At 42.8% G+C, this 260,707-nt stretch overlaps 2 protein-coding genes and 1 long non-coding RNA gene across 7 annotated transcripts; 2 read left to right on the top strand and 1 right to left on the bottom strand.

Annotated features, from left to right (window-relative positions):
* Positions 1 to 16,907: 16,907 nt before the first annotated feature.
* On the top strand, positions 16,908 to 56,893 carry GORASP2 (golgi reassembly stacking protein 2). Of its 3 annotated transcripts, none has more exons than XM_039495055.1 (10): positions 16,908 to 16,983; positions 32,838 to 32,918; positions 35,418 to 35,621; positions 45,469 to 45,555; positions 46,118 to 46,248; positions 47,317 to 47,449; positions 47,571 to 47,694; positions 48,783 to 48,869; positions 54,847 to 54,957; positions 55,868 to 56,893. In XM_039495055.1, the coding sequence occupies exons 3-10, from the start codon at positions 35,478 to 35,480 to the stop codon at positions 56,158 to 56,160; spliced, it is 1,110 nt and encodes a 369-aa protein (XP_039350989.1). In that variant the 5' UTR covers positions 16,908 to 16,983; positions 32,838 to 32,918; positions 35,418 to 35,477; the 3' UTR covers positions 56,161 to 56,893. The 3 variants fall into 3 exon arrangements, with proteins under 3 accessions (XP_039350989.1, XP_039350988.1, XP_039350987.1); XM_039495054.1 differs by lacking the exon at positions 16,908 to 16,983 and adding an exon at positions 17,542 to 17,808; XM_039495053.1 differs by lacking the exon at positions 16,908 to 16,983 and adding an exon at positions 29,196 to 29,214 and having other exon boundaries at positions 47,577 to 47,694.
* Positions 56,894 to 100,539: 43,646 nt separating this feature from the next.
* On the bottom strand, positions 100,540 to 259,663 carry TLK1 (tousled like kinase 1). Of its 3 annotated transcripts, none has more exons than XM_039495081.1 (21): positions 259,533 to 259,663; positions 190,083 to 190,201; positions 186,448 to 186,519; positions 172,421 to 172,496; positions 166,662 to 166,708; positions 166,008 to 166,100; positions 160,354 to 160,443; positions 159,402 to 159,494; positions 158,341 to 158,451; positions 156,581 to 156,717; positions 154,802 to 154,990; positions 145,699 to 145,765; positions 131,850 to 131,947; positions 127,906 to 127,987; positions 126,614 to 126,705; positions 126,431 to 126,520; positions 120,329 to 120,498; positions 115,330 to 115,465; positions 108,055 to 108,166; positions 107,611 to 107,718; positions 100,540 to 102,274 (listed from the first exon to the last, which is right to left on the bottom strand). In XM_039495081.1, exons 1-21 carry the CDS (start codon positions 259,570 to 259,572, stop codon positions 102,098 to 102,100), a joined length of 2,199 nt encoding a protein of 732 aa, XP_039351015.1. In that variant the 5' UTR covers positions 259,573 to 259,663; the 3' UTR covers positions 100,540 to 102,097. The 3 variants fall into 3 exon arrangements, with proteins under 3 accessions (XP_039351015.1, XP_039351016.1, XP_039351014.1); XM_039495082.1 differs by lacking the exon at positions 259,533 to 259,663 and adding an exon at positions 258,211 to 258,261; XM_039495080.1 differs by lacking the exon at positions 259,533 to 259,663 and adding an exon at positions 257,870 to 258,201.
* LOC120374809 lies at positions 140,244 to 141,536 on the top strand. Its single transcript, XR_005586252.1, has 3 exons — positions 140,244 to 140,318; positions 140,688 to 140,772; positions 141,286 to 141,536. It is a non-coding gene; the product is annotated as an uncharacterized LOC120374809 (long non-coding RNA).
* Positions 259,664 to 260,707: the final 1,044 nt, after the last annotated feature.

The following is a 260,707-nucleotide window of genomic DNA, read 5'->3' as shown; positions in this document are numbered from 1 at the left end:
AATTATTTAATGATTTATCCACTGTCTATAGCTTGCAATGGAATGTCCTCACCATCCCACTTTACCACGTGATAATTTATATGTATATATTCAAAATGTGAATTAATTTGAATATTTACTTTCCCTTAACTGTTAATTTCCATATTTTTAAATGCTTAGGGTTTTTCTAGCTGTATTTTTAGAATACATGCATCTCTAATAGAAACCTCAGCTTAGTTCATTAATTTTTTGTCTGTTAATGTATTTCACTAAACAATGACTTAGGTAGCTATTATAAGTATTTACAAAACTTTGAAAAGTGACCATACCATGAAGGGAATTGTGTAGGGCGTTCTGGAGGGGAAGAGTTAATTTAAAATAATGAGATAAAATGGGCAAAGGAAAACTTATATCAGGAACAAGTCATAATGGTACAGCGGGGCCTGTAACAGTTCCCCGAGTTAAATGACGAAAGTCTCAGCACTTGGTCATTTGAAACTGGGAAGGGCAAAGCAGTGGAGAATGTAAGGTAACCATCCTGCAATGACCTCTGTGGGTAACTAATGTGACCTATCAGATAGATATAAAATATATAAGTCCCATCTGATAGTTTAACTAATCATTTGTAGGTATCTCACTTGTATCTACTGGAGATGCAGCGCTTAGTGTCTTGTGACACTGGGTTATTGGATGCATGACACATATTGACTGAAGTTGGGTTATTCCTGGTTTTATGATCTATCCTATACAGTTTGTAATACATTTTCTTTAAAGTGGGATTTAAGACCAAATGGCCCTGGTTTGGGTTTTTCAAATGAAATCTGAAAAACAAGGTCTGGCAAAACCAAACAGATCTTGGTTTTACAGTTCTGTTTGAAACAGAGCCAAAAACCCACACCCAAACCACTTCTGTGACTCCCTGCTGATTTGTGTGTGTGTTTGCATTCTGACTCCCTGTCTGTATTTACATGCTTTCCCATTTCAGACTGAATTTTTCATAATAAGTTTCTGCCTGAAGGTAATTTTTGAGGAAAATCTGAGCAAACGCAACATAGCCATTTTTGAATAGGAGAGCGAGGAAAAGAATTCCCCATTATTTAAAAAAATTAATAAACAGCCAAAATGACTTAATAGAAAGCTGAAATTTGGCATGGAAATAGCTCTTGTGGCAGAGAAGTGCCTTTGATCTTTTTGATATAGCCAAGTTGTGAACCTTTGAAATTGCATGCAGCACATGATCAGTAGATTTTTTTGGGGCTGTTTTCCTGCTACATTTGTAGAGTGCACAGATAGAGATGGCCAATTTTGTGGCAAATGTATGCAAGGCTAATTCAGCTACGTATTGAAAACTGTAGTAAAGGACCACAGGGGTTGAGTCAAGCCCTGTAGAACCACTACATACCTACTAAGGTGTTCAGGGGCTCACATCTCAGTGTGGTACAAAGTAAACTCACTGCTCCAGCCCAATGCATCATGGCCTTTAGGCTCAGAGAACCTTTGCAGGCCCTTGCTTGCAATCTCCTACCTTCTGCTTTGGAGCTACCTTCTGGTAGTTTGCTGGATCAGGGCCTAAGCCTGTAGGGCCCCAACCGGTTCTAAAGAACCCCCTTGTTTCTCTCTTAGACTCTAGCTTACTAAAGCCAAGTATACACTACAGACTTCTGCTGGCATAGCTATGTCAGTCAGGGGTGTGAAGAGGTATGATCCTTGACTGACATACCTGTGATGACAAAGGCACCTAGTGTAGATACAGTTATACCAGCAAAATGGGACTTCTACTTGTATAGCTGTGTCTGTGCTAGGAGTGCTTTACCAGTACAGTACACAGGGCCGGCTCCAGGATTTTTGCCCCCCCCAAGCAGCAAAAAGGAAGGAAAAAAAAAAGCCGCGATCACGATCTGTGGCACTACCGCCGACAGTTCAGTCTTCGGTGGCAATTCGGTGGCTGGTCCTTTGCTCCCAGAAGGAGTGAGGGACCCACCACTGAAGAGCTGGAGGTGCCGCCCCTCTCTGTTGGCCGCCCCAAGAACCTGCTTGCTGGGCTGGTGCCTGGAGCCGGCCCTGACAGTACACCACTATTCCTGTACTGCTAAAGTGTTCCTAGTGCACACAGAGCCTAAACAGGTTTGTGGCTACTGCCAGTGCCAATGACTAAACTGCAGATCACCCATTCTGTCTTCTGGCCTCAGTAACATTCTCTGCACTTGTGTTTGACCTTTTGTCTGCTTTCTGCGAAAGCTCTTTCTCTTCATGTTGACCACACTAACAAGGATCCCAACTGATTCCCTGCTTGCCTCTGCCATTGCTCAGTTGCTCTTCCTAGAGCAGCTTTGTCACATTTTCCCTAGCAGTTCCCAGTATACACTTGTTATAGCTGCTCGGGAGCCCAGTCCCACATCCTGCTTTTTGAGGGGACTCACCACAAAGAAGGTTATAGGTTTGACATAAGAAGTGAATGGGTTTGAGGCCATGATAAGCAAAGGACACTCAGAAAAAGAGGTCAGTTTTGTTATATCAAGCTCCCGAGACTCCCGACTAAGATATTACAGACATGAGCACCTTAGCAACACCTACCAGTAAAACAGACACAATGTTTTGTACATAAATTCTTTGTCTATTGCAGCTGAAGAAGTGGGTATTCACCCACGAAAGCGCATGCTGCAAAACATCTGTCTATAAGGTGCCACAGGATTCTTTGCTGCTTGTCTATTGCAATTAGTCTCTTCTAAAGCAAAAGGAAAGGATTGAGTCCATTTGGTAAAAAGTTTTATCTTTAAGCCAGTGGTCTGATGCTTGAGTTAAAAATATTATTATGAGATTTTTTCTATATTTCAAATGTTGTATCAGGGCGTTTTCCACAGCAACTCAAGATGCAACACTGTTGTCCTTCTGAAAGGGAAACCTCATCTCCCCCTGCTAAAGCCACTGACTGCTAGTGATACAATCAAGTGGCTGGTTTCTAGGCCAGCATCAGGACAATGACTGATGACATGAGTAACTGGGAAGTGCCAGTGTCAATAAGGTGAGTCTTGCACATTCTTATGCCAAAGTTAGGATTTGTTCTGGACAGAATTCCACCAGGGACATTAGAAGTGAACATTTAGTAACCCAGTATCAGCAGCAATGGAAAATGTTCCTGTTCTGTTTCATTTGGTCCTAGCTGCAGTCATTTAAAATGACAGACTGGTCTCGCTCATCCTTTGGCATAACACATGGGTGATAGCGATGTCTCTCTGCTGTTGCTGTAGTACACTACAGCATTTAAATGAGTAGGAACAAGAAAGGGAGCCCTATTCACCTGTCAAACTTTAAAGTTGAAATTGGATATAAAATTAAATAAATCCATATATGGACTGGTGTATCTTTTCCTAAGCTATACAACTACTGCAGTTTAACTGCTGCTGATTTTTGGGAGCAGTGGACGTAAATGGTGCAATTTTTTTCCTTCTAAAGTGCAAGTAATTCTGCTGCAAGGCATTTTTTTAGTTTATACACTGCAACAAGTCTACACACATACATGCACAATGCTGTGCAAGGGTACTCTGTGGGCCCCGTTGAACAAGGGGTTAACCTCAACATAGCTCCTTATCGCTTCTAAACAGGTGTGCATGGGAAGACCAGCTTCTTTTAAGCGGTAGGAAAATGTCTTTGAGAAGACAGGGCTTTACATCCAAGCTCCAAGGATTGGTTGATCTCCAAGCACAAGGGAGTTTTCTCTTTCCTTTTCTGTTTATATTAATAGCTTTTGTTTTCTTCCTATAAAAATGATTCTTTGAAGAAAGACCTTGATGACTGCAGCTATTTCTGTGGAGTCATTTCACCAGCTTGCACTCCCATTAGGGTGTTTTGTTTTGTTTTTTGCTGCTGCCCTGCCACTATTCCTAATTAACACATTATGCTTGTGCTGCCATGACCACATCGCTATTTTTAGCACTCTAGCTTGGGCAGAGCTAGTGTATGGCTGTCTGAGCTGGGAATCACACCTCCCAACTGCTGTTTAGACATAGCCTTGGTTACCACCTTTAAATTTCATTCCTTAGTAAACATATAAGCTCAGAATTAGTAAGGTGTATTTCAGAAGTTCCCAACAGAAGCAGTGCCCTGTTTCAGTGAGGTGACAAATATCAGCAAAGTGCTAAAAAAATCCACAGCAAGGAGGTGTAGTAAAATCAGGAAGATAAAAGAGCCCTTCTCCTGGAGGTCTGAAGGGAAAGAAGTTATCAGCCACCAGGGCAGAAGCAAATAAATCATTAAAGCCATCTCAGGGCCAAAATAAAAAAAATAAAAAAAGAGGCGAGAGTGAGTGAGTTGAGGAACCTTTATTTTTCCCGAGGAGGTTAGAAAAAATAGCTCAAGAAATATACAATAGAGTAAGCAGAATCTGTATCCTGGATAAAAATAACTATCAAAATATAACAGAGTGTAAACAAATCCATTCTTAAGAACATAAGGGCTGCCATACTGGGTCAGACCATGATCCATCTTGCCCAGTATCTTGTCTCCAACAGTGGTCCAGTCCAGAGCTTCAGGGGGAGCATACAGAACAGGGCAATTATGGAGTGATCCACCTGTCTTCCATTCCTGGCTTCTGGTATTCAGAGGTTTAGGGTTGCCCCAAGCATAGGGTTGCGTCCCTGCACATCTAGACTAACAGATTAATTTACCCAGGTTTTTTCTGAAACCAGTTATATTTTCGGCCATCACAGCATCTCATGGCAATGAGCGCCACAGGTTAGTTGTGGGGTGTGTGAAAAAGTATTTCCGCTTGTTTGTATTAAACCTGCTGCCTATTAATGTCATTGCATGACCCCATTTTTTTTTAATTGAGTGAAAGGGTAAAACATACTTCTCTATTTACTTTTTCCACAACCATTCATGAATTTATAGACCTCTATTATATTCCCCCCTTGGAAGGCTCCTTTCCAAGCTAAACAGCCCTAATTGTTTTAGTCTCTCCTTGTATGGAAGCCTTTCTATACCAGGGCCACCCAGAGGATTCAGGGGGGCTGGGGCAAAGCAATTTCGGGGGCCCCTTCCATTAAAAAAAGTTGCAATACTATAGAATACTATATTCTTGTGGGGGCCCCTGTGGCAAATTGCCCACTTGCCCCCGGGCGGCCCTGTTCCATACCCAGATCATCTTTGTTGCCCTTCTGTGAACTTTTTCCAGTTCCACTATTCTTTTTTGAAATGGGGTGACCAGAACTGGACACAGTATTCCAGGAGTGGGCACACCATGGAGTTATATAGTGGCACTATGATAGTTTCTCTTATTTTCTATCTCATTCCTAACATACTGTGAGCATTACAGCTCATAAATAATAATGAAATTATTGTGCCTTTTCTTGCACCTGTCTATAGGGAGAGGCCTTCTGTCTCTCTCACATTCCCCCTGCCAGGCAAGAGAAGGTTCAACATGGTCCAGTAACAGCCTAAATAATATACTCTGCATTTGTATAGGGCTCGGTGTGGGCAGTGCCAGTAGGGAGTGACTATTTAAAATTTAGGGGAACTGAAATGAATCATGAAATTTCTAGAGGAGACAAATCTGCCTTATTTAAGCTTTGTTTTATATGCAGTTCCTTGTTCTGAAGGCCTCTAAGGCTGCTCTTGGGCCTTGGAGAACATTGTGTATTGGGTCAAGTATACACAATTAGGTACAAGTTATGACACCATTACAGAAATATTCTTTCTTATAGATACATTAGGAATGATGGTGCCCTCCCTGCCATCTAGCCAAGTGTAATTTCTTTTGTGAATTTGTAGTGCATTGTCTCTATCTCTCTAACATATGTGTGGAGGGTCAGGGGTTGGCAGCCATGAAAAGTAAAGTCTTCCACGCACAAGTGAGATGTAGTAACCCTAGGCACTTGCAAGATAAGCAGAGGTCAACTAAGAAAGTCAGGTTTAGATTTTTGCTAAACCTAGGCAGTTCAGATTGCAGCGTGAAGGACTAAACGATTTCAGTGTTGGCCCATCTCTAAATTCAAGCTTCCTCACCCATGACCTCAAGCCTAGGCAGACTGCCCTTAGGAATGTGATGTAAATCAGTCTCCACACCAGCTTAGTTCTAGACTTTTCTGGAGCAGAAACTCCAACTGGGTAGCAACACTGCTTAATTTGTGCCAGCGTTGCGCCCTGGCACCTCTAGGCTTGGCAGGTCATAACCCCGTCACCTCTGGGCTTGTTGCATCAGTTATGAATGTAAAAAAATTGCTTGAGCCTAGTTGCTTCAGCCCCAGCACCTCTTTCATTACAAATTAAGCACAGAGTAGCAAATTCCTGATCCAAGTCTCTCTCTATAACAAGCTGAATCCAAACTTTAGTAAAGGTTGGATGTGGATCCGCTTTCAAATGCCTAGATTGGGAGAGTTCAGCTCCAGGCATTTGTTTGAGAGCCATCTCCGGATAAAATACTTTGAAATGACATGTAAAGAAGTGGTTCAAAAATTATTTCATTCAACAGCCATTATACACCCGCTTTTGTGAACATCTTTATTAGCCTTAACTCTCTAAGGGCCAGCTGCAACCTGCAGCAGACTAGCAGTTGGGTCTATTAAACCTATTAAGTGCTTGCTTTCTAATTCCTAAATGGGATGGATAGACCCCCACCCCAGATTATAAAATTGCTTGTATAATTAAGCTTCTCAGTGTTTCTATTATTAACCCTGTTTTCAGCCGCTAGCTTATTTAAATAAAAGAGCCATTCAACCATTATTTTTCACTCACAAAGAAGCAAATCCATTGTCTATGATTTCTGGTGCAGTATGTAACTGGCTAGCTAAAAACAAAGCAAAAGCATTCTGACATTTGTTATTAATTCTCGGTTCTCTATTAACCATTCACCTAGGCATCTTTTATGCCAAGTGCATGAACATAGCGATTATTCTCTTTTATTCTTGCTGCTTTTAGTCAGCCAGTCAATAATCTGCCTTTCACTGGTATTCTGGCCAGGAATCAGGGGCTGATGACTGGAGAAAATGGGACTAGGCCTATGGAAGGACCGCAGGATCAGAGCCATAACTTGTAGAGGTAAAAGTCAAGGACAGTCTCACCTGTAAACTGTCTTCTTCTGGCTCATTCAGATTCACATTCCGAATGTGTCCACTCATTTTGGGGACCTTGGTTTTGGACGTCCAACTGGAGACACCTAGGGCCTGCTTTTCAAAAGTGCTGATTTTGACAGATATTGCAGCCACAGGCAGCATCTTTGAAGACCATATTGTATTTTATGGCTGAAGCATGAAAACCTCAAAAGCCATTATATTGAGCTGGGCCAGATAGTGTGAGCTGTAGAATATTAATGGCCTTTTGTATCAATACAGGTGATGTGTATGTATGAGTTCCTCATCCACTGGGGGGAGGGGAAGGAGGCTGAATGTTTCCTGTGGAATCTAGAAGCACTAGGAGGTGATTAATGCAAAATCCCAAAGCTCGCTATTTAAATTCCTAGCCTTTGAAGCTTGATCTCCTGGGCAACAGAGGGAGGCACTGGTTTTACCTGTTTTCAAGAGGCTGGGGGACAAAGCAAGATTTTGCTATAAAAAGCTGAATTTAAACAGACTCTGGATCTTCCTTTTGATTCAGTGAACAGACAGGAGCTTTGGGCCTGGGCAACCCTGGAGAGAAAGGTTGGAAAGGACATTGCTATCAGACTGCCCATGTGGCAGGTAGGTGATTTCTTGTACAGTCAGTAAGCTTGTGGGAACTTTTATATGTTTTCTCTTTGCTGCTTTTGCCCTAAGAATAAATGTACTTTGCTTTGGAAGTGCTGTGTGGTAACTTGTAACACCTGGCAATGCCCTGTTCAGAGCCCTTGGAGAGAAAGCACAGCCCAAGTGCTGGCCTTTAGGCAGACTGGCTTGCTGGGGATATCAGTGTAAGGCAGGAAGCTGTGCAGCCTTAAAAACCCTGATCAGAAGGGAATGGGACCCAGGTCCCTGCCCAGAGGCAGGTGATGGCTGGAGGCCTGAGACCTAACTGGTCGCTCTTGGAGTGGATCATGGATGGGAAATACAGGCACAGTTATGCTGGCACTGTGATACAAAGCATCCGTAACTCCAACAGAAGTCAATGGGATCTAGTCAGTGCTCAGCCTGACCCAAACTCAACCACTTCTGCTAGTCTAGACAAGGCCCAAATGTCTATGAAAATTCTACTTAACTTCTAACTCATTTTCTAATGGTAACATCACAAGCCAATTGGGGCATAATGTGGCCTATCTGAGATAATGGCCCTGGTTCTGAGCTGGGCTGTGTATGGCTCAGGGAGGAGGGCTGTGTGCTACCTTTGCAACCTTCCTCACTCCAAAGAGATCGACTAAGTGGTGACTGCTCTAGTTCTCAGTGTAAATTAAAGCAGGCAGAGGACTGCTCTAGCTTACATCTGGCTGCAATGGCCCTCAAGAGGCTGTTTCTGCTTTTGATAATGGCTAGAGTACAACAGCACTCCGACTATTCCTCTGGCATGTTGCCTGTCCCCAAGGTTGGCATGAGAACCGTTCAGCCAGCTCTAGGTGCCTCATATATTCCCCTTATGTAACAGTAGGGGATATGACCCAGGACACAGGTCTGCCAGCTTTGTGGCCACTTCCTGCTAGTGAAGGTATAAGGGGGCTGCAGCAGAGCCCAAAATGAGGGCCAGTGTTACCAAGTTAGAATTTTCTTTTAGTTGTAAAATGATGAATTAATTGGTCCTAATACTTTCCCTGCAAGCTATGAATAACTCCCACTGACGTCCCACTGGACCCGTTTTCCTTTTCATGTCCACTTGTCTAAATAGGGAGTAACTCCATTAGAGTCAGTGGAGTTACGCTGGTGTAAAATTGATGAGAGATCAGAATCAGGCCCTCAGACTTCAGTGGAAGCTACTCATACCCTGCCCCACATCCAGCCCTAGTGGGGAATTGGGCCTGTAGCGTTCTGAGTGAGGAGAACATGCTTACAGGAAGCTGGTTGGCTAGTTCTAACCTCTCCTTCCCTTTACAGCTGTTCAGCAACTAATGACCATTTAAAGAAATGCTTTATTTCTCAATTTAATTAACTTTTAGAGCATCAGACCATAGTACTTTATCACAGCCTGCCTAATTTCTGGGGATCATTTGGTGTGAGAGTCACTAATGCTCGAGTCTGTTCAGAATGATTCACTGTTACGTCTTACTATATTTCACACGTTAGCTGAGAACCAGAAAAACCAAACCTTTTAACATCCCCAGTCAAGGTCGGGTTCTAAGGCTAACACTGTTTTGCATCTTGCATCCATGCCAGCAGTCCCTGTTTTATCAGACTATCTATCCTTATGCCACATCCATCTAAAGGTTACCTAGGCTAATATTGCATTGAAATGGCAAGTGTGTGTCTACTACTGCAGATTGCTGAACAGGTTTAGAGCTGTTCCACTGTGTGTCATCAGACCTATACTGGTGACAGCTAATAGCGCTACTTGTTTAGCTCCAGTGGTAGCGATATGTGTCCTGGGGCTGCAAGAACTAGGTTCTATCCCCTCCATTGATGTGAAGTTCCAAGTAGCTTAGTGATGTCTGGACAGCTCCCCGATAGCCATAATTTGTAACACTGGTGTTGCGTGGAATTTAAACTCCTGAGGACCCCACAAAATTGAAGATCTATTTTCTAAATGGGGTGTGTGTGTGTGTGTGTGTGTATGTGAATAACATGCAAACAGGCTGCACAGAAGGGAATCTGGCCCTGCATTTTATAGTGAGTAACTAGGACACAGACTGAATATATGAGGTCACACATTGATCAAGTGGAAAAGATTGAATTAGAAGTTAGAACCAAGGAGCTCCTTCCTCCAGGTCTTGTGTTCAATCCACTCGATCAGACTGTCTCGCTGTTGCTGTGCCTTCTATCTGGAACTATCTCCCCTTAGCTCTCTGTCCCCAGGGACATTTTCTCTGAGATTTATCTGTCTGTCTTCCTGAGACACTTATGCCCTTTAAATTCCTGTTATTTACTTCAGTGCAGTAATTACTTTGTGAAGTATATTTTCTTACTGTCTACTAAAGATGGTACAATGAAAAGGAACTTCACACTCTTCCAAATTCTTCCTTAAAGTCCATCTTTCACCACTCAGATAATTCCCATTGGCATTCCCATGATAAAGCTATAAAACAAAACAGAAAATTAATCCAGACAGTTACCTGCCTGTAGCAGTCCTCAGATGTCAGCACCTAACTGTGCAGAATAAATAAATAGAAATCTGGGTGAAATTCTATGGCTGGTGGTCAAACTAATTTATCGTATAATGGTCCCTTCTATCCCAGGAGCTTTCACCTCCCATGATATAGCACCTACTGTCTCCCTCTCTTCCTAGCCATGCCCATGACTTGACGTTTTTACCCACTGAGTTGTCAGCACAAGTGGGATTGTAAATTCCTTGCAGTCTTTTCTTATTTCTATGGGGCAGATCCTCAGCTACCCCAGAAATGCACCTACACAGCTGAGGCGAGTGGTGCAAAGATTTACACACCCTTCGCAGCACCCCAATCCAGAGGCTGATTCCATCCCCAGCTTAACTTCAAGAGGACTCAAGGCTGTTTTAAGTTTCATGTGGCTGCAATTGCCCTCAAGGTGCTGTTCTAGCAGCAGAGGACTACCACAGTGTAATATCCCCGTCCCGCTCTATTTATAGATACCTAATGTTCTCCAGAAAAGTTCTGGGTCTGGCATAATTGTCTGTGTTTGACTTTAGGTACCTTTCTTTAATAAAGCATCATTTTCTGGCTGCCTTAGCTTCTAAATGCTTTAGGTCTGATGGGTCATTTTGTACACTATATTTCAGTAGCTCCTCACTTTCAGTTACACATTATTTGTTTTCTGCTTCCATCTTTATTCCTGTTTGCACTGCACTGAGCATTCACAAGGTATTAAGAAGAGATTCAGGTCTTCTTTTCTCCAGCAGCTATATTTATTGCTCGTCTGAGAGGCTTACCCCCACCATTAAAATGTTTGCAGCACACTCTTTTCAACAGTCAGACAGGGACATTTCAAAATATTTGTAGGTGGATTTTCGTAAAGATGAACTTTGGCTGTCAGTTTTCAAGAAGGCCACTCTAACATCCATCTTGTTTAGTTGCTCATATATAATAGCATAAGTAATAACTCATAATTTGCAGATATGTATGGGTTCTATGTCATTATTTTATTAACATATAAGGGCTTTCATTTATTTATGAAATTAATTACTCTTATTAGATGATGACATGGTGTTACTTCAATAGATGCACTTGCCATTTCCCAGCTAATTACAACAATTAAGTTTCCATGGTTCTACCACAAAGCACAGATCATTAACTTTAATTACTTTGAAATGTAGTTGCTCAGGTACATACAGAGATGAACAGGTAGGGCTATATTTGTTAGTTAATTTCTGCAAATACAGTCTGTTGTCTTTAGGTATTAACTGATGATTGTCCTCCATATTTCTTACTTTATATTTGTGGATTTTCCATTCAAAAGGGCTATTTTTAATATTTCTCTTTCATTACATACAAAACTGGCTTTTTACCTCTACAGCACTGGATCAAGTTAAAAAATATTCCCAGATAAATGAAGCACGTGTCTTTGTTCAGTACATAAAGCATTTTAAAAACCCCTTGGCTAATCATTACTAACTGGAACTGGAAAGATCCCAAATGGACTTAACATGCAGATTACATTTTCATTAGTAGTAACAATGGTGTGGTAAAGTTAATTTTTTGTAGAGGAAGTGTCTCAGAGATGTAATGCACTTAGAAATATTAACTGTTAATCACTTTGGAGACATAGACTATCACAGTATTGCCTTATTAGCCCACAAATGATTATGAATGATGAGGGAGGACAAATTATGGCTGCCCATTAGAAGGTGGTCTGGATGCAGCGGGGGGTAGGGGTGGGGGTAGTTGTGACTTTGCCAACGAACAGGAATATATTAATTTGGAATTGTCCTGAAAAACAAAGCAGTAGCAGTGGGTAGTTTGCTCATGACCAGCTCAGAATCTGTTTCCACATATGGAGATGGAAATGTGTGAAAATCACCAATGTGCACCTTGAGAATTTCATGCATGTTTTCACTAAAATTGTAGCAAGGGCAAAAGGTTGTTCTTTTTTGCCAGCTGGGAATGTCCAATTTGGGGTTATAGGTAATATACAGAGGAAGCCAGCCGGGAGGTTAGCTATGTCTCTGCTAGCCCATCTTTAATTATACAAAGAGCAGCCTTTTTACAACACTTTTCAGTGTAATGTAGAGCTTATGTTATAGGAAGCTCTGATGAAGGGTAGCTTTGTAAGTGATGAGACATGCAGCAGTCCTAGGTGAGGATTTAATGTATCTTCAATGAAGTACATTAGCAATTATTATGTCTGACCGACCATAAATACTGGGTGGGAAATACCTACTATTCATGAAGTATTTCTCAGCACCGTAGCCATTTATCTGTTTGTAATCTCTGGAGGGAACAGAATTGTCACTGAAATTTACTGCGTGGTCTAAAACCACTCTAGAATTTATGGTACCTTGGCTGGCGAGAGAAGCTTTCTATTGCAATACAGTTTAGGTTTTTTTATTAGCAGCAGCAACATAATTCCATGTTCCTCAACTCCAAAGGCAAATTATGAAACTGGATCTCCCCTAGAGATGCCTTCACCAAAAGCAGGATTTTCTCTCTATGAGCTTTTCTTCATCAAGCTGTTTTTGCTGCCCAGGTAACAACTGCCAACCATACATTTTTGAAAGGCCAAAGGCCAAATGCAGAGATGTGGCTAAGAAAGATTAAACTGAGTATAGTTTAGATGGAGTCTAAGACCTGATCCTTCAAACACTTACACACGAGTAACTTTATACATGGGGGCAGTCTCATCAAGTTCAAAGAGACTATTCATATATGTAAAGTTATATGCATTTTTGTAGGAACTGTAACTCAGATGCTGAGAACCAGTGGAAACTAGTGTAGCAAGAAAAGCAATGACCACAAAGGTATAAAAAGGAATAAGTGAAAGTAGCTCCCACCCCACATGACTTTAACATACACCTTCCAACTCTTTACGCCCTCGCCTTGCCATGTAAGGTACACCAATCTGGATCTATTCACCAATGTGTATGAGACGCTGGGAGACTGAGTGGAAGGCGTCTGACAAATTAGCGTATACATCAACTTTCTTACTATGGCCCCAAGTTTCCAACCCTCTGGCCTACACTGAGTCAGGCTAGAAACCAAACAGTATTTTAAACACTTGGCAAGACATCAACAGCATGTATGGCATTCTTCTAATGGACTCGGATAACTGGAAACTACCTTTTGCTTTTCTTCTGCAAGAGGATAACTTATGGCTTCCAGGCTGTCAAGACACCTTACCTTTGTCTAAGGCTTTGGCTACACGGGGATTTCAGCCAATGGTGTAGCTGCAATGGTGAGGCAGCATGTAAGAAAATGAGTGCACACAAGTTTTAAACAATTTTAAAAATCAAAAGAAAGATCAAGATCTCTGAGTGAGCTGAGTAAGAGGCAATTAGTTTTGGAATGGGCTGGATCCAGGATTCTGAGGCTAGAGTACTAAATAAAAACAATTGCATTATTTGGGTGCCTGTGAGATGGACGAGTGTGGATGGGCAAAAATGAGTCACTGATGATTCAGTTTCAGAACATAGCAGCAGTACTAGTCGAGCCAGAGCCAGGGAGCAACAGGCAGACACAGGTGAAGGGTGACAGGAAAGTTACCAATAAGAAGCATTGGGAAGAAAGAGAGTATCACATTCTGGGTGCAAATACAGACCAGGGAGGGGCTGTGTCATCACCTACCCAGTACCCTTGGGTGCCTCAAAATGCTTTGTTCTTGTAGCGCCCAACCAGGGTCGCTCACAAGCAGCCTACCAGAATGCAGGTCACACCCTGAGTCTGTGCATGCTAAACAGCCCTGGTTCATCAGCTCTGACCCCAGCAGCCTGTCTGCAGCCCCACAGCCCCATTCTGGCTCCCACCAGCCTTGGTTACCATTTGCAGGGTAACCTCAATGCACACCCAGTTCTGAATTTTCCCCCAAACTGTGTATTCTTCAATGTCCAGCGCTCTCCTGGCCAGTTCAGAGAAGTAATAGGGTCAGTTTGTTCCTTTAAAGACACATAAACACACCTCAGCTTATTGACTTAACTGGAGGTAAATAAACTCTTCAATTTAAACACAGCACTGAGCTGGTTTATGGTAAAAATGAAATAAATTGATTCATGAACTCAATCCTCTATATATTTTAAGTAGCAGAATTGAAATAGAAAGAGTTACAAGTAGAACAAAACAAAATACACATCTACAAGTCTAAAACTTAATCTATTAAGATACAGGCTTTGTTCAAGGTGGTTTCTCAAACCAGTCATTCTTCTTCTCTGCCATGGCTGACTTTCCTTCAGTCAGGACCATCCACAAAAGTACAAGATGCTGGCTTCTCTTGCCTTCTTAGGTGAAAGATATTTGCCTAAGGAGGTTTCTCACCTATATTCAATTCCAGAGACTTCAATCCCTCATTGGTTGAAGGAACCATCTTTCTCAGCTCTGATCTCTTGCATCCATTTAGTGATGGATGCCAAAGATGGTTTCTATCTTTGCTTATATCTTCCAAAGTTCAATTACTTTGTTTCAGGAAGCAGGATGACCTCATGCTATTCTTCCTTCCTGTGGGTTTCCCGTCCCCCTGTGGGATTTCTATGAAATGGGGCTGCCATTGTTTCTGATTCCACCATGCTTAATTTGCATAGAAGACAGGTAGAGATCTGTGACATTCTTGCCTGTCTGGTCAGACTGTACAGCCTAATATCAATAAGTATTGGGGGGGGGGGGAATGGTCAGGGCCTAAACTTTGGTTAAACAGTCTGTATAGTATGGCCTGAAGGTAGAAAAGGGCGGGAGGGGGGGAAGGTAGAAAAAGAAGGGTAAAGAGAAATCATAAAAGCAGACCTAACTGTAGAAACTATAGAAGCAGAACTAACCATTTGTAACAGCTTATGATTAATAGCTGCCAGGTGACAGAGCAAGAAACTGCAAAGGGCAAAAGTAAGGAAAAACAGGAAAGGCTTGCTTGGCTTTATTCCTTCTATGGATGTAAACCTTTAAGGAAGTATATGTAATTGTTGTGGTTTTTATCCTATATAAGCTCTCGCATTTTATCTGTCATTCGGCTGCCTTGGCTGACTCCCCCATGCATGCATGTTTGATTAATCAATAAAGGAGCCTCAAGCTGTCTGATCAAAATCAATCTTATGGTCGATTTTCCACAACAGTATCCATAAGTCCTTATATAAGAACATAAGAATGGCCATACTGGGTCAGACCAAAGGTCCATCCAGCCTAGTATCCTGTCTACCGACAGCGGCCAATGCCAGGTGCCCAAGAGGGAGTGAACCAGCAGATCGAGGGACGTGATCATTCCCCTCTATTCAACATTGGTGAGGCCTCATTTGGAGTAATGTGTCCAGTTTTGGGCCCCACACTACAAGAAGGATGTGGAAAAATTGGAAAGAGTCCAGCGGAGGAGTGTGGTGTAGGAAATAATTGTTCTGCTCTACTCAGCACTGGGAGGGCTCAGCTAGAGTATTCTTTCCAGTTTTGAGTGCCACACTTTAAGAATGATGTGGACAAATTTGAGAGACTCCAGAGAAGAGCAACAGAAATCATACAGGGTTTAGAAAACCTGATCTAAGAGGAAAGATTAAAAAGGGGTTCAGTCTTGAGAAAAGAAGACTGAGGAGGGACCTGATAACAGTCTTCAAATACATTTAAGAGATGTTATAAAGACAATAGTGATCAATTGTTCTGCATGTCCACTGAATACAGGACAAGAAGTAATGGGCTTAATCTCCAGCAAGATAGGTACAGGGTAGATATTAGGAAAAAACTTTCTAATTTATAAGGATAGTTTAAGAACTGAAATAGGTTACCAAGAGATGTTGAGGCAGTCCCATCACTGGAGCTGTTTAAGAACAGGTTGGACAAACGCCTATCAGGGATGGTTTTAGTATACTTGGTTCAGCCTCAATCCAGGGGGATGGACTGGGTGACCTCTTGAGGTCCCTCCCAGCCCTACGTTTCTGATTCTAAAAGTGAACAATTTATCCCTTACCAATTTCATATTCATGTGCATCTATAGGCCTTACCATCTGAGTTCTACTGTAACTTAATATGTATTAAGTAAATTTCAGACCATGGAAATTTATGATGGGTTGACTACATTTTACTTTTATTCTAAATGTCCAAACTTAATTTGATTTTTCACTGCAGTTTTGCTAATTAGGATGAACTCCTGACCCCACTGAAGTCAATGGTAAAACTCCCATTTGTTTCAATTAGAGTAATATTTTACCAACATTTATTGCAGATGTAATTGTTACCTGAAAATGCAGATACTACCAAACTGGGGGATTTTCAGATATTTGGGAGCTCAGTCCTTTTCCAATCCAGGTTTGCCAACTCACTACTCCCTTTATTTAGATTACTCTTCAAAACTCTTTTTCACAATACAAGCAAGACATGAGCCAGCATTTTAAAAAACACTTTTAATCTAAACATCAAGATGAGCACATATACTTTGTCCTTCCCCATCTCCTCCCTATTGGATGTTAGACTAGATTGGTGGTATCATATCTCAAATTAAATTGTAAAATGTTCTGGGCAAGGCCCACACCATCTCTTTTTTCTTGTAATGGCCCTAGCACAATTATGGGTGCTGAAGAAATATTGTGTATACAACATGGCTTTTGCTACTAGTGCCACTCCACTTTGCATTACACAAAGACTCAAAATTCCTGGAACAACAATTCCATTGTCAAAGCCGAAGAGGATGAGAACTAGACAGAGCTCGGCCAGCAGGAGGTGCTTGGAGGCCTTGGCGCAGACTGCCAGGGGTGGAAGCTAGATTGGAGGAAAGGAACTGGAGACAGCGCCGGGAGAGCAGGGCAGGGCCTGGCAAGGGAGCTAGCGATGAAAGGGAGAAAGGTGCCGGGCGGTAGCTGGAGAGGCAGGTGCGGCCAAGGGCGGTTTCTTTTTAAGCTGGGAAAGCCCAACCGTGTGTGTTGTGCGGACAGAGCGAGAGCGAGGGAGGTCGGGAGCGGGGTTGGGATGGGGTCCCTGGGGCTGGGTGGGGGGCTGCAGGCGAGCAGAGGCGAACCCTATGCAGCTGGGCCAGGAGGCGAGGGTGGGACGGCGAGCGCAGCGGCCGGGAAAGGCCAGGCCCTATCTCGACGTCACAGGCGAGGGGGCGGCCTGAGGAGGAGCCCGGCAAAGCGGGCTGGGGGGTGCAGGCAGGCGCCCAATTCCGTTCCCCCCTCTGCCCCTCCCTGGGGTGGCCGGTGAGAGAAGCGGGGGCCACCCACCGCCACGCCAGGGCTGCTTGGCGGGGCGGGCGGAGACACTCCACCCCGGGGCGGGGCTAGGGGAGGCCGCTGTTCAGCCTGGCAGCCACTTCCTTCCGCCAGCGCTAGGGGGCGCGCTGCTCCGTGACAAGAGTGTCCTGCGACGGCCACCGTCGGACGCCCTGGCGGGAAGAGGGTGGTGACGCTCCGGCTGTCCCGCAAACCACGGCGCAGCCCGGGCCCCTTCCGGCCCTGGTGCCCGCGAGACCCAGCAGGTGGCGCTGTCCCGGGAGCCGATGGCTGGTGCCTGTGACTCCCAGCATCCCCCGCGCCTCCCCCTCCCCGACAGGGGCGGGGCTGAGGGAGAGAGTGCCACGTCCCTAGTGCGGCGCTTTGTGAGGAGCAGCGCCGCCTCCTCCGCCGGCCGGAGCCATGGGCGCCTCGCAGAGCGTGGACATCCCCGGCGGAGGCACCGAGGGCTACCACGTCCTGCGGGTACGCGCCGGGCCGGGGGCAGCCCGCGGAGCCGGGGCCGGGCCCGCCTCGTCAAGGGGCCTAACTGCAGCCGCGCCGCTCGGGCCGGCGGGCTCCGGGCAGGGCGTCCGGGCGGGCGGGCGTCTCTCACGCGCGGGCCTGGCTTCGCTGGCCCCTTGGGCGGGAGGAGGTGGCGGGAGCGGCAGGGAGCGGGCGCCCCCCCCCCCCGTGCCCGGTTCTCTCGGGCGGCCCCGGCTCTGTGAGTTGCTGCCTCGGGTCTCCCCCGCCCGCCTCCGGGCCCAGGTGTGTGGAGCCGCCGGACTGGCCCGCCTGCCAGGGGCGGGCAGAGAGGAAGTTGCTGCGCGGTCACTACAGGAGCGATCTGCCTCCCAGACCTTCACGGGGGTCTCCTGAGATCCGAGCCGCACGTTGCCGCTTGAGTTTAAAACACTGCCTGTGACTGCGACACGATTTCGCAAAAACTGCGTTGTGTTTGTTTAAACGTGAAGATGACTCTGCCCCCCAGCTTAGGGTTTGTTATGGCTTGTCCATGTCCAGCGTCAGCAATACCTTTTCTGATAGTACAGAAATTCAAAAAACCATCTGCGGTGACACGCAGCACCCAGTCTTTCATTCTTTGAGAACTCAGTGTCCTTTCTATTACTGCGAAAGAAATGGAAGAATAAAACGGTAGTTATATAAGAAAACGATGTAACTTCATACATTCTGATGTCTTGATACTGTATCTACGTTACATCTGTAGAAGCTATTGGTAGGATAACTAACCACTTACCCCTTGCTTGTCCTTCATTGTGTAAGCAATGTATGATGTTATGCTCCCTTTGGGGTTGTGTTCAGAGACAACAGGAAAAAAAATGTCTTTACTGTGTTAAAATCTTAAACTGTCGTTTTAACATGTTAGCTGGTCGCACTCAACCCTAGGTTCCCCCAGGCTTTAATTCAGCTAGTTAAACTGTACTTTAGAACATGCTAACTTGTCTTGACTAGAGTTTTAGAAGGTGTTCATTAGGTCAAGATTGCTGTCTAACATCTTGCCTCTAAGACCTATTTGCATTAGGGAACCTTTCTAAATATTTTTGACTATTGATAATGTTAGGAGCCTTAGTGTGGATGTGCTACTGGCATTTTTAATGCTGTCACAAAGCCCTATTCAGGCCAAGTCTAATGAACACAATGTTTAAAAACACCAGCAGGTTGGTGTCCAAGAGCTCCCAAAGTTGTAAACACCAATGGAGCTGAAGCAGAATTAGCAATGGCAGAACACTTTTTTAAAAAGGCCCTGTTTTCATAAGGGAAGAAAACTGTCTATTTTAAACACTCACCCCCAGAACATTTTATCATTTTTCATCAAGTTCCGTATTTTAATTATCACATTTTAGTCGGTGGAGACATATTCTGATATTTATACAGCTTGGAATCTTGGTATATTACTAATTGTTGTTCCCTTATTTCTAGCCTTTTTATAATGTTCTTTTCTTCACAATTTAAGGCTATTCCTTTCTTTAGGCGAGAACAACAGTCTTTATTCTCTGTAAAGTAATAAGTAAACTAAACAGAGACAACATGACAGCATAATATAGTTTGGACAACACATAGTAATTAGAGGTGCCAAATTTACATAGCATAAATAAGAGAAAGGGGGAGGGCAAAGACACACGATCCACTTACATATATCTTCAAGGTACCATTGTAAATTGAGGATAGGAATTAATCTCAGAAGATGGGAGGACGAGGAGGGAAAATTTATAACATAATGCACAACTGCTTGGTCCAAAACATGCCAAATATTAAAACAAAATGTTTCCAGTTGCCTGTTCCCTTTTAGGCTAGCTTTTTGCTCCAGTGGGGTTCGTTAGTTGCTGTGACATAACAACATATTGCAAGCTGAATTGTCAAGTAGAGAAGTGCAAACTAGTCACCACAAGGCTGGATATGCGATGACCACAGGAGGGTGCGGGGGCTGAATATGCTTATTTCTTCTCATAGCCCGGTTGGCATGGGGACAGATGTTCAGTACTTACCCTTAAAGTTGACATTTTTATTATGTCTGTTTGTAGGCACTTGTAAGGATTGTAGTGTTAAAAAGCTTAAGGAGGATGGGTGGCCTTACTCTGACTTCACTTGTCCTTTGCTTCCATAGTATTGTGCTTGTCTTAATGTTCAAATAATTATGCACAGTTCTAAAGATTAATACACTGAATTTCTGCTAAAGGGGCAAATTTGTGACTTTCTTCCATAATTCAGATCACTCTGTTCTGATTAGCTGTTGTGGTTTAGATTATGCTTGTATGGGTTTATCAGATACTTACTTGGAAATTGACTCTATGATTTTTAAAATTTAATTGATTTGTTATTAAAATGATTTATATAGGCTCTGGCAGATTAAGGAAAGTTCAGAAAGGAAAATGGTGAGCAAGCAGTACAAGAATTACTTTGTTATACAATCTGTATCTTCCAGGCAGGGAGGGAAACTCTGGATAACTACAGCTACAGTTGCAGTTTCTTAGTATCCCTTCATATTTCTCTCCTCTTTTTTTCCCAAAATCCTTTGTTTATATTCATCAATGTGGTCAAATACAGACTTCCACTGGACCATTGACACTGTAGAGGGTATGCCAGAAACATGGGGTAGTTCTGAAGATGGCTTTTGAACCATGTACCTGGTACATTGGGCAGCACCTGTATCTGTTTGCTGGAGGAGTTATGCTGTGAACATTGATACAATAAGTAGCTGCTATGCACAGGGTGTGAGAAGTTTATCAGGCAAATGCTACCTAGTGATAAGAAAGCAAACTTGGCCTTTCACTACTAGGATTTTTGGGAAAGCTTACTTTAGAACCCTACCATGGGCGGTAGCAACAGGGGCATCACTTTTGTTCACATGGTATGCTTGCTTTTGGTACCGTGTCTTATTAGAATTCCACTTTCTCCATAGATGGGAGAAATTCAGAGATACTGAAGGTTACTGGTAATTACTGTATGAGAGAATTCCTGACTGATATAAAGGGGACTTCCTTGTATTCATTGTACTTATGGAGTATATACCCTTAAAATAAATCAGAAGGGACTGGAATATCATCCATTGATATCTTTAACTATATGGCCTGCAGCCATACCACATTTAGATATGATCTCATGTAACTTTTCCATATTGCTAACTGACTAGGTCTAACCCTGCTTAGCTCAGAAGCATCCAAGGTAAACTTGAGCTACAGGGTGGTGATTTTGTACTGAGCCAGTGCCCCAGTAAAAAGGAGGTGTTTCTAGAAGTATATGTTGAATACTATGCTGAGCCAGGGTCATCTTGCAGAAGAACTGTGAATCCTCTTTTCTCATGAAAATCCCCTGAAAAACCCTGGAGCACTGGCCAAATCTCAATATGGGTAATTGTGTTCTGTGTACCTAAAATTTTCCATGCTGGATTCAATTTGGTGTATGCGTCATTTCTCCTACTGAAACAATTTAGTATTTCAGTATAGAAAGGCTGCTGTTTCATGCCAGAGGTGGTTGGAATTTGAGAGGAGGAAACCTGGTATGTTCAATATGGAATCATTCTTTTAAAAAAAAGACATGCTTTAGGATCAGCCTAAGTGAAGGGCACAGTATAACTATCAGGCACAATTTACTACTGTACATCTCTAAAACTGCAACATCAGTATTAGTTCATAGGTTAATTTACCCTCTGATTAAAGAACACGAACAAATTGTTGACTGTCATCCATGTGGTATAATCCACTTTGTTATTGGAGTTGCACTCTTGTTTAAATGTGACAGGTTTTGTTTCTAGTCAGGTAGGCACTTCATTTTAATTCAATTTTGGTATAGTATCTTCAAACAGCAAAATTGAAATAAATTTTGTTTAACATTTGTATGTAATGTTATCTGTAGAGGCATGTCAGAAATTCAGGATAATGAGGTTTGGCATAAATATGGATGTCTCATCACTGTGTAAATTCAGTTTATCATGTCTGCCTGAGCCTATTTTTGTATTTCTCACATTTTTATTCTTGGTTGGTGTCTTCTTCTGAAGACACCATAACATACTTTCTTTGCTACTGTGGTCAAACTTGTATTAAAAAAAACAAACAACCTCTTTAAATAGCACATGACCTCAGGATCAAATGAAACCTCTGTCCTTGTTTCTATGTAGTTGGGAGTTTAGGTTAATGCTGTATAGGAAAAATCAAATGGAAGCTTTTCACAACAGTAATAGAATGATTTAGTTACAGATGTGTAATATACAGTGACAGGAAATATTGAAGAGCTTTTTCTGTTAGAAATATTTTTTCTAAAATGAATGTTTTAAGGCCCATATCCTGCAATGAGCTTTGTTCAGGCATAACCCTATTGACTTCGTTGGGTCTGCCTGCATGGGCCAGCTTGCAGAGACCTAAAATGTTAAGTGTTTTTTGTTAACTTATCTTCCCTGAGCTCAATTTTTTTTGTTTAAATAAAAGAGTAGGGCAAAGTATGAAAAGCTGAACTGTAGGTGCCTTCTGTTATGGATTCAGTTCAGATAGGGCCATAGGGAGGGAATACTGGACTGTAGACGGCTTTGTCTCAATTAGATGTTGATAAATTGGAGCAACTTCAGAAAAGAGAAACAAAAAGTGATTGATAGTGTTAGTGAGAATGATGGAATTAATTTATGAAGGAGATTCAAAAGAAAGTAAGTGTAGTTTGGGTGAATAACTAAAGAGGAAGAAAAGTTAGAAGGATGTTAAAAAAACCAAACAAACCAATGGATTGTTTAGAATGGCCCTAAGGGTTGACTGGAAGTCATGGGAGGAAAGTAATCAAAAATAATATTAAGATTAGTATCTGGGAAAACTGCCTTATGGTGAGACCTATAGACTATGAAATAATCTCCCAAGAAGACTGGTAGAAGCACCGTTATTCAGGCCATTTCAAACTAGACTGGAAAAGTATTGGGAGTATGCATCCTTGGAAAAGGGGTGGCTGGATGATCTAAAATGCCTTTTGTATTTCATTATGGTGGTTCCTGCTGATTCTGCTATATTTAATGTAGTATTTTCATTATAAGCCTTATTATTTGTACACCTGGAAAAAGAAATATAGGCATTTGAATATATTGAATACTCAAGCACAAGAGGGGGGAAATGATCTGTTCATATGCATGCTAAGTGGGAAACATTGCCGGGGATTGTCTTTCTAGGGCTGTCCAGGAATATAAATTTAAAACTAAAAATTATATTGTAACTTTTTTCTTTTTATGGTGAGGAGAGAATCCTCAAATGTGATAAATTTGTTACATAATTTAAAGTACCATATATACTCGTTCATTAGCCCATTCATTTATAAGCTGACCCCCCCCCCCCAAAATGGATAAGTAAAAATAGCAAAAACTGTATGACCCTTTCATAAGCTGACCCTATATTTCAGGGATTGGAAAACTTTGGCTCCCGGCTCGTCAGGGTAAGCCGCTGGTGGGTCGGGACGTTTTGTTTACTTGAAGTGTCTGCAGGCATGGAGCCCCTCAGCTCCCTGTGTCCGTGGAGATGCTCCAGGTAAACAAAACTACAATGTATTAGGTCAGGGATCAGCAACCTTTGGCTTGCGGCCTGCCAGGGTAAGCACCCTGGCGGGCTAGGCCAGTTTGTTTACCTGTCGCGTCCACAGGTTCAGCTGATCACGGCTCCCACTGGCTGCGGTTTGCTGCTCCAGGCCAATGGGGGCGGCAGGAAGCCGTGCAGGCTGAGGGATGTGCTGGCCGCCGTTTCCTGCCACCCCTGTTGGCCTGGAGCGGCGAACTGCAGCCAGTGGGAGCTGTGATCAGCTGAACCTGTGGACCGCCACCTGGCGGGCCATATGCCAAAGGTTGCCGATCCCTGTATTAGATAATCAATTCAATGATTCCTTAGAGTTTAAAATCATCATATTTTGATGTAGACCTGTTTATAAGCCGACCCCCATTCTTTGAGGCATCATTTTTTTACCAAAAATATTCGGCTTATGAACGAGTATATATGGTAGTTAACTTGGGGTTAAATTTCCTTGTGTTACCATTAAATTAAGTAATCTTTTCCCAAGTATGCTTTATGAACCAACCTTTTGTTGGAAAATTTCTCTTCTCTGGTATGCCCTCTAGGAATGGAAACTTTCTCACATTTGCCATTAGCTTTGTATTTGCTGATTGTATAACATGCCCTTAGATTTATTAATTTATTAACCCCATTCACATTGACAATATTCAACCTTATTTACCTCTGTAACCTCTCCCCAGTGATGTTTGTCTTGTTATTGGAATGCCTACTGTGGCTTTTCCCTGGAAACAGTGTCAGGCTTCTAATTTCTTTCGTGCACTTAGCTAATTAAGTCAACAGTCTTTTCTGTTTTGATTATGCATTCATTTCTACACTTTCAAGATGAAATGGAGAGTAAATGTCTGAAAATAATATATTCTCTCCATTTTATTACAGTTGCTCTGTATCCTTGCACGAGTAATCAATTTGGATATGTGGTTGTATTGATTCAACCAATTTCTTTGTAGCAAATAAAGATATTTAAGTTGGCCTCAAGTGATTTACAGGTTACTATATTAGAGTACTTTTTTCCCTGCCATGGTGCAAACGGAATCAGAGAATAGTCCCATGAGTTAGGAAGAGCTTTCTATTTTTTTTTAACTTCAATGCTTCTTTGTTTTCTTATAGAAAGGCATCAAATAGATGGTTGTAGAAAGTCACTTTTTAAAAGGCCAGTCTATATGAACTGTACTTTGAATGAAATTCAGTGCTGAGTATGGGGATTTATTTTCTTAAAATCTCTAGATCAATTCACTTATGAAGCTTTTTCTCTTGAAAATTAGGTGTTTCATAAAGGAATTCAATAAAAATGTGTACCATGTAAGTAAAAAATGTGTACTGTGCAGTAAAAAAGCTGGCAGAGATAAAATTGACCCTATCAGCTCAGACAAATTGCTTTTAATACAAGCAATACATAGTTTTATTACAGCCTACAAAGCTACAAAATTTTTTGCTTTACTTTCAGTGTCTTGCAGGTGATAAACTGGATACTACTTTAACAGGGTTCCCTGTAAAAGTCAATTCAAACTTTCTGCTACTGAATATGACTTACAGTCCATGGATTTGAACTAAAATGTTTAAACTTGGGTACATGAAGTTAGGCTCCCAATCCAAACTTAGGAATCTATATAAATTGCTTGACTTTCAAGGGTGCTGAATGCCTGTAGCTCCCATTGATGAGAGTGATAGCTGTAAGGACTTTACACCTTTGAAAATCAGACTGGTTTAGGTGTAGCTATATGGATTTAGAAGCCTAACATTAAAAATCCAGAACTGCAAATCTTGACCATTCTGTCATACATACCCTTATAATAAAAAGTTCATCACCATCACAGAGAGGCTTCTGCATAGTGTGGAGAAATGAGCTCAGCAACTTGAGTAAACTTCTCTAAGGCCTTATCCTGGCTGCTGAAAATAGGTGTGCTTTTTATGTTAGGGTGGCTAACACGTGTGAGCTATCTCAATGTAAAAACAAAATGAAAACAAAGCACTTTAGTTTTACTATGAAGTCAGTTTGATGAATTTAACCCCTGATGTGGGTATAATTCTGACTCCACCTAGTTTAATGTGTGGAAAAACTGAAGTTCCTTGGCTTCACTGTGGTTTTTACTTTGGGATAGCTCATGCATCTTGGTTACCCCAAGGTAAAGAACAGGCATTTTCTAGCTAGTGAAGATAAGTCGTAAGCCTGCATTGAAATGAGTAGTGATGATTGTCTGGAGCGGGGGTCTCAAACTCAGTTTATCTTAGGGCCAGTGTCAGTCCTCAAATCCTCCCATCGGGCCAATGTCACTCATGCCACTCAAAACCCACCCACCCCCAAAAAAACTCCACCCCCCACCTGCCTAAGGCTCTGGGATGGAGTTTGGGTGGGGGAGGAGGTCGGGATAGTGGATTGAGGTGCAGGCTCTGGGAGGGAGTTTGGATGCAGAAGGGGTGAGAGGTTGGGCTCTGGGAGGGAATTTGGGTGGGGGAGGAGGTCTGGGGTTCAGGCTCTGGGAGGGAGTTTGGGGGCTGGGGAAGGGGGTGCAGGCTCTGGGAGGGAATGTGGGAGTGGGAGGGGGGGTGTGGGGAGAGGGTGTGGGTGCAGTATCTGGGAGAGGGTCAGGGGTGCAGCACTTACCTGGGACTTCAAGGCAGGGCGGGCCGGGGGCTTCCACATGCTTTTGCCTCCAGGCACAGCTCCCACAGTGTCCCATTGGCTGCAGGGGCACTCGGGGCAGGGCACGGAGACACAGCCCTGCCCCATCTCTGGGCTGCAGGGAGAGGCTGGCAGCCACTGGAGCGAGCAGGCAGACATTGCTCAGCTCCACTGCACTGCCAGGGCCCCTGAGTGGGGTGCGCCCGGGGGCGGCAGGTGGGGCCAAAGGAGAGACCCAGCCCTAAAACTGCTGGAGCCCCGTGGGCCACATTGAGGAGGTTCGCGGGCCGGGAGTTTGAGACCCCTGGTCTGGAGTGAGGAAGTGAGCATATTGGCATTCTGAGGTGGGCCCAGAGTACAATACGTTTAAGTGCAGTTCTGCAAAGGAGAGGTGGGGAAAGCAGAGGCAATCTGAGACCAGCGATAGACACAGAAATGCTTCCAGTGGTTCCCATGTACATATCTCCCACAGCCAGTTGTTCGGTGCCTCCTGACAGGTTGGCTATGTTTGTTTTTACCAACCTGTTGGCTTGCTTATTTCACTATTGAATCATGACTTACAGAGCTCCATGCTCAGCACCCTACTGGTTCCTTGAGTGCGTCCGTCTCAACAACAAACCACATTTCTGTGGGCCTGAGGCAGCTGTTACTAAAGGAATAGTCTGCCAATTTCCTGTAGTGTGACAGTCTTCTTAATGCACTTAAAAAAAAAAAAAGTGTTTCTGATTCCTTTATTTAATAACTTTTTGGCCAGATAAGTATTTCTATTCATAATCTTTATAATAAACAAAATTCTCTCACTACACACATACTTCAATAGGTCTACATAGTGTACATTATACAGGCATACTGTAAGTTCATAAGTTAAAATGTGTGCTTTAGACAAGCCACTAGCTGCTATATTGTGCAATTCAGATAATGGTGAAACCTGATTGCAACTGAAAACAAATTATTAGCTGGCTTTTGATTAAGCTTGTTGAGATGCTGCTTTGATGTTCAGTGATTTTTCTAGTCAAGGTTGTGTGAAGAATAACCACTTTTTGGCAGAGCATTGTGAGGTCTAACACTCTATCCAATGGCATTTTGGTTTGAACTTTTGATGGCCGCGTTTGATCAATTCAAAAAATTAAGGGAGTGTACTAGGGCTCAGTGGCCAGAACCCTATTGATTTTGGTGGAAATCAGGAAAACTGAAAGGGGATGGTGAGGATACAGCCTCTGGCATCTGGTTAGTAATGGCAGCCGTTTCAAAAACCTCTGTAATGGTCTGTAGATCAAAGAACTGGCTGCTGACAGCCATTACCACGTTCCTGCATAATTACCCCCACCACAATCACCCCCAGTATCATCTCTCCTGATCCTCACAATAGCTTTAAAAATGTTGACATCCTGAAAGAGAGGACAAAATATGAGACTGGAGGAAGTGGAGAATGTGAGTGCACCCAAAGCCCCTGGCATGTGGGGAGAATGGGGGGCTTTGGACCTGGGAGCACACACAGCCCTTGGCATGTGGGGAAGGAGAACTGGGGGGCACTCAGAATCCCTGGTTGATGGAAAATGACCCTGGTGTGGAGGAGGAGGGAATGGTAGCCATGGGAGAATGAGGGGCTACACAACTCCTAGCAGGAGGAGATTGGGGTTCCCTGGTGAAGGGTATGCAGAGTTATTGGCATGGGGAAAGGAGAAATGGGAGACCCAGAACTACTGGTGGGGGGGAGAATGGGAGGCCTATCACAGGGAGCTTGGTGAGAACAGAGTAATGCAGGGAGCTCCTGTTGTGTACAATGTGCTTGGCCTGCAAAAGGGTGTGTTTGTGTGTGTGTCCGACCCTCTAGTACTTTCTAGTTTTTTACAACTTAATGTGTCAGTGGAGAGGGCCAGGTCTTGGCATTTCACTGTAGTTTCATGTGTGGTGCTAACTAGGGTGGATTGATTTTTTTTAAATCACTAATTCTGATCATGATTTAAATCAATGAGAAGGGAACCATGATTTAAATAATTGTTTTTAATCTTGTTTTGCATTTGTACTTTTTAGTTACTTCCCTAAAGTGAGACTCATAGCTTATATTATAAACTATTAAAACTAGGGCTGTCAAGCAATTAAAAACATTAATTGTGATTAATCGTGCAATTAATAATAGAATACCATTTACTTAAATATTTGTGTTTTCTACATTTTCAAATATATTGATTTCAGTTAGAATACAGAATACAAAGTGTACAGTGTGCACTTTATTTTTATTACAAATATTTGCACTGTAAAAAAGAAAATAGTATTTTTTCAATTCACCTAATTACAGGTACTGCAGTGCAATCTCTTTATCATGAACATTGAATTTACAAATGTAGTTATATAGAAAAAATGACTGCACTCAGAAATAAAACAATGTAAAACTTTAGAGCCTACAAGTTCACTCAGTCCTACCTCTTGTTCAGCCAATCGCTCAGACAAACAAGTTTGTTTACATTTGAATGAGATAATGCTGCCCACTTCTTGTTTACAATGTCACCTGAGAGGGAGAACAGGCATTTGCATGGCACTTTTGTAGCCAGCATTCCAAGATATTTACGTGCCAGATGCGCTAAAGATTCATATGTCCCTTCGTGCTTCACCTACCGTTCCAGAGGACATACTTCCATGCTGACGATGGGTTCTGCTCAATAACTATCCAAAGCAGTGCAGACTGACCCACGTTCATTTTCATCATATGAGACAGATGCCACCAAAGTTAATTTACTTTTTGGGTGGTTCAGGTTCTGTAGTTTCCACATCAGACTGTTGCTCTTTTAAGACTTCTGAAAACATGCTCTACACCTTGTCCCCCTCAGATTTTGGAAGGCACTTCAGATTCTTAAACCTTGGGTCAGTGCTGTAGCTACTCTTAGAAATCTCACATGGTTACCGTCTTTGTGTTTTGTCAAATCTGCAGTGAAAGTGTTCTTAAAAGGAACATGTGCTGGTTCGTCATCCAAGACTGCTATAACATGAAATATATGGCAGAATGCAGTAAAACAAAGTAGTAGACATACAGTTCTCCCCCAAGCAGTTCAGTCACAAATGTAATTAACACACTTTTTTTTTTTAAGGAGCATCATCAGCATGGGAAGCATGTCCTCTGGAATGGTGGCCAAGTATGAAGGGGCATACGAATGTTTAGCATACCTGGTACATAAATATCTAGCAATGCCATGGTGTCATGCGAACACCTGTTCTCATTTTCAGGTGACGTAAATAAGAAGTGGGCAGCATTATCTCCTGTAAATGTAAACAAACTTGTTTGTGTTAGTGATTGGCTGAACAAGAAGTAGAACTGAGTGGACTTGTAGGCTGTGAAGTTTTACTTTTTGTTTTTGAGTGCAGTTATGTAACACAAAATCTACATTTGTAAGTTGCACTTTCATGATAAAGAGATGGCACTACAGTATCTGTATGAGGTGAATTGAAAAACAAAGGAAAATATTTATCACTTTTACAATGCAAATATTTGTAATAAAAAATATGAAGTGAGCACTATACACTTTGTATTCTGTGTTGTACATTGAAATCAAATATTTGAAAATGTAGAAAAACATCCAAAATAGTTAATAAATTTCAATTAGTATTCTATTGAATTCTATTAGTATTCTATAGTATTTAATAAGGCGATTAATCGTGATTAATTTTTGAGTTAATCGCGTGAGTTAACTGCGATTAATTGACAGCCCTAATTAAAACATGTTTATTTGCAACCAAATATAGCCTTTACACTAAATTTGATCCTAATTTCTTAGCCAGGGGGATACACCTCTATTAAGCAATTATATAGCTTAACATATATTTATTCAGAGTCTTAATTTTAAAATTGTATTGTGTTAGGAAACAGTGAATGATGCATTTCTTATTTTTTTACTCATTTGTGTCAAGCTGCATTGGAGAGGAAATTGGATTTCAGTAAAAAATAAACAAAAATAGCTTTTAAAATTTTTTATTAGTTAAATAAAACTACCTTAAATGTAATGGATACATGCGAAAAAAGTAAGCTTATCAGAACAGATTTTGCAGTTAAAAGTAAGGGAGTGTAGGTAGTGATTTGACATACTCACTCACCAATTACAAAAAGCTGTTTCACGTTCTAGTTTTGTGTCTGCATAATCTGTAAAAATGCATGAACACATTAGGGTGGAAATGAAGGGGGTAAAGTGACGGTGTTAGTGTCACAGATGGGGAAGCCTCCGATTTTTCCATAGTAGAACATTTTACTCTAGGTAGCCCATGTTAGGAAAACCACATTTCTCTAGGTAAAGCAAATTTGCAATTATCAGACTGACATAGGACTAACCACCAGTATGGCACCAGTTCTGTTAGGACTGCAGAAAACACACAGTACGAAACCCTATTCTGAGAAAATGTTAAACTGTTTCAAACCTCTGAAAGATGAATGTAGAGTATAAACAATAAAACCATTGGATGAAATGAATCATGTTCAAGGGAACAGTTGGAGGAATAATTTAGCATCTTCATTAAAGTTATTTGCAGTGGTGGTGTAGCCATGTTGGTCCTGGGATATGAGAGAGACAGGGTAGGTGAGGGTAATGTCTTTTATTGGACCAACATCTGTTGGTGGAAGGTACAAGCTTTGAAGCTACACAGAGCTCTTCTTCGGGTCTGAAGTTATGGTAGTCTAGATTGGCACTGCATGATTCTGTGTAAATACAAAGATACTTGTCACAGTTTCTGATTAAAGTTATTCTATTTTGTATTAAGAGCAGATTTCAAGCTCCTGGGTGCAGTCAAGAACAGTGGTTCTCAACCAGGGGCCACGGGGCGCGAGCAGGTTTCAGGGAGGCCGCCAAGCAGGGCCAGTGTTAGACTCACTGTAGCCCAGGGTAGAAAGCCAAAGCCCCACTACCTGGGGCTGAAGCTGAAGCCTGAGCAATGTAGCTTTGCAGGGGCCCCAGGCAATTGCCCTGCTCGCTACCCCCTAACGACGGCCCTGGCTTTTATATTCAGAAAACCAGTTATTGTGGCACAGGTGGGCTGTGGAGTTTTACAGCATGTTGGGGTGGGGGACAACACTCAGAAAGAAAGAGGCTGAGAACCCCTGATCTATAAGATACACCTCTACCCCGATATAATGTGACCTGATATAACGCGGGTTCGCATACAATGCGATAAAGCTCTGACACGCTGTTCTGAGCAGCGTGTTAAGTAGGCCAGGCCAGGGCTGAGGGGTTGGATAAGGGGCAGAGGGTCTCGGGGATGGTCAGGGGCTCCCTCCCCCCCGCCAGGGTCTGGGAGGCAGGAGCTGGCGGGGGGGAGGGGGGGAGGGAAGCAGAGGGCTTCTGCCAGCTCTTATCTTTTTCCATCCAGGGGTCCCAGCCAACCCGTTGCTGGGACCGTACCATCTCTCCCCCCCCCAAACATGGGTTAAGATGGGCTGTAAGAAAGGGGGGGTTGGCTCCCTGCTATACCACTCATAGGGGCCGCAAATCTCTCCCTCCCCCTTCCCCGATCAGCTCCTTTAACCAATGTCTCCTTTTTAAGTCCTTTACCAAGCCATTTATCTGATCGCTTATCCTTTCTCTATGGAGTACCTGCAGTGGACATCTGCCCCACACTTACATCATGAGTTGCGACATCCTAACCTAATTCCCTTCCCTACTCCCATAACAAAGCCCTCCCCTGCTGGGAGGGCCCCCCACCCCACCCCCATTGTATCTAGGCCAGTCCCCTAGAAAGCTGTGGCTAGTGCAGTGCCCACAGCCGGTCCTGACCAAACTTGGTGTTTTGCTTCTCTGAGGGAGGAAGGATGTGCTGCTCCACCTGGGCTGGAGAAAAGAGGCGTGTCCCACTGGGCTTGCCCTTTGTCAACTCCCCAACAGTTCTGGTCCTTGGGGGTGAGTCAGCATCAGCATGCTGACCCCACTCCTCCTTTTGCAGCAGCTTCTGAGCCTCTTGCCCCATCCTTGCCCTGCCTACAAAACACTATTCCCTCTCCCTTGACAAGCTGGATGTCACCCCCTCTCCTCCTGCTTAAAGGTGTACTGCGGTCATTCTAACACTGCGGTTCTCAAACTTCATTGCACCATGACCCCCTTCTGACAACAAAAATTACTACACAACCCCAGGAGGGGGGACTGAAGTCTGAGCTCACCCAAGCCCCACCACACCAGGTGGGAGGGTCAAAGCCCAAGCCCCACTGCCCTGGGCAGGGGGGGGCCAAAGCTGAAGTCCAAGGGCTTCATCCCCGGGTGTGGGGGCTATACCTGAGCTCTGCCACTCAGGGCTGAAGCCCTCAGACTTTGGCTTCGGCCCCAGCCCCAGATCCCAGCAAGTCTAAAGCCGGGCCTGGGAAGCCTATTAAAACAGGATTGCAACCCACTTTGGAGTCCCGACCCACAGTTCTAACGTTTCAGGATGTGGTGCTGACTGTCTCCTAATGGTGCTAAAACAGAACAAGCTAAGAAGGATTTTAATTTTTTTTGTAAAAAGCAGGATTGAATAAAGTTCGGCTTTGAATCATAATTTTACCAGTTATCGAGAGCTATTTATCTGCAGCAGCAGAAGCATAAAATTCAGTTTTGGTGAGGAATAGTAGCTACTTTGTAGAACTGATTTCCCAACAAATTAATTATGTATTTTGTTAAGACCTGAGAATTTTTCCCAACAAACATTTTAAGGCAGTTCAAATTTTGAGACTCAACTATTGTACTTGGGTGTTGTGAGAAATATCAGTGCATATATCAGTGACTTCTAAAATTATGTTTTGCAATAGTAGAAGTTGATAGTTGTAAAATACAAATTTTAATACCCATAGAATTGTAATTTTTCCACTAAATCCCCTTCTGTTATAACTTTTTTGATAGGTACAAGAAAATTCACCAGGACATAGGGCTGGACTGGAGCCATTCTTTGATTTTATTGTTTCTATTAATGGTTCGAGATTGGTAAGTTCATTGCATATTGTAGCAGTTTAGTTGTAAGCAATACATTTTTATTGTGTGAATCTGTTTTTGCTAAACTTTGAGTTATTTTACTTGAATTGTTTTATCTAAATTGGCAAATCTAAATATATAAAAAGTTAGTCTTGAGTCACTTACACAGTAGCTTGACTTTCAGCAAAAAAACTTAAACTGAAGAACAGCATTTGTCTTGATCAAAACCAGGGTGGATTGATTTAAATCACCAAGTAGAACGCCTCCATTTAATCATCCATTTGTACTTTCTTTATTTTCTAAAGAAAGGTGCATTCTTGTTGATTGACATAACCTTTGAAACAGTATTCATTTACAGCTAAATAGAGCCTTTACACTAGATTTGATGTGATACCGGGGAGGGTGCACAATAAAAATATACATTTATTTAAGCAACTATATAGCTTATTATTTTCACATTCCTATTAATTGTACATTTTAGTATATTAGATTTTTCCAATCACCATTTTATGATTTGTATTTTTTAAAAATTAGTTTTTATCCACTCTGATCAAAGTTGCTGAAGTTTGATATCTTGACATGCAAATATTATTGAACAGGAATGAAGGCGAATACAGTGATCCAAGCTCTCTCTCTCTCTCTTCTCTCCCCCCCCCCCCCAGAGCAGGGTCCCTTCCCATTTTAACAGACCCTGAATCTTCTGTGGAGAGGAGAGTAGGTGAAACATACATTAGAGTCCCTCTGGCACTGGATTTTGGCAGGGTGGAAGAGTAAGGCTTGGCTACATCTCACTGAGACTTCTCAAACTCTGCCAGAGCAGAGTTTAACTAGGGGGAAAATAAGAATACTTGGTGTACCTGAACTCACTTTTTCAGATCTGTAATTTGATCGTGGTACAGGCCACTTGCCAGAGAGGGTAACAGGTCCTGTGGGACATGCAGAGTAAATGGAACTTTCCACAGATAAGATCTCATGCATTCTGCACTCACTGAAGTGAATCTTGTGCACTGTTTTGATGCTGCTGCCATAACTAAAGAAGAACTGCAAGGTGCTTCTCTCTGACTTTGAGATAGCAGGCAATTGAAGATCAGAACTTCTAAAAGGAGAGATAGGGCAGCCTTAGTAGAGCCTCGTCTTCTAGGGTTTGTAATGCAGGATAGCGTAACTGCATCTACGCAGGCTTTTCAGTGCAGAAGACTTCTAAGCCTCTGGGGGAAATAACAAGGAGCTTGTATGATCAAAGTGAAGTTCTGGTTGCATTCTACGTAAGTCCAATGCAAGCAAAGAAAATAGGTACTTGAAGTCCAATATTTGGATTATTGTTTATATCTGGAAGGGCTAGCTTTTGGCTATTGAATTGCTATTCGCAATACCCTGTTAGTTATGGAACAACTCTTTTTTCCCAAAAACTTTAAAAACATTTATGTTTTAAGCCAAGTCATTTTGGATTCCAGTGATTTTGGAGCTAGATTTGGGCTCAGTAGTGTGTTCTATATGGTTTTTTGAATAAACAAATTTAATGTAAGATTACTTGGACTGTTTCAGATCCTATAGCAGTGATATTCAGACCTAAGTGGTTTAGGAGCCATATTAGCAATCAGCATTACCTAAGAGTCACAATAATGTGAATTTGTTTAATTTATTATGCTATATATATTCATATTTAAACAGTATGATGGGGAAAGTTTTTATTTATGTGTAAATACTTAGTCAGTCATTTTGCTGTGAGAATAATTATATATATTAATTATAATAATTATTCTCACAGCAAAATGACTGACCAAGTATTTTTATCAACTACAATTGGTTAATAGCAATAAAACATCCTGATTGGTTAATAATTAAATCAGTGTTTTAATATCATGTGCTGCAAAAAGCCACAGGAGACACATTAAAAAGCCACTTGTGGCTTGCAAGCATCTCTCTGAATATCACTATCCTATAGGAACATTAGTCTATCTAGAAAATATCTATTGTGAAAGCTTGTTTACTTTCACAAGTCCAGAAGAAACTCCCACTCTGCACTTCTGGAGCAAACAAAAAGTAAGTTTATACATCATGTTGAATACCCCTGTTTTGCTTGTTCAGCACTTTAACCCTACAGTTAAAGATTTTTGTATACAAAGTGATTGGAAGCTTAATAATTACTTACCATATTATGTTTATGTACTGCATAAGACAAATCATTGCTTACCAATACCAGATTCCTACCACATTAAAGCTCAAAGAATTAATTTCCTTAATGTTGAATTGCTTGTGTTTGGGTAATTTGTGTGTATAAAAATCAAGACAAAACTTTAGGTGTGAATATAGAAGTTAAGGAAATTACTCAATAGGAAGCTGAGGAATTCAAAATTTTTAATATGAAAGCCACTGTAGAGAAATCCAATAAATACTTCCTAATCTCGGTGTTCTCTGTATGACCTCTGAAATGCAAACTTGGTGCTATAAAATTGAACACTTCTTTTGTTAAATGCTATAAACCAAAGTAATTTGTATGTGTACTTTCAGAATAAAGACAATGACACACTCAAGGATCTGTTGAAAGCAAATGTTGAAAAGCCTGTAAAAATGCAAGTGTACAGTAGCAAAACACTGGAACTGAGAGAAACATCAGTAACTCCCAGTAATATGTGGGGTGGACAGGGCCTGCTGGGAGTGAGTATTCGTTTCTGCAGTTTCGATGGAGCCAATGAAAATGTATGGCATGTATTGGTATGTACAATCTTTTTTAAAGGTTTCTCTACTGTAAAAAGTCATTGCCTACAACTTACCATATTGCATTTATTGTTAATTTTTAGCTGAAAATAAATAAAACATGCACCAGTGGAGTGGGAAGGCTAGCTATTCAGTGCCAAGTAACTTATCTCCAAAATTACTAAAAAGGTTGTCTAGAGAAACAAGAAATGGTAGGCCAACTTAGGGATGTGGCTCCCACTATTTTAGTCACGGGGTTCTTCTACATACCTTAGTAGTCACCAAAGTTACAGAATCAGAAATGTAGGACCGGAAGGGACTTCAAGATGTCATCTCATCAATCACCGTGCACTTAGGCAGGACCAAGTAAACCTAGACCATCCCTGATAGGGGTTTGTCTAACCTGCTCTTAAAAACCTCCAATGACAGGGAAAACACAACCTCCCATTGGTGACTTATTCCAGTACTTAACTATCCTTACAATTAGGGTGTGTCTACACTACCCACATTACAGCATGGCTGTGGCAGCGCTGTGATGTGGGCAATGTAGACATGTTTTATCGCTGGGGGAGAGCTCTCCTGGCGATTTAAAAAAAAAAAAAAAAAAACCCACCCTGAACGAGCGGTGGTGGCTTTATCACTCCCGGCGATAAAGCGCTGTCTATACTGGTGCTTTTCAGCACTAAAACTTTTGTCGTTCAGGGGTGTGTTTTTTCACACCCCTGAACGACAAAAGTTTTAGCGCTGAAAGTGGCAGCGTAGACACAGCCTTAGAAAGAGTTTTCTTAATATCTTATCTAAATCTCCCTTGCTGCAGGTTGATCCAATTACTACTTTTTTGTCCTTCCTTAAGTGATCCTGTAAAACAGTTGATCAACATCTTCTTTATAATAGCCCTTAATATATTTGAAGACAGTTATCAGGTCCCTCCCTTCAGTCTCCTTTTCTCAAAGGTTAAAAATGCTGGGCATGTTTACTCTTCTTCATAGCTCAGGTTTCCTAATCTTTATTTTATCAGAGGCCTGCACAACTCGTAAAGCAGGGAGAGCCACATTACTCCAAAGAAAACAGCTGAGGGCCGAAACCTCCCGGCCCCGCGGAAACACTCCCCACCCCAGCACCTCCCGGCCCCGTGGAAACACCCTGCCCCAGCACCGCCCAGCCCTGCAGAAACAAACCCTCCTTCCCCAGCGCCGCCCCACCAAAACAGCTGTGGGCCAAAAAGGAAGGTTAGAGGTGGGGAGGTGATACTTGATTTTAAATCAACCAGGGGCTCCCAGCTGAAGAGGTGGCTGGGAGCCCTCAGGGGCAAATTAAAGGGCCTGGGGCTCCAGCGGCTGGGGGAACCCGGAGCTTTGCGGGGCTGGGGCAGGGATTTAAAGGCCCCAGAGCTCCTGCCACTGAGGAGAGCCCGAGCCCTTTAAATCCCAGCCCCAGCCCATCCGCTGGAGCTGCGGCTGGGAATCAAAGGGCTCTGAGCTGCCCGCGGCAGCGGGGAGCCCTGAGCCCTTTAAATCTCAGCTGCGGCTGGGAATCTCTGCAGGCAGCCCAGAGCCCTTTGAATCCCAGCCGCAGCTGGGATTTAAAGGGCTCTGGGCTCCCCGCGGCTGTGGGCATCCCAGAGCCCTTTGATTCCCGGCCGCAGCTGAGATTTAAAGGGCTCTGGGCTGCCCGCAGAGCTCTGTGTGCGCGGGATTTAGAATCCCCCTGTGGGCCGCACAGTGAGCCTCCGCGGGCCGCATGTTGTGCAGGCCTGTTTTATCATTTTATAGCTCTCCTCCAGTTTGTTCATATCCTTAGAGTGGTGCCCAAACTGAACCCAGTACTCCTATCTGAGTCCTCACAAGTGCTTTGTAGATCAGGACAGTTATTTCCTGTATATTATATGTGACATTCCTGTTAATGCATCTTAGAGTATTAGCTTTCTTCACAACTGTATCACGTTGTTGACTGATATTAAATTTGTGATCTACTATACCATTATTTTATTAAAGGAAAAGAAACATGAATGTGAAACAGTTATTTCTGTTATCTCTTCATGGAAAGCTTTAAACTAAGGCTGTCTGTACTGCCACTTTCAGCGCTAAAATTTTTGTTGTTCGGGGGTGTGAAAAAACACACCCCTGTGCAACAAGCTCTCCCCCAGCGATAATGCATGACTACACTGCCTCCGTCACAGCATTGCCTTGGCCACACTGTAACATGGGTAGTGTAGACATACCCAAATATCATACCTCTGAGCTAAAACTATTTGTGGAGTGCTTTTGTTCTTGGAAAGTTAAGACCACCAGAAGTCCCAAAATTATTGGGAGTCCAGTCTTAGTATATTTTTAAATTATTTTTCCCATTTATAAAATGTTTTAGTAATGTTCTTAAGGACAGTTGATTCCAGTCTGGTTATTGATTGCCAATTTATAAATCATTTTAGGTTAAGTAAGCAATTTTAACCAAACTCTAGGAAGTCAAAAGTTTTTAAATCTCTTGCTTTTGAAGAAGCTATTTTAAGGAGCTGCCTTAATACAGGACAACTAATGAATATTAATCTTAAATCAAAATTTAAAACTCTCTCTATTTACCAACATTTAGCTCCTGTCCTGAAATACATGGTCCTAAACTATGGGGCTTGCAGGAGAAATTGTTAATGTCTTAAGTGACAATAGCATTTCAATGTCTCAATTAAATCCTTAGGGCTTGGCTACACTTACAAGTTGCAGCGCTGGGAGTTACAGCGCTGCTCATGCAGCTGTGTAAGGGCCAGCGCTGGAGTGTGGCCACACTGACAGCTACCAGCGCTGCAGTGTGGCCACACTTGCAGCACTTTCCAGCGCTGTATTGAGAGGTGCATTGTGGGCAGCTATCCCACAGAACACCTCGTCCCGTTTGGCGCTGAGTATTGTGGGAAGGGGAAGGAAGTGTGCGGGTCATTCCGCTTCCTGTTTGCCAGCGCCCCGTGGTGCATCGCTTCACATCCCAGCATTCATTCCGGCAGCGTTTGGCGCCATTGTGAGTGTCTTTCTGTTACTCTCTGTGAATCGCGATTTCTGTGGCAAATGGAGCCCGATCTGCTGAGGACTCTGCTGATGAGTGTCACCAGCACAACACGTTTGGCAGTCGAGCTATTCCTTCAGCTCCAAAGTGACAGTGAGGCGTCCGGCGATGATATCAATATGGATTTGTCTGCTGACACTAGAGTGCTTGCGGCATTCACGGAAATGCTCAGCACCGTTGAACGCCGCTTTGGGCTCGGAAACAAGCACTGAGTGGTGGGATCACATCGTCATGGAAGTCTGGGATGACGAGCAGTGGCTGCAGAACTTTCGTATGAGAAAAGCCACTTTCATGGGACTGTGTGCTGAGCTCGCCCCACTCTGCGGCGCAAGGACACAAGATTGAGAGCTGCCCTGACGGTGGAAAAGCGGGTGGCTATTGCAATCTGGAAGATGGCAAATCCAGACAGCTACCGGTCGGTCGGGAACCAGTTTGGTGTGGGAAAGTCGACCGTGGGAATCGTTTTGATGCAAGTTTGCAAGGCAATTAATCGCATCCTGCTAAGAAAGACCGTGACTCCGGGGAGCGTGCAGGACATTGTGGATGGCTTTGCACAAATGGGTTTCCCTAACTGTGGAGGCGATAGATGGGACGCATATTCCTATTCTGGCCCCCACCTGGCATCAGAGTACGTTAATCGTAAGGGTATTTCTCTATGGTTCTCCAGGCGCTTGTGGATCACTTCATTGACATTTACACAGGCTGGCCTGGAAAGGTGCATGATGCACGCATCTTTCGAACAGTGGCCTGTTCAGGAAGATGCAGGCAGGACTTTTTCCCAGACAGGAAGATCACAGTAGGGGATGTCGAAATGCCCACTGTGATCCTTACTGCCTTGGCTCATGAAACCCTATACAGGGAAGCTTGACAGGAGCAAGGACCGGTTCAACTACAGGCTGAGCCGGTGCAGAATGACTGTGGAGTGTGCTTTTGGGCGTTTAAAGGCTCGCTGGAGATGTTTGTATGGGAAGCTAGACTTGGGAAAGCAGCATCCGTTCTAAGCGCTTGCTGTACCCTCCATAATATTTGTGAAGGGAAGGGTGAAACATTCAGTGAGGCATGGACCACCGAGGTTCAAGTCCTGGAGGCTGAATATGCACAGCCAGAGAGCAGGGCTAATAGAGAGGCCCAGCACAGGGCTTCAAGGATTAGGGATGCCTTGAGGGAAGAATTTGAGGCTGAAAGCCAACAGTAATGTTTGCTGCCTTGCATGGGAGTGAATTGCACTGCTTACACTGTTATTCTATTATCCATAATAATAATATGATTTGCAGTGCCTCTTTCTTTACTGGGCTAAGGTGTCTTTCACTATCTGCTATAATAAAGACTGTTTTCAAAGCCAAGAATTGTTTTATTGAAAAGAAAAAAACTTCCTTGACAGACAGACAGACACACAACATTTCATTAACACAAGAGGGCAAGGGTGTGGGTTGGTGAACTGTACAGACACAAGTTTGCATATGCCATGTCTGGACTGCTGTTTAATGAATCCTGCACTTCAGGGTGCATATACTGCATGGTGATGGGGTTGAATGCAGAGGGTAAGGGTGGTGGTAGGTATCAGGGCTGGTTACAGGTGTTGGAGGCAGCTGGTGGTGGTAAGAGCCTGGATGCTGGGGAAAGGTGGTTGGAGCTGACATTGGGGCACAAGGCACAAAGGACGGGGCGGGTGGGGGAGTAGCACAGTAGTGCTCTGCTTGCATGGCAACGAGTGACTCTATAGACTCCGCTTGGCGCTCCAGGATGCTTAGCAGCTGCTCCGTGCTTTTCCTCTTGGCCACTGCATTTCTCTTGCGGGTCCTGCTTTCTTTCTCTCGCCACTCCTTCAATTCTTTTCTCTCTGTAGCAGAGTGCTGAAGAACAGTTTTCAGCATGTCCTCTTTGCTCTTTCGGGGATTTTTTCTCAAATTTTGAAGCCTCTGTGATGTTGAACATCTGGGCAGTCCAGTCAAGGTCACTGTACACACAGAAATGACAACATTTAACACGGGCAGCATTGTATCCACTATCTCCAGACATGAATTGTTACACTGAGGGAGTTCTCACTTGCAAGTTCTCACTTGCATTCTTTATCCCAAAAGGAAAACACAACAGAAGCCACGAAATGGTGAGTGAGGAGTGGGGCTTGAGTGAGAGGAGCTGGTTGCGTAATCTGGAGTGCTAGAGGGGTTGAGTGAAGATGCAGATGCAGGGTGATCTTATCTCCTATCTCTTCACTAAAGAGTCTCCCAACATTTTCACAGGACTTAATCCTGGAAGATGTTTGTCACTAGGGAACAGCGGGGGCTCTTTAGAGCAATGTGGATTCCGCCCGGGACCCTATGCGGCGTGCCTGTGTTCAGAAATGGTCCCCGGCCGAAGAGTGGCGCACTGGGACAAGGGACACAGTGGCTCTGCCTATAAACCTGCGCAGGCATATTGCCCACGCTCTGGATGAAGCTTTTGCTGAGATAACTGAAGCAGATTAGATAGACCACATCAACGGGCTATTCCACATCTAGACGCTGCCATGCATGCATCCATAACCCCCCTTCCTCTCCAGAAACATTTCCACCCAGAAAATAAAAGCCGCCTCTGCTTGTCCTTCTGCAACTGCTGGCTGCTGCTGCGATTGGGTACTTTCCTCCTGGCTTGAGAAGAGCTCCTGGCTGCATGCCTCCAGGAATCTGCGGTTTCTTCCCCATCCCAGGAGCTTCACTCGCGGTTTCCTCTCCCCCCAGCCTCCTCCTCCTCCTGTCCCCAGCCTGCTCAGAAGTGTCCATCGTTACCCTGGGATTGGCAGTGGGGTCACCCCAAGTATGTTGTCCATCTCCAAGTAAAAACGGCAGGTCGTGGGGCGGATCCGGATCTGCGATTCTCTCGGGCTTTGTAATAGGCACTCCGCAGCTCTTTAACTTTCACCCTGCATTGTAGTGATGGCCCCTATCCAGCATGTCCCTTGCTATCTGCTCAAAGATATCGTAATTCCTACGGCCGGGCGCAGCTGTGCCTGAACAGACGCCTCACCCCAAACACTGATGAGGTCCTGCAATTCACCTGTGCTCCATGCTGGGGCTGCATGGTTACATGTAACCTGTAACTGATTAACTGATTGCACTCCACACCTGGCTGCAGCAAACAGGAAGGAGATTTTTAAATTTCCCGGGGCATTTAAAGGGCGGGTCACCTGAGGCAAGAGCAGTAGAGTGCAAACTGATGTGCAGAGTGGCTGAACAGGAATTCTGGGATAGCTCCTTATTCCCTGGAGGACAGGTAAAGCGCTGGTGAGTGTCCACACCTGCTGAGCAGCGCTGGTGTCACCAGCGCTGCACTCCTTATACCCCAACCCGGATGGGTTTTCAGCCAGCGCTGCAACCAGGAGTTGCAGCGCTGGGTTAATTGCAGCGCTGGAAAGCCTCCACCAGCGCTGCAACTTGTAAGTGTAGCCAAGCCCTTACATGAGTTTTAAATCTAACTATTTAGGCAGTGTTTTAACTTCCATGTTGAAGTCTTGGGGATGTTGTCATTGACTTCTTTTTCTTGAGGCTTCTCTTTTGTTCTTGTTAGGTTTGTGGCAGTTTACTCATAGAGACAAGGTGTTTGAATGTGTGCATTTTAGATGAGAGCAGAGAGAGTTTTATACCCTTCTGTCATAGCTTTACTGGAGGCGAAGGTGCACCTTTTTAGGACTGGATCGGACTAAAATATATTGACTCAGTGGCTTCATGAGTTGGTTTTGTTGACACCTTCAGTTCTTGAACATTCAGTTCCTTTAATGAATATGTAGCACACTAAGTGCTTGTGTGTTTTTTTGTGGCAGGAAACTCTTAGATAACCTTTCATGTTAGAGGTTTTAATTTTTTTTTTTAAATTCTATTTCTGAGATTTCTTCAGTTTCATTAGGGTTCAACAGGAATTGAAATTCTGTTTTTAAAAAGTTCAATGTGCCTGGTCTTAAAAAGCTTTTAAAATGGTCTTAACATTTCGAGATTACATAGAGCTCTTCTTCAGGTCTGGTTCTGTGTAAACTCGAAAGCTTCTCTTCCACCAGCGGCAGTTGGTCTACTAAAATATATCACCTCTTCCACCTTGTCCTCAAACTAGAAGAGTTACTAAGTTGCTGTCCTTTCTCCACAGTCTTTGAAGAGGTGATTCTTGTTTGGTGAGGAGTTGCTGAAATACTGCATCGATATAAATTTCTATTTTAAAATAGTTTCTTAGATAGGTAATTAAGCATTAATTGACCTTGCTGTGTTGGTGTGTAACCATTTCCCATTCACATAACAATTGCATTAGGAAGTTATGACATTAGAAGCTTACTTTAGAGAAAATATTTGTGAATATACATCTGAAAGAGGCTCATGCACTCCAATCATCTAAAGAATTACAATATTTTTTATTTGAGTGAAAACGTGTTATAAGTAACACTTTCTGTAAAATATTTCCTGACCATAAATGTTTTCACATTTGAAAAATGAAGATGTTAGTGTGTTTATGAAAGAAACCCACTTTACTCCTAGTTTATGACTGGGATAACACATCCCTATTCATGACCTTTTTGTTTTTTGCTCTTAACACCATTTTGAAGTCAGGACCAACTATTTGCAAGAAATGTTGTTAGGGATAAAACGTTCTTTGCCCATTGATGATTTATACCAAAGAAGTATCCTGCTCTGTGGTAAGGTTTGCCTATTCAAGTAAATGGTGTTTTCCCAGTTGCGACAATTACTACTTGAATTCAAAGATGCCTGTGGAAAATTCCGTACAACACACAACTACCATTTGACACCTATACACGTCCTTCAATTTATAAAACAAAGGCAAATAGACCAGATTGTCAGGGCTTGGCTACACTTGAGAGTTGCAGCGCTGGTGGAGGCTTTCCAGCGCTGCAACTTAGTAACTGTCCACACCTGCAAGGCACATCCAGCGCTGCAACTCCCTGGCTGCAGCGCTGGCTGTACACCTGGTCTGCTTGAGGTGTAACGAGTGCAGCGCTGGTGATGCAGCGCTGCTCGTCAGGTGTGGCCACACACCAGCGCTGTTATTGGCCTCCAGGGTATTAGGAGATATCCCCGAATGCTTTTAACTAAATTACTCTTTGTTTTGTTATGCAGCCTCTCTTTGTTTTGTTGTGAACTCGGGGCTCCGGGAGCTGCTTATCTAAAAAACAAACAGCTCCTGTTTGCTGTGATCAATCTGTAACTGATTGTGAACAATCAAATGAGATAACCCCTGTGAATGAGGCAGGCAGGGGGAGAGTGTTTGCTTGACGAGAGAAACAACGGAGAAAGGGAGTCCTTTGGAGCAGCTGCTTATCTGGTCTGCAGGCTGTTTGCAGTTAAGAGTAAGGGGTTGGGAAAATTTTCTGATTTTGCAAGGCAGGGAGCTGATACACAGTGTCGGCTCCAAAAATCCACTCTCTCTCTCTCCCCCGCTCCCTGTCACACTCCACCCCACCCCCATCTTTTGAAAAGCATGTTGCTGCCACTTGAACGCTGGGATAGCTGCCCATAATGCATCACTCCCAACAGCACTGCAAATGCTGCAAATGTGGCCACACTGCAGTGCTGGTAGCTGTGAGTGTGGCCACACGCCAGCGCTTTTCCTACACAGCTGTACGACCAGCGCTGTAACTCCCAGCGCTGCAACTCTCAAGTGTAGCCAAGCCCTCAGGCTGCAGTCCAAGGGTCATAAACAAGTTCTCTCACTTGGCTTGTATCCAGTAATGTTTTCTCAAGTATCATAGTATAACATAAAAACAATGAGGAGGGCCAATTCAATCAGGGTGGATGTAGTCCATTCCCAGTAATTGGTGAGGAGGTATCAATGCCAGGAGACAAGTACCAGGGGGTAGCCAAGTTAGTCTGTATCCATAAAAATAACGAGGAGTCCGTTGGCACCTTAAAGACTAACAGGTTTATTTGGGCATAAGCTTTCGTGGGTAAAAAAAAACACTTCTTCAGATGCATGGAGTGAAAATAACAGGAGAGTGAAAGATGCTTTTGTAGTGTGCCAGCCACTCCCAGACCCTATTCAAGCCATATTAATGGTGTTAAATTTGCAAATGAAATTTGCCGTTTCTCTTTGAAGTTTGTTTTTACTTCAAATTTAACACCATTAATTTGGGCTTGAATAGGGACTGGGAGTGGCTTGCTCGCTACAAAAGCAACTTTCCCTCTCCTGGCATTGATACCTCCTCATCTATTATTGGGAGTGGACTACATCTACCCTGATTGAATTGGCCCTGTCAACACTGGTAAGGTAACTCCCTTCTCTTCATGTGTCAGAATAATAATGCCTGCATCTGTAATTTTAACTCCATGCATCTGAAGAAGTGGGTTTTTTATGCCCAAATAAATCTGTTAGCTTTAAGGTGCCACCAGACTCCTCGTTATCTTTATGGATACAGACTAACACAGCTACCGCCTGATAGTATAACATAGTTGTAGCTACATCCTAAAATTCATCAAGTTTGTAATGACCTAACATTGTAAGATTACATTATAATTAATACTCATTTTTGCATAAATATTGAGGTCTCTCCACCACATCCTCTAGCTTGAAGACTGGAGTCAAAGCATTTTGTGTGGCAGGGGAAAATAGTGACAAAACAGAGATCCATATGTCTGTGGGATATCTTATCAAATCTTACATTTGTGTATGTACTGTTGCAGTATCTTTTAAAATGGGACTAAGTGTAGAATAAGTATTTGGAACATTTTACATTTTGTGTGTGTTAATTCCTTTAAACTCAAAGTTTGGGAAGGGGCTCATTACTGTGTGTGCTAATACTTTGAGGAGATTTAACTTTTGTAATTTTATATCTTGAAACTAGGAAGTTGAATCAAATTCTCCTGCTGCACTAGCAGGTCTTAGGCCACATAGTGACTATGTCATCGGAGCAGATACTGTCATGAATGAGGTAATATAACTTTGAATTTCATTTACAATAAGCAGAGTACCAGGGCAATATTAATATTAACCCCAACTTTCTCAGTGTCCTGTGCTAATAGAAGTTCTTTGCCACTTAGTGGAAGGAGCTCTGGCACAGCAAGTCTACATTTGAGTACACAAATATAACTTTAGAGTTAAAAAATGCTGTTTAAAATGCCTTCATATAATAAGATGAGATTAGTTTACACTTTTTAAAAATAATTTGAAATATTTATTAGGAATTAAACTAGTAAAATACGATTTAAACTTTCATTTTTTTATTTTGATTTGAAATCTGAGTTATTATCCCACTTGTAGTAGTTCATCTTCTCAGTTTTTCAGTCTGAAACTATAAACTGTTTTTATCTGTGGAGTATACTGAAATTTGATTTTTTTATAGAGAGAGAGATAGACACACACACTAGGTGCCAGGCTCTGCTAGTTCTGCATTGAAGCCAAAGAGATACTAATTGCCATGGTTTTTTAGATTCTAAAATTAAAATACTGTTTTAAAAAATTAACCAATTTGCAATGTTCCTATTTTTTTTTAGTCTGAAGATCTGTTCTCTCTTATTGAAACACATGAAGGAAAACCATTAAAACTTTATGTGTACAACACAGACACGGATAATTGTCGAGAGGTGATTATTACCCCCAATTCTGCATGGGGTGGAGAAGGCAGGTAAGCTAATTCAACATACTAAATGGTGGTTTTGCAGAGACACCTAGCCCATTCAGGATTAGGGCCCCACTGTGCTTGATGCTGTAGAAACAGAGGAAAAAGTAATTCCTGCTGCAAAGAGTATTACCGTTCATAAGAAACTGTGCAGTGGTGATGTACATACAAATTAGTTTGTAAAAGGGCCCATGTTTTTTGTAGTTACTCAGATTAACTCGTTTAAAAGTTCATAAAACTTTATGAATGCTTAGTGCTTTTGACTTGAAATCTTGATACTGTATAGTATGCTAAAGCATGTAGTGTCTAGAACAGAAGACTGCAGCTGATGTACCTGGGTTGTATTTTCAGCTGTATCTCTGACTTACTCTGATTTTGGGCAGGTAACTAAGTTCTGTACCTTATTTCTCCATCTGTAAATCTATTTTACAAGGGTGTGGTTGAGGCTTAGCTATGTTTCTAATAGTTTTTAAATCTTTTGAACACCTGTGGTGTTGTGTAGTGATATTAGTGGTTGAAAGGAGCTATAAAGGTTCAAAGTAATATGTATAATCTACTAGTGAGAGTATTTCTCTGCTCAGAAAAATGACAGCGTATACTCTAGTACTTTTCCATATAACAATGGGCACTTAGTGATTTACAAGGCTTTATTCTAGAGATTTATTGTGACATCTTGAGCCATTTGCAGGTAATTGGCTATGTTTTCTAAGAGCTATTTGCTTATGGCATATTGTAAACCAATCCCCCAAAAGGAAGCTATAGAAGCCTCATTAGTTGTTACTTAAAACTGGATTACACAAAGAAAGCCCTTGGGGGAAAAAGTACTGTAGGGGGAAACTGTCCTGTGGTTGCTGAGTGCCTGCAGCTCTGTTGGTTGACACACTTCTGTGTGTCGCTGTAGTTCAAGACACCATTCTTGTGTTTTTTGGGAATCTGAGAACTGAGTCCTTTTCACGTTAGGCAAGGTTGTTCTGTGCTGTTTGTTTAGTGTAGGGTCCATGGTGATGGTGGTTTATGCATGTACCAAGGTCAGACTGGTCTGTCTCTAACCTTTAAATGTTCATATTTTAAAAGCCTTGGATGTGGCATTGGCTATGGGTATTTACATCGGATACCTACACGTCCATTTGAAGAGGGAAAGAAAATTTCTCTCCCTGGACAACTGCATAGTGCACCCATCAGTCCACTCAAAGATGGATTTACAGAGGTAAGTTGTAATCTCTGTTGTGCTTGATAAAATCATAACTGTGAAAGTATAACTAACACTTTTCATTTTTGTGGATTCCAGTGAAACAAAACTGCTAACGCTAACTTCTCATTTTTGTAAGGTTCAGCTGTCTTCAGTTAATCCCCCATCCACATTACCGCCTGGAACAACAGGAATTGAACAGAGTCTGTCAGGACTGTCCATTAGTTCAACCCCTACTACAGTCAGTAGTGTTCTCAGTACAGGTATGTATAAAAAAACCTCACCTGTGAAATACAGTCATAATTTATTGACTTCTGTAACTCAGAAAAATGGATTTGTCAGTTAACTTCCTAAAGAGAAAACATGTTTGTAGAAATGCATATGATTTCCAGAGTTCATGTCTTCCCTTTGCATCTCCCAAAACCACTTCCCAAAAACTAGGGCTTGGTATATTTCACATCATAGCCCAATGGTAAAATGTACTTTCACTGTAAGGTGAGTGTCTCCAAACCTGCTAACACCAGGGTTCAGAATTACTGATAGCATTTTATGCCATGTTTACAAAGTTTTGCTAATACAGAAACATTGAATCCCTATAAGTAGGGCCCTACCAAATTCATGGCTATGAAAAAAAATCAGACTACGAAATCTGGTCTTGTATGCTTTTACCTTATACTATATAGATTTCACAGGGGAGACCAACGTTTCTCAATTGAGGGTCCTAACAAAGTGAGTTTCAGAGGGGTCATGGTATTGCCACCCTTACTTCTGTGCTGCCTTCAGAGCTGGATGGGCAGAGTGTGGCGGCTGTTGGCCGGGTGCCCAGCTCTGAAGGCAGCGCCCCACGAGCAGCAGTGCAGAAGTAAGGGTGGCAATACCATGCCTTCAGAGCTGGGTGGGTGGAGAGTGGTGGCTGCTGACTGAGAATCCAGCTCTGCTTGGTGTAGAGCAGAAGTAAGGGTGGCAATACTGTACCTTACTGCTGCGCTGCTGCTGATGGCGGCTCTGCCTTCAGAGTTTGGATCCCAGCCAGCAGCCACTACTCTCCAGCTGCCCAGCTCTGAAGACAGTGCCACCGCCATCAACAGTGCGCAGTAAGGGTAGCAGTACCACAGCGCCCCCCCCCGCCCCCAATAACCTTGTGACTCCCCCTCCCGCCCCGCATACTGTGAAATTTAAGATTTAAATAGCTGAAATCATGAAATTTATGATTTTTTAAATCCTATGACCATGAATTTGGCAGGGCCCTACCTATAAGCTCTTGAGATACTGTGTGAGGAAGCGGGTTGGAATGTTGCATACTTGGACATATTTGAAATGATGGTATATACTTTCATGTATCTTTCATTAGGTGTCCCAACAGTACCATTATTGCCACCACAAGTAAATCAGTCCCTCAGTTCAGTGCCACCAGTTAACCCAGCAACTACATTACCAGGTGAGTAGTGAAAATTTGACCAAGCTCAAATGTTTTAGAAACAAAATATCTCAAGACGTATAGAATGATGGGGAGAAAAAGGTGGTTTGTATTTTTTGGCCCCATTCTTAAGAAAATTTTATGTCCGTTTCTGTCATTTTGTCTAACTGGAATATAGGAGTAATTTGTCCCTTTCATTGTCATAATGTTCTAACAGCATTAAGGTGTAATGCTGTTCTGAGGATAGTTAAGTACTGGAATAGGGTACCCAGGGAGGTTGTGGAATTTCTATCATTGGAGGTTTTAAGGACAGGTTAGATAAACACCTGTCAGGGATGATCTAGGTTTACTTGGCCCTGCCTCAGCATGAGTGGATGGATGAAATGATGTCTTGATGTCCCTTCCAGCCCTACCTTTCTATATCTAGATAAACCATACTTGCTGTTCCCTTAGAACAGATTTTTTTCTTCTGCACTTATAATTGTGCTAGACCCATAACCAGTGGGAGAATTGTATGGCCTTTGCCTTGAATACCATATAATCAAATTGTAGACGTGATGTGACCAATGAGGCTGACATCCAGCAGGGAAGAGAGGGGATGAGGAATGACAAGGTACATGTGCTCAACTTGATGATTCAATTACGTTTTTTTAAATGTTGACTCTCTAGAACTGCATATAAAAGGGCTGCCTTGGTCCTGCCTTTGTCTCAGTCCACAAAGTATGCAGACACCTTTTTGCTGGTTCAATACCCTGTGCAGCTTATATACAGTTGCATCCCACCACACAGAAGACCTTTCCCAAACAGAGAAGCACAATCTCTCTCTCTCTCTTACTGCCTCCTTCCTGTGCCTAGTTGTGGGCTCTTGCCTAATAGCTTAATTGGCCTTTCTGCCCTGCCGGCCCACAAATTAAGCTTTGCCTGATTGGGGCTGCTGTGAAGAGTAGTGACTCAGGCCTTTGTGCCTAGCAGTCTGTGTCACTGTGGAACAGAGTTTTGAGGCGTAATCTAAATAAAGAGGGAGTAGTGGGTTGGCAAACTGGGACTAGACTCTCAAATATCTGAAAATCCACCAATTTGGTAGTATCTGCATTTTCAGCACAATTGTATCTACAATAAATGTTGGTGAAATCCTAGCCTTGTGGAAACAAATGAGTTTTGCCATTGAGTTCAGTGGGGTTAGGAGTTCATCCTATTCTGATTTTTTTTTTTTTTTTTAAACTGCAGTTTCACTAAGTTTGACATTTGGAGTAAAAGTAAAATGTAACCAATCCATCACTAAATTTCTGTGGTCTGAAATGTACTTAATGCATATTAAGTTACAGTGGAACCGAGATCTTAAGGCCTATACAGGTACATGAATATGAAATTGGTTAGGGCTGAAACATGCCGAATCGCAGAAATGTAGGGCTGGAAGGGACCTCGAGAGGTCGCCTAGTCCATCCCTCTGCACTGACGCAGGACCAAAACCATCCCTGACAGGTATTTTATCTAACCTGTTCTTAAACATCTCCAGTGCTGGGGATTCCACAACCTTCCTCAGTAACCTGTTCTAGTGCTTAAACCTTAAACTAGCCTTATAGTTAGAAAAAAATTTCTAACATCTATTGTAAACCTACCTTGCTGCAGATTAAGCCTTTTCTACTCATACTGTTTTCAGTGGACATACAGAACAATTGGTCGTTATTATCTTTATAGCATCCCTTAAACATATTCAAAGACTTATCAGGCCTCCACTTCTTGTCTCAAGACTTCACAATCCCAGTGTTGTTTTGTTTTTCAAACCCTTTCCTCCTAGGTCAGGTTTTCTTAACCTTGTATCATTTTTGTTGCTGTCCTCTGGACTCTCAAATTTGTCTACATCTTTTTTTAGTGTGGCCTCCAAAACTGGACTCTGTACTCCAGCTGAGGCCTCCCCAGTGCTGAGCAGATGGGACAATTACCTCCTATACTGCACTTCTGTTAATACACCCTAGAATATTAGCCTTTTTTTGCAACTGCAACATGGTGTTGGCTCATTCAATTTGCAATCCACTATAATCCCCCAGATCCTTTTTCTGCAATATTACTGCCTAGACAGTTATTCCCAATTTTGTATTTGTACATTTGATTTTTCTTAAGTGTAACACTTTACTGAATTTCATCTCAATGATTTCATACCAATTCTCCAGTTTATCAAGGTTAATTTGGAGGACAGGATTATAATTCAGAATGATAGCAACTCCAGGTATCATCCACAATTTTTTTTAAGCATACCACCCACCTCATTATCCAATTGATGAAAATATTGAATAGTACTGAACCTAGGACAGGCCTCTGCAGGACTCACTAGATATATCCTCCCAATTTGATGATAAACCGTTGACAAATACTTTTAAATATTTTTTCCAACCAATTGTGCACCTACCTAATTGCAATTTAATCTAGGCCACTTTTCTTTAGTTTGCTTGAATGTCTTGTGGAACTGGGTCAGAAACCTTACTAAAAATCAAGATATCACATCCACTGCTTCCTCCCACCCACTCACCAGACCAATAACCCTGTCAAAGAAGGAAATCAGATTGGTTTAGTAAGATTTGTTGACAAATCCATCTAGGCTATTGCTTATCACTGTTATCCTCTAGGTGCTCATAAATTAACAATTGGTTCTATTATCTTTCCAAATATCGAAGCTAAGCTGACTAGTCTATAATTCTCCAGGCCCTCTTTGTCCCCCCTTTTTAAAGATAGGAATTTGCCCTTCTCCAGCCCTCTGGGACTTCACCCGTCTTCCATGAGTTCTCAAAGTTAATTGCTAATGGCTCCATGATGGTGTCAACTAGTTCCTTAGGTACCCTAGGGTGAATTTCATCAAGCCTAGGCAACTTGAATACATCTAAATATTGTTTAACTTGTTCTTTCTCTGTTCTGATTTGTGTTCCTTCCTTCTTGCTGTTAATTACATAATTGTAACCAGAAGCTTAAACTTCTTTTGTGAAGACTGAAGCAAAATAGACACTTAATACCTCAGCCTTATTGATGTCATTGGACCTACACTTTCCTTTGTCCTTCTTACTCCTAATGCATTTATAGATCATCTTATTGCGCTTTGCTAGATATAACTCATTTTGGGCCTTGGCCTTTCTGATTTTGGCCCCATAAGTTCTCTCTCACACAAGGCATAGATCTGGAGGCCATCTTGATGTAAAAATAACTGTCTATTTGAATGTGTATGCAATACAAGAAAGAACATGGAAATAAATAGAGGTTCATTGTTAAGTCATTTAGTCCATCCCCTGCCAATGAAGGATTAATCCCTAATGTATATCTGGTAGTGTATTGTCCAGACTAGTCTCAAGCAATGGGATTTTCACAGCCTAATAGAGCTCACTGCCAGGAAAAAAATGTAAGGTATCCTTTCCTGATATCGCCATCTTAACAACTTCTCCTTAATTATACCCTCATGTCCCAACTAAATGACTCTCTCTCTCTCCCCTCCCCCCCTTGATATTTACATCCTTCAAATATTTTTAGACTAAAATCACACTATACTTCAACTATCACTTAATTAACCTATATACATTTAATTCTTAATATTTGAATCAATCTTTCAGCCCCTAATCTTTTTGGTCAACTCTCAGTACATCTTGGAAGTCTTGCAGGACTAGTTTCTTCAAGACCCAAAAGACTGAGGGTTCTACTTCCCTTGGGTATTTAGACTGAATAGCTAGTGGAGCTGGAAGCTGCTCTCAGCAGACTTCATTTCTCCCCACAACAAACAGTGCTGCATGACTGTCTTAGCTACATTTCAGGGAAAAGGGGCAGAGCAAGAGGCCCTTGCCCAGGAAGGAGACAGCTGCCCAGTGGGGTTCTCCTTTTTGGAGAGAAGCAAATATATGGGGTGGGTTTAAGAGCTCTCCTGTGACTGCTATGCTCCACTGGCTTAGGTGTCATGTTTGACACATTAACTGCACTATTTTGCAACTCAGTATGTATGGTTAGACCACGGGTCGGCAACCTTTCAGAAGTGCTGTGCCGAGTCTTCATTTATTCACTCTAATTTAAGGTTTCGCGTGCCAGTCATACATTTTAATGTTTTTAGAAGGTCTCTTTCTATAAGTGTATAATATATAACTAAACTATTGTTGTATGTAAAGTAAATAAGGTTTTTAAAAAGTTTAAGAAGCTTCATTTAAAATTAAATTAAAATGCAGAGCCCCCCGGACCGGTGGCCAGGACCCAGGCAGTGTGAGTGCCACTGAAAATCAGCTCGCGTGCCGCCTTCGGCACCCGTGCCATAGGTTGCCTACCCCTGGGTTAGACTGTTACATATGTATATTTACACTGGATTAATTTAGTATTCATATTGATACTCTGCATATTAATAATCTTATGATAAGCTATCTAGAACAATGGGTGGTAGCCAACTATTTTTGCATTTGGATCAGTTTAAAGTTACTAACAGCAGTTTAGATAATAGCCTATTAAATTTTGCTAAAAGATGACATTGTCAATCTGCCATAAAATGTTTAGTGATGATTCCATTATCTCTATAAAGTGTTGAGAGTTCCTATATTGCACAGGCTTACTAGCTCAGTTCCTATAATGTATTATTTTAGACTGGTGTGGAAACTCTTGCTACATACCCTGTGAATAAAGTAATGTTTTATTTACTGAGATTAATGAAACACTGACTCCTCATGTGCCAAAATCATTCTATTGTAGGTTTGACAGACAATACAAGTCTTATTTCTCCATATATTCCCTATTAAATGGTACAGGATACATGGGATTACTTAACGTACTTTGCATACTAATACAACTGAAATATTGGAAATGTAGTAAAGTTTTTAAAAAATTAACCCAAAACTCGTGGAGTCAGATTTGCCAGTGTGGGAAGAAAATACAGTAGAGTTAAGTATGTGTGTGCAGTAATAATGTCAGGAAATTCTAAATTCCTATACCACAAGGTTAAAATGTCAAACCAAGAAGTTCACACTTTAATGAAAAGTGTGAACATTTCCCTGCCAACTCTGGGCAATATGAATGTGGTTTTGAAATCCATAGGAAAAAACTGTTCACTACTTCTGTAGTTGTAGTAGTGAAACTGTAAATCAAAGATGTTTAAAGCCTTTATAGTAGCTAAAGGTGGGCTTCTGTGTAACAGGTAAGAGTTTCCCAGATAAATATTTACATTAGTCTTAGCTTTCAGGCTAAAGACCAGCTTTCTTTGTGAATCAGTCTGATATTATTTTACTGCTGACCTACTTATTAATCTTAACTATTTATTGGGCTGGTTCTGTTTTGAATCTGATTTGTTTTTAAATAAGATCCAACAAATAAGTTATTTATCTTACAGTATTCTATTAATGTTGACACAAAAGGTTTATTTCCGGATTAGTCCTCATTAACCTAAACCCTGTGTACACCTTTAAGAAAGAGGTGGTCCTTGCTCCATAGAGGATCCATTTTAAAAAAAAAAAAAAAACACAACAAAAAAACAGGATATACTTGCTGGCAGGCAGAATGATGGCAAGCACATGCCATCTTAATTCCACACTTGTATTGCATTTTATAGCCCTCGCCTAACTTTGAAAATTACTTTAAAACTTGCCCTTATTTCTGTATATTTTTTGTCCTTAACCATAGCCTTTTCTATTTGTGTTTATAACTAACACTTTTGCTTGTTTTTGTCACTTAAACAAACCAAAATCTTTCCCTTCCTTTTCATTATCCTATGGAAGATGCTCTATTACCATGATAGTAAAAATAGAATTAGCTGGGAAGTGGGATTTTTCTAGCCCTAACTCTTGCTGCTACAGCATCTAGGTAAATCCCTTTCATCACAGGATTTGAAGATCAAAAGAGAGGTGTATTCACTTTCCCATTTGTAAAAAGAACCACCAACTTGAAGTATAGTGAGAGCCAGTGATATGCAAGTTCTGTCTGGAACAGTTTTTCTACTGGCTAGGTGCAGCTCTTGAAATTGAGGTTTGTATCTTTCGTATTTGTTTTTTAGGTCTGATGTCATTACCAACTGGACTTCCTACCCTGACCAGTCTATCCAGCCTGAATTTACCTGCCCCACCCATCATTCCTGGTGCTGGATTATCAGATATCATACATCCTGGTATGTTTACAAATGTAAATATTACAGTAACTGGTTTCTGAAGATCTTAGACAACCCTATTTCCTTGATACCACCCATTCATTACTAATTTCAAGTTGTGCTCTATGGGTCAGTCATGCAGAAGATGGTTGAGTCTGTTGCCACAGCTGCAATGGAATGGTGCTCTCATTGGTGACCTCTTCTGGTCAGTCAAGGAATGTGTGTCAAAATAATCCTATCTAGTCCTCCCTGCCTTAGTTTGATGATGTTTCCTCATTACTCCCATCATATTTAGGGCTTCATAAAGATGTTCCTTTGTGCTAAAAATTAGAGGAAGTATATAGCTTTTTGGGGAGGTTTAATGAAATGCACAGTTCATATTTTCTGTGTGCCAGCCAAGAAGTCTGAGAAGTTAGAATAAGTGTCAGAAATACTAAATTTATGGTACTACTGAAAAATACACATTGAGCAAGGAAAAAGTGGAACAAGGCTTCCGTGGGCATTGGCAGTTTCAGGATGTGCAGGAAAAATCCAGGCCATAGTACAAATAAGTACATTAAAAGCATTGTCTCAAGGCTGGTAGCTGCCTCTTGTACATGTCAGCAAGCCAACACAAGTTCCATTATTGTTAACCTCTAAGGAATGCTTGATGATCTAGTTGAGGAGGATTGTTTGGCTTTCAAAATATTTAAAGCTTTAAAACTAGCTATTTGAGTTATTGCTGCTCAAAAGTCTTGATCATGTTCCTATTGAACTCAATAGGAGCAGAAGAAATCCCATAGTGACTGGGGGAACAAACAGATACGAGGCTTGGCAGACTCATAGTTCTAGTGTAGATCAAACTGATCACATGGCATCCTGGGGAAGAGTTTAAAAAGTAGAAGTAGAATGGTGTGTGATTTGCTGCCTTTTTTTTTTTTTTAATTTCTAGGTTTGCCACCGCTTCCTTCCTTGCCACCTCTAAATCTATCTGGAATAACACCTCTCTCAATGCCACCTGAGTTTCTTGCACAATTTCCTTTGGTCACAGAGGTATCTACTCCACCTTCAGATCTGCTTTCCCATAGCACTACTGTAAGTGTAGAACAAACCTCTGCACTCACCTTGGATACTGCTATCCCCACTTCTAAGGCAATTCCTGTTGATGACAGATCAAATGAATCTACTACAGTAAATGAAAAAACATCCGCAGTCTCAGCTGTACATACATCAGAATCATCATAACTTCAAATCATTCTGTTGGAGTGTCTTGGCAAATTTAGCCATGGGATGCATATTTGAAGATGCAAACTACCATTAATTTCATATTAGTTTGTACTTTATCCGTAGGAGTCCTGTAAATAATACTGAGGATAAATAAAAAAAAGGAAATGGGATTTATACTGTGTGTTGAATGGGAGGGGAAGAAAAAGGCTTGTATTTAAATAACCAAAAAGAAGCATCATGGTAGTAAAACAGACTTCCACTGCCAAACTTGCAGGTTTAACAGGCTGACAGCCTCCACAACTTTTGCTTCTGTTAGAAATGAAGCAGGTTTGTGAGACAATTACATACCATATTTCTTGTTCTTTACAAGTATAGAAACCGTATGGCTACAGTGGGGGGAGGGGGAAAGGGGAGGAGTGTTTACTTTTTGTTTTAGTTGTAAATTTTAGCATTACAAAACTTCCAACTAAAAATGTTTTATTAAAGTTACTGAATGATCTATCAATTGAGCATCTTTTCATTCAGCTTGTATGCAGATCTTTATCTTAAACTTTTAAGAAAAAATAGTCGGGCAACATTTTGTAACTGCTGCTGGATTGCTTTACACCCCCACTGTATAATGGTCTTCGGAAGAAAATGAATGTTAATGTTGCACAGTTTTAAACCAGAAGGTGGCACTTTGACTATTGTAAGATAAGTTACATAGAGGAAAACATACATACAGCAATAAAGTCCTGGAATTTTATTCTGAGACCAAAATAGCACAATATTTTTGTTCGGTGTGTAAGATGTGACAACGCTCTCTTCAGTGACTTGTTTTTTCTCTACCCTAGAGAAAATAGTCTCTCTTTGTCACAGAAAAGGATGGGAGGCATGGCCTAGTACTAGTGATGCATTTAGCACTGGTAAGTCTCATCTCAGAATGATGATTGTGGCACCGACTTGCATTTCAGTTGCTTCTCAGGATGAAGGGGCTTGTTTTGACTCTGTTACATCAATAAAGTGCTTTACAAAATGTAGCAGGGTTGCTTCATGTAGTGTTGAAGTGCAAATCTCTCCTTGTCATTGTGCAATAGCTGGCATCTTCACATACATGAAGTGCATCAGTTTCCTTTTTCTACAAGTATTATATTCGTATTGCTCAAAGGTGGGCCTCAGTCTTAGTGCCTCAAGGTGAGAATATTGTTGCCTGATTTGCACTTGAACAGGATGCATTGAAACTCTGCCTGATCTAAGCAGGCAGCCCAGGACTGAAAATCACTTTTATTACACCCTTCCCAACCACCAGCAAGAGAAGACTTGCTGATGCTTAACTGGGTGCCAGCTCCCTACCACAACCACCTCAACAATCTTCTCAGACCTATGCCAACTCCCTTAGCAGTGCAGGTTAAAAAAAATAGATGCACCCTGTTGAAGGATCACTATGACAACCTTTTATTAAGACTTCTGTAATATTTATCCATAAACAGTATCATGTAAGCAGTGTGCTAAGTGTAGTCAGTTTGTCTGGCCTGCTAAGAGTTGCTGTTACAGCAGAGTAAACCCTTTGCCAGTTGGCATTGAGGGGGTTTTAGTGGTCACAAGTCAGGTGGATTTTTGTGTTTTCACTAAGAGCTGTGTTAAAGTGCACCCAAACACACTTTTGTAGCAGGAATTGGAATCTCAGCTATTGTACTGAGAGTTCCCTTTGTGATGAGCTAATCCCTGTATCTGCTTACAAAATTTTTTTTAAAATGTCAAGGAAGAATTCTTTCAGATGGAAGCCACCTTTGTAAAGCTGATGCAAGTAAAGCCTTAAACTGACGTACCTTGGCCTGTCTCCTCCACTTTGGTAGTGAAGATTGCTGCACACTTGCAGTACTTCCCATTCCATCTCCTTGCACTGAAGTTGAGGCTCCTCCCACACTGTCTGAAATGCTGAGTTAACATTTTTCCTTACCCCCACTCTCATGTACAAAGGGTGAAACTGTGGGGAGATCAGAAAACTTGAACATCACTGCAGTTCTTCCCTTCTATGTCTTTGCAGCAGGGAACAGCACCATTCATGACTATATTTAAAAACAAAAACAAAAAAAACTAGGCTATAGGAGCTGGATCTACAAAAGGACTTCAACACCTAAAGTAGCAGTTCAGCACTTAAGACCAACATTTAGGTACCACAGATCCCCCAAACCCTTGCTAAGCTGCTGCTTATCTTTCTGCCAGTGAGCATGCCTACTGCCACCTCCAACCTCATCAGGATCCTCAATTTAGTTTGCTCTTACCTGGGGCCCATGTTCTCAGAGTACACCTAACACTCCCTCCCCGCAAAACAAACAAAAAACAGCTGGAGGAACAGGTAGCGCCCCCTTAAACTTAACTCAGTGATTAGAACACTCATCTGAGATGTGTGAGAATCTTGGTTCAATTCCCCCTTCTGTCTGAGGTGGAGACAGGTGCTCTCATATTAACTTTGATAGAATAAATGGGCCTAAAGACTTGAACATGTTAACATGACCCTGTCACATGTCCACCAGTGTTGAACTAGGTTCAGGGTTTGGTATACAAGGACCTCAGCTGCTTTGGACCCTGACACAAACCATGAAAAGCTTTTTACTAAATAGACGGAAAAACAATAACATTTCACCTGCTTTAAGTAAATGTTTCGTTTTAACACCATGCCTGGTTCCCTTGAGCTGGAGAGAGATTTCTGAAGAAACTGCCATCCACCCCCCCATTAGATACCACCATCCAGCAGACTAACTTACAGGCCTCCCACTAGATGGTAGACCAGTGTTCCACAAAACCAAAGCCCTCTACCACTTATCTAGTCAGTAAGTTGCTTCCAGAACCCTTTGCTTATGGGACAGGAAGTACCGTGGAGACGATTGCTTGGATGGTCTTCCTCAACATACTCCCTGAAGCAAGCTACTGCATAGCAGGGTGTCAGCAGTGCAGGCATGAACCATCACCAGTGTCTCCTTGCCTCTAGACTTCAGCTAGCTGAGCCAAGACTGGAACCCACATATCAGCTAATTGTAACTCACCATCCCATGTATTCAACTATCTGTATCTGAGTAGTTACTCCATGTCTAATTGGAGCTAATAGTACATTTATTTTGTATAAGTTGTAATGCACATTGATGTCTACAGCTGAAGGACTAGATAAATGCAATATACTAGTCCCATTTTGCATGTGGAAGAAATGGAGACCGGTTGGGTGGTTTGGCTGGGAGGCACTTTGTAGTAGAAGATTAATTGCATGATCATATGGCTTTTAGCTAGCTTATCAGAATTCACATACATAGAGATAAAATTCTAAGATTAATATTTAATGTGGAATTGGTAAAGGTTTCTCACCACCCCCCTCCCAATGTAGCTTTGAAAAGCTAATTGCTCAACATGCCCAGGGATGTCCAACACACTACATCTGGTCACACTTTTTCTGTAAGCACAGGGCAAGAGCTATGGTGCTCTGGAGCTGGGAATTGGGGTTATTTTTAATTACTGGTGAGCTCAAGAAACTTATTACCTACTAAAAGATGATACACATACAAGATGAGTACCAAGTCATCTTTGCCACTCCAGCCCCAGCTGCTTACATTGCAAAGGAGCTGTATAAATTTGGATGCTCTGAAGGCTGAAAATCTCACTGAGGTATTTCCTGGCCTGATACATGAAGATGAGAACGGCCGTACCGGGTCAGACCAAAGGTCCATCTATCCCAGTATCTGTCTACTGACAGTGGCCAATGCCAGGTGCCCCAGAGGGAATGAACCTAACAGGCAATGATCAAGTGATCACTCTCCTGCCATCCATCTCCATCCTCTGACAAACAGAGGCTAGGGACACCATTCTTTATCCATCCTGGCTAATAGCCATTTATTGACTTAACCACCATGAATTTATCCAGTTCTCTTTTAAACGCTGTTATAATCCTAGCCTTCACAACCTCCTCAGGTAAGGAGTTCCACAAGTTGAGTGTGCGCTGCGTGAAGAAGAACTTCCTTGTGTTTGTTTTAAACCTGCTGCCTATTAATTTCATTTGGTGACCCCTAGTTCTTGTATTATGGGAATAAGTAAATAACTTTTCGTTATCCACTTTCTCCACATCACTCAATCATATCCCCCCTTAGTCGCCTCTTTTCCAAGCTGAAGAGTCCTAGACTCTTTAATCTTTCCTCATATGGGACCCTCTCCAAACCCCTAATCATTTTAGTTGCCCTTTTCTAGTGCTAGAATATCTTTTTTGAGATGAGGAGACCACATCTGTACACAGTATTTGAGATGTGGGCGTACCATGGATTTATAAAAAGGCAATAATATATTCTCAGTCTTATTCTCTATCCCCTTTTTAATGATTCTTGTTTGACCACCTCTGCACACTGCATGGACATCTTCAGAGAACTGTCCATGATGACGCCAAGATCTTTTTCCTGACTTCTTGTAGCTAAATTAGCCCCCATCATATTGTATGTATAGTTGGGGTTATTTTTTTCCAATGTGCATTACTTTACATTTATCCACATTAAATTTCGTTTGCCATTTCCTTGCCCAATTACTTAGTTTTGTGAGATCTTTTTGAAGTTCTGCACAGTCTGCTTTGGTCTTAACTATCTTGAGTAGTTTAGTATCATCTGCAAACTTTGCCACCTCACCGTTTACCCCTTTCTCCAGATCATTTATGAATAAATTGAATAGGATTGGTCCTAGGACTGACCCTTGGGGAACACCACTAGTTATCCCTTGCCATTCTGAGAATTTACCATTAATTCCTACCCTTTGTGGAACGCGTAAAGATATTCCCAATCCTATCATATGCAAACTTTTTAATAGATGGAGTAAAATATTCCTGTACGGTGAGTTAAAATAACGCGAGTCCTTTTTAGTCACAGGTAGAATCTCTTGCTGTTGCCTTCTGGGGGTGGGGGAGAAAAAGCTATGTTGTTCCACTAGATGGTGCTGCGTAGTTTCTCTTTGCCTTAACTGGCAAGGAAGTGCCCAGTCAAGGCACTGGTCTTTTTCAGAAACTAACCACATTTTACTCTGCCAACTGGACACTAACACAACATTTTAAGGAATTATGAATAACCTCTGACCAGCTATGATTTGGAGGCAGCCAAGACCAGTAGGGGGGAACAATCCTGGCTCACTGTTGCTAGACTTCAATAACCCACTGGCAATTTTTTAAAGAATTAAAAAGGCAAGCTAATTAAGGCATGTGAGTTTTGAAGCTTGCCTTGAAAACTGCATTACAGGCAGAGGCCTGTTTGGGGCTTATGAAACCAGCTAGAACAGCCTAATCTTTCCAGTCCAGGCATGAGTTGGGTTTGCAGCAGTTTAGTGTGCACAGGCCAGGGGCAGATTGCACAGTAAAGGGCAACATTAGGACCTGAGATGTTTTCATCTTCAATTAGGAAAGACCCCTCTCCCCCCAGAGGATGTGAAACTGAAAGCCAAACGGGTGCTATTGCTGCATCTGAATGGGCATGCTGAGCGAAGGTGTTGCTGGAGTAGGTGGTAGGGGCCAGAGCTGTAGCTGGCTCCAGTCAGAAGTGCTGGCTAATGGATTATTCCCAGCAAATGTAATAGGGTGGGGTTTTGACTTCTCAGGCACTAACTCAGACTTCAGTTGTAGCTATTTTTTCTCCACTTTTGACTATTCAAGGTAAATTCTCAACTCAAGCCTTTTGCCTTCTCTATGCCCCAGCATGCCAAGGAGCCATGGCAGGCCAATTAGTAGTGGTTTATTTTAACCAGCACTGGTCCAACTGTACATAGGAAGCACCACAATCCTGTTGCTCAATGACCCCCCTCCCCCAAAATATTACAATTCCTTATATGCTCTCTTGGGGTAGCCTCTCTTTTTTTTAAAATAAAAATAGGCAAGGTAAGTTTTTTGGCCTGGGCTTTGAGAAGTGCTGTATTTTAGCAAGGTTTTGTTTTATGCTCTTTGTCCTCCCTTCTCTTCCTTCGGTTTCTTCGCTGGTGAAGGCTTTAATAAGCTGCTTGTTACACTTTAGGGGAAAAAAATAAACTAGGTGCCCTCCTCTATTTTTAAACCATCCCTTGCTTGAACTGACCAACACCTCGTGCACTGAACGTGCTGCTTTAACCCAGCTATACCCAGCATATAGTCCCACTAACACATTCGGAAGCAGTCAAGTTATATAGCGCGATGGACTGGGAATGTTCTTAATATTTTCTCTGAATAGTGTGTTGGTGCCTCACGTTCCGCCATGCAGTTCTTGAATGTCTGGGTGGTGTGATGAGGGTGTATGGTTGCTGCAGAGCAAAGGGCCGGTGCACCAAAATGCCTGACACACTGTCTCCTAGCAACTGATGGCCTGGGCCCCTCCTCTGCAAAGTTGCCAATTGAAGGTGTTGGAGACAAAGAGGTCAGATGACCTCCTGGCCCAGGGAAAGAGACAAAGCCCAGAGAGGAGGGGCTGGAGGGGGTTTCAGTTTTGAAGCTGGCTGGAAATGGAGAGGGATGCCCCAATGGGGCTGTGGCCTCCATGGGGGCCCCAGATGGACCTAACTAAAGGGGGTCCTGCTGTCTGTGCCTGAAAGACCTATTTGGATGACAGGAACACAGTCCAAGACAAACCTTCTGCTTTACTAGCTGGCTGAGAGTCATGGTGAATCACAGGAAGTGGGGGTCCAGGACCTGGTGGCTTCCCCAGCACCCGTTGGCTTCCCCAGCACCCGGCCTGGGCAGACTCGCTGTGGGAAGCACACAGAGGAGCAGAGAATGTTAAATGCTCCTAGGAGAGACCTAGGAGGTGAAGCCATGTGAGCTTCTTGCCCTCAAGACAGTCTGCTCCATGGGAGAGGAGGCTCCCCAAAGTCCTGACTGGCTTTGTGGGGAGCAGTTCCAGAGCATCGCCCGGGGACTCCGTGACATATAGAAATCCCCATTTCCATTTGACAAAATTATTCATAGTTCAATCATTTAAATCAGATTATCACTCTGCTTGCAGCAGCCAGCACAACTGAGTGTTTATAGACATTTTAATTGGGTAGGGCCCATTCCCTTTAGAAAAGCTGTACGGCTTCTTGGAGGGAAAAGCATCTGGGGTGGTAGTTACCACCACCACCACCACCTCACCTTCCCTTTGCATAATTTGTTTTTTTATTAAAGCCTGGTCTACACTAGGCGTTTTTAGGAGCGTAAAACCGATTTAACGCCACACCCGTCCACACTAGGAGGCACCTTATATCGATTTTAATGGCTCTTTAAATCGGTTTCTGTACTCCTCCCCGACGAGAGGAGTAGCGCTAATATCGGGATTAACATATCGGAATAGGGTTAGTGTGGCCGCAAATCGACGGTATTGGCCTCCGGGCGGTATCCCACAGTGCACTATTGTGACCGCTCTGGACAGCATTCTGAACTCGGATGCACTGGCCAGGTAGACAGGAAAAGCCCCGCGAACTTTTGAAATTCATTTCCTGCTTCCCCAGCGTGGAGAGCTGATCAACACAGGTGACCACGCACAGCTCATCTGCACAGGTAACAATGCAGTCTCCTGAGACTCGAAAAAGAGCCCCAGCATGGACTGCACGGGAGGTACTGGATCTGATCGCTATATGGGGAGAGGATTCAGTGCTAACAGAACTGCGTTCCAAAAGACGAAATGAAAAAGTATTTGAAAGAATTTCTAAGGCTATGACGGATAAAGGCCACAGCAGGGACTCCGTGCAGTGCAGAGTGAAAGTTAAGGAGCTCAGACAAGCCTACCAGAAAACCAAAGAAGCAAAAACGGAAGGTCCGGGGCAGGTCGAAAAACATGCCGCTTCTATGCTGAGCTGCATGCAATTTTAGGGGGCTGCGCCACAAGTACCCCACCCCTGACCGTGGATTCCGAGGTGGGGGTTGTAATCTCTGCCATGGCTGAGGATTATGCAGACGGGGAAGATGAAGATGAAGAAGAGGAGGACGACCTAGCAGAGAGCACACAGCACTCCGTGAGCCCCAGCAGCCAGGAGCTTTTTATCACCCTGACGGAATTACCCTCCTCCCAGCTCTCACAAGCAACTATCCCAGACAATGACGCCATGGAAGGGACCTCTGGTGAGTGTACCTTTGCAAATAGCAAACTTTTTTTTAAGCAAGCGTTTTTTAATGATTGATTTGCCGAGGACTTGGGATGCATTCGCAGACAGTATAGTTACTTAGAAAAGTTTGTTAACATGTCCGGGGATTGAGAGGAAATCCTCCAGGGACATCTTGATGAAGCGCTCCTGTAGGTACTCCAGAAGCCTTTGCAGAAGGTTTCTGGGCAAGGCAGCCTTGTTCCGCCCACCATGGTAGGACACTTTACTTGCTACATGCATGGCGTGGTAATCAGGTATCATTGCATGGCAAAGCATAGCAGCGTATGGTCCCAGTGATTGCTGGCATTCAAGAAGCATCCGTTCTTTATCTCGCTGTGTTATCCTCAGCAAAGTGATATCGTTCAGGATAACCTGGTTAAAAATCAGGAATTTAAGTAAGGGGGATGGCCATTTTCCTACTGGGTTCGTGGACTGCAGCAGCTTAAAAAAAAATCCTTTCCTGCATGTAGCCAAGCGGGGGGAGGGGAGGAGTGAAATGCCAATGATCTTTTTTGTGTTTGGTCAGCAGGGCTTCCCCAAGCTACCAGCCACGCAGTGGGTGGGGGTGGGAGGGTGGGGAAGGGTGTTGATTAGCCGGGAGCTAGTATTAGCCATGCGTTGGGGGGGAGGGGTAAATCACTACAGACGTCGAAAGACAGTGGCTTACCATGGCCACATGCAAGCTGAATTCTGATGCCCGGACCTGTGTCTGTGAGATCTGTAACTCCAGAGCTGCAGGCACTCAGTATTAAGATGAAAAATGCGACCTTGTAGGGAAATCACATGTGCTTTGTAAGGTGAATAGTGCTGTTCACTGTGAAAGAGTATAACCATTGTTCTGTAAAATGTATCTTTTTAAATATTTCTCTCCCTCATGCAGCTGCAAATTTTTAAGCGTCCCTCCTCCATCCCAAATGCTAGCACAGATAAGGCGGAGGAAAAAGAAGACGTGAGATGAAATGTTCTCGGATATTATGGAAGTTACACGCAATGAAAGAGCTCATCTGAATGAGTGGAAGGACGTGGTATCAAATTACAGGAAAGAGGACAGGAGGGACACCCCAGTGAACGTGAGGACAGGAGGGACAGCCGAGATGAGAAGTGGCGGCAGGAAGACCGGCAGGAAAATCAGCGGTGGCGGGATGCAACTCTGGGGCTGCTGCGTGATCAAACTGACATGCTCCGGCGTCTGGTGGAGGTTCAGGAACGGCAGCAGGATCACAGAGTGCCGCTGCAGCCCCTGTATCACCACCCTCAACCCTCACCATGTTCCACATCCTCCTCACCCAGACGTGTAAGAACGCGTGGGAGGCCTGCACCCGCCCACTCCACCCCCGTGGACAGCCCAACCAGAAGGCTGTCATTACTGTGAAATTTTTTTAATGGCCTTCTCCATCCCTCCTATCCTCCTCCCAAACCACACCCTTACTTCTCTCCCTCTTTTTATAATGAATTAATAAAGAATATATTATTTTTAAATGAGAGTGACTTTATTTGCATAAGTAAGCTGTACTCAAAGGGGGAGGGTGAGTTGCTTACAGGGAATGAGTCAATCAAGGGGGGGTGGGTGTTCATCAACAAACACAGCAGTCACACTGTACCCTGGCCATTGATGAAGCTCGTTTTCAAAGCTTCTCTGATGCGCACCGCTTCCTGGTGTGCTCTTCTAATCTCCCTGGTGTCTGGCTGCGTGTAATCAGCAGCCAGGTGATTTGCCTCAGCCTCCCACCCCGCCATAAAGGTCTCCCCCTTACTCTCACAGAGATTGTGGAGCACACAGCAAGCAGCAATAACATAGGGGACATTGGTTTGGCTGAGGTCTGAGCGAGTCAGTAATGTGCGCCAGCGCGCCTTTAAACGGCCAAATGCACATTCCACCACCATTCTGCACTTGCTCAACCTGTAATTGAACAGATCCTGACCACTGTCCAGGCAGCCTGTGTATGGCTTCATGAGCCATGGCATCAAGGGGTAGGCTGGGTCCCCCAGGATAACAACAGGCATTTCAACATCCCTAACTGTTATTTTCTGGTCTGGGAAGTAATTCCCTTGCTGCAGCCGTTTAAACAGAGTAGTGCTTCTGAAGACGCGAGCGTCATGAACCCTTCCCAGCCATCCCAAGTGGATGTTGGTGAAACATCCCTTGTGATCCACCAGTGCTTGCAGCACCATTGAAAGTACCCCTTGCAGTTTACGTACTGGGTGCCCTGGTGCTCCGGTGTCAAGATAGGGATATGGGTTCCATCTATCGCACTCCACAGGTAGGGAATCCCATTGCAGCAAAGCCATCCACTATGGCCTGCACGTTTCCCAGAGTCACAACCTTTCATAGCAGCAGCTTAATGATTGCTTTGGCTACTTGCATCACAGCAGCCCCCTCAGTAGATTTTCCAAATCCAAATTGATTCCCGACTGACCGGTAGCTGTCTGGCGTTGCAAGCTTCCAGAGGGCTATTGCCACTCGCTTCTCAACTGTGAGGGCTGCTCTCATCTTGCTATTATGGCGTTTCAGGGCAGGGGAAAGCGAGTCACAAAAGTTCCATGAAAGTGCCCTTACGCATGCGAAAGTTTCGCAGCCACTGGGAATCATCCCACACCTGCAAGACTATGCGGTCCCACAAGTCTGTGCATGTTTCCCAGGCCCAAAATCGGCGTTCAATGGCTAGAACCTGCCCCATTACCATCAGGATCTCCAAAGCGCAGGGGCCCGCGGTTTGAGAGAATTCTGTGTCCATGTCCTCATCACTCTCATCGCTGCGCTGCCGTAGCCGCCTCCTCCTCGCCTGGCTTTGCAGGTCCTGGTTCAGCATAGACTGCACGAGAATGCGTGAGGTGTTTAAAACATCCACGATTGCAGTACTGAGCTGAGCAGGGTCCATGCTTGCTGTGCTATGGCGTCTGCACAGTTCACCCAGGAAAAAAGGCGCGAAACGCTTGTCTGCTGCTTTCAGGGAGGGAGGGGTGAGGCTGTACCCAGAACCACCCGCAACAATGATTTTTGCCCCATCAGGCACTGGGATCTCAACCCAGAAATTCCAAGGGGCGGAGGAGGCTGCGGGAACTATGGGATAGCTATGGAATAGCTACCCACAGTGCAACGCTCCAGAAGTCGATGCTAGCCTCAGACCGTGGATGCACACCACCGATTTAATGTGTTTGGTGTGGCCGCGCGCACTCGATTTTATACAATCTGTTTTACAAAACCGGTTTATGCAAATTCGGAATAGTCCCATAGTGTAGACGTACCCTAAGGGTTTTACCAGGTGTCACTGCACTAAGTTATACTTCCAGCATTGGGTTTTATTAAACTAAGCACTCTTTTTAAAAAAAAGATATTCTAGCACTCTCTTTAGCACTTACACTTTTTAGTATTTTTACAACCCAACTATTTAATTCCCTTCAAACTCTTCAGTGTTTATTTGTACAAAACTCCTTTTAACGTCTCATTCTCTTCCCTTAAATTACTCACTAATTCTCCTCAAGAGGCAGGATGGTTCAGGGACTCTCTGATTGGCTGCCTTCATCTCACTTTCACAAAAGACCGAATTTTGCTCTAGGAGAGCGGCATCTGGTTGAGAATGTTATTCCCTGCACCGTGGGAAGGGGTGAGATTAGAGCACAGCACTGGTACAGCACAGCATAGCACACACTAAGGAGGGTAAGTTAGCAGCCTGGCCTTTGAACAAGTCTTCCTGGCAAACAAGTTGGTTAGAAAGATTTTTTTCTGCAGTTTGTAATACAGTTGGTTTTTTTACTCATTAGCACAGAACAATTACCATTTCTGTCCATTATTTGTATGGACAGTTCACCTCAAATGGACCATCGGACATTGCCACAGTTCTCCAGAAGAAAGAGACCAGACCTAGCAGACCCAGAAGAAAGTGGCACGGGGAGTCCCTCTCACCTCAGGAACTTTGGATGCTACTTTTTCCAGCACAGCAACCCATACTAACAACAGTCCCCTACTTTGAGAGCTGTGCCACTAATAGCGAGCACAATAGTTGAAGATAGACGTGCTTTGTTCATTGAGGAAGGAACTCCCAGCTAAGTTTCTTTGTATCATTTAGCTTTTGTTGCAGCAGTAACAAAACCAGAACAGCAGGCAGGTGTATTCAGACTGCAAAAACTCCAGTTTACACAGGATCTCTAGATCTATAGGCAAATCCTATAATGAAACATTTCCTGATGTATGTCATTAAAGGGGCCTCTGCTAGGATGTGTGTATAAACATTCGAAGTAATCAAAACAGGCATATGAGCTTGGCTCTCCTAGCCCCAGCTGTGTACTTTAACTGCCATGCTATAGACATTCGCACTCTCTGGCCCAATGCATATTTATTTATCAGAAGTGGATACTTCAACAGGGAAGTTCATAGATTTGAAGGCCAGAAGGAACCACTGTGATCATCTAGTCTGACCTGTATATCCCAGGCCGCAGAACTTCCCAAAGTCAGTCCTAGAGCAGATCTTTTAGAAAAAGATCCAGTCTTGATTTTAAAATTGCCAGCGATGGCCAGAGTCCACCATGACCCTTGATAAATTGTTCCAATGGTTAATTACTCTCGCTGTTAAGAACGTACACCTTATTTCCAGTCTCAATGTGTCTTGCTTCAACTTGGATCGTGTTACACCCTTGGCTGATAGATTGAAAAAGCCATTACTGAATATTTGTTCCCCAGGTAGGTTGAGAGCGCCCCCACCCTAGAATATCCCATTGTCTGTGTCTCCTACATCCTGGGTGAGTGCCTACCACTCGACTAAAAATATAAAGGTGGGGAAGTAACACCACATCCCCAGCTGGCTGCATTTTGTGCGGTACCTGATCTGTTAGGCAGCATCTGAAATGGATTACCAGATGGTGCCCCACAAGCAGGACAAGCTTGTGGCCTAGATTGAGGATCCCACCAGAGCTTAGGCATGAGATAGGCACAGGATTGAGGATTGTGCTCACTGGCAGATTTTGAAGGGCCATGGGATTTTATGGGTGGCATCTAGGGAATTTAGGCACCTACAGGGTTAAGCAGCACCTGAGCAAGTATTTTGGGGATCTGAAGTGCCTGAAGTGGCACCCTTTGTGGCTCTAGCCCTTAGTTTCTTCCTTGCCCTTGTTTTAGGGTGTGTTAACTTCCATGAAACAGATGGTCCATTTCAGATTTCTTGCTCTTGTATAAATGAACATTAGCCAGAAATGGCTGATTGTTTTATCTGAAGTTGGTCCAATAAAAGATGCTGCCTTACCCACCTTGTGTGTCAGTGCAAAGACAATCTCACTCACCTTCTCTCCCCAATATCCTACACCTATACCACCACTACATGCATATTTGCACATACAGTCTCAACAAAGAGGAGTCAAGCAGATGCAAAGATATTTCACTTCTTCCACATCCTGCAGTATGTGTGGATAGGACAGGTTAGTTGATTCCTTACTACCAGCGTTACCATATTTCTGAGACTGATCCTGTAAGCATCGGCCTAAAACATACAGGAATGAGGAGGTAAATTATTATAAATTTAATTCCCATTTATGTCAATAGGAGCAAAGTTATGCCACTGGTGAGTGCTTCTGAAAATCCCACCCTATGTAGAAAAAATTTCCCAACAGACAAATTCTTAAATCTTGAAAACATTCTTAAGATACTGAGTCTTTAGTTTGATTTTATTAAGTACAGAACTTTACATCCATACACACCTATACACAAACACACAAACGTATTAATATTTATTATTACGCAAAGTCTAAAGAGCTTGGAGAAGGGATGTAGGAAACCACATGAACAGTAATGGTTGAGACGAACAATAAGAACATTAAAGTAAATCCACTCAGAAGCTAGGGCGGAAACTTGTACAGCTGCAGATCATTTTTAGTACTTACTGGGCACAAGTCAAATTGAAGAAAGCTTGAATAAATAGAATGTTAAATGCTAGAATTGCAGGGAAGGAAATGGGACTGATTTCACAGCGATGTTTATGTCCTAACACGTATACGTGTTCAGAAGATATTGAAAACAGAATGAAAATGATCCCAGGTAGCGACAGTTCCAGCAAGCCCAGAAATCTAACATTAGGGGATTTGAGTGATTTTGTAAATTTGAACAGTGCTCAGATAAAATAATTTTGGAGAGCAACTGCAATTGCTAAGAAAATAGAAACCAACTGGAAGCCAAGCATTGCCAAATGGCATGCTGGGTAGTGTGAATAACTGAAATTGGAAAAAAAATTACCTTTCACTTACAGGTTAAATGTTTATAACACAGATTCTTTTACCAGTCTTATCAGTAACACTTAGAGAAAACTTCCAAAATTATATTTTCCTTCTTTATGTGGATTTCTATTTTTCTTGGCTCAGATGATGAAAAGACACTAGTCAGTTTAATTATTGTTTCTAATCTGTTTCTGGCCCTTTTCCCTTTCACGGTGGCCTGAAACTTGAATAAAGAACACTAAGGTGGTGTTGAGAATAGCTGTATGACAGCTCACAGCAACAGAATCCAATAATTAATCTGGGGAGGGTATAAGGGGGAAAAAAATACAATAGAAAATTAGATTTAAGAAGGCAAGGTACAATTGACTGATTTTAACTTTGAAAGATCTCATGGCTCTTCATAGATTTGGTCATCACCATAAGTAGTCAGAGCCTCCATTCAACCTCTGATTCCAAAGTTCGCTCCAGCAGCACAGCTCGCCCAACACCATGCTGTGGCATTGTTTCAGTACTGAATCGCTAAGGAATTGCCAACTTCTGAATCCATAACACCCTTTCCTGCAAGGCCAAGGTGTTACCAGGATTGATCTGGCCCATCTTTTTGTAGCATGTGAGACTTCAAGGGATCACATCACAAAACGGTGCATACAGGGATATTATAAAAAGAAGCACCCAGTGTAATTTAGATTGGAGAAGTAAGAAGAGTCACAAGAATGTTTTCCATTTCTTGGTTGGCCTGCCATGGTGGAGCAGGAGAAATTGGTTTAGGAAGACGGGCTATGTGTCACTATGGAGACGGACCTAATCCACTTCCTATCCTCTCACTCTGGAGAAGGCAGCAGCAGCAACCTCTGATTCCAAGCCCCGAGCTCAAGAGACAGCTCAGTTTATACCTTCAGATTTTTAAGGCCAAACGGGACAATTATGGTCATCTAGTCTGACTTCTTGCTTAACACAGGCTATACAACTCACTCAATTTCTGTACCAAACCCATAATTTATGATTGAGCTAGAGCATATCTTTTAGAAAGACATCAAATTTTCATAGACTTAAGTGAGAGAGTATTGATTATATCCCTAGGTAAATTGTTCCAATTATTAGTTACCGTTGCTTAAAAAGTTGCCCCTTAGTTCTAGTCTGAATGTATCTAGCTTGAGTTTCCACCATTGGATTTTGTTTTGTTCTGGAGTCTGCTAGATTAAAGAACCCTGTGTGGTCAGAAATCTTCTCACAGTGTAGGTACTTATAGACCAAGTCACCTCTTCACCCTCTTTTTGTTACACTAGATAGACTGAGCTGCTTTAATTTCTCACTGAATTGTTCTTGTGGCTCAGCAAAGAGCTCTTTCCAATTTTTCAACAGCCTTTTTGAAGTGTGGGCACAAGAACTAGACACAATATTCCACTAATGGTCTCACTAATACTTTATACAGAGGAATCTTCCCAAGTCTTCACTAAATGGGCAGGGAGAGGTGTCTTGTTGGGTTAACAGGTCCTGAGGCCCCGGTGAGATGTACAACACGTTTGCTTACGTGAGTTTATCAGCAGTTATTGCCGGGAGGAGAGTTACACTCTTAAAAATGTTTCCAACCTACCTACGAATCTCAACTGAGCCAAATATACTTCAGGGAAAATATAACTTTTGCCAATCACCTCACTAGAATGAGTGGGCTTTAAAACCACAAATGAAGAAATCAGTAATACCAATTATTTTCCAAATGAAAATAAGTACCTCTGTCTCATTAGCACAGAGTAATGGTGCTTAGATTTAGCTAACAAAGATAGTTCATAAGAATTCAACAAGGACAAGTGTTTGCTTCCACAATTTTAATCCTCTCCATACCTAATTCCTACCCTTGATACTTCTCGCTTCTAGAAAGTCATCTGCTTCAGGGGCCATGTCTGCGTACTTGAGGTATGAGCAAACGAGGTGCTGACACTACCATCTTTCCTTAGAGCATTGGAAATCGACACATAGGCTTAGTAATGGCTTATTGTTATTTGCATTACAATAGTGTGCCCAGAAGTACCCAAGGATATTGCAGCTTCATTGAGCTAGGCACTGTACAAAAACATAGTAAGAAACAGTGCCTGCCCCAAAGTCTTACAATCTATACCCACAAGTCAGGCAAGTGGTGGCATAACATTCCTGCCTCCCATATTTTGCAGGACACCCCGCATCTGGCCCCAGTTTTTAAACCTAGTCCCACATTGCCCATCAATTGTTGGTCTGATCAGCAGCACAGGGAGGTGGCACCTGCCGTTGCAGTCTCAGGCTGCATTACCACCTGTTTGGCAGGTGGGTTTTCAGGAGGCAGAGTCCTTGCCTGCCCATTCATAGGCTCTGAGGGCAGAGCAGAGGATGAGCCTGCTTCAGAGGAGAGCACGAGCCCCCAGTTCCAGCTCTTCCATCAAAAAATGAAGGCTAAAATAGGGAAAGAACAAGTTAAAATTACTTAGACAAGTTGGATGTCTTCAAGTCACCATAGCCTGATGAAATGCATCCTAGAATACCCAAGGAGCTGACTGAGGAGATATCTGAGCCATTAGCAATTATCTTTGAAAAGTCATGGAAGACAGGAGAGATTCCAGAGGACTAGAAAAGGGTAATGTAGTGCCCATCTATAAAAAGGGAAATAAGGACAACCCAGGAAATTACAGAGCAGTCAGTTTAACTTCAGTACCAAGAAAGATAATACGGTGATAAGTAACAGTCAGCATGGATTTGTCAAGAACAAATCATGTCAAACCAACCTGATAGCTCTCTTTGACAGGGTAACAAGCCTTGTGGTTGGCGGGAAGTGGTAGACATGGTATATTTTGACTTTAGTAAAGCTTTTGATACTGTCTCGCATGACTGTCTTATAAACAAACTAGGGAAATACAACCTAGATGGAGCTACTATAAGGTGGGTGCATAACTGGTTGGAAAACCATTCCCAAAGAGTAGTTATCAGTGGTTTTCAGTTAAGTTGGAAGGGGACATCGAGTGGGGTCCCTCAGGGATCAGTTCTAGGTCTGGTTCTGTTCAGTATCTTCATCACTGATTTAGATAATGGCATATAGAGTCCACTTACAAAGTTTGTGGACGATACCAAGCTGGGAGGGGTTGCAAGTGCTTTGGACAATAGGATTAAAATTCAAAATGGTCTGAAGTAACTAAGATGAAATTCAATAAGGGCAAATGCAAAGGAACAATCAGTTGCACACATACAAAATGGGAAATGACTGCCTCAGAAGGAGTGCTGCAGAAAGTGATCTGGGGGTCATAGTGGACCACAAGCTCAATATGAATCAACAGTGTAACACTGTTGGGGCGGGAGTGGAGATCCACAATCATCATTCTGGGAAGTATTAGCAGGAGTGTTGTAAAGTTGTAAAGCAACTACTCTGATTAGGTCTCAACTGGAGCATTCTGTCCAGTTCTGGGCTCCACATTTCAGGAAAGATGTGGACAAATTGGAGAAAGTCCAGAGAAGAGCAACAAAAATGATTAAAGGTCTTGAAAACATGAGCTATGAGGAAAGATTGAAAAAACTGGGTTTGTTTAGCCTGGAGAACAGAAGACTGAGGGGACACTAACAGCTTTCAAGGATGGTAGAACCTCAGAGTTATGAACACCTCAAGAATGGAGGTTGTTCGTAACTCAAAAGTTTGTAACTCTGAACAAAACATTATGGTGGCTCTTTCAAAAGTTTACAACTGAACTTTGACTTAATACAGCTTTGCAACTTCATTATGTAGAAGAAAAATGCTGCTTTTAACCGTTTTAATTACCTTGTCAATTTTTTAGCACCCCCCCCCTTTTTAAAGTAGTTTAGATTTATCATTGTACTGTACTCTATTTGCATTGGGGGGAGGGGCATGTCTCTGCTGCTGCCTGATTGTGTACTTCTGATTCCAAATGAGGCGTGTGGTTGACCAGTCATTCTGAGTTCGTAATTCTGAGGTTGTACTGTACATAAAAGGTTATTACAAGGAGAAGGGAGAAAAATTGTTCTCCTTAACCTCTGAGAATAAAGACAAGCAGCAATGGGCTTAAATAGCAGAAAGGGCAGTTAAGGTTGGACTTTAGGAAAAACTTCCTGTCAGGGTGGTTAAGCACTGGAATAAATTGCCTAGGAAGGTTGTAGAATCTCCATCACTGGATATTTTAAAGAGCAGGTTAGACAAACACCTGTCAGGGTTAGGGTGGGGAGGGAGGAGGGAAGACACACTGACTCAGAGCAGTCTTTGTGGGCAGGAGGGAAACAGGTTTGGAGGGAGCCCTGGGAAGGGAAGGAGGTGGTCTGTTATGGGAGACTGGGCCCGTGTGTTTGGTGGGGCAGGGAACTGGCAATTAGGAAGGAGTGGGGGGGGGAATGTTTGGGGTGGGGGCATTTAGAGGCTCAGTGGTAAGGAGCAGGAAGCATATGCCCCTAGGGATGGGCAGTAACAAATTTGAAGTCCTTCATTTCAAAGCATGTTGTCCCTCATTTCGAGGGTCACTGTCCCTCCTTTGAGAACCTGGGAGCTGAGAGGTGGAATGATGGGAGGGAGAGAGTATTGTTGTTATCCTATTTTTAAAAAAACAACGAAGTGAGGGACAGAGATGAAGTGAGGCACCCAAGCTTACTCGGGAAGTCTGTTGCAGAACTGGGCACTGAACGCACATCTCCTGTGTTCCCAATCAGTACTTGATCACAAGCTCATCCTTCCTCGGACTTCTCTTTCGCCTTGATTACTAGTTCAAAGCTGGCAATAAAATTATTCCTAGCCATTGGCCTTGATTAAATTGACTGCTCATGAAAGTCCAATTTCCAGTGAACATATGCAAAATTTTAAAAAGCCACCATAACAATCAGTACTCCAGCTGACATCCCCAATAAAGAGGTCCAGGACTGAATGGCGGCTGGCCAACTCTCTTACGCCCGAGAGGAGACCCCCTCCAGGTCAAAGTGACAATATGGTGTGAGGAAGCTTGCCTCTGAGGTTGCAAGTGCTGTCTCCAACTAGGGGACCGCTGTCTCCAGGATTGTCAAGCTGACATTTTTCATGAGTGTTAAAATTAATTGGCTTTAAGAAGCCCCATCTACAAAGAAAAATGAATGATTTCTAAGGTAATTTCAGTGTCTTTGAAAGCATATTGATGGCAGATATGCTGGACTTTGCTTAGCATCAATCTTTGCTAATCTTTTAGCAAATTTAATTTGAGTCAGAAGTGCTATTAATCAGTTTAACAGCATACAAACTATTGATTCAGTCAGAGTGAATCTCTGGCCAAAAAAATTGCAAGTTTATTGCATGGATGAAAATACTTTATATTTGTAGCATGGCTTGATGCACATCTGCCAAGAGCAATTTCAATAACATCCTAAGAGTGGTTTCAGAGTAGCAGCCGTGTTAGTTTCATGTTCTCTGTATGTATAAATATCCCGTCTGTGTGTTCCATTCTATGCATCCGAAGAAGTGAGCTGTAGCTCACGAAAGCTCATGCTAAAATAAATTTGTTAGTCTTTAAGGTGCCACAAGTAATCCTAAGAGTGGGCACCCAAAGAGGTTCAAAGCCTTGCATAGGCTCAGCTTCGTGTCCATGAATGAGAATGAGCAACAGATTAAATGCTAGATGCATGCTTAGCACACACAGTTAATGCAAATATTAAAGGGATAATTGAATTAAAGTATATTACACAGGGGTTAGTTAGAACACCAGGTTCTTGCTTCCATCGTATTGGCTAGAAGAGCCAGGGAACATTTAAAAAACTATATCCATTCTTGTACTAATGCTCTCTAAAGACAGAACTGTGCAGAAATGGCTCTGAGCAGACAAGTGCAGGTAGATTCTGGAAGATGGTTGAGACAGTTGCGTCGATCTTCATTGCCCTTTGGAAAGTTCAGTTCTTTATGATTCACTAGGTCAGACATACCAGCTTGAGCTGTGCTCTAGTCTTCTCTCATACACTAAGCAGGATCACGCTTTGTCAGGACTTGCATGAAAAACAAAGGAAACACCGAAACAAGCCAGCCAAGCCAAGCAGCTCAGGGTGCTGCAGGAAATGGTGTTGGCTCAGCTGGAGATACTCTTCCTGCTGAGGTAGCACTTCCCCAGTGGCTCAGCATACTGTTCAATGCGTGGCATCTATCAGGTGAGAGATAAAGTCCCCCCACCATGTCCCTCTGTGGTCATTAAAAGAAGCCAATGCACTTCTCCCCAGAGGAGGAGTTAATTCTTGTATGGAGGGACTGCAAAGCTGCGGTTGCAGAGGTTGCCCTCCCTAATGGAATGCAGGGCTCTGTGACTTGTCAACAGAGCAGAGAACTGCAGGCTACCACTAAGCGCCAACTGGGTTTTGTCAGGTTAGATGCATGTAAAGTACAAATGAAAAAAAAATAGCTGTTGAATACAAGTTCACCTTCCTTTCGTGAGAAGAACAGCTATATCTTTGGTGCTGGGCAAATAAGATTCCAGATGCATTATTGTAGTGTGTATGAAATTTCCTGTCATTTCAGCTGGATAAGGCATACTGTGCTAGGCCATAACTGAAGAGGGAAGTTATCTGTGCAGATAGGAGAAGGGAGGTGTCCACAAGAGAAGCTCTCTAGTAAGATGTGGTCCATACTATGAAAAGTCTGCAAGCCTCTAAACTGTGCAGCTGGCTATGTGTATGCAGGGTTATTTTCACCTTTTTTGAAGCATCAAGTGGCTGGATACCAGCAGTTTCAGGGAGGCCAGTCTGTTGGCATTTTACCCAGTCCTTGGCAGGGCAGACACCATGCTCTAGCGCCAGGCTGGCATCAGGTGTAATTCAGGGTACTCACTATGGATGACCATACAATGTCACCTGGTCACACAGTGCCCTGCCACATCACCAAACTACACACAAACTTCTAATTAAAGAGACTAAGCTGATTGCTGAGATCTCATATATAGTACAAGCTTTATCCCAGAGCAAATTTTTAACCACAGTTTTAAATTGACGAACAAAGACATGTGAACATCAGGGCTGTCACATACCATAGCAGCTATTAGACAAGAGCATTTTCTTCTTTGTTATGCCAATGAATTACAACATAATATTGAATAATAAAAAAGACAAGATTAAAGCACTATCAGAAAGCCATGTAACCAACTGATGTGAAGCACTCAGTCTTATCACGTGGAAATATTTGCTTGGGACAAAGATCTAACAAAAGCTGTAATGGTAAAATATATTTTAATGTAGTTTTTAATTTCTAAAAAATGCAATTGCTTTGCTATTAAGACTGCAAACTAGTACATTATAATTTTAAAATAGAGTATAAAACTCCCTTGTATAGGCTATATTGTAATCAGATATGCCATTTCTTGCCTGAATGCCACACTACAAATCAAACTGAAAACTATGCCCCATCATTAATTCATCTTTATCACTTCTCATGTTCCAGGAATACTAGGTTGGGAATTTTAAGTAGTGACCATCACAAGGAAACGTATGACTTGAAAGTGATAAATGTGATACTTAAAAAGCTTCTGAGTTGCAATTTTGTCATTTCAGCTGTCAAGATGGCACTAAGAAGAATAAAATCCAGAGTTAAATAGAGCTGAATTACACTATTGCCAGACAGTTTCATTCGAAAATCATCTCTGTGAATCTTGCCTCAGACAATTCGGTAAATCTATCTAGGTATTTATAGGGAGCCACCACTGTAACATCAGAGCACCTGGGAGTGCTCTAGCAGGGTAAGAATGACACAACAATGAGATGGACAGAAACTCAGTTATAACAAACAATAAGGATAAGCTACTTTTACGATCCATCTAGCATACACTGCAACTCACTCTGTGTTAACCAGAGCCCTGATTCAGCCAGTTTCTGGCTAGCAGAGCTGTAATCACTGTTCTAGAACTCCTGCTCCGGATCAAATGCTCTTGCTGACCTAATAAGGCTTTTCCACTGTTAGCCTCCATAGGCTTTTCTCCAAATTTACATCTAAGGAGAAAAATAAAATAAAAGGGAATATGATCATTAAGAAGTATGTGCTGAATTCCAAGCTAGCCAAGCAAAGACCAAGTTACCTGCTTTTGTCACACAGACTAGCAAGTACCTGACAGTCAATGCCAACTAGTAGAAGTAGTAGAGAACTGCTGATCTCTAGATTCTTGTGAACCATGTGAGCAGTGCCAGAAAGTCATGTGCTTAGCCACATACCAGTATCCCAAGGATGATAAAAGTACAGATTGCTTGATGCACAAAGACCACTTGTCTTATCACATGCATTAGCCCCACAAATGAAAAGTGTAACTAAGGTAAGTTGAAAGCAGGTTTCTGACAATCAGAATATTGCAACTTGCTGCACCATCTAGTGGACATTGGGAAAATCTGCACTCTCTCCAACTTTGGGATTTAGCAAATTGCAATTAATTTATTGCAGAACTCCACTACAGAGCCAGGGGCAGCTGATCCGTGATTCAGATCAAACTTTCCTAAGATTACAGGAGTGTGCAGAAATTAAGTTTGGTTTGTGCTGCTCCTTATTTAACACACTAGTGCCTTGAACAGTTATTCTCTAGGCCAGGGGTAGGCAACCTATGGCACGTGTGCCAACGGCGGCACGCGAGCTGATTTTCAGTGGCACTCACACTGCCCGGGTCCTGGCCACCGGTCCAGGGAGCTCTGCATTTTAATTTAATTTTAAATGAAGCTTCTTAAACATTTTTAAAACTTTATTTACTTTACATACAACAATAGTTTAGTTATATATTATAGACTTATAGAAAGAGACCTTCTAAAAACGTTAAAATGTATTACTGGCACGCAAAGCCTTAAATTAGAGCGAATAAATGAAGACTCGGCACAGCACTTCTGAAAGGTTGCTGACCCCTGCTCTAGCCTCACCAATGCAGGGGGAGGGCAGTGACCTCTAGTGGCTGGCATGTCATGGCTGCATTTGGATTTCTTTACACTCAAGAGCTGGGGTCAGTGTGGGAGCCCCTAAATCCAATTCTAGTGTCCTCCTTCGGGGAGCTGTGGAATTGTTGCCTCCTAAAGTGAAGGGGGGGCCCTTGGACCCTGGCATTTTACAGCCTCCATCCCCTCATGCCATGGATATCTGGAATTCTGACTAGTGGGGGGTGGGTCTGCAGAGGAAGGGGAGATCTGGACAAACAACCATTCAACTCAGAGTCCAGCTATAACAAACTGGGCTCAGACCCAAGTCTTCAAAGGTGACACAAAGACCCCCTTTAAAAGTACAAATCCATGAGCATTGGAGGTGATGACTCCCTCCATGGGCTCCCAGCATCCTCTCCCCCTACTTCCTATCTCCCTACAACTCTGCTGAAATGGGCCCATTCCACTAGATTTGGATCCTACAGGTGCTTGTGAACTCAGAACTAAATTGTTCACTGCGCTGTTAGCACCTAGAGGCTGCACTGAGAGGCAGGCCCGTGGTTCTGAAGAGATACAGAGAGAAATAGAATAGCCTGACCTAGATCAGCACAGCGGGCTGGGCCTGGACTGCCCTGGGCCAAATACCTCCGAATACCACAGAGGAGAATCACTCCTCACTAATAGCTCCCAATACCCCGAGGAGAAATCATTCACATAAGGTTAGTGGCTAACAGATTCTCTCTCCTCTTCAATTCATCTAATTTTAAAAAAGTGTAAAAATTGTGAGTCTCAGGAGATGGGCTATTTCCATTCAGTTAACTTCAAAGGGCAAACCAGGAGTTAAAAGACACATCTTTCAGACCACAGAGAGAGAAGCAGGGGCCAATACAGACAGTGAGAGGCTGCCTGAAAGTGAATTAGATTCGGCTAATCATTTCTTATGAAATATTTCTTTTTCCGTAACTTAAGCATATTGCTCTTAGGTGGCATATACTGTTCAAATCGGCCTGTGCTGCCATTAAACGTTCAGCTTGCCTTTTCTAAAGGCATCTCTGCGGCAAAGTTGCCTGGCAGCAAAATATTTTTATAGAACTAATAAGAGACTGTGGGATTTAATTTAAAAAACCAACCTCAGTTAATTTATAACAAGACAGTGTTGCTGCCATGGTGCCCAAGTCTAGCAGTTCTTAATGAAAGATAGAGTAATTATAGAGTCAAATATACATAATCTGAGCCACCACCATATTTACAAAAGCAGTACATCAGTAAATCAATATTTACACCTCTACCCCGATATAACACTGTCCTCAGGAGCCAAAAAATCTTACTGCATTATAGGTGAAACTGCATTATATCGAACTTGCTTTGATCCGCCGGAGTGCGCAGCCCCCCCCCCCCCAAGCACTACTTTACCGCGTTATAGCCAAATTTGTGTTATATCGGGTCACAATATATCAGGGTAGAGGTGTATATGCTGTTCATATGGGGCCATCTCCAAAGCCCACTGAAGTCAAAGGACAGTCTCCCATTGATGGATGTCAATGGGCTGTGGAGTGGGCCCCATTGACACATCTGAAGGTGAGAGGTAGGTACCCTAAGTCACGGGATAACCTAACTATTTAGAATGATGGGACAAGTCTGTTTATTCACAGATAGGTGGTTTCAGGAGATGGGAAACAATAGAGGGATAATTCTGTTGGACTGGAGCCTGGAGTTTGTTGAGTGTCATTGATGTTGCCACATACTTTTGGTTTTCATTCTAGAGCAGCCATATCTCACAATGTATTATAATCACACACCATCAGGAGAAAACATTCACTAATTTTAAGTAAAGAGTTAACTTTTGCTTTCTAACCTGGGTTTTACATTTTTATCCATAAATTCAACAATATCTTGACAAGAATTAAATGAATACAAATTTAAAAATCAAATCATCATCTTCCCATTTACAAACCTTAACAGTGGGATGAATTTAAAATAAAACACAAAAACAAAAAAATGCAATTTTGATACAAATATCTTAATTATCCTTAATAGTTTTCTCATGATTCACAGTGCAAGAGAGTAAAGGGGACTTATCAATGCTTTAAGAAAGAAAGATCTAGTTTGAAGATACATAAAGAATATTTTCTACCCTCACCTATACATTTTTGCTAAATTTGTGAAAAAAAATAATCTTACAGACAGCCCCCCAACCTGAAGTAAATACTCATTAGCAACTACACAGCACACAACAGAAACACTAACCCAGGAACCAATCCCTGCAACAAATCCTGTTGCCAACTCTGTCCGCATATCTAGACAAGGGACACCATTGGGGGCTCATTCAACTGCACATCTACCAATGTGATATATGCCATCATTTGCCAGCAATGCCCCTCTGCCATTGGCTGGACAGTCTTTACACAAAAGAATAAATGGACACAAATCAGACATCAAGAATTGTAACATTCAAAAACCAGTAGGAGAACACTTCAATCTCCCTGGCCACTCAATAACAGACTTAAAAGTGGCCATTCTTCAACCAAAAAATCATTCAAAAACAGACGTCAATGAGAAACTGCAGAAATGGAATTAATTTGCAAACTTGACACCATCAAATTAGGCCTGAATAAAGACTGGGAGTGGCTGAGTCATTATAAAAAGTAATATTCCCTCTGTTGGTACTCACCCCTTCTTGTCAACTGTTAGAAATGGGTGACATCCACCCTGATTGAATTGGTCTCGTTAGCACTGACCCCCCATTTGGTAAGGCAACTCCCATCTTTTCATGTGCTGTAATATATATACACCTACCTACCTACTGTATTTTCCACTCCATGCATCTGATTAAGGGCTTGGCTACACTTGAAAGTTGCAGCGCTGGGAGTTACAGCGCTGGTCATGCAGCTGTGCAGGAACAGCGCTGGTGTGTGGCCACACTCACAGCTACCAGCGCTGGTGTGTGGCCACATTTGCAGCATTTACAGCGCTGTTGGGAGTGCTGCATTATGGGCAGCTATCCCAGCATTCAAGTGGCAACAACGTGCTTTTCAAAAGAGGGGGGTGGAAGGTGGTGTACTGTGACAGGGAGCGGGGAAGATAGAGAGAGTGGATTTTTGGAGCCAACACTGTGTGTTAGCTTCCTGGATTGAAAAATCACAAAATGTTTGCGAACCCTTAGTCTTAATTGCAAACAGCCTGCATCCAACGCTGTTTCTCTGTCAAGCAAACATTCACTCCCTGCCTCTCATTTGATCGTTCACAGCCAGGTACAGATAGCTCTTGTTTGCTGTGATCAGTGTTTGTTTTTTTAGATAAGCAGTTCAACGGAGCTCCAATCGGAGTTCACAACAAAACAAAAGAGAGGCTGCATAACAAAACAAAGAGTAATTTAGTTAAAAGCATTCTGGGATATCTCCTTATTCCCTGGAGGCCAATAACAGCGCTGGTGTGTGTCCACACTTGATGAGCAGCGCTGGATCACCAGCGCTGCAATCGCTACACCCCAACCTGGCCAGGTGTACAGCCAGCGCTGCAGCCAGGGAGTTGCGGCGCTGGATGTGCCTTGCAGGTGTGGACGGTTACTAATTGCAGCGCTGGAAAGCCTCTACCAGCGCTGCAACTTGCAAGTGTAGCCAAGCCCTAAGTGAGTTTTAGCCCACGAAAGCTTATGCCCTAATACATTTGTTAGTCTATAAGGTGCCACAAGTATTCCCCGTTTGTTTTTTTTAAATCTAGATACTGATTCAGCAAGGTACTTAAGCAAATGCCTACTTCTAAGTACTGGTATGCTGGAAGGTATTTAATAGCTTCTATCAAGTGGGTCTTTGATGACAATCACAGACCTCATTAAAGCTGATGGGTGTGCTAAGCACCTTTATTTCAAGCTAAATGGAAGGAGAAATTAAAATGTAGCAACAACTGAAAACAATAGGAAGTCACTGCCCAAGACTATAAGCCGCATGGCAAGGTCCATCAGAATCCAAGCCACATAGGTTAAGGGGTTTTCCCTGGGACTAATTGCAAACACAGCGGCAACCAATCAATCTCCTGTTTTACCCTGTGCATTATGGAGCCAGAAAGCCAGTAGTCAGGAGAGAGGCCCTGAGAGGAAACAGAAGGCACAGGACTTGCTGGAGAGGCAGGCTTGGAAGTTGTGAACAAGGAAAGTGCCTACTGCTTGTTTCTATTGTGTTCAGGGAAACAGGACTTTGTGTACAAAGAATGTTCCCAGACAGGTTTGCACCAAAATATACCTGATCTGTGTCATCAACAGGGGCGGCTCCAGGCATCAGCATGTCAAACGCGTGCTTGGGGCGGCAAGCCACTGGGGGCACTCTGCTGGTCGCCGCGAGGGCGGCAGGCAGGCTGCCTTCGGCAGCTTTCCTGTGGAGGGTCCGCTGAAGCCATGGGACCAGCGGACCCTCCGCAGGCAAGCCGCCGAAGGAAGCCTGCCTGCCTGCCGTGCTTGGGGCAGCAAAATGCCTAGAGCCTCCCCTGGTCATCAATTTCTCCTTCTAACAGAAACAACCCAGCCAGGCCCCAAATACTGCCTAGCCACTTAGGCCGAAAGAGGCAAGAGCATATTTTTAGTCCTGTTGAAACAAATCAGGCTGTTCACGTAGTTAAAGTGAGGCACATGCGTTTGTACTTTGCTAAATCAGGCCCATAAACTTGTTATCTGAGAAACAAATAGTTTTAATTCCTTTGAGAACCCTTTCCTTAAAGAATTCATTTTCCGTGGTAGGTGAAGCTAGTCCCATTAGTGGAAACCTAGTTGGCAAAGTTCTACCTTCCATAACATCCTCATTCTATGCCAGTTTTGCAAAGGGATAGCTAGGACAAGGTTGAGTCTGCCAGTAGCCTGAGCACTAACAAGTAGTTACTATTTAGTACAAGAGGCTAGTGTGCTTGATTTACCAGGGAAGCTCATGTGGTGTTGGATGGTATGTCACACTGGGCAGGGGTAACTGGGAATCAAACTGTTATTATTCTAATGGAAGTTATGCAACATCCATCTGGGAGGAATCAAACCTTCTGTTTCCTTTGATAAGGAACAGCTAAAAATTACCTCATTTGGTCTTTAAAGGTTATTCTTACAAATCATTTGTTTAATGGCTTTGTCTTAAGAGGGGTGGTAATGGGGCTAAAACTTTAAAAAGGAGCATCTTAGGTGAATAATTGTCTTGGATGTCTTTTTAAAACCTCAGAGAATAATATGGAGATTTTGCCATTTGGCTAAATCCACTTTTTGGGAGTGAGGTGTTAAGAGTGATGCATTTTTCTTGCCAAAAAAGAGCTTTAGTCAAGGATATTTAAAGCCCATTTTATAACTGGAAATTCACAGTATGTTTTGTTTTCTTTAATGGATTTAAGGCTGATAGCCACTGATTTGTGTAAAACTGATTCTGAAGTCTACCTCTTGTAATCGCTTTTTAAATTATCTTTAACTCCAGACGTTGATTTACTCAGGCATGACACTGACATTTGCTGGTGACAATATTTTCCTAAGTTTGCCACGGAACTTGAATAGGTTTCAGGAAGCATGGGTTCAGTTGCTAAAAAGATCACAACATAACCTGGGGCCATCTCACACAAACAGATCCAAAAATCAATGCACGATGGAGGAATTCATGAATAACTTTCCATAACACTCATTTTCCAAGTCAGAATTGGTGAGATGAATAGCATAAGAAAGAACCCCAGTTTTGTGCAAAATGGAGAACATAATGCAAAGGACACAAGCAAAAATGGCGTTGAAATGGAAATAAAAATGGGAAGGCTGCATAAGAAAACAAACCTGACACTTCACACAAATGTAGGGCTCAAAAGAACCTCAATCCAGCCCCCCTGCACTGAAGCAGGATCAAGCAAATCTAGACTATGCCTGAGAGGTGTTTGTTCTTAAAAATCTCCAGTCGTGGAAATTCCACAACTTCCTTTTGGAAGCATATCCCAGAGCTTAACTACCCTTAAAGTTAGAAAGTTTTTCCTAATATCTAACCTAAGCCTCCTTTCCTGTCAATTAAGCTCATTACTTCTTATCCTATCTTCAGTGGACATGGAGAACAATTGATAACAATCCTCTTTATAGCAGCCCTTAACGTATTTGAAGACTTATCAGCTCCTCCCTCAGACTTCTTTTCTCAAGACTAAACATGCCCTTTTTTTAAACCTTTCCTCATAGGTCAGGTTTTTTAAAAACTTTTATCATTTTGAATGGTCTCCCTTGGTCCGTCTCCAATTGGGCCATATCTTTCCTAAAGTGTGCCCCCTAGAACTGGACACAGTACTCCAGCTGAGGCCTCTCCAGTGCCAAGTAGAGACAATTACCTCCTGTGTCTTGCATACAACACTTCAGTTAATACACCCCAGAATTTATTTATTTATGTATTTTTTACACACACTACTACACCACACTGTTGACTCATTCAGTTTGTGATTCACCATAACCCCGATCCTTATCAGCAGTACTACCATCTAGCCAATTATTCCCTGTTCTATAGTTGTGCATTTGATTTTTCCTTCCTAAGTGAAGTACTTAGGACTTATCTTTATTGAATCTCATCTTGTTGAATACAGACCAATTCTCAAAATTTTCAAGGTCATTTTGAATTCTAATCCTGGCCTCCAAAGTGCTTGCAACACCTCCCAGCTTGGTGTCTTTTGCAAATTTTATAAGCACACACTCCACTCCATTATCCAAGTCATTATGAAGACATTGACTAGTATCAGACCCAGAAGGACCCCATTAGATACACCCGCCCAGTTTGAAAGCAAACTATTGATAACTACTCTGAGTATGCCTCTCTGATGGGCTTGCATGGGCTAAAGACCCTCAGAGCTACATCGTCCAGAGCTTTTATACTCCTAGAAGGGTCACCTTTGGCAACCAGGTCTGAGGTGAGGCTCCTGACTAACTATGGCCCAAACTTCACAAGATCCCAACGGTGGATTGGGCACATAAGCAGACCTTCTAGTACTCTGTGGCTGTAAAGGCAGATGAGGCCGCAGCAGGAGGGAGGCCCCTGGTTGTTTTGGATCCCCTTGCCACTGGGTCAGGGGTTTCCTTCTGTCCGGTCTCATGTGGTTACCGCCTGCACACCTGTTTCCTCACGTTAAAAGATTTCATGCGCAGGCCTCTGCCAAAGGGCTCACACCCGTAAAACCCATCAATGAACCCCTTTGGCAGACATCATCCTTGCATCCAGGGATAGCCAAAGAGAAGACAATGACTTGGAGTATGGTCTTTCAATCAGTTGTGCACCCACCTTACAGTAATTTCCTCTAGACTACATTTCCCTAGTATGCTTATGAGAATGTCATGTGGCAGTGTCAAAAACCTTACTAAAAATCAAGATATATGATGTTTAGCGCTTCCCCCATCCACTAGGCCAGTAACCCTGTCAAAATAAAGATATTAGGGTGCGCTGTGTCCTTTGACTCCGTAGAAAAGCAATGTAGGGAAAGCAGAGAGTGACAATTTACTTACACAAGAAACAGAAAAGTTGTGCCCTAGCTGTGAAAACCAGCCAAGGGAAGCTGCAACAGTCCTACAGACTTTGAATGCAAAGAGAAGCAGAGCCGGGAAGAAGCAGGGCCCAGCCACTAAATGTTTCATTGAGGGAGGAGACTAGGAGAACTCCAAAACCAAAGCCTCAATTAAGTTACCAGTAAGGTAGCTAAATGCAGTGCAAGAGAAGATGAGTGCCACAGAGCAAGTTATTAAAAAGCCCCAATTATTAAAAATATGGAAATCACAAGCAGAAACAAATCTGACACCAAGGTTAATATTTAATTCATATCCTTACTGTCACTTAGGATTTCCATTTATTATAAACTTTAAGGATTTTTCCTCACCTCTAGTGCATTCAGTAGGGACCATTTTTCTTTAATTGCACTTAGCAATCTTTAACAGTAACAAAATTATTTGTTTCAGAATTCCACCCCTCACACCCCTCAATTATCTCTGATTTAAGGATGCCAGGGTCCTGCTGATTTACATGTAAAACTCTGGAAAAAGCTTGAGCATCAATCCTCTCTACCCAGGTGTGCAAAGTCCTTTCCAGAGCAGTTACAGTTGTCTAACCAACAGCTAGTCTCCAGCACAAGTTTTTCAGCCCATCCTTGCTGCCTGACTCCGGCCTCAATAATCTACACTGCTATTTATTTCAGATGACCAATGTTTCAAATGCTCTCTTCCCCTCCACTCCATTTTTGCATCATTTTTCCTTTCTCCCAGTATGACAATAACTGCTCCCAAGTCAGTCTTCTCCTGGTAAAGCATTTGTGGTACTCTTCATATGAAAAATATCAATTTAGAACTTATTCTACTACTGGAAAGTTCATCCTTCTGGGGCATGAGGCGATCCAATTCTCCTTCCCCTCACGTTATTCCCAAAGGCATTCCCCAACTCATGTCATACCTGTCAATGCAACAGCAATATCTGTTCCTAACTCATGATGCTGGGAGCTCTCTTAGCCCAGCAGCAGATTTCATTTGTGTCAATAAAAATAGCAAGCCCACCTCATTTACTTGTCATTATATTTCCAGGCTGTAAGTTTGCCGTGCAGTGTATATGGAAAGTAGCAATGATCACTGAAACTGTGGAACAAAGGCACTAAAGTGAAATCCATTATAAGAGAGGTGCCTGCAGCCCCACTGACAAATGGCAGCACCAATTCAACCTTTATATTTATATATTTTATAATACTCTTCAATTGGCAATAAAAGCTAGAAAAACAACCCAGGGTATGTCGTCCTCTTGGCAATCATGTGCAAACTCCACTAGGATGCAAATCAAGTAGTGAATATGCCACTTAGCCTCTCACACTTACATCCAACGTTTCCCAGCCACACACTGGTGGTGTCTATGGACTCCTGAAGGGGGGGTAGGGGTGGGGGGGAAGGTGAGAGAGAGAAGAGCAGAGCTGAGCCTGGGCTGGAAAAAGGTGTCTGGCCTGTGAAAGAAATGCCTAAAACAACATTTAGGGTGAGAAATTACTACTTGTATCCAATTTCTTTAATATATTGACCTTAGTTTGCATGTTTGTTTTATTTGCTCAATAATCTGCTGAGCCCTTTGCTATCCCTTAGAATCACTTAACATCTATCCTTTGTAGTTAATAAACTTGTGTTTATATTTTCTATAAACCAGTTTGTGCAATTCGTAACTGGGGGGCAAAAAGCTGTGCAGATCTTCCTGCACATTGAGGGAGAGAGATTATTTTCATGAGCTTACGCTGTGCAGTTTTCTGTGTAGCGCAAGCCAGTACAATTTTGGGTTTGCACCCCAGAAGGGGTGTGCACGTGAGTACTGGGCAATCCCCTAGCTGATTCTTCCCATGCAGAGCTGATTTCAGTGTCTGTGTCTTTCAGCAGTGGGTGTGTCCCTACCTCAGTGTGCTCATGCACACTAGAGGAGGCTTGAGGGCGTGGCACAGCAGGATAGGGTGAGGCAGCTCAGGCTGATGGAACTGGCAGACTCAGTGGGACTCCAGTACATCAGGTGGCATCCTGGGGGGCGGGGGTAACCCGTCACAATATATGCTGCCTCAAGGTGATGTGGTTTTGCAGACTGATGATGAGCTACTTTATCCTTTCAAATGAATAAAGCCTGTCACCAGACTAATTTCTTGGCATAGAATTCTCACATATCAAATACATATATGATGAATCCAAGAAACAAAACTCAAAGATTCATCGACTTTAAGGTCACAAGGGACTATCTGATAATCTAGATAATCACATTGCAGGGCACAGAACCTCACCCGCTCACTCCTGTAATAGACACCTAACCTCTGGCTGAGTTACTGAAGTCCTCAAATCATGATTGAAAGATTTCAGGTTACAGATAATCCACTATTTACACCAGTTTAAACCTGCAGGTCACCCATGTTGCAAAAGGAAGTGACACCCCCCCCCCCCCAAGGTCTCTGCCAATATGACCTGGGAGGAAATTCCTTCCTGACCCCAAATATGGCAATCAGTTAGATCCCAAGCATGTGGACAACAAGACCCAGCAGCCAGACACCTAGGAAATAATTCTCTATATTAACTCAGAGTCCTCTCCACTTAGTGCTCCATCAGCAGCTATTGGAGATATTTGCTGCTAGAAGTCAGATTGCCTACAATGGCATGTAGGCAGCCTCATCATACCCTCCCCTGCATAAACTTATCAAGCCAGTTACCATTTTTTCCCCTACTGCTCCCCTTGGAAGGCTGTTCCAAAACTTCACTCCTCTGATGGTTAGAAACCTTCATCTAATTTCAAGCCTAAACTTATTGATGACCAGTTTATACCCATTTGTTCTTGTGTCAACATTGATGCTTACCTTAAATAACTCCTCTCCCTCCCTGGTATTTATCCCTCTGATGTATTTATAGGGAGCCATCATATCTCCCCTCAGCCTTCTTTTGGTTAGGCTAAACAAGCCAAGCTCAAGGTAGGTTTTCCATTCCTCAGATCATCCTAGTAGCCCTTCTCTGCACCTGTTCCAGTTTGAATTAATCTTTCTTAAACATGGGAGACCAAAACTGCACACAGTATTCCAGATGAGATCTCACCAGAGTCTTGTATAATGGCACTAACACTTTCCTATCTGTACTGGAAATACCTTGTCTGATGCATCCTAGAACTGCATCAGCCTTTTTCAAGGCTCCATCACATTGGTGGCTCATAGTCATCCTGTGATCAAACAGTACAACCCAGGTCTTTCTCTTCCTCCTGTCACTTGTCCCCAGTTTATAGCAAAAAAATCTTGTTAGTTCCTAAGCACAGGACCTTGAATTTGCACTATTAAATTTCATCCCATTTCTATTACTCCAGTTTTCAAGGTTATTCAGATCATCTTGTATGATATTCCAGTCCTCCTCTGTATTGGCAATACCAGCCAATTTTGTGTCATTCACAAATTTTATTAGCACACTCCCGCTTTTTGTGGGAAGGTCATTAATAAAAATATTAATGAAGATTGGTCCCAAAACTGATCTCTGAGGAACTCCTCTAGTAACTGCTCTGCAGCCTGACAGTTCACCTTTCAGTATGACCGGTTTTAGTCTCCTTTTAACCTGTTCCTTATCCACCTTTCAATTCTCATATTAATCCCCATCTTCTCCAATTTAACTAATTTTGCAAGTGGAACTGAAAGAAATACCTCACTGAAATACAGGTAGATTTTGACTGATTTCCTTTGTCCAAAAAAATAAAATAAAAATAAATCAGTTATTTTCTCAAAGAAGGAGATCAGGTTGGTCTGGCACAATCTACCTTTTGTAAAACTATGTTATATTTTAAACCAATTGCTGTTCACCTCTATGTCCTTTATCTATTTTCTCTCTCAAAATTTGTTCCAAGACCTTGCATACAATTGAGGTTACAGTAATTGGCCTATAGTTTCCAAGATCACTTTTTCCCTTTCTTAACAATGGGAACTATATTAGCAGACATAGTTTACAGACTCATTAAAAATCTTGGCTATTGGGCTTGCAATTTCATGTGCCAGTTCCTGTAATATTTTTGGATGGAGATTATTAGTGCCTCCACTCCTCAGTTTAGTCCCATTAAGCTGCTTGAGTTTGACTTCCACCTCAGATATGGTAATTTCTACCTCCATATCCTCATTAGCCACCCTGCCACTACCTCCAAGATCTTCATTAGTCTTATTAAAAACTGAAGCAAAGTATTTGTTTAGGTGTTGGGCCATGCCTAGATCTTTAATCTCCACCCCATCCTCAGTGCTTAGTGGTCCCACTTTTTTCCTTTTGAATGTATATGGCTACCAAACCTTTTACTATTGTTTTTAATTTCCTTTTCACGGTCCAGCTCTGCTTGGTTTTCGGCAGTTCTCACTTTATTCCTACACTTTCTAATCCCCAAGAGGTAGCTTTCCTTCCTAATCCATCATATCTTCCATTCCTTTCTGCTTTCTCAATCATCTGCTTGAGATGTTTGCTTATCCAGCTTGGTTTGCAACCTTTCCCTATGATTCTTCTCCCTTGCTTGGGATGCAGGCTTCAGATTGTTTCTGCAACTTTGACTTAAAGTAATTCTTTGGTCCACACCCTAATTCTGTTAATTTTTTAAAGTTTGCCCTTTTGAAATCCAAGACTCTAGTTGCAAATCTATTTTTGTTAATTCAGTTTAAACTAAATGGAAGGATAAACTCATGATCACTCGAACCAAGGTTGCCCCCTACAATCAGTTCTTCTACTAGGTCCTCCCTACTCACCAATACCAAACCTAAAATGGCATCAGCTCTGGTTGGTTTAGCGACTGTTTGGTGAAGAAATCTGTCAGCTATCACATCCAGGAAAATCTGGACCCTACTATTATTAGTAGCACTTGTCCCTACAATCTATAACTGGGAAGTTAAGACTCCCATAATCACACAGTTCCCAGTAGTAGTAATTTCATTAAAAACACTGACGAGGTCTCTATCCATATCCAAATTGGATCCTAGAGGTCTGTTGCTCACCACAAGCACTATCCAGAGGAACCCCAAAATGATTTTGGCCCAGACATTCTCATCCATTCCATCACTTCTGATTTCTTTACAGTCTACATCATTAATATACGATGCTACTCCAACCCCTTTAACTGGTTACTTCTTTTAATCCACAGAAATTACAATAATCAGCCTAGAAAAGGGTGAAGAAAGCTCAAATTGCTGTACTGGAACTGATCTATGAGACATCTAGTCTAGATCCCCATGTTGACAGCAGCCAAGAGTGTCATAGGAAAGTACTACATACTCATAATTAATCAAACTGAGCAAAAACACTGCAGGGGAGATGGAGGAGGATCCTCTAGGGCCAGGTGCAATGAGGTGAGGTGGAGGGATATATGGGGCTTTGGGGAACTTGGTTACAATTCTGCCCCCCAAATGGAAACCTCTGCTGTAGTTCTACCTCTGAGCACTGCTCAGCTATCCCCTCCACTCTTCTCCAGGGCTCATTATATACTTTGGAAGAGAAAAACTACTGCATTTGAAATGGACCAGGGGTCCCCAATTTTTTATTTTTTTTAAATATCCCAATGCAGGTGAGTATCTGCCCTTCCTAGGTTCATATCTTTCTACCATTCTCTCACACACGCCTCAGCTTTCAGCACAAGCTAGTGTTTTCCTCAGGAACAACACCACACCATTCCCCACAAGTGCAGTGGTTTGGATTTGTTTGTTTTGTTCCCTCCCTGCTTAGTTAGGAGAAACCTTAGTGCTAAAACAGGAAAACACAGCTGCCCAGCCCCTCCCCCTCTCTGCTCTGCAGCACAGACACCCTAGGCTGCATGCTTCAGCAACAGTTAAATTAGGGGATTTTCTATTTGTTTCTATGTGAGTAAAATACTAGCAGCCCCCTAATTACACTGTTGATGCTCTCACTGGGTAAGCTGAGTCTACACAGGAAACCTCCCTCACCCACTACCCAAATGCCTTCTGACAAAAGGAAATAAAACCCCCTCTCTAGGAACAGGTTACACATACACAGCCAGGCTCTGGGTGGCCAGCAAAGACTTAAAACAAACATGAAAATAAACTCAAATTGAGAGTAATTTGATAGGGGGTGAACTGGACACATACCAAGTTCCTTACTGAGTCCTAGCACAGCCTCTTCCACCCTTTGTAGTCCTGCTGTCTGCCTACCCTAAAACAGCCACCAGCCCTTCTTATAAGCGCCTGATTGGGTGATGAGTCTCACCTGCTGTGCTGATTAAGCCCCCTTCACCAAGGGCCACAGCTGCTCTCTCTCAGTTTTATAAAGGCCAGGGAGGGAGAGAAACTGCTGCCCGCTTTAGTCTCTTTACTCCAGCTAGGACCTGAGCTTTTGAAACATAACTCTGTTTTTCAGCTCTACTTCTGCTGGTCTGAATCTGTCCTGCTGCCCCAGCTCAGATTTGTAGGGCTCCCCTCTGCTGGTAATGGAGGAGTGGCAAGTGCTCTGGTAGCAGCATGGCAGCTTTGGAGTGGCTGCACCTGGGTGGGAGGGTGGCCCAAGAGACAGCTGCTTTTAAAGAGCAGTGGCCCCTCAGGCTGAGCTCTGGGTACACCCTTTCAGGTCAGGGGTGGCTCCAGGCCCCAGCATGCATGCTTGGGGCAGCATGCTGCGGGGGGCGTTCTGCCAGTCACTGGGAGGGCGGCAGGCGGCTCCGGTGGACCTCCCGCAGGCGTCCCTGCGGAGGGTCCACTGGTCCCGCGGCTCCGGTGGAGCATCCGCAGGCACGCCTGTGGAAGGTCCACTGGAGCTGCGGGACCGGCAGAGCGCCCCCCCGCGTCGTGCCGCCATGCTTGGGGTGGCAAAATGGCTAGAGCCGCCCCTGTTTCAGGTGTCCTGGCTGGAGCTACACACAAGCAGGTGGAGCCAGCAACATCACACAGCACAGTTTGGGAAACACTTTGTAGACAAAGACATGTACAGCAGCAGTTTAGGTTGTTCCATCCAGTTTGTTATTTTGGCAGGTGAAGCTTAGTGCGGACAAATACTAAGTGTTTCCTGTGTTAGCTAGCTTGGGAGATACACTAGCAGTTCCTGACAAACCCCCTCCAGTCTTCACCAATCTAGATAAATAGGCTGTCTGGAAACATTGCCACTTTGCCATACAACCTCTCTTTCAGATGGTTAAATGATGTGTGTTCAATACATTTATTATGAATACATCCTCTGTTGCTTGACTCTGTATTTTCTGATGTCAGAAGAGGATAGTCTGACTAAAGAAGGGCTGGAGTCCTTGAGATCTCTCTCCCAATTCCCGGAGACATGCTTTCCTTCCCAGGAATGCCACACATTTTGAACATTTATTTTTAGAAGATGATGGCCTATTAAAAAGCATACAAATGCACTCAGATTCCAGAGCTCACCACAGCACAGCTGCTTGCTCATTGAACACGGCATTTCCTTGGGAGCTGCTAAATCGTGTTGCTCCAACTCTGTCAGTGAACTCCATCTACACGTACACTTGTTTCTGTTAAAAAGACAAGGTTGTTTCAGCCTCTCTTGCAGTCATTTACAAGGGGCATTCAGCTGATTTTCTGAAGTTAAAGCATGTTTTGTTTCTGATTATTTCAAGGCAATTTTAATTAAAAGTGAAGCCGGATTAATTGCAATGTGTTTGCTTTACAAGCATAGAGCGATCGCTGACACTTCTGAACACTCCAGCCTTATAAAGGTTCACCTGCGCTGCCGGCTCTGGATAGGTCAATGTATGTTGTCACACAGCAGTTTAACAAGTGTGAACTGTGGATCACAGAGACAGATCCCATGATGGGAAAAAGAGGTAGAAAAAGACCTAGAAGCACCAAAGATTGGGGGGGGAGGGGATACTTTAAAAAAAATGTAGGACCCATAGCAATTGAAACAGAAATGACAGAATTACCATAGAAATTTCGTACAATATAGCTCCCAAATAAAGTAACCCCCCCTCCTCCCTGAGTTGGAACAAACCTTTATCCAGGCCAAACAAAAGTCTTGAAAGTCCAGGCCAGACTAACATCAGTCCCAGGATACTTACATCCTCCAAAGCTGGCACAGGCCTCTGCCTAAGCTCACTGAATCTATCAAGACTGGAGCAGGCTTTATAGTGCCAACACCCCTCGTCCAGTAAGTTACGGCCAATTAGCCTCATCCACCTGACTCAGAACTGAGGCTCCCAGCTGATACCAAACACTGTGGCCTCCCTTTAGTTCCAGAAGCACTATCACCAGTTCGGCTTCCCCAGTGTCAACATATTAGCTCAAAGGAACTTGGCCTGGAGCTTAAAGAGAATGAAGAACAATTACCCATTACACTTGCACTCACCCACCAACCAACCCCTTGGGCCTACCTGCTCCCAGTGACAGACTCCTTCACTACAAAAGTAATGGAACATAAACAGCCACTTGAACAGATTACAGTGACACGTATGATGTTCAGTGGGCACAGGATGTCTGGTGTTGTGTAGATTCAGTTTTGTAAGTATTTCATGATTCTTAACACTTAACAGATACCATATGATATTTTGTACTTGTGCACTCAGAGCACTCTACAAATGCCCAAGAATTTAGCTGGTGCAGTAAGGAAGTATTATTTGTTCTCATCTGACAGAGGGAGAAAACTGAAGCTCAGGGAGTGTGAAGTAACTTACCCAAATTTACACAAGAAGTCTGTGGCAGAGCTGGGAATGAAGCCCACATTGCGAAACTCAGACTTTTGTATAACAGTAGTATGCAGAGGCCCCTTCCACACTGCCTGGCCTGCAGCACCCAGGGCTCCGGCGGCGATTTAAAAGGGTCCGGGGCTCTGGCCATTGCTGCGGTAGTGGCAGCAGCTGGGAGCCCCAGGCCCTTTTAAATCTCCGGCCCCAGGACAGCTGCCTCAGTCCCGTCCCTCCCCCGCCCCCATCAGTGGCCGGGGGTGGGGGCAAAAGGGGGAAATTACATTAAAGCACCGTCACAGCGCTTTAACGTCATCCCTTTTGCTCCCCCACACCCCCCAGTGGCCCTGCCGGTAGGGTCCCTACCAGCAGGGCCGCCAATGTGGGGGTGGGGAGAAGGGGCAGTCAGCTGCGTACGGGCTGGTCCTGGCTTCTTACCTATATGCCGTACCGGCCTACTTTCACCTACTTTCCAGGGACATATAAGGGCTGAATGATGATGATGGGAGCGCTGATTAACCTGGTCCTCTCAGACACGCTTTGTTAATGTGTGTGTGTTCCATCAGACTCTAGGGCTGGAGGAACCCAGCCCTGGGGAACCTAGGTCCTGCAGGATAGCTTCACTGGGAGGGAACTTGCAGAAGGGAGAAGTAGAGCTCCGTATGAGAACACAAGTGACACAAGCAGTACATTGATAGAATTACACAACACCCCGCCCCCCGGAACAGTAACCCTAATAAATGAGCATACCCCAAGTAATGGGCAAATCTGGTAACACCACAGCATGATTCCTTCTTCCATGGCAATTCAATCCCTGCATACGTGGGATATACAGCACGCATGCACCAAAGTGGTGCTATTAACGACCTTTCAACACCATACAAGTCCATTAATTAACCCACCCCTTAAAATATTCACTCTGAATTTAAGGTATAATTTTAAAAAAGAATTTTCCTGTGATTTCACTTCTCCCAATATATCTTCCTGCAGAACTCTCACTCCTGGATCCTGTGACTCCAGCATGAGCCATGCAGGAAAATCCATCAGCTCCCTCATAAGATCCATAGGCCATTAGACCATCATTTCTATTTATCTAGTAAACACACACAGCACTGGTTCCTAAAGCTGCACCAGAGGTGACATCCTGTAAGAATTGACACCATCAGAATAAGGAAAAAAGATACTTGTTTACTGGTACATGCCATAAACTGATTAACCAACCTCTGGAGCTCCCTTACTGTCCATCTTCATTGCACAATAAAGAGAAACATCTCAATGGATTATTGACACCACCAGTGAATGTTTCTCTGGCTGAAATTTCCCCTGCCTTTCTTTGTTACTTAGTACAAGTAAAATAAAATGAAATGAATATTTAAGAAAAAACCTTAAATTCTGGAACAAGCTCAACCAACATTAGTAAATAGGCCACATAAGGATCATAAATGGCAGGACTCTATGAGAACCCATGTAACTCTATGCATTGACACTATGGTAAACACTCGTCACCTAAACTCTTATCTTTTTAACATCTGAAGATCATAAGAATCCTATACTGTCTCAGACGACAGCCTGGTGTAGCTGCTGTCTTGCACACAAATGAGCCACATTCTAACCATGGTTATAGCTGTGTAAATCTAGAGTAACTCTACTGAGGTTGCATGGATTTACAATGGAAAAACTGAGGGCAGAGTCTGGCTCGTATTTACTGCCACCTGGCAACAAACAGGACAGTTCAATACTGCTGAGGTGAGCTTTGTAGAGACACACCTATGTTATTGTTCTTGGCCCTCAAGTTTATCCATTCCCCTCCAACCCCCTGCCCCATTTTTGTTTTTCTAGATAGATAGCATGTATCAAGAGGATTTAATTTTAAACACACCTTGCCAACCACCTCTTAAGTCTTTAGGGGTTGCTAATTTTTGAGTTTCATTCTAACTAAAATATAGCATCCTCCAGGGAATCTTGCTGTTACATCAGTGATTCTGCACCTAGCATCATGCATGACTTGCATACCGAAAGCATTCAGAGCTTTGTAATTCTTGAAAGCTCCACTAATTATGCAGCAGTTCACTAATAGCCATAGTGTGCGCAGCCAATAGGATCTGGGCAGGAGGCCAGCAATGCAACACAATTCCTGTCTTCTTGCTGGTATTGCTGAGGTTCTTGGGGCAAACTAAAACATTAACTAGTTTTCCTGAACACTGTGTCTAACAACTGACTGTACAATAAGATGTGGTACATAATGTTCTGCACTGCGGTTTGAACAAATCTGATATTAGTATCCAAACAGACTATTCTGGCATTTCTGAGGAGCTTGAAAAGGGTGTTTTGTGAGACAAGCCAACCATTGTTAACTGTGGTTAATGTGACCTGTAACAGAACACTAACCACAGCTAACAATGTGCAGCTTTTCTGACTGACACTTCTAGGTGAAGGCAAAAATTCTGTATCTGACTACTTTTGAGATTTATTAGACTTGTTTTTCTTAGGTTCATTATGAAAGTATTATTTCATTTCTCTTTTTCTGCTAGTAAGTCAGAGGATGATCTAAAAATTTTAGTGACCGATCGATACGGAGTTCAAAAATTTAAAATGTATATCGACTAATTAGGAACATACACATGCAGAGTATCAGATGCATGTGACATTCTCTATCATAAGCTACACTTGAAGCTTCAAGTGTCAGTACAATTTCCCCCCCAAACATACTCTACTGAACATTAGGCACTAGAGCAGGGTTCTCAAACTGGGGGTCAGGACCCCTCAGGGGATCGTGAGGTTATTACATGCAGGGTTGTGAGCTGTCAGCCTCCACCCCAAGCCCTGCTTTACCTCCAGCATTTATAATGGTGTTAAATATATTAAAAAGTGTTTTTAATTTAGAAGGGGGCGGGGTCGCACTCAGAGGCTTGCTATGTGAAAGGGGTCACCAGCACAAAAGTTTGAGAACCACTGCACTAGAGGGTACTAACTTGAGATAAAACTGGTTTGTCTTATTGCAAATATAAAATGACTCCATGTACATAGTGAAAGAATACATTAAAAACGATATATTATGCCAGTTCAGTATTCTCCCAGATTTATATAACACCTTTAGTCTTGAAGAATCCCAAAGCTTTCTCCAGTCCAGGGATCATTTTTACTATTATAAACTTTTTTTTGGGGGGGGGGGAAGAAGAGGTGTAAAAAGTCAAACAAATTTGCCTTCTAATGAGTTGAAAAGAAACTGAATGGGCATCGGTCATTGACAGGATACACTGACTTCTAGGCCATTAAACAGCAGTACAGTAATAGGAAAGCAAATCTTCATTCTCAATCTTCCATTAGGTACATCAAAGCTATAGTACAGTGCTGTTCCTGAGAAATATCTTTATTTTTAAAGTTTCTGCATTTTCCCATATCAAATAGTCTTTTCTTCCTCCATCCCCTGCAACATGAGACAGGACCTGGAAGCAGAGCTCCTTCTTATGGCTTCCCATTTAGACTGGCCTTTAGAGCGAGGAAGGGTACATAAAAAGGTCACACAGTGCTCAAACTCTCCTGTTACCCTGAGCCAGTTTTCAATCACCTTTCTTTTTATTTAGCCCTTTCTGGGATCAAAATGTCCCATTGAACTGCCTGGGGGAGCTGTAAGGCCTGATTCTGAGCCGAAATGTGACATTGTGCATCAGAAGTAACATCAGTTAAGCTAATGAGTTACACAGGTGTAAAAGTGATGAAAGAAAAATCACTGTATTAAAATAGATCACCCAGGAGCCACTGATGCCCAGCTTCAAACTTTGTTTAAGCAAAGTTGGTGTTTTATTGTGTGATGTTTGGGGCTGCAGCACCTTTTCTATGGTACGTGGCTAGGAAGAGCCTATGTAGAAAAGCCACCTGGATGATAGTTAAAATACACTAACTCTGGATCTAGTGATGATATAGCCAGAAGAGAAAGCTCTGTGAAAAGAACAGAACATGTTACACAGCTAGGGCTCTGATCTGTATAAATGTTTGGTATAAAAACTTCCAAAATACAGAAGAACAAACAATTGTGATATGTTCCACCACAGCATCTCACATTCTGAACTGACATCAGGAAAAACTCACGTTGTCCATACAGAATAAAGCTAAATTCTGGTACTTCTGTAATTAACAAACAAATTCCTTCTTCCCGGGGCAGATGATGTTCCAGAGCCTCAAGGCTCAGTATGTGTGAAAACTAATTGTTAGGTAACAACAGTCATAAAATTGTAAGCTCTTTCGGGCAGGAACAGGCTGTATCTTATTAAAGGGCCTTCCAGGCACTAGAATATAATAGATGTAATACATAATTAACACAATCTGAATAATAACAATACAATTTACTCAATCCTGTTTTGCTAAAGCAAAAATAGTCCTTGTGTTAATTGCAGACATCAGTCCAGACATGGTGCAGAAGGTAACACAACGTTTAGAGTACCTAGAACATTTCTAGCTATGCCTCCTACCCCGATTCTCACTTGATCTCAGAAAGCAAGAGAAATGGCTGTCTCTTTGCAGTGTGGATGGTACAATGGGGACAGGGGTGGCTCTAGACATTTTGCCGCCCCAAGCACGGCGGCATGCCGCGGGGGGCGCTCTGCCAGTCGCCGATCCCGCGGCTCCGGTGGACCTCCCGCAGGCGTGCCCGTGGAGGGTCCGCTGGTTCCGCGGCTTCGGTGGACCTCCCGCAGGCATGCCTGCAGAGAGTCCATTGGTCCCACGGCTCCACCGAAGCCGCGGGACCAGCGGACCCTCCTCTGGCATGCCGCCGAAGGCTGCCTGCCTACACGTGCTTGGTGTGCTGGGGCCTGGAGCCGCCTCTGAATGGGGAGAGGAGGGCTCCTTGTACACCTGAGGAGGAAAAGTCACTATTTGGACATAAAATGTTATGTTTTCTTCTGTGGGAAACAAAGAGTAGTTTGAAATCTTCACTTAAGATGATGACTTCTATGAGCCCCACACACCACAGTAATGCCTCTGTAAGAAAGAACAGCAGCAATTTACTTCAATACCACTGTTGTCTGAAATATTTTGGGACCCTTCAAGTGTTTAAAGATTTAAGTTCTACTGGCTTTTTTGTGAGCAAAATAATTGCTTTTAGCAGTGTCTGAGAGGTGTGGCCAAGCTGATTCCCCAGATGCAATAACTTTATACATACTTGAAATTTCAACTGTCATTGTTTATTACTGTTTTGGCTACATTCTCTACAATTTCAGCAGCATCTTAAAGAGACAGTTAATGTATCTTTATGTACAATGAAAACAAAATGGCTTGCAACATCAAAAACAAGAGCCACAGTTTAACTGTACAATATTAAATGAAAACCTGTGGTAATACATCCTCCTTTTTCTGCAGCATGGACAAAATTACATTTAGGTATTCAGCATCATGAATGGGACAGTAAAAGGAATCATGTACGTAAGAGAGAGTTCTGAAAAATAAGTTTCTACCATACAAAGCAGTTAGAAAATGTTTCACATTTTAAAATATCTGTACAAGCCACAAGAAACATTTCCTTGTTGATAGGAACTTCCAGAAATAGAAAATAACCATGAACAACTTCTACATCTAGTATCAAAGTGCTCCACAGGTTGAGAGCACAAGAAACTGAGTTAAAGAACTGTACTGTATATGTCCAACACAGATTTCTTTTACATGCCTTGATCGTTAATGAATCATCTACTTTTAGTCTCTCTATAACGTACAGCTGACTTAGGGAGGTCATTTGATTCTTTTGCAAAAGTAAAAGCAACATAATTTAGCAGCAATTAAAAGCGCCTTCAAGGAGACTTAAAAAAAATACAATATCCAATTAGAAAAAGCCATACTTTAAACATTTGTACAGGAATAAGTTGCTGAAATTTAATAACTGAAAATATGACCTCTGTACAACAATTTACAATAGCATTAGAAGGGAATTCATCATTATCCTGCATAGAACATCATACATAACCTGTCTGCATTTGGATATATGCTATCGTTTACTTTTCTCAAAGGCCTGTAAAGTGGCAGCATTGTCAAAACTTGTGACAAGTATAATAAATGTAAAGAATGTAGATGGGTTCAAAATTAGCTATTTGAGGGATAATATACCAGAAACTATGCACCACCCTTCAAATCTCAGTGGAACGAGAACACATGGGTTTTGAGGTACAGCCTTTAATAAGACCAAATAGCCAAACAAAAGATTATAACTTTTTCAGAAAAGCTTAATACAGAATACAGCTGTGACACTCACTTCTTACTTTGGTTTCAACCTCTTGGGAAGTAGGGTTGTTGTTTTTTTTGTCCAGACACTGAACCTTTCCTGTGTGTTCAAATTTGTCCATTACTTTTCTTATTTAAATAATGAAAAACTACCCTTCATGTTAGCACTCTCCAGTATCAACCAAATATACTTTATAAGTATTAAAAAGATTATTTACAGTGTTCCCAAAAAAACCCCCCAAACCTTTTCTTTACTCTTAAACACAGCACATCTATTTGTGTGCAACAAGCAGTGTCATTCTTCAATGTTTAAAGGTTACAGTCAGAAGGGTATATTTATTCACAGTCCATGATCCATTCCCATCATACAAATGGACACTAAGCAGGAGGACTTCAGTCTGAAAACACAGTAATCAAAGTTGTCCTGTGTAAAAACACTCAAATGCTCACAAACTAGTCTGCATCTGGAAACTATAAATATATCATGCCAGTCTTCACTTGGAGAAATTTCAGTACGAAATAATGCTTGAAGTAGGTGGCGTAGGGGATGCTGCCAACCCAGTCATATGTAAGTTTCCTGAAGAATTTGATCTTCTCATGTGAGGGAGAAGATAAGGATCGTTAGCCAGCTGGTGGACATCAAATCGATCTTCTTTGCGGTATGCTAAACAGCGTCTGATAAAGGCCTAGAAAAGCAGGGGGGGAAAGATTACTACTCTTCCAAATAAAATGAATGCTGCTTATGAGCCAATTCTTCCTCCAGTTGATTTAACAAGTTCTAAACAGTTTGAAGTTCTAGAAGAGTTGTTGTTTTCAAGCAGCTCAATTCAGAAGAACAATGTAATTTGTAACTAAATAGTGGGTCCCCAGAATTCTGCAACACTTATGTCAAAATGGTAGGAAGGTTACTGCAAATGCAGAGCAGACAAAATTCTATGGCAACTTTCAGTGAAGCCTCTGGCATTTCTATGACAATATTAGCTTGTAACAGCAATGTTTCACTACCTTTCCCACCACCTATATTGATTTAAAGTTCAGATTCTGTGCTCTGCTCTTCCCTTACTCTTGACTTTACACCAACCATTCCTCAATGGCACTTGTTAACATACTTGCTAATCTGCCAGCATGTAACAACAAATCTAGTGTCACTTTAAAAAAAAATCAATCTTATTTGAAAAACTTCATGAACAGACAAACTATGGAATCCACATTTTACATGAAAACAAGCATCTTTTAACACATTACTGTTTTGAAATAATATTTGCAATCAATAAACTGAAGCAAGTGCAGAAGAAGTCTGAGAATGTGGAGACAGAATGCATGTTAAGTGTGTAGCCAGTGTGTTTCTATGGTCCTTCCAATACATGCTTATTTTTCCATTCAGTGATGCTAGAAGGGTTGTTCTCTCTAGCAGATTTAGTGATGTTCTCTGTAATAATGAGGATAGCTATGGCAATGTTCCAGAAATAGGATATTGGCACTGGTGGGTGGGTGGGAAGGAATCATCTTGGTCCATTTCAGAAAGATTGAATTTGGGAGGCTCTGTGGTAGTGAAATTAAGTAGCTGTCAAACTGTGCTAGGATTATTGACTGTGCAATCAAATATATTTTCACAAGATCATATGGCATGAAAGAAATTAGCATCTTCAGAATTTAGAAGATTTCTGTAACTTTCCTTTGTGGAAACTGTAGGAAATTCTACTGTGAATTAGATGAGAAGTTGATTAAACTATTCCATTCTAGTTGTCCTCTGTAAGTTAAGGTTTTATCACACTGGTTTGCCTAGATATGAGGGAATCTAGCAAAAAGCTACTCTTGATGGTGCTGGATGCCAGGCTGGAAAGGTGCTGTACCTCTAACCATCCTCTATTTAAAAAAAGTTGTCTGGAAAATCCCCTCACAGCTAACTCCCAGCCCCCAACCTACTTACCCCACCTTATATAACCAGGCTTGACAAAATGTGATTAAAAAAAAAATTTCCGTGGATATTTATTTATTTTTAACCTGCCCCCCCCCCCAATTTTTAATTGATTTAAAGTTTCACAGTTGGGGGAAGCCATGGGGGAGGATCAGAAAATAATTTAACAACAGTGGACACTGAGGTTCAAAAAGCTATTAAGCTTAATAACATTAACACAAACGATCCTCTAAGGGCTTGGCTGCACTTACAAATTTGCAGCGCTGCAGCAGGGTGTGAAAACACACCCTCTCCAGCGCTGCAAATTGCGGCGCTGCAAAGCGCCAGTGTGGTCAAAGCCCCAGCGCTGGGAGCGCGGCTCCCAGCGCTGTACGTTATTCCCCACACGGAGGTGGAGTACGGAGAGCTCTCTCCCAGCGCTGGCGCTTTGACTACACTTAGCGCTTCAAAGCGCTGCCGCGGCAGCGCTTTGAAGTGTAAGTGTAGCCAAAGCCTAAGTCCCAAAATAAAGTCCATCACCACAACACAAAAGTTCATACTCAGCTCTGGTGTCTTCGGCCAATCCTGGAGCTATTCTTTTCTCTAAATCTGCTCTGCACCAAGCAGCCACTACCTGCCCTTCCTAACTAGAGCTCAGCCTTCTTCAACTCTCTCTCTCAGGCTCAGAGAGAGGGTCAGCAGCCAACCCTCCACTGCTGCTGTCCTGATCTTCCCCTAGTTATTCTTTCCTTCAGGAGTCCTTCTCTTTGCAGCCTCTCCTGAAGTTTCCTCTAGCAGCACCCTTACCTCCCTTGATTGAGAGAGGTCCTGGGGAGCCATCCTTCCCCTGCTGCTATCTCCCATTTTATAAGGCCCCAGTGCCTTCCCCTAAACCCAACCTGATAGCATGTGTACTGGATCCTGCTCCCTCTTAGACAGGCCATTAACCCTGTCACACAGTGCTATGGATTTAATTAACATACCATGAAAAAAAATAATTAGTATTTAGTTAAGTAATTAGATTGTGGGAGGATTAGGGAAAAATCCTCCTTTCCCTGATAAAGCAATTCCATTTTTTACCCTTTGTCCTAAAATAAAGACTGAAAATCAAAGAAAAACATGCATTTGTTAGTGATGCGAATTTCATAGAAAATGGATTTGTACATAGCAGTTTCATCATAATTTACTGTAACTACTGCATATCTAATAAGTGCAGACTTTATATAAGAGCATATGTTACTTTCCTACTGGAAAATAAAGGAAAAAATCATGCAAATGTATGTGTATGTATATTAATATTCAGCAGTTCTTAGGCATTTTTGGATTTTAGCATTTTAACATTAAAAAAATAAATGAATTACTGAAAATAGTTTGCAAGGTCCTTGGGGCAGGGTTTTGTTTTTAAATCTTTGTGCACCTATTGCACCGTAGGAACAACAACAATGTAAAAGACAGCTAAACACAAATAGGAAGAAAATGACATGAGGACCTTAAAGTGCAGTCACATACTGAAAACTGACTGTAAAAATATCATCAAGAATATGTATGTTTATTTAATCTCAATTTTTAGATCAAATTTTCAGTTTACAATGTGTTTTTTCCAACTGCCAGGTCTGTCAATCTGGTTTTTTTCTTGCTTCCACATTGCCATCAATAGAAAGTCTGCAAATGCATGTTAGTTTACACTTGACGATGGTGTGCACATCAGAAAAGAATTAATCTCTCTTATATAGGTATAGTGATTAATCAATGCTAATAACAGTAAAAGATGAGTAAAAATTAATTGTTGTCACTAATGGCAGCAAATACTGCTCAGAATACAAAGAGGGTAATAAATTGCCATTTTCTGACTATAACCACATTTAAATACCTGTTGCCTCATGTTTTCCTTCAATAAATTCAATCACAAAAAAACATCAGGGTCAAACTAAAAGGTAAGGGGCATAAACTATTAAAAAATGTAAGCTTATCAGTCGCATGCTGTTCTCATATTGTATGTGCCTGTGTCCATTAACAGAATACAAGAGACCCAATTTTTCCAACTGAGAACAAAAATTACAGGACAAACAATTCTTCTTGAAATGTCTACATAAACTTTACTTGACCCCCTAACTGTAACTTGCTCAATATGAAATTCCTTTTAAGAATATCACCAACAGAAATGTATGTTCTGTTGGTGATATGGGGGAGGGATAGCTCAGTGGTTTGAGCATTGGCCTGCTAAACCCAGGGTTGAGAGTTCAATCCTTGAGGGGGCCACTTAGGGAGATGGGGCAAAAATTGGTTCTGCTAGTGAAGGCAGGGGGCTGGACTTGATGACCTTTCAAGGTCCCTTCCAGTTCTAGGAGATGGGTATATCTCCTATTTTTTTTTTTATGCCGACAAACCATAACAAAAAGGCTCATTTCAAAAAGATTCACATCTTCTTGAAAAGCAGTCTCTACAGTTATTAAATTATGTCTACTTTGCCCTCTTAACCTTCAGAGGCGGAATCTTACTTATTTGAACAAGATTCCACATTGCTCCTACTTCTACACCATTTGGATCCCAAAAGATGTATTCCTTACATTGCTACATTAATTCAGGGATAGGCAACCTATGGCACACCGCCAAAGGCGGCACACAAGCTGATTTTCAGTGGCACTCACACTGCCTGAGTCCTGGCCACCGGTCCGGGGGACTCTGCATTTTAATTTAATTTTAAATGAAGCTTCATAAACATTTTAAAATCCTTATTTACTTTACATACAACAATAGTTTAGCTATATATTATAGACTTATAGAAAGAGACCTTCAAAAAATGTTAACATGTATTACTGGCACGCGAAACCTTAAATTAGAGTGAATAAATGAAGACTCGCACACCACCTCTGAAAGGTTGCCAACCCCTGCATTAATTGTTTTGGAACACTGGAAGTAGCGCCCAATTGTTTTCCTATAGCATTATTTTGAACCAACATCAAGTCTTTTGCTTGAGACAGGTCACTAATATCCAGAGTAAGCATAAGAACAATTTTAAATCAAGTACCTCTGATTTATTTTCTCCCCCAATTTCTAGAACCTAGTTTATGGTACAGCTGTCCACAGCTATAATCACCAAAGTCACTGGAATCTCCTTTTATCCTCACTTCTCTGTAGAATCTTGATTAATATGTCCAGGGAGAAGGAGTTAGACCAGTGGTTCTCAAACTTTTGTACTGCTAACCCCTTTCACATAGCAAGAAGTGCGACCTCCCCTTATAAATTAAAAACACTTTTTTATATATTTAACACCATTATAAATGCTGGAGGCAAAGCGGGGTTTAGGGTGGAGGCTGACAGCTTGCGAAACCCCCTGTAATAACCCCGTGACCCCGACGGGTCCCGACCCCCAGTTTGAGAACCCCTGGGTTAGACATTTCTTCCAGTCCCAAAATATTTTGGTGTTTTTAAATGTACAGATCTCTGCTCTGCATGCCCTATGGCAGCCCAACTATTCTGATATTCTTGTCCCTCATGAAGTTGATCTGATCTTGAGAACATGTACTACTTAACTAGCCTAGAGTGATGTGACTGGTATATTATGAATTTCAAAGGGAGCAATGGTAGAAGGCATTTTCCTGGTGCATTCCAGCAGTGAAGCTGGTTCTTCAGATTGAGAAAACTAGGTAGCAAACATTCACTATTTTCAGAAGCAGCCTGTTACAAAACAAAATTTTTATGAAATGACTGAATTAGCTAATACAGTGAGGCAATCAGAGTCTTCTAGGGAATAAACACCAAAACCAGACAGCAGCAGTAATGACAGTTTTTGGGAAGGCCTGGTTTGAAGCACCTTGGAGTCCTTCTGGAAGAAAGGCACTATGTAAATGTAAAATGATGAAGTAAGTCTTTCCCAGATTACTTTTGGGCATCTGATCTTGGATAAGTCCCAAAAGAGAGATATTGTACAAAAAACTGAACTAATTTCAAACTGTAAAGAGAGGCTGTAATCAGGAATACCTGTCCATTGTGTCTTTCCCACTTACATGATGTTCTTAAATTAGTGGTAATTTTATAGCTTGCTTCTAAAGTAAATACTCTAAAACCAATCAATAAATTTAGTATTTGCTTCATGCTACTTAATTAGGTTCTAAGAAAATTTACCTTGGCTTCATTGCTTACAACAGGTTTAACTGGGAACTGGACTTCTGTGGCTTTTAATATTGTGTTTTCTTGTAAGATATCTTGTTGTGATTGATTATGACCAAATGGCTGAAAAATAAATTCAGATAAATTTCTTCATGAAGCATCCAAATATCAATTTCAGTGACAACATATCTTCATTCTAATTTATGTTATTTTAAACTGTCTGTGTGCTCACAAAAATATCTAGTAACACTTTTAAGTAAAATGACATTTTTATGTCAGGCTAGACTATTTGTTCCTCTACCTCTTGTTTGAAAGAGATATCAATGAACATAATATCAATGTTCAGAAACTGAAGTAACATAAGGTCTTTATGACCACAATTTCAGTGCGCAGTGGAGATATAAGTAGAGAAGCTTGTCTTAAAGCTGTACACGGTTTTTAAACACATTTTTGTCTCACCTTTCTTCCATAAAGACACTGGAAAAAGATTACTCCAACTGACCAAACATCAACCTTGTTTGAAATCTTTGGTGGCTCTTTGCCAACTACAAAACACTCTGGAGGCAAGTACCTGTAAAACCAAAACCTTCTGTCACTACAAGTAAACCTACAATCTTTATATCATGTTCAAACACAAAATTATACATCTGACTGCACCTGATTCCTTAACACTGGTACAGATTTCAAGTCTCTGTGTTGTTTTTTTAAATCAAGAGTGACATTGTAATTTTCAATATTCCATAGTGTCAGACACAGATAGAGCTAATCAACTATATAGTGAGATTTCAATTTTTAGAAAGTGAAGTTAATGTTAAATAAAATAGACCCTATTTCTTATCGCATATTCCTAGGAGTGGGCAAAATAACTATTGCCTGAGATTTAGAGATTGGGGCCCTAGACTGGCTATATACTCCTCTCTTTTTGTGGCCTGTTCTCACAGGAGGTAAATAAATTAAATATGTATTTATTGAAACGTCTATGTAAATCACAAGATTGTTTTCTATTTATTATAGAAGCAGAAAACTTTAAAAATGACTATACAGTACTTTACATCTATCAACATTAAAGCTTATGTAACCCTTTCATTACTGTCCCTTCTTCACACTTGATAATCTGCTGCAATGTATTGTATATCAATGAAATGAAAATACACCGTATAGTATATACAGTAGGTAGTGAATAGTTTACAAGACATACAATGAACATAGACATTCAGCTTCTGTATATGACAATTTACATAAATTCCTTATAAAATAACTCCCACTTTAAATTATCTTATAGCATTTCCTTCTATGAATCAACCTTTTCGAGACATACTAGGAGACAGAAAACAGCTAGTTTCTAAAGAAAATCCCATCATTTTAGCAATGTGATGTGCTGAAACTTAGTAGTGGTATAAAGGTCATGGACCCTACTATTTTTTGAACTTGTATTAATTTATAATGTAATTATTGCACATAGCATTTCAGACTAGTTAGAGGCCAAGGACCAACATTTTATAACATAGATCCCCCTAAAGTAATATTGAGAGGGTTAAGTAGATACAACATCAGAAATAGTTCAATGTGCCTAATGTCTCTAAAAATAAAGCCACTTATTTAAGTTCCTAAATATGGAATTAAGCACCCAACTTTAGGCTCCCAAGATTGAAAATTTTGTCAGCTGATTTTGTGTGTATTTATAGATAAATGACTACAGGCATTATTATGCTAATAACAGAACATTAATATATCAGTAATTTTAAAAGATGAATCATACCAAATGATAAATTATACCAAAACATAGGGCCAAGCCGAAACATTAATGAAACAAAATAATGTATACATAGAAATATTTACACAAGATATATAGAGTTGTGAACTAGAGAACATCTTTAGCCTGACACAGTGACTAGAAAGTGAAAAAGTCAAAAGCAAGTTGTAGAGAGATTCACGAGTGAAAATAATTCTAAACACATCCATATTATTTAACATTTTCATTTGGCATAAATATTTCCAAATATTAATGTGTGTCTCTCTCTCTCCCACCTTCCTCCCCCTGCCAAATAGATAAAGTGTTTCCTAACTACTAAGTGCTTGACTTTGCAACCTAAATTATGGGTTTTTAATGTGAGAGGTTTTGTGTATAATTTCCTAGGGGTGGGTTCTGTGTTTTGTTAGCTAAAGAAGAGGGTAAAAATAAATTATATTATGTAAAACTTAGTAAACGGAAAAAGCTACAGAACTGATAGGGGCTCAAACTTAATTTGAAACAGAAAAGTCAACATTGTACCTGACTTCTTTCCTTACTGCAGGTAAACTAATGAAAAGAGGCAAAGTGCTCAGAAGAGTTGGCAGATAACGAGCTGGCCAACACTACCCTCCTACTTACTCTTCAAACCCACTAGCAGGACTGAAGGGCTGCTATGGCAAAGAGCAGAAAAGCCAAAAGCCCTATCAGAACAGGGAGGGACTGGAGAGAACAAATCCCAGCCAGGAAGTTTCTATAGGCAATGAAAATACTCACTGCTTTTCTTGTTCTGTAGGCAGTTTTATCATTACAGCTTTTTGTAAAAGTGACCAAGTGCACAAGAGAGAAGAAGTGGTTTATACCCCCCCTTCATTTCCACCCAACAGACACACTGGTGGGATGTCTCTGGGTCTCCTACCGACCTATTGAAGGTAGGATGCAGGAGGGAGGGAGAGAGTGTAATTTCGCTCTTTGGGGTATCTCAGGCTGGCTGTTCCCTGCCCTACAGCTGCTAAAATCCTCAGTCTTCAGGAGAGAGGGCATTTCCTACTACCTCCCCCCATGGCTGCCATGAGCAAATCCTAGGGCTTGTCTTGGTTATAAGATTTTATTGTACTAGTTAGTTAAAGCACGTTCCAACACAATTTGGACCATGACTTTGCAGTCAGTGCATACAAGGGAAAGTTGTATTTCATTGTGTAAGCTAATCTGGATTCTGTTCAACCATGTCACAGTGACAATGCTGAATCTAACTTATCCTTGACTACAATGACTACAAAACAGTGGCCAGTATACTGTTAACTAACTCTTTAAGGTTATATTCTAACACGATTAGATTTCATAGCAAAGACAATTCCCTAAAGTGCTCCCTCTTTTCATCAATAGGTGTGGGGCTTATTCCTGAAACCAAGTAGTATTAATTAAGGGGTATTCAATTTCTGGGATTAAAGGTGGCACAATTGACAAGAAGGGCTTTAAACTAGGAGATAAGGGGAGAGACTCGTGAAATCTCTACATCTCACTTCAATACAAAGTAACAGGAAAATCAGCTAAATGAAGATATAGTAAGTGGTAGTGGAACATCAAAGCAAGGAAACTGGGTGAGGTCTGAGGGAAACAATTGAAATGCTTGTACACAAATGCCAGGAGTCTGGACAATAAAATGGAGCAACTGGTGCAGAAGTGAAACCAGATATTATAGGGATTACAGAAACGTTCATGACTGGAATACAGGTATGGAAGGGTACATGCTGTTTGGGGGGGGGGGGGGAGAAATAAAGATAAGGGTTGTATATCAACGAAGTAGTACACTAAAGAAATACAAAGTGATTGTATGGACAAAACAGAATCTGTTTGGGTCAAACTAACTTTATGGAAGGACCGCAACAAGACCCTCTTTTTACAGTAGTACCAGAGATCTGCTATAGACCCCATGGTCAGACTCGCATATGTGCACAGAGATTTCCAATATTATTAGAGACAAATACTTTTAGGAATGGTAAAGATTGGAGAATAAATGCTCCTAAGACTGGTAAGACCCACATAATCCTGGTTGTGACAGATGACAGTTTTCTTCCTCAAATCATCACTGAACCACCAAAAGTTGATGTAATTTTAGACTTGCTTTTGGTAAGTAGTGAAGTCATCAAGGAAGAGCTAGTCATAAAAAATAACCTTGGATCGAGTGATTGTGGGCTGATTCAATTTAAATTAAATTAAATTAAAAGATAATCAAGACCTGGTTGTCAACTATGATTTTTTATTGTAAAAGGGCAGACTTTGGTCAACTAAAATAATTAAAGATGTCAACTGTATTGAAGAGCAGAAAAAACAAATGTGGAAGTGGGTTGGAATTTCTTCAAATCAACTATACAAAACTATCTGAAATTTGCATTATAAGAAAAGGGAAAAGAACTTGTAGGGAAAGGCTACAGACCCAGCTGGATGACTAACCACCTAAAAAGCTTATTAGGAGTAAGCAGAGAACCTATAGGGAATAAGAAAAGGGGTTGATTAGCAAAAAAAAAATAAATAAATAAAAAATCTATATTGTGGAGGTTAGAGAAAGTAGAAGTAAAGCAAGAATTACCAAAAGTCAAGCTGAATTAGCTCTTGCTGTGGACATTTAAATAAGTAAGTTTTTTAGTTATATAAATAGAGAGAGACTATGGAAGGACGAGGTTGGGCCATTATGCAGTGTGGATGGGAAGAAGATTAAAGATAATCTAGATACAGCTCAAAAACTAAATAAACAATTTGCTTCAGTTTTCAGTAAGGATGACAATACAGAATATGTACATGAACACTGAAACAACTGACACATGACATTGCTAGCACGGTAGCAAGTATATTTAATAAATCTATCTATTTGGGGTAATACCATATGACTGGAAAATAGCCAACATTGTATTTATATTTAAGAAAGGGAAAACAAGTGATCTGGGCATTTACAGACCTGTTAGCCTGACTTCAGTAATATGCAAGGTTTTAGATCAAGTTGTGAAGGAAAGAGTAATTACATTCATAGAGGTAAATGGTAAAGGGGATGTAATGCAATAAGGGTTAACAGAGGTAGAACATGATAGACTGATCTGATTTCCTTCTTTGAGAAAATAACTGATTTTTTAGATAAGGGAAGTGCAGTAAACCTAATATACTTGGGCTTCAGTAAAACATGTGACAACAGTATCACATGGGAAATTATTTCTTAAATTAGGGAAGACAGGGATCAGTACAAGTGTTGTAAGGTGGATAAGTAATTAGCTGAAGGGGAAAAGGCAGTGGGTTATGCTAAAAGGTGAATTACTGGACTAGAGGGAGATTACTAGTGGAGTTCCTCAAAGATTAGTCTTGGGGCCAATCAACATTTTTATTAATGACCTTGGCACAAAAAGTGTAAGTGTGCTGATAACATCTGCTGATGATACAAATACAGAGGAAGACTGGAATATTATACAGGAATCTCTGGATGACCTTGAAGACTGGAGTGACAGAAATGGGATGAAATTCAATGGTACAAAATGCAAAGTCATTCACTCAGGGTCCAATAATAAGAATTTCTGCTTCAGTTGGGGGCTCATCAGTTGGAAGTGACAGAGGAGGAGAGAGACCTGGATGTGTGGGTCTATCACAGGATGATTATGAGCCACCAGTGTGATGTAGCTGTGAAAAAGGCAAATGTGATACTAGGAAGTATCAGGTGAGGCATTTTCAGTAGAGATAAAGTAGTATTAATGACATTGTGTAATGCACTGGTAAGACTTAATTTGGAATACTGGTACGATTCTGGTCACTCGTTCAAGAAAGATTAATTTAAACTAAAGCAGGTGCAGAGAAGAGCCAGTAGGAAGATAAGGGGAATGGAGGACCCATCTTTGAGAGGAGACCGAGAAAACATGGCTTGTTTAGACTAGTAAAATGATGGCTGAGGGGAGATATGATTGCTCTCTATAAATACATTAGGGGATATGACTGCGCCTCAGGGAGGCGAAGAGCTATTTAAGCTGAAGGACAATGCTGGCACAAGAACAAGCATATATAAACTGCCCATGAACAAATTCAGGCTGGAAATCAGAAGAAGGTTTCTAACTGTCAGAGGGATGAGGTTCTGTAAGAGCCTCCCAAAAGTTGTGGGGGCAAGCAACTTAATTATTTTTAAGAGAGAGCAGAACAAATTTATGAGAGCTACTGTATGATGAGGTTGCTTGTGGTGTTAGGGAAAGGGCTCAATTTCTCTGGGGTTCACTTTTGGTTTACATCTGATGCATCTGAAGCTCATGCTTCAGGGTTTCACATGGCAACCAGAAGAAGTCAGGAAGGGATTATTTCCCCCCCCCCCCAATATGTTCTGGGTGGGTGTTTTTATCTCCTTTCTTTAAAGGATCAAGGAGGACCCACAGCTGGAGACGAGATATTGGAATGGAATTCTATTATTAACAGCGCGATAAATCACAATAAATTTTTTTAATCGCTTGACAGCCCTAGTTTTTTTGCCTTCCTCTACAGAGTCTAGGTGTGGGTCACTTGCTATGATTATTTAGTTGTATCTCATTTAATCATTTCCCTGCCACCATGGGGGCCTTGAGCCCTCCTATTCGCTGTCTGAGACACTGAATAGGCGAGTCTCCTGTGGGTTGTATTACTTTGGTCTAATTTTGGTTGTTGGGTTTAACGTGCAGGTGCTGGATGGTGTTGGTGGCCTGTAATATGCAGAAGGTCAGGCTAGATGATCTGATGGTCCCTTCTGGCCTTAAGCTTTCTAAGTAGCAGGAGAAGCAGGCACACTCTCTACTTCCCACATATATTTTTCAAATAAATAGTCATATGAAGATATAAACTGGCCATGCCCTTCACAGTATTTGGACTTTTGCACAAAGTGAGAGGTCAGAGGGTGTTCAGTCTTACTTTTCCATAAGATTTTTACACTTGCGCTCATTTGGGAAATGTATTTAGGCATGCATTTTTTAAAATGCTTTGTTTAGGAAATGTGCTGCAATTTCACTGCACAAGGTTTCAGGTACGCATGTGAGAAATGCCTAATTCTCGAAGGTCTAACCTAGTGCACAAATTTTAATTAACATACACAACACTGGAAAACACTCCATAACAATTTTATACTGACACAGTATATATTTATCCTGTATGTACATATGTAATAAAAATTGCCATATATATATATTATCTTTACACATATAGTATGGCTGGTCAGTTTTCCAGTCAACTGAACCTTTAAGACTAAAGGAATTATTTTAATGTGTGTGTATACATGGTCTGAAGAAGATGATGATCTGGGGATCTAAAGTTCTTGGAATTGATAACATTTCTCCCAGGAGGATTTCCCAGTGCTAAGCATCTATGCAAACCCATCACCCCTGGGAGGGCTGTCATGATCTTCCAAAAGCCAAAGGGTTTAATATATATTTTCTTCTTGGAAAACATGTTTATAACATTCTGAACTAAAATGGTGATTCTTTCAGAATGTCCAAATATAAATCCTGGCTGCTGCCTTCCTGGAAGACTACAAGTGAAGTATAAACTGACTTCCACAGAAGTAAAAATAGAAACATAGGAATTGCCATACTAGAAGTAATCAAAGGTCTTCCTAGTCCAATTTCATTTTTCCAACACCCAACACTTTGGGGGAAAAAACCCCAATAATAAAACCCTCATACTGCACCTAACAGTGCAACACTATGCTTTGGGCAAGGGTGATTCTCTCTTACTTCAGCTGATCCCCAGATTTGAAAACTGATTATCTAATGTAACTGTAGAAGTTATTCGTACTCCTATAAATATTTGATTATGTTATGCATCCTACAAAATTCAGTAATTTTATGTTCCTTCAACACTAAGATCCACAGGCTAAATGTTGCACATAAATCCTTTTCCTTCCCCCATTTTACATTTGATGCTTTTAATCCTAGATATCTGTGTAAAACTGATTTTACATTATTGAAATTTGAACAATAAGAGTTTAAATAACATCTGTCCAAACTTAAAATTACCAATAAGTTCCTGCCCCTTGTGAAGTTAAGTCCATTCCATCCACACCATAGCTGTCATCATCCATTATTTTAGAGAGACCAAAATCAGTGATTTTTATTTCTCCACATGCTGTTCCATCTACTAGAAGGATGTTACCTAACAACAACAAAAAATTATGAATATGCAATCTTATCACAAGAATACTAAAATGCTTCTGACTAGGTTCAATCTGCAGCAGTGCCTGATACAGCTGAAGCAGCTGAACACCACCTTTCTACCCTCCTCCTCAAATCATTTTGACCCCTGCATGGCTCTAAGTTGCTCCCAACTGCAATGCCCCCCACAAGGGACTGACTGGGTAGCTGGGAAACACAAGATCACAGCAACCCTGGCCATGGTGCTTTTTCCCACTTATTGTCCTGAAAACATTCACAGGAAGCTGGTTAAACTGGCTTTAGAGCCAGCCTCTATATGCCCCCCAAGAACAATGCAAAGGGGCTGCAGATGGGCCAAGGCTCCCTCCCCGTTTTCAAACTGCACAATGAATTTCAGATACTATTTTTGTTTTCCTTTAGCATTATACTTTATTCATCATTTAAACAAAAAAAATTTTTTTTAAACCAATCTCGATTTAATATTTTTGAAAGAGAACATAAATGTCTTAATAAAAATATATTTAGAATTGTTCTATATGAGATCATCCATTCCTGGAACTGTGCAAAAGAGCATGCATACTGTACAACTCTATCCTCTCTAAAAGAAAACAATGTTAACAGTTTCTTACTTATTAAGTGGTAGCTTGATGTTGTATAGCACACTACAAAAACACTATATTTGCCTAAAGGGGTTAACAACTTAAGATTCACAAAGAGAGTACTAACAAACTAGATGGTCAAATGAAGTCCCAAGTAGAAGATGTCTGTTTAAAATGGTCACACTCACTTTATTTACTCTATGTTGAGTCATTACTGGAAGACTTAATGGATGCAGTAAGATTTAAGGAGAGATTAGAATAAAGATGATGGTCATTAGACATGCAAGAAAAATTGGACTGTTCCAGGCATAAAGGGACAGCATGGAAGAGGACATGAAGATGACAGTGGAAGGAGGATACAAAGGGAGCAGCTAGGAAAGAGGCCTGATTATAGCAAAGAAGGACAACACTTGTATGCATGAGTGCAATTACACAGAGACTTCAGTGCGAAAACAAAAGCCTCAACTAGAGGTAGGTGATGATAGCCAGTGAAAGAATTTGAGTAGATAAGGAAAATGCACAATAAATGGAAATGATTTTCAAAGCAACATTCTGGAAAGATCAGAGGGGAATGAAACAACAAATTATTTTCTTTGTATTTCTGAAAGTGTCCATCATGTTCTCTGGATCTGTGATGGGGTGCCTGCCCAACACAGGCATAAAAGGCGTTAATCATGCCCTGTCCAGGAAGGAGCAATGGAAGTAGGTCCTCCCAGCAGCCCAGAGAGGCTGTTTGAAATACAGCCAATTAGGGAGGAGATGCAGGGAGCAATCCAGGCCCCAAAAACTCAGATAAAGGGGAGCTGCAGGGCAGAGTAGGGTCAGTTGCTTCAGGGAGCCCAGCTGAGATAAGGGTGAAGAAGGTGCTAGGGCCATGGGGAAGTGGCCCAGGGAAATATAGCAGCACTGATGGAGGTTATAGAGGAGCAGCAGGAGGCTGCTATTTACTGAGTCCCTGGACTGGGGGCTGCAGTAGTGGGAGGGCCTGGGTCCCCCCCGCAACTCGTCACTGGGGAAGTGGCTCAACTGTTGGACAGAGATCACCTCCTGGAAGCGGGAAACAAATGACGACTTAGCCAGAGGGCTGAGTTGAGAAGATGATGCTGGAGTTCTGAGAGCTGAGAAAGGAGCCACAGGCGGGAGAAGAGACTGAGTGCCGGTGTGCAGACCGCAGATGTGGGCGTCTGCCTCGAGCTAATCCTCAGCATGACCAGGAGGAGGCACCAGTCTAGTGATGAGGGCTGCATCTTGTGACAGGGACTTATCCCATAAATTAAAATCACAAAATAACTAATGAGTTGAGGCAAGTGATAGCCAAAGAGTAGACAAAGATTTCACTAATAAAGATGTAAGAGAAATATGGATTTTGGAGATGTTTAAGAAGAAATGACAACCAGAAGTTAATCTGAGAGTTTCCAACATGGATTACAAATAAAACACGAGAACACAAAAAGGACAGTTACCTGTTCCATAACTGGCATTCTTCGAAATGTGTTGCTCATGTCTATTCCACAGTAGGTGTGCGTGCTCGCCACGTGCACCGGTGCAGGAAGTTTTTCTCTCAGTAGTACCCATAGGGGGAGCACTGCTGCAACCCCTAGAGTGGCACCACCATGGCGCGCTCCCCCCACCCTCAGTTCCTTCTTGCTGGATCAACTCCAACAGTGGGGAAGGAGGGCGGGATGTGGAATAGACATGAGCAACACATCTCGAAGAACACCAGTTACGGAACAGGTAACTGTTCTTTCTTCTTCGAGTGATTGCTCATGTGTATTCCACAGTAGGTGATTACAAGCTATGTCTGATGGAAGTGGGTAGGAGTTCAGATTCCCTGGCTGAAGCACAGCTCTACCGAAACCAGCGTCATCCCTGGCGTGGGAGACAATCACATAGTGCAAGGTGAACGTGTGCACTGAGGACCAGGTAGCGGCTCTACAGATGTCCTAGATAGGGACGTGGGCTACAAAGGCAGCCGACGAGGCCTGAGCCCTTGTCGAGTGAGCCCTCACGATAGGTGGTGCAGAAACCCCTGCTAGGTCGTAGCATGTCCGGATGCACGATGTGATCCGCCGAGACAGTCTCTGGGTGAAGATCGGTTGACCCTTCATGCGTTCCGCCAAGGCAACAAAGAGTTGCAAAGACCTGCGGAACGGCTTAGTCCACTCCAGATAAAAGGCTACCTTCCAGGAAAGGTGAGACCACAAGCATGTAGCCAGGGGTTCGAACGGGGGCCCCGTGAGGCAGGATGGCACCAAGTTTAGATCCCACTGAGGGACAGGTGTTCTAGCATAAGGGAAGGACCGTACCAATGCTGCCGGGACCAAGCTGGGACAATTAGGAGGACACGTGCTTTGTCCGTTTTTACTTTCTCCAGGATCTTGGCAATGAGGGAAAACGGGGGAAAGGCGTAAAGAAGTTGGCCCGACCACGACAGGAGGAAGGCGTTGGAGATCGATGGATATCAGTAGCCACAATGCCCTGCGCATGGACACAGTTGAGGCCATGGACCAAGCAGCCATGTCAGCCACATCCGCCGCCGCCTGCAGGGCAGCTTTTGCGGCAGCGGCGCCCTCCTCCACCAGTGCCTTAAAATCCTTCCTTTCACGCTCTGGAAGGGAGGGTTTGAATTTCGGCAGTGATCCCCACAAGTTAAACTCATAATAACCGAGGAGGGCCTGGTGGTTGGCCACCCTCAGCTGGAAGCTGGTGGATGAATAAAGCTTCCTGCCAAACGAGTCTAGCCTTTTGGAGTCTTTATTTTTGGGTGCGGGATCTGGCTGGCCTTGTCTCTCCCTGTGGTTCACGGACTCTACCACTAAGGAGTTGGGGGCCGGGTGGGTATAGAAATATTCCTGCCCCTTCATGGGCATGAAGTATTTGCGCTCTGCCCATTTTCATATCAGGGCAAGAGAGGCCGGTGTTTGCCAGAGGGCATTAGAGATGTTGGCCACCCCTTCATGGAGCGGGAGGGCCACTCTGCTCGGTGCCGAGGATGAGAGTACATTGAACAGCGAGTCCGAGGGTCCCTCCATCTGCTCAGCTTGGAGGTGGAGACTGGACGCTACTCGCTTTAACAGCTCCTGATGGGCCCTGAAGTCCTTGTGTGGTACGGAGGGGGGTGGGGTGGCAATCTTGTCCTCCAGTGCCGGGGAGGGGGCCGGTACTGGGCTCTGCATGCCGGCCGGTGCTGTGGGATCCGTCCCTCGGTCGGACTCCTCTTGCGGTGCCGAAGAGCCATGACCCGCCAATCTATCCCTCGGAGGTCTGGATAGCGCGGCTGATGGAAACACCGATGCTCCCGCTATCGACCGAGGGCCTTGCTGGGCGTGCACAGGGGGCCAGGGGGTCCACTGGCACCACTGGCCCTGCCACGGGGGCCCTTGCGCGGTGCTGGCGGCACCAGCTGGTTGGGTTGGCCCAGCTGGGTCATAGGGCGCTGCATGCAGGACGAAGTCAGGTTGTCACCGAGCACATCATCTGCCAAGGTATCTGGACTCCAAGGCGGCACCGTTCCTCGACGCCGAGGTGCTGCTAGTCGAGACGATTCGATGCCTGGATCCAAGATGACGTGGAGCTGGTGATCCCCGCCAGGAGTTGTGAGCTCGGTGTCTCGCCGCGCGAGAATCGGAGCATGACCGGAGATGGCGTCCGTGTCGAGAGTTCCTAGAGTGGGAGCGTCTGTGGCATCGGTGCCTGTCCCGCTGATACCCTGCACTCGGCATGGAGCACCGACTCCATGAGAAGGGCCCAAAGTCTAATGTCTCTCTCTTTTTCCGTCCTGGATTTGAAAGACCTGCAGATTTTACAGCGATCGGTGATTTAGGAGTTGCCCAGGCAGCAGAGACAGTCGGTATGCAGGTCACTTCTGGGCATCGAATGCCTATAAGACTCGCACGATTTAAACCCTGGGGCCCAGGGTATGCCCTGGCCCAAACTCTAACTTTTAACGGACTAACTGAAACAGGTACTACTGAAGAAGATGAGATTTGGGACAAGCTGCAGCAAAGCTGGAGCAAGTAGTTCCGATGCACCATCACTGGCAGCAAGACGGAACTGAGGGTGGGCGGAGTGCGCAGCTCTCCTTATAGCACGCCGTGGTGGTGCCACTCCAGGGGTCGCAGCAGTGCTCCCCCAATGGGTCCTGCTGAGGAAAAAACTTCCAGCACCGGAGCATGTGGCGAGCACACACACCTACTGTGGAATACACATGAGCAAGCACTCGAAGAAGAATTATTGCATTTTCAGCTGTAACTGTTTTCATTTACCTGGCTTAAGATCATAGTGTATAATAGGGGGCTTGATCTCATTGAGATACCGTAGTGCATTTACTATTTGCATTACAATGGACCTAGCTTCTTTCTCTGACATCAGTTTATGTTGCTTGAGATAGAAATCCAAATCATTGCCTTCACAGTACTCCAACACTGTACAAAACCTAGAGTAAAAATTCAGAAATACAGTGTCAGTTAAGGTAGAGTACAAATTGCCATCTAATGGCACAATCATATGAAAAAAAAAGTAAAGATTGATGACAAGTTAATTTCACATATATGAATAAAATCTTTTTAAATTAAGGGAATCTGGCATAACTAGTTAATTAAAAACCCAACATCAAAGCATTTGCATTCAACGGAAAAGAGACTACACAAGTATTAGTGAGGCCATGTAAAAAAAAGACAGTTACCTTTTCTGTAACTGGTGTTCTTCGGGATGTGTTGCTCATGTCTATTCCACAGTAGGTGTGCGTGCTCGCCACATGCACTGGTGCCAGAAGTTTTTCCCCTAGCAGTACCCATAGGGGAGTGCCCCAGTGACCCCTGGAGCGACACCTCCATGGCACGGTATAAGGGGTGCTGAGCGCTTCTCCCACCCTCAGTTCCTTCTTACCAGACAACTCCGACAGAGGGGAAGGAGGGTGGGATGTAGAATAGACATGAGCAACACATCTCAAAGAACACCAGTTACAGAAAAGGTAACTGTCTTTTCTTCGAGTGATTGCTCATGTGTATTCCACAGTAGGTGATTCCAAGCTATATCTCTTGGAGGTGGGTAGGAGTTCACAAATTCTTGTGACAAAGCACAGCCCTGCCGAACCCGGCGTCCTCCCTGGTTTGGGAGACAATCGCATAATGCGAGGTGAAAGTGTGAACTGAAGACCACGTAGCAGCCCTACAAATGTTCTGGATGGGGACATGGACCAAAAAGGTAGCCGACGAGGCCTGCACCCAAGTCGAGTGCACCTTCACAATTGGTGGCGGAGGGATTCCTGCCAAGCCGTAACAGGTATGGATGCATGAGGTGATCCAGTTGGAGAGCCGCTGAGTGGAAATCGGCCGACCTTTCATGCGTTCGGCCGACGCAATGAACAGTTGCGAAGACTTTCTGAATGGCTCCAGGTAGAAAGCCAGGTAGAAAGCCAGAGCCTGTCTCACATCCAGCATGTGGAGGCAGCACTCCTCACTGGACACATGGGACCTGGATCAGAGGACCGGCAGAAAAATGTCCTGACCTGTGTGATAGGCAGAGACCACCTTCGGGAGGAATGAAGGGTGTGGGCGGAACTGGACCTCATGTGTATGGGGGGCTCGGCAGTCAGGGCCCCGAGTTCTGAAACCCGTCTAGCCGACATAATTGCAACCAGGAAGGCCACCTTCCACGAGAGGTGTGACCAGGAGCACGTGGCTAGCAGCTCAAACGGGAGCCCGATGAGACAGGCCAACACCAGGTTTAGGTCCTACTGTGGGACAGAGGGCCTAACATACAGGAAGAGACGATCCAACCCCTTAAGGAATCAGCCAGTCATAGCATGAGAGAATATCGTGTGGCCCTGCCAATGTGGCCGCCAGGTGCACCTTGACTGATGAGGGCAACAGGCCCTGGGCTCTAAGGTGAAAGAGGTAGACCAGAATAAGCTGGATTGGGGCAGCCACCAGGGAAACGCCCTGCTCGTCTGCCCATCTGGAGAACTGAGACCACTCTGCAAGTAGACTCGGCACGTGGAGGGTTGCCTGCTTTCTAGGAGGACAAGCTGAACCCCTTCCAAGCACGTCCTTTTCTCCATACCTAACCATTGAGCAGCCATGCCGTGAGGTGGAGCGCTGGTAGGTTGGGGTGGAGGCGGCGGCTCTGGTCCTCGTAGAGCAGGTCCGGGAAGGACGGCAACAGCGGGGCAATTGCCAGGCCTGTGAGGGTCCTGTAACAATGCTGCCTGGGCCATGCCAGGGCAATCAGAAGTACCTGAGCCTTGTCCGACTATCTTTTCCAGGACCTTGCCGATCAGTGGGAACAGGGGAAAAGCATAGAGGAACTGGCTTGACCAGGACAGGAGGAAGGTATCGGAGATAGCCCCCCATCCTATCCCTCCTCGGAGCAGAACCGGGGACAGCGACAGTTCTGCCAATTCATGAACAGGTCCACCTGGGGAATTCCCCACACTTGGAAAAGTCTGTGCACACCTCTGGGTGGAGAGACCACTTGTGCAGAGAGATATCCCTGCTCAAGCGATCCACCCGCACGTTCTGGGCACCCAGAGTCCCACAGCCTGAGGGCTTCGCAGCAGAGGGCAGAGGATTGGGCCCTGCCTTGCCTGTCGATATAGAACATCGAGGCCGTGTTGTCCATGAGAACCCTAACCACCCGGCCCTCCAGGTGCAAGCGGAAGGCCATGCATGCCAGCCATACTGCCCTGAGCTCCTTGACATTTATGTGGAGGGTCAGATCCTGAGCTGACCACAGACCTTGGGTCTGAACGTCCCCGACATGGGCCCCCCGTCCCAAGTCCGATGCGTCGGACACTAGTTCCAGCGACGGGGCCCTGCCCCTGAACGGGACCCCTTGGAGCATGTTTCTCGGGGAGGACCACCACCATAGGGAGATGATCACTGGCTCGGGTTTTGTCCTCCCTGGCCTGGAAGAACTCTGAGGCCAACCAGAGCCGGAGGAGCCTCATCCCGAGTCTGGTGTGACAGACCACATATGTGCATGCTGACATGTGACCCAAGAACTGGAGGCACACTCTAGCTGTTGTCACCAGAAACCTTGTGATCATGTCGATGAGCCCCTTCAGGGTCTCGAACCTGTCCAGTTCTTTGGCCGACAAGGCGTCCAGGACTGCCCCAATAAACTCTATGCGTTGTACCAGGACTAACGTGGACTTGGTGTCACTTACCAACAAGCCCAAAGTAGTGCACGTGGACAAGAGCGCTACGTGATCCCACACCTGTGACCGGGAGCTGCCCTTGACCAACCAGTCGTCCAGATAGGGGAAGATCTGGACCCCTCGGCGCCTGAGGTAGGCCGCCACCACCTACATATAGGGGCGGTGGACAGGCCAAACAGGAGTACCGTAAATTGGTAGTGTTCCTGCCCCACCATGAAACGGAGGAAGCATCTGTGCTCCTCGAATATATGAAAGTGGAAGTACGCGTCCTGTAGCTCGAGGGCGACATACCAGTCCCCAGGACGGGATGATAGAGGCCAGGGAGACCATGCGGAACTTGAGTTTCACCATGAACTGGTTCAGGCCTCACAGGTCCAAGATGTTCCTGAGCCCCCCTTTGGCCTTCAGGATAATGGAATAGCGGGAGTAGTACCCCTTGCCTCTGAACTCCCCCGGTACTGCTTCCACTGCTCCTAGGCCCAGGAGCCACCCCACCTCCTGCTCGAGCAGAGCCTCGTGTGAGGGGTCCCCCAGGAGAGACAGGGGCAGGGAATGGTTGGGTGGGGAAGAAGTAAACTGGAAGGTGTAGCCCCGGGAGATGGTGTTGAGGACCCAACAGTCCAAGGTCAGCCGCGACCACTCCGAGAGAAAAGCACACAACCAATTGGAGAAGGGAAGCTTTACTGAGGGTGGATTCCTTATGAGAACTGGCAGGGCGCCCCATCAAATCTGCCTTTCCCCCGCTTGCTTGCCCTTGGAGGACCCAGGCTGGGGGGCAGGCCGAGACTGCCTCTGTGGGCGCCTCTTATAGTCCTGTGACTTCTTATAAGGGGTCTTGTATTTTGAATGGGTGGCCTGAGTGGGAGTCTGCTGCAGCTTGAACTTAGGTTTAGCCGGAGCCGGAACATAGAGACTCAGAATCTAGAGAGTTGTGCATAAGTCTTTCAGGCCATGCAGCTTTGCATCTGTTCGTTCCACAAACAGAGCTTTGCCATCAAACAGGAGGTCCTGCAGGGAGGTCTGCGCCTTGCTGGACAGCCCAGAGAACAGGAGCCATGATGCCCTTCTCATGGACACCATGGAAGCCATGGACTGCGCGGCCATGTCCACTGCATCCGAACTTCCTGCAGGGTTGCCCTAGCAGCCACTGTGCCCTCCTCCACCAGTGCTTTGAACTCCTTCCTGTCGCACTCCTGGAGGGAGTCCTCGAACTTGGGCAGGTAGCCCCACAGATTGAACTCATACTGGCCCAGGAGAGCCTGATAGTTCACCACCTGTAAATGGAAGCTCGAGGACGAATAAATTTTTCTTTCAAAGAGACCAGCCTCCTTGAATCTTTATTTTCGGGGAAAGGGCTGGTTGGCCCTGCTGTTCCCTGTGGTTGACCGACTCGACCACCAGGGAGTTAGGAGCAGGGTGGGTGTATAAGTATTCATGCCCCTTGGCAGGGACAAAGTACTTGCGTTTCGCTCTCTTAGAGATGGGGGCCAATGAGGCCAGGGTTTGTCACAGGGCATTTGAAATTTTCACCACCCCTTCGTGGAGAGGCAAGGCCTCCTTGCTCGGTGCCAAGGAGGACAGTACATTAAACAGGGAGTCCGAGGGCTCCTCCAGCTTGATGCCACCCTTTTAAAGAGTTCTTGGTGGGCCCTAAAGTCCTTCTGCGGGATGGAGGGAGGAGGGGCCATAACTGCCTCATCCGGGGAAGGTGAGGAGGCCAGCATGGTATTTTGTGTCCACTGGCACTGGAGGGTCCACCACCTGGTCGGTCTCTGGGCACAGTGCCGAGGATGCACATCTCACCGACTCCTTCCTTGGAGGTCTGGAAGAGGGAGGCCGATGGTCCTTTTGAGGCTCCAGCCACTGAGCAAGCCCCCACTGGGAGCTACATCGGGGGCCACAGTGCCCACTGGTACCGTTGGGCCAGCCACGGGGCCCGGTGCCACTGCACCAGCTATGGCACCAGCGGAGCCGGGTTTTCGGACTGGCGGGCCTGGCCCATCAATGGACAACTACGAAGGGCGGCCGGGCTGACATACGACTTGCTGCTGTCCCTGGACCGGGAGGAGCATTGGCAACGATGCTGACCATGGGACTGCGATCCCGACGTGGAGGACCGTTACTGTCAGTAACAGCTGGTCCACGATCGGCTCCGGGGGGTGAACCCACGACGGTGAGACGACGGCGATCGATGCCCGCAGAGACGGTGCCGTGGCGGGATGCCAAATGGGACCCATGTCGACGTTCATGCCATGACCGGCTGCAATAGCCCCTCCGAGATGAGGACTGCCTTGGTCCTGTCAATGTTTGCTCCTCAAGGCGGAGCAGTGCCAACAGTCTCAGTCAGACGGAACCCAACCAGACAGCCTGGTGGGCGTCAAGGGCAATCCATGTGGACTTTGCCCTGAACGGAGGCTGGGCGGCAAACCACGTTGGGAACTAACTAACTAACTAACTACAGGTACCATACACTGAACGAACAAGCAGTTTTGGGGACGAGCTACAGCAAAGCTTGCGCAGAGCAGTTCCAAAGCACCTTCACTGGCAGCAAGAAGGAACTGAGGGTGGGGGGAGCGCACAGTGCCCCTTATACAGCACCATGGAGGCACCACTCCAGGGGTCGCTGGGGCGCGCACACCTACTGTGGAATACACTCGAAGAAGAACTTTCCTTTTTGCAGACTTAGACAAGTTTCTTGATAACAAATGTAGTGTAATCTCTTACAGTGAAATTCTGTGCTGGGTCTCTTAAAGGCGCAGCCCAAGGGAAGCATGGTAGTGGTTAAGGAAACTCCTAATCCTGGCTTCCACAAGGAACTGGAGAAGCCTCTGGTATAATTAAGACAGCCCCGGAGGTCAGTCTAAGTTGCAGTAGCTTCCCTGGGCTGTCCCATGGACTACAGTGCTACCTGGACTCACTTGCAGTACTGTTGGGATGAACTGCAGCACACACACCCCTTATATGAGGGTGTCCCTGGAAAGCAGCCTTACGACTGTATTCCACAATGTCTGCACCATGGCGAATTTTCCCCCAGACAGAACTGGGGCTTTTAGAGCCCCTTTTTATTATTGCTCCAGTCATTTTAGATAACGAGGCCAGAGCTGAGGTGAGGATCTCATCCTTAGTGTTCAAATACGGTCTTCATTTTAATATAAGTAAGGTATTAAAAATACTTGGAATGTTCTAAAATCAGTGTCATTTCACTTACGTATCTGTATCCAGGGAGAAGTAGTCATAGAGTTTAACTATCCTGGGATGATCCAGTTCTTTGTGTATTCTATACTCTCTGCAGGCATGTCTAAAGGAAAATGTTTAAGAGGTTTGTTAACTTTCCATGATCAACAGAACACAGGTCAATTTACCACAAGAATCCTAAATCATTAATATTTACTTGTGGTAGTTTTCCTTCTTCTCGTCTCTCCAGCTTTTGTTAAGTTGGTGTATTTTCACAGCAGCGTATCTTTGTTCATAAAGATCAAAAGCCTAGAAAACCAGATATGGAACAATTACAACCAAAGATGACAAAAAAACAACACTCAAAAAGATCCAAATTCAGCATATAATCAACAGATCTACAGACAAATTAAGCAAAATGAAACTATACAGATGTGTTATAGAAAAACACTTCATAATCATGAAGACCCAGTTAATCTGAAGTATACAAAAACTTTATTATACAAGCAATACTACATGCAGTTTGTAGAGCCATGGTGTTGCATTAGATGGCTTATCATAACATTTATAATTTTGTTTCACTTTCCTCAGATATTTTCTTATCCAGCAAAGACTTCTGCCAATTTTATATTCAGAAAAATAAATGTATCCAGAGAAGCTATGACTAACCAAGAGGTTACAACTATGTTTGAGTTCATAAAGGCTCATTTCAGTGGCAAGCGCTCCCTTCTATGGCTGGGGTTAATTATCCCAGGTCCAGAAGGACTAAAACATTTTTAAAATTTGTACCACAAGTCCCTAATTTTCCAATTTGCTGTAATGCATTTTCCTTAGTGTACATATCAGCAAGGCTACAGTCACAATCCTGGCTTTTTCCCTACTACCAATGGAGCCTTCGTCTATTGTTTATATAAGTAGGATCAGTGATGCTCAGCTCAGTGGTGTTCTCTCCCTTCATATATAAGCTAAGGGGTTTTTCCAGCCTTTGTTTAAGAAGTGCTACTGTATTAGAACCACAGTTGCCAACTTTCACGCGGTAAATAAGCACACCGACTTTCACAATAAGCCAAAAATCAAGCTAATCCCATTTCAAAACAAGCCAATCCCTAAGAACCCCAACACTATGTAACTAGATCCCCCAGGCGTGCAGTCTGGGACTGTGGTGGGCCTGCTGTGCAGCCCTGACTCTCTCCCTGCCTTGCCCTTCCTTGCCAGGAGATGATCAAAAAAAGAAGCAACAAGCTACAAGTCAAACAAGCTACAATCCAAAAACTAGCCAACAAGCAACTCAAGCCAATTAAGCCAAAACCAAGCCCAATTTCTGCATTTTTTTCCACGGGTTTGGCATGTCTAATTAGAACCCTCTTAGTCCGAGAGATCAAAAGTAAGAAAATTATTATAATTTAATTTAATTATTTAAATTATTTAAATATTCGATTATACATATAAATAAACAAACAACGGATGTGGCTATGAAATATTACAGTAGCAGACCAAAATACAGATTACCTTATATACTTCACTGAAGCCACCTCGACCAAGTAAATGAAGTAACAAATATCGTTCATTTAATGTGGGATGATCTTTGAACCTTAAAAAGAAAGTAGGAAGACTTCAACTAACTGTTTGAAATCAATTTCAAGCTCTACTCTAGGTCCCTTCATATTATTTTCACCTAATTTATCTGAGTATTTTTTTTATAAGAAAAAAAACCCTGTTCAGTAATATTCTACTAAATACAATTTTATGGCAGCACTGTGTAATATAGCTATGCAGTTTTTAAAATAGTAAATTAGTGTTTTCATTCCATCATATCAAATCAACAACTGCTACCAAACACTGCCATTCAGCCACTTAGTTTTGTTCGTCTTTTTTTTGCATTTTTGAGAGATTATGAAAAACGTCTTAAGTTTTACCATTAAGCTTTTAACTGTTTATATTTTTATTATACCTGAGTTGAGTCCAATGAGAAACAAAATTTCAGCTGTTCTTTTGGGTATGTACTGTCTGGGAAACAAGTGTTCTTGCTACTTTTGATTTTCAAATTTTAGTGGATCAGTAACAAGACAAATTATATTTTCTATTTGCTTTTTACATCTAGTTCCAGTTTCTTGTTTGTTTTCAAAAGAAAAACAAACCCAAAATATTTCTTAACATTCCTTTTCCCCTCCCCCATCCCTCAGCTTAGCCTTTGTCCCATGTACTACAGGAAGACAAGACACCAGGAAGGTCTTTTAATTAGGCTGCAACTTTAAGTAACCCACCTGGGACCTATTTGGCTATAACTTGTCCAGCAAGGTCACCCTTTCTTGATAATCTGTTCGACCCATAAAAGATGCTGGAACCCTACCACCCTTCCCTCATACAAGGGTAAAGGGAGTGGAGAAGTGGGGGTTATGTCCTTACTATGCCAAACATTCGGAGCGTCAACCTCATTCTCCACTTTCTTTACGAGATGCCTTCTCCTAATCCACTTCCAATTCCAGTGCATCAGGGAAGCGGACCACTTTGGAACAATTACCTGCACTGCACACCTATCAAGTTGCAATAAAATTAATTTTACAACCTACCCCACCTTTCAGGTCCCTGGGATGCTGAGAGGAAGTTGAAAATTGTACTTTACCCAAGCCACACTTCACTGAGGGAAAATTTCCTTCCTTCCCAGCCCCAAAACTAGTGATACCCACAGTAAGGCCCCAAAATCCATTCTTACTCTAATCCCAGGAGGAGGGAGAGGAAGCTTTCCTTTTCAGCACAGAATGGAATCCCAGGGCAGGGTTTATAATTCCTCCCTTTGGATGCAAGCGAGACAGAGGCTTATGCTGCACTCTTCTGTCCAACCAATGAGCCACAGAGCTCCTCCAGAAGCCCATAAGGAGGCAAAGTGTCCATAAGGAGGAGAGGGCTCATGTACAAGTTCTTAAAGGGGCCAAGGGTTTTCCTCTCCAGCTGGCCCGTCCCTGCTGCCCTGAGGCTGACCTGAAGCTTCTCACCAAGGTTCTGCCCCCAGAACAGGAAGTATGAGAGGAGGATGTCTGCTGGGACTGGGACCATCTCTATATGGAGGTGTCTTCAGAACTCGTGACTGAGTGGGACGTGGGACAGTCTCAGAGAGATGAGCCCTTGGGTCAGCCCAAAAATATCTGAGCTCTGGCCAGCTCAGCACACAGGCTCATACAGCTGCAAATAGTTAGCACTAGTTTTGGGAATGAATTGATTATCTTTTTGCCAAAATGTGGGATTTCCTGAATTTACATCTGTAGCACTGTATATTATTGTAATATGTTTCTTCAACAATGAATTGTGGCAATTCTTTAATATTTTTATAGCATCCTGTTCTTAACAGTCATATGTGCAACTCATCAGCCTTTTTGAATCTGTTCATTTCGCACTAACATTTTCAGGTTGTTGGGCTTAGCTATCTTCTACCATAGACCTGTTCCCACCCACTCAGAACTAACAAGGGTAAAGTAGTCCTAGTATTTGTGCCTCAGAGAAAGCCAATTTGTTCATGTTCATACTGTAACAAACTCCCTGAATCCATCAGGCTTTTTAGGATGGGACAGGGTATGTGTATTTCTCCTTCATAAAATATGCAATTTTGTTTTTAACTGTTGATCAGATGAGTACAGAGTTATGACAGAGATCCATGATAAGAATAATCCTAGTAGGTATGATTCTTGTATTTGTTGTAGCTGGAGCTATGTATTTCTCATCTGCAGTACTGGGACCTTTAACCAAATCTTCTTACAATTGTGCACCCACTATGTGTGTATTAAGAATCCTCTCACAACGTTGTTTCAAGCATTGAGACACTGCTATGTACTTTTCTCTCTCTGATCTGGGACTGCTTCCTTATAGTTTTCCGCAGAATTTATGTAAGGCCTTGCATGTTAGGGTTTGCCAGTAGCTGGGTTTTTATGTTTATCTGAAAGTGTGGGTTGGAAGTATTTTGGCATAGCCACAGTAACATGTAGTTACTAGAAGTAACAAGTACATTACTATCTCCTGTGGCCATCTATGAAACATCAAAAGTTTCATTTCTCATTATTGAAATGTATTTGTATGTTCACAAAAACTTTTGTCTAAGAAAAACAAAACACTTTAAAAGCAGATAGTTATATGTATCACCAACTAAATTCAGGGTATCAGATATAACAGTGGGGTTGATTTCATGGCTCTAGGGACACAGTGTCCTCCAGGAGCACCAGAAGCAGAGTATCCAATCTATTTTTTAAGTGATGGTACACACCTACTTCCATCCGCACAACACACACACACAAGGTAGGAAGTTTTTCATTTTCCAACACAGCATTTATAATCATCTACCGCAGAAAATCAGTACTGAAGTACATGGACTCCTAGAGAGCCTGTGTAACAGGCTTTGTTCTCAATTTCAGAACAGGAAGCATAGTTGGAGCTTTTCTACCCAGGTACTGGGGTTGCCAACCCTCCAGGATTGTCCTGGACTCTCCAGGAATTAAAGATTAATCTTTAATTAAAGATTATGTCATGTGATGAAACCTCCAGGAATTCATCCAATCAGAATTGGCGACCATACCAGGTACTATTGCACAGGATAGCCAAAACCTGCCATTCTCCAAGAAACAGTAATTTCCTTCTTGTTGATCCTGTTTTTTTCATTTTAAGTATGCTTTCTTCTTAAATTAACCAAATGTTCAGTTCAGCTGAGTTATATACATTGGACAGCTACCTAATGTCTAGAATTTTCCCAGCATATGGCAACTATTAAAAATATTATAGATATCTAACTGCATTACTGTGGGCTTCAACACTTTTGGAAGTGCTGAATCCATATATGTATAGTTTCATTATAGCCAAGAGTAAACATAAAATTGAACTTTCTGTCTCCTCTACCATTATAGAGGAGTTCACTTTACTCAGTTATGTAATATATAGAGTCACAGTTAATTCTAGATGCAAGTTTTATCTTACAATAGATTACCACACAAATTCAAATGTTGCAATAGATATCAGTAATATATACATGACTTAGTCATCTGCTTTTCTGCACTTTCAGGAGCTTTGATAAATATGTGAACAATACTGCAGTAGAGCTGAATCTAGTGTTACACAAACATAAAATTTCCACAAGTGCATCAAGATTTCACCACGTCTGTAGGCATTACTTTCAGATGAGTGGGTTGCTTTAGACTCCCCCATAACTATTCTTTATGTCAGAACTGTGATGTAGCAAGTTTTAGATGTTCTGCATTTTCAACTCTACATGCTCAATCCCTCATATGCCCTGTAAAATTATTAACCATTATTTGTAGGTAAAATTAGTCCATTTAAGACAAGATAAATATAAAACCAGGGAGAACACCTAATAAAAAGTTATAATATATGCTGTTCAATTTTGGGGAATGTAGTTTTTAAACTATATTATGTTTTTAAGAATAAACATGAGAAATTAAAATCTAGTGGCTTACTGTGAATTATCTTCATTGTTTATTCTTTTGAGTTCTCGTATGTGAAGATTTCTAACTCTTTCCAAACGCTCGAGTTCTGCTTGTATTTCGGCTTCTTCCTGCAGATGAAATGAATGAACTATAAAAGCTCAATTTACTCACTGTTTGAAAAGGATATTTTTACCCATGCATCAATACTGGTAGTGATGGAGGAACATTACATTAGAAAACGCTGCTGAACCAGAAAACAGAACTGCTTTTCTTTTAAGGCCTGAAAAATTCAGAGATAAGGCATAAGCCTATTTCAAGGAATCCTTCTCTCCATGAAACCTATAAGTAATGGGATGTTCGGTTTTGTCCTGCACTGTGGGGATACTATTCAAACTGAGTGCCAGTGGGTTTTGTACCTCAGCCAGCGAGAGAGATTATCTGGGTCTGAAATTGATGTACAGTGTGAAAAAAAATTGAGATATGTGCAGTTTTAGAAAAGATGCTTTAAAATATTTTAAAGCTCAAGTGTGAAACAAGGCAAGACTATGCAAGAATATTCATAATAATCTAAATATTATTTAGTTAAGCATTTGATCTGTAACACTGATCAAAGAATACTTTTTTAGTTTCAGAGTTCTCCCATTTATGTGTTATCAAGATCACAAATGCAGAATGTATGTTGTCAAAGATTTACAGTGGGATTTTCAAAAGCACCTAGGGGAGTCAGGAGCAAAACTTCTAATTTAGGCACCTTTGAAAATCTCATCTTTACTCTACATACTTGTCTATTCAAACATCTTTTAGTTACAATTCATTTATATCAGTGATACTCAGACGGAGGCTAGCAAGCCACAAGTGGCTCTTCAATGTGTCTCTTTAATGCAGCTCTTTGCAGCACATGATATTAAAACACTGTGTGACTGGTTAATAACTTAGATTGGTTAATAATTAAATCAAGATGATTTTACTATGTTATTAACCAATTAAGTTATCAATTTGCACTAAGTTATTAACTTATTTGCTTTGAGGTTTTTTTTATATTATTGTTATATAATGAATTCACACTTTTGTGGTTCTCGAGTATCACTGATTTATATTCTATAGTACAAGTACACAATTTAATGGTGCTTAACTTGCAGAAAGATAGATATTTATAACTGACATTCTAGCATCAGTAAGCATGCTTCCTACAAGTAGAAAATGAGTTTAACAAGTTTAAAATTTAATTTAAATATAAAATCATTGCACCAGCATCATCATCTTATTACTATGACTACTGTACTGTCAATGGAATACACCCTTTATTAGCTTTCGTAGTGTTCCAATCCAGTAGTATTTTGCACACATCTCAGATTAAGGCATTTCTAAACTATTTCAGAATAAACACTGTGAAAGGAAAGTTTAGAACTTCATTACTACTTTCAAAGAAAGGTAGATAAAAAAATACTTCAGTATTTTTACATTTTTGTCCTAAAATGACGACAAAATCACACTGGTATGCCCTCTACTCCACCTTTCACACATGTTGTAATGTCCAGCATGAGAGTTGGGTATGAAAAAATGGTTACCCACCTTTTTAGTAACTGTTGTTCTTCGAGATGTGTTGTTCATGTCCATTCAAAGTAGGTGTGCGCGCGCCGCGTGCATGCCAGCCAGAAGATTTTCCCCTAGCAGCGTCCGTAGGGTCGGCCCTGGTGCCCCCTGGAGTGGCGCCACTACAGCGCCCTATAAAGGAGCCCACCGACCCTCAACCCCCTCAGTTCCTTCTTGCCAGCACTCCGACAGAGGGGTAGGAGGGTGGGTATTGGAATGGACATGAACAACACATCTCGAAGAACAACAGTTACTAAAAAGGTGGGTAACCGTTTTTTCTTCTTCGAATGGTTGTTCATGTCCATTCAAAGTAGGTGACTCACAAACCTAACCTTAGGTGGCGGGGTCGGAGATCACTGCTGACTGGAGTACTGCACGACTGAAGGCTGCATCATCCCGAGCCTGGTGCATGATGGCGTAGTGTGACGAGAACGTGTGGATGGAGGACCACGTGGCCGCTCTACAAATCTCCTGAGTCGGGATCTGAGCCAGGAATGCCGCAGAGGAGGCCTGCGCCCTAGTGGAATGGGCCGTGACCAGAGGGATAGGGGTCTTAGCTATACGGTAACACTCCCGGATGCAGGTCGCGATCCACAAAGAGATTTGCTGCGAGGAGACCGGGAGCCCCTTCATCCTATCCGCCACTGCGATGAAGAGCTGAGAGTTGAGCGTCTGAATGGCTTGGTACGCTCGATGTAAAAAGCCAAGGCCCTGCGGACATCCAGGAATGTAACCTCCGCTCCTCATTGGAGGAGTGTGGTTTCGGATAAAACACCGGGAGAAAAATATCTTGACCCATGTGGAACTGTGAGACGACCTTTGGTAGGAAAGCCGGGTGAGGTCTAAGTTGGACCTTGTCCTTATAGAAGACAGTGTATGGGGGCTCAGATGTTAACGCCCTGAGCTCCGACACCCTCCTGGCTGAGGTGATCGCCACCAGGAAGGCGGTCTTATACGACAAGTACAACAGGGAGCACGAAGCCAGAGGCTCAAAGGGAGAGAGGGCGGAGAGGACCAGATTCAGGTCCCAAGCAGGGGCTGGCTGACGAACATGCGGGAATAGCCTGTCCATACCCTTGAGGAAATGCCCAACCAGCAGGTTCGCAAACACCGAGGTACCCCCCTTCTCCCGGATGGAAAGCCGAGATGGCCGCCAAGTGAACACGAATCGAGGAGAGGCCCAGTTGTCTGAGGTGGAGCAAATAGTCTAGGATAATAGGGATTGGGACCCCCAGCGGATTGTGACCTCGCTGACCTGACCATATGGAGAAGCGCTTCCATTTGGCCAGGTAGGTGGCCCTAGTTGACGGTTTCCTACTACCGAGAAGCACTTGTCAGACCTGCTGGGAGCACTGCATCTCCACCGGGTTCAGCCATGGAGCATCCATGCTGTGAGGTGAAGGGACTCGAGGTTCGGGTGGCGGAGGGAGCCCCGGTCCTGCGTGATCAGGTCCGGGAGCAGGGGCAGCGTCAGGGGCACCTGAACGGACACGTGCAGGAGTGACATGTACCAATGCTGGCGTGGCCACGCCGGAGCTATCAGGATTACCTGTGCGTGATTCCTGCAACTCTTCAAAATCACCCTGTGTATCAGGGGGATCGGAGAAAAGGCGTAGAGCAGACCGACCCCCCAAGACAGTAGGAAGGCGTCCGACAGAGACCCCTGACTGCGGCCCAGGAGGGAGCAGAACCGTCGGCACTTCCTGTTTTCCCTCGAGGCGAACAGGTCTAACTGGGGAAAGCCCCAGAGCTGGAAAATTGAGCGTACCACGTCCCATTGGAGGGACCACTCGTGGCCCCAGAACGAGCGGCTGAGGGTGTCCGCCAAACCGTTCTGCTCCCCCGGAAGGTAGAACGCCGTCAGGTGGGTAGCATTGTGGACGCAGAAATCCCACAGCGCGAGGGCTTCCCTGCAGAGGGGAAAGGAGCGTGCACCCCCGTTTGTTGATATAAAAGACCGCCGACGTGTTGTCAGAGAGGACTGAAACACATCTGCCGGCCAGGTGAGACCGGAAGGTCAAACAAGCCAGGTGAACCGCTCTCAGCTCCCTGACATTGATATGCAACTCGAGGTCCTCCGGCGACCACATGCCCTGCGTCCTGAGGTGTCCCAGGTGCGCTCCCCAACCCCGATCCGAGGCATCTGTTACCAGGAAGAGGGAGTGCTGAGGGGCAGCGAAGGGGACGCCCATGCACACTTGCTGTGGGTCGAGCCACCACCGCAGTGAGTTCAGCACCGAGCGGGGAATGGACACCACTGAGTCCAAGGGGTCCCTGGCCGGGCGATAAACTGTCACTAACCAGGACTGTAGCGGGTGAAGCCACAGTCTGGCATGGTCCACCACATAGGTGCAAGCCGCCATGTGACCCAACAGCCGGAGGCAAACTCGCGCCGTGGTAATCGGGGCGCGGTGCAGTCCGAGGATGAGCTCGGAAATCGCACGGAACCTGGATTCCGGCAGGTATGCTCTGGCGTGGGTGAAGTCCAGAACTGCTCCTATGAACTCTATTTGTTGCGTCGGAGACCGGGTGGTCTTGGCTTCGTTCAAGAGGAGGCCGAGATCGAGGAAGGTCCACCTGATGAACAACACCTGGGTCTCCACCTGCTCCTTGGAGCAGCCCTTTATGAGCCAGTCATCCAGGTAGGGGAATACCTGGATGCCCCGCCTGCGCAGGAAGGCCACCACGACTGCCATGCACTTCGTGAAGACCCTTGGAGTAGCTGACAGGCCGAACGGGAGCACCGTGAACTGCAGATGGGCGTCAGCCACGACAAACCTGAGGTACCGACGGTGTCGGGGAATTATGGCAATGTGGAAATAAGCATCCTTTAAGTCAAGGGCGGCATACCAATCTCCTGGATCCAGGGAGGGAATAATTGAGGACAGGGAGACCATGCAGAACTTGAGCTTTCGCACAAACTTGTTCAGCCGCCGCAAGTCTAGGATGGGTCTCAGACCCCCTTTCGCCTTCGGCATTAGGAAATACCAGGAGTAGAAGCCTCTGCCCCTGAGCTCCCGAGGGACTTCCTCCACCATCCCTGCCTCCATGAGTGACTTCACTTCTTGAGTTAGAAGTTGCTCGTGAGATGGGTCCCTGAAGAGGGACGGGGAGGGGGGTTGGTGGGGCGGGAGGGAGGAGAACTGGATAGAATATCCCCTCTCTACCATGCAGAGCACCCAGCTGTCCGACGTGATGCGGGACCAGGCACGGTAGAAGGGGGACAGACGTGACCCAAAGGTAGGGGTGGAAGGATCCAGAGTCTCGATTGGTAGGTCTCCCTCGACTGTACCATCAAATAGGGGGTCTAGGCCCTGATGATGGCCTCGACTGGCCTGACCCCTGGCTGGAGGGGTGGCGTTGGGGACGCCTCCTGCCATTTCTGCCCTGCCTGCGACCTGGCTCCTGGCGAGTCTGTGGCTGGTACGGGCGGGGGGCCGTCTGCGGCCTAAACTGTCTGCGCTGGGTTGCAGGGGTATGCAGGCCTAGCGAGCGAAGCGTGGCCCTCGAGTCCTTTAAGCTGTGCAGACGTTTGTCCGTTTTCTCCGAAAAAAGGAGCTGCCCCTCGAAGGGGAGATCTTGAATCGTCTGCTGGACCTCATAGGGCAGGCCCGAGACCTGAAGCCAGGCTCCCCGCCACATGACCAGGCCCGTGGCCAGGGTGCGCGAGGCTGAGTCCGCCGCATCTAAGGCGGCCTGGACAGAGGCTCGGGAGATCAGCTTTCCCTCCTCCACTAGGGTCCAAAACTCTGACCTCGAGTCCTGGGGAAGGAGCTCCGTAAACTTCGACATGGCTGAACACGTGTTATGACCATATCGGCTTACAATTGCCTGTTGGTTGGCAATGAGGAGTTGTAGACCTGCTGTGGAGTACACTTTTCTGCCAAAGAGGTCGAGTCTTTTAGCGTCCCTGCTCTTTGGCATTGACCCCTGAAACCCCTGACGCTCCCGCTGGTTGGCCGCATCCACCACCAGGGAGTCCGGGGGGTGGGTGGGTGTACAAGTGTTCGTGCCCTTTAGAGGGGACGAAATAGCTCCACTCCGTTCTCTTGGCAGTAGGGACCAGTGAGGCTGGCGTTTGCCATAAGGTGTGGGACGTATCTGCTATAGTCTTTATCAGCGGGAGAGCCACCCTGGATGGCCCTGAGAGAGCCAGGATACAGGGTCCGCGTCCACCTCGATTTCCTCAGCTTGGATTGGCCTAAGTCCTGATGCCGGTGCCGGGGCACTCCGCACTGAGGAAGACGTGCTGGGCACCGCCTCGGCCGGTTCCGGGTCCGAGGGTGGCCGCAGGGCAGCCTCCATCAGGAGAACTCTAAGTCTTTGAGAGTTCTCGGGCGGAAGCCTCTACAGATACAGCACCGGTCCTTTTGGTGGCTCTCTCTGAGGCACCTCAAACAAGCAGAGTGCGGGTCACTCTTGGGCATGAATTTCCCACAGTCCTTGCAGAGTTTAAACCCGGGGGACCCGGGCATGCCCCAGCGGGTGACGAAACTTGTGGGGGGGAACCCCCCAACTACCAAGAACTATATACAATGAGCTCAGTAAACTAACTATAACGTAACTATATACACGGACTATACACAAGGATAGGACACTGCTAACTTGCTATGCACAAGAGAAGTTCCAGCTAGCCATCACCAGCAGTAAGAAGGAACTGAGGGGGTGGAGGGTCGGTGGGCCTCTTTACAGGGCGCAGCAGTGGCGCCACTCCAGGGCCGACCCTACGGACGCTGCTAGGGGGAAATCTTCCGGCGCATACCTACTTTGAATGGACATGAACAACCACTCAAAGAAGAACAAGGCTGTTATATTTAACCTAGCCAAACAGGGAATCAAGGATTTTGAGAATTTCTGAGCAGCAGTGAGAAGTGCTTTTAAAATGTGGATCCTCAAAAGAACAGAGAAATGATATCTGAAATCCTGTTTATGTTAATAAAGAATGAACATCATAAAACCTGAAAATCAATGCTGGCAGATAATGAACTATTCATTTAAAAAAAATAGGTGAACATGGAACATCAAAAGTATCAACCTACAATTTTTTTCTTTATAAACAAAAGAATTGTGAAATGTTAATGAAAGTTATTTAGCATAGTGTCTACATTATATTTTATCCATTGACATACTGTGTTCATAAGAACGGCCATACTGGGTCAGACCAAAGGTCCATCTAGCCCAGTATCCTGTCTTCTGACAGTGGCTAATGCCAAGTGCCCCAGAGGGAATGAACAGGTGATCCATTCACTGTTGCTCATTCTCAGTTTCTGGCAAACGGAGGCTGAGGACACCATCCCTGCCCATCCTGGCTAATAACCATTGATGGACCTATACCCCATGAATTTTCTAGTTCTTTTTTTAATCCTATAACAGTCTTGGCCTTCACAACATCCTCTGGCAAAGAGTTCCACAGGTTGATTGTGCGTTGTGTGAAGAAATACTTCCTTTTTGTTTGTTTTAAACCTGCTGCCTATTAATTTCATTTGGTGACCCCAATTTCTGGTGTAACGAGGAGTAAATAACACCTCCTTATTTACTTTCTCCACATCAGTCATGATTTTATAGACCTCTATCATATCCCCCATTAGCTGTCTCTTTTCCAAGCTGAAAAGTCCCAGTCTTATTAATCTCTCCTCATATGAAAGCCATTCCATACCCCTAATCCTTTTTGTCACTCTTTTCTGAACCTTTTCCAATTCCAATATATCTTTTTTGAGATGAGGCGACCACATCTGCACGCAGTATTGAAGATGTGGGTGTACCAGGAATTTATATAGCGGCAATATGATATTTTTTGTCTTATTATCCATCCCTTTCTTAATGACTCCCAAGCTTTTTTTTCGCTTTTTTGACTGCCGCGGCACATTGAGAGGATGTTTTCAGAGAACTATCCACAATGACGCCAAGATCTCTTTCTTGAGTGGTAACAGCTAATTTAGACCCCATCATTTTATATGTATAGTTGAGATGTTTTCCAATGTGCATTACTTTGCATTTATCAACATTGCATTTCATCTGCCATTTTGTTGCCCAGTCACCCAGTTTTGAGAGATCCTTTTGTAGCTCTTCGCAGTCTGCCTGGGACTTAACTATCTTGAGTAGTTTTGTATTATTTGCAAATTTTGCAACCTCACTGTTTACCCTTTTTCCAGATCATTTACGAATATGTTGAATAGGACTGGTCCCGGTACAGACCCTTGGGGGTCACCACTATTTACTAGTCTGAAAACTGACCATTTATTCCTACCCTTTGTTTCCTATCTTTTAACCAGTTACCAATCCATGAGAGTACCTTCCCTCTGATCCCATGATAGCTTACTTTGCTTAAGAGCCTTTGGTGAGAGACCTTGTCAAAAGCTTTCTGAAAATCTAAGTACACTATATCCACTGGATCCCTGTTGTCCACATGCTTGTTGACCCCCTAAAAGAATTCCAGCAGATTGGTGAGGCACGATTTCCCTTTATAAAAACCATATTGACTCTTTCTCTTTCGTTCTTTATTATAGTTTAAACCAGTTTGCCTGGTATTGAAGTCAGGCTTACTGGCCTGTAATTGCCGGGATCACCTCAGGAACCCTTTTAAAAATTGGCGTCACATTAGCTATCCTCCAATCATTTGGTACAGAAGCTGATTTAAATGATAGGTTACAGACTACAGTTAGTAGTTCTGCAATTTCACATTTGAGTTCCTTCAGAACTCTTGGGGTGAATATCACTTCATAATTGTGACAATACAATGTGTGATTCTGCCAGGTTACTGAGCGCCATTGTTTCCACAGAACTAGACTTGCATGAAGTGGAGGGGAGTTGACAGCCTAGGCTCAGTGGAATGACCCACTAAAGGAACAGAATACCTTTCTTTGCAACTACAAGCTTATAACGTGAAACATTAGAATAAATTTATTGGTAAATTGATCTACACTTGTTCAACAGAAAATGTCAGAGGGCATGTTTTCATATTTTCCCTGTACTATTTGTTACATGTTTCCACTCTAGATAATTCTGCTTAGAAAGTTTAAATTAATTGGAACATAATTTAGAAAGAATGATAATACCTTACTCTAGAATAACTGCCTCTTTGGTTAACCTTTATAATTATGAAGTGGATTGGAAATCAATCCATACACAAAAGCAAGTAATTATGGAATTACTCTAAGATGACACTCACTAAGAAAAATGTCTCCCAGGAAAGAAGTGTTACCTATACTGCATAATTGACTCAAAACTATGTTGTTGCTATCTGGAATATAAATTAAATGAGTATATCGCCAACAGTTTTAAGACACAGATCAATCAGAAGACTGCCAATGGAATCAAGAATCTCTCCCCATGACAGACAGGGCAAAAAACTATCTGAAAGGTAAATTTTCATTCCGATAAGAAGGACCAAATCCCCAATTTTCAGCAGCTGGCTAGTGCAAGATGCCTCTTCTGCTGGCAAAACTAAGTCGAGTATTTGCTTTTCCTAGTATATAATACTATTTGCATGTTGTTAACAAGCTAATTTTTGCATATTTAGCTGCACCCTGGCAGCTCTCAGGTGAATACCCTGAAATGATATGCAGCTTCTCATAAGCCAGTTAGTCTTCTATAAAGAATTTGACACACACACACCTTCTTAAAAAAACCCATTTGTCTCTTCTTGTCCCTGTTATTCTCAGAGACTACAGCGATGGGGGATCCTATTATTGCCTCTTTTGAATTTCTGTTAATATATTATGCAATTCAGTGGTTCTCAAAATGTGGTTCATTAGACCAGTGTTATAGTCCAAAGAGAACTGGCTGGTCTCACAGTTTCCAGATGTTACTTTAGACACTAAGGTTTTGAATACCTGTAAACAGGAAAGAACCAGCTAAGCTCTGTCTCCTGCAGGTCACTGCTATGTAAAAAGGTAAGAACAAGAACCATGAGGATCTAGCAGGAGAGAAATTTCTTGAGGAACTGGAGAACAAGAGGAACATTTGTAAGCACCACACCCAGAGGAGCAAAGAAAGGAGCAACATGAAAGCATTTAGAGACTGAAGGGAAGAAGGACTTGGCAGCAAAGAACCCGATGGAGAGAAGGTATGCAGATGGAAAGAAGGAACAGAGTTATGGCAGCAGAGAAACACATACCAAGAGAACACTAGGAGATGAAAATAAAAAATGAAAAGCAAAAAAGAGACTGATTATTTTTTTCTAAAAAAGGACATCACATTATAGAGTTACAAATAAATATTTTTCTAATATTACTTTTTACAGACACACACAGACTTCTTCTGCCACTGATTAATTTAGCTTTATTTTTTAAACTGAGCCATTAGTGAACATGGACATATACTTGCTTATATACAGAATTCAAATGTACAAAATATAAATATAATAATGTATATATAAAATCAATGCAAAGACAAGTCTAGAAACCTTGAGTTTTGGTGTGAAAAATAAAATCTACTTTTTTTTTTGTTTTAAACTAGAAGTCCCACTTTGGTGATTTTGACAATTTCCTTGACTTACAACTAATTTTAATATGAAGTAAATTGAGACACTTTAGTGAAACTTCAAAATGTCTACCTGCAAGGAAACTATCAGTAGACACATATACATTGGATTTAAGCTTTCATTTTAGTTCTCCTGTGTTGCTGCATTAGCTTCAGCCAAACAACCAGACCAGGTATATTACTCAATTCTAAAATGAAACACAGAATTATTTACAAGTAAAATAGTTTATAATTTTTAAGCATATGCTTAGTTTTTCCTATTTGAATGGTCCCTCTGTATAACAAAGGAACTGCTCACATGAGTAAAGTTAGGCATGTGTGCAAATCTTTGTAGCAGTGGGGCCTTAAATGCTTTTTTAACAATCTACAACAACTCAACTGTTGCTGAGTCACTGACTGACAAAAAGCGTTTCCCCAAGAATAGTGTTTCCAATTTTCTTCTTAACCACAAGAACAGAGTCAAATACATTTATCTTGATTAATTAAAACTAAATATATTTTCTTCCATTTTTCAAGAAAAATGTTTAAGAAACAAATAAAAAGTAACCATGCCAAGACAGAAATGAATGTCAAAAAAACAGTGATATTGGAAAATGGAGATCAGATGCCCAGATAACTAAGGCCATTAATGGTACTCTGCCAAGCAGGAATGAATAATAACTAAGCCTGAGTTTGTGTGTTTAATGCCTCTACTAATCAAATTATGAGGTGATATATATTTTAACATTTTAAAATCCCCCTTTCCTTCCTTTGTGACACCCTTCTGGCATTTACTGGCTGATTGAAGCTATTCCAGAATGTGACAAATACCAAAACTGTCATTGCAACCTAGTCTATCCATGGTATTTATGATGTTACAGAATGATGCATTCTCAGATCTTTATTGAGTCAAAAAGTATGATGAGAATTCACAGAGAGATTCAGCTGTAGTCACAATATGACAGATATAATTTCCATCTTGAAATGATAAATACAATTGAAAATAAAGGGTTTGTAAAACTTATTTCTGTGCTGAATGCCCGTCAGCTTGGTTAGTCAGGATATTCAGCAAAGGTATTTGACCTTAAATCAATTTTCATTTTTTGCTTTAAAACACATTGTTAAAAGGAAAAGCTGAATTCACGAATTATTCTAACAGAGGAAATTCATAACAAGAATAAAGCATATCAGCACGCCTGGAATTATGGACAGGGTATTGCCAGCACACCATATTTACTTCCACAGCATTGTTTCTTCTGTACACATACAAACTTGACAGATTCTAACATTCAGAGGTGTGACACTAGAGCACACAAAGCAACATTACACCAAATCGGTTAGCATAATCTGGACCTAAACATTTTTAAATAGAAGAGAAATTCTTAATCTCCCTTGAGGCTGAAATGTGGCAGTTCTGGAAATGAAGACAGCCAGAGGGGAGAAACAAGAAGTTTTATTTGCATAAATAGAACACTGCTTGGTTACCAACGGTCTTGCTATTTCCATTCTAATTTTTCCACATTAACAATTCTAATTGTAGTATGTGTATAACATTCCTTGCTAGGGCTATGATTCTGTCACAGAGGTCAGAGATTCTATGACTTTCCAGGACCTCCATGAGGCATGGCTGGAGCAGCTATCAGCCCCGAGGTGGCCAGCCGTGGGGAGAGGGGACGACGGGACAGACGACGACACACCGGGAACAGCTGACCAGCAGCCAGCCCTACCCCGGGGGGAGGGAAGCTGAAACAGCTGATCAGTAGCAGTCTGGAGGGCCGCTGGAGCAGCGGCTGGGGTTGGGTCAGCCCCCCTCGGGCTGGAGCTGCAGCAAGCAGCTACAAGCCCCAATAGTGCTCTGTTTGTCGCCCTTCCTCCCTACCCCCCGGGTATTTTTAATAAAAGTCAGGACAGGTCACGACCAATAAACACAATTTCATGAAAGCCTGTGACCTGTCCCGACTTTTACTAAAAATACCCATGAGGGAATCATAGCCTTATCCATTGCACCTTGCACTGAAGCTAAGAACTGCAGTAATATGCCCTTTTCCTAAGCAGAGATCAGAAGTGTGATTTAGTGGAAACGACAATGAGGTATGGAGCACCTCACTGCAGGAAGCTGAGTCCCCTCAACTCTCAGTGACCTCATCTGTGGGGTCTACAGAAAGGGAACAGTAGTATTGCTTATATTGATATTTCATATTTAATGTATTATTACATAGCTGATAAAATCTATATGCAGCAAATACCATTAATGCCAAAACAAAAATTAAAAGTCACCCTGTCTGTACCAGTCTCACTTGATAAACTATACCCATTGTGTCAACCTCATCATCTAGTACAGTCCCCTGCACTTAAGGCAGGACTAAATATTATCTAGACCATCCCTGACAGGTGTTTGTCCAACGTGCTCTTAAAAATCCCCAATGATGGAGATTCCACAACCTCCCTAGGCAATTTATTCCAGTGTTTAACCACTCTGACAGTTAGGAAATTTTTCCTGATGTCCAACCTAAACCCATTGCTTCTTGTCCTATCTACAGAGGTTAAGAACAACAATTTTTCTCCCTCCTCCTCTTAACAACCTTTTATGTACTTGAAAACTGTTATGTCCCCTCTCAGTCTTCTCTTCTCCAGACTAAACAAATCCAATTTTTTCAATCTTCCCTCTAGACCTTTAATCATTTTTGTTGCTCTTCTCTGGACTTTCTCCAATTTGTCTATATCCTTCCTGAAATGTGGCGCCCAGAACTGGACACAATACTCCAGTTGAGGCCTAATCAGAGAGGAGTAGAGTGGAAGAATTACTTCTTGTGTCCTGCTTATAACACTCCTTCTAATACATCCCAGAATGACGCTTGCTTTTTTTGCAACAGCGTTACACTGTTGACTCATATTTAGCTTGTGGTCCCCTATGACCACCCGGATCCCTTTCCACAGTACTCCTTCCTAAGCAGTCATTTCCCATTTTGTATGTGTGCAACTGATTGTTCCTTCTTAAGTGGAGTACTTTGCATTTGTCCTTATTGAATTTCATCCTAGTTACTTCAGACCATTTCTCCAGTTTGTCCAGATCATTTGAATTTTAATCCTATCCTCCAAAGCACTGGCAACCCCTTCCAGCTTCGTATTGCCTGCAAACTTTATCAGTGTACTTTCTATGCTGTTATCTAAATCACTGATGAAGATATTGAACTGAACTGGACCCAGAACCAATCCCTGTGGGACCCCACTCGTTATGCTTTTCCAGCTTGACTGTGAACCACTGATAACTACTCTCTGGGAATGATTTTCCAACCAGTTATGCACCCACCTTATAGTAACTCCATCTAGGTTGTATTTCCTAGTTTATGAGAAAGTCATGCGAGACAGTATCAAAAGCCCTACTAAAGTCAAGATATACCACATCTACCACTCCCCCGCCATCCACAAGGCTTGTTACCCTGTCAAAGAAAGCTATCAGGTTTGGTTTGACATGATTTGTTTTTGACAAATCCATGTTGACTGTTATTTATCACCTTATTATCTTCTAGGTGTTTGCAAATTGCTTGCTTAATTATTTGCATTGATCCAAGAGTTCAGTGCAGACTGATACAATGGACTCAGTATTTCATGAAGCTAAGCATGCTGTCTCTCCAGTACTCCCAGAATACGCCACGTTAGGGAACAGGAAGGAATCAAGTCATTATTCAATACATAACTCTTCATTGCTTACTGGTAATCAATTTTGTAAGACAGCTCTAACAAGCTTTTTTTACACTGTGACAGTATTAGTTTTTACACTTCGATGCATGGAAGCAAAAATCACAGAGCAAATAATTACACATACCTTTTTAAGATGTCCTAATCTAAGTTTGAAAATTTCTTCCTGTTCATGATATTCTGCTAGAGTCAACCTGCAAAAATAATAAGAAGCAGTTTTAGATTTTACTATCTTATAAAAAATACAGAAATTGACACACATTAAAATATGAATAACAACAGTAAATAGCATTCTTTATTTACCATTTATAACTACCAACACAAGATCACATTTTAAATTGTGTCTGGATTTAAAATTTTTTTTTTTTTTATAATGTGTCATTCCAGGGCCAAAACCCATTATTTATAGAAACCTATCTGGTATTCTGAAACATTAATTGTCTATGCTAGGACCACTTCCCATTCAGCAGACCACTACTTAGTATAAGATCTCCTTTACCACCCACAAATCTTAGCAATTGCCTCAGTGCTTGGTTCTCAAAATATGTCACTCAGTGCACTGCCACGAAGGAATCCATAGACGGTTTGGAAGAACCTAGTTTAAAACTCAGGAATTCAAGGTCATTGTCTCCAATCATAGAAATTATGGAAAGTAGTTAGGAAGCAGTATGGAGCGGAACTGTATCGTGCATCCAAGTTGAACAACCTCAACTACCCCCCAAAACTGCAAGGAAACAGACTAAACAGATCCTCAAAAGAAGGGGAAATGGAGAAAAGCCAAAGTGAAAATCACCTCTCAGTTCTCATTCAATGCATCAAATCTGAAGGCTTGATCCCAATGACGACAAAATGAGTGGAAAAAGATTAATCAGCTCACTGCCTGACACATTTTCCACTGTCCTGCCTCTTCTGATCTTGCAAAGCCTGCACCTTTCACAACTGAGGCCGAAACTTCCGAATGTCATGAAAGGTCTCCAATACCAAAAAAATTAAAAAGACAGTTCTTCTTCAGGACTGATGGAAGGACTCCCCAAGACTTACTGCTGGTAGACCTCAGAGTCTTTTATTCTTTGAACCACTTTGCTCATCTTGAAATTGAAAGGGCACTCCACATCAATTAGGAGTAGGTCTCCACAGATCTGAGCCTTAGAATAATGTAGGAGTACTGAGGAAAAATAACTAATACCATTGTAAGAATCAAAGTATCTAACATGTCATGCCTGTAAGAAATACTAGGACATTTTTCTGCTCGTCAGAAAGGTTGTCAATGAGAAGATACATCTCTTCCCAAAGATGCAATTGGTACCTAGCCACACAGATACTAAACATTGCTCACCAAAAGTCAAGCTTTTTGGTGTTCTTACCCAGTGGAAAGGTAAGAACTACCTTGGATTTTTCTCAACCTTTCAATGACTACTGACACCACCAATGAGCCAATACAGGTACAGAAATACTGGAATCCCTTATTATCACTGCCTTTTTTAGATATGGCTGGGATTGACATTGGAATCAATGAGATGTCTTTAGCAGGGTCCAGCAGCTCATTATTAATGTAGCGAGATTCTATTTCTCTTAGTACTGCTGGTTTCATTCAATCAGTTAAAAAGGCTATCTATAGACATCTGCTCCGTGCTCCAGCTCCGGGCTCCACTCCAAAGCCCTGTTGCAAAGTGCCCTACACCTTCTTCCTTGTCGGGTGAAAGGTGGTCATGCACACCAACTGAGGGGACAATTTAACAGATACTGGTGTGGCCAGCAGAGGAAGTGGCAGTGAAGAAAAAACCTTAGCTGTCTGGGAGCAGCAGATAGGTGAGTAGCAACAGGCTTTATGGCTGACCTTCTTCAAACTCAAAAGGGAGAGGAGATCCTGTCATTAAGGCCATATAGTCCATATGTTAAATGGAAAGCAAATGAATGGAGCCTCAAATGGCTTGTCCCAATAGACCAGAGAAGTGAGCACAAGTGAGAACATGAGCCCTGGAAAAACCAACCATTCCAGTTCCAAGAACTGTCACGATGAACCTGCCAACTGCACAAGACAGCACTAAGTCTGAGCCAGACACTCACAGAAAAAAGGCCCTGATTGAGATTTCTCCTCAAGGTCCATGTCCAGTGTCTGATACAGGGACTGGATTTGTTAGGTTTCCTTGATTAGAAAGGCAAAGAGCCTCGGCTGCCCAAAGGAGTGGAGTCAAGATATGATGACCCTACACAAATCATTGTTCTTGCCAACTATTGGTTTGTGTGTCTACTTCTAGAAACATGGAGAGACTCAATGCTCACAACCTAAATTTGCTGTTCTTATGAGAATACTTGGAGGCCACAATCAAAAAGTTAGAGGACCCCCTGATCCAATAAAGGTACAAACACAAACTATCACTGGAAACATAAGTTTTATATCAAATCCTCCAGAAATCACTCTGGGCACTGAGTGAAAGTCCTTCAGCCACAGCTAGCTGAAGAAAGGAACGAACTAAGGCAGTTTAGGAAACTTGGTCCTTTCATAACCTTGGCTACCTACATGCAGGACCAGGATAGGAAGTTTGTGTAGCTCCAATAGGCACTGCTTTACAGGATGTTCCTGAAGCACAGTAACCCTTGAGAGGCACAACCCACAAGTATGAATATGCAAAGGTCACCTTGAAAATATATTACATTTCAAGTCAATCTCGCTCCATCCTTCCACACTATGCCCAGTAAACAACTGTTTTTCTTACAGTATATTTTATTTACAAATCTAATGTGGTTAGAGGCACTGCATGATGCATAAGCAATTTAAAACTGTTGACAATGATTTTTCAGAGAAGCTTATGAAATGCTAAATTTTATTGTAGGCACAATTACTTTAACTTGTGTTAGATTACTGGTGAAGAAACAAACCTCATTCCCACCTGTATTCAAAAACAGTTACATGCTAGAAGTAGGTTTATTATTCCTTATTTGAACATTAAAGTGTGCTACACCTTACATAATAGTTTATAGAAACTAACAGAAATATTACTCCTATTTATCATGTTAAGTTCTAACAATGTATCTGATGTTAATTTTATTGGTTTATAGGCCACTACATCATTGTACTGCCCAGGCAAGGCACCCAAATTTTCAGGTTTAGTTTTTCTACTTGTAAAATGGGCCTCATAATTTAGATAGTCTCTTTCATACATAGATTTCAAAGCTCTTGACAAAAACACTGAAGAGTACCCCTATTTGATCAATATATTTCTCTTCACTCTCCTCTCACGCAAGACCAGCTCACTGATTTTTTTCTTATAAAAAAAATAATCATCAGGCACAGACCCACCATGGAAAATTTCAGCAGAAAATTGAAAATTTCAGAAGCGAATGACTGAAGACAAGGAGTTAAAACAGAAATTGTGATGCAACATAATTAAGGCTATTTTTTAGTCACGAGTAGTTTTAGTAAAAGTCATGGACAGGTCATGGGCAGTAAACAAAAATTCACAGCCCGTGACTTGTCCATGACTTTTACTAAAAATACCTGTGACTAAAACTGGGGGGGGGGGGAGGAGGGGGAAGAGGCGCGGGTGATCTGAGGGTGCTGCGGGTGCTGGGGGAGGTGGCCCAGGACCCTGCTGCTGCTGGAGGGGAGGGTTGGCAGGGCTGGCTGGGGCTCCCTAACTGGCTCCGCATCCCTGCAGCTCCTAGGAGGTGGAGGGGCACAAGCACTAGCTGCTGCAGCTCCCATTGGCAGGGAACTGCAGCACGAAGTCCCACCGCCTCCAGCTGCCTAGGTGCTGCAGGGACATGCCAGTGAGAGCCCCCCACCCCAAGGTAAGTGCCCCCTAACCCCCTGCCCTTAGCCCCCTCACACACACACAAACTGCTGCTGCTGGCGCAGGGGCTGCCTGGCTCAGGCAGCCCCTGCGCCAGCCACTGCAGAAATCACAGACATAATGGATTATGTGACCTCCGTGACAGACTCGCAGCCTTAAACATAATCTATAGTGGATCACAACCAACACAGTGCTACTATTATAATGATCTCGCCTCTAGACATCCCCCAAGGGGGGGGGGGAAAGTGGGGATATGAGTACAACAAAATGCTCAAATTCTTCTGCTCATTCCTTCCTTACAAAAAAAGAAAATGTTTCAGGATAGAATTTTTAGAAGTGCTACAGAGCTAGCCTAACTCTATTGGAGGTTTTTTACAGAGTTAGGCCAATGCTATGCACTTTCAAAAATCTCTCCCATAATGTTCTAATTCAACATCTTTTCTGGGTCTTATCTATGTTTGTTTTATAGACTAAGCTGCTTGGGGCAAGGGCTCTCTTTATTTGTCCTGTAAAGACCCAGGCACATTGTTGGTGCTTAAACATGTAATTCTGAAAAATTGCTGAAAACATCTACTTCCTCCATGCCCAACAGAATGTTCCCTCTAAACGAGTTTGTTCAATTAGATTAGCATAACTGACATCTTAGTATCCCCTCCCACAAACATTTTAAATTAGACACAGAGATCAGAATTGAAGTATTTGCATGAGACACTGCCACTGAATAAATGGAGTGACAGAGGAAATGATGATTAGGGAGTCACCATGACCAAAACGGCTAAAGCTGAAAAGCGAAGGGAGGAGGAAGTCACTACAGAAACCAAAATTCTTCTTTTTAAAAGCAATAACGTATTAGCCACTTGAAGAACATAGAATCACAGAACTGGAAGGGACCTTGAGAGGTCATCTAGTCCAGTCCCTTGCACTCGTGACAGGACTAATTATCTAGACCATTCCTGACAGGTGTTTGTCTAAACTGTTCTTAAAAATCTCCAATGATGGAGATTCCACAACCTTCCTAGGCAATTTATTCCAGTGCTTAACCACTCTAACAGTTAGGAAGTTTTTCCTAATGTCCAACCTAAACCTCCCTTGCTGCAATTTCAGCCCTTTCCTTCTTGTCCTATTCTGAGAGGTTAAGAAAAACAATTTTTCTTCCTCCTCCTAACAACCTTTTACATACTTGAAAACTATTATGTCCCCCCTCAGTCTTCTTTTTTCCCAGACTAAACAACCCAATTTTTTTCAATCTTCCCTTATAGGTCACGTTTTCTAGACCTTTAATCATTTTTGTTTGCTCTTCTCTGGACTTTCTCCAATTTGTCCACATCTTTCCTGAAATGTGGCGCCCAGAACTGGACACAATACTCCAGTTGAGGCCTAATCAGAGCGGAGTAGAGAGGAAGAATTACTTCTCGTATCTTGCTTACGACAATCCTGCTGATACATCCCAGAATGATGTTCGCTTTTTTTTGCAACAGCGTTACACTGTTGACTCATATTTAGCTTGTGGTCCCCTATGACTCCCAGATCCCTTTCCGCAGTACTACGTCCTAGGCAGTATTTCTCATTTTGTATGTGTGCAACTGATTGTTCCTTCCTTAGTAGAGTACTTTGCATTTGTCCTCATTGAATTTCATCCTATTTACTTCAGACCATTTCACCAGTTTGTCCAGATCATTTTAAATTCTAATCCTATCCTCTAAACCACTTGCAACCCCGCCCAGCTTGGTATCATCCGCAAACTTTATAAGTGTACTCTCTTTGCCATTACCTAAATCATTGATGGAGATATTGAACAGAACTGGACCCAGAACCGATCTCTGCAGGACACCACTCATTATACACTTCCAGCATGACTGTGAACCACTGATGATTACTCTCTGGGAACAATTTTCCAACCAGTTATGCACCCACCTTATAGTAGCTCCATCTAAGTTGTATTTCCCTAGTTTGTTTATGAGAAGGTCATGTGAGAGAGTATCAAAAGCTTTACTAAAGTCAAGATATACCACATCTACTACTTCCCCGCCTATTCACAAGGCTTGTTACCCTGTCAAAGAGAGCTATCAGGTTGGTTTGACATGATTTGTTTTTGACAAATCCATGATGACTGTTACTTATCACCTTATTATCTTCTAGATGTTTGCAAATTGATTGCTTAATTATTTGCTCCATTATCATTCTGGGTACAGAAGTTAAGCTGACTGGTCTGTAACTCCCTGGGTTGTCCTTATTTCCCTTTTTACAGACTGGCACTATATTTGCCCTTTTCCAGTCTTCTGGAATCTCTTCCATTTCCGTATTGAGAGCAAAGTGTGATTTCACATGCATCTGACGAAGTGGGTATTCACCCACGAAAGCTTATGCTCCAATACATCTGTTAGTCTATAATGTGCCACAGGACTCTTTGTTGCTTTTCATGTGGTTAGTTGCCATCTTGATGAGTACTTTCATTCACGTTCATTAGATCATAGATTATTACGGTTGGAAGGAACCTCAAGAGATCATCTAGTCCAACCCCCTGCTCAAAGAACCACCAATCCCTAAATGGCCCCCTCAAGGATTGAACTCACAACTCTGGGTTTAGCAGGCCAATGCTCAAACCACTGAGCTATCCCTAGATAAACATGGTAAATTGTTAATCATCCAACTACATCAGGAAAATGACCTGTCACTGGCAATGCCTCAGCCATCACCTTCTTCTGGTTTTGAAAACTGTTTTCAAACTGTTCATATACAAAAAGCTGTTTTCAACCCTGGTTTCAACCACACTTTTTTGTAACCAAGCTAAGCTATTGTAACAACTAAATAAGGTGGTGCCAGAGGGACTCACTGCTGACAAGCTTTGTTACCAGATAATTTTTTTCAGCATAGCAGTGTAAAGGTCTGCCTAATCACATACGCGTATGTTGTACTAATGTACCGCTGTTTTAGTTCATTAATCTCAGCCATTCTGTACTTCCCTCCAGCTAGGTATAAATAAAGCCTCTTCCCTTTGGCTATGGGCTAATTAGAACCATTATTCTCAGAGTGATGTGGGCACAGTGATGAGCACAAGATGAATGCAGTAATGGTAGATTAGAAAGAGTAAATGAATACTGAATACTAGACTGGAAAAGCACAATTATTAATTGTTTTAACCAGCCACATGGACATGTGCTATCTGTCTAACTCTGTAATGGTGAGCAGCAGTTTTACTGTAGGTATCTTTCAGAGAAGAAGAAGTATCACACTAACAAGTAAGACTACAACAAATCCTAATCAAAAGTTTTAAAACCCTCTGGAGTTCCTGGCAAAGGAACATGATAGGGCCTTATGTTCTGGTGATCCCATGTCGCATAAAGGACCCCAGCAAATAACACACAAATAGGCAGGCAGTGTTATACATAAAACAGCAGTTATATCAGGACCAAATTAACATATACAAATGCACAGCTAGTCTTGATTCAATAATGATTAATATGTGTAAACTACCATTCAATTACTAAAATAGAAAAAAATTGCAATTAACTTATTGGCTATACTGTTGTCAAAAGAAATCTTCAATGCTCAATTTGTATTCAATTTACATGTAATAGCTTAATCAAACCTAAATTAAATGTGAATTTGAAAATGTTAAAAATAATTAATTTGAGAATATTTTGACAGAAGGACAGGAGTAGCTATTTGTGAATCTGGAACAAATCGGACAAGAGATATTCATTGTACAATTAAATATGCAATGCCTCTTGTGAAACATGCAACTGAAACAAAATTTATCATCTACTAAAGCAGCAAAAAATCTCAGGAAATTTAACATGAATATAGACTAAAAAGACTTAGCCAAACATATTGGTCAGGTATATTAATGGCTAAGAGTAACAGTAACAATTGCTTGGCTTTTAATATATAGAATATTTATATTGTCACAAGCTTTGTTTGTATGGTAGAAAGTAAAAGCAACTACAGAGCTGTCCTGCAGATTTAAAAAACAAGAATGCTAAAGTCTCTACAGACACAACACACAATTTACAGAATCCCAATATATGTATTCATTTTTCTTAAGTGGAACAAAGAGTTAGGGATTGACAAACTGTGCAAGAAGAACGAGCTAGTTCCCCTGGAAACAGATATTCTAGAAAAGAGCCCATATTAGTTCCAGTATTATTTAAAAAGAAAACTTCAGAATACAGCTGCAGAGTGAAGCATGCCTAGCTTATATGAGAAAGAAGCACTTCTTGAATGGTAAGTTATATATGAAAATTTAAGGTTTTGTGTTTTAAATTAGCACCGCTGAACAGCCTTCCTACTGTAAGCTTTCTGAAAAGTGTCACTTTTAAAAACAAACCATAATCAGTATTAACTTAAAGTCTAATGTCAGTTCTAAATCCTGTTGCAGACCCCTTTTATTCTTAATTCTTTTGCCACCATGTGCAAAATGTGCCAGAAACATATGATGCACAGGTAAAAGGGATATTGGATTTGATAATCAGAAAAGGCTGAACATTTTGTTGTCATTGTAAATATTTAAAATAATGATTTTTCTGATGATTAAAGGTTACAATCAACCTGGGATCTAGCCAATTTCAAAACAGGAGTTTAAAAGAACTTTGAAGTATGCTCCGGGTGCATTGGCCAACTTTTTGTAGTTTAATAACCACATTATCGTATTTGTTAAAAATGTGCGTCCCTCCTGTTGTTGTATGGAAAACTCAAACAAAGGAGGAGAAAAATTGATTATACAGGGAAATAGTGATAATGAATATACGATGAAGTGCAATCAAATGCAAAGTAAACAAATTGAAGGAAAAAACTTTTCTTTTTTTCAATCTCTTTCCATTATACTTAACTTTACAGTTACTTGTAACAATAGTAGGTAACATATTTTCATACAGAAGGGTCATTTTTAAATTGAGGGTGTCCATTAAACCAGCACTAAAGCATTGAAATTAAAAGACGCAAGATCATTTACTTTTTTTTAAGCACATTATTAATTTAGAGGCAGGCTGTCAGATACTACGGGCTGTATCCAACTCCTTTCAAAGCCAATTGAAAGACTATTATCTTCTTCAGCGGAAGCTGACTTGGTCACCAAAAGCCTTCTTTATATCAGTTTAACTGAAAGAAGAATAAGGCTAACTCCACTGATTTCAGTGGATTTACAAGTGTAGAATACTAGAATTAGGCATGTCTAATTAGAGAACCATAGACACATTGCATCAGGGCAAAACAGACTGATGCAATTTACCCAAGATAAATTGCAATGATACATTGCAGCTACATAGACTTTGGTGCAAGTTTAGTCAATTTAGACAAGCCATCAGTGAGAACAGAGTAAGTCCCTAACTTGCTGGCATATGGTGTAACTGCTGAGGTTATGGCCAATACTTGCGCTGCAAACAAAATGGACAACATCTAGGAAACCATGAAAATGACTGACTGAATTGGTAAACTTACAGCTGTGGTAAACTGGGTCTAAGAAAGGGATCATTTTCTGCCCCATTGACAGCTTTATTTTTCCTCTGTTTTGGTTCCGAATTGGTAGATGGTGTTTGAGAATTATTCGTAGATGGAGGTTTTCGTTTGGCTAGGAGCTTTCTTTGCCTTTCGATATCTTCCCTTTGTTGATTCACCCATTCTTGTTGCCTGTAAAACCAAAAATATTGCATTAACTATTAATATTTTTACAGCTAATAACATTTTAAGAAGCAGGCTTATAATAATGGCAATGATGGATTCTAATCCACTGAATTACCGTAATCTCTTTTCTTGGTAAAAATGAAACGCTCATGTGGTGTACTTAACTAACAGGCACTGTAGATGTCAATATTTATTTTGGGGGGCAGAAGAAGAATTTGCATGATTTTATTTTATTTTGTATGTTTGTTTCTTGGTGTATTCTTTGTTGGATAATATGCTTACAGATCTGCAATTTGGCAAGAGGATGGTAATTGAAAAAGTTGTACTTTTTCTGCCGGTAATCATTTTTGCACAAATGAAGAATAAGAGTATTTCAGAGTATGTTAAAAAGAAATAGAATGTTCCCTATTAGGTAGGAATAGTCTCTCAAACTTTTGGAAACATGTTGGTATAATTGTCTTTTGGAATAGGTTTCCAAAAGTGTAACATACATACTGTGTTCTCCACATTGGAAACAAATGGTATACAGACAAAGTGGATATTATCGCTTACAACCAACACCAAAAGAAAAAAAAAAGTCAGAGATGTTAATACAGAATATTAATATGGTTGTTTTACAAATCAGATACTTTATCTGAGCTGACCTTCCTAAATAAATAATCAGTTGGGTTACACAGCAAATATTGTATATGTGCACAAAACACATAAGGAAGACTGCAAAAGCTAAATCATTAGATATTAACTAGGTCAGGGGTTCTCAAACATTTAGTGTGGACCCATTTCTGACGAGTGTCTTCACAGACCAAATCCCTACGCAATCACAATCCTATTTGCATTCCCACATCTTTCTTGGCAAAACTAGAGGTTTCTAGTGAATACATTAATACTTAACAATGTAAAGGTCAAATCAGTTTACTTTACAAAGCATGTCTCAAGTTATGAATTAGTTTCTTTCTCCCATTCCACCCCCTGCCCCATCTCCCCAAGCTCCTTCTCTGCTCCATTCTCTGCTGAAGTACCTTGTTGAGGCAGCTCTTTTCCTGCTGGCGGCTACAGGCTCCTTTCCCCCATCCGCTTATGCTAGCAGCAGCCCCTAGTGGCGGCTGCTAGGTTTGCTCCTCCTCCTCGCTCCTCCTTCATTGCAATGAAGAGCCTGGATGTCTGTTGAAGCTGCTATAATGAAGGATGTGGAGCCAGCACCATGTGACCAGCAAGCCCTCTACAGACCATCAACTGTTCCACTGACCACCAGTAGTCGGTGGATCACAGTTTGAGAATCACTGATCTAGGTTTACAACTTTTTCTATCAATTGTGATGATTAATGAAATGCTGCGCAGTTAGTAAATTCACACTTGTTCTAAGGCTTGTTAAAATCAAGTGAGGCCCAATCATCTTCTTTAAAAAAACAGGATTTAGCATTCTACATTCTGTCAGTTGATTAAGGGAGTTCTATACTGTATTCTGAAACTTCAAAAAGCAAAGTGAAATACTACATATGAAAAGCAGCTCCAATCCTAGAAGCTCTTAGTAACAAAAAAATCCACTGGAGGGAACTGACAATTACTGAGAATTTTAAAAACATAACATTGACTAACTTCACAAGATTTTGAAATGCAAAGCCATCTGTCCACTGTTCAGTAAATGAAGCACCATGTCGAACTGTTGTAAAATGCCCGAGGCGTAGTCTGTCTTGCATACTCTTCTCTCTGCTTGCCAGCTTTTCTTGTGTGCTCTAAGAAAATCAAAATATTACCAGTTTTTCTAAAGTGTTTAAAAGTTAGCAAAAACACAGCCCCTCCCTCTTATGTCTTTTTTTGAGTAGTAGATAAAAGAATGATGGATGGAAATAAGTTTCAACTACTCATATTCCAATTAACTCTGCAGAACCCATACATGTTTTTTTTCTGGCTTATACATTATCAGAATGGTTACAAATTCTGCAGTAAGAATTTAGCTATTATTCATAATGATACATGAACCAGAAAACCCAAGCTTGACTTTACTTGCAAATGTGACATGGAATTTAAAGAATGGGGGAAGAAGGCAGGGGGAATTTGAGCTACCTTTATTCTGTCACAATTCAAGGCTCCTCAGCAGGCTGGTGTGTCCCCAGCACGAGAGCTGTCTATGGGATGCTCTACACCAGTGGTTCTCAAAGCTGGTCCGCCGCTTGCTCAGGGAAAGCCCCTGGCGGGCCAGGCCAGTTTGTTTACCTGCCGCGTCCACACGTTCGGCCGATAGCAGCTCCCACTGTCCGCAGTTCGCCACTCCAGGCCAATAGGGGCTGTGGGAAGCGACCCGGGCCGAAGGATGTGCTGGCCGCCCTTCCCGCAGCCCCCACTGGCCTGAAGCAGCGAACTGCGGCCACTGGGAGCCACGATCAGCCGAATCTGCGGACGCAGCAGGTAAACAAACTGGCCCAGCCCACCAGCGGCTTTCCATGAACAAGCAGCGGACTGCTTTGAGAACCACTGCTCTACACTCCAAAGCAGGCCACACTCCCCCTAGTCTGATGAACAACAGGCCTGATACATCCTGTTCCCAGCATACCCTGGTGCTGAGGCTAGCAATGGTGACAGCATAGATAATCAAGGTGACCCTCCATTGTGGGAATTCTTCCGCAGTCTCTCACAGCAGAATTTATGCAAAAATTTAGTTTATTTTCTTAATGTCCTGATTTGTCTTGTAATCATTGCATTAAACTAATTTTTGTATTCATTTTCCTTGATTTTGGGGGTTGTTTTTAAGAAAAGCAGTATTGCTAGTGTTTAAGAATGTTAGCATTAAATTTGAAGTTCATATCTCATTTACGTGAATGGGATGGCAGAGGGGTAAGTACCTGCTTTTGCTACTCTTAATATTAAGCTAAAGACAGAAGGCAGCAGTGGACTGATTTACAGTGGAAATTCTCCTAGTTCTCTTACGTGCTTTTCACAAAAATAATGTCCCCAGTGAGCATGTTCAGAAGTAGTTTTTCAATCACCTGTAAATTTATTTTAAAACAGTTTGCCCAAAAGTTCAGAAAAAAGGCTGAATACCACCCAGAGGAAAAGCCACATGCTAAGGTCATATCTTTTATGCTTGGCAGTGACTGAATTATTAGTGAGCAAAAAAATGTTTAAGTTCAAGAATGCATTTTTTCCACTCTTCCATATTTCAAAAATGGCTGAAGGGATTTTTCTCAAATTTAAAATTAATTAGTTCTGGACTGAGACCAAAAACTTAGAAAGTTTCAGCCCAAACACAAAGTTACAAGCAAGTGAAAATGGGGTGGAGGGTTTAATAATGGCACTCCATAGGTAACTATCTATAGTGCTTTCCACCACACGCTGAAAAAAATAGTGTTCCACCTTACCTTTTCAATCAGAAGTTTCTTGCTCATTGAAATGCATTTGTTTAACCTTTCTTTATATTTTTCAAGTAGCTTTTGTTGTTCATCTATTTGTCTTCTAAGATCACAGTTAGCCTAAGAACAAATATGAAAAAAAATGTCTGTTATATTTCACATCAATGTTATTTTATGGAAAATACTACAAATCAAAAACATACAACTATTATCAATACAAATGTATAGCTTCAGTGACATGCACTAAAGCAGAATGTCTACATATATATTACTTCTATACAGTTTAGCAGGTAAAGACAGAAACATGCAAGATTTTTATGAACATATTTTAGATGAGATATATACAATTTGTGAAGTTATTACAATCCCTTTTACCCATCTCCTTTAAAGGCTTCTATTTGTTCTATTTGTGCACTGTTGTCTGCTTTTTGTCACATCTTGTTTGTCTAGTTGTTGATATAGTTACCTCTGCATCCCTACTACTTCTGGAGTATAACCACCCCAACTCCCTTACTCTAGTACAGAAACTTTTCAAAGTACTTCATTTTTTTCCTCATTATAGGCAGTTATTTTGTGCCCATGGTATTTCTGTCCTGGTAATCTTGAAAACATAGGTAATAATAAATTATCCTAATGAGGAATGCTTTACTTTACAATTAAAGCAAGAAATCTGTGAAAATATATCAAGATTTGTAAAAAGCCAAAGAAATTAAACTAACACACTGCCATATACAATATCATCCTTGTCTGGAGGCTGAAGAAGTCTATAACCATATTTAATAGTTAGATGTGCCAAAGATATTTCTTTTAAATGCTGAAGCAGAGAAAAATGAGATTCATGCACTTAGTTATTGCATACTGTAGTATGTGCTGCTTTTCAGAAAAAGCATTTATGCAGATTTTATAGAATATTTTAATCTTCGCAAATCTGGTGTTTTCTGTCATATTTATACTGAAAGTTTAAAATATTTTCAGCTTTATAACTTCATATGGTAGCACAGATATTTTCTATACACCATCACTAACTGATATTTTAAACAGACATCTTTTACTCAGTCTTTTACACTTACCCTGAGCAAATCATCTATACGACCTTCTTTCTTTTCCAAGTCTTGATTTTTATTACTTTCCAGTGCAGCTAATTTCAGCATCGTGAGATCAGTCTAAACAAAAACATTTTCAAATATTTAATTCCATTCTTTGGCAGCTGTAACACATGATTTTCCTCATTTTTGTATCAATGTTGTTAATTATTTTAAATTATTATAATTGTCTTAGTCCATTAACAGGCTGGGTTGAGTAAAGAGTTTGGATGAGCCACTTTAACTGATAAAGTTCTTCATTAATTGAAAGTCAATCTATTAAAGCGCAATTAATTTTCTTTTCCAGTAAGGGATGAACACAACATGGCTTGAATGAAAAAGTCTACTAATAATACTGTGTTAAATTGTCTCTGTTTGGTCTGAAGTGGTATCCCTCTAAGTAAGGAAGTTTTAAACTAACCAATTGCGAAAGACAGAGGGTCAGAGGACTGGGCTGGACATGCCAAATGAAACAGCAGTTCAGCAATAAGCGTGCTGCAAAGCGTAAAAAGGATTGCCATTTTCATTGACAAAGAACTTCGGCTTTTAGTTCTGAAAGGCCATGTTGTATCTGACCATATATCATTGTCACAGTGGTTGCTATCTTAAATACTGATAGAGCTAGAAACCAACACTTTAAGATCAAATGACAGCCTGAATCTTGAGCAAAAGGTAAAAAGCATTCATCTAACTCTAATGGTTCATGAAGTGCTATGCTGGAAGTAATGTGAGCACAAAATGGTAATCAGAATGACTAGCAGCTCATAATTTATCAAGGACAGAAATGTTTTTGCAGACCACTACAAATGCTTACAGAACCTGTAAATTTTCTAAATACTGGTCTTGAACCAGTTATCAGGCATGGAAATAAATGGTCATTGATCAATGTGTTCATGTATTCTAAAAATGACATGGGAAGAGTCAACACAGAAGTGTTTACCTGAGTGATTTTAAATGATAACTGTTTTGGCTGTGTAACAGGGTGGTCCCCAAAAGCTAATGCAGTAGGAGAAGGACTATTCTGTTGAACCTAAAATACATAAACAAAAGATATCAGCTTCAGCTTGAAATACTCAGATTGCAAAGTGAAAGTATTTTGAATGTGTATCTCAAAATCCTGTGAAAATAACTACTTGACAGTTGGTTGTAATTAACAAGGTAAAATACAAAACATGGAAAGACCATAATCTAACTATATGACAGATCTATCTTTGGAGTATTGTATCTAGCTGTTCACCATGCAGTTAATCACATGTGTATTTTGGAGAGGATGCAACATGCTCTAAAAAAAACTATGATTGGATCCATTTCAAGGAAAAAGGCTGAGAGATTTGGTCTTATTCTGTATGGAATAGGAGCTTTTAGAAAGTTTCTAAAGACTGTTACTTACCTTAAGAGGAATAGAATAAAGTTTGTAGAAACAGGAACAATACATATCAATTCACACTAATGCTCAATTAAAACAAAATTCTGGCATCAAGCACAACAGTTAGATAGTATGAACAAAGCTGATCTAATAAGGACTCTTGTATATCAAGTCTAACAACCTTTTGTCTGGTAACAACTAGTATCATAAGCTTGCATCCTTTTCCAATGTCCCTCAGCTAGATTTTTGTGAGGCTTTGTCTACACTACGCACCTTTTAGTGACACGGCTGTGCCGCTACAGCCGTGCCGCTAAAAGGCGCACAGTGTAGCTGCTGTTTGTCAGCGGGAGCTCTCCTGCCGACAAAAAACTGCCACCCCCAATAAGCGGCAGTAGCTCTGTCGGCAGGCGAGCGCTCCTGTCAACAAAGTGCTGTTCACACCGGCACTTTTCGTCAGCCAAACTTTTGTCATTCAGGGATGTGTGTGCACGTGTGTTTTTCACACCACTGAATGACAAAACTTTTGTCCTTCAGTTTCCAGTGTAGATAAAGCCTTAGACTAAGTCTGACAACTCAAAAATAACTAAACTGCGTTTTCTTTAGTTTTGGCGGGCTTCTCTGTCATTGGGGGCCCAGAACAAGAGAAACCTGTTGTATATTATGGAACCAGACAGACATCACTAAGACATCAGTCTGAAACCTCTAAGAGAAATCATTTTTGGGGGAGAGGAGACGGAAAATATAAATTAAGAGTGTGTGTGTGTGTGTGTGTGTGTGTGTGTGTGTGTGTGTGTGTGTGTGTGTGTGTGTGTGTGTGTGTGTGTGTGTGTGTGTGTGTAGAGAGAGGGGAGGGCTGTCAAGCAATTAAAAAAATTAATCGCAATTAGTTGCACAATTAAAAAATTAATCGTGATTAATCGCACTGTTAATAATAGAATACTGTTTATTTAAATATTATGGATGTTTTCTACATTTTCAAATATATTGATTTCAGTTACAACACAGAATACGAAGTGTACAGTGGTCACTTTCTATTTATTTTTAATACAAATATTTGCATCGTAAAGAACAAAGGAAATAGTATATTTCAATTCACCTAATACAAATACTGTAGTGCAATCTCTTTATCATGAAAGTTGAATTTACATATGTAGAATTATGTACAAAAAAACCCCGCATTCAAAATAAAACAAATGTAAACCTGTAGAGCCTACAAATCCACTCAGTCCTACTTCAGCCAACTGCTCAGACAAGCAAGTTTGGTTACATTTGCAGGAGATAATGGTGCCCACTTCTTGATTACAATTGTGACATTCCGTATGCTATATGAAAATATGCCTGGAATGTGAATATAATGTAACTGGAATATGTTTTATGCAAAAGGTCTCTTGTAAGGTATCAAAGCTTATAATATACTGAGTGTATATTATCCTATTTGTATGTATGCATCATTCTTGTATCTAAAACTATATGAAGTTAACTCTGAGGTCCTACTGTAATTATGCAAAGTGTGGGCCATTAATGGTAGCTTAGGATCTTCATGGCTCCCATTAACTAGAACAATTGGTTGTAAATGGCTCTGTTTACTCACAAACCCTCTTGGGTACCTGCAGGCCAATCCTGAAAGCATGCATAATGAGGTCTTACAGTGACATGTGATCATGTCACCTGGTACTGGAATCCATCTGAAACCTGGTGCTTTTCCATTTAGAAGGAAGGGTGAGAACCCAGAGAGAGACAAAGGATTCCCATCTTGTGCCAAAGCTATAAAAGGGACTGGAACAGAACAAAGGGGGTTGCCAGTCAGGAGAAGTCCCCTAGCTACCACCTGAGCTGGAACAAAGACTGTACCTGGGGAAAGGATTGGGCCCAGACTAAGAAGGAGTCTAATCAGCCAAAGAAGCTTCTTGGAACATCTCTGAGGGCGAGATTTACCTGTATTTCAGATTCTTAATGTACACCTCTACACCGATATAATGCAGTCCGATATAATGCAAATTTGGATATAATGCGGTAAAGCAGCGCTCCGGGGGACGGGGCCGCTTTACCTCGTTATATCCAAATTCGTGTTACTGCAAGTGGTTCCTCTGTGCCTCCCCGGGGCCCCCCCTCCCCAGCTCACTTCCACTCCGCCTCCTCCCACGAGCACGCCGCAGCTCCGCTTCTCCTCCCTCCCAGGCTTGCTGCACCAATCAGTGCGCTTGTGGGAGGAGACAGAGGCGGAGCGGAGGTGAGCTGGGGCAAGGTGGTCACAGCAAGTAAGGGGAGGCCGCGCAGAGTAACCGCTCCCCACCCCAGTTCACCTCTGCTCTGCCTCCTCCTCCTCCCACGAGCACGCCGCCCAGCTCCACTTCTCCTCCCTCCTCCACAGCTGATTGGTGCAGCAAGCCTGGGAAGGAGGGTGGAGAAGCGGAGCTGCGGCGCACTCATGGGAGGAGGCAGAACAGAGTGAGCTGGGGCAGCGGGTCCCAGGGAGGGCTGCAGCAAGTAATGGGGGGGGCACAGAGGAACCACTCCCCGCTCCAACTCATCTCCACCTCCTCCCCTGAGCATACCGCCGCCGCTCTGCTTCCCACCCCCCCTCCAGGCTTGACGGGCCAAAGAGCTGATTGGCGCGGCAAGCCGGGAAGGGAGGGAGGGAGAAGTGGAGCGGCGATGGTGCGCTCAAAGAGGAGGCGGAGGTGAGCTGGGGCAGGGAGCGGTTGGTTCCTCTCCCTACCGCGATATAACACGGCCTCACCTATAACACGGTGAGATTTTTTTGGCTCCTGAGGGCCGCGTTATATCGGGGTTAGACTTAGACTTGCATGTTTTGTTTTATTTTGCTTGGTAACTTACTTTGTTCTGTCTGTTATTACTTGAAACCACTTAAATCCTACTTTTTATACTTAATAAAATCACTTTTGTTTATTATTAAACCCAAAGTGATTAATACCTGGGGAAGCAAACATCTCTCTATCAGTGTTATAGAGGGCAGACAATTTATGAGCTTACCCTGTATAAGCTTTATACAGAGTAAAATGGATTTATTTGGGGTTTGGATCCCATTGGGAGCTGGAGATAGGTAACCTGCTGAGTGGTTTTCAGTTAAAACCTGCAAATTTTGGGGTGTGGTTCAGACATGAGTCTATGTTGCAGCAGACTGGAGTGTCTGGCTCTACAAGGCAGGGTTCTGGAGTCCCAAGCCATCAGGGAAAACTGGCTCAGAGGTAATTTCAGCACATCAGGTCACAGTCCCAAGGGGGTCTCTGTGACCGAACCCGTTACAATGTCACCTGAAAGTGAGAACAGGCATTCAGATGGCACTGTTGTAACCGTCATTACAAGATATTTACATGCCAGATGCGTTAAAGATTCATATGTCCCTTCATGCTTCAACTACCATTCCAGAGGATATGTATCTACGTTGATGACGGGTTCTGCTCAATAACAATACAAAGCAGAGCAGACCGATGCATGTTCATTTTCATCATGAGTCAGATGCCACCAGCAGAAGGTTGATTTTTTTTGTGCGCGCGTGTGGGGTTCAGGTTCTGTAGTTTCCGCATTGGAGTGTTGCTCTTTTAAGACTTCTAAAAGCATGCTCCACCCCTCATCCCTCTCAGATTTAGGATGGCCCTTCAGATTCTTAAACTTTGGGTCAAGTGCTGTAGCTATTTTTAGAAATCTCACATTGGTACCTTCTTTGCGTTTTGTCAAATCTGCAGTGACAGTGTTCGCAAATCAAACAACATGTGCTGGGTCATCATCTGAGACTGCTATAACATGAAATATATGGCAGATTGTTGGTAAAACAGAGCAGGGAACATTCAGTTCTCCCCCAAGGAGTTCAGTCACAATTTTAATTAACACACTAATTCTTTAATGATCATCATCAGCATGAAGCATGTCTTTTGGAATGGTGGCTGAAGCATGAAGGTGCATACAAATGTTTAGCATATCTGGCACGTAAATACCTTGCAACACTGGCTACGAGAGTGCCATGCGAACGCCTGTTTTCACTGTCAGATAACGCCCATAAATGTAAACAAACTTGTTTGTCTTAGCCATTGGCTGAACAAGAAGTAGGACTGAGTGGATTTGTAGGCTCTAAAGTTTTGGTTTTGAGTGCAGTTATGTAACAAAAAAAAAATCTACATTTGTAAGTTATACTTTCACAATAAAGAGATTGCACTACAGTACTTGCATGAGGTGAATTGAAAAATACTATTTCTTTTGGGTTTATCATTTTTACAGTGTAAATATTTGTAATAAAAAATATAAAGTGAGCACTGTACACTTTATACTCTGTGTTGTAATAGAAATCAATATATTTGAAAATGTAGAAAAACAGCCAAAAATATTTAATAATTTTCCATTGGTATTCTATTGTTTAACAATGCAATTAATCGCGATTAATCGACAGCCCAAATATATAGCAAAACTCAAACATTTTCTGAGCAACAGAGTGTAAGGAAGTTTGGAGATCAAATTCTGAAGCTTCCAACAAGTAGAATAAAGTGGATTTGTCCAGATGGGGGAAACAAGACAGAAATGGCCCTGCCACCTGGAGCTAAACAAAGGCAAATCCAACGTTGACACTGCAAGCCTGTGTCTCAGGGGAAACTATTTATTTTCAAATTAAATCCCAACGTTCAAATTTCAAAACATTACTATTAAGGAGAGTTATAAAGGATACAGTAGTCATGTATTTAAATTTAACTAGAATCTGTTGGTTTATCAGCATCTTCGCTTATAACAGAACAACCTGGACTGCTCACTATTCCTTCCTAGCAAAAACGACTGAGAAATATTTTTTTAATGTGTGTAGGGTAGATGTGAACAGATGTTATTATGTCCAGTTTTTGAAATTACTTAGTGAAAAAGTTATGAATTAATTTTAAATAAATGATTTGGAATTCAACAACCACCCATACCAGGTGACCATTTACCTGAAGTTATACAGTGTAATCATTAACTTGGAGCTTCACTTCAGATTTTACAACAGTGTTTCAATCAGACAGTAATCTTAGTTTATAAACCTAAAATTTACTGAAAGCATTTTTAAAAATTTGAACTTTATACTACTACTTGTTTGGTTTGAAGAAATAGATATCTTCCTGAAAATAAGTTAAGAAAGTTGCACTATTTACAGTGATTATTTATAATCAGCGATTCCCAATTAAGGTTACTTTCAGTGACTGAAAACTTTTGTATTGAAATTGAACAGATTAATAGTTCAAACTTACAGAAGAAGGGGCGGAATGTGAATGTGAATTTTGAGGAGAACGGATTGCAGGAGATATGCCTCTTACAGGACTGGAGCCGTTTCCACCTTGGTACTGAAGAGGAAATATTGCCAAAGAATTAGTTAACCTTCTTACTGAAAATGGATGTAAGGCAAACAAACAAACAAACAAACAAACAAACAAACAAACAAACAAACAAACAAACAACACTTATTATATTACTGCACAACCTATATGTCTAAAGGTAGGAGAGTGGGGGCGGAAAAAACAAAACAAAAACTATTCAAGATGTAGCTTTAATTTTTTAAATAGAAATTTTACAAACACTTCCAAAGACATTTTAAAAACTAATTAATTTAAACCATCCATTTCCTCATCCTTTTTCAGCTCCAGCAAGACCAAGAGAACATTTAAAAGACATTGCTAGCTCACAGTGTTGACATGACTTGTATGTGACTTTTGTATAGAAAGCCATGCATTTTGTGTTTCTAAATCAAGGTGGGTGACAATCCACACAAATCTGTTTCCTGAGTAGTGCAATACTCTTTACATTTATGCTTGTGAATTCAACTAAATTTAGTATCTTACACAGTTACTTGCAACATTAAAGAAAATAAAAAAAGTAATTTTCAAAATAAATAAATAAAAACTTACTTCAAAATAGTCACTAATTTTGTGACCACGTCCCCCAATACTTTTCCCTGAAGTTAAAGAAAAAATTAAAGACATTAGAAGTGACAAAAATAAACCACTATACTTACTACAGAGGTGAAAAGTACACAATATGTCAAATAAAGTCTTAGAATCTGCTAAGCAGTTTTCTGCGGCTTGGTGAGCCAATGTGTGATCTTTCTATCTAGATATTCATATGACATCCCAACAGCACAACATCTGAGAACTCCATGCACTTTAACTAATTTATTCTCACATCATCCACATATGGCAATGAAGTATAAGTATGCACCTTTTTTTTAAAAAAACACAAACGGGAAACTGAGGCACAGAGAGATTGACCTGTTCAACTCACACAAGTCATCTGTAGCAGAGAAGCCAGGAATTAAATCATACCTCTTAATTCCCACTCCAGTGCCTTAGCCACAAGACTATCCCCATCTAACATGATGAGATGTTCATCATTAATGTCGGCAGGCAAGAGATTAGGTGCCAAGCTCCTGCACCTTTTAGGCACTGTGTCTCCAGGCTCACCAGTCAATGACTTGCCAAAAATGTCAAATCTGGTTAGCCTACAACCCACTTTCTATACTAGTCCCGTTGCTCAGTTCCTCAGCCTGAGTGGGCAAAAACAGTGAGGGCAAAATCTACTGAGGTACAGTTCCAATTTATGGAGGCAACAATAAATTACTGACCAGCTAACTCAGTAGGCTGTGACAGCTGGGGCAATATAAGGGGCTGAACGGAGAGTAGAAAGAATGAGTATCACCTTGTGGAGATGATAGCAGCTCTTTTCCCCTTGCAAGTCAGTCATAATTCCATCAGGGGAAGTTAATCAGAGGCTTTAAACCATTGCAGGGACTCTTGGATCATGAAGAGGGAATGAGACTTTTTGAACTCCTGTGTTTGAGACAGGGCACACCTTCACTGTCCCACATATATCCAAACAGTGTCAGGGGATTTCCTCTGGGCTTTGGTGATCGCACAGAAGTTGGGGGAGGGGGAAAAAAATCTCCTGGTTCAGGTGAAAAGAAGAAACTGATGAAGTGGGTATTCATCCACGAAAGCTCATGCTCCAATATGTCTGTTAGTCTATAAGGTGCCACAGGACTCTGTCGCGTTTTACAGATCCAGACTAACACAGCCACCCCTCTGATACTAAATGCCATAAACTGTCAGCTGAAGGCAACCTCGACTAAAGAATTCCACTTTCAAGGAAAGCACAGTAAGAAGCACCAAAGCTAAGAATTCAACAAGGTTTGAGCAAAGCACTGAGCACCCTACTGAGGACCCAGGGACTTCACAGGAGGCCTAAGATAGGGCACAACCCTAAGGAACTTGTCCCAATGGGATGGGTCCTCATTGTGAATCTCTAGTGAAGTCCAAAGAGAGAAGGTAGGTTACTGAAGAGGGAGCAAAAGAGAAAAGCTCCACAGAGGAGTAAGTGTAGTGAACTGCTTGGGGTAAATTAGGGTAGAGTCCTTCAGTGCAGAGAGCAGGTGGGCTTGGTATTCTTTTTGGTCCATGCAATGGTCTCAAGATTAAGCACCTCTGCCTCTCCCTCAGAACCAAGGAAGCACCTTGGGAATAGGTAAGGGACCTGGGGGAAGCACCATAGCTCTTTTTCCCCTGCTGTTCTAGGCATTTTCTCTAGAATGAATCTAGTGGGAGTGCTCTAAAGTGAGGGAAGGCCACTCAATACAGGTTTGCTCCCACTGAATTGCTGACTAGATAATCCAGACACACCAGCAGTGATGGTTTGCAGGAAGCACCCACTGTCAGGTTACACTTTCCACTTCCAGCGTGTCTGTCTGTTTCTTCTGGGCTATCTTTCACAGTGCCTGTGCTTGAGGTCTAAAGACAACACATCAATGTGAAGAACGTTTTTTTTTCCTCACTGAGAGGAAGGAAGAGACTGGGAACAGTGCCTGAAAGGGGAGGGAGACTGCCTATCTTTTGCTCCTCCACTGCCTGACACCAGAAGAGAAGAACTGCAGAACCACACTGGGGAACCAAGCCACAGAAAATTTATTTTAAAAAAGAAATACATATGGATTTGTTTTCCAAAAAGTGCATTTGATATTTCAACCATTAAGCTTCTAGAGATTTTTGTTCATTGGTTAAAGGTCAGCACTACCATAAAGGTGCAGCTGTCTCTTACACTTACTGTAGACCCCATTAATTGTCACATTGTAAATATACAGCTGTTTCAAATTAAGCACTCAAACCTATTATCAGACGCACCTAGAAATACATTATGCTAGGAGATATTCCTTTACTTCCATTAATTGCCTTTACAAAGCATACAAATCATTATACATTTAGACATATTAGAGGCAAGATGGTTTATTGAAAAGCCATAAGAGATCAGGAAAACAGAAAGATGTGAACAAAGGAAAGAACCAGAGGGAAACTTATGCTAACAAATCTGTACACATCTGTACAGAACACAACAGCATGGTCCCAAATGTACTGTAATTATCATGCTGAGGGACAACTCAGTGATAACTAACTCTACAACACATTAAGTTATTACAGTGTACAATGCAACTTATATTGACTTATTCTGCCATTAACCAATTCTTACAGTTTTTCAAATACATTAAACAAACCTGTTCCCTTAGAATCACCCTCCTTAAGCAGGATGGCATTTAATCACATAGTTTAGTGCATTCCACCACATACTGCAAGTGTCTCTTTCATAAAAGCCATTTCCCTACACTTACCTACCCCCTACTCTTCATGATTTCAGTAAAGAAAGAGATGGTTTATTAAGGTTTTTAAACAAATGCACCATTTTACCACTTCCTCCATCTCCATACCAGTCTTACCCCTCCGGGTCAGCTTTTAGATAATAGGCAAGGAAGGAGTTTGTCAGCTGAGAAATATTAAAAGTGATCTGTAAGGGAAAAAACTGGGCTTTGTGCCTTTGCTTCTTTATAAGGAAGGCCAGAAAGGTCATCCTATGCTACAAACAGATTTTTTCTGCTTGTTTTTCACATTTGAAATTCATGTCCTATCTAGCACGGAGGACACTACTGCCTTGTCTACATTAGGATACTTTGTAGTTATAAAGTTCTATTGGCAGTAACAACATTGTAAACAGGGCATAAGAGTTTTTATTACCAGGTTGTCTGCTCTAAGAAATGCTTAAAATTTCCTGCTTTTACTACCACTTGTTCCACTTCATTGGGGCAGCAATGATGGGAGCACTAGAAGAGCAGCTGTGGAAAATTTCCCAAAAAAGTTTAGAATAGGCAAAGCCTCTGTGAGGTGACTGTACCACAACAGTTAAGAGACCAAGAGTCGAGTAAGTGAGAGGAAAGACTGTCAGATTGTCTGAAGCTTTTTTTTTTTTTAATTAGAACAAAATATATGATACATTTAAATAGCAGTAAACACTCAAATCAAAATGAAACAGAAGTATTTTAAGGCAACATATCTTCCACTTTGCTTTTTCGGCTTAACATGGGAAGGGATAGCCTACACTTTCTTGAAAAAATGTAAAAAAAAATATATATATATTGCAAGGCAAAGTTAGACTGTCTGCATTATTCTTTACATCATGCGTAAGTAGCTAGAGGAGAAATTAATCTCGAGGACACATACTAAAAATGTCCTAGAATAACTTCAATATTAAAAGAATTGGTAAAAAAGATTGTTTTATACTGCAAGCCAGTTATTTATTTATTCTAGTTTTCAGAGTCTCTTCTGTAACAGTTAACATTAACATCTAAAGCATTATAAGGAACGCAGCTGCCTCCATTGTTTTATATGTCGGTGATGTCATCAGCTATTGCAGGGAACAAATAAAACCCTGAATTCAGGTCTTGGCAAGACATTACAAGAAAAATTCCCAACTTATTTATCTGTATGTGTGAAATATTGCCACTGTAGCATCAAGCAGACCAGAGATATTGAACAGAAATCAGTTCCAGAGACATAAGTTTTCATACCCAAACAAGTGACTGTGATTTATCAAGTGACTTAAAACCATGTTAACATTAAACTATGCAATCACAAATTAACAAATTTCTCCAATCCAGAAATACCAAACATCCATTTGAAGGAGTTCTCTATCTTTGCTCCCAAGAAGGCTCTGTATTTAAAGGCCCTAAACTCCCCCTCCTTCCCAAGTAATTTCCTGGGCAGGTCATGCCTCATCAGTCACTCTGGTAAAGGGAAGGGGAACATCCCACTACATTGTCTTTACAAATAAACCCCACAAGCCCTCAGAGTTGGCTCTAATTTCCTTTTAATCAGCTGACATTCTGTTCCTTCAGTTGCCAGAGTCCAAGTTTGCTGATTGCCCATGTGTACATCACCAAGGAGCCTAAAATCTACATCATCCAGCTGGTAAAATATACCCTTGGTTGGAAAATCAGGTGCTAGTGGCAGCTAAGCCACAGTATTTTAAAATAGCAACCTTGATAATTAGAATTAATCTACATAGTTTGAACTGCCAGTTCAACAGGCCTACCAGTGATTAGAACAGGTAAAGTATTCAAGTATCAACTCAGAGGAAGAGCAAGAACCACCCACAAAGGCAAAACAAAAAAACCACAGTAAATGACCAAGAGGCAAATGAACAATGCTCCTGGCTTATATATTTGCATTTAAAGGGATATTTATTAGTTCAAATCAAACACCAAAACAATAAAATAGGCCCTGTTCTCACAACTACTTTTTCTTTATATGCTAGATAGTTACCCAGAGACTTCTGAGTCTCTACCATTCCTGCCCTAAAAAGGTCACCTTAAAATGAGACAGGATATTTCAATGAATCCCATATGTGTCTGAAAGAGTACCAATTAGTAAGTATCATGATGGTGTTTTGAGAAACAAGCACATACTAGTCCCCTAGGAAATGGATTGAGAGCACCACACATTTCACAAAGGCTAAACAGTCACTGGATAGTAACAATTATGGCTGGATTCAAGTCAAAGCCAAGCCACGGCAGATGGAAGCCATCTATTTTACCCTATTGATCCCCCCCAATTATTCTAATCCTCCCCTATGAACATTTGTTGGATGGAAAAAGGTCACTCAGGACAATAATGGAAATTCATCTGAAGATAAAGCAATTGAAAACTTTAAAACCATGAATTCCTGCTCATCAGCTGGAATAAGAAAAGTAACTGCGGAGGCACACTAGTGCAAAGAATTGTTGTGGTTCTGAATAAATAGGTAGAATGTCACAATGGAAGAGCTAATTGCAGCCATGCAAAAAAATTCTTTTACACATTTAACAGCTCAGATACAGAATCTACTTGCCTGTCCCTACCCAAGATTGATAATGAGGAAAGAGATATTTTATTCACCAGTTAAAAAAATCACTTTTCTCAGGCAATGAGTGTAGAACTCTGTAAGGCTGTCTAAGGGCTTGTCTACACAGCCCCAGAATGCAGACTACTGGGTGTGAACTGTAGTGAGCACTAAAGTGTTGCACTGTAACTGTCCTGTGTAGACCCTGCTAGTATGAACTAAAAGATACCTAGTTTGTGTTAATGTAGTCCTGTTTGAAACACAAACTACGTACCTTCTAGTTTGCACGAGCAGAGTCTACACAGAACAGTTACAGTGCAAAACTTCACTGTGCACTGCAATTCATAACCTCATAGTTTGCACTGCAGGGCTGTGCAGACAGTCCCTAAATTTCAAGTGTTCAAGCAAATACAATTTGACTAAAAGCATGTAATACTTAACTGATATGCTATAATTCAAAAAATGTTTGGTGTACCTTGGCTACTTTCACTCTGGTTCTCTGCTTTCCTCTTTCTTCCCCTGGAAGGTTCTGATTGTTTCTTCTCTGGAGTCTACAAAAAGCAAATTAATGTCTTTAAATGCAAAAGAATCTGACCCAGCAACAGCTCTAATTATTTATATTATTGTTACACGCAGTAAATAAAAAATCTCATTCTTAAAACATGGTCTCAGTTCAGCATGAATATAATTTCAGATTTTAACTGAAGGAAAAAGATGACAATATGAGTACTTACTCTTGTACTCTCTCCCTTCAGAAGGTTTATTACACCTGTTTGTTGTGTTTACAGTAGAACATCAGAGTTAAGAACACCTTGGGCATGGAGGTTATTCGTTACTCTGAACAAAACGTTACGATTGTTCTTTCAACAGTTCACAAATGAACCTTGACTTAACACAGCTTTGAAACTTGACTATGCAGAAGGAACAAAATGCATATTTTAGCTATCTTAATTTAAATGAAACAAGCACAGAAACAGTTTCCTTATCATATCAAATCTTTTTTTTAAATGTTCCCTTTATATTTTTTAGTAGCTTATGTTTAACACCATACTGTACTTGCTTTTTTTCCCCGTCTCTGCTGATACCTGATTGCATGCTTCCAGTTTCAAATGAGGTGCGTGGTTAATTGATCAGTTCACAACTCTGATGTTTGTCACTGAGGTTCTGCTGTAGTTTTAAATTAGATAATAAGGTCTTGCGGTCAAAGTCTGCTTTTTTGCCATATTTGTACACTGCCCAGCTGAAAGGGGCCCAAGTCTGAGCCAACAGCTCGGCACTACTGACTTCTATATACTGCACCGTTTTGATATAAGAATAAAAGTTTGTCAAAGCTATTTTCAAAATGTATCTTTCAACAGGAACACAATGCTTACAAATGTTTATCTACATGATGTTTGCTGAGTGATACACTGTTATCTTAAGTTATGTTCAGTCTAAACATTTAATGAACATTCTGTGAACAAAGCAAGTTAATGTTAAGTGATAAATTGACAAGATTTAACCAAGTATTGATGACATTAAAAAGTAATCTTCTCCTCTCATCCATCCTCTTCTGCTTTCAGTCTCGTTGGAAAGAAGTTAAGTGATTTTATTATCAAATTTGTTATTCGATTATTAGCATTTTAATATAGCATCTTAAGTAGCCAATGTAAATGACAAGTATAATTTTAAAACTGTACAGTCTTTACAACTATTAAATGTCTACACAATCATTTTAAATTTCCCAAAAAGTTACTTTTACAATTGCAGAATAACTATCAGCTTTCTCATCTATAAACCTCTGTATGAATTTAAATTTCATTTTGAAACAAATCAAAACTCCAATAATTCGTAGAAAAAATATTTCATTTTCATTTAATCCTTTTCATTCCTTTTCTTTAGTTTAACCTTAAACTGCAAACAGTATTAGCACTCTAATAAGACGTCTAAAATTATTCTGGAGGTAATTTTCACTTTTGGTAAACACAGTATTCATATGATAATGCACAATGCATATGCAAAACTCGGGCATATCAGTTCAAATCACCACACAATGTTTTCCAGCAACCAATCAGCACATTTCTTCTTCTAATGGAACCATATGAATTACAACAAAATTCAAGAGCTATGGAGCTGAGGAATATCTAGTGAACACTCTCCAAATAATAAAGCTGTCTTCACTTATAAACTTCAGCAAAACTTACAGAGAAAAAAATTTGTATAAGTCCTCCAATGTCAGATTCCAAAACTATGAAGAAAAACACAAAGCTGACATGTTGCCAAAACCCCTATATTTTATGTCAGAGGTGGGCAAACTACGACCCGCGGGCCACATCCAGCCCACAGGACCCTCCTGCCTGGCCCCTGAGCTCCTGGCCGGGGAGGCTAGCCCCCAGCCCCTCCCCTGCAGCCTCAGCTCACTGCGCCGCTGGCACAATGCTCTGGGCGGTGGGGCTGCGAGCTCCTGGGGCAGCACAGCCAGTGCTCTGGGCAGTGTGGCTGTAGCAGGGGGCAGTGAGCGGGAGGGGGAGAGGTTTGGATAGAGGGCAGGGGAGTTCGGAGGGGGGCAGTCAGGGGGCTGGGGTGTGGATAGTGGGCAGGGCGGTTAAAAGGCAGGGAACAGGGGATGTTGAATGGGAGCAGGAGTCCCCAGGGGGCAGTTAGGAAGGAGAGGGGGGATTGGATGGAGTGGCGGGGGGCAGTCAGGGGACAGGGAGAAGGGGTGGCTGGATGGGGCAGGGGTCCCGGGGGGGCAGTCAGGAATGAGAGGAGGGGTGGAATGGGGCGGCGGGGGGCAGTCAGGGATGAATGTTTCAGGGGCGGTCAGGGAGAGTTGGATGGGGCAGGAGTCTGGGGAGGCCTGTTGGGGGACAAGAAGCAGTGGGGGTCGGACTGGAGGTGGGGGCCAGGCCATGCCTGGCTGTTTTGGGAGGCATAGCCTCCTCTAACTGGCCCGCCATACAATTTCTGAAATCCAATGCGGTCCTCAGGCCAAAAAATTTGTGTGCCCCTGCTTTATGTTGTTCAGGTCCTGGTTTACCTGTATATTTTGTGGTTTACCACTTGTTTCTATCTTGGCTTGATAGTTTTTCATTTTGGCCTTTATATTTCCTTTTATAAAACATTCATTTGTAATAGTCTGCTTCTAAAAGAATTACTCTCTCTTTCCAAAATCGTGAGTTAAGATAGAAATACAGGTCTATATAAATATTTTATATTTACTTGCAGAACATAGCACATAGAATTTTTTCAAAGAAAAAAAGTGGAAAACCACCAATTTGTACTATGTCTCTCTTAAATATGTAATGTCTTTCCCTCTCTATAGCAAACTTAATGGTGCTGAGATTTTCAGTTTTTAATAATCTTTACATTTCTCTTATGTATAATTAATGCACTTGTATTTTTTAAAATTTAATTTCCCCCCTAAATCTTACCCCCTCCACCACTCAGATTTACAGCCACAAACTATAAAAAGAGTTTTAAAGAACTCTCTATCTGCAGAGAATAGAAAATACAAACTACAGTTACAAGGATGAATTTGAAATTGAAACTTATAATGGTGGGAAAGACCAAGGTATTCATACACTATCAGAAGCCCTCAAAATCCACAGAACTCACTCAGTTTAAGATTAACCATGAATTACACATAACCAATTTGAACTCCAATCAAAATCTACATACTTTAAATGTGAACAGAATCTAGTAAACTCATGTCATTCACATGTAAAAGGAAACTGAAATACAGGTATAGTTTTCAGGAACAAACATTCAGTAAAATTATATATGACCATTTTCTATCAAATAAGTACAAGAAATACAGCATTTTCTAAGGTGTCTTTACATTGTCGCACCAAATCTGCAATCTGATCCGCATGGGTGGAATCCAAACAAAATTAACTGAGGTCCACCCATGCAGATCAGAACCTATATTTGCAAGGCATTTCTATTAAAATTCTGCCATTCCAAAATCCCAGGTTTTAATACTAGTATTTGTGACCTAGAAAAATGATTATTTCTAAATTCTACTATGTTTTCTGCATCCTTGTCTGGCATACAAAACAAGAGATAAATATACACTGGAAAAACACAGGAAAAGTATCGCATGTATTGAGAAAAAAAATATCAAACCGATTTATTTTTATATACCACATTATCACTAACAAAGCATAGCATGATTACATCAGTACTGCATCACAGTTTGATAATAAACTAACATTCTCACTAAAGAAACTAATGTTAGTGTTACATTTCTAATCAAGATCTACATTTCTACATTAATTTTCAAAATCTGTTGCAATATAGTTAAGGTCTCAACACCACAAAGGGAAGCACCGCTCACCTTATGAGTATATCTTCAGGCTCCTACTGTACCTTTCATATGACAAACTGTCTACCATAACAGACTCTTTATTATGACACCATTTCAAAAACTCTTGTATGCAACATTAAAAGTTTAAATTTATTCTGTTAAAAGATTACATTTAGTGTGAAAACAAACCAGATGTTATTTAAAGGAATACAATGCTACAGTCTCTCATTATCATATCTGGCATAACTACAAACTCTTTGAAGAGAATATAACACCTTTTGAAAAATGGGTCAAGAAAGCACATTCTTTTATTTAGTGCCACAATTTTTCTGATTGCTCATTGAAAATGTAAAGACATCCTCCACTTAAATTTTTTAATGAAATCATCACAGCTGCAAAAAATAAAGCCATGGCATGGCAGAATTCCAGAAATCATCTTTCAGCGAACATGGAAGGAACCTGCAGCAGGAGACATAACACAGTGAATAGCTCTGCTCAAGGCCCTTTAAAATTTTTTTTTTTAAAGTGTGGTTGCTGAATTTTGGGGGCTCTTTTGTTACTTGTTTTCAAGAATCCAATATACAAAAGGTACTGTACTTTGTGTCAGAAGATCTGGGTTGAATTCCCAGTTCTGGCACAGACTTCCTTTGTGACCTTGGATAAATCACTTATTCTTTGTATCTCAATTCTCTATATATAAATTGAGGATAATGGACCTTCCTACTTCACAAGAGTGTTCCGAGGATAAATTCATCAGTGTTTGTGAGGCATTCAAATAATCTCAAACTTCATTGCACCGCGACCCCCTTTTGACAACAAAAATTACTACACAAACCCAGGAGGGTCATGGGGGCCAAAGTCTGAGCCCCACCGCCCAAGGCAGCAGGGGGACCAAAGCCCCACGGCTTCAGCCCTGGGAGGGGAGGGGGTGTGTGTAACTTGAGCCCTGCTGCTCAGGGCTGAAGCCCTCACGAGTTGGCTTCAGCCACGGGCCCCACCAAGTCTAATGCCAGCCCTGGCAATCCCATTAAAACACGGTCGCGATCCACTTTGGGGTCCCAACCCACAGTTTGAGAACCACTGATCTACGGCAATGGATGTCATACAAGATCCTAGATCAGCGTTCCCAAACTGTGGTACGTGAGACATCTCTGTGGGGTACACAGGAGAAATTGTGTAATGGTGGACTGTATTTTACTTACTGCATTTTCATAATAGGCTACTGAGACAAACCTTTAAAACTCTGTGGGCATTTGTTATATAAAATATGGTAGATAATTTACTTCAAGACATACCAATGAGAACACAGATACGCAGAGACTCTGATGTGCAGAGCCCTCACCTCCAATCACCGTACAGAGCAGATTTAGTTGCCCAGCAACTGTCCAGTCTAACTGAGCTCAGAACTTAGTCAGGGTTTTTTTTCGGTTGTATATGTCACATCATAACTATATCTGTATGTAACAGTGAACTATGGACAGATGGCTAAAGACCAGTAGTGTTAAGAAAAACACACAAAGTATCAGTGATGAGAAGGGTAGAAGTATATGGGCAGCTGGTAGATTTGGAAGGGGGCATGCAACAAGAAAAGTCTGGGAAGCTCTGTCCTAGATAATAGGCACTACCCTGATATAGGACCATGTTTTTCTTTCACAGAATTGCAACAACACAGCATAATTTCCAGCGTGTAATGGAACACTTCCACTGTCATCTCCCTCAACTTCCAACCTACACCACTGAAGTACTGTTCAAAGAGAGTTCCCAGGCAGCACCATTAATTTCTTTGTATACTGTTACTATTTCTCCAAGTAGTGCTATTAAAAAGTTAATTAGGCATTTCTACATCTAGCAGTAACACTAAATTGCTTTCTAGAATTTTTCTACAAATTTCCTTCAAGATTAACCAGAAAGAGGTAAATAGATTATTGAAAATTTAATGAAATTTTCCATTTGGAAAACTGAGATACTACCCAAGTAGATCATGCTCCATGTCTCAGACAATGCAAGATATTCAACATGCAGTTATAGTTACCAAAGAAATTTTAAAATAGCAACTTCTTACCTATCAGACTTGCTCCTGGCATACATTCAAAGGTTTTTCTTTTCCTCCTTACATTGTTACTACTTTTTACTCTTTTTAGCACTTAAGAACCAATACTGCTTTGGGAGGATAAACTCTAGTCTACCCGTGAATCACCAACAGAACTGTTAATTAAGTATCAACTGGAGGGACAAACTGGGCCTTAATTAAACCTGTATAGCCCAATTATAGATAATGTGCCAGAGATTCTCTGACTAGTTATGATGCACAAGCCAGAATGAACACAGCTGAACTTTCAGACACGACGTTGAGTTTGCACAGCTGTCAGTTAGAAAAACGGCTCTCTAACTGAAAGTTGAGCGATTTTTGCTTATCAGTACTCTGGAAGTTACACAATCTCTGTCAGGGGATTCAAACAAAATAAAGATCAGCGCTAGATCTATGGCACCCTCTAATTCTATCTAACCAGATACAATCTGAATGCAGTATTGTAATGCCATATCTTTCTCCTTTGCCAAAAAGATAGACAAAAAAGACCAGAGAATTAAGACTTTTCTCTTAACTGGACTGCCACAGCAGAAAACGTTGTTTTTTCACAAGAACAAACTGTCAAAGCATAGGCAGTCACACCGTTCTGGCCAAGAAAATCATCTATTTATTAATGCCAAGAAAATGCACCCAGGAAGGACAAGATAAATTTTCTATCTGGGCAGCACAATTATTCAAAGGGGGTGAACAAACAAACAATGTCAGACAGGGGCAGCTCTAGGAATTTCGCTGCCCCAAGCACGGCGGCACGCCGCGGGGGGTGCTCTGGCGGTCGCCGGTCCCGCGGCTCTGGTGGACCTCCCACAGACGTGCCTGCAGAGGGTCCGCTGGTCCCGCGGCTCCAGTGGAGCATCCGCAGGCACGCCTGCGGGAGGTCCACCGGAGCCGCGGGACCAGCGGACCCTCCGCAGACACGCCTGCGGGAGGTCCACCGGAGCCGCCTGCCGCCCTCCCAGCGACAGGCAGAGCGCCCCCCGCGGCATGCCGCCCCAAGCACGCGCTTGGCGCGCTGGCGTCTGGAGCCGGCCCTGATGTCAGACTTAGGATCCACATCCTCTTTGTGACTGCTAAACTAGTATCAGACAGCCATCTCGGGGAACCTGTTTTGCAATTGACACACACTTACTAGACAACAGAAATAAGCTTCAGCATCTTAGGCAGAATCTTAGCTCTCTACCTTGTTAATTATAAAAACATAGTTCCTTAAGAGTTAAGTTACCTGGACATGATGAAACTCCTCCTAAAATGAAAGCATTCCTCCCTAACCAGCAATACTTCTAATTAACAATACTAATTAACACAGCATGTGACAACAATTCAGATTAAGCAAACTATCATTCCAGCCAAAGAGTTCAAGATACCCATATTTAGGTCTGGTGCAGATTAGATAAAGGACTTGTCTAGACTGGAGATTTGCCTGGATTACAGTAACTCCTCGATTAACGTTGTAGTTATGTTCCTGAAAAATGTGACTTTAAGCAAAATGATGTTAAACAAATCCAATTTCTCATAAGAATTAATGTAAATAGGGGAGGTTAGGTTCCAAGGAAATTTTTTTCACCAGAGAAAAAACACACACACACACACACACACACACACTATAAGTTTTAAACAAACAATTTAACACTGTACACAGCAATGATGATTGTGAAGCTTAGTTGAGGCGGTGAAGTCAGGGGGTGGGATATTTCCCAGGGAATGCCTTACTGCTAAATGATGAACTAGCACTTGGCTGAGCCCTCAATGGTTAACACATTGTTGTTAAGGTAGCCCCTCACTCTACAAGGCAGCACAAATGGAGGGAGGGGAGACAGCATGGCAGAGAGTGAGAGAGAGAGATGGATGCGCATTGCCACTTTAAGTATGCTAACCCCACTTTAAGTACATTGCCTTTTTAGGTATATCAGCAAGTTCAGACAGCAGCTGCTGAGAGCAAGCTCCCTGTCCTGAGACCTCTCATGTCCCCCCTCGCTTTATGGAGATGGGGTGTGTGGGGGGGGGAGGAGTAGGGGAAGCAGGAGAAGGGGGGAGGGGGACACCCTGACATTAGCCCCCCTCTACCCGCTTGTACAGCAAGCAGGAGGCTCCCGGGAGCAGCTCCAAGGCAGAGGGCAGGAGCAGCAATGGGGGGAGGGACAGCTGAACTGCCAGCAATTGATAGCCTGCTGGGCGGCTGCCGCACAGAACTTAGGAGGGCGGGGAGCTGATGGGGGGCTTCTGGTCAACCCTGGTTTCAAGCCCCCACCAGCTAGCTCCAATGGGCTGCTCTTTCTACAAGCAGTAGACAAAGCAGGCAGCTGCCAAACAACGTTATAACAGAGCATTGCACAACTTCAAATGAGCATGTTCTCTAACTGATCAGCAACCTAACAATGAAACAACATAAACCAGGACGACTTTAAGTGAGGTGTTACTGTATAGCCATCGGTATAGCTACCCAGTGCAATATCTGGTATTGGTCAAAGCTTGCTATTTGTGGCAGGCAAGCCTACCCATATTAAAAATGGGATGAGCTCCAGTGATGCAAATAGTGGCTTTTCTTGTCCAGTTTAAGGGTTATACCAGTGCAGTTAAATTAATGGCAGGCCAATTATGGCTGTAATCAGGATAAATTTCCAGTCGAGACAAAGTGGAACTTATGCAGCATCCTGCAACCTTATACATGTCTGAACCTTTGTGTACCCTGAAAAAGAGGAGGTTATACCTCTAACTGGAGGTTCTTCAAGATGTGTGGGGCCTACCTGTATTCCACTGTGAGTTAGACATGCACATCATGCGCCCAGAATCGGAGAACTTTGAAAATAGTGTTTGTTGGTCTGTGCATGCACCCAGGCTCACCTCATACTTCTGATCAAGGCAATAAAAGGCAGGGCAGATCAATCACCTCTTCAGTTTCTTCTCCACCATGAATCAGAAAGATCCAAAGCAGAAGGGAAGGAGGGCAGGTAGTGGAATACAGATAGGGACCACACATTTCAACAAACCTCCAATTATAGGTAAGTGACCTCTTCTTCGAGTAATGGTCCCTATTGCATTCCACTGTCAGTGATTGACCAGCAATACCTAAGTAGGAGGAGGGTACGAGGATCAGGACAGTAGGGTCGAGCAGAGGACCGCCGTTCCAAAGGAGACATCAGCAGCTGAGTCCTGCACCAGGGCGTAATGTTTTAAAAATGTGTGGACGGAACTCTACATAGCAACTTTACAGATGTCTAGGAGGGTACATCCTGAAGAGATGCCATGGTTGTTGCGCTCTATGGACTGAGCTCATACCCCTGTAGGGGGAGGAAGTTTCAAGAGCTGACAGAGTAGAATGCATCTGGATACCAATTTAGAAATTCTCTGGGTGGAGATGGCATGCCCCCGACTCTCTCTGTTATGGCAATAAACAGTCTCAGGGACATCCTGATAGGTCTTGTTCTCTTCAGGTAAAAGGCCAAAGCTCATTGCACACTGAGGGAGTGGAGTCTACGTTCTTCTACAGAAGTGTGAGGTTTCAAAAATAATACTAGTTAAGTGAATGGATTAAAGTGAAACTGTAACTACTTTAGGGATAAATTTGGGGTGTCGGTGTAAGGAAACGTTGTCTTCACCAGTGATAGGAGGTCCCAGGTCTTGTGAGGAGCTGGAGATGGTGGTACCGATGGAATATGGCCTGGAGCCAGTGGAGCCCAAAGTTTCTAGGACTTAAAACGTACTGAGTCCTCATAGGCAAAGCTGGTGGATGGGATGTCTGATTTTTCTGAAGTGAACTTAAAGAAAGACTTAGTCCCATGCTTATGACAGTGCTTCATAACTTCCCAACTAGGCCTCGTCACAGGATCTGTGGGGTGGATTCTCCAGCACCGGAGGCGGACTTTACAGCAGGAGGCGTACACCTTGCTGATTCAGGATGATATATGGGGGAGTTCCCTGGTCTGGGTCTGATTGGGGTCTCATGGCCATCTCCAGGAGATACTTGCAGAGGCGAAGTGCCCATTCTCTCGGGTACAACTGGGGAAAGAATGGCAAACACTATACTGAGCCGCAATGTGAGCTTCCTCCAGGCAGTAGAGAGAGCACTGATGGTCGTCGCTGAACAAGAAGGATTGCGGGCAGGAGATGCATAGTTTGAAGCACGGAATTCTGAGCATAGTCCGGTACCTGAACATTGGAACGAGGAAAGGGGGGAAAGAGGGGTGGGCTGTAATCTGATTCTATTCTAAAACTATTAAAACTACTAATCAATAGGTTATTTAAGAAATAATAAAACTATTTGCAACTGTTGTGTGGTAAATCCAGTAGTGAGCCTCGAAGGGCCTAGTATACCCCCATCACAAGGCTCAATTAAAAAAGTACTGATTAACTGCTCATTGAAGCACATGGTGCACAAGGGACCCACTAATGCTTACCAAGTGCAAATTTACTATAAGAGAAGGTTCCATCACTTGCACTGTCCTTCATGCTGACTGAGATTTTCTCTGGAAAAGGGAATCCCCGGTGACTCAGAGCCCTCTGCCACACTCTTCTCGAGCGTGAGGCTCCATACAACTACACTAATATAAGATGGGCAACAGAGAGCCAGATATCCAAACAGCACATGGCACAACAATGTCCTTTCCAGTGCGCTATGTCTCTCTCCATTAATGGCAACTGACTGACCCCACACTTGATCAGAATGTCAGAAGCCCACTAACCTTTAGTGATATGCAGTATATTTTCACAGTGATTCAAGGCAAAGACTGGACAGAGTCAAATGAGGGAGACAGCTGAACTAGCAGTGTTGGAATAATTCTGAAAATTGATTTGTCATTTTTATACGGCTAATGAGCCAGCAGCAGAAAGAGCTTATGTCAGACTAAAAGGGCTGAAATTGTTCAGTACCTCACTTCATATGTGAAAAAGTATAAGCTGTTTCTAATTTGAGCGATATAAAAAAAACATTCAAAGCATGACAGGTTCAAATTTACTCCTGCTCTTCTCCACCCTTTTATCTCTCATTTACAAAGTCCATGTAATTTTTATATAGGTATTTCTCCACTTTTTTCCTATAAAACACTTTTTGGGAAAAAAATGATGCCAGAAACCCAGAAACTCATCCTTACAATAAGAAAATTAGTTTGCACACCACACGAAAAGAAAAAAAATAAAAGGTGGTAAAAATTTTCATTTCAGATGCTATAGATATTATAAACTACGAGGAAAACGGGTTTTAGAAGTGGAAAATGATCTAATGTCTGATCATTGAACACATTTCTATATTTCTCAGAATACCGTATTTTCCGGCGTATAAGGAGACTGGGCGTATAAGACGACCCCCTAATTTTCCAGTTAAAACATAGGTTTTGGCCTATACTCGCCGTATAAGACTACCCCCTCTTCCGAGGCAACACCATTTAATAACATCAGATTTGATTTAAATAATTTTAATTAAAATGGTTTTGACTTACCGGTACTTACCGGGAGTCAGAGGGCTCTGGGCTGCCCGCTGCGGCGGAGAGCCCAGAGCCTTTTAAATCCCAGCCGCGGCCGGGAGTCAGAGGGCTCTGGGCTGCCCGCTGCGGCAGGGAGCACAGAGCCTTTTAAATCCCAGCCGCGGCCGGGAGTCAGAGGGCTCTGGGCTGCCCGCTGCGGCGGGGAGGGATTTAAAGGGCTCAGGGCTCCCCGCGGCTGCCAGCAGCTCAGAGCCCTTTGAATCCCACTCCTCCCCCATACCTAGGGATGCAGGGCCAGCTCCACCGAACTGCAAAATCAAAACAGAACGTCCCTGTGCTGATACTGTATGTACCGCGCTGAGCCAATCACGGCAAGCGGTGTCATCTATTAATGCATACAAAGCCTGCTCGGATTGGCTGAGTCAGAGAGGCGGGCTATTACAACCTTTGCCAATCCGAGCAGGCTTTGTATACATTAATAGATGACACCGCTTGCCGGGATTGGCGCAGCGCGGTACATACAGTATCAGCACAGGGACATTCTGTATGTAGTCGAAGCTACAGTATGTTTATACCCGGCGTATAAGACGACCCCCGATTTTTGGGGGTTGTTTTTTAGTATAAAAAGTCGTCTTATACGCCGGAAAATACAGTAATAAATACTGGCAAACTAATTAAGTTTGAAGAGTATTTATACAGCTACAATTAAACAGTGGCTAAGGAGGTTTCCATGTGCTAGTCAAAGTTTTTCTGCCTTAAGGTAAAAATTTAGCAAGCTATACACACCATTCTTAGTTCCAAAATATGAATTTATCATCATTAACGATACAACAATCATGTAGGTTACGGATTTCATGACTTTCCAGAACTTCCAGGACTTTTGGGGCAGAGCCAGAACAGTTGACCGGTGGCCAGTCCCAGGGCCATCAGAACAGCTGACTGATCCCCCACCTGCTGGAGCAGTAGCTGGGATTGGGTCAGTGCTGGAGCAGCAGCGGTCAGTGCTCTGTTTGTCCCTCTCCCTATCCCTATCTGTCCCTGACTTTTACTAAAATATTTTTAGTAAAAGTCAGGGACAGATTGCAGACTTCCAATAGTATTTGTTTATTGCCTGTGACCTGTTCCTGACTTTTACTAAAAATACCTGTGACAGAATCTTAACCTTAATCATCATGCAGCATAGCTATATATCAAGTCTTGGGGCGAGAGTCTAACCCTCACACTGTCCCCTTGGTGGTAAAAAGGCTGAAGTAGTATGCAAGTGCTCTAAAGGGGGGGATTTCCCTGGTGCAGTCATTGTGAAGACCACCACTTTGAACCCTCCCTCCATACTTGTGAGTCCTAACATAAGGGCATGTCAGTGACAGGGCCACAGCACTCACAGTAATGCAGTTTCTGAACAGATCTCCAACTCCGTGGAAAACCCAAGGAAACTGTTGTAACTCAGATAGATCCCCCAGAGCCGTTTGAGTTATGCCAGGGGCCTCACCTGGCCAAAGTATCCCAGGACCAGGAGGGCACAAAGATGGTTTAAAGGTGGTCTTAATCTTCCCCCCAGCTGCTCTTAGAGGCATAGCACAGAATCGCTGCCTTTTTTTTTTTTTTAATAACAGGCATGAGATAAAATACAATTATTTATATATGAAATGTAGTTAACCTTTCATGATACAATGCAGAACCAACATAAGCTAAAAAGTGAAAATTCTCTGAACACAGGTCCAAAGGAGCTTTTCACAGGATGGCTGGCCCCACTAGATGAAGCAGGGTCCAGTTCCCCTGTGCCAGAACAGGTGCCCCCAGTTTGGCCAGTTAGAGAGCCAGGCAGCACCTGGTACTATAAAGAAACTAGGAGATCTGAGGGAGGAAGAGACCCAGCAAGAGGGAGACCTAGTGAGTTAAGGTGCCTGTCAGGAGACTCCCTGGAAAGAGGGAGGAATTATCAAGGAAGCCAACAAAGGGATTAGCTTGCCGACTATCAAAGCCGGTACCAGGAAGCTGAAAAGGGCTGAGGGCTCGGAAACCCATGGAAAATCTAGCCAGCTATCCTTCCTAGGCAAGAGAGCCACGGTCACAAAAGGCTGGATAGGGCTGAAGGCTGAATGCAGCAGAAGAAGGTTCCCGCTGGCTCTCAAAACCAGAGAGCTGAAGCGAGAGAAGGCTGAAGGCTGACTCCCCAGGCATGGTTAAGAACACCGGGGCTGTGCTGGAGACCCAGGACACAGTGAGGGACACTGGGGTTGCATTGGATAGCCAGGGCACTGATCAGAGATGCTGGGGCTCTACTTGATGAACTGTGTGGAGAGAGGCCTGTAACTGTAGACGTTGGTGTTGGAACTCGTTTTCTTATGGGTTATGTGCCTGGAACTGTATTTATACTTTGGAAGACTGTTTGGACTATTTCTGGAACTACAAAAGGATAAACTAATGCAGGCGTGTCTGTCATGCTGCGGCCAACTGCAGACGGGCACTCCAAGCAGGACGCTCCATGACAGCACTTTTATGAAGTCTTACCATACATATCTCCATCTCAAAAAAATTAGTTTGGTCCAAAGATGTAACGAATTTTAGTTTTTACCACTACATGCACTTTTAAATCTTATTGTATATATAGAAATATATTTTCTTTAAGACGCTTACATATAAAAATATCAACTGCATTAGAACATATTGTAAGTATTTTGTTTGCGTTATAATATTGTAAACATACATACCTCTGATTCTTTATCGCTTAGAGATCCCAAGCTTCCAAAACTGTGATTAGAACTTTCATTATTTGTTGAGGCCTATTGAGAAAAATAATATATCACATACTATGTTCAGATTTATAAAACAACTAACAAATTACAGTATTTGCAGTTATGCAAAGTAAGGGTAATCAAATTTCATGGTTCAAGACAAAGTGCTCAACTGCAGAGACCATATGACCTGCAAGCAGAATACCAGATTTGATGGACAAATGGTGTGCTCCAGCACAGTAAATTCTATGTTCTTAATTGCTTCTAAAGCTATTCTGAACAATGTAGTTTTCTATCAAAATTGGAAAGGAAACAACTGTACACACATCCTCTCTGAAAAGAATGCACAAACACAATTTACAGGATAGACCACTAACTCATGAAACAGTCACACCAATATGACACCCGTAAGGAAACCATTTAAATGATTAAGAGGTTAAGGAGGAGGAAGTGTCTACACTAGAGAGCTTACAGCAGCACAGCTGTACCAATGAAGCTGCACGGCTAAAAGATCTCTCGTGTAGCAGCTCTAGGCCAACAGGAGAGAGTTCTCCCAGCAACACAATTAAACCACCCCCAACAAGCGGCGGAAGCTATGTCTGTGGGAGAACCTTGCCCACCAACATAGCTCTGTGCACACTACCCCTTATGCTGGCGAAACTTATGTCACTCGAGGTGTGTTTTTTTCACACCCCTGAGTGACATAAGTTTTGCCAACACAAGTGGTAGTGTAGACATTGCCCAAGAAGTATGTCAGATACAGAATCAAATGATCATTTTGAAGGGCTTTCCTTAAAAAAAAGTTAAACCTCTAGAATGAGCCACATTATTTTAGACCAGCAAAGTATCTGATAGATACTTCTTGAAAGCTCTGACTCCAGAGGGTGCATTTATATACTCACTAATGCTAGTAGATTTGAAGAGAGAGTTAGCAATTCTTTCTTTTTGTAATGAATGTAGTCTTCTTGTCTGAGATTCAGAGTCTGAGAGGATAAAAAAACAAAAACCCAAAAGCTAGCTAATAGCCACATGACACTAGGAACCTTATCTTACCTTAGACCTTAGTTCCTCCAGTGTCACTGACATCAGGCAGCCCAGTTCTTCTACTGATTATGATCTCTCACTAGGTCTGGTACTTCTTCTTAGGTGATTGCCAGTGCATTCAATATCCTCTGTCACTGTTTTCTACTAGTTCTTCCCTGACTTTCTTCATTTTCTTTCTCCCTTCTTTAACCAATTCAACACTTGCTTAGCATGTCTCTCATCTTAAATACAATGCACATGTCACAACCACCTGAGGCTTCTTTCTTTGGTATTTTCTAGAATGTCCTGCTCTGTCAGTTCCCAAATCCTCACATTTGTTATTATGTCTTTCCATGAAATTTATAGAATCTTTCCCAGTCATCTGTGATGGGCAGCCTCCAATCTCTTTTTGTTAGCCACCGACATTGGCCAACTCTCTGCTCCACACTGTAGTGTTCTCAATACAATTGCATGATATAATCTGACCTTTAGTTTGGTGTGGAGACCTGTTTGACTAGATGTTGTTCATCTTTCCAAAAGTGATGTCTGCTTTTCCTAATCGCATATGAATATCCTTATCGTAGCCACCGTCAAAAGTCGTCACATTGCCCAGATAGCAGAACTCTTCTACCTGTTCAATACCTTTTCCCTCCAGTTGCACTTTTGCACCTGTTGTCTGGCTTCCTACCTTCATGATCTTGGTTTTCTTTAATTCCAATCCAATTTTTGCTGCTTTCTATTCTACCTCTGATGTAAGAACAACCATTCGGTTCCACATCATACTTAGTAAAGCAATGTTGCTGACAAAGTCAAAGTTGTGTAACATCTCCACTAACTACAGTCTATGGTGCCTTATTATTACAGACGTGTCTTGTTCACAGCCTGGCTGTTAGTGTGCCTTTCACTGGCTCCCAAGCCAACAGGGTCTTTGCTGTGATGTTATCCAGCATAATTCCTACACCTAATACATTCCTCCTCCTGAGTATAAGACTGCAGCACACATACCATCTTGCCCCTCCTCGCCCATCTCCTCTCACAGACATCAAGAATGTTCAGATCATTTTTTTTCCATTTCTCATGTAACCTGTGCCAGCTTTCCTGTACTATGCAAAGTACACACATTCCACATATTTATTCTTGTTACAAATTTTATCGTCAGGATTCTCAAGATCTCAGCTTCATTTTGGCTTTCACTGACATCTGTCATAGTTGGGTTTTCAGGGCCATCATCTAACATCCTCAAGTTTTGGTTTGACTGAGATATTTCTGTTGCAGAAAGGTTTTACCAGAGTGGGTTTCAAACCTAACGGCAGAACCCTCCTCTTTTATCTGAAAACTACAATTTATTGCCAGTATTTTCCTACTCTTTAAACATAACCAGTTTTCCCTATATAAAAGGGTTAGACTGCCAAGAAAAAATAAGAAGTTAAACCATAAATATCCTCGGATTATAAAAATGTATGAAGTCATGCAGCCTGAGAAGTAATGTAAAACAGGACTTTTCTATGGCCTGGTTTATATCTATTCAGAGATCTGTTTGGCAAAGAATGGCAACAAAGTCCTTTAGCGGAAAAGCTAAACGCATTGCCAACGCATTTGATATCTGTTAGGGTGTCCATTTTCTACCTCCTTGATCACTGGATTGTTCTCTTTTCTTCCACATATCCAATACCCAAAAGCAAGGCTGTGCAGAAACATTATGATGCAAAATTATAACTTGCCACAGCAAGTGCTCATCTGGGAGACACTGGATCACTGAATTCCATTATTCAGCCAGTTTAAAGAATGAGACTGACCTCAGACTAGATGATGACTTGTGAATTAAAATTCCTATTGAAACATAACCAGAATAGATAGAATTGGTAGGTTTTTCTCAGGGATCTTCCTTGTTATCTAGGAACATCTTCAGGTAATGCTTTGTCATGTCATATCCAGTGTTCCTCTGACATTTGTGTATTTGGACAGAGAAACCAACCAGGAGCACCCATTTTAAGAATCTATTTATTATGGTTTTCACCTTATGTTCTCCAAAGTTCTAAAAACTGTTTTGCAGAAGGTTAGATAGAGATAGCCTTTTAATAACTGTTCTTCCCAGGAAATAAGGGGAACTTTCACATACCTGCCCATCAAGAGAAGAGGAAAGTTCTAGAAGCTCAACTAATTGCTTGAACAGGAAACACAGAAGTACTTAGGTGCAAATTCCTGTGTGTCTTCCTGGTTTCAGACAGCAGAAAAATGAGGATGTGGGGGAAGGACATATGTAAAAGAATATCTCTTCATTCTCTCTCCCAAAATGAAAGCTGTCCTACAGGAGTCATATAGCCCATTTTCGTAGTGACCCTTGAACATCAGACCCAAAGAAACTTTTATACTAAGTATAATATGGAATCCATAAGCCAATGTTTTTACTGGAATAAGAGATTAAACTAGAAAATAAATCATGCCAACCTACCCCAGATAGACTACAGCATTTTCTGATGAGACCCATTGTCATATATGGTGTGTGATTTATAGATAGTATATTTTCTTAAATTAAAATTAAATTAACTTTCACAGAGAGGTTTAAATAGCCACCCAATTCTACTTACTTTAGCTCCAACACTGCAACTTCCGGTACTCCCAGTGCTGCCACTCACTACTCCTGTAAATCTAGCCTCCAACAATTCTTGCCTTCTTGGGTCCAGGCTATGAAGCTCATCCATTGCACCTAAGAAAATTTTTTTAATTAGTTATATTCTATAACAAACTTGCTTGCACAAGAACGTTTCCATATAACGTATACAAAATCTTCACTATAGTACTGACCATAACAAGCTGCATGAAGCAAGGTCTCACACTCACTTCTATGGCATATCTGTCTATTATACAGCAACTCACGAACATCTAATCAATTCCAAAATTTCAGGGAATGTTCTATACTGAACCCTATTAATTTTGGTGAAAATCAGAAATCCAGAAGGGGAAAACAGGAGACACAAGGAACCCTTTATCATGTTAGCAGATCTAGTAACTTCAACCACCTCAGTCATTGTCTACATCAAGGGTCGGCAACCTTTCAGAAGTGTCAAGTATCAGAGGGGTAGCCGTGTTAGTATGAATCTGTAAAAGCAGCAAAGAATCCTGTGGCACTGTGCCAAGTCTTAATTAATTTAAGGTTTGGCGTGCCAGTAATCAATTTTACATTTACAGAGGCCGGCAGACGGAACCCCAAACTGGCAGCAGGCTGAGTCGCTCAGCCCGCTGCCGGTGTGGGATCCTGGCCGCCGGCCCTGCTCAGCCCGCTGCCAGTGTGGGATCCCGGCCGCCGGTCCCGCTCAGCCCGCTGCTAGCCTGGGATTCCGTTTATCCAGGCAGGCAGCGGGCTGAGCAGGCTAGCGGCCGGGACCCTGGCTGGCAGCAGAGTGCCACTAAAAATCAGCTCACATGCCGCATTTGGCACCCATGCCGCAGGTTGCCAATCCCTGGTCTAGACCAAAGAACCAATTGATGGCAGCCATTAACATCTTCCAAGCATAACCTCCTCACCAGCTCTGCCCACGGTCCAATACAACTTAAATATACTGTCACCTTGAATCATAGGCACCAACTTCTGCATGGCGCCTCTGCCCCATGCCCTGCCCCCATTCCAGCCCCTTCCCCAAAGTCCGCACCCCAACTCTCTCCCTGCCCCTATTCCAATCTCTTCCCCAAATCCCTGCCCCGGCACTGCCTCTTCCCCGAGCACGTTGCATTCCTGCTCCTCCCCCATCCCTCCCAGAGCTTGTTAGGCTGCAAAACAGCTGTTCTGCAGCAGCAAGGGCTGGGAGGTAGGCGAAGAAGCGGGGACGCAGAGCACTCAGGGGAGGAGGCGGAAGTGAAGTGGGGTAGGAGGTGGGGAGGGGAGCTTGGCAGCCCCGGAGCTCCCACGGAGTTGGCGCCTATGCCTTGAATAGTTTGTCTCCCAGATTGAAAAGAAATAAGAATGGTGGGGAGGAAGTGGGAATCAGGATATGGGGAAAAACAGAGGCACACAGAGCTCCTGGCATGAGGAGAGACTAGGGGCCAATAGGGGAGGAGGACATGCAGCACAGAGTCCCTGCCATTATGTCGAAGGGGTGAATGGAGGTATGAGGGAGCACAGGGGATGGGAGACTCATAGAAGCCCTTGCGGGGGAAGAATGGGGAACCCTGCATGGGTGGCACAAAGAGCCATTGGCAAGTTGAGGAAAGCTGGAAGCAATGATAGGAGGGGAAGGGGCACAGATTTCCCTCATATACAGTGAAGAGGGAGTGGTGGGGCACACAGAGCTGCTGGCATGAGGGAGGGCATTGGATGGGTTGCAAAGAGTCCGTGACATACAGAGAGAGGGGAAGGTGGCACACAAGGAGCTCCTGGGGGAAGAATGGAGGGATGTGTGTTCAGTGAGCTCGGCCTACAGAAGCAGCAAACCTCTAGGTTACATTATGAACCACTTACGGATCTAAACCAATCTGATCAAGGAAGTGGACATTCCTAATACTCTGAATTTGCACAGAGAATGATTTATATTTTGCAACCGCTCTTTGCTTGTTCCAGTTTTAACTACTGGATTGTTACATTTTCAAGTGACATTGAAAACACTAAAAAGTTTTAGTAAAGTTTGCTAAAACAAAGTTAAGTTACTTCATACTTAAAACCACACATTTTACATAGCATTTTTTATACAAACTATATCCCACTTAATCCTAAAAGATTTTAAAAAGCAAGGAGCATAAATTCAGTACAATATAGGGCATGAGGGTGGACTGATTTAAATCAAAGCTGATTTAAATTGCTGATTTTAATTATTTTAATCAGCAAGCAGAAAACCTTGATTTAAATAATTGATGTTAATCTTGTTTAGCATTTGTACTTTTTTGTTATTTTCCTGAAGAAAGGTTGTTTCTTATTGGTTAGTAACCATTAAAACATGTTGATTTTTAACTAAACATTGCCTTTACACTAAATTAGGCACTTTTGCTAACCAGGGGGATATGCTGTACCTACACTGTTTATTTCAGCAATTATATTAGTTTAACATACATTTACTTAGAGTCTTAATTTTGACCTTTTTATTATGTTAGAAAATGGTGAATGAAGCATTTCTGATTTATTAGATTGAGATTTATACTCATGATTTCCATCATGCTCTATCTGGATGAAAATTAGAAGTCAATTAAAAATGCTTTAAAAAGCAAATTTAAAAATATTAGTTAGATTAAACTTAAAATGTGATGACTAAGAAATTGTTTAACAAAACATATTTTGCTTTTAAGACTAATGACTTATTAAATAAAGCAAGTATTATCTGTAGTTAGTGAACTGTTAGTGATTGTTTTTGGTCACTTGTCATTCCAATATTTTAGAATTATTAGATCTCATCTTTGCACACCTAGTTTTTAATATGCCTGCACGAACAACCAATTTTTCAGTTTTGTTGTCAACCTGAAAAAAAAATTGCAAAAACATCTGTTTCAGATTAACGCAAAACAAAAAAATACAGTTTTTTCCGACAAAATGGAAAAAAAACACTTTTGGATCAACTGAAACACTTTAGAGTGACCCAAAACATTTTTTTCCCCAGTTTTTCATTTTATTTTGTTTTTGGTGGCGGGGGAGCATTTTGTATTTTTTTTTTTAATTAAAAGTAGGTAAATTCCTAAATGAAATTTCTTGCTGAAACAAAAAATTGAAAAAGAGATGTTTTGAGATTTCCAAAATCTTTTTCTTCATCTGAAACTATTTGCTGGTTTCAACTCAAATCTGCAAATAATTTCGGTCAACCAGAATCTATATTTTATGGTGCGAATAAACTGGTTTCTTAACTTTAAATTAATGAGTTACTGAACCGAATGAGTTGAATAACCTGAAATGAAGAAAATATTCTCTCTGCATCTGCAGAGGAGGCTACCACTGTCAAAAGCCGAGTTAAAATTTTCCCAGACTCTGGTTCCAGGTACTTAGCCAGTGATGAATTTATCAGAAGATCAGGTTTTTTGGATCTCCTTTTTCCACAGAGGGTATAGCTTACAAATGATCAGTATTCCTATTAACTTTTCCTCATCAAATTAAACATTGTCCTTGGATAGGTCTGGTAATCACGGAAACATTGTAGTTTCCATCCCCATTAGTACAGTACAAAAAGTGAATGTAGAATCTTAGTCATAAGATTTAAAATGTAAATAAATAGCGCAACCATTTTAAGGAAATACTTATGCCTTGTCTACGTCAGAGCAGCAGGTTGTGTTGCATAATTAAAACACCAAGTTTGAGTGCATCCACACTACTCACTCTGATAGTGTAAGGTTTGCCCTTACCACATTAGAGGTGCCATACAAAGAATCACGGAAGGCTTGCTGTTAGCCAGTATCACATGCTGTCAGAATGCTTTGTATTTAGGCAAAGTTGTACAACTATGAACCGTACTCCCAAAATGTCTTGTACTCATACCAAGCTTTACTGTGGTAAAATTATTGTAACCTGTTGGTGTTTGTATGTAAAGAATCTGTCAGAAGCAAGATATGTGTTTTGTTGAGGTGTGCCAAATATAAATCGTGTGCTACAGTTAGTGTACATATCTCTACTGTCTACTGACACTTGGAATGTTACTGTGTGCTGAAAACCGAGTGTAAATGTCTCTATCATTTAATGCTACTTGTAAGCTAGTTTACTAACATTTGAAATGTACAAAACTAAATAAGAGAAGGAATGTAAGGTCTGTGGAATTTTCTATCAGTCATGAACAAGGGAAACATAAATAAGAGCCAAAATAAACTCCCACCTTGAAACAGAGCAAAGATGTAACTGCTGCAAGCCTGTTCTCCAGATTGGCAATGTATTAACCTTTCTGTATTACGCTGATCTATCTTTGATTAATAAACTGATTAAGCATGGTTACCTGGTGTTGCATCAATAGAGAAATAAAACCCTCAGAAGATATGTGTACACAGCATACATGGCTTCTGGGGCTCGGGCTGGGGGCCGTTTCATTGCTGTGTAGACTTCCAGGCTTGGGCTGGAGCCCAAGGTCTGGGACACTCCCACCTTGCAGGGTCTTAGAGAAGGGGTCTCAAACACATGGTCCGCGGGGCTCTTCTGTACAGCCTGCCAAGCTCCCCCCTCCCCAACCCCTCCGCCTACCTCCAGGCCAGGGGTGGGCAAACTACAGCCGGCGGTCGGCCTGCAGAATTGCCCCCCCATGGCGCCGCGAGCCCTGCACCACTCCCTTAAGCGGCTGGCAGCATGTCCCTTCAGGCTGGAGGGGAGGCGTCAGAGGGCTCCTGCGTTGCCTCACTTCAAGGTACAGCCCCCCGCAGCTCCCATTGGCCGGGAACAGGGAACTGCAGCCAATGGGAGCTTTGTGGGAGATACCTGGAGGAGCAGCAGCAGAGCCCTGTGCCCACCCCCGCTTCCCCAGGGGCCGTGGTTCCAGCTGCTTCCTGGAGCGGAGCGGCACGGGGCAGGGCCAAGAGCCTGACCTGGCCCTGATGCATGCTGCTGCCACCCTGGAGCCGCTCTAGGTTAAGTGGCACCGGGCTGGAGCTCGCACTCCGCACCCCTCCTGCACCCAAGTCCCTGCCCTGAGCCCCCTGCCACACACCGCACTCCTCCTGCACTCCCTGCCCTGAGCCACCTGCTGTACCCTGCACCCCAAGCCCCTGCCACACCCCTCACCCCTCTTGCACCCCACACACCAACTCCCTGCCCTGAGCCTCCTGCCGCACTCTGCACACCTCCTGCACCTCAACTCCCTGCCCTGTGCCCCTGCCACACCCTGCACCCCTGGTGACAGGGAAGGGGTAGCGTTGGGTGGGGACTTTGGGAAGGGGGTGGGAAGAGGCAGGGCCTGGGCCTCATGGAAGGGGTGGAATGGGGGCAGGGCCAGGGGCAGCGACGGTGGGGGTGTCAGTGATGCGGCCCTTGGGACAATGCACTAGACCTCATGTGGCCCTTGTGGTCATTTGAGTTTGAGACCCCTGTCTTAGAGCCTAGTGTCCAGCCTGAGCCCAGAAGTCTACACAGCAAGGGAACAGCCCCGCAGTCCAAGCCCCGTAAGCCCATGTCAGCTGGCACAGACCAGTCACATATCTAGTTGCTGTGTAAACATACCCAATATGGCCTTCACAGTTCTAGCCATTTTTCACTCCCTAATTATTATTTGTAACATAACAGCACCTACTATAAATTGAATAAATTAGGGACTACACTGAAAGGACTTGGTGAGTGGGGAGCCAGGAACCTCTACCTCCTTTAAATGCAGGCAGATTGTTGGGCTTTATTTAGTATTGAGAAGACTTCCATTTATATGGGCAGAGGGGCCTTGCAGATTTAGCAGCACCCAGATGTTTTGAAGTTCTACACATTATAGCAATCTGGTACACCTTATAGCAATTTGAACAGTAAAGACAACTTAATCAATTTACCTCCTTGGAAGAACAACATGCCGATTTGTTGACAGTAATACATTTTGTGGAAGCACATCAATTTCGACTAATTTTCATTTACAGAAAATGACAAAAAGAATTTCCATAATGTTGGATAATATTTTCATAATGGAATGTTTTGATTTTTCATTTCAAAATGACTTTCATAATTTAATTGATTTTCTATTATAATTTAAAAAAATTAAAATATCTATATTGGGGAAAAACACTTCAATTGACCCAAAATAAGTTTCCCCCCACACCACACAATTTTGTTTCATGGGAAATTCTGAAACTTTTGTTTTTGTTCTACTCCACAACAGAAAACAAAATTTATTCATTATATTTCCCACAAAACAGAAAATTCCATTCCTGCCCAACTCCACTCCTTCCTGTTGAGTGTTAATTTTACAAGAAAAAAGCAAATATGCAACAGAGTGTAGCAATTAGCAGTATACATTTTTGCTATCGGAAGTCAATATAAACATTTACAGCTACAAATACTACAGGCTACACCAGAAGACTAGCTTTGGAAATGTGTGCGGGGGGGGGGGGGGGAGATGGGGTTGTTATTGTTAAAGATGAGATTAACAAAGCTTCCCAGGTTAACTTGAGTATAAGGCTCAATAAGTTTGTATTATTTGCATATGTATTTAATTGAACTATTTAACATTAGTAATCCCTGTATATACAACACAACACTTTCCTGTCCTGCACCCCTTTTTGCCCAGGCTTCTCATTTTGATCAATCTATGCCCACTGAGGGCTGACTATTTGGCCGCGGTGAAATGCGTGTCAGTGCAAAACCACAACTGATTTTTGTTGTAAGGGAACGTTCTGACATTTATTTTGCCAATACAAGTTGCCTTAAACTGTTCCTTGGTATTTTTCCTTCACTGTCCCAACATAGGAGTGTAAGAAAATATGTTGAAAGACCATCAAAGAATGTGATGTTATTGTCTCTCTTCTTTACTGAGGATTCTACTACCAAGAATTACTCTTATGGAATGAGAAACCACATAAAGACACAAATAAAACAAATATTCCTTCATAGTACACATGCTTAACTTTGCATATGGGCTGAAATTAAACAGCCAGGAAGCAGACACATTCAGGAAGTCTGTTGTTGGCACGGTCTTCCAAAGTGCAGTAGATATGTGAAGTAAATCACAAGTGTTTTTTCACCAAACATGTACACACAGAGCCCATTTTTTTTGGCAGTGGCGAAGGAGAATACCATAATTGGTTTTCTAGCAGTCATAGTGCTGCCTCAGGAATTTAAATTATGAAAGGCCCTTTATTTTATTCATATTTAACATCATACTGGGCCTATAAAATCATCTCTCTATATTCTCCAAAAATATCCCTACACTGTTTAATCACCCTTTTAAAATGTAACACTTTCAATTCTCACTTTAATTTACTGAAAAAGGCTGTTAAAAATTCTTCTCTTAAAATATTTATTTTATTTCTGGCTTGATTTTTCAAAGGTGTTGAGCACCTAAAACTTAAGTTGATTTCAACTGGTATCTGTAAGTGCTCAGTATCTTTAAAAACTAGGCTATAATTTATTCAGTTTAAAGCAAAACAAAAAGGCACCTATTTTAAAAACATGGTAATTTAAATAGATTCAGGAACATATTTACAATGCAGGATATGGAAGACCATTTATAAAAAGAATTTTGAAGTTCTACACATTATAGCAATCTGGTACACCTTATAGCAATCTGAACAGTAAAGACAACTTAACCAATTTACCTCCTTGGAAGAACAACATTGATTTAATACACGCTATTGGTAATGGAAGCTATATCTGAGAAAGACCCATTGATCAAAGAAGCTGACTTCCCTCCCTCCTACCCCTCACTAAAAAGGCAAGTTTATCTTTAATACATTCAAATATCACTTAAAAGATTTTTCCCAAGTTTAACCGTTCACTTTTCTGACACTAATATGAAAAGTGAAATATGTAAGAAAAGTCAACTATAGCTTTACACTAATACCTTTTATCAAGACTTTTCCACCAACATATCACATCCCATCTCAAAACTTATTCCGCTTTTAATTTATTTGCAAACACCAAAAACTGTTAGGCAACTTCTTCCAGTAAAACTTTATCCTCTGTAAAAATAAAGTAGGTGCCGATGTATCTATACAGTTTCTCTAGAAAATACTTAAATATTAATCTTAACCAGGGTGGATAAAAAGCAATGATTTAAAGATTTAAAAAAATATAAAAAGATAAAATGCTCTTTGAGGGAAAAAACCTATATAAAGATAGTTTTAATTAAGATACATTATAGCTCAAAGATATCTCATCATGGAATAGGGATTATAAATTCTAATTCTATAGTATGAGACAATATATTCATGTAATGTTTAAGAAAAGTTTTGTAAATGAGTTCCAATAGTTCATGGATTAGGGACCCAATCTTATAAGGTTCCAGGGGCTTCTGTATAGATTTAGGTTAATCTTTCTATCTACCCAATGGGATTCAATGCTCAGTCTAGAAGATATCAGAGATGCTTAGTTTTGCAGTTCAGAAACTGTAGATTTGTTTCTCCAGAGATAACATGCTTGTTAACAGCAAAAATGTTTTTAAATAAATATATACTTGTGAGAAATAACAGACTTCAACCCTATTGTCCATCTGCAAATTTGTGTACACAGAGTCAACCCCTTACCTCTCTCTAAAAGTGCAAAGTTTCAAAAAAGTTCAATGAATAGAAAATTGTTGGTGGTGGAATAGATCTGGACAAGGAGAAGTCTGGAGATAAATGTGAGAAGGGAGGGACAGGCAGTAGAAACAAAAGTGAAACTGTTTGAGCAGCATACTTCAGAAGTCTTGAGGTCTTTCTGAGTGTAGCCTTCATTGATTTGAGAGCTAACATACCATTCTCTCATTAGAAGGGAAAAGCAGACCATGAAAGAGACCCAGCTTGGGAATATTTTAATGAAGTTCCCCTACCTGTGGGTAAGACAGGCATGCATGCAAAATGAAAACAGTGCAACCAAGAAATGCAAAGGCCTGATTGCCTTAATGAAACAACATCATGAGACGTGTTCCTTCTCAGGAGGAAGCTGCGTTGAAGATGATGAAAGGAACATGTTTGAACATTCAGGATCTTCAGGTTGGTAAACTTTTTTATTTCATACTTCTTTCTTAAGGACTGCCTGTCTTCCTTCAGGACTATTCTTAAATTCTCATGTATGAAGAAAAAATATAGTTGTTACTCTATGGTACTATCATTTTAGATGCAGTTGTGATAAAAAATAAATAGCTGAAATAAGCAGATCTTCCTTTAACAATTTCACCTTTAAAGTAGTACTGAGTGTCAGTGAATGCAATAAGTAATACTAAATGAGCAGTATGGTAATAATAATGAAATAACTGCCTTAACTTATTTTGTTAAGGAGAATCCATCTTCAACTTACAGGATTCTGAAGACTATCCACCTTCAAGATCACCATCATTTTCTACAGTTTCACAGTTATTTGCCAATGATAGTGTTTCAGTCACATCATGTATGTCACATAGCCACAGTAAATCATCTTTAGCAAAAAGAAAAAAAAACTCCATCATCCAGAAACAACCATAGGTAAATTTGTAATAAGAACCAGCAGATTACAAAAAGAGGTAATTGATGAAAAAATTGCCCAGTTTGTTTATGCAACAAACTCTCCTTTCCGTATGATAGAGAACTCACACTTCATTAACATGGCTTAGTCATTAAGACCAGGATACAGTCCACCCAACAGAGCAGATGTCACAGTCAAATTGCTAGATAAAGTGTATGAAAGAGAAACTGAGCAGGTCTAGAGAGTAAAATTGTTAACCTAAGTCTTGATGGCTGGAGCAATGTACACAATGATCCTGTTGTATGTGCTTGTGTGACAACAGAAGAAGGGAATGTCTTCCTTACAGAAACAACTGATACATCAGGAAATGCACACACAGCAGAATACTTAAAAGAAGTAACAGTAAAAGCTATAACAAACTGAACAAAAATTCAAATGTCTAGTATGCAGCTTGGTCGCAGACAATGCTTGGTCACAGAGAATGCTGCAAATGTATCCAAGATGAGAAAAAATTACTAACAACATATGGTTGCATTGCCATTTGATGCACCTCCTAGCCAAAGACTTCAGTGTTCCAGAAATAAAGGCTAATGCTAATGCTGTTGAAATTGCAAAATACTTCCGTAACAACCACTTTGCAGCAGCTGCTCTCAAAAAAGTGGGAGGATCCAAGCTAACTCTCCCACAAGATGTGCGATGGAACTCAGTAGTGGACTGTTTTGAGCATTATATCAAGAACTGGCCTAATCTGATTACAGTTTGTGAACAAAATCACGAAAAAATAGATGGCATTGTCACAGCCAAAGTTCTCAACATTGGGCTTAAGAGAAATGTTGAACACATGCTGAGTACCCTGAAGCCTATTTCTGTACCCTTGAACGAAATTCAGGAAAATAGCTGTTTTATTGCTGATGCTGCTGAAATTTGGAAGGAACTAAGTAAGATCTTAAAAAGAGAAATATGCAATGACGGAGTTAAATTACGAGCATTAAAAAAAAAAAGGAATGGGACAATCATGATCTCCAGCTCATTTTCTTGCAAATATTCTCAATACTCGGTACCAGGGTCAAACCTTAACTGCTTAAGAGGACACGCTGGCTATGACATGGACATCCAGCAATCATCCTCCATAATGCCAGCTATCATAAACTTCAGTGCTAAGGGTGAATCATTTAAGAAATATATGTTTGCGGATGATGTTTTAAAGAAAACCACAACAGTGAACTGTCGGAAGTCACTTTTAAGCACTTGGATTCAGAGACTGTTAAGTGATAATCTCACTTTTAACAGCAGTAGCGTCTTCTGCTGGCGTAGAAAGAATATTTTCTTCCTTTGGACTAATTCATTCCAATTGAGAAATCATTTGGGACCTGAAAAAGCAGGAATGCTTGTTTTTCTTTTCCAGATTATGAACAAACAGGAAAATGACGGTGAAGATGACTGATTAGCTGCAGAAGCCAGTATTTTAAGTTTCTCATGTTGACCTGGCTGACATAGTCGATTTAATTTTTGTTTTTGTTGTTTTAAATATTTCATTTAACTATTTTAGTTAAAAACAAACAAAAACAAATCTTATTTTAAAAAACTTGAATGTTTAACTAAATTCAAAAATTCCTATGCTTGTTTTGTTAAAATATTATATGTTTGCTGTTGAAGAAAAATATCCAGAATACATAATGTTGTTGTTTTAGTTAAATAAAACAATTTAAAATGTCTGACTGGTGATGTTCTCCTACTAATACAGCATGGCAAGAAAATCCTCCAAATATTAATGATTAACCTTTGAATTGGAGATATTTATGAAGTCATTGAGAGGTGAACTATTTGCTTCAATTACTTTTCGTAAATGAAATAACCAAACAATCATTTTCTGATACAGCTGTAAAATTAATCTGAAAAGTTTTCAAAATAAATCACTTTAAAAATGTATACTGTGTACCTTCTAAAAATGAAACCTATATCTATCTCTGAGTTCTGAAGAATATGTATTAAGGTTATAACAACCAACAAGAATGCACTTTTATGTAGAATCCATGATTAAATTGAGTCTTCCTGATTAGTGATTTAAATCAATTTGATTTAATATTCACCCTGATCTTAACTGATTAACTATAAGTAAGTTTAACTAGCATGTTTTCTCCCACCCTTTGACTGTCATGACTATCTTCACTATAAATTCTTCAGGGCAAGGATTGTGTTTTACCACATTTAAGCACAAACTAATACCTATTGGGGTGTTTAGGCATTATTGTAATAAAACTAAATCAAACAGGAATCCTCTTCAAATTGTTTGCCCTTAAAGCATTCTTATCTTGTGTACTGTACTGCTTGCAATCATGTCAAAGAAAATAATGGTAAAAGCTATGTGATAAGCTGGTTTCTAAAAGCAGCACATGCTTTCAGATGTACCTACATACCCTTACATGTATTCTAACGAACTACCCCCACCGTGAGAACTTATTCCTCTGAAACATACCATAAAGTTATGAAAAGCAGAGTTTAAATGGGCAAGAAACAGAAGCAGCGTAAGTCTGTTAGGCAGGTACAGTTACACGATTGCTCTTTTGCTTCGTTACTATCAAAATGCATGGAGAGTGTACATTTTATAAGTGTAAGGACACTACACCATTTTAAAATGAATAACTTTAGTTTAGAAAATGACCTACTTTATACTATGTGGAGCACGACCGTCAATGTTGTGATCTACTGTATTATTTGAGAATCACTACCAAAGTTCAAAGTAATTATGAATACCAGGGTAATCCTAATAATTATAATACATTAATGAGCAATGACTATATTATGTATATCAGACATTATAATAGCCTTATTTTATTATAATGATGCATTTGAGGCTTTTTATATAAGGTATATTGTAATAATGCTTATAAGGTCTTAAAATATCTGTTAACCACATGCATTTAGTTGTGTTATCCTGGCAATGAGAATTATTAATTGGTAAAGGCTGAGTCTTCCACACCACAGAAGATCACACCAGGGCCGCCCAGAGGATTCCGGGGGCCCAGGGTCTTCGGCGGCGGGGGGCCCTTTCGTTCCGGGACCCGCCGCCGAAGTGCCCCGAAGACCCGCGGGGGGCCCCTCCCGCCGCCGAATTACTGCCGAAGCGGGACCCGCCGCCGAAGCGCAGCCCGGTCTTCGGCGGTAATTCGGCGTAGGTGGGCGCGCCGCGGGTCTTCGGGCACTTCGGAGGCGGGTCCCGGAACGGAAGGGCCCCCCGCCGCCCAATTACCGCCGAAGACCGGGCTGCGCTTCGGCGGCGGGTCCCGCTCCGTCTTCGGCGGTAATTCGCCAGCGGGGGGTCCTTCCGCCCCGGAGCGGAAGGACCCGCCGGCGAAGACCGGGAGCGAAGAAGCTCCTGCGCTCGGCCCCGCAAGAGTTTTCCGGGGCCCCCGGAGCGAGTGAGGGACCCCGCTCCGGGGGCCCCGAAAAACTCTCGTGGGGGCCCCTGTGGGGCTCGGGGCCTGGGGCAAATTGCCCCTCTTGCCCCCCCCTCTGGGCGGCCCTGGATCACACCCAATCCTCCTCTCCCTCCCCTTTATTCTGCCCCCCCCAAGTTAAGATCCCATGCACATCAGGGGCTGAATAGGACTCTTTCAGACCTTATTTCAGTTGTTCCTTTCTGGAGGACTCAGAACATAAAACACAATCAATTCAGCCAGAATACTCCATTTTCCACCTAGGGAGAATTAGGTCAAAACAAAAAAATTCTAATCCAAACCTTCCTGATAACAGAAGAACAAAAAAATACTGCTGCTGGCTACCAGCGCCAATCCTTGCTAGTGAAATATTTTCTACTTCAACACCTTCTGATGTTAAAAAAAAAAAAATTATTCATTTCCAGATTTTACTTAGTTTTCCAAGAATAGTTAGGCTTGCTCCATGATCCTTTAGTCAGCAGTTGCACAAATAAATTGCCTGCTTGTTTCCTCAAAGCTGCAAAAAGCCTTTTGAGGTCTCTGGAGATCTCAATCTCCAATGTAAATGCTTGTAAACTATTATCTGAGGACATATCTAACTACTATCTAACTACAAGAATTGCAACTGCTCCCAATTATCTTAAGTTTGTTTGCGGGCAACGGGGACAATTCAGTAGAGTGGTGTTGAAGTAGGAAAAATTGCTGGGTACACAATGGTTGTATAATTTGGATTTGATGTTGGTTGCCTTTTCATCTGCTCTCCGTCACATTTTCTGTTTGTGACTGTGACATAGTTTACTACTTAATTTTTTTCAGACTTCGTGCTGAATCTGTATTTTAAATAGTTCTTTCAGATAGGCAGACCAACTCTCTAAGCACATGCATAACATTGTACAAGAGTAATTAAACCAGACATTTACAAAATGGCTCAATCCCAACAAAAGACTCATTGCTAACAACTCCAGATTTTCAATGAACACCCATCATCCCAACCAGCGAAGATTGGAAGGGCAGATGTGCCTTACACAGAGCCCTGAAGGACCCCCTTTTTCTTTACCTCTTATAGCGAAGACAGATTTTCAAACTTTTAACTATTAGGTTACAAAATGAAATTTTTACCACCAGCTCTCTACCTAGATTCTTACTCTTACTAAATTAGTTACAGGTCAGAAGCATAGCATGGTGACCTATATGGGCAGAGGTGAAGAGGCATGGCATTAAAACTAAGGCTGCAATTTAGTCACTTTGGTCACGGAATCCGTGACTTCCAAAGATCTCCATGACTTCAGCCAGCGCCGGTTGGAAGCTGCAGGATCCCCTGCCGCCTGTGGAGGCAGGGAGCTGCAGGGTACCCCTACCACCCCAGGCCACTATGGGTGGCAGGCAGATCTCCACAGCTCCCCACCGCCACAAGTAGCAGGGGATCTGGCAGCGGCACTAGGGACCCCCAGAATTCCCGGCTGCCACTGGCAGCACAGGAGACCCCCAGAATTCCTGGCCACCACAGGGGACCCCCGCCACTCCTGGCCACCACGCGCAGTATAAGGGACCCCTGCTTCTCCCAGCTCCGGTGGGTAGCAGGGGATACCCCAGGAGCTCCCGGCTGCCGCAGGCAGCAGGAGGGACCAGTGCCCACTCCCCGCAGCTGTGGTGGCAGGGGGCCCCCCGCAGCTGGGAGCCACCATAGGAGGGGGATCCTGTAGCTCCAAGCCCCCACAGGTGGTGGGGGTCCCTGGAGCTCCCAGCCCACAGCAGATGCCCAGGCTCCCCCATTTTCTCATGGATATTTTTAGTAAAAGTCAGGGACAGGTCACGGGCTTCTGTGAATTTTTTATTATTGCCTGTGACCTGTCTAACTTTTACTAAAAATATCCGTGACAAAATCTTAGCCTTAATTATAACTGATGCTATTGTCCCACAAAATCAGTGCTTCTCTAGCTATCCAGCTTTCAGAACCTGGGGTGCTCCTTTTTCTTTTTTACACTTAATCAAAAACCCAACGATACAAAATAGCCAGTTATGAAACAGTCTCCTAAAGAGACAAATCTATTAGCCAGAATCAACAAAGTTCACTTGAAGAAATTCAATATGGAAATTCCAAAATTCCATTGAGAATTTGTTTGATGAAGCCAAATATGTTAAAATCCAAAAGTCCTACTCTTAGGCCTCTTGATAGCATTCAATACAGTCAGGATACTGCTACCCGACCGAAGAAGCAGTAGCAGTCCAAGGAATTCCCTAAAATGTTTCAAATCTTTCCTCAAGAGCAGTGTCCAGGCACAACTGAACCTCTGCCGCAAAAACCCCTCACTTGTGGAGTATACAAGATGCAAGTTCTTTGCCAAATATTTGTCTTCAGAGCTCAGCAAGATTAATGACTTGAAAAAAATCTTTCAGATGAAAGTTGCAACATAACAATCCAATTGTTGGAACCTTGCATCCTTTAAGTGATGCATTCTGCTTCTATCTTCTATTGGGCAATTCTTGATTGTCTATTTCATACAAGTACATGATGGATCTTCCCACAAGCTTTCCTAAGAGCCTGGAGCTGCCCTGCCTGCACCGACTAATAGCCCACTTGCATACAGTACGTTAACGTATCAAGAAAATCTGGACACCCTAAAGGAGTCTTAACTCAAGGTCTGTGAATTTGACCCATGCCCTTCCTGGCTTGGGAAAGAGTCAAGAACAACTCGTGGCACTCATGACTAATAGCGAGCATCTAGTTCAGGGAAAGAGCCTCCCCCTCCTCCTTCAAACATGCAACAGTCTGACCAACACAAAAAACCTCCTTGGATACGTCAGTTCTAGCCTAGTGTCAAATTTTCCATTCCTGAGCAAGCCCACAAAGAAGCTAGTTAAAGCTTCAAGTGCATTTAATTGAAGCTAATATCCTAAACCCAGCACAATCTAGATTCAGACCAGGTCATGAAACTGAAACCACTTCAGTGGCACTCATGGATGATTTGCTGGCAGTAGAAGAGAAACAATTATTTTTATGGTGCTCTAATACTGATTATACTATCATCATGAGCTTTCTCCATCACTGGTTTAAATTAAGCGCTACATCAGCACCTGTTGCCAATCTTCAGCACCTGATCTCCAACTGAACAAACTACAGATCTTATAATGCAGGGACTCCTTCTACAGCAGCTTTAGAAGCATACTTTTTCAAGCATTCTTCCCATTACATTACTTAAATAAAGGGAAAAATGTTTATAACCGTTTCATTCTACCTGATAATAGCTTGGAACTTTGCAATTAACAGGAGGACAGCAGCCTGGCACAATTGGACAATAGGCAAAAATTTAAACTTTGTCAAATAAAACTTAAGTCTAAACAAGTGGAAGAACAGGTTTCTACTAAGAAGCAGGACCCTTCCAAATACTACACTTGGGTTGTGGGGGTGGGGCAATGAAGATGAGAGAAAATCAAGCTGGGTTGTCAAAAAGAATCTTGAAAAAAACTCTTTTCTTAAAAGAAAAGCATGCTTATATGAGAGAGAATTACTGACGTTGCATGAAAACGTGATGGCGATGGCAGAATGGTGTGAAGCCAAGCAGAGGTAATACAAGAAGGAAAAGTTCAAAACCAAGATAGCGACAATAAAATGCAGCCCTTCATTTATCAGCACACTTGGAAGTGAATCACAATCCCAAGACCATAATTATCCAGTATTGGGGACACAGGAGTCAAGTCATCCCACTTGACCAAATTAGCAGTGAAGGAGGCAGACAGCAACATGAAGTCTCTACACGTTCCAAAAATATATATACCTAGCACCACTATAATAGGTAGATAACCAAAATCTACAAGACACATTTTACTAGTACCAAGGAGCACAAGTTTTTCCACTAAAATAGAAATGACTGCTGGCAGGGAGCCAATAAAGTCCCTACATCTGCAATTCAAGTGAATACGATTCCTTAGTAACATTAATTTCAATATCTCAGTTTCTAATGGTTAGATGGATGCAGACCCCTATCGTTAGGAATGGTGAATTTACTATTATGAACGAAGTGTCATTTTAAATACACAGTGAAATTAGAGTGTGCTTCATTCACTGAACTCTTTACTTTTGCCTTGAGTGCTTATGGTCAGAAAAGTGAGTATAAAAACAGCACCTCTGCATAACTTCTCCCATGTCTTTCACATCACACCTGTTTACTGACGGATAAGCTTCCTACAACTGATAGCACTGCAAAGCAAATACAGCTATGGAAGAGTGAACTGGATTCTGCACAGCCTTATGCATAATCCATGACATTATCAGTTAAGATCTAATTCTCAAATCTTTATTAATGGTAACATGTAAGAGGCAGAGAACATAGCTTGATTTTCAAGTCTAAGACCGAGTGTGCAATACTGGCAGCTAGAACACCATTATTTGAATTGAAAATTAAGAAAAAGTGTATAAGTTAAGAAAATCAAGAAGTGACTCAAAATAAATATGGAGGACCATCAGATCATTATTACTTATTTTTCTCACTGTACCTGTATTTTAATTTTGATGAAGTTCTTATCTAAATCTGTTTCCCACTCTGTGCCTACAGCCAATTCTTCCTTGCCACACCAATTTCTTACTTCAGTTCTTGTCTCAAAAGAGAGCCCTTCCACACCTGTGATCACTTTTCAGTCAAAATGGCCCAACTCCTACCCAATACACCTTACTTCCTCCTATGTCTAACTCCTCTACATGGTGTCACTTTTAGTCTATATGATGATCTGCTTCAGGACAATGATAGTTCTCAGCTGCCTACTCCCTAAAAATCAACATATGAAGCACAGGACAACTTCAAAAACAGGCAGGGTCAATTTGGATGAGGTCAAGAGTCAGGATCCATTTTTCCATTCCAATTTTTTCTCCCCATAGGACACCTTTGTCCTTCCCTCTCAACATAAATGCTGAAAGGGAACAAAATCTTCATAGAGCCAACAGTGCTGTAAATGTCTCAAACTAGGACATAAAAAAGAAAAGAACAGGAGAAGGAAGAAGACATACAAGAAAGAGTATAAAGGAAGAATTAGTTCCAACGGTTTGAAAAGTATTAATTAGTACTTTGTCAGTGCAGCAAAGAGTCCTGTGGCACCTTATAGACTAACAGATGCATTGGAGAATGAGCTTTCGTGTCAGTGTTATACTCACCAGCAATGCCATCACTGATTTCCAAGACAATTCTGGGGATTAACAATACACAGTTGGAGTATAGTGCTGCAGACATTTGAGCATTACACTGGTTGCCGTTTAAGGAGTTAACATCTAAGCTACATTTATTGTACATTCATAGATCTGAAAAGGTTATTTTCTCATCTAAGTCTGGGGCGGCTCCAGGCCCCAGCACGCCAAGCGCGTGCTTGGGGAGGCAAGCCGCAGGGTGCGCTCTCCCGGTCGCCGGGAGGGCGGCAAGCGGCTCCGGTGGACCTCCCGCAGACATGCCTGTGGAGAGTCCGCTGGTCCCACGGCTTCGGTGGAGCACCTGCAGGCACGCCTGCGGGAGGTCCACCGGAGCCGCGGGACCAGCGGACCCTCCACAGGCACGTCTGCGGGAGGTCCACCGGAGCCGCGGGACCGGCGACCGGCAGAACGCCCCCCGCGGCGTGCCGCCATGCTTGGGGCGGCGAAATGGGTAGAGCTGCCCCGATCTAAGTTATGGGGGAAATTGTGGTATCACAGTTATCACTGTGATTACTGGGGATAAATGTTGACATCTGCTATGGGCACTTGCTTCCTAAGAGGATGTACTCCATGGTAGTGTGAAAAACAAAACAAAAAATCCTCATACCAAAACACAAACATGGAGAGGGAGAAATTAATTTTTTAAATGTAAAACAAATATTCTAGGGCTGTCGATTAATCGCAGTTAACTAATGTGATTAACTCAAAAAATTAACTGTGATTTAAAAAGTTAATTGCAATTAATTGCACTGTCAAACAAGAGAATACCACGACATTTATTAAATATTTTTGGATTTTTTTCTACATTTTGAAATATAGAGATTTTTATTGCAACACAGAGTGCAAAGTGTACAGTGCTCACTTTATATTATTTTTATTACAAATATTTGCACTGTAAAAATGACAAAAGAAATAGTATTATTCAATTCACCTCATACAAGTAAACTTTGTATTCTGTGTTGCAATTGAAATCAATATAACTGAAAATGTAGAAAACATCCAAAAATATTTAAAATGGTATTAACAGCGCATTTAATCGCGATTAATTTTTTTAATCGCTTGACAGCCCTAAAATATTCATAAGCTTGTGTAAACATTACGCTTCATATTTTAAATCTGAAAGTTTTGTATTAAAAGAAAAAATGCTTTTCATTAATATTTTAACTTCTCAAGCATGCTCTAAATCGGGAATTGTGGAAATGAAGTTTAAAAGAGAATGATTAGCCATCTTAGTCACCAAATTACTGAGTTCCAGAAACGTCATAAAATTATATCTTATTCAGCTGCTTGGCTGGAATCTTCGTCCTTTGTTTAGTTCCAGAGACAGCAGAATGCAACATTAAAAAAAAAAAAAAGCCAAGAGAAAGTCATCACCACTAGCCTATGTATTATTTTGACTGCGTACTCTGCAAAAGAGGGGACACCAACTCTTGGCTCTGCAATCTAATATGCATCCCCTAAAATTAGATGGATTAAAACTGGTGGTGGTCAGACTGGCGGTGATTGGAAATTGGTTGATTTGTAACAGAATGACCTGTTGACTTTGATTTGATAAATTCTAAAACATTTTGATATGTTTCGGTCTCTTCTGGGATACACTATGGTGATGAAATGGCAGATTATTGCTGACAAAAAGGAGATAACAGGGAGAGGCTACTGATTTCATAAATTTCCTGTACAGTCAGAAGACCTATCATAGTTTCTGCAAATTCAGACTCCGCAAATCTGAAACTGATGGGTGTGTCCTCCAAATATTTAACTGACAGGCAACAGGAACTGGTACTTCTCAAATCCAAAAAACTTCTGCAGCTGATTGAGCTGAACTATTCACTAGTGCTAATATTGACTTGTGTCAGATGAGGATGTGAAAATGACTGTTTTATACATATATATACATGCAGACATGCAAGGCAAAAAAACAAACTGAGCTTACAGAGTCATGAAGCAATATTCACCAAATACGTGATACCAAATATTATTTAGGGATTCTATATGCAATCTAAACAGTATAATGAATTCGTGGAGGCAATCTTATACAAGAGCTGGACAAAATTCAAAGATTAACAACTTCTCCACGCTTGGTGGTTTTATATAGGCAGGCCTGGTAGCAGCACCTATTATGGTTGCCTGACACTTTCCATTACAAGACCCTGTTTTCAGTTGCTTATAACTTTGCCAAACTTTAACCATTTGGGCTGACTTTTCCCTGCTGGACATTTGCCTCAGGCTGAACTTTTGGAAAATTTCAGTCAAATTGATTCAGAATGTTTTCAAGAATGAAGCTATGGGAAAAGATGTGGTTTTGCTCATAATAACCCTGCCTCATTCAGTGCACAGGCTGGATTTGTTCTGGGGATGAAATAGTAAAAGATGAAAATGAAGTAGTAAAGAAGGCCGTCAGCTGCAGGACCCCAGCCTCATTTTCTGCAGAAGTTGAAAGATATGCAATGCATGAGGCAGGGGATTGCAGAAAGAGAAAGGATGTTCTCATGGTGAAGGCAGCTGAATGCTGCCCTGGAGAACTGGATTCTATTGAAGCAGCAAAGAGTCCTGCGGCACCTTATAGACTAACAGACGTATTGGAGCATGAGCTTTCATGGGTGAATACCCACTTCGTCGGATTCTATTGCTGCCTGTGCCACAGAGTTCCTGTGTAATGCTAAGCAAGTCAAAAACAAGCTTTTCACAGGTGGTCACTAACTGTGTGTTCCTCATTTGCCAAGTGACTAGCTTGAGACCATGAGGTCTGATTTGAAGAAATGCTGAGCACTCACAGCTCTAACTGAAGTCAGAGTGCTGAAAGAACACTGAAAAATCAGGACCCATGGTGCCTCAAAATGGGCACCCAAAATCAGTGAATACTTTCAGTGTTAATCTCTCTGTGCCTCAGCTTCCAACCTGTAAAATGGGGAGAATAATACCCCCTTGCTTCACAGATTTTATGAAGATAAATAAATAAATGTTTATGAAGCAGATACTATATGAATGTGATAGAAAAATCTGGAAGGAAATTAATAAAAGACGGTTACTCACCTTTGTAACTGTTGTTCTTCGAGATGTGTTGCTCATATCCATTCCAGTTAGGTGTGCGCACGCCGCGTACACGTTCGTCAGAAGATTTTTACCATAGCAACACTCGGTGGGTCGGCTGGGCGCCCCCTGGAGGGGCGCCGCCATGGCACCGGATATATACCCCTGCCGACCCAACCGCCCCTCAGTTCCTTCTTGCCGGTTACTCCGACAGTGGGGAAGAAGGGCGGGTTTGGAATGGATATGAGCAACACATCTCGAAGAACAGTTACAAAGGTGAGTAACCGTCTTTTCTTCTTCGAGTGCTTGCTCATATCGATTCCAATTAGGTGACTCCCAAGCCTTTCCTAGGCGGTGGGGTCGGAGTGAGATGTTGCAGAATGCAAAACTGCTGAGACAAATGCTGCATCATCTCTGGACTGTTGAACCAGTGCATAATGCGAGGCAAAGGTGTGAACCGATGACCAAGTAGCTGCTCGACATATATCCTGGATAGGAACGTGGGCCATGAAGGCGGCAGATGAAGCCTGAGCCCGAGTAGAATGGGCGGTGAGGTGGCTAGCTGGAACATGAGCCAAGTCATAGCATGTACGGATGCAGGACATCACCCAAGATGAAATTCGTTGGGATGAGACCGGTAGGCCTTTCATCCGATCTGCCACAGCTATGAAGAGCTGAGGTGACCTTCGGAAGAGTTTTGTTCTCTCGATATAGAAGGCGAAAGCCCTGCGAACGTCTAGGGTGTGCAGCTGTTGTTCCCGTTGTGATGTGTGCGGCTTCGGGAAAAAGACTGGGAGGAAGATGTCTTGATTGACATGAAAGGCAGACACCACCTTAGGGAGGAAGGAGGGGTGTGGTCGCAGCTGTACCTTATCCTTATGGACTACCATATACGGGGGATTAGCTGTCAAGGCCCAAAGCTCAGATACTCGTCGCGCCGAAGTAATAGCGACGAGGAAGGCTGTTTTCCAGGAAAGGTACAGTAGCGAGCAGGTGGCCAGTGGTTCGAAAGGGGCACCCATAAGCCTGGCTAAGACCAGGTTAAGATCCCAGGTAGGAGTCGGTTGTCTGACTTGAGGATACGCACGTTCTAAGCCCTTGAGGAACCTTGAGACTATGGGGTGAGAGAAGATCGAGCGGCCATTTTCCCCTTGGTGGAAGGCGGAGATGGCTGCCAGATGGATCTTTATGGACGAGACAGCTAGGCCCTGTTCTTTCAGGGATCAGAGGTAGTCCAGAATAGCAGGAACAGGCACCTGCGTGGGCACTAAGTCACGCTGGGTGCACCAGCAGGAGAAACGCTTCCACTTGGCCAGATATGTCATCCTAGTGGAAGGCTTCCGACTGCCCAAGAGTACCTGCTGAACCGAGGCAGAACAACGTAACTCAGACTGGCTCAACCATGCAGCAGCCATGCCATGAGATGAAGAGACTGCAGGTGAAGCCTGCCGAAGTTCTGTGTTATCAGATCGGGCTAGAGTGGCAGAGGAATAGGGTCTGCCACTGCAAGGTCTAACAACATGGTGTATCAGTTCTGCCTCGGCCACGCTGGAGCAAGCAGGATCATGCAGGCGCTGTCACTGCGGAGCTTGAGAAGGACTCTGTGGACGAGTGGGAACGGTGGGAAGGCATAGAATAGGTGCCTCTTCCACGGAATCAGGAACGCGTCCGAGAGGGAGCCCGGGGAGCAGCCCTGGAATGAGCAGAACACCTGGCATTTCCTGTTCTCTCGGGAGGCAAAGAGGTCGACGTGGGGAAACCCCCACTTCCGGAAAACCGAATGGATGACTTCCGGGCGGATCGACCACTTGTGAGACAGGAAGGATCTGCTGAGGTGATCCGCCAGAGTGTTCTGGACTCCGGGGAGAAAGTACGCTACCAAGTCGATCGAGTGGGCTATACAAAAGTCCCAGAGGCGAACGGCCTCTCGACAAAGGGGGGGGAGGAGCGTGCTCCGCCCTGCTTGTTTATGTAAAAAATGGCCGTTGTGTTGTCCGTAAATACTGATACACAACGGCCTTGGAGATGGTCTCGAAACACTTGGCATGCTAGACGGACTGCCCTCAGCTCCCGCATATTGATGTGCAAAGCCAGCTCCTGAGATGACCAGAGACCCTGAGTGTGAAGGCCCTCGAGGTGGGCACACCAACCCAGAGATGATGCGTCCGTGGTCAGAGCCATTGAGGTTTGCAGTGGGTGGAATGGCATCCCTGTGCAAACTATGGTGGGGGTCAACCACCAGGTTAGGGAGACCAGGACCTCCTGGGGAATGGTGAGTACGGAGTCCAGGCTGTCTCTGCACGGCCTGTATATTGAAGCTAGCCAAGTCTGAATGGGGCGGAGGCGTAGCCTCGCGTGTTTGGTTACGAAGGTGCAGGAGGCCATGTGCCCGATCAGGCTGAGGCAGTTGCGTACCAACGTTGTCAGGAAGGTTTGGAGACCTCGAATAATGGAAGCCATCGCTTGAAAACGCGACTGTGGGAGGCAGGCTCTGGCCAGATTGGAGTCCAGAGTCGCTCCAATGAAGTCTAGTCTCTGTGTGGGTGTTAAAGTAGACTTCTCTGTGTTGATCATGAGGCCGAGGCTCCCGAAGAGGTCTTTGACTATGCGCAGGTGCTGCGACACTTGCGACTGGGAAGTCCCTCGAATGAGCTAATCGTCGAGGTATGGGTATACGTGTACCCGACGACGGCGCAGGGAGGCGGCGACTACGGCCATGCATTTCGTGAACACACACGGAGCTGCAGAAAGGCCAAACGGGAGTGCAGTAAACTGAAAGTGTTGAAGGCCGACCACAAAATGGAGATACCGTCTGTGCGGCGGGTAAATTGCGACATGGAAATATGCGTCCTTCATATCGAGGGCGGCATACCAGTCTCCCGGATCCAGGGAGGGAATAATGGTCCCCAGGGTTACCATGAGGAACTTCAGCTTTATCGTGAATTTGTTGAGTTCTCGCAGGTCTAAGATCGGTCGCAGACCTCCCTTTGCCTTGGGGATTAGGAAGTAACGGGAGTAAAACCCCTTGCCCCTCATGTCTTTTGGTACCTCCTCTATGGCTCCTAGAGCTAGGAGCGACTGGACCTCTTGCAAGAGGAATTGCTCATGAGAGGGGTCCCTGAAGAGGGACGGGGAGGGAGGGTGGAAAGGTGGGGTTGAAACAAACTGGAGGTGGTATCCCAATTCCACTGTGTGCAGGATCCAGTGGTTGGAAGTGAGCTGGGACCAGGCAGGGAGGAAATGAGAGAGACGGTTGAGAAACGGAGGAAAAGGATCCAGGAAAGTAACTGGTGGGCCGCCCTCGGGCGTCCCATCAAAAGTTTTGTTTGGGCCCTGCTGGTGGTTTTGGGGGCGCCTGATTTTGGCCTCCTTGAGGGCCAGACTGCCTTCGATGATTTCCTCTGCCACGCCTTCTGCTAAAGTCCTGACGCGGTCTAGGCAGGGCGTAAGGGCGGTGTGGCTGTGGCCGGAAGGTCCTGTGTTGGGTCACTGGCGTGTGCGTACCCAGCGAGCGCATTATAACGCGATCATCTTTCAGACTTTGCAGTCTCTGAAAACAGGCCTTGGCCTTCGAAGGGCAAATCCTGAATGGTTTGTTGCAATTCAGGGGGAAGGCCTGATACTTGGAGCCAGGAGATGCACCTCATCGTCACTCCTGATGCCAAGGTTCTGGCTGCCGAGTCCGCGGAATCTAGAGAAGCCTGGAGGGAGGTTCTCGCCACCTTTTTACCCTCCTCGAGGAGAGCGGTAAACTCCTGGCGAGACTCCTGCGGAAGAAGCTCTGTGAACTTCTTCACGGACACCCACGTGTTAAAGTTATACCAACTTAGGAGGGCTTGCTGGTTTGCCACCCTAAGTTGGAGGCCCCCAGCAGAGTATATTTTACAGACTAGGAGGTCCATGCGCCTAGCCTCCTTTGACTTAGGAGCCGGGGCATGTTGGCCATGACGCTCCCGCTCATTCACCGATTGGACCACTAAAGAGCAAGGAGGTGGATGAGTGTAGAGGTATTCGTACCCCTTTGAGGGGACCATATATTGCCTCTCAACCCCCCTTGCTGTAAGTGGAATTGAGGCCGGGGACTGCCAGATGGTATCCGTATTGGACTGTATGGTGCGGATAAATGGCAGGGCCACTCTAGTGGGTGCATCAGCCGAGAGGACATCCACAACAGGGTCCTCTACTTCAGGGACCTCCTCCACTTGTAGGTTCATATTCAGAGCCACTCGTCTCAGGAGGTCCTGATGGGCTCTGAGATCAATCGGTGGAGGGCCTGCGGAGGATGTTCCCGCCACCGCCTCGTCAGGCAAGGAGGAAGAGGAGAGGCCCGGGACCAAGGGGTCCAGTGGGGGTTCCTGTATTTGCAGAACGTCCTCTGCGTCAGGTGGAGTCTGGGTTTCCGCAGTTGGGATCTGAGCCTCATCCGTGCCCATAGGTGGAGGACGGCTTAGCGTCGCCTCTGGTACCCGATGTTCTGACGGGACCGACTGTGGAGCGACTGGTAGAGCACCTTGGGATTGGTGGTATGCCCACGGTGTCCAGAAGGACCAGTGATGAGGTCCTTTGCTGGGGATGTCAGAGTCACGTTCCTGCTGGTAGGATGCACTACCAGCCTGAGAGGACACCGATGTGTGTTTGGAAGGCCACTGTGGTGCCGAGAGATCCTGGGGGGGCACCACAGATCTGGATGCGCGCTCCTGGGTTGGTAGTGGAGAGCGGTACCGTGACCCATAATGGTACCGCGAGCGAGACGGGGACCTTCTACTGTAGCAATGCCGGGAGGTCGACCGGTACCTCGAGTCCCTTTGTCCAGAGCGACTGCGGGAAACACAGTGCCGAGAGCAGTGCCGAGAGTTGGATCGGTACCGGGAGTACCTGGTTGGCGACCGAGATGTCGACCGGTGCCGCGAGTGCGACCGGTACCGCGATGAAGAGCGGTACCAGGACTGCGAGCGGCACCGGGAGCGGGAACGGCGAGATCGACAGCGTCTGCAAAATCGTGATCTTGAACGACCACTCTCTGTTGGGGCAACGGAAGGCGGCCTTACCAGGGCCGGTTTCCCGACAGATTAAATAACCCGCACCGGCGGTGCCGGGGGTTGAGGCCATGCCGACTCCGTCATGGCAATGAGCTCCCGTGCCGTGGAGAAGGTCTCTGGTGTAGAAGGCAGGGCAAGCTCAACCACAGCATGAGCCGGGGAGCTGTCAGGTACCAGACTCAATGGCCCTTTTGGGACCGGAATCGACGGTGCCGAGCTCAGTGGAGTCGCAACTAGCGGTGCCACGACTGACAGTGCCGTGGCAGAGGACGGTGCCGGGCGAGCTGTCTTCGAAGAGCGCTCCTTTTGTTGAGCTGCAGCAGTTGGCGCGCTATGTTGCTTCCTGGGTATCGGGGACAGTGAGCGGTGCTGAGCAGATGTCAGTGCCGGTAAAGGTCAGTGCCGGGGCTCCTTCTTGGTCCCGGAGCAGTCCGGGGCCGAAGGGGCGCTCCTTACCAAAGCAGTCTGTTGGGCACTCGGTACTGACGCTGCAGGAGTAAGTGCCGACTCCATGAGGAGCTGCTTTAATCTAAAGTCCCGCTCCTTCTTCGTCCTTGGTTTAAAGGACTTGCAAATGCGGCACTTATCTGGAAGGTGGGATTCCCCTAGGCACTTGAGGCAGGAGTCGTGGGGATCCCCTACTGGCATCGACTTTTGGCACGCCAAGCACAGTTTGAACCCCGGTGCCTTGGGTATGGGCCCGTACCAGGGCAGGCAAAAAGGGGCTAATCCCCAAACCCCCCCTTTTAACTATATACACTAACTATAAATACAATAACTAATACTAACTATAACTACCAAACTCGAACTATGACGCAATTAGCAGTAGAGAACTACGAGTAGCTAGGGATGTGGAGATCAGCAAAGCCGCGCTCCACAGTTCCAACGACCGTCACGGGCGGTAAGAAGGAACTGAGGGGCGGTTGGGTCGGCTGGGGTATATAGCCAGCACCATAGCGGTGCCACTCCAGGGGGCGCCCAGCCGACCCACCGAGTGTTGCTAGGGTAAAAGTCTTCTGAAGAGCGTGCACGCGGCGCGCGCACACCTAATTGGAATCAATATGAGCAAGCACTCGAAGAATTCTGTCTTTTAGGAAGGATTTGAATAGTATGTGGCAAATAAGGCCAGAAGATCACACACTGAGTAACTAGGCAATGAAGTAGTGGTTCTCAAACTTTTGTGCTGGTGACTCCTTTCACACAGCAAACCTCTGAGTGTGACCACCCCCACCCTTATAAATTAAGAACATTTTTATATATTTAACACCATTATAAATGCTGGAGGCAAAGCAGGGTTTAGGGTGGAGGCTGACAGCTCGCGACCCTCCATGTAAAAACCTCACAACCCCCTCAGAGGTCCCGATCCCCAGTTTGAGAACCCCTGCGATAAAGTATCAGATAGCTGCTCATAAATTCTGTATAATCCTTCCTGAATGAGGCAAGGGCACTGTGGAAAAAAATAGCATGTGATCTTGTAATTATAGACTATATCATAGCATACATACAAATGGGCCAAATTAAGGTTTCACATGCAACCTTAATTCTTGCATTTCCTAACTGCTTGACTTTGCAACCTTAATCTGGTTTTTTTTAATGTACGTTTTGTGTGTAATTAGATGGTGAAACCCAATTTTTTTAATCAAAATGAATTTGCCATTACCACATCCCCATCCCCATCGCTGCCTATAGCAACAATTTAAAAGGTATTTACTAGTTTTGACCTCATTTAGAAAATTTAAAAAACTATTCTTTGCTGACAAACAAAAATTTACCCAAATCAATGACTACACTAATAAATGAAAACTCCCAAGTTTCACTGCACTTCATTGGTGGTGTTCACAGGAGTACAATGAGCATTATTACAACAAGTAGTTAAATTATCAACTTCTTTTAAGGAAGAGTTAAAAGGCATGCTCATTTCTAACCACCACCAAACAAGCACTTATGGTAAACGATGGCAATGACAGTCAATTCAAATTCTGCCAAAGTTTCAATCACTTTCATTAGGCAGTTGTTTCTGAAAACATTCTGGACAAGTAAACTTGACAATCTCTCACTTCAGGTTATATCTCTTATGCATGAGTAGACAGGTCCATGTGATATACAAAATTCTTAAAATACCCTTGCTCATGTTTGAGTGTAAGAGAAGAACTGATGATTATCTGTTGTAAACATTTTAATATTCCAGTGTTGCTCAAACTCAGAGGCTGCCTTCCCTAAGGAGGCTTGAACCTCTTTTTGTGGGCGGTAAGGGAGACAAGGGAAATTTCGAGAGGAATAGCTATTCTCTGTTCTCTTTTTTTTTTTTTTTTGGGGGGGGGGGGGAGGATTTAGGAAAACAAGATTCCAGTATTGAATACTGGCTATTATTACTCAGTGGTGAATTGATGGTTCCTTATTTACTAAGTACAAAGCTGAAATGATGCTAACAAGGGGAAAAATTTAACTGTGTACTCAGCCTATAATTAAAATATACCTTTCAGTCATCCCCCACCCAAAAAACCCAGTAATCATTTATTCTGCACCTATACTCCACTCTCCATTCCAGTTACACCGGGGGCAACCTGAGTACTTGTTCTGACCTCAGGGAAGACTGTTATCTAGGTAAAAAGTAGTGTAGTGGCCACACAATTTTTAGTTAACTTCAATCCACGTAAAATCTCAAAAGCAAAGAAGATTGTCAAAATGAGTTTGCCAGTTCAAAACAGCATTACCAGCCTATCTACAGTAGGAAAATTTTAAAAGTCGTCAAAAGACCTAGTTTCCAGCCATTGTTTCTTAAAGAGAATGTAAATATAACTGAGAATAAAGTTAGTAATTTCAACATTTATTTTTATTCTATTTACTTTTTGCACTTCAGCCTGAAAGTGAAAATGAGTCAATTTCACCTTTATGAAAGTAGCTACAATAATCACAGCATGGACTATGAATTTAGCCAACTCTCAAGGTCCCTATTTCACCTGCTCCTTAGGCCTGGTTTACATCTAAAAAATAGGTCGATCTACATATATTGCTCAGTGCTGTGGAAAAATGTCATGACCTGCACAATGCAGTTAAGTCAACCTAAACCCACAGCTAGGTCGACCAGAAAAATTCTTCCATTGACCTAGCTACCGCCTCTCAAGGGAGTAGTTTTAAAAACTTTTATTAAAGCTAATGTTTAAAATCAAGTTTACGCAAGTTAAGAAGGAAGGTACTGTACATCTGAGGTCAGGCTTGAGTTATGAGAGATTACAAGTATCAGTTACAAGGTTCACAAGATACATACATAGCACATAACCAGCACAGACCCAGATTGGGGCGTGGGAGTTTTTTAAAGCGTCAGTGAATAAGTGATCTTGGGTATGTCACCCACAGAATGTACAGTGAAACCCCGCTATAACACGATGATTGGGGTCCAAAAAATTGGACTGCGCTAAATGCGGGGTCGCAGTATAGCGGGGTTTACCATTTCAAGCCGGTCAGTTTCAAGCCGGTAGATTTCTCTTGGGCAGAAAACTACTTTCATTTGCGAACTGCCCATAGCAGTAACTGAAAGGGTGCAGCTCCAGCAGCGGGGGCTCTCAGCCATGCAGCAAGAGAGGGAAACGCTTGGGGAGAGCAGGGGAGACATGCAAGGGGCAGAGGAACAGTGAGGAGCAGCTGGGGAGGAGAATGGCTCTTCTCACCAAAAGGGTAAGCGGGGGTAGGCGGGAAGAGGCAGTGGGGAAGGCACATTCCATTTTTTTCTTCTTCCGGGGGCGCTCCAGCCTCTTTTTTTTTTTCTTTTTTCTTGTTTGCGCTTCGGCACTGCTTCGGCCATATTTTTTTGCGCTTCAGCGGCGCTCTGGCAGTTTTTTTTCTTTTGCACTTCCGTGGCGCTCTGGCCGCTTTATTTTATTTTATTTATTTTTTTGCACTTTGGCGGCGCTCTGGCGGTTTTTTCTTTTTTGTGCTTCCGCGGCGCTCCGGACGCTTTTTTTTTTTTTGGCCTGGGGCGGCCGGAGCCACCTTACAATCGTGTTATAGCCAAATTCGCGTTATTGCGGGGCGCATTATAACAGGGTATCCCTGTATTTACAGTCCCAAGTCAGTGTTGGTGTAGCGAATAGGTACATGGGTGGGGTGCATCCCTAACAGAAAAACCTACATTGCAGTGATGCAGTTACATGGGTGCAGCTGTAGCACTTCTAGTGTAGACATACCCCTACCTTGTGCTGGAAGAGTAACTTCTGCCCAGTGGAAAAGAAACAGAAGATAACTTTGGGCTTATGCTATTTGATACTGTGCCTTTAATTTTTAAGATAGTTAATTTTGCACACTACACATTAAGAACCTTTTAATCCATTCTGCAGTCTGAAGGTCATGGCTCCAATCAGTGACACTATAGCACTCATTTGTCCACCATTCAACAAAAAGATATACAAGGGGTCACCTTAAATGCATTAAAGTGGTGAAACAAATCAGAAGCATTAATTATACTTCCATAATATACAGGACAAATCTGAACAAATGCTTTGGTTTGGAAACTCAAACGTCAATCCAAAAAGTTCTTCATTAAATAGCTTTATAATATGTACGGTGTACATAGAACATTCTGCTCACCAAAAGGCTAGAGCATGGGACTGTGAATCCAGTGATGAATGTTCTACCCTCAATTTACTAGCTTCCTGTATAATCTTAGGAAGTCACTTGGGCTCTGTAATGTAGCCATGTTGGCACAGCTATGCCAGCATAGTCCCCTAGTGTAGATGCAGAGAATGCTGACAGGAGGAGGCGTTCTGCTGGTATAGGAATACATCTTCTCCCAATGACCTCAGCTCTGCCCACAGAAGCCCTCTTCTATCAGCATATCTACACCTACCAGGAGGGAACAAGGGGAGGCTGTTGGCATACTATGTGGCCAGATATGTGGTTTTTTAACATCTCTGACCATCATAACTATTCCAGTATAAGTTTTAAGTGTAGACCAGGTTATAACTTCTTTGTGTCTCCATTTCTCCATCTTTAAAAGGGGGATAATACATAATCACCTTTGCTGCAGGAAAAGTGCAATATCCAATTGCAATATTATTTTCCATAATAAGTCTTATATCAACAAAAAAATCATTAACATCAAATGTCATCCACAGTTTATGCACAGGAAAAAGAAACAAGCAAACAGCAGCTGCTTTCCTAGATTTAAGTTCAGAGCAAACACTTACTGGCAGATCAATGAAGCAACAACTTTGGTTGAAAGAAAAAAGTCAAGGATGTGAAGAAATGTACTTGTTAAGTGACTGAGGGTGTAAAATTCTACTTACAGTGTTTTTAGCTAATTTAATAAATCATATTGATCATAACAGCATTCCTTGCTTAAAACCAACAATTTGAAAGTCACATTTTTGTCTCAAAAATATTTACATACCTTGTTACTTGTTTATTTACTTTATGCATTCACAGCAATTGGTGTATAAACAGTTTTGCTGTTTCCCTTTTACAAACAGGTTTTTCACAAAGCAAGTAGAATCAGAAAAACATTTTTAAAACAAACAAAATCCATAAAAACTGGAAACAGGACTTGGGCAGGTGTGGTGCCTGAAACTGACTCGATTTAAAGTTGATTATGTCATTTTAATGTGGAAAATGATTCTGTATGATAAAGGACCAAAGAACAGCAATAAGATGCCCAAAATCAGAAGGAAAATAAGTAGACTGTGTTTAAAGGAAACCTATTGGTTCAACTTGCTATGCCTAGAAAAAGGCAAACTCCTCAATCTGGATCTAAGCAAAACAACATGAAAAACAACAAGGAAAATTTGGCTATGTACCAAGTACGAGCAGTGGCACGGGAGCCGGCCAACAGGGGAGTTTGAGTGGGAGAGTTCCCATTGGAGGAGCAGTGCTTGTATCTATCTGTAGAGGCCCGTCGGGGCAGACTGCTGAGCGGGCAGCCGAGCCCTGAGTAGGGGGCGGAGCTAGGCTGAGGAGGGGCCTATAAAAGCAGCCGCCCAGCCAGGCAGCGGCACAGCTGCGAGCAGCGGCACGGGAGCCGGCCAACAGGGGAGTTTGAGTGGGAGTTTACAGGGGGAGGCGGAAGGGGGCGGCACCGTGTTTCCTGTGTTCCCCAGGTAGGAACGCCGAGCGAGGCCGAGACAGCAGCAGCCATGAGCCAAGCAGCAGAGGATACACTGAGGATGAGAGCATGCAGCAGCTGCGGTATGTACATGGTCCTAGCGGGGGACCCAGAACAGTACTATGTATGCATGAAGTGCCGCCTAATAGAGCTGCTGGAGGAAAAGATCCAGGGTCTAGAGCTGCAGGTAGAAACCCTGGTAGAGCATAGAAGGGGGTTCGAGCAGCTGATGGAGCAATGGCAAGCAGTGGCTGAAGGGGAATGCCCAGGAGTACAGGCAACAAAGAATCCTGTGGCACCTTATAGACTAACAGACGTTCTGCAGCATGAGCTTTCGTGGGTGAATACCCACTTCTTCAGATGCAAGAGGAGTACAGGGGGAAGCAGAGGCTAAGGCCAGTGAGGGGGGACTGCCAGATGAGGAATATGGGCGGTGGAAGCATGTGACCGTGAGAAGCAGGAAGGGGAAAAGGAGAGCCAGTGAGGGAGAAATAGAGCTAAGGAACAGGTTTGAAGGTTTGGAGAATGAGGAAGGGGTACAGCAGGTGGTAGCTGACGGTGGGAGGGCAAGGAAAAAGAGAAGAGAGGCTAGTCCGATAGAAAGAGGGGAGGAGTCGATGGAGGCAGCACCAAGTTTGGGCCCAGGGAGGATGCAGGATGGCTTAAGGGGAACCACAAGGGATGATAGGAATGGAAGGAGCTTGCAACCAGGGGGGACGGAGGATAGGTTAGAGGACCGCACTGTCCCCAGGCAAAGGCAGGTCTATCTGATTGGGGATTCCATACTGAGAAGGTTGGACAGGCCTGTGACCAGGGCCAATCCGGAGAACAGAAGGGTGTGCTGTCTACCGGGCGCTAAAATACGGGATGTGGACCTGAGGTTGAAAAGGATCCTAAGAGGAGCAGGTAAGAACCCGTTGATCATCCTTCATGCAGGAACGAATGACACGGCTAGATTCTCGCTAGAGAGGATCAAGGGAGACTATGCCAGGTTGGGTAAGACGCTCAAGGAAATTGAGGCTCAGGTGATCTTCAGTGGGATTCTACCTGTCCCTAGGGAAGGGCGCCAAAGGGGTGACAAGATCGTGATGATAAATAGTTGGCTGAGGGAGTGGTGTTACAAGGAGGGCTTTGGGATGTATGGGCACTGGGAGGCTTTCGGGGACAGAGAACTGTTCTCACGGGATGGGCTCCACCTAAGTAGGGAAGCTGGCTCATCTGATTAAAAGAGCTTTAAACTAGACATTGAGGGGAGACGGTTGGGAGAGGTCCAGGTACTCTCCACGCCAAATTTATACATTGAGAGCGAGAACAACAGGATAACAACAGATATAGCCAGAGGGGGAGGGTTAGGTATAAGGAAGGGGGACGGATACTAGACCGACAGGTCATACTGGTAGTACTGTGTTCCTACCAAGTTGGGTGAAAAGGGTGAGAGGAGCCAAACAACAAAAATTAGGATGTTTGTTCACCAATGCGAGAAGCTTAGGTAACAAAATGGAGGAACTGGAGCTCCTGGTCCAAGAATTGAAACCGGATATCGTAGGAATAACCGAAACATAGTGGAACGGTAGCCATGACTGGAGTACGGGTATGGAAGGGTATGTGCTGTTTAGGAAAGACCGAAACAAAGGTAAAGGTGGGGGAGTAGCATTGTATGTCAATAATGAGGTGAACTGTAATGAAATAACTAGCAATGCAATGGATAATACGGAGTCTGTTTGGGCAATGGTGACATTGGGGAAGAAAACTACTAGAGCGTCCCCTGGGATAGTGATTGGGGTGTGCTATAGACCGCCGGGATCTAGCCTGGATATGGATAGAGAGCTCTTTAATGTTTTTAAGGAGGTAAATACTAATAGGAACTGTATGATCATGGGAGACTTTAACTTCCCGGATATAGATTGGGAAACAAATGCTAGTAATAATAATAGGGCTCAGCTTTTCCTAGACGTGATAGCTGATGAATTCCTTCATCAAGTAGTTGCTGAACCGACGATGGGGGATGCCATTTTAGATCTGATTTTGGTGAGTAACGAGGACCTTGTTGAGGAAATAGTTGTAGGGGACAACCTTGGCTCGAGTGATCATGAGCTAATTCGTTTCAAAATAAATGGAAGGATAAACAAAATTGCATCTGAGACTAAGGTTTACGATTTCAAAAGGGCTAACTTTACTAAATTAAGGTGACTAGTTAGGGAAGTGGATTGGACTAACATATTTAGGGATCTAAAGGCGGAAGACGCCTGGGGTTACTTCAGGTTGAAGTTGCAGGAGCTGTCAGAGGCCTGTATCCCAAGAAAGGGAAAACGGTTCGTAGGTAGCAGTTTTAGACCGAGCTGGATGAGCAAGCGTCTCAGAGGGGTGATTAAGAAAAAACAGAAAGCGTACAAGGACTGGAAAATGGGAGGGATCAGCAAAGAAACCTACCTTATTGAGGTCAGAGGGTGTAGGGAAGCAGTGAGAAAGGCAAAGAGCCGGGTGGAGATGGACCTAGCAAAGGGGATTAAAACCAATAGCAAAAGGTTTTTTAGCCATATAAATAGGAAGAAAACCAAGAAGGAAGAAGTGGGACCGCTTAAAACTTTAAACGGAGTGGAGATTAGGGATAATCTTGGCATGGCACAATATCTAAACGAATATTTTGCCTCGGTCTTTAATGAGGCTAATGAAGGGCTAAGGAATAGTGGTAGAGGGACTGACGGGAATGAAGATATGGGGGTAGACATTACGGTATCTGAGGTAGAAGCCAAACTTGAACAGCTTAACGGAAGTAAATCAGGGGGCCCGGATAATCTTCATCCTAGAATATTAAGGGAATTGGCGAGTGAAATTGCAAGCCCATTAGTGATGATTTTTAATAAATCTCTAAACTCGGGGGTTGTACCGTTTGACAGGAGATTAGCTAATATAGTTCCTATATTCAAGAAGGGGAAAAAAAGTGACCCAGGTAACTACAGGCCTGTTAGTTTAACATCTGTAGTATGCAAAGTCATGGAAAAAATTTTAAAGGAGAGAGTGGTTACGGACCTTGAGGCCGATGGCAACTGGGACAAATTACAGCATGGTTTTATGAAAGGTAGATCGTGCCAAACCAACCTGATCTCCTTCTTTGAGAAAGTAACAGATTTTTTAGACAAGGGAAATGCGGTGGATCTAATATATCTTGATTTCCGTAAGGCGTTTGATACAGTACCGCATGAGGAATTACTGGTTAAATTGGAAAAGATGGGGATCGAAATGAAAATCCAGAGGTGGATAAGGAGCTGGTTAAAGGGGAGACTGCAGAGGGTCGTATTGAAGGGTGATCTGTCGGGTTGGAGGGGGGTTACCAGTGGAGTTCCTCAAGGTTCGGTTTTGGGTCCGATTTTATTTAATCTATTTATCGCTGACCTCGGAACCAAAAGTAGGAGTGGGCTGATAAAGTTTGCGGATGACACCAAGTTGGGAGGTATTGCCAATTCGGAAAAGGATCGGGATATCCTCCAGGGAGATTTGGATGACCTTGTAAACTGGAGTATTAGTAACAGGATGAAATTCAATAATGAGAAGTGTAAGGTTATGCATTTAGGGATGACTAACAAGAATTTTAGTTATAAGCTGGGGACGCACCAGTTGGAAGTAACGGAGGAGGAGAAGGACCTAGGAGTCCTGGTTGATCGTAGGATGACTATGAGTAGGCAACGTGATGTGGCCGTTAAAAAAGCTAATGCGGTCTTGGGCGGCATTAGGCGAGGTATTTCTAGTAGAGATAAGGAGGTACTAGTCCCGTTATAGAAGGCGTTGGTGAGACCTCATTTGGAGTATTGTGTGCAGTTTTGGTCTCCCATGTTTAAGAAGGATGAATTCAAACTGGAACGGGTACAAAGAAGGGCCACTAGAATGATCCGAGGAATGGAAAGCCTGTTGTATGAAAGGAGACTTGAGGAGCTCGGTTTGTTTTCCTTAACCAAAAGAAGGATAAGAGGAGATATGATTGCACTCTTTAAATATATCAGAGGGATAAATACCGGGGAAGGAAAGGAATTATTTCAGCTCAGTGCTAATGTGGACACGAGAACAAACGGATATAAATGGTCAGTCAGGAAATTTAGGCTTGAAATTAGACGAAGGTTTCTAACCATCAGAGGAGTGCAATTCTGGAACAGCCTACCGAGGGAAACAGTGGGGGCGAAGGACCTCCATGACTTTAAGATTAAGCTGGATAAGTTTATGGAGGGGATGGTATGATAGGATAACGGGTTTAGTCAATAGGTCAATAACGTGCCACATTGGTAATTAGTACAAAGGGTCAATGTTGGGATATTGTTAGCCTTTTCCAGAGGGTCTGGCTGGAGAGTCTTGCCCACATGCTCGGGGTTCAGCTGATCGTCATATTTGGGGTCGGGAAGGAATTTTCCTCCAGGGTAGATTGGCAGTGGCCCTGGAGGTTTTTCGCCTTCCTCCGAAGCATGGGGCAGGGGTCGCTTGCTGGTGGATCATCTGCTACTTGAAGTCTTTAAATCATGATTTGGAGCATTCAACAGCAGAGTCAAGGGAGAGAATTAGTTCAGGAGTGGGTGGATCGGCTTATGTGGCCTGCATCTTGCAGGAAGTCAGACTAGATGATCATAATGGTCCCTTCTGATCTTGAAGTCTATGAGTCTATAAGTATAGACAACCCAAACTAATGCAGGACTTTTTAGGTGTTTTGGTGGTAAAGAAAAAATAATTCTGCTTCTCGCAGATCCACTGCATAACACTTCAAAAAACAAAAAAAACACCCTCCCCCCCTCACTCACAACTTTATGTTTTAATTAACCAGAATTGGTAGAAGACTTCTGTAACCAGCAAGCCAGCCATCTTCTCTCTCATTTCATCTCTTGCAGACCATTTATATATCCTGGTCACTTATGGAATGAAATTAGAATATTTATAAATACACAGATTCCCTATTTGTGTTAGTCATTAAAGTCCTCCAAGGTCATTGATACAGTAGCCCGTCAACTGAAGAGTATTCTCTCAGATCCCCCAGGAAGCACAATTGAACTCTGAGGATGGATCATCAAAAAAATTACCTTAATGAGGACGATACTCTCCAACACTAAACTGAAGGATGCAACTGTCAGTCCATGGTGAGGATGTAACCTGCTGCGCACAAGTCTCCAAACCAAATCTAAACACAAGGTTCAGTTTGTATTCAAGTGACACAAATTGAAGTCAGAAGCCAAATGAGATAGTCCAGTGGTTGCCATGGTGTCCATGAGATCTTGAGCTAACCCAGAAGAGCAGTTATTTGTATGGACTCTATAGTAACCTAAAATAGTTCATCACCTGCACCATTACAGAGCTCAAAATGGTATTCTGATGTGCAGTGAAACATCCTGGAGACTAACACTAGACCCATTTTATCTCAATCCGAAAGACTTATAAACAAGATGGACATCTGATTCAGACCTGATTTTGGAGTGACCTGTATTTAACAACAGATGCAAACAGCACACAGCTTTACAAGCAATCCTCTCTATGCTGAACCATATACTAGGCCTGACACAATTCTGCCAACACAGGCCATGCAATGGCAAGCAATCAAGTCTCAGCTGTACATGCAAATTTGGAGGTTTCATCCTTAATTATATCATGATTGGTGGTAACTTTATTAAGCATCAACCTTGCATTAAGAAGTGGGATACACAGAGCTGGGTTCATGTACATAGAAACCCAAAAAGAAACAAGGTGAAAACCAGTGCAACCAAAACCATACATTTGACCCTGGTTTACACTTAATACAGTCTTTCCTGCTGTGTCCCTCTTCCTACAACTAGCATTTTGATCCAAGGGCCCATGACCTACAATTAAATCTCTTTACAGTCCACTATAATCAAGTGATAGCATTGTTCAGTGATCTAAGCTACCCTGAGGTAATCACTAATGTGACAGTTGCCACAGCTGAATGCCCAAATAAAATTTCCAGAGCAGCGCACCAAGGCCATCTAAACAAGAAAGCCACCCAACCAACCACCACTATTCACTATATACATGAAAGCTTCTTTTTGGCCTTTTGAGAAGCTAGCCTCAAATCAGCCTATTTTCATTTCAATCACCCTACCCAACAGTCTCAAAACCATCTCCAATGAATGCCTTCATTTCACAAAGTTAATCTATAGCCACCTCATCATGGCTGTCCTGCCATGAAGAAAATGGGCTGTGGAAAAGACCACTGCCTCACATCTGCACATACATTATAATCAAACCAAAAACATAGCAAGCAAGTGTGCAGTAGTAGTAATGCAGCCCAAACAGGGATGCCTTCTTAACAGGCTCATCCCAGACAAGGGCCGAGGGATGTGCTGGCTGCCGCTTCCCACAGCCCCCTTTGGCCTGGAGTGGCGAACCATGGCCAGGGGAAGCCGCAATCAGCTGAACCTGCAGACACTGCAGGTAAACAAACCGGCCTGGCACGCCAGGGGCTTTTCCTGACGGGCCGCGTGCCAAAGGTTGCAGATCCCTGTTCTAGCTTGTAGTTTCTGTATGAGAAAAACTGTTTATTGTAACTGATATTCCCAAAAAGTCTGCACTTCCTTCTTGAATGATCTTTACTTTCTAAATGTATATAGCTTTCCAAATATGCTGTTCTCAGAAATAATTTCAACTATGAAAAAGACCCTAATTATCATCATCCCGTGTGTGTGTGTGTGTGTGTGTGTGTGTGTGTGTGTGTGTGTGTGTGTGTGTGTGTGTGTGTGTGTGTGTGTGTGTGTGTGTGTGTGTGGCTAAACAGATGTTTAGTACAGGTGGAAATATCTGGTCAGTCGTGCAGACTACGTGAAGCTTCTGGAGAAGGGTTAAAATAAGCGGGGCCCTTTTTTTTGTTTGAAACAGTATCCATATTTGGGGAAAAAAATAATCACAAATAACAAGCATAAGAGCACAGGGGCATTCGTTGACACAAAATGGAAGAACATCTGAGTTGTCATTATTAAATCCACATCCATCTTGAACAAACAGAATTGAACTGGCCTGCAATTTAACCAGTTTGCATCCAATCAGTGACTTAAAACAGCTGTAATGTGTAATTGTATGCAGAGAGAAACCTGTTTGATTTTCAGAGTTACTGAGTCCATGTAACTCCTCATAAAGTTAACTGGAGATCTGAGCATTTAACACTTCTGGAAATCAGGCAATATAGTTCTATATTCATCTTTCTTGCACTGAAAGCATGGAATAAGATTCTCTGGAGGCATTTTTTTTTTAAAGATACATTACATTTGAAGCTTTTAGTAGCTACATTTAATAATTCTGGCCATTTAGAAATTGGCGGTTCTCATATTTTCAGCAGTTTGCTAGAGCTGGAGGAGGCAACAGAAACTGGAGAAAGGTTCCAAGATTAGAAAAGGCCATCATTTTTGCAGAGCAAGCTACCACCCAAACCAATTCCTTGATGCTGGAAACTCTCAACTGATCTCTAACCCGCACTCCTGACATGACCCACATCTCCGGTGCCAGTTCCTGACCAAAAATCTGCAACGAAAGGTTAATTAGACAGGAGCAGGTCAGTGGGGAATGAGGGAAGGAATAAGCCTCTAACGCAGAGGTGGGCAAACTACGGCCTGCAGGCCACATCCGGCCCCTGAGCTCCTGCCCTGGGAGGCTAGCCCCTGGCCCCTACCCTGTTGTTTCCCCTCCCCCGTAGCTCACTGCGCCACCAGCACAATGCTCTGGGTGGCAGGGCTGCAAGCTCTTGCTGGGCAGCATAGCTGCAGAACCACGGCCGGACCCAGTGCTCTGTGCTGCACGGAGGCATGACTGGCTCCAACAGGGCAGCAAGGCTGCCTGTCCTGCTGCTAGCGACACGGCTGTAACACCGCCAGCCACCGGTGCTCCAGGCAGCACAGTAAGGGGACAGGGAGCAGGGGCGGTTAGATAGAGGGCAGGGGAGTTCAGGGCGGGGGTGTGGATGGGGTCATGGCAGTCAGAGGGTGGGGAATAGGGAGTTGAATGGGGGATGGGATCCTGGGGAGGCAGTCAGAAAGGAGTGGGTGGTTGGATGGGGGTGGCGGGAGGGGTTAGGAGCAGGGGCTCCGGGGGCGGTCAGGGAGAAGGGGTGGTCGGATGGGTCAGGGGTCCTGGGGGCAGTCAGGAAGGGGGTGTTGGATGGGGCAGCAGGGGGCAGTCAGGGGATGGAGGGGTGGATGGGGCAGGGGTCCCGGGGGGCTGACAGGGAACGGGGGGGGTTGGATGGGGCAGGGGTCCCGGGAGGGTCAGGGCCATGAATGGCTGTTTGGGGAAGGCACAGCCTCCCCTAACCAGCCCTCCATACAATTTCAAAAACCAGATGTGGCCCTCAGGCCAAAAAACGTTTGCCTGCCCCTGCTCTAACAGTTCTGCCTTCAGGGCATTATTATGGATGCACACCACATGCACAATGCCAGCAGACCAACACTGAGAAAAAAAATAAAACGCCCTTTAACTGAGTTCTCCTCCCTTTGCCTCCTGGACAGCCACCTGCCTTACACTGTCTTCTCCATTTTGACTACTGTAGAAGTTGCCAGAGGGCAACAGTCAGCAGAAGTTATTTCATCAAGTATTTACACAGTCAGCATCAGTCTGTCCAGTAGAGACCAAAAGAACTGTCTTCCTCATCCTTATGTCTTATTTCTGAATTTGACAGTCCTTCTCCCAAATACAGAGTAAAAGAAGTCTCAGATCTCTTCATGGCCACAAACTTTTTGCATCATTATAGTAAGATCAGCTAATTGAGTCAAGTGACTTCCACACACAATTAAGAATAAAGAATAGACTTAGTTCCTACTTATTTGCCTATGAGACATGCATATTTAGTGTCAGTTTTCTAGTCATGTTCTTACCTTTTGTTCTACAACATTCAAAGATTTTCAAGAATAATGTAACTTTAGTATTTTTTCCTTTCATAACTTCACTGGCATCCCCTGATGTGGCTTTTCATTCTCCAGCCACTCTGAAAAAGTAAACTCAATTGCCAGCTTTCAGAACAGCATTCTGTCCCATTTTCTACCCCAAAACTAATTTTTAGTTCAACAGTCACAAGATAATACAAATCTTTTTCTCCAGCCTCTGCTCTTATGTCAAGAAGAAGGGAGTAGAGGAAAGACATGGTACAAAACTACAAAAAAAATCCAAATGCACAGAATAAATATCCTATAGCTACCACACTGTGGGAAAGCTAGCTCTAATCCCTCAGAGTGCAAAATAACTGTTACTTCAATTTCCACCAAGTCTGCTGCTCTTTTTCTAGCTTGCATTACATGGGATCATAATCTTCTGCATACTTTGATTTCAGGAGCCAATAACACCTTATTTCAGATTCTGCACACATTTCTACACTTCTGCCACAACATATGGAAAAATAAGCACTGAACCAGGTGGCAGGACCATCATGAAAGTAGGAAGAATAAGGCTAGCTCCAGCACCTTTGAAATAAAACTTCTGACCCAGTACTTGATGATGTACTTTCATGAACAGCACTTAGTAGAGATGATTTTAAGACTGAATCTGACTGTGGTTGATGTTTCTGAAAAATATAAAGTGCCTTTTGGAAAGATTCATAATTCATTGAAATTCTGAGATATTGTGCCTCATTTAAGTGTTATTCTTCCTCTATGTAAAAAAAAAAAAAAAAAAGAACAGTCTACTTTTGTTTTGGTTTGGTTTTTTTAACAAATGGTTCACTAACGTAAGTCAGTTTTTAGCCAGACACTTCTTTAAGCCGGCTTTTTTACTGAGCATGCTTTCCTATCCCACCCCTCAAATTACTAAATCATGTTCCATACTTCTTTGCAATAGTTTGGCCATCCCGATAACAGAGGCCCCAAAGAAATCAGTAAGCATAAAAAAAGTGAATACAGAGACAATGCGGAAGATTCAACACTATGTGCCTGTCTGCCCCATTCCCAAACTTCAAGATGCCTCTTTTTGCAGCATGCACAGGAAGCGTTAGCATAGCAAATAATGCTATGAGCAACAGAACCACGACAAGGTCCTTCCTGAGTCTGTTGAATAACGTTTAGCTTGGGTGCAGGAAATAGTTGATTAGAAGACTATAAAGACAGACTCACATAACGTCAGTAACATGCTATTTCCACAGAATTGTTACCCCTTGATAACACAGAAAACATAAGGGTGCATTTAAAAAGATCAAAATTATTTGTACTTTTATCTTCCTCTTCTTCTATAACTGGACTAGAGAAGAGACCAACAAATCACAGTGGCCAAAAGGAAAGAATGACCATATTGGGTGTAGAAATCCTGATATTTAAGACATCATCCCAGATTCAGTAATCCTTTCTATGCTCCTGAGAACAATACTGAGACTGATTGAGCTAGGGATGATGGTATGAAAGCATATATTCCCCTCTCTTTCCTTCATCTTCAGGGTCCCAACTACATTCTGAACTTGCTCTCCCACCAACAGAACCTTTCTGCATCTAAGACAATAACAATACAACACTCTGAAAGAGAGAAACATCCAGGAGGAACATCCCTCTTGGAAGTGTTCCTACTTGTGAAGAACTATACTGAACTGAGCACAGCTGTGAAAATTACAAATAATGAAACATTTGCAAAAATATATTCCTCAATTTTAGCAGATTTTTGGCCACATGGTATTTTTGAATGAGTCTTACAAAGAACCAACAGAAGGGAACACTATGAACTTGTATAAACTAGATGCAACACACCCAGAGCATGTTTTCCACAAGTAGTGGTGTCTATGTTGTTCTTGGAATTTGTGCCGTAGTTTAACAGCTAATGCCATTTTTTTCCCCACCCACTCTTTCATCCAGTTTGCTTACCTGCAGCAGTTTTTTGGATTATTATATGCTGCCTACAACACAACTAGGTAACCAAAAGGGAGAAACTTTCTCAATTTAGTACAAGGACTTAAGGTGTATTTTCAGCGTCATCAAGGCATACAATGGAATGGCAGAGACTGGCCATGCCTACAGGAGGAAAATACATTAAAACGTGTTAGCTGACAAGTTAACACATTTAAAATATACTTAGCTCCTAGAGTAGCCAAAGACAGTGATGACAAAAAACTTACCAGCTGGCTCCAATTAACTCTCATTATCTACAGGACTTATCTCTAAACATTTAGGGAGTTCAAATGAAATTGAGAGATTTTGATAAACATTCTGCACCTTCAAAAACATCTCCACTATTTTAATAATAGCTTATGAGCAGGGGGTGCTGCTGTGATGATGGAGGAAGACGAGGTGCCAAGTGTCTACTCTGACCAAGCACGTCTAGGGAAGTCTTTGTTCAGGATAGTTGTCAGTTCTGGCAATAACTTGGGAAGTACCAAGAACCATGGGGCTGGGGCACTGGGCATGTCCATGACCATTTCATTTTCTGTGTTCTATATAATGATAAAACTCCTCCCCTTAGGCCCCTCGTAAAAGTAAGAACAGTCTACGCTCCCTGCAATGAAAGTCCTCGAACAGGAACTGCATGCTGAATCTCCGAGGGTTGCTACAACTTATTCCTGAATTGAGAACATCTTCACTTTATTTGGAGTCTGCAGGAACACTTGGGTAAAGGTAACTTACTTCAGAAGTACTGCTATTATGACTGTACTTTACTGAGACAGGAGACAGATTAGAAACGGCCACCACAGCAGAAAATGAAAATGAGTGCACACATTTTTGAGTCTACGGGACATGACTGCCTCTCAGGATATTAAAAAGTGCAGAAAATATCCTTCGTTTTGTTTTATAGCATTTCTTAATATACTGAAGCAGTAATTCCACTCACCACAAACAGGAAGAACTATTTTATTGGTTATTTTTATGATGCTCACCAACAGAGTATCTGAGGATCCATCAAGCAATGAGTTTACCCTCTAGGGAAGGAACACATCCCCATTTTACAGATGGGAAAGTGATACACAAGAGGAGAGACTAAGGGACTTTCCCACGGTCATACAGGAAGTCTGTGGCTCTAACTAGGAAAAAAACCCAGACCTCCTGAGTCCCAATCCAATGCATTAGCCACAAAACCATCTCAACTGAGAGGTCAAGACTCAGACCTATCCAGACTAAATTTAGGCTTTTTGGGGGGCTGTAACATATGTCACTATCTGTTAGCACAGAACTCATCATCCTTCCTAATTTCTGTTTGGATGCTGAAAGATCTGTAAAATCCAGAGCAATGCTGACAGCAGAATGAACATCTGACCAAAGGATCACTGGAAACCATTACCAGCCGAACACATTTTCTGTACTCATTATCAGGAGACAAGTAGGAAGCTTTGAATATTCAAGTCAGTATTTACCATGAAATGGCTGCTCTGTCACAGTTTAAAATGGCACAGGCCCCATGTTCATCTCCTGTCTAACAAATACAACAGTGGTTTCTTCACTCAGAAAGGGCAGATGGGGGAAATGAGGTCATCTGGCAAGCAGAAGGAAGGGGTTAATGTCATAAAACTTTGATATATCTAGGTTTCCCCCACTGTGGAGGAAAGGCCGAGCCACAGCAGAAAAGACTCATTTAAAAAGTATATGAAAATTATTATTGGTACATTTTATTCTAACAGTAAATATGAAAATTATTTATAGTTCAGGAGAGATACTAGGCCAATTATTATTTTAGAGTAGAAGCAAAAATACACCAACATTTTCAATATTTGACTAACTTTCAAACTCAGGTGTACACATTAGAACACTCAGATGCATACTGCAGAAAAAAAAGTCTTATTACACCACCTCTAATTGCGACTGTAAGGCTAATGGATTGCTTTGCTTTCAAAACTACCACCATTTTAAGCTGAAGTTCATGTGGCTCAGTCAACTTTCAATGTTATTTTCATTTATAAACATTTGTACAACGTATGTAGTGTATATAACATACTAAAAACACCTATGTTAAAAGAACATTAGTTAGGTTGCAAAGTCAACCACTTGAAAGTTGAGTTGCTCACAAACCTTAATTCTGTCCCCTTGTGCATATGTATATATCATTCTACAATACTCCATACTATTTTTCCCCCCCAACAGGAATCTTTCCTCACTTAGTGTACAGGAAGTAAGGCATCAGTTCAATACTTCTAAGCCTCATCATTCAGTGAGAAGCCCCTGCCTTACTTACTTGCGCACCCTCCTAACTCTGCACTGAATGTAGAATTATTCATTTCCTCAGAGTCTTTTTTAAGGCATTTATCACTGCAGCATCCACGCGCTTCAAACATTAATACATTTATACACAGCTCTCCCCTTTGAGATAAGAGTATTACTCCCATTTTGCAGATGGGAAAACAGAGAGATATGCCTAAGGCCACATAGTGAAAGCCTAGTTTACTACTCAAAATCTACTGATTCTCAATCCTCCACTCATTCCTCCAGTGCACAATGCAGAATTACCACAGGTTCTGAGTATCCATAGCTCCCAATGACTTCTGTTACAGGCACTCAGCATTTCTGAAAATTCAGAGCTCAGGGCACCCAGAAAAAAAGGACCACCACAATTAGCGACTACTTGCCAACATTTTAGTTTAAGTGACTTGCTCTGCTTCACCACAGAAAGACAGTGGCAGAAAGAAGGACAGAACCAAGCTGTGTGGCATTCACCTGTCTTAACCATAAAACCATCCTCTCTCTTCCTGCTGGCCTCATCTAATTCTCAAATTCACACATTCCAATTTCTAGAGTGGAATCCTAGAGACAATAGCTTCATTCACAACATGGCACCAATTCATTTTCTGAGAACAGTCCATCCTCTGCACTGAATGAAGCACTGTGAAGAAAAACAGTATGTGACCCGTTTGGGTTAATTAGATTATCATAATGCATATACAAAAGATTGTATGGGCAACAGAATCTGGCATTTCCTAGTTTTCAAAATGTTTGATGTTGCAACCTAGTTTTCTTTTAATGTCATTTTTGTTTGTTTTAAAAGGAGAAAGGTAAAAATGTTATGTACAACTGTAGCAACCCCACATCACGCATCATCAGCACTGTTTGAATCCTGAACCTTCAGCTCTATAGCACAGACTTCTACCACTCAAGCTACAGAACAAACTACACTAGTTAGTAGAAGGAGAAGGCCGTTATTCTGGGTAGGGGTAGATGGACTGCTGAGCCCATGCACTAGTTGAGGGAAGACCGACACAGCTGTCAGGTGGAGGTGGAAGGTGTTCCTGTATCATATGTTGTCCCCGGGGCAGGGATGGGCAACTCATGCCATGTGCTGTCTTAAAGGTCGTTAGAGGGCCTATCCACACACATAGCAACTAGACACCTATGGCAGGCCTGTGCCAGCCGACTCACAGGGCTCGAGCTGCAGGGCTGTTTCACTGCTGGGTAGACTTCCAGGCTCAGGCTGGAGCATGGGCTCTAGGACTTTCTCGGGATTGGGCCTGATCCCAGAAATCTACACAGCAGTGAAACAGCCCCACAGCCCAAGCCCCGTGAGCCCGAGTCAGATGGCACAGGACAGCCGTGGGTGTCTGGTTGCTGTGTAAGTATACCCAAAGTGAGCCACAGCTAGTCCTCTCCTCTACAGCTCCAGCAGCAACTAGGCTGTAATAGTTACTAGATAGGTGATAGCATAAATTATAGATTGGCTGATTAGTCAGGCTCTCTTAATTTAATCTTTGTTCACCCTCACAACCTCTAGGCACCTATGCACATACAGAATCATAGCCCTATACGTATTTCAACACAACTGATTCTATGTGTCTGCTTTTAGAGGAAGACTCATTTTTAAAAGTGTCATTCAACTACAGTGAAAATCTTCCACACCAAAAGATCTGGACAAGTCTGAGATCTTCTGCCTTTCTCCCCCTTCCTCCCAATGACACCCAATGAGGAGGTGGCCCACATTCACCTTGGCATGAATCAGGCACAGACTGAACAGCTGAGAGAAGACTGGCCCTTGTCCTAGCATGCAAGGCTGAAGAACATGAAGGACAACTTAGGGACACATGATACAAAGATTTATACTACATTTTGTTATACGCTCCTCTTAAACAAGACTTGCTCTCTGGATTTACCATTTTAAGTGGGTGTTGAATGGACAAAAAATGATTAAAATTACTAAAAATCTGAAAACTAATTAAGGATAATTACATAAAAACTGTCAAGCAAAGAGGGATAGTTTCACAACCAACATTTGCCAACTGAAAAAGAGGCTGAGGACAACTGGGGACACCCTACTCATCTTTCATATCTACTTTTGGCTAGTAGGCATCTGGCAAATTTTCCAGGCCCTGATAAAAAAGTACCACATAGAGTGGGCAAGTGGGAATTGCTAAACAAGTGACAACAAAAAGGAATGAAGATTAGGGAGGCAGGGACATTTACTTATCTCTTCCCTCATGAAGTGTCATTTTCATCCTCAGAATACAAAATCAAATTTTGATAGAGTAAAATTAAATGAAAGCATATTGGAATTTTCCCTTTTGTAAATCATACAATTCTTGATATATTATTGTTACATCAATTCCAAGAACATTTCAACAAAGCAAGAGTAAAACAAGTATTAGATGCCGCTTCAGGAAAAGGCATAATTTTTTTATTGACGACAACACTTTATCAAAATTAATATGCATATAAGGCAAAGCCCACTTATTGAAAAAAATTCCAAATTTGTGGCACATGCTAACAAAAACAACCACAGCATACGATCTCTTTTGCTAGTACTGTTCAAATAGAAATCAGTCTAGTCTCTAATGAAACCAATTGAAATCGTTAATAGCTATCGCCCTACATATCAGGTCTAGTGCAGGGATGGCTGCCTCCGTGCGGGTAGCCATTTTATTGAGGGGGTGCAAGGTGCAGGCTCTGGCCAGGAGGCACTTACCACAGATGGCTCCCAGATGGCGGCACAGCAGGGCTTGCCCCACAGCACTCCCGGAAGTGGCTGGCTAATGGCACGTCTCTGCGTACCCCTGGGTGGGAGGGGGGCAACGGGTCTCGATGCGCAGCCTGCACCCGCAAGCACTGCCCCCACAATTCCCATTGGCCAGCTGTGAGGATGATGCTGGGGGCGGGGGCAGTGCACGGAACCCACCACCACCACCACCAGTGGCGTGCAGAGACATGCCAGCAGCCAGCCACTTCCAGGAGCAGTGTGGGGCCAGAGCCCAGCTGCGCCACCAGCCGGGAGCTGCCTGTGGTAAGTGTCTCGCACCCCCTCCCACACCTCAACCATCTGCCCCAGGTCAAAACCCCCTCCTGCACCCAAACTCCCTCCCAGATCCCACACCCCCTCCTGCACCCCAGTCCCCAGCCCCCTCCTGTTTATATTCAAATTCAAACAACAGAAGTCGCATGAAAAGTATTGGTGAGTAGTAGTAACTTCAGTATGTTTAATTATTATTAGTTGATAAATTCTAACTCTACAAGTAGCTTTGCGCGTGATGCGGCTCTCGAAATATTTTGGTCAAAGACAAAAACAAAAAAATAGCTCTTCTTCTTTGAAAGGTTGCCATCCCCTAGTGATTCAGTATTTGTTGGAGTTACTAATTCACCATTTTGTAATTTACTGTTTCCGTGTAGTAAAGACATTTTTCTAAATGGATTGCAGGCTAAATCATTTGTTTATCAGACTACAGAATTCCCCTATAATAAATAATAATACATTTTACTTTACTGAAAAAATGCCATCCATGCTCTATCTTCAGACAACACCTACAACAAAACCAATAGATTCAAAATATCAAATATAATTTAATGAAGAGCAACTTTAAGTGCTCTGGTCTTAAACTGAAATTTTAAAAATAATGATTTCTATTACTTATAAGATTTCACTGTATTTTAGAGCACTAGAGAACACTAAAGAAGGGAAAATTTGTTCTTTCCTGAGAATGTCCTTTCTTGGACCTTTCTATTCCACAATTTTAACAATGAATTTCCCTCTCCCTCCTTGGTAGGTAACTGGCGACACTTCAGACAGTCTGTCTTAGAAGAGGCACAGCACCATTATCTTTCAGATCTGTTCCCAGTTCACAAACTTCTATAGTTTTGAAATACCACGGTTCTAATTAACCAAAATATTCAATATAGCTATAAAATTAAAACTAATACCTGTTTGCAAGACAACGTTCAACTATCGGCAACAGATCTAAAGAAGATACACCTTAAATCTGTGTCTACTCAGAAGTAACTTCCAAGAGAGGGTCACTTTGAGATATGAAGACTACAAGAAATTCTTTGGCAAGAACTAATTTACCTTTCTCTGTTCTTTTAGTGTCCAACATCTTAACTGTGAGATGTTGACAGCAGTAAAAAGTCATCCTGGGAAAGAGAAGATTAGCTTAACAACTATGTACAATAAATGGTATCAATAGAGAAGTCAGAGATTACTAAAAGCATCACACATTCAGAAGGAGTCCCCTGCCAAATATTGGGTGCTCAGAGGACAGGATATCTACACTGCAGCATCTTGAGAACGTGTGGAGAGATGAGTATGAAAGATAACAGTGTGGTCCTGGCACATTTCTACCTCACTTAAATACTTATATAGCTCCTATCATCATAGAATTTGAGCATCTCACAATTTCTTGCTGTATTTCTCCTCAACACTTCAGTGAGATGGGGAAGTACTCTTATCCCCATTTTACAGATGGGGAACTGTAGCAGGCCGGTGTGGCTCCCCTCCTCCCCGGAGAGGGTTGAGCCCCGGACACAGGAAGGGGCGGTGCTACAGCATGGTGAGCCCGCCCCTCAGAGGGTCAGGCGGCGACCCAGAAGAATAAAAGCCGGCTTCCCAGCTCAGTCAGCTCTCAGCCACCGGAGAGAGCAGACCTGCCTGAGGGAGCTCCTACCGAAGGAACCACGGGAGCCCCGAGCGACTGCCTGAACTGGACGGAGAGCACCCTACCTCGCTCCTGGGAAGACCAGCCGGAGCTCCCCCGCGCCACCTACGACGAGGAGCCCGGGGGAGCGCCCCAGCTGTCGTGCTGTTACCCCGAGGAGCCCCCGGTTTGGCCGGACTTTCCTACAAGCCTACCAGACCTACCTCCCAGCCCGGGCGGGGACGAGCCCATGCAGTGGGACTTCCCGGGGCCAGACGCCGTGGACCAGGTAGGGCAAGAGGGGGATAGTGGAAGTGGCCCGGGGGCAGCTGACCTCAGTCAGGCTGCTGACCAGACTGAACCTATGTCAGTGTGTTGCGGTCAGGATCCCCACTGACCGTCAGCGGTGACGACCGCTGCCTAGGGCCCCGGGCCGGGACACAGTGGAGTGGGTGGGCCTGTGTCCCCCCTGCCACCCCACTCACGGGTGGCAGCCGTCCCCCTCTACCTACTGGCTCAGCCTGCCACAAGAGGCCTGAGCCCCTGTACTGTTTGCTACTGGCTCAGCCTGCCACAAGAGGCCTGAGCCCCTGTACTGTTTGCTACTGGCTCGGCCTGCTACAAGAGGCCTGAGCCCCTGTACTGTTTGCTACTGGCTCGGCCTGCTACAAGAGGCCTGAGCCCCTGTACTGTTTACTACTGGCTCAGCCTGCTACAAGAGGCCTGAGCCCCTGTACTGTTTGCTACTGGCAGCCTGCCACAAGAGGCCTGCCCTTATACTGGTTGTCGCCCAGCCCCTGATCCAGAGGGCCTGGGCCTTTGCCAGACCATCAGTACTGCTTATAGCTCAGCCTGACAGCCAAAGGACTGAGCCCCAACTGACTCTGTCTTCATTTACCTCGCCTTAAAGGGACAGGACAGAGCACCCCCTGTGAGACCAGCGGGCCGGTGTGGCTCCCCTCCTCCCCTCAGAGGGTTGAGCCCCGGACCCGCCTGTTACAGGAACAGACACACTCAATTACTTGCCCCAAGTCACAGAGGAAGTCTATGGCAAAACAGGTTTTCTGATTCCCAAGCTAGCTCTCTAAATAGTGGGGAATCCCTCCTGACATTTCATCTTTCATCTGCAGCTCTCAGTAGAATGAGGGATGAAGTTTTTGAGTGAAACTGATTTCAAGATGAGTGCTTTGATCCACCTTACCACAAAAGCCTTGGAGTCTTCTTTGTTTCTGACTACTGGCTGGTAAAGCATTAGCAGTGCAGACAACTTTCTGTAGACTTCAGACTTAGCTGGGTAGACTTTAGTTGCTCTTCACATAACAAAGGTACACCCTTCTTGAATCACAAATCTACAATCAGTTTCTCACTCTGCAGCAAGCTGATGAGTAAATTGTCCAGAAACAGGCAGGCATGGATTCCCTGTTCTCATAGGGCTTCAAGCATGGCCTAGATAAAACCCCTACACGAGGTCAATAGACCAAACGAAAGGACCCTGTACTGGAAGTGCCTTCAGTGGTAGCAGAAGTGTAAGTAACACATCCTCAGTGGAAACGTGGAGATACACCTATTACAAGTTTATCAACGAAAGGAAATTACAAGAGTTTAAAGTTACTATTACACATTTTAAGATCTCCTGAGCTTACTTATTTTTAGGAGAATCTGTTGAACATTCTGGGATCCAAGATGGTTTGTGTGCTCCCCATTCATTTTGGCAGTCAAAAAGAATATCATGAATGATCTGTACACTTGTAATCAATGGGGTCAGTTCTTTGGCCCCAATCAGTAAATGTGAGTTGGCTTTTATGACCCCATTTGTGCTTGTATAGATTCTTTGATTTTTCAAATTACAACACATTTACTTTGGGGGTTCCTAATCATTTAATCAACTGTCTATTTTAAGCTGTCACTAGACCACATCTGAGGTAGTAGTGTCTCCCCACCCCAAAAAACATCAACCCCAAAACAAACCATGAGCAAATCTCTAGTCTCCCTACCAGGCAATCAGACTCATTGAGCAGTGGTTCCCTCAAGTCATGCTGTTTACTTGGCACTAGTAAAGATTCTGAAATTGTAATCTGATCTAAATTTTCTTCCCCTACCTATTCCTATGCTCTCTTAATGAATGAGCTAAGATCCAGAGGAGAGATTGGTTTGCATGAGAGGACTTCCCAATGTTTTAGTGGCTTGGAGTCTTCTATGTCCCTTCACAGAGAAAGTGGGGGCGTGGATGGGTGATTCCATTTTCAGCTGCTTCTTCCTCTTTCCCTTGATCTGAATAGGAAAGCTCTACTTCCACTGGCAATGAACTAGATGAAGATGATTCAACTCAACTTCCTCCTGCATTTGGATTTACTTGACTTTTGTCTCTTACAATACTGGACTGGCAACAAATCAAGAGACTTTTCTGCCAAATTGGGAAGGTCAAAGGGTTGCAAGTCAGAAACCTCACTATCAACATGAGCTACTCTGAGCTCATGTCAAAATCTGGACTCAGGATGATCTCTTCCTTCTTTAGGTTCTCCTTGTACCCCTGGTTAGATTTTACATGTATCAGAGGGATGATGCTGGGGAAACAGTGAAACTCCTGGGCAATATGTTACAGTAGAACTTCAGAGTTAGAGTTACGAACTGACTGATCAATCACAGACCTCACTGGGAACCAGAAGTAAATCAGGCAGCAGCAGAGACACACCCCCATCAGAGAGAGATACCCCAAAAAGCAAATACAGTACAGTACTGTGTTAAACAAACTACAAAAAAATAAAGGGAAAGCAGCATTTTTCTTCTGCACAGTAAAGTTTCAAAGCTGTAGTAAGTCAATATTCAGTTGCAAAACTTTTGAAAGAACAATCATAATGTTTTGTTCAGAGTTACGAACAACCTTCATTCCCGAGCTGTCCGTAACTCTGAGGTTCTACTGTACCTTTTTGTTGTCTACTTCTTTGCAACAGACCAAGACTTTTGTTTCCTAAGGACTGTGGCTTCTTTAAGAATTAATCTTGACTACCATCTACCTGGGAGTCCAAGGCAGGGATAGAAGCCACTGGAGGAGCAAAGTTTCCCATGGGTATAGCTGAGAGCCTACACTTTGTGTTGGAGGACACTGTCTCTTTGGGGAAAGAGACAGACTAACAAACAGCTACTACATTATTTCTAGTGGCATCCTCACTAAATTTACAGCAGATAGATACCACAGACAGAGAATCATTAATCCCATGCCGCAGTAGTGAAGTCTCAGGCAGGTTGCTGGGGGTAGCTATAGTGGGACCAATGGCACCTGAGAAGCCATTACAGCTGTATGAACCACTGGGGAGAGAAATGGCTGCAGCAGATACACAGCACTTTGCTGTAAAGAATCACTGCTACAGTTGTCTTCTTTACCAAGGGTGGCAGGTTTGTAGAAATTTTGGTGGTGCCTAGAATCTGCCCCCCCAAACTCTACCCCCACATCTGCCTAAGGCTCTAGGAGGAAGTTTGGGTGGCAGGAGGAGGTCTGGGGTGCAGACCAAGGCTGGGGCAGGGGATTGGGGTGCAGGCAGGGTGCAGGCTCTGGGAGGGAATTTGGGTGCAGAAGGGGTGAGAGGTTGGGCTCTGGGAGGGAGTTTGGGTGGCAGGAGGAGGTCTGGAGTGCAGGCCCTGGGCTGGGAATTAGGGTGCAGGAGGGCTGCAGGATGCAGGCTCTGGGAAGGAGTTTGGGGATTTGGGGTGTTGGAGAGGCTCAGGGCTAGGGCAGAGGGTTTGGATGTGCGGGGGTGAGGGTTCTGGCTGGGGGTGTGGGCTCTGGGGTGGGGCAGGAGTGGGGATGTGTTTGGGGTGTAGGAAGGCTGCCCTGGGGCTGGGGCTAGAGAGGAAGACTCCCCCAGCCCTCTTCCCGCCGGCAGCAGTGAGCTCTGGGGGAGCCCCCCCCCCCCGCCCCACAGCAGCACACTCACCTCGCACTACTGTCACTGCACATGCTTCTAGGGCCCCACTCAGGTCCAGGAAGCTCCCTTGCCTCCCCTGTGGTGGGTGCCGGGGGGAGGCTGCTATCACATGTGCACCTCTTCCCCTGCTGCTGCCCCTCACTGTAGCCTCACTGAGGGTGGGAGATGGGGCTGCCCCTTGCCGGTGATAGGTCCCGCCGGAAAAGGGAAGGGTCCAAGGCAGAAGAGTAGCCTGCCCTGCTACTAGTGGGTGGGGCAACTAGGACCCTGTGGCGGCAGTTGATGCTGGAAGCCAGCAGAGTGGAGTCAGTGTGGAATTGCAGGGGAGAGGGGGGACACTCCGGGGCCTGGGGAGGTGCGTGGGGGCAGCAAGTAGGGCCGGGGGACACTTGGGAGAGGAGTGTGGGGGCAGCAGGCGGAGCCGGGGGGAGAGACCTGGCCCCAAACATTGGTAGAGCTGGGCCCCCTGGGCCTGAATATTGCTGGAGCCCAGGCACCAGGGGCCCATTCAACTTGCCACCCATGTTCTTCACATCTTATTCTCACCATTGCATCTGCTGTTCCCTCCTGCTCCAGAGAGAAGAGAGACTCTTATGGAGAGGAAAAACCACACAGTTAAGACTGAGAGACATAAAGAGGACAGAGACATCTTGGTGACCAAGCAATCCATTTGTATTGCATGGCATTGGTCCCACTACAGTTATCAGGGGCGGCTCTAGGCACCAGCAAAACAAGCTGGTGCCTAGGGCGGCCAAATCTAGGGGGCGGCAGGCTGGGCCGGCGGACCTGCCGCAGTCATGCCTGCGGGAGGTCCACCGGAGCCCCGGGACGACCGGACCTGCCGCAGGCATGACTGCGGAGGGGGCGCTCGTCCCGCGGCTCGGCTGGACCTCCCGCAGGCATGACTGCGGCAGCTCAAGCGGAGCCGCCGGACCCGCGAACCGTCCGCAGCCGCGGGAGGTCCAGCCGAGCCACGCGGGACCAGCGGTCCCTCTGCAGTCATGCCCGCGGGAGGTCCGCTGCTCCCGCGGCTCCGGGGCGCCTCCCGCACATGACTGCTTGGGGCGGCCAAAAACGTAGAGCCGCCCCTGACAGTTATCCCCAGCAATCTGCCTGAGACTTCACTACTGCTCCATGAGATAAACTATTCTCTGCCTCTAGCATCTCCTTTAATTTTGAAACTAAGTATTTGTGCATCTCCCAAGCACAGCAATTGGGGAGGAGGAGACCAAGATACACAATTGCAATGTAATGCAAAGACAGACTATGTTGCTTTAAATATTAATAAAATTCACAATCCAATTTTTAAAAGCCAGAAATACCAGAAAAACTAAGACCAAGATATTTGGATTGGCAACACCAATTCTGAATTACAATCTGATATCTGAATTTTGGAATATCTGTACCTTATTAATCAATTGGTTGGTTTAATAGACCTACATTCATAGATGAATAGATTCCAAGGCCAGAAGGGGCCACTGTGATCATTTAATCGGATCTCCTGTATAGCACAGGCCATAGAATGTCCCAAACTAATTCCTAGAGCAGATCTTTTAGAAAAACATCCGATCTCAATTTAAAAATTGTCAATGATGGAAAATCCAACACAATCCTTGGGAAACTGTTCTCACTATTAAGAATTTAAGCCTTAATTGTAGTCCAAATTTGTCTAGCTTCAACTTCCAGCCACTGCATCATATTATATCTTTCTCTGCTAAATTGAAGAACCCATTATCAAACAGTTGTTTCTCATTTCAGGGGCTGACTCAGGAAAAAGTGAAAGCAAGAACCAATTTTTCAGATGAGGTGCTAAGAGATTGATTTTAGCAGTATTTCTGAAATATTGTGTCTGTGAGTTGAATGTAAAGTTCTAGAGTAAGCTTAGAACAAATACACCTCTACCCCGATATAACGCAGTCCTCGGGAGCCAAGAAATCTCAACGCCTTATAGGTGAGACCGCATTATATTCGGTTTGGTTCGGTACAGTGTACCGGACTGGACCGGCTTCCCCGGCGGTGATTTAAAGGGCCCGGTGCTCCAGCCGCTGCCGGAAGTCCCGGGCCCTTTAAATCTCCACCGGAGCTCCAGCAGCGGGGCTTGGGCAGGGATTTAAAGGGCCCAGGGCTCCCCGCAGCAGCTGGAGCCTCTGGCCCTTTAAATCACTGCCTGAGCCCAGCTACCAGAGCCCCGGCAGGGATTTAAAGGGCCCGGTGCTCCAGCTGCTGTGGGGAGCCCTAGTCCCTTTAAATCACCGCTGGAACTCTGGCAGCGGGGCTCGGTGAGGATTTAAAGGGCCTGAGGCTCCCTGCAGCAGCCAGATTCCCGGGCCCTTTAAATCACCACCGGAGCTCTGGCAGCGGGGCCCGGGGCTCCACACGAATTCAGATATAACGCGGTAAAGCAGCAGGGCTTGGGTGGCGCTTTAAAGGGCCTGGGGCTCCCCACTGCTTTACCACATTATATCTGAATTCATGTTATATCGGGTCACGTTCTATCGGGGTAGAGGTGTATATTGGAACATTAAAAAGAAATCTAGTAACAAACCTAAAGTTGGAGTTTGCTAGAGTTACAACTTTAAGGAAATATATATACTGTATATTTAATTTAAACTGACTTTTCCTTAGCATTAACTGTTTGGATGCTTTAGAATATACAGCATATATCAAATAACAAGGCACTGATAAGATCCTGTGGCCATGGAGTATGCTATCAAAGGTTATTTCTATACTGTAATTAAACACCTGCAGCTGATCCTTGTCAGCTGACTTGGGCTCACAGGGCTCTTGCTTCGGGGCTGTATAACTGCAGTGTACATGTTTGGGCTCGGGCTGCAGCCGGGCTCTGAGGTCCCAGAGCTCGATCTCGAGTCCCAGCCCAAATATCTACACCACAATTTGCACGAGCCCTGCAAGTGCAGGTCAGCTGACGTGGGCCAGCCACAGGTGTTTAATTGCAGTGTTGGTGTCAGGGTGGATTTGATTTAAACCACTAGTCAGGAAGACTCCATTTAAATCATGGTTTTCTACATAAAAGTGCATTCTTGTTGGTTGTTATAACCTTCATACATATTCTTCACAACTCAGACAGATGTAGGTTTCATTTTTAGAAGGTACACACTATACATTTTTAAACAGTGATTTATTTTGAAAAAACTTTTCAGATTAATTTTACAGCTATATCAGAAAATGAATAATTGTTTGGTTATTTCATTTACCAAAGGTAATTGATGCAGAAATTTATGAAGTCATTGGCAGGTGAATTAGCTCCAATTCAACAGGTTAATCATTAATATTTGGAGGATTTTCTTGCCATGGTGCATTAGGAGGAGAATATCACCAGACAGACATTTAAATTGTTTTATTTAACTAAAACAACAACGTTAACTATTCTGGATTTTTTTCTTCAACAGCAAACATATAATATTTTAACAAAACAAGCATATGTCCCTCACTTCTCACATTTATCTCCAGACTTCCACTCCTTGTCCAGATCTGTTCCACCCCCAACAATCTTCTACTCATTGAACTTTTTGAAACTTTGCACTTTTATAGAGGTAAGGGATTGACACTGTGTACACAAATTTGCAGAGGGAAAATAGGGTTGAAGTCTGTTATTTCTCACCTCTATATATTATTTATTTATTTAAAACATTTTTGCTGTTAACAAGCATTTTACCTCTGGAGACACAAGTCTGAAATTTGCGAACTGCAAAACTAAGCATCTCTGATGGTATCTTCTAGACTGAGCACTGAGTCTCATTGGGTAGATAGAAAGATTAACCTAAATAATCAATACAGAAGCCTGGGGAACCCCATAAAATTGGGTCCCTAATCCATGAACTATTGGAACTCATTTACAAAACTTGTCTTAAAACATTACATGAATATATTGTCTCATACTATAGAATTAGAATTTATAATCCCTATTCCATGATGAGATCTCTTTGAGCTATAATATATCTTAATTAAAACTATCTTTACATAGGTTTTTCCCTCAAAAAGCATTTTATAAAAAAAAAATCTGATTTAAATAAAAAAAATCAGATTTTTTTTTAAATCATTGATTTATCCACCCTGGTTGGTGCACCCAAAGACAATGAAATTTGCCCTTCATAGTTTGGCTTTGGGTTTCAGCACTCATGGGGGTTAGTATTATCTCATCATCATTTAATAACACAATTTAATTACAAAGCAGTTGCTTCACTGAAGGACTCAGTGCAGGTAGTTGATAGGAAGAATTAAAACAAGGCTGGGCTTGACACAAATACTCAAATTAGATTAATGAGGATTTAATGTGCTCAGAAAAACACTGTTAGTTCAGAGTTTTTACATAAATTATAAAGATAAATTAAATGCAGTTTAATGTTTAAAATATATTTATTATTTTAACTCAAATATGAATAATATTTCTCATACTAATTTTACATTCCTCCATACACTTAGTTACAACAGTTATTTCTGAAAGCATATCCTGATATTCAGTACTAGATTACAGAGCACATCTGCAAGATAGCTTTTTAATCTGCTTCAGAGTATATTCCGCATGCTAAATATTTGTGAATGTTGATGCAATATTAACATAACCAAATGGCATCTAAATCTATAACATGGCAACCATTTGTAACTCTTAGTTCAATTTTTCTTTTTTTTAAAAAGGAGAGCAGCAGTAATAAAATCTACAGGGTATTTCTGTGACTAAATAGATGCTAATTAATATAGTAACAATAGAGTTAGGTATAGACAGCAAAAAATACTCTTCATCAAGATAAACCAACTGCCTAGAACAGTCCCTTCTATTTCTCTTTTAAGTCCTGCCCTCACCAAAAGTACAGGGAAAAAAAACAGTCAAACCTCTCGATGTACCTTAAACATACAAAACAAAGGAGGTGGCTGTGAAGGGATCCTTGTTTAGAAAAAAATTATAGGTATGATCCTGAGGGAGAAAAGGAGATGGTGCATTTTGGTAGCTTATTAATTTCTCCATCCTGGTACATCATTTCAACTTAGAATTCAGCTAAAGCAGACTAGTCTATTGACTATTCTATTTACAATAGATGCTTTGGTTTATGACAAGTCCTTAGCAGAGAAAATTCTAAGAATAAAAATGTTTCATTTTCCTTGGCCTTGTTTGAGCTTCCCAGAGAAGCCAGCTTTCAGTTTCAGAAACAGTTATAAATACGTATGCCTTTCTTTTTAGGCATAGAAAGACACCGCAAATGATATTTAAAAAGAAACAACTTGTTTAGCCCCAAGTTCACCTTTCCATAAAAATTTGTTTGTTTTCAGTTTATGTCTCAAGAAAAATGCAAAAACAAAATGTAACAACCAAGACGACATTTAGAGGAATACAAGTTACTATAATGATTTCAGAACAAAAGAATGCAAACATACAAGTCCATTGCTTTTAGTCCCGTATCCCCACCCCCTCCAAAAATTAACACTGGAGAGAGCCAGTACATGGCTATATGAGTAGTCCATAGTAGTTACAAACATAATTTAATAAAAAGATGTCACATGAGCCACGTTATCACAAATGCATTAATACATCTGTTTGATTACAAATCTTTGTGTATTTTCGGCATTTCGTTTCCAACAGTGTGTGTCAAATACTGCTTTGAAAGAGAAATTTATTTCAACCATTTAAAATAAACTAGAGTGAGGCTGATTTTTTTGTTTCAGTTCTCAATAGCCAACATATAGGATGCACTGACTGCCAGAGGACCCAAATGCACTTTAGTTGGAGCACATTAAACACCTGCATGGATGCTCTCACTCAGGAGTCAAAGTGGCCTTAGTTTGCTGTATCTTGGAGGAGAATGAAGCTACAGGGAATTATGGCCACTTTACTTCTGAATGAAAGAATTCACAAGTTTTGGGGGGCACAGGAGAGGTTGGAAGTTTTAAAGCACGTTAATTTATGTGCATTCACTTCATACCTTTTGATTCATCTTAACTTTCCTGAGTGTCCCCCGTGAAGACAAGCCCTAATAAGAGTTTAGCATCTTTTAGGAATATTGTATGGGGATTGGTCTGAAACACATAAAAAAAAAGTCCCTATAAAAAAAGAGCTTAAGATATGGGCCTCAAATTTACTATTTTACTTTTTATCAAAAATTACATTAGCTTTTTGGGGGGAGCTTTTAATATACACTTTTATTGATGTCTTTATATACCATGCCTTGATTCAGATTTATAATCCAGAAGATGTTGTATGTTTTGAAAATTATAACTATTTTTGTACTGTAGCATAAATTCTAGTTCAAAAGAAAAATGCTAAGCTTAGCTCTTATATTAACAACTTTTATTTTGACCATTCTTAACAGGGCCAAACTTTGAAGACAACTGTCAATCTTGGGGGGGAGGCTATTTTCATATAAAAAAGTGACGGTAACAACGTAATTGTGGCTTAATAAAGAATTATTAAAACATCGAATGTAACAGCAGCAAAAAATCTTTCACCAAAAAACATTTGGAAGAATTTGCTACCAGTTTAGCATAAAGTTTTTCCTGCCAATTTAGAGTTACTTTGACTTAAAATGTGTCAATTATCCATCAGATCTAATGTATTTTGCAAAAAGGTAAAGAATCTCCAGTACAATGGCTTTAAAATATATTTGTACATACAAGGTATGAAAAAATATTTCAAAGTATGTTAAAAAGCACAACTACTTCAAAAGAGTTATTATACCCTCATAGACTTTAAGTGTAGAAGAAACCATCAAGTCTGACCTCCTGCACATTACAGGCAAAAGAGCCTCCCACACTCACTCCTGTAATTAACCCATAACTTCTGGATGAATTACTGAAGTCCTCAAATCATGATTTAAAGACTTCAACCCTTAAACGATGCAGACCAGACATGAGATTTGTTGTGTTGTTTAAGAGAATGGCTCTCCTTAAAGTTTTGTATAAGCACATTGGGTAATTACAACAATGAAACGTACAAGAAATTTTGTCATTTTAAGTCACCAATGCCAACTAAGCCATCTTACAATATAATATTCACTTGCCTGCCTAAAAGAGTAAACCCCTTTTTCACTATAATTTTCAATTGTTTAGTTTTTTAATTAATCTTAAAATAAAGTTAAAAAGAGAACTCTGGGATACTTTATTTTGTTTTTACTGTGTTACCTGGTTTGTAATGAATCTGCTGATTCATTATTGGATGCATCCTCTCCCATTACCTGTATGATTTGGAGAGATAGGATTTGGCTACTGGTCATCCAGGGCAGGGACCCAAATAATTAACAAGCCAGTAGAGTATACTTGGAGTCTTGAGTGGCCAGATGGAGGAAACAAGGCACAAAAGAACCAGGAATTGCCTGAAGGCCAGTTGCATGTAAGCAGCAGGCTTGAGACAGCAGCAGGACAAGGTAGCAATGCCTGATAGATGATCACAGACCAAGCCTAGAATAGCTAGGACTAGGAGGATCAGAGGGTCTCTGGGTGTGGAAATGAGCATGGCCTAGTGCAAGGCTGAGAAAGGGACAGCAACCCAGAAAGGAGGCCATGTAGCTTAATAGATAGGGGGTTGGAACAGACTCAGTGGAACTGCTGAGAAATAGAAAATCTAGGGCAGAGGAGAGAGGATGGGGGGAATCAAGTAGGAGGCAAGAAGTTAAGCCAGCCTCAGCCAAAGGAGTGTAGGGAACAGGGTGTGTCGTGTAGTCTGTCCTGCCCAGAAGCAGAAGCCATTCAGCAGTAGACATAGACCAACAATTGAGTGGATAGCAGAGTGACAATAGAGGAGCCCCTGATGCAACCATCGGAGCACCAGAAGCACACCACCACCAAAGCTGAAACCAAGGGTCTACTACTGTTTCTTTCTCTCGGAATCATGTGGGCTACAGGCAGCAGCTTGGGCATTTAAGGCAAAGAACCTTTGGTATCCTTCTTTTGGGTTGCCTTTACATATGTAGTCTGGAAGTTCTTTCCTTTCCTTTTGTAATTAACCTTTAAGATTTATACCCAGGGTATTTGCATCCTCTCTCCAGCCAGCCATAGTGAACAATTCTCCTGTACCTACTAGAAGCATGTGAATGTTTACTGGAAAGCGACCAAAAGCTAAATTTGTTGACCAAAGTGCTTGGAGTGTCTATATCATATACCTCTGAGGCCTGATTTATACGTAAAACTTTAAAACAGCAAAGCTATGTTGGGGGGGGGGTGATTTTTCACTGACAGTTTTTGCTGATATAAGCCTTAATGTAGACACTTCTAAACAACAAAAATAAGAGATACCAACAAAGGATGTGTTTAGGGGATTGATACAAGTTATACTAGCAAGCCCTTTCTAGTGTAAAGAAGGCTCAGAAAATTACCAAATATCTACAAGGATTTGGGATAATACAATACTCACAGTGACTTCTTCAATGGGGTTAGTTACAGTATTACTTTGGGCAGATTATTGTGTCAAGCAGCCATCAATGATTGATTGTTTATTTGAAAATGCCAGTAAAGTGCATGCTGGACTCTAATACCAAGCAAGGCCTGCTAGTACACAGTATGATTGGGCTTTGTTGACCTTCAAAAAAGAATGTGAAATTTAACTTTAAATTTAACTTTTAACTCTGTGTCTAGTGGCATACAGAATGCATAGTATAGTTCTCAGGATTTTTCATTCTGTAAGATATTTGCAGATTATGTTACCGTTAAAATAAGTGGCCATCTCGAATTAAGTCAGTAGAAGAAAGAAAAATGTTCCCTTTCGTTGGAAAAAAAAACACAAAAAACACAGATGCAATGGAGTTTAAGGTACTGACATCACAAAGTTCTGTTATGACATTCTGATCCTGACGTGTTTCAGGAAGCAACAAGTTTTGCAGTAGCTAGCAACTGAAGGACAACTGAGTAGAGCCATGTCTACACACAAAGATTGTTCCAATTTAACTGTACAGGTATAAAGCATTACAATCCCTTAGAGTGGGTGCAGTTATGTCAGTATAAAAGAGTGTTTATAACCTCTAGTGTGGACGCAGCTGTAACGTTATATCAATTTAATCATCTTGGTAAAAAAAAATAAAATAAAATCAACCCCCTACCTGAAACAGTTAAACCAGTATAAAAACTGTGTACAGACAAGGCCTAAGCTTTCAGTTAGTGATACTGAGCAACAAAGACAACTTAGAAGCAAATTTATTTGAAGTGTATATTACCACTCTTAAGTGAATCCACTTAATGCCTGCATTTTATGCACACAATATTAACACTACTTTCCAAAGTCATCTAGGATGTTCCTCTTAACTCGTTTATTTACAGTATTGAGCACTTAATACTAAAGTGGTGAAAGTTTAGGTCAGATAAATGCACATGATTTTTAATGATGCACAAAGTGCTGTACTAATAAAATTATCTGATAACATAATGCCTTATATTCTATAGATATAGGCCAAGAAAGTTAATTCAACTACTATTTAAATATTATGTGCTAGATTTTAGTTACTATATAAGAAAAACAGTATCAAAGTTTAGAGTACAGTGTTCTGTACTGCCAAGTTTTTATGCTCTACATGCAAAGAAAGAAAAATAGTAGCCTAGAATCAACACGAGGCAGAGTTAACATAACTTGGCTACCTTCACTATGAATTTCCATACTTCCAAAGGTTTGGGGTTTTGTAAATTTAATCTTAATTCTCAATTTCCTGGGTTTTTCTGAAGTTGGTGTGTACTAGTAAAACTAACATTCTTGAAAGATAACATTTACTCAAACCAACGATGTGTACTACCTGCAGCCTTATCTTCATCTCAATTAAATTTCCCATGGGTTACTGGTTGGTTGATTGTTTTTTAATTTTTGTACAAATTATATTAAGGGACACCGAATAATAGCCCTAATCCTGGAAATCCTAGAAGATCAACAAAAGTGGAGGCCCAATCCAACAGTCCAGAAAGAAACTGTGGAGGAAAGGGGAAGACGTCTCCTTGGTCTGTTGGCTACATAATATTGAATACTTTCAAAAGGCTTCATGTATATCCTGTGGAGGGGGATCTATTTGGCAAAAACCTACGTGCAAACTTAGGTAAGTATTCAAGATACTGGCTCATTTCCTACAGAAAGAATACAAGAATGTAGCTCCCCTCGTTTTGACTTCTTAGAGTTTGAAGTGTCAATGCTTTCCTCCAAAAGTGCACAGAAAAGGGGAAAGCGTAGCTGGCTAGAAGTTGGAAGCCAGCAGAAGCGGGGAGCTATTGTCAGGTAAGAGCTCCTGCAATGCGCCCTGTACCCCACCCCCATAAAGGGCAAAGATACAAGTGATTTTAGTGACCTTTCCCATTACTCATTTTGTGCACATCACAAATCCACATAATATGGCATAAAAAGAACAGGAGTACTTGTGGCACCTTAAAGACTAACAAATTTTAAGGTGCCACAAGTACTCCTGTTCTTTTTACGGATACAGACTAACACGGCTGCTACTCTGAAACCTGAGAATATGGCATGTCTGTCAGCTTGTTAACAGGAAACCTACAAGAAGAAGCTCAGCACACTGGTAAAGATATGTAGGGAAGCATAAGCCTGTACTAACATTAAACCTTTTCTTCCATGAGTGCTACATTCATTCACATTTTAAAACAAAATAAATGCAAAGTATCACCATGAAATCTGAATTACCTCCCAGATTTCTTGCATTGCCTTATCTCACCTGACTTCTTCCATAAAATGATTCAAAACTCAAAACATCTCCCACTACATGTCAAGAAACAACAAGAGACAGTGGACTTGCTAAGGATTTACCTGTAACTTATTTGCAGTTGTTGAGTTCTACACTTCACACAAGTAATGATAACAGGTAAAAAAATCCCTGAAAGTTGCCCAAGTATTCATGTATTTAAAATTTAATTTAGACAAGGAACCACTCTTAACAGGCTTCCTTCATGTTCATGTTCCTTCATGTTCATACCTATGAACACCACACATGTGTAGCATGCACAAGGCAAACCTGCATTCGGGAACACTGCCCAGATTGGGTACTCTTCAGAGCAGGGACTGAGTTTTCATGTTTGTACAGCCAGACCTAGCATAGTATGGGTGCTATAGGAATACAAATAATAAATAATAATAATAATAAGTATTAATATTTGTCAAGAAACTTCTAGGGAAAAAATTGCCAAAGTCTGTCAGTATTTTTACAGGAACTCCTCAAATGTCTAAGTATTTGCAAAGTTGTATCAATTTAATACATATATAACTTACATTTCTACCTAACTAGTAATCATGTGCATTAAATTTTGGGCCAATTCTACTCCGTTATACTGGTGATTTTCAGATATACAACACATTTATACCACTGTAATTTAGAGCAGAATCTGGCCTTTTGATTTTTACTGAAGTTTTCACTACCAACAGCAATATTTGGTAAGTACTTAAGTAACAGATGTTGTGTGATACACAAAAAACCAGCAAAACATAAGGTATTCAAATACATTCCATCACCCTCAGCCTCTGCATAACTTGTAGGCTATAACTTGCACAACCAAGTGTCTCCTTCTTACATAGTAAAGGGCACAGAATAGGGTGTTCCAACCAAAAAAAAAAAAAAGATACTTTAAAAGAATGCTAGTCATTGCTACAGCATTAAAAAATAATCGACATTTCCAAATTTCCAAGCACTAATCAATGGGAGAACAAACAGCTATGAATCTATTACCTAACAGATCTTTCAAACCATCACTCATTTACAGAGCTTACTGATGTGCATAAATGGAAAATAGTGCAAGTCCATTGTTAAATAGCTGATTTTTATTTTATGGAACATATAACCTTGATGTGAGGTTCTTTTGACATGCAAGTTTCCTTTGCATTAATGTAAGGTGTAGTGTTAATTCCCAAGAGGCAGAGATTTATTTAAATAAATAAAAAAATACTATATCTCACATTCTTTTCAAACAAAAATAATTCAGTAACTCTACAGTAGGGAAGAGGCAAAAGCAGAATCTGCTGTTTTCACACAGGGAATAAATGATATTAATATAGTATGTAAATACACTATGCTATCCTGCAGCACAAAGCATGTCTTGTGGTTGCTCTCTAACCTCTGAACTGCACAACCTAAATTATTGTAGCCAGAAAAAATAGTAATATTGTTAACCAATTTTAAATAAGAAACATAAATGTAAAATTATGCCTCTGAGTATTGTTTTTGTCAGGGCTGTTGAAGCAGCACTTGTTATGCTGCTCACTCATTAACAAAAAGAATTACAAACATAACACTGCAACAGTAATTTAAGATTTATATACCAAGTATCCCAATTATTACTGGTGAATAAATGCATCCAAAAATATATTGCCTAAAAAACTTCACAAAGTAAAATATGTACTATTCTAAGCCTGGTAAATCTAGTCCAAACTTTTATTTGTTTTTATATATATAAAAAAACACAAACCACTGTTTTCTCTTATTAAAGATTCAGCTTGAGGGGGGCAAGAGTACAAAATGCTTGCCACTTTACTTGGCATCTTTAACATATGCCATACATCCAACCTTTCCATATATCTTCTGGAGCGTATTCATGCCAATCTCAGATCTGGGAGCATGTGCAAAAGTCACAAGGAATGGTGCAAGTCTAACAACTACTGGCATGGAGATTGAGAACACACTCGTTCTTATACATTTTCAAGAGGCTCAACACAATGTCAAATCTTGAAACTGTTCACTGATAAAACTTGTGCAATATTACAAGTTGAAGTGCTCCAAGTGTCCTCTAAATAAAAAGATCCAATTTCTCTCTAAGACCTTATTAGCCTATTTTAAGTTTGAAAGTTTTCAGCATGGCTACCAGTGTTCTCTACACAAGACAACAGAAGCACTCAATATTCTGAGGCCATCAATACTGAATAAAACATCCAAGTCAAATTATACAACTGCTTAATATGCACATTTTTTACTTTACAAATATATGCATTTGGGTATAAAAGTTCTCTAGCAGTAACTGGTATACAGCAAGCAGTCATTTTAGTTAAAAGCACCAAGCATTTCACTAGCTGTATAATTGCTACATCTTGTGGCAATGTATTTCAAGTGCAAGGAAGAGAAAAATGGACAATAACTGAAACAGAATAAAAAGAGACTTGTTTGCACATAACCTTCATACAGATATTCCCTGCAAACACCCACAACACCCTGCTCTCACTGTCGGTATAACACAAGAGGGGAGGAGCAGGGGAGGGAGGAGAAAAATATTATCATCTAAGATGTGATGGAGGAAAGGAGAAAGTTGCAGTCATTCTGTGGTCGTTTTAAGGTGTCGTGTCACTTTTGTCTTCCAAATTAGCTGCTCAGAAAAGTGTCTCCCCGATGGGAACAAATTCCTTGATCTCGGTCTCTTTTTCTACTCCACCTCCATGATGCCAAAAGGACCCGACCCCTTCCATTAAGCAACAGCAGCCACATTCACCCAATACATCCAACAAATCACTTTTACTTTGTAATATGAGGTGGAGAATAAAATGTGGAAAGGAAAGGAACAGAGGATGCAAGTGCCTCCCATAAAAATCACAGAGAAGGGATGAAAAATTAACACGTACACTTAGCTCCTTCTATAAGGACTGTCAAGGAAATGAACAAACATTAATCAATCCCCCTCCGTAGCCCTGGAAAAGGTGGGGGAAAGACAATATCAAAACGCTTTTGCTGCTAACAAACAGGGATGGGGAGGGGGGGAATTGATGGATTTAGGGACCAGGGGGTGTCTCCCGATTGTCCCTCAGGAGAAGGGAGGGTCCCCCACGGCAGGATCTGGAGATCCCCCCTGTGCTGAGGGGGAAATACCCCTGCAATGAGGACAAGTCTCCCGCCTGCCCTCACCCCCATTCACTGCGCACCCGGCCCTACGAGCCTGGGACTGGCCTCCGGCGGCGGCTGGGCCCCTCCCCGAGAGCCAGGCCCCCCTCGCAGCGCCGTGGGCACGGAGCGCGCTATTTACCTTCCTTGGGCGGCTTGCCGGGCGGCGCGCTGTGCGGCAGGGAAGCCGCCGCCGCGGAGCAGCCCTGCAGGCTCGGTGGGGACGTGGAGAGCCGGGACCAAGATGGCGGCCCCTCCAAACTTCCACTGCTACTTTGGACACTCATCAAGCTACTTTCCTGGAGCCCGGCAGCCGCCGGGGGCGGCAGGGGAGGCAGCGCGGCGGGGGGACACCCAGCGCCGCGCTCATGGCCGGGGGGCCGGCCCGACACCGGGGAGAGGAGGCCGCCGCGGGGAGAGGGCTCCGGAGGGAGGCGGGGCGCGAAGGAGACAGGGCTCAGGGCCGGCGCAACCTGCCCGCACCTCTGCACTGCGTCGCCGCCGAGCAGCCGCCTGTGTCTGAGGCTCAGGCTAACCTCCGCCGCCTGGGGGGAGGGCGGGAGCTAGCGGGCGGGCGGGCAGACGGGGAGGGGTCATGCGCAAACACCACCACCAGCAGCGAGCGCCGCGCACCTCCAGCGCGCCGGGCAGGGCAGGGCAGGGCAGGGCAGGGGAACCCGCACGTACACCTGCCCCCGCCGGCCGGCTCGGCCCGATCGCACCCCCCCACACACACACCAGCGCCGCACACCGCCCTAGCACCCCCCCACACACACCAGCCCCGCACACCGCCCTGGCACCCCCACACACCAGCCCCGGCACCCCCACACACACACCAGCCCCGCACACCGCCCTGGCACCCCCCCACACACACACCAGCCCCGCACACCGCCCTGCCTGCTGCCGTGACCCCCCCGCACACTCCCCAACACACACATACACACACTACAACCCCTCACTACCCTCCACCCACCTACCCAATACCCTACAGCCTCTCACACCACAACACCTGCTGTACTGAACCCACGCACAATACACTACAGCCCCTCACCCCGCCCTGCCTGCTGCACTGACACCCCCCCCCCCCGCACACTACAGCCCCTCACACCCCTCTGCCTGGTGAACTGACCCCATACACCTATACTACAGCCCCTCACACCACCCTGCCTGCTGCACTGACCCCCCACACACACTACAGCACCCCACCTCACACAGCCCTGCCTGCTGCAGATGTCCTATACACGCACACTACAACTCTTCACACAGCCCTGCCTGCTGCACTGACCCACACACAGTCTAACCCCTCATACCGCCCTTACTGCTGCACTACAGCCCACCACACCTTACACAACCCTGCCTGCTGTACTAACCCTCACACAGCTCACCCTGCCCTGCCCTTTGCACTGACCCCCTCATACACACACACACCCCACTTTAAACTGCTCTGAATGCTGCATTTACCCCTAACTACACACACACAGCCACGCGCACCTCACACAGGCATGCCTGCTACACTGACCACCCCCATGCACCTAATAGCCCTGCCTGCAGCAGCTGCCCTCAACTTACACACCCCTGTTTTCTGCACTGACCCCCCCCTTCCATACACACCCTACCATCCTTGCCCCACACAGCCACATAATACAGCTGTGTCTGCTGCATGGACCTTATCATCCCTCTACCTAACACAGCTGTGTCTGCTGCACTGATCCTGCACAGTACAGTTGTGCCTGCTGAATTGACATCCCCACATACACACACACACCTCACCACTACCTTGTCATATACCCCTAACACAGCCTTACCTGCTGCACTGACTCTCCCATACACAGACCTCACCATCATAACCTATCCACATCTGTGCATGGCATTGTGGGATGGAATTCCACTACATTTTCCTCCTCATCTCTTCTCAAAACCCATCTCTGCTTCATGCCTATGAGAAATCAGACAGTTAATGATGGCTTGAGGGGCAGAAACAGATAGTTGATACTTTATCTAATTATAATAATAAAGATAATCCAAATGTATTCACAAATTGCATATACAGTGGAGTCACATCTTATGTGGGGGTTAGGTTCTAAAGTCAGTGCGTAAGGTGAAATCACGTATAGTCAAAATTACCCTTGAAAATCCCTTAAATCGCACATAAAGTGTATACCACCCTGTACAGTAATATGTATAAATGTATAATGTATACAGTAATGTACAGTATATAATAGAGTACATATGCAAAATATAATTTTACAGTACTATATTTTTAATTACAGAGGGTAATCAGGGCTTGTTGTCGATCCAGGAAATGGAGGTGATGGAGAGGTTGGTTGACGGAGAGCAAGTCGTAGATTAAGTGGTTGTCTCTGGTTCAGCTCAAGAAGTTGATTGCGTAGGCTCATCTGCTGCTGGCCATTTTTCCTTGAAAAACATGGTGATCGGCAACTGTCGCTATTGTCTTTTGAGCTGCTAAAACAATTCTTGATACGGTCTCTAATTGTCTGTAATACTACGTGTGATTTTGAGGCTTCATTCCATAGAGGGATCGTATTCAGAAATTAAATCATTCAAGTGTTTCGCTGCTTGGAACACTTTAGCAAATTTATGAAGATTCCAACTTGCTGGCTCTTCCTGTTCGTCGTCATCATCTTCGTCTTCTGTAGACAATTTTATCAGTTCCTCTAACTCTTTGTTAGTCAGTGATTCTCTATGACTCTCAATTAATTCTTCAATTTCTTCCCCAAGGATGTCGACGAAGCCATCACCACCCACTTGCCTGGCCACCTGCACAATGCATTTCACTTCTTTGTCAATGGTCGGGAAACCCTTAAAATCATTCACACATTCTTTCCATAGGTTTCGCCAACATGCATTGACTGTTTTAGGCTTGATTGCATCCATTGCCTGTTTAATATAAGTGATGCAATCGGCAATGCTGAAGGACTTCTAAACACCCCATCACATTAAGATTGGGATCAGCATCCAT

Source organism: Mauremys reevesii, linkage group 11, assembly GCF_016161935.1.
Source record: "Mauremys reevesii isolate NIE-2019 linkage group 11, ASM1616193v1, whole genome shotgun sequence".
NCBI lineage: Eukaryota > Metazoa > Chordata > Testudines > Geoemydidae > Mauremys > Mauremys reevesii.
The sequence above is the reverse complement of the archived record's forward strand: the minus strand, read 5'-3'. Positions and strand labels throughout refer to the sequence as shown.

What these genes read in the sequence shown, in the direction of transcription:
- TLK1 (XM_039495080.1), bottom strand. Translation starts at nt 258,014, where the DNA reads ATGAGTGTCCAAAGTAGCAGTGGAAGTTTGGAGGGGCCGCCATCTTGG. An exon ending in CACATTCCGCCCCTTCTTCT is followed by an intron (nt 160,444 to 166,007) that starts GTAAGTTTGAAC and finishes TATGTATTTTAG; the next exon opens with GTTCAACAGAATAGTCCTTC. An exon ending in AGTGTCTTTATGGAAGAAAG is followed by an intron (nt 107,719 to 108,054) that starts GTGAGACAAAAA and finishes TTTATTTTTCAG; the next exon opens with CCATTTGGTCATAATCAATC.
- GORASP2 (XM_039495054.1), top strand. Translation starts at nt 17,746, where the DNA reads ATGGGCGCCTCGCAGAGCGTGGACATCCCCGGCGGAGGCACCGAGGGC. An exon ending in GCATGGGGTGGAGAAGGCAG is followed by an intron (nt 46,249 to 47,316) that starts GTAAGCTAATTC and finishes ATATTTTAAAAG; the next exon opens with CCTTGGATGTGGCATTGGCT. An exon ending in CAGTAGTGTTCTCAGTACAG is followed by an intron (nt 47,695 to 48,782) that starts GTATGTATAAAA and finishes ATCTTTCATTAG; the next exon opens with GTGTCCCAACAGTACCATTA.